Source organism: Falco cherrug, chromosome 5, assembly GCF_023634085.1.
Source record: "Falco cherrug isolate bFalChe1 chromosome 5, bFalChe1.pri, whole genome shotgun sequence".
NCBI classification, from domain to species: Eukaryota; Metazoa; Chordata; class Aves; order Falconiformes; family Falconidae; genus Falco; species Falco cherrug.
The window spans coordinates 53,991,059-54,225,242 of NC_073701.1; the positions used below are offsets into that span (position 1 = coordinate 53,991,059).

Below are 234,184 nucleotides of genomic sequence, written 5' to 3' on the forward strand. Positions count from 1 at the left end.
ATGAAGGAGGGAGAAAGCTCTTGAAACAATGTGATGTTACCAGCTCCCAAGCCTAAAGCCCAGACTAAAAGGGAGAATGTCAGAAGAAATCAGGCCAGATTAGGCAGCCCAAGGGAGGCTGCTGCAGCTCCACATCCTTGGTCCAGCCAGTAGCAAGCCTGAGCAGGACCTCCTAGTAAGCAGATACAGAGCATCTGTATGCACCACATATATACAAGTATATGCAGCTGGCCATGCAGATAATACGCACAGCACTCACATAAACACAGGCAGCACCAGTGGCCTCATCCTTCTCCCCTCTCTGGATGAGCAGAATGGAAAAACACTGCTGAGAATATCTATGTCTATGTGTACATATGTAAACATATACAGAGAGAGACAGATGCATGCATGTGCAGTGTGGACCCTTCCAACATGTGGGCTCAGACACCAATTCTGACCAGTAACTCACCCCTGGATACCCTGGTCTACACAGACACACACAGACTGACACAGACACACACATCCCCCAATCTGGCCAGGACTCCCATGGTCCCCAACAGCCAACCCTGCTATGGTCTCACCCTCTGTGCTCCTTTTTGGGTGTGCAGACTGGCTTTTATCACACAACCTAGCAACAAGGCAGTCAGTGGCTGGGAATCATGTTCAGAGGTGGGAAGGAGGTAGTCAATTAGGCATGACAGAAGTCCTTTCATAATTATGAAAGCAGGGGAATCTGCAGAAAATTGAGGCAAATTCTGAACTGATGGAAGAAAGTTCTTCAATAAAAGCAGAAAAAAAAAAAAAACCAGATGAAGATTTATGGACTTGGTTTGGTTTTGAAAAAATAGAAAACATGTATCCCACTGAGAACAGTTATGAATTTAGTACATGCTTGTTCACTACTACTGTATCACAAAGTTGTCAAAACTGCAAATGCAACAATGTGCAATAACATGGACATGTTAATTTTTTAATAAAGTCTGCCAAAACACACAGTAGGCAGAAGCTCAAACCAGTGTTTGGGAATGTTTTTCATCCCAGTTACCCAAATATTTAATCGGGATTGGCAAAACAACATAAAGAAAAATAAAATTCTCAACCATGACTTGAAAAGGAACCGTGGGACTGTGTGATATTTATGCAACACGGGAGATGCCCTACAGTTCACAACAAAGAAAGCCTGCCAGATGTTTGGCAATTTATGCATGCCTCATGCCATGGCCCTTTGCAACATTTTGTATGTAATGGAGGAGAAGCCTGCACAAGAGGAAGGCAAACAAAAGGAAAGAGTAATAGGTATGGACGTATTGAGCAATAGAATAGGGAAAAGATGTCAAGTCCATTTTGTCAGAAACTTTCTCTATACTAATCTTCCCTGCATAAAGATACAATAACAACACTTTTCTCTAATTAGACTCCTTCCGAAAATACCAGTGAAAGGTGTATTTTAAAAGTTGTGCAGTCTGCAGCCTTGGAGATTTTTAAGACTAGTTTAGATGAAGCCCTGAGTAACCTGGTCTGATCTCAGAGATGATCCTGCTTTGTGTTAGAGATTACGCTAGAGACTTCCTGAGGTTTCTTCCAGCCTGAATTATCCTGTAAATCTGTGATTCTAAAAAACTTTGCAGATCAAAAAGTTCATCACATAATCTGAAAGCAGCCAAGGCGGTGGGCAGGTTCTGAAAATTCGTAAACATATCATATCTACGGATATCTCCTTCTGCGGGCTATCAGTTACAACTGTGGATAGATGCCTGGCATAGAAGTTTGGGGTGTTTTTACCTGAAGAAATTGTGAGTTCAAACCAGAGTCTATTGAGCCTGATGCCAAATTATCTTTGAATGTCATTTTGTGACATCTGTCAGTATAAATGTCATCAAACTATGACACAAGAAGAGGGTAAGTTTAGGGAGGAGCATCCACTCAGAAGAGCTGTCAGCCTCCTTAGCCTGCAGGGATGAGGCAACAGATCTTGGACCTGTACCAACAGCTCCTCTCTTGACAATTTTCTATGAGAAGACTCCTGAAGTACTTGCTTTTCTAGGTTGCTCTAAGAGTGTTGCTGCAAAGTTCATGTTTGCATTATTTTTTTCAATTCATTGTGACCTTCTGGGATGGACTTTTCTGTCAACTAAACCTACTTTCCCCTATTCAAGCAGCATGAAGAATATCACTGATAACTGGTGAGAATTATGCCTGTCAAGGAGCTTTCCATTGGCAGAAAGATGGTAAAGGTGGAATTGCCACCTCCCATGGCATCCTATTTAGTGTAATGGGTAGGAAAGAAAGTTGACAGTAATGGTGCTGAAACAGTGCATAGAGTCAGCTAATAAATATAAACTGGAGATGCTGCTTGGGAACTGTTTAACTAGCACTAGGAAACAAACATGAAAAGCTGTACACTTTGCTCACATGCGTAAAGCTCAAATATAGCTACAACCCTTCTCCTGCTGTCTCTGTTTTATTTGGTTAATCATACCATACTTCTTGTGAATGGTTCATAGTTTTCATCCAAGTTCCTTCACCCCTACCTTGAAATTTTCTGTCAATGTGCAAAAGAATGTAAAAGATACACAATAATGCAAGAATTGGAAGCAATCAGAACAATTGCTGACAAAACGATGTCCCTTCCATAAATATTGCATTATGAGTATTGACAAGAACAACAAGAAAATTTACTGTGTACAAGATTCTGATTTCTACTCAGGCGAGAAATTGATGCCCTTTAAAAGCAGTCATTCATAACACTGGCAAAAATTCTCACAATGCTGAACATGCAGCAGCTGGTGGGATGCTCAAATGTCATGCTTTCTCTGTGAGGACATGAAACTATTGAAGAGTAAATATGTTAAAAGTGAAATAGAGTTAAGGAGGGTTTTGGGGCATGGGAGATCTACACTTTCTAAAGCTGTCCTGAGAACAAGGTTGTTCTTTCCACTTAAATTATGTCCATGGCCCTTAAGAGGTACACAGCTGTTGACACAGCATTTGTTACTGGTGGACATACATGAACCAGGAAAGGATAAACTTACTACTTTACTTAGAAAGTCATGTAAAAGTTGTGTATGGACTCTTCCTTGTCTTCTTAGCTGCCATCTTGGTAAGATGGTTATAATGGTACAGAACTTTCTTACAATAGTATGGAATGTCTTTATGTTTGTCTGTCAATGAGTGATTCTTATTTACTTTCTTTCAAGAAAGTATATTATATATTACTACATATTATATATTAGTACAATTTAATTTGTAAAGAAAAATACAAAACAGGAGTTAAAAATATTAGAAGATGCACATACAGAACACTAAATACAGCTGGATGTTGATATAAATCTATTTTCTGCACTGGTTTCCAGACTTTGTATATTAACTTCTAATCAGAATCTGCTGCTTGTGTTTCAAATCCTGCCAAATTAAACAATTTCACACTTTTCTGGAGGCTAATCTTAGCTCATCTTAAATTTATGTTTAATACAAGTGGATCAAATAATGGCACATACTTTGTTTGTTGCTGAGATGTGATAATTGTTAATATCTTTAGCTAGTATTTTCCATTAACATACATTAGATTACATCAGTTCACTTCATCTTGTGGAATGAGAAGATTAAACATCGTGGGGGCAAATGAATCCCCTTTAAGCCTCGTTCTTATGCTTTCATGAAGGGTAAATTGTAGTGGTGATGTAACCATAAAAAAATCCCCATTTGTTTGCTGAGGGTTTTAAGCAAAACTTGCTTTAATGCTTTTGGTTATACAGCTAATTATTAACAGTCCTGGAATCTAAAAAGCCTGCCAATCCACTAAAGGGATAAGTGAAATTTAGGGCTGTAAAAATACTGTCCACAGATCGCACCGCGTGCTTCCACCCTGCAATAAAGGGTCATCTTGAAAGTGAAGACTGAAGACTTCATGATCATTCTACTCTTACTCTTTGTGATAAAGCTGCCAGGAAAAGATATTAATGATGATGACTTTGAAATACAAACACTCATCCAATAGAAATGAAGTGAGTGAACAGATTCGTCAAGATCCACTGGGGAAAAAAAAATCCCCATTAAATGGAAACCACTTTCTGATTCAGAGCCAGACTGCAAGGAATTAGTCTAATTTGTAATCCTTATTAGCTCTATAGTAGGCTTTTCTCTGGCCCAGGAAAGGCTTACTGGAACTACACCCAGCACACAGACAATGAGCAAAATAGTTCTAGCCCATCCTCATAAATTTGGCTAAAAAGCACATAGCAATGAGTACCTGCATTCAAATATCCCTACTGATTCTCACCTCTCACACAAGAATACTTTGAGGCCATCCCAGGTTTACTAGTGATGTATTCAACTGTGCAAAGAATAGCTACATAATACACAGCGGAGAAGGACTTGTCCTAGTGTGATAGGGATTTTTGTTGGCTGAGCACACTCATCAGTTCTGTGTCTCTGCTGTGAAGTCAAAGGCAGGATCCATTGGAAGAGCTTTCTGTAAGTACACTCCAATCATTAATCATATCAGCTGGTCAGGGAGCCAACCAGGGGAGATGCCCCACTGGTCCTGCTGTTTACAAACAGGGAAGGACTGGTGGGTGATGTGGTGATGGGAGAACATCTTGATAGCAATCATGAGATGATAGAGTTCTTGAGTCTCAGAGAAGTAAGGAGGGGGTCAGCAGAACTGCTGCCTTGGACTTCTGGAGGGCCGACTTTGGCCTGTTTAAGAGGCTGGTTGATAGTCCCTTGGGAGATAGTTCTGAAAAGCCAAGGGGTCCAGGAAGACTGGACATTCTTCAAGAAGATAGATTTAAAGGTGCAGAAGCAGGCCATCCTCGTGTGCTGAAAGATGAGCTAGCTGGGAAGAAGACCAGCCTGGCTAAGCAGAGAGCTTTGGCTGGAACTCAGGGAAAAAAAATGAGAATCTACAACCCTTAGAAGAAGGGGTAGGCAATTCTGTAGGACTATAATGTTGTTGTGCAGTTATGAAAGGGTGAAGATTAGAGAGGTGAAAGCCCAGCTGGATCTCAGGCTGGCCACTGCCATAAAAGATAACAAAAAAGTGTTTCTATAAACAAAAGAAAGGCCAAGGATAATTCTTCATCCTTTATTGGATGCAGCGGCAAACATTGCCACAATGGATGAGGAAAAGGCTGAGGTACTTCATGCTTTCTTTGCCTCAGTCTTTAATAGCATGACCAGCTTCCTTCTGGGTACTCAGCCCCCTGAGCTGGAGGAAAGGGATGAGGAGGAGCAGAATGAAGTCCTCACAGTCCAGGAGGAAGCGGTCAGTGACCTGCTGCTCCACTTAGACACACACGTCTATGGGACTGGATGGCATCTACTCGAGGGCACTGAGGGAGCTGATGGAGGAGTTTATCAAGCCCCTCTCCATCATTTATCAACAGTTCTGGCAAACTGTAGAGGTTCCAGAAGACCTGAGGTTAGCCAATGTGATTCCCATCTGTAAGAAGGGCAGGAAGGAGAATCCAGGCAACTACAGGGCAACGAGACGATCAGGTCCAGCCAGGATTTATGAAAGGCGAGTCCTGCTTAACTAACCTGATGTCCTTCTGTGAAAAGATGACCTGCCTAGTGGATGAGGGAAAGGCTGTGGGTGTTGTCTACCTGGACCTTACTAAAGCCTTTGACACCATCTCCCACAGCTTTCTGGAGAAATTGGCTGCTCATAGCTTGGACAGGTGCACTCTATGCTGGGTTAAAAGCTGGCTGGCTGGCCGAGCCCAAAGAGTGGTAGTAAATGGAGTTACAACCAGCTGGTGATCGGTCAAAAGTGGTGTTCCCCCGGGATCAGTGCTGGGGGTAATGCTGTTTAGTATCTTTATTGATGATCTGGATGAGGGGATTGAGTCCACCCTCAGTACGTTTGCAGATGACAGCAAGCTGGGCAGGGGTTTTTATGTGTTTGAGGGCAGGAAGACTCTGCAGAGGGATCTGGAAAGGCTGGATTGATGGGCCGAAGCCAACTGTATGAGGTTCAACAAAGCTCAATGCCGGGTCCCAAACCTGGGTCACAGCAACCCCACGCAGCGCTACAGGCTTGGGGCAGAGTGGCTGGGAAGCTGCCTGGTGGAAAAGGCCCTAAAGGCCCTGGTTGGCAGCCAGCTGAACACAAGGCAGCGGTGTGCCCAGGTGGCCAAGAATGCCAACAGCATCCTGGCTTGTGTCAGAAACAGTGTGGCCAGCAGGACTGGGCAGTGACTGTCCCCCTGTACTCAGCACTGGTGAGGCCGCACCTCGAATCCTGCGTTCAGTTTTGGGCCCTTCACTGCAAGAGGGACGTTGAGGTTGCCAGAGACGGGCAACAAGTGTGCTGGAGCACAAGTCTGATGAGGAGCAGTGGAGGGAACTGCAGGTTTTTATCTTGAAGAAAAGGAGGCTCAGGGGGGATATTATCACTCTCTACAGCTGCCTGACAGGAGGCTGTAGGCAGGTGGGTGTCAGTCTCTTCTCCCAAGTAACAAGCAACAGGACAAGAGGAAATGGCCTCAAGTTGTGCCAGGGGAGGTTTAGATTGGATATTAGGAAAAAATCTTCAGTGAAAGGGTGGCCAAGCATTGGAACAAGCTGCCCAGGGAGGTGGTGGAATCACCATGCCTGGAGATGTTTTAAAAACCTGTAGATGTGGTGCTTAGGGACATGTTTTAGTGCTGGACTTGGTGGTCCAGGGTTAACAGCTGGACTTGATCTATCTTAAAGGTCTTTTCTAACCTAAATGATTCTATGCTTCTGTGGTTCTGTGGTTCTATACCAAGCCACCTTTCAGAGGGGCTGCATCAACTCTCAGGCACCAAAGAAGCATCTGCATCACCAAGGATAGCAATTTTTCTTGTGGAATATGCCTCACATACTGCAGTGTAATCCACAGCACTATCACAGCACCTAGAAAGCATCCTAGAAGCAGCACAGTCCCAGGGTGAATGCAGGCAAGAAAACTCTGGTACCTCTGTGAATGCTTACATCTGTGGGGCACATGGTGATTTAGATCAGTCGTCAATTGCAAATGCATATATTTTAATGGAAAAAAATTAAAACCTGCTGTATTGATATGTTATCAGGTTTTTAAAGGACTGTGTGCTTAATTTATTTTCATTTCTGTGGTGATGAGACTGCTAATCTGCACTTAGTATATTGCATCTGAAAAATTTTATGGGTTTGACTATATAAGGGTTGATTTCTTTGTCAAAGAGAGTATCAATTTAAGTGCAAGCCTCTATGCTTTCTACTTCAGGGACACAGAATGCTATTTAATTGGCTTGTGTAGATTGCTTGCTGATTTTTGATACTTTAAAAAAAACGTTTGGCATTGCTGTGGTTTTCCATTTTCTTACAATTAAGCAGAAAACAAGTCCTTAATACAAATGCAGAAATTTATTAAACTTACAAATATATGCAATAAAAAAATTCTAGAGCAGTGCCATCCAACCTGCTGATTGCTAACAAGTACGAATATACTTTCTAAAATTAAAAAACAACGCTTAATCTAAAAAGAAAAATAAAAAGGAAAAAAAGTTAATTAAAACTAAAGTACAGCTTGTAAATAGCATTTTAAAACTTCCTACAGGCAAACTGAATGGCAGTGATCTCTGTTTTCTTCCCTACATCTACTTTTCTCTTATGCACACTGTGGAGCCGTATCAGAGCTGAACAAGTGGGGAGTACTTGTCCTGTTCCTCCTACAGTTACTCAAGATGTGCATTCCCTAAAATGAATGCAGCCAGTAAATCCCATGTTTAGGAACTTGCTGGTTCCCAGTGTGATGGATTACCAATATCATACAGCACGTTGCCCGATTCTCTCTGTTTATATTTTGAAACTTTGTGAGGAACCCAGAGCTGGGGGAAATCCAATCCATCTTCAATCACTGATATTTCATGATGTTGTAGAGATAGAAAGACCACAATAAAAACCCAGCCTGAGGTGGAAATTAACTGCATTTTGTGGCACCTTTCAGCTGCAGCAAGCTATACAGGTGCACTTAGGACACTTGGATTAGGCCATTTTTTGGGTCCAGACGGATTAAGCTGAGAGGCCTGGATTTTCACTGCCATGGTGAAGGACTGCCACTTCACTGCCAAGTCAGATGGGACAGTCGCATGCCTCTTCCATAGCTTCTGAAGATCCAACAGACCTCAGATGTTGTAGCACCTGGCAACTGGGACACCAGGAGACTGGCAAATTTCAATCCTGATCAGCCAGAGAGGAGGAAGGGCTCGGGCAGTCCGTGTTGCATGTGACTACATGCATGCTCTGTATGTGTTCATGGAGGTGGCGACACAGGCACCAGTCTCTTGCCTGTGCTGATCTGTATTGTATTGTGTGTATACTTGTATATTCAAAGTACATGCCCTGCCTTGCTACAGTTTGGGCCTGGAATTTGGACCATCAGTGGCCATGTCTGGTAGACTGGGAGGAGAAATCCTTTGTGTCTTAAAGACCTCAGGATCTAGCTTCCCCTGGTATTCTCAGAAGCTCAGCTTCAAAGTACAAGTTCTTCTGGAGGCCAGTTTTTCATGCATACAACTACATGACATTGTGACAAAGAGAAACTTTGCACTGCTGGGAATACTTTAGCATGAACGTGAGTCACCATAAGAGACGTTCCCAGTCCAAAGGCAACCTATCTTGTACTAGTTAGTCTGTGTGGGGTCAGAAACGTTCCTCACTGATGGCAAGACTGGTCATCTGTCCTTGTGGTGGTTGGCTCATTGTAAGGAACATGGATGTGAACAGAAGTATTTCAAGTTCTGCTGGTAATATCAGGACTCCTTCGCTTCCCACAGAAGAAAAAGCAGCGCAGTCTAGTTTTGTTAAAACTGCAGAGCATATTTAGCCAATGAAAAGTTTATTGCAAAGAAAATATAACTCCTCTACTAAAAAACAAACCAAAGCAAACAAAACAAACATAGAGGAGAACACAGCACAGAGACAGATCCCAGAGTAGATTTCAGAAAAGCAGGGTTGCATATTACCGTATTATTGATGGGAGTACAGCATCGCATGGCACTGCAACTCCCCCATCACATGGTCCAGACCACAGACCCCATTACACCTACTCCTGCTCAGATCTTTGAAAAGTAAATCAGCTCATGCTGCTGGGCAGGTTACTGCTCCTGCTCAAAGTGGCTCATTGTGAGTTGGCTCAAGCATGCCTGCAGTCTGCTGTGTGGATGCCCCAAAGTGCACACAGATCAGCACACTCTGCAATATTAAACTCCTCAGCTCACACTCTTAGCCATTCACACGGCATTTTTTGTTGTAACTGTGAATGAAGCATGTTGAAATTCTAAGCCTACAAGCACCAATATTTCAACCGAACTCATTTGTGCACTTAGTGGTTGATCCACAGCCCACTAGAGACAATGGGATGACTGCCATTAACTTCACATCAGGCTCATAAAAAATGAGGCAGATAACTCCCATTAATGTTAATGAGAGTCATGTATATAAATCACCTAACTGCTGATGGAAAAAGAAACCTTTCTCTGTTCTGCTTTTTACCACAGCTTCCACAGCCTGTGTTGTTCATCCTCCTCCAATAGCATTGTGAAGATGAAAGGGTTTTCAACAGTCACATCTTTCTAACGATCTTGCTTTCTGTCAACGTAAGTCAAGCTTCATGTAGACAGAATACTTTAACCATACAGTCATGAAACAATTACATTTTAAGATAGTAATGAACAGAGTTAAAATTAAAAAAAAACAACCAACAAAAACCACCTTTCCTAGAAGGCAAATGATTATTATTTCTCAATTATTGTTGAGGAAGTATACTAACTTTTTTTTCTTTTCAATTCACTTAAAAAAAGAAAAATTAAGTTCCTCAATTTGCATTTTCGCTAACAAAGATAACTGTTTCCCATTTTTTACCCCTTAACTCCCCAGAAGATGGGGTTTTCACGTCCTTTTTTGAGTTGCTTTGCTGCATTGATCGCTTTATGTTGCCCTTACACCATACAAAATCCTTTGTCCTATAGTGAAAACACATACAGACATACGTACCAGAAATTATAGTGATGTACAACACGTCCTATTAGCTTACCTTTCCTTTCTACACAATGGGTATGTCCCAGGTAGATAAGAATTAGTGTATCACTATTTCTGGCCTATTATATTAGTCCCGAGAGGGCTTTTGTACAGCTTAAAACTTTTTTAGCACTCATTACTTCTATACACACAAAAAAGAGCTTTCAGGTGTTCAGTATTTTCTAACTCTATTGCTTAAATAGATACACAGAAATTTTAAAACAAATCAAAAATAATTTTCTCTTTCTTAAATAGAAGGTAAAAATATAATACAGCATTAACCTCACTAATGTTTATATTTCAGACAAATTTTAATAGCATTCCAGAGGCTGCATTTTCCTGTACATTTCAATAATGATGGATGGTCAAGACACAGTGCAGGAAAAATGAGCTACTGTTAATGACTTGACACTAGCAGGAGATATTAGGATTCTAGAAAGCATTGCAAATGGATTTTTAGTTTTCAAGACTAGACTGCAGCTGCTCTGCTCCACCAGGTTTAGTCTTTCTTTGGCTGCTTATCCTTAAATCCTTAATTTGACACATTAATTATAGCCTCTCATATGTTCCATTCTTTCAGGTTCCTGTGTCTAGAAATGTTGCCACTCAAATACCAAAGTGCAAGCTTTCCATCATTCTAATAGTTAAATAATGGCAAGGCTATGCAATTGAAACAGCAGGAAAGGTCACCTTGACAATACTCTGGCTGGTAAAAAGTAGCTTAAGGCATCACAGTTCTTTATTGTGAATGAGTCGGCTGCTTTTATGACTATTCAGGATATTTTAATAATTACCGAGTTTGAGACAAAGTAAGAAATGCCAGTTTGGAATGCTGCAGATGATGAAATATGTGACATTTAAAGACAATATTTAGAAAGTATGTTTTTTACTATACTGACCAACAACAAAGAGAGGACGGGCAGGAGTCTGAACTAATGATAAAGTTTTTAGAACAGCTGGCACAGGTAGTCAGTGTGAAATTTAAACCCGAGGAGCAGTCCGTAAGAACCTTCAGTCACCAGCAAAGTTCTCAGAAAGCTCTGTTTCCAGGACTTAAGGAGCACAGGCATGGAGTAGAGATCTTGCACCAGAGCTTTGAGAGGAAAATGTGTTTTGCCACGTCTTTCATAAATTGCCTTTCATATCAGTTTTATGGCAGGACTAAAAGCAAGACTGAATTTCACAAATTTCTCAGTTGGAGATGAGTCCACGATATAATTAGCACAATTGTACAGCTATATGGTATCTGGTGAAACTGTAAAGATCCAAATTTATTGTCTTCTGTATTTTGTTCTTACCTAAGCCCTTGAAGTTTCATATGCCCTTCTATCTAGTTGTTCAAATTAACAGCAGCTTAATTTTCTAAATTATTTAGCTGAAATCCTTAAGACCAGATTTACCCAGAGAATAATTTTACTAAAGACAATGGAGCTAACCAGAGCACAATCTGCCTTGTACTTCCTTTTGTGTTTCCTTTCAGAACTGCTAATTGCAGAAATTGATTGTTTTAAGGTCGTTATGTTACATGCTTTAACAGAAATGAAAGGTAAGATCCAAGCTATATGGACTTGGGCAATAAACACATCATTAACTGAAGTCCAGTCAGCACTTCAGCTTGCAGTCTTCTGATGTATCTATGTTGCCTTCCAAAGACATAAAAATAGAGAAAATACTTGCAACTTTCCTTATCTATTAGGAACATCAGGCAAAGCCCTGAATTTAGATTATCCTGGATACCTCATTGCACACATCAATACTTAAGGATCCATCTTTCAAGTAGCTATCAATCTTTTATATTAATATTACTACTGCACAAATTTCTGTATAATCAAATTTGAATCAGAGCAGAAGGCTGGATATTCTGAATGACAGAATACAATCTTACACATAGGAGTTGTAACTTCCTTCACTGAGCAAGATCTAGCTGTTTGTCTGAGAGTAATTAAATCAGTACATCTTCAAGGCTCTTTTACTACTTCATCATCTAGTTTTTAATGTTGGTACTGACAGAATGAAAAAAGTACAACATGTTAATGAAAGACTTACAACCCAAAGAGCATTTTCCTGCAGAGTCTAAAAAGTCACTAACCGATGATACTATTCTAAATGGTGCCACCAGTAGCTGACAGAGAGGCTAATACATATATAGCACAAATGAATAAATAGTAATATGATTAATAAATTGTAATAGGATGAACAAATGAGAAGCTGCAAAATACATCTTTTAAGTGCATTGTTCAGACTGGTGCAAAATAATAAATTTAAACCTTCACCTAATAATAAAAATTTATCCTGTACCTGTCAGAAAAAATACATAGAACAGTCAGGGTTGTCAGTATAAGACAAAAGCATGTATGGTAATGCATGTTTTGCTTCCTGCTAAGTCTTGTCAGAGAACTATTCTGCTCTGAAAGGTGCAGGGCAGCATACAGTGCAACTCTGCCTTAGAGGAATGGTGTGGTAATACAGTCCAGTTCCAGTAGTAATGGAGAAAGGTCAGGTCTGAATTTTTGGAGTTCTTCTCTCAAGAAATGACACCAGATCTTGGCTTTAAGCAGGGATATTTGCCAGCAAGTACAAACACAACTCTACCGCAAATGCTCCCTGAACAGCTATTTTGTGTCTCTTGTTCGAAAGAAAATGACCTAGATGGAAACATCCTGTGGACATATCAAACATTTTTAAGGCCTGTGGAGCCACACTGTAAGAGATGTCCAAACTGTTTGTGTGTCCTTCCAATATTTGTTTAGGTATTTGATTTAGCACTATGCAATAAGAGATATCTTGTCAGAATTGTTTCTTCAGGAGCTGGGCAACAATGTCAGCAGAAGCGTTTCTCTAGGTGACAGGCCATATTTCACCAGACATTGCAGTAAAGTTGTGCTGTTCCCAGGCATCAGCCTACCCGCCTCCCACCCATCTACTGGGTAACTTCTGCTAGTGCCCACCTCTATCTCCGGGACTCCCTATAGTACCGCAAGTGCTCCCTGTCAAAACCAGCTACATGGCCAGTATTGAGTAAAATTAAGAAGAGAAAAATATTACCATAAACTAGGAAAGAGTCATAAAAGTAATTAAAAAAGCATCACAAATATCAGCATATAATAATTTGAATTCATGTTGTATTATTTTTTGCTTGAACTCTAAGGATAAAGAATTCATTAATAATATTCAGCAATCATTAAAAGAGCTATGCACTGGGTATGATCCCCATCCATCAGTCAGCTGAGCTGGGTGAAAGAAACTTTATCACTATTTTTTGTGAAACACAACCAAGATATTCGTAAAAGTAATCGACACTGAAACCACAAACCCAACAGCCAAAAGCCTGTTCCTGCCAACAGATTTGTCTGGGTGGAATTTTGACTTCTGGTCATTCCTATTATTGAAAAAATCTTTCACAGCTATAGTTCAACTAAATATTTGGAAAAAATAATGTAGAAAATACAGACTTGACCTCAAATTAGCAGCAAAATCCCCACTACAATCCCTAAAGCCATGCTTTAACCCATCATCTATAAGTGTCTTTGAATGCACTGAGATAACAGCTCCATAAATGTTGATTTCTTATAAAGTGAGAAGAAAGAGTTTGAACTTTCTCCACTGTTTGCCTGTGTGCAGAGGTCTTTTATAATATAAATTTTAATACACAATCTGTTTTACAATGTTTTCCATCATCTCTCCTCTCCATATGTTCTCCCACTAGGAACCTAATGAGTTCTACATATGAGGAATGACAAGGGAATATGCCTGAGAAATAATTCCAGCAATTCCAGCATATGGAGGCATTGTTTTTGAGTCGCTTTTGCCATGAACATTAGGCAGAGCATCTGGGACCAAATTCTGTCTACCTGCCCATGGACATTAGCAAAATCATCATCTTCCATTTGTAAATTCTGCTGAGGTAATCTGCCACACAGAGAGGACTGTTTCATCAGCTTTATGATCAGAGAGCATATTGAAACACAGACCATTTATAGTTAGGAAAAAAAATGCCTCTATTCAGACAGAATAGTTTAAGATGGAAACCATTTTAAAATAAAATCATAGACACATCATCTCTGTCTTCTCTCCAAGAACTACAAAGCTTGTGTTCAGTTCCAGGACACTATTTATTAAAAAACTTTTCTTATCACTACTGAAGATTCACAAGAACTGACCGGATGCCAGGAAAAGAGAAAATGACCAAAAAGTAAAAAGAACAAAGAAGCCCAAACTCTAAACAGGTAATAAGGATTATATTCTTTACACCCAAATATTGTCAAGGCATCCAGAATTAATGACAAAAAGACAAACAGATTCAAAAATCTCCTTTATATGGAGACTTAGCAACTAAAACAACTAGCATACATTTTGCAAGTTCTGGTTATCAGATCTAAATACTAAGACATAAGGCTGCAGAAATCAAGTTACATTTTTGTCACGTTTGTTATGACAATAAGGAGAAAAGAGATCAAGTGATTCAACCAATATGATGATATTGGGATAAACTTGCAACACCACCTATTCATCAGATTCAAGAACAACGTCTCAGCGTAAGTATTTTGTTGTTTTCCCAGCTGTGCAGTTGAAGCAGTGAAAGCAAAGCCATAAATCCCAAACTACAGGGTCTTTGGGTTACCTCAGTGTTATAGGGGAAAAAAAAGAATGGCCCTGTGGTGGTAGATGATATAAACATAATTTTACAATTATTAATATAAACATAATTTAAAGAGATAATATAAATCTTCTACATTTAGGCTTACATATCAGCAATAATTATTATACAAATTATTTCTTTAACTTAGTTGGGCAATAAGCTGTTTTTCAGAACTGAAAACCAGATAGATTTCAAGTCTTTCAGTCATGGCTAATATTGATGTGATTGGTGATATTTAATCAAGAAAATCTATCATCAAGGAAGACCTGGATTTCACTCCCTATTGCCACACTAAATTACCTGTGTCGTAGCAAGGAAGGATTGAAAATAGAGGGAAGGTTCTTTAACTGTTAACCTGAATAGGGCCAGGCATGTGAACTCTAATGAAGCTGCTCATTCAGAATTTTCTGAGCAAAAAAGCCTTATCCAAACCCCACTGAATCACCAAGGCACCTTGCCATTTCTGCACTTTGGCTTTGGAGCAAATATTAGACACATGAGACAGACCTCTCCACCACGTCAGAGAACAGGTTTGAGTACCTGCTGTCACCACCACAGCCACAGCTTTGGGATCCTGACTGTACCCCAGTGGTCCCATGCAGGACCCACATCCCCAGAACCTACATGTCTGGTGATGAAATCATACTACAGTGTTTTTGCCTAGGCTGGCATCCTGCTAACAACAGGATGAGAAAGAACAGTAATTCCCTTATACAACAGTTTCCAGCTGCCACCGTCAGTGGTCCACCCTACCAGATGGTCTTAAGTTAGTTTTGGATTAAGAGATGTTGGAAACACTTGTCATCACCTGTCAAAACAAAATTGTGGGAAATCCAGCCTTTTAATATACAACCTCCTGTAATCACCACATAAGCAGGGCAGATGAATACAGAAGATACAAAGCAACAGCCATGGAAGAAATTTTTGCTAAAATATTTGCAATGACTGACTGTAAAGTGGTATCAGAAAGCTGCAAAACCTCTTACAGAAACAAGAACAAAGATGTAATTTGGAAATCTTTTCTCATTTTATAAAGGAATAAACAGAAAAGTTTCTCAGGGTACAAAATGCATTATAAAGACTAACTGACTAGGTAATTCTTATTATTCAGTTTAATACCACTGAAACCGTGAGAAATCATTTAATGCCATCAGGTTGTTCATGTGTGACATTTTATACAGAGCTATCTATAGACAAAAAGAAACTAGAGATTAAGGCAACACTTCTCTTACAAACCAAAACTGTGCTCCTGTTCCTTGCCAATATTTTTGTTAACAACAGATGTGTAAAATTCAAGGCATGGAGGAGGAGGCAGTAAATCAATAGAAAAGGATGCCAATCACATCTTTTGTTTTGTTATTATAGACAGCCTTGCATTACCTGGAAACTATAAATGCCAGCTGTACAATTATAATGAGCAAAAACCCCCTGAATATATTTTTATTAAACCTAAGAAAATAACATGCTTTATAGTAGATTTTTAGTTTCAAAACTAATCTACTGTCTGCAAAACTAAACCGCAGTTTTGTCTCCAGTTTCAAAGCATATTGATTCGACATGAAACAGAGCTGCATTCACTTGGCGAAGTACTGAAACACTACACCAGTAACATTCTGGAGCAGGGCTGGAGAAGCCAAGAACTAAAAGATACAGGATAGCAGGCATATTTAAAGGTAGTAACAGTGGTATCTGCAGCAATGCTGTTTCGAAGGCTTAGCACTCACTTATGACCAATAAGCCAGATACAATCAAGATAGAGTATTGAAAGTTTCTAAGCTCTATTTTAGATTTATTAGATCTGATTTGGAATATTTTTTTTTTCAGTAAGACTCATATCTGGATTTCCTTTATGTTTTGTTGAACTGAAGCAATACATTTCAGTTTGAAAGGCTTGAACAAAGCAGTGAGTTTTCTTTCCCCATCCTTGTGCTGCCACATGGAACTGCAGAATAGGAACTCATATTCTCCTGCAGTTCAGAATTCTTCATGACTAGTGAACTGAAAGGGTAACATGGATTTCCCTCTGATCATAATGCCTGATCATCTTTGTGATCAGATGAAGCTGGATATTTCGATAATCTGGGAAGCAGTATATAAGGACTGAAGGAGTAATTGAAGCAGGATTCATCTTCACAGGCCTACAACATGAATGCCCATAGCTGATCTCATCTGCTGTACTCCATTTTCAAAGGCAGCACTGAAACCGGCAGTATGGACAGCTAACTGTGGTTCCTAGCTTGTTTTAAGATACACAAGTGAGTTCATAGTTGAACTGGCTTTTCTTTTTGCTTTTTTTTTTTTTCCCTTTTAAACAGTTTAATACAGTATAAACAATTTAACCTGAAACATTACCTTTTCAGTAATGTCTACGATGTTCTGTTGCTCCTGAAAAGGTCTAAACAAGAATTTTTCAGGGTTTCCATTTTGTGAAGAAAAGACCCCATTTTTATTCTGTTTGGCCTGAAAACAGTATGCCCACCAGAATTTCACATGACAATGCTAGAACATTTGTGCCAAGTAATAGTTTCCTTGGAAAAACAGCTTTCAAAGCAGAAGGAGATATTCCCAGGTCTACTGAAGAAATAAAAAAAGAATATAACCTTTAAGATTCTTATTCACTGGGAAAAAAAATATTTTTTTGTTCCATGGGTAAACAGGTCTCTAAAGCGCACATCCATACAGGGAACTCTATTTTGTATTACAATTTTATTCACTTGCCATGAATATTAACAACATTAATCTACTGCAGATAATCTATTCAGTATATTTGAAAATCCATTTATTTTCACTTATTGATATGCATGTGTTACACTTGTATATAATACAGTATTTTCAGTGTTGGTTTAAGAACAAAGAAACAAAGAAAACAAATATTGAGAAGCATGATGTAGATTTTTGACCAAAGAGGGGCCATGTTCAGATTTTACAAAACAGCACATTTACACTTTGCACTGTCCCAGACAACCTCTTTAAGATGCTAACCTTCTGTCCTGCACCTGTTAGCATAAATCCATACAATATTAACCTATCCTAAAATACTGAGATACCTAGTTGCTGCTAATACAGTTTATCCTAATTAAATTTTAATCAGAAAAGAATATCTTTCCCTGCCAACATTTTTTATTATTTCTCAGCAGAATGATAGAATATACTTCTCAATTTTATTCCCAACAGTCATTTATTTTATTTAAGCTCTCCTGTGCAATAATACAGCAGAGGTAATGAAATGGGTTTGGAACAGCAGGGGCTACTGTGACAGGCAGAGCACTCCAAGGTGTTCATCCATCATGGAACTTAATATATAACTACCAAGCCTGTCAATGGCTTGTGATGATAAAATAATTTCCTTCTTTTTCTAGGACTCTGTTAGCCACACAGGACTTTTAAATAAGCTTGCCCCTATATATTTTTGACTACCATTAAGTGTGTGTGGTTTTCATTTCAATGCACCAAAGCATACACAACTCCATCACCCTCTCCAGTCAGCATGCTTATGCAGTGTCACTACAAGGAATTGCCAGTTGTATCAATATTACAGATGGTACAATATACATTAAATGGAGTATAAAATTATACATTCTGTAATAACTTAGAAAAAAGCTCATAGATGCTTAAGGCCTTTAAATATTGAGGATTTTTTTCATGTACAGCACATCACAAAGTTCAAAAATTGCTACTGAAACAAAAAATTAAAAAAATAAATATGATCTTGGCAAGGACCATATCTGAATTGGATGACCGTAAGCAAGCAAAATACCCACAAACTGTAAATCAGGGAGGGCACTAGGACTTTTTTCCTTTATAGCAAACAGACTGAGCAGACATCTACATAAGCATCCAACAGTACTTAGGTTCAAGCAAGAGATTTTATTTTTTAATAAAAAGACAAAAATTCCAAATGATTACCATCCAATTTCATAATTGCAAAACTCATTTACATCCCTGCCTACCTTTATAAAAAGGGATGAAATACTGTCATTGACTGCTTACCATGAATTTCAATGAATTAAAGGTTGGGAAAGTAAAATACATATCAGGAACACCCATCTCTTTCAAACTAAATGCAAATGTGTATCTTAAAGGTATAAAATGTCTTATAATGGAAGTGGTAATTGAGTTTTGACCACTACTTTTGTAACTGCCAAAGAGCTGCAGTAGTTGGCTAGCCTTAGGGAAACATGTCAACCTGACTATGCATTCTAATATGACTGATGTATTCAGATAACTATTACTTGTCAACAATAATTATTAACAATGGATATATATTTTCATTCCTATAACAAAAGCAACTTCAAGATGTTGAAATATGTACCTTTGAGAGCTCCAAGATTAGAATACAAATAAAAATGTCTAAAACTGCGCCATGCCAGAGGACAATTTCTGCAACAGAAATCTAATTAAAGCAGCGTGCAGTCCCACCAGCAATCTGAATGGTGGACCAGGGATCATTTTAGAGAGAAGGAACCAATACGTTTTGGAGGTTGACTTCATCAAGATGAAAAGCCACTGGTCTGGAATTGAGAATCTGAAAGATTGCTGCTTTTCTGCACCTTTTGAATATCAGCTCTTGTGATTACAGCTGCAAATTCCTCAGCAAGTGCAATTTTACAAGTGTACACAGTTCAATCAGTTGAAATCTTTGTGACACAGAAGTTCAAAATAACTTTCCAGTAGTTTTGTTCTCAAGGCTGTTGCTGATTACAAGCCAGGTTCTCATTGAAACAATTGATTCTGAAGGATACACCCCAGCAGTATAAAATTTCACTTCAGGTACTGCCTGGAGGAATGAAATTCCTATGTGTTGTATTTAATGTTATCAGCCTTGAGACTGACTTGATTTGTCTTTAGCTATCGGGTTACCTGTAAAGAAAAAGAAAATCAGAAAATCAAAACTGTACATAGAGAATCTGCTTCTGAAGTGCTGGAAACTGAGACTAAAATATAAGATCTCTGTGCAGCAAAGCTTTTTCAATTGTTCTTAAATAAGTGAATAATTCCCAGTGGTATTAGATGGGATTGCTCCCCAAATTAAATTGTGTGTTTAAGTGCCTTGTTGGAATTGGACTTGAGAAGGAGAAATTGAAATGTGACCATGCTTTAGAATATAATAAAACAATCTGAAGGTCACAAACTACCAACCCACAAATGTCAAAAGCATTGGTTTCAAGGAAAACTTCTGTATTCTGTTCATCCTTCTCAAAGTCAGAACCTCTGTATGGCAACAATTATGCTTTTAAAATGTTAGCCATTGAGTATAACAGTGACTGATATTGGAGATGTACTCCTCTGTTCTTTGCGTGCTACTTAAAACACAATCACGGAACCATAGAATCATTTAGGTTGGAAAAGGCAATGTTCACTTAAGGGCTAAATGCATCTTAGAAAGCAATAATCATTTAGCTGAGAAACAGGACAAAAATCATGCATACATAAACAAGAGAGAAATACATCCTGTTATTCACAAGATATAAAATAACTACAAAGGAATCCACTTAGAGCAGTTTCACCCAGCCTAACAAAACAAGAGCGGAACAGAAGGACCACCGAGAAAGAGCAGGAGACAAAGCATTTCACAGTAATTGGACCTTCCCCATTTCTGATTTGGATGTTAAACATTAGAAGAAAGAAATAATAATCCATCATATCAAAGAAACATAACTTTGAGGAATATTTCTGCTGTGTCAGTGCATACAATTAATGATAATGTAACATTTAAATATCAAGTTGTGTCAGGGGATGACAAGCCAACACTTGAAGAACAACCCACTGGAATGGTCACAGTAACACTTCACGACATCAAGGGGCATATGCTTTTCATTTTGATCACAGAGAGAAGGGTCGTGCTCCTTAATGATGAAACATTTTCTTGCCCTCAGCAAAGCTGTTTGCATACAGCTCTCGTCAGCTCTGCAGAAGCACTGCCATAAAGCAGAATATTAAAAGCTCTGTTCATGGAGTTCATTACTTCAGTTTGCCTTCTCCACCAAGCTGTTTCCAGGAACTGCATTTAAGAAGGCAATAATAAAATTGTGCTTTGCTATTTTTATGATACATGGGTTTATTTATTACACTGCTCTTATTTTGTTTTGTTCTTGCTGTTGGAAACAGCCTCATGTGGCCTCTTCTATAGTGGAAGATTGCCTGAAAAAATAATGAAGAATTAATTTCAAAGTCAGGCAACATATTTCTATGCCCTGCTCCAAAGCTCAAAAGGCTGACACAGCATCTTACTGTTATTTATTTTTTGCTTTATTGTAAGAAGCTGGAATCCTGCTCATGGACCCAGGTGTCAATGAGCTACGTAATGTGAAACGCACATCTCATCCTATCCACAGGATTTTAATAGCCTTATTTAAGATAAAAAAAACCCCAAACCAACCTGATACAAAGCACACTGAAGACAGATAAAAGGATGTGAGACTCCCAAAGAGGCCATGTAGAGGCAGGGTCAAAGCTTCTTACTTTTCCAAACAACAGGGTAGACCAAAACCAAAGCAGAATCAAGAGGAGAGTTTTCTCAGAGGTACAACTGGACAGGTACAGGCACTGGAACTTGGCTGAATTCCCTATTCTGCCTACATACCCATAGACTAGACCTTTGCTATTAAAAAGAGAGTGCCAGCTGACTTTTGAGAGACCAAGTTGATCGTGATCCAGCAACATGTCCTTGCTGCAAAGGCGGCTAGTGGCCTGGGCTGCACTAAACAAAGCATTGTCGACAAGCTGTGGGAGGTGATCCGTCACCTTTGCTCAGTACTGGTGAGGCCACACCTGCAGTTAGTGTGTCCAGTTTTGGGCTCCCCAGCACAACAGAAACATAGAGCTACTGGAGACAGTCCAGTAAAGGGCCACAGAGGCAAATAGGGGACTGGAGCATCTTCGTAAGAGGAAAGGCTGAGACAGCTGGGACTGCTCAGCCTGCAGAAGGGGAGGCTCAGAGATGATCTCATCAATGTGTGCAAATACCTGAAGGGAAGGCGCAAAGAAGATGAAGCCACGCTTTTTTTCAAGCGGTGCCCAGTGACAGGACAAGAGGCAATGAGTACAAATTGAAACACAGGAGGCTCCCTCTCAGAAAACACTTTCTTACTGTGAGGGTGACTGAGCAGTGGCACAGGTTGCCCAGGGAGGCTGTGGAGTCTACATCCTTGAAGATGTTCTACAGCCATATGGTCCTGGGCAACCACCTCTAGGTGGCTCTGCTTGAGCACAGGGTTTGGCCTTCCAGAGGTCCCTTCCAGCATCAACCATTCTGTGATCTGTTATTTCTATTACATCCAGCTCTGCCAATACAGGGGCTAAGGTGATAAACTGCATCTAGCAAAAAGAGTATTTTCACATGTATATGACTGCTCAGTTACATGTCTGTTTGGAAGTGTAAATGTGTTCTCTTCAGTCACAAAGAAGCTCAGCAAAACCATAAACTGCAGGACTACCTACTACACCCCCAGCCCCGCCACCCTCACCTAGCTCTAAAACCGTATTGTGAAAATAACTGTATAAAAGCAACATATACTGTTACATAGAATAAACAGATGATATAAAGAAGAAAAAAATCAGATAGTCATTCAAATCTCTGCTCTATAACAGAAGGCTAATAATATACAAAGGTCATTTTGTTTATACAGACTGCATAGGAAGTCAAGCTGCATACTCCTGATTTATGATTACATGAGTGGAGTTTTTAACTGCTTTCCATTACCAAAAGTTTGATTATTCCACCTGCCCACATTCTTATTGTATTTTTCTTCTTTTCCTTTTTTTCTGTTAACTTCCAGGTCACATAATGCTACTCTGAGTAACACACACAGGGGACTACATTTGCCTCTATGTAGGAAGGTAATACTGGTTATGTGTGAGCACAGACCAGACATTAACATTAATGGAAGTTATATATCCATAGACATCAGGGAGAGAATAGACCTCTCAGATGCTAAAGGCAGTTTCATAACGAAGCAATGAAATTTTAGGTAATATCTAGTGATGGTATTCCCAGAAATGCTTAATTTTGGATGTATTAAAAGCTATTTGGTTTGACTGGCTGGGAAGCAAGGTATGGTGCCAAACGTCTTTATAGGAAAAGGGGGACTGATAGCACAATTTGTCAGATCCTTAAAATCCTAAGAGAACAGTAACACATTGAAAGGGTGCACATCAAGTCTAATAATTTTTTCAATTAATAATTTATATTAGACAAATTAACTTTGCTGCTGTTTAACAATACATATTTAAAAAAAATGACATAAAACCTATAGCATCCTACATGTAGATTTGAATTAATTTGTTCATTCTTGGAATACAGTGACTCCCTTTATGCTAGTATATTTTTTCACATGGTTGTTGCATCATAAATACAATGCATTAGACTCTCTTCACTTTCTTGTACAAAACATGCAATTAAAGTATAATTACTCCACAGTTGCAGGCTTTTCAATTTGAATTAGTGAGTGGCTGCTGTAAATTGGCTCTAATTGTATGTGAACTCACTTGTTTTATTTTAAAACAACAATATATAATTAAATACAAGTGAAGTTTTCCATGTTTCTTCTGCTTAGTAAATGTTCAAAACAGATTCAGTTTTTGGGTAGAACATTTTTGCCAGGGTAACTCAGAATGGACCAGAAATTCAAAGACCTCAAAGGCAGTGCATTAGAAAAGCCACCAGCTCAAAAAAATTCCCACAGCTGATGAATACAGCAGCTAATACCAACCATTCCATAAGAACAGATTCCCAATAAAAACACAGCCTGATACTTCTACTCAAGATTTCCTTCTGCCTTAGAAGAGCAGAGGAGGAAAATCAAGACTATAGGATGTAAAGAATGGCTGAGTTAATATTCCCTGGATAGTAAAGTGCTTTTCCCTACTTTTGTGCACCTAAGCATCAAAGTCACAGGATCACAAATAGGTATAGTACAAATCTTCTGTTTCTTCAGAGAAACAAATGTATCACTAATTATTTGCTAACTACAGAATAGTTTAAATATGCCAGTAAGGCATGTAATTAATTATTACTTAATAGTATTAGAAGAAAATCGGTAACAATATGCAGTATACTGAAATAAGTGTGTGCTAGAACATTTCATAACACAACTTTGTACATTACTATTTTTTGACTGGCAGCTGTTTCAATTTTTTTCTATGTTTATTGCAAACCATATACAAAATCCATATTAGAAACAGACTCTTGAGTTTGCAAAGTCAAGCACTCGAAAGTTAGCACCTTGCCTTTCTACAGGTGCCCTTGCAACTCCAATTCTATTTCTTTTCCATCGTGTACAGTAAACAGAATTTACTAGGGAAGGAGTGCTGGAGGGAAGTCTGTTATAATGTCATTGGGACTATGTATCAATGCAAATGTAGAAAGGGGCAAATTTTTAAGCCAGTGTTTCTTCCCTCCACAGATGATTCAGCAAGATGATGGACCCTTGCTCCAGGTTTTCACCAAAGCATGATGGACCCTTGCTCCAGGTTTTCACCAAAGCATATAAATAAACACAAGAAATAGAAAGAACTTAATACTGGGTTGTTTAGGTTTTCTTTAATTAGAACTGTTTCATCAACTGTATAGGATTGTGTGTGTGGTAATAGCCTGTGTCATCAGAGCATACTCAAGAATCATCGAGTTATCTTTTGGGGGGGTTGTTTTTGGTGGATTTCCCCCCCCCCCCCCCCCCCCCCCGAGATATATAAGATAGAGAAAGGAAATTTTTATTTCTTTTTAAAGCAACTAATAGCTGACCCTGAGCCAAGTGGAATTTCATGAGACAAAGAAGAGCCATCTTGGCACCCCTGTCATTCTTCTGTAAGATATTAAAGGCATATGGGAAACAAAAATGGTGTGGGGATTTCTAGCAAATATAAAAAGGGTCTCACAAGTATATTAAATGACCAACATGAGATAAGGTAAATACAGGGAATGCTACAAGAATCCCATAAATAAATGCTTGAAGAAAGAGGCCCAAGAAATGGCTAGCTATGGACTGTCCTCCAGGGCACGGAGACATCTCGTACCAAGACAGCCCTTATTTGAATGCAGTACATTTCCATCCATTTTGTGTCCTTATTTTTATATTCTTTCTTATACTGTATGTAAACAGATCACAAAAACAAGTAATAAAACATGGTCAACAAAGTGATTCTTTAGCAAACATTTCCTAATAAGGAATGGTCTTGAAGGGGGCTGTATCAGTCATATTTTTCCATGACATAAATACTTCTATTTTGGTAGCGAAAACCTAATATGAATATTAGAATGCAGAAACAGAAGGGCCCATACAACCAGAAACAAACATCTGCCAATGCATTTTTTCCACTTATGCCCTCTAAAAATGAGGCCGAGGTTGGAAATGAATCTTTTGAACAGATGGAAGCATGCTATTTCCTGGACCTTCAAAATCCATACAGTGTGTTTGCCATGCAAACTGATACATGGCTTATGAAAGCAAATGACAGTTTGCATTGCCACTTGTGCATGCTTATTCACTGAAACAGTTCAACTTGTACTTGGAAGGTGCTTCTGATCTAATACCTTGTACCAGTGATATTCACAAGTACTTTGCAAACATTAACAAAGGACAGGCTCAATATTTCCTCACAGCTTGAGGATCCAGTAATTTATTTTCTAAAGTGGGGAAGCTGGACGAAAAGAGCTGTTAAGGCCCTTTTTGCAATAGGGCTCCTATATGCATACGCACTTCACAGTAGAGAGGCATGGATTTGGGTGTTTATGCTAAATAACTTTCTGGGAGCACAAGGAACCATTTCAGAAGTCTAAGAAATGTCAAGGTGATTCAACCATATGTCAAGGGTACACTTGCTAAAGTAACTGCAGCAGATACCTGTGAGTTAGGAAACAGGCCCTTGTTTCAGTGTCACAGACTATTTGACTTGGGCTAATGACAGAAGGAAAAAGTTGAGTGATTTGTGAGCAGTCTGGAAAACAGATGATAACTATATGGATTCATTTACCTTCAGAGGTTACATATTGATAGACTTTTTTTCAAATTTTCAAGTTTCATTCCTACTCATAAAACTTCGGCTCTACCTAAGTTTTGATATCAAGACTCAAGAACTTCAAATTTTTCCTTTTATTTTAGGCACTGCAGTATGAAAAGTGTTAGTCTAAACATGTTCCCAAGCCTGTGATGGAGCAATTTAGAATTCTAGATCCTCAGGGCTGTCCTTCAGCAAACATCTCTAGCTCATTTTATTAATTAAACAGAACATTTCCCAGTACACTTAAATGGCTCACAAGTTTCCCATGTCTTTGATAACCACCAGACTCTAACGCTTTTAATTCTTTCATACTTTCATCACACTGTAACTAATCAGAATTTCATTTGTGATAATTCTTGTGTTTGGACTTTCCACTAGAAAGAAACAAATGTGTTGAAAACTCATTTCAAACAATTCCTTTTGAAGTATAATTCTGTATTTCTTGTTTTCCCACTGCTCTTAATGATTCCAGCAGGACATTTTTGGTGTTAAAGTGAAGACCTAGACAATCGGTGTTAAAAATTGTAATTAAAATTAAAAGGTTTTGGAAACATTTCACAAGTATATTGAGCTTTCCACTTGCTCAAATAATCTTGAAGTTAGGACTAAAAAAATAGGTAAATGAAAAATACTTTAGAGCACAGCATACATTCCTGAAAATGTCAGAGTTCTTCATCTTAAACATGATTTTAAGATTAAACAGACAACATTTAGCATATTTTAGGAATATAGTGGAAATAGCCCTTTCCCAACTTTTTCTGAATGTTAAGCAATCCCGTATGGGATGCTGGGGTTTCAACTACAAAGCAACACCTAACAATGTATCAAGCCATACTTCCTTTCTAAGTGCTCTGCTCTTCTCCAGCGCATCTGCTGCTTTCCCATGATAGTGAGTAACTTCAGTTCATCAACTGGCTCTACCTTTGAAAGGAGAGTGAGTGAAGAAAGATGTTTTAAGGCTCCCAGAAGCACCTGACTGACACACTGAGGCTGCTTAGGAGTGCAATGCAGAGTCTCTCCAATCACCCTCCTGAAGCTCTGCCCAAATAAGCCATGATTCCTGGACATCTGCAGCAAACTAAGCAACTACAATGAGGAGTACGGTAAAACAATTCCTGTTAATACTGTGTAAACCTGTATTTGTACACACCTGCTGCTCTGTGAGTAATAAACCAGGGCTGGAACACATTTTCTGGAGTGGTTTGACTCTTTATTCCTCAACGAACGTTCTGGCCCTTCCTTAGAATCCGACCAAGACTAGGATTCATCACAACTAGTGCTCCAACATGGAGCCAGAATATTTTGTGTGTGTGGAAAAAACAAAAATTGTCATCAGGCACAGCAGAAACCTCCTTTCTCTACTTCTCCATTCGGACTTGAGGAGTTTTACACGTTTGCCTAAGAAACAAACACATGTCAAGTACTACACTGTTACGGAATTATTTACAGAAAACAAAACTGGGATAGATGTAATTTTCTTTAACTTACAAGGAACAGTACAAAATGACAGGAAAAAACATATTTCAGAATCAGAGCAACTTCTCTCAGCAAAAAAGCATGGTCTCAAAAACAACCCACAAGCAATAACAGTAACCCCAAAGGAAAAGGTTTAAACATACTCAAATACAAACTCATTGAGTTTTCACCAAAAAGCAACAGAAACCAATAGATAAATCCCATTTTGGCAAGTGTATCAGCAATCCTTAACTATGATAACACAGCAATTGAAAAGTTCTTTGAAAATAAGCCCCAGGATAAACCTGTGGTACAGAAAAGAACGATGAAGTAAGAATATGACTCCTTCTAAATGAAAGATCTGAGTGTGTTCTTCCCATATATGTTTAAAGGAAAAAAAAACACAACCAAACCAACCAACCAAACAAACCCAAACAAACAAACAAAAAAAAAAAACCACAACAAAAAAACCCTAAAACCAAACAAATGTTTAAAGTTTGAAAAGTGTGAGCATTCTGCAGAGAACTCTACCTACAATCATTTCTATGATTAGTAGGTTACAGGAAATACCATAAAATAACAGATGACATATTTCAGAAAACAAAATTAAATTCAGACAGCTACTTCCTTATCTAGATATTTGAGATGGTTTTTGGATCTGCTAATAATGATTGTTTCCAGATAGGGTTGCACAGTACCTCAAAAGATCACCTAAATCTCTTTAAATGATTCTTAGATTATTATTCTCCTTTTTTTTTTTTTTTTTTTAGGCTTTAAAATTAAATTATATGCTGCAGTTCATTAGAAATATACATTACAAGATTAAACTCATAACTTCAATAACTTGTTGTTTTAATAAAATATCTACACTTTTAAATACTATTAAAAAAATGTGTATGACTCTGTATTCATGTTTCCTTGATCTTGATAGTTTACAAAATAAACTTAATTGATACAACTCACTGGGGCAATTATCATAGTGTATTTCTGATGAAGACATATGAGTTATGTCAAGGGTAAATCTAATTTGTTCGTTTTTCAAATGTACTTGATTATTATTCTCTTCCAAAAGGTAATGCCACTACAATGCACATACCTAAACTTTCTCCGTGTTTCTGTAACTCGGCAGAGAGATTTAATTTATGGTAGAATTGTTTTAACAATTTTTCATTTATAGGCAACAGTTTTATATTAAAAGAAGACTTATACATAAAACTTATTTTACTTTCTGTAACAGATAATAACTGTAGAAATACAGACAAGGATATATCCTCTTGAGGTTTTTGTGGTGATCACAACTCCATAGTGGGACTGCAGGATGGCGGCATAAAAGACTGCAAGACAATTAGTTAAATAAATGTAATTTTCTTCTTACACCACTGATTCAATCTAGTCATCCCATCAAGTGGGAGCTAAAAACAACCTCCTTCCTTTTAACAGACAAGGAAACTGAAGCATAATAAAAGGAGTCATGCTACCCTTCAAACTGTGAGACAGTAAATGGAGAAGGAGGGATAGGAACATTGTCCTCCTGTCTTTGACTCTACCTGACCTCACTTACCTAAAGAAAAGCCTACTGTTCTCCTTGACTGAAAAGGAAAACCTGGAACAAGCAGTTTCCTGTGTTTAATATTCTAAAAATAAAAAAACCAACCAAACAAACCCCCCAGCCTTGTTTTAAAACTAGGTTGAGGATTTAAATTGCCTAATAGCTATAAAAGGTTTTCATCTTTTAATATATTTTTCCAGAAATAGGGAAAGAATGAACTTCAAATTATCCCACTAAAAAATCAGGTAGTCTAAATTAATTACATTTGATGTATTTTTTTTTTGTTCCAGATGTTTATGGTGTGTTATTTGTTCTGGGATTTTGAATGGAGAGTAACAATCCATTTGGACAAGGTCAAAAGAGAAATGTAAATTATTTCCTTACCTGTAATTTTATCTTCTCTATGAGGGTACCTGCTGCTTTGCTAGTGCAGTACTGATGTGTTTTCTGCCTTTGTCCCAAGCTTCAGAGATCCCTCTGGTGATTTTTCCCCACTTGCTTACCAACTTCCACTGCTGGCATTTTGAGGTAGTGCACTCACATTTGGCTCCAGGAATACTGTCAGCTGAGGGAATATAAGACAACTAAAAAACAAGTTAGAAAACAGCAGAGCAATATCCAGGCAGGAAAAAAAAAAGTTCAAAAACAGTGAATCAGTCATCAACTTGAAACCCTTCGATCATTTTCCTCTCTCTTTTTATCCACTTAGAATCTCCACATGAAGAAAAGACTTTCCCGTGCTTGGGGAAATTTTAGCCAAAGTCCAGGGTGCTGACAGAGTAGTGGGTACCCATTCAGAGAACAAAAAATTATTTTAAGGGCATATAATTTTAATTTTCTCCAGTATGAGTACCCATCACGCCATCAGTCTAATACAAATAAGAAACAGAAGAAAGGTGGCAGATTTGGGGGATTTCAGAAAAATCCCTGTCACTCTGTCTCAAGCCTTAACAGATCCAAGGAATAGGAAGACTCAAGGGCTTTTCAATTAAAAGCTGTCATTGATGAACAATTAAAAGGATTTTTCATTGTCCAGGGAAAAATACACAAAAGTCTGGTTCACTAAAAAGTAGTCAAGATTATGGTTGCTGATTCCCAACTAATAGTTGTAGTTGTCTTGGTCATCAGAAAAAAGAAGGGAAAAGAGCAACTAGTACTGTCAATTAAGCAAATATATTGAACACAAAACAGAGAGCATATCCACCACCCATGCTTGAAGTTGCATGTAGATGACAAAATTTCACCATCATCCTCTTGCACTTTTTACATGTAATGGTCAGAAGTTCCTGTGGCGTTCTTGGAAGAAGATAGCATAACACACTGGTATTAATTCCAAAAAAATGACGGCTTTGATGCTTTTTCCCAGCACGTGCCCTGAAATCACAATAAACTGATGCACGTAACTAGCACCATTCCTGAACTGATTATAAATGGCTTCATGCTTGAGTGTTATGGAGATTTCCAGGTGAAAGTGACAAATTCCTATAACTCCTCTGTACTGGGGATCACCTTGATACATGAGCTCCAGAAATTTAACTAAGAACCTGCTTTGGTATTGGATTGAATTTGTCTTTCCCAAAGAACCTGGCCAGTTGTCTTCATACCTGCATCTTCTCATTATCTTCTGACTAGTATGTGACCAAAGACAAGGTGTATGAATGAATCAGAGTAGCTAATCACAATTAGACACTGGTATTATAAAATCTCAAGTAATGAAGGAAACACCAAAAGGCTCTGAAGAGGTTATTGCCTTCAAATTTCAGGAATGTGAGTACCTATGATGTGCTTTAAGGTCAAGAGAGAGGAAAAGGACTCTGGTAATTTCTTGAATGACCCTCCAAAAAGAAATTGGCTTTGCAAGTAATCAGCTTCAAACTTGTCAAGTTCCATTGTAGGAAAAAAGTCTCGTGTTCCTTTTTCATACTTTGAAAATGTTGAACAGTAATTATTAACTGGAATTAGAATGATGCCTTGAAGATGATAAATTCCCTATGCTCTCATTTTCCAAGGTCACTCTGAAAAGATGACAAGGAGGCAGGACAGAGGGATCTTGGAATACTAGTAAGAACAGCTGCTCTGATTTTTCAGTGAATTTGCCTGAATTGGTAATAGCACAAGAAGAGGTAAAGTCCTTTGGTCTTCTTTTGGTAGGGACATGTTCCTGAGCCACAAAGCTTGAATTCAAGATGCAGGGACAAGCTGTTGTTCTTGTGGCTGGCATCAGTAAGATCTTTTCTGGCATTCTTGAACAGGAATAGGCAAATCTGTTTTGGACTTCTTAAAATATGCTGCTCTGTTAAGATTCTTTTATTACTACTGAGTTTGTAGGTACACGTTAGTTAGACACAATCCATTGTTTCCTTGAGATCATATCTATCTTCATAAACTGGAGACACACTTCACTGTGTTCACTTCTGGTTTTAGAGGTCTTGCCAATATAATTCTACAGGCCACATCACACAAATAAGTCGTGGTGAACTGGCCATCTTGCAGCTTCACTCAGAATCTCTACTTCAGAGCTCTATGACATTTGTCACTGTAGATATGGAAGGGGATGATTGATAGCCAGGACTGTGAGGTCTGAGAAGGAATCACCTGTGTATGCTAATAAATCAGTAGAAAAAAAACCTCAAAATCCATTTTATAGAACATATAAAGTCCTTTGGAGTCTTTTCTCCATACACAGCAGTAGTGTCTTCCCTAAGATTAACCTGGTGCTCACCAAGGTGGAAGAAGGAGTAAAATACAAGCTATGAAAAAAAAAATAATGAATGATTAGGATATTCTTACGGAAATTAATTTTGTGTTGGTCCTTTTTTAATTTAGTCCTCAATCTTCTACTTAGTCTTGCCTGAAATATATTTTTATTCTTCATTTTGAACAGTTCTTAGATAGGACAGGACTATCTTCTTTATTCTTATGGAGAAATAAGTAAGGTTTACAACCATGCTCACTTGGCTCTGCAAGGGAATAACATCTGAGTAATAGGATTTCAACTGGTTTGAGAGTCGTTCACTCTTCCAGTGGTGACTGTGCATAATGCTTTGTAAGACTGACTTTCTCTGCTTGATATTGATTATTATCCATTTCCTTCCTTCCCTATTAGAAGGCAGAAAAGCAGAGCTGCAACAGGGCGGTACTGAAGTTTTCTATAACCATTCCTAATGAGTAAGGAAATACCTCAAGAAAACTATGGAATTTTGGAAAATTGAAAGTAATACTTTTTGGACAGTTGGGGGCTGCTTTTCCACTTCCTCAATATGAGCTCTGCAACTAAGCAGTGATGCACAGTTTGTGAAGCCTGTGCCAAATACCCGTGGAAAGAGGCATGAGTTCTGCCTGCAGCTATCTAGGTAGTAGGTAATGCGAGGTTTCAGAACACTCCAGTCTCTCTGAGCTGAAATGTATCATTTCTGGCTGCAGAAATGATCCAAAGAATCCCTTACAGACTTGAAAGGAGGGTGAGACAAGAAAGAAACACTAGTTTTAGAGCATGCCAGCATGACTCATATGATGCTGGCATCTGAATATCATCTTCCTATATGGGAACTTGTGAGGTAGTAGAAGCTGACAAAAGATTTTCCAGGAAAATTAAAAAGGACTGCCAGATATTCAAAGAGCCTTTCTTGCACAGCTGCGAAAGGGCAAAGAGACTGGCAGAATGGAGCTGCAAATGAATGGAAATGTCTTTGATTCAGTGTCAGGAATTTTCCACTTTGTGGAGAAGTGGAGAAAACCAGTAATTTACATACAGCCTTCAGAACTCATTCTTATTTTCCATCACAGAGGCAGAAAATTATTCTTCAGACATGAGGTCAATATCTCAAACATGCCAGCAAAGGAAAAATTGGGGGGGGGAGGGGGGAGGGGGGGGAGAAAAGAAAGGAAAATACATCACAAGTTGAATCTTTTGGGACAAAGGCAGAAAACCTCTTGGCTGTACTGATGGAGTGGAGGAATCCCATGTGGAAGAAAATAATACTTGCAAAAATCACTGATTAGTTAATTAACCACATTAACTGAAAACCAATTGCATTTTTTAAAAATATTGCAGAAATATTTTCCTTTTATTTTCAAGTAATTCTGTCAATTTTCAGGTTCTGCAGAAGCTAAAATGATGCTTTACAGTGGATGCTAGCTGCAGTCTTACCTTAGAAAAAACTATTCCCTCATAAAAATGTATAAACCACAACATACATTACTAACAGTCTGCAAGTGTGATGAAGGGATTGCAAAAGATTTCATTTCTCATGACTTGTACAGTGTGTCTACTCACCAAAAAAAAAAAAAAAAAATAGAGTAACCCTTCCAGATAGCTAAAGACAAGACTCAGTGTATTCACAAGGAGTTGCAGCAAGGGACTGAAAAAATACAAGGAAAAATTGCAAACCTTCTAGGCAAAAAATGCTATTCTGTTTTAGAAATTATTTTCTTTCAAATAAGGCATTAACAGGCTCACTCCTTCCAAAAGAGCTGTGCCTATGAATATTGCCGTTAACCCATTCTCTCTTTTGATATTCCTCAGTTTTAGTTCTTAATATCAGTATCCATAGGACTCAAAGTCAGAACAGAACAAAATAAAATTTGAGACCAAAGATGTCTTGGGGTTGAATGTTTGGATTATCTTCACCTGCCCAACAAGTTTTCTGACCATTCAGCCTATGGCTCTGCTTATAACATTTCACTCCACAACACTTCTTCCTTTAGTCATTTCCACCATAACTTGTGTTTTGTGGGTATTTTTCAAGTACATTAGCCTCTGCGGAAAGGACTATGACTTGTCTAGATTTCTGTGACCTACAAATGGACATCATCAAGCTGTAGGCCTAAACTTATGTCAAATGTAGACTTGTAACAGGAACTTTTTAACAGGGTAGTACTAGGCATGCCAACTTCACATTAAAGAAGTAAATAAAGTATATAGCAGCTATTTTTCAGAAAATCAGTGAATTGCACAGCCCTGAATACTGATGATTCCTTGTAACATATGTTGGCTGCAGTGCTAAATATTTTCATCTAAATGTCCATGTGTCCCAAAAGATTAGTGTTTAGGTGACCTACAAAAAACCCAGAGCTTCAGTATGACACAATTGTGATGCCAGATCAAAAAAATAATTACTGACTTATACAAAAACCTAACGTGACCCCAGAAAATATCAACCTATTTCCATTACCAGCTCATTTGCCCCCTGAAACTTGTATGTATTTTTAGGAAAATGTGTACGTACCACTTATTGCTATTTTAATAACAGATTAGATACAGTTGGGTCTCTAAGTTAGCAATGAGAAACATGCTGAGACAGCTGCAGATTTCTCCTGGTGACAGATTAGCCAAAGGCATGGAAAGAGATACCATAGCAACAAGGAGGCTGTCACAAGTACAATCACTCTTTTCCATGGGTAATATTTTGCCACAGTTTGTGCACTTACTTATATTGTAATCACATCCTTTTTATGAACCACGAGGTATTCCTAGTCACTGTATTATTTCTGTAAATCTTCATCTGAAATTAAGGTAGAAGGTGAGGAGTCTGTAGACAGAGGCTCTGAAGTGAGGCAGGGGAATAGAACAGTTTCACAGTGATGTTGTTTTTTACTTTACTCATACAGCCCCTTAAATAATACTAGGAAAAGCAATTCCTGTCATTATTTTACTACTAAAACATGACAGATCATTGATTTACCCTGTAAGTATTTAATATTTCACAGTGTTCAAAGTAAAAAGGAAATTGTTTCATGTGATGGAAGTTAGTAGCAGTTTTACACTGAAAAAATGTCATGTGAGAAATACGTTGCCTTATTAGCACTGACTGACCACAACTACCACATGTCTGGCCTATCGGAAACATCCTAGAAAAACCTATACACAATATTTATATGATGAATTTCTGCTTTTTCTAATTATGTGTCATTACTACTGCTGTTTTTTAAAAGCCTGGAGGAGGAAAAGGAGGAAAGACATGAGGGAAGAGGCTACCGCAATGGCAATTTTTCTTTTCAACTCTGGCAGAAAAAAAACAGCAGTACTTATTCCATTTCCCACCCTCTGCTGCTGCTGAAGAGCCTGTGCATCTGCTGCTCACCCGGAGAAGCACAGATGAACTAACATAGCTGCATTGCTAACACTGATGTCAGGCTCAGCTACAAGAAAAATGCCATTTTCTTCTCATATCCAGGGACACATTTTAGCTCTCTTGTATTATGTTGTCTTACTCAAGCAGTGGTTATGACAGCACTGGTAGTAGTAGAGTCACCACTAACGCTGCCTCCAGATACTGGGAATCTCAGTAGCCTGCTGCAAAGTATTAGTATGCACAGGTACCTAACAAAGGTCCTTTCACTCTGTGCTGAAAGGCTTATGAACAGCATATTTTATAAATTCAAATATAAATAAAATTACTGCCTCTCCTTTCAGCAGCTGTAATTAATTTAGAAACAGTCCAGCATCTGCGAGTGAGAAAGATGAGATAGAAAATGTAAGCAGTATTTATAGATAGCAACAGAACTACATTGATTCATGGTTGAATGCATGTAGTGAACAACATTTGGCTTCACATGCAGCCAGTTGGTGTGTTTGGATGGTACACTTTCTCCTCTTCCAAGGATGTTATTCAATTTCCAGTTTCTTTTAAGCTCTGGATGCCATAATGTAAAATTAGATTAAATGGAATATTACAAATATCTGACTTCAGGCTCTCTCCAATATTGTTTTGGAATGTAGATAAACACTCTCAGTATGGATTTCTCTCCATCCTGGCAATATTTCTGTTCTTTTCACACTAGTCGTCTATCTCTGGTATTGATTTGGAAAGCAGATTTGGATTTGGAATGTAGATAAATATACTCAATATGGATTTCTTTTTGGCCCTGTAATATTTCTCTTTTATTTCTCTCTGTCCTTGTAATATTTTTTTTGCAGTACTCTATTTCTAATATTAGTTTGGCATACAGTTACATAGTAATATATTAGATATTGATTTCTTTCTGTTCTGCAGCGTGCTTTTATCAACATATTAAAAATAATAGCCAGTTTTCAGAGCAACAATTGCAGTTCCTTCTGCCCCTTATAAAAGTGTGGGTGCTTAGCTATTCTAGAAACTGGATGCTCATTTCCAAAATATGGCCATTCATGACCTGTCTGAAAATACTACTTTCACTTGTTTATAGGAAAACGTTCACCTTCAGCTTCTAGAGATTTTCAGAGGTTAATAATCAATACTTGCTATGCATTACATCTAAACTTTTTCATTAATTTATATTATTAGTATTAGTATTATTAGTAGTATTATACCAACAAGTCAACTGTATACAGACATGCACTGGTTGCAATTTTTGCTGAATAATAGGTACTGGACATGTTGCTTATCATAGTATAATTCACTGATTTTGATCATCACTGTGTATCTTCAGAACATTAACATTTTGAAGCTTCTCTTACACTATATTGCATTTGATAGTGGTCAAAGTCCAAAGCTTCCCTAACTGACAAAGAATGGAGGGCTTTTTTGATCATCTTCCTACTGAAAACCACATCAAAAAGACTAAAGTCTCCAAGCCAGCTTCTTCCTTTTCAACATTAAGTGAATGTTAGGCACTAAGCTAGTCATCATAGCTCTCCTTTAGAGTTATTAGGGAGACTTAAGCACCTCCAGAAGATAATTAATCTGACTTACTTTGGGATAAAATTAATTGCCCTCTGGAATTGAGTAATTCTCTCCAATACTAAAAAGACAGCCTAGAACTTAAGCTAGCCACCTCATCTAGACAGTCCTAACCCAAGAAAAGTCAAGTAAATTCCACTACATATATTTTAACCAGAACTTAGTACTTAGCGTTAAACTATGCCTCATTCCACAAGCAGTTCTACCAAATAAAACTAAAAGCTTAAGGACAAGGTACGATTTCATTACTGCCAATGGTTCAAAGCTGTGCCACGGCAGGTTAGACTGGATATTAGGAAGCATTTCTTCACCAAGAGGGTGATCAAACACTTGAAGAGGCTTCCTAGAGAGGCAGTCGATGCCCCAAGCCCTCAGTGTTTAAGAGTCATTTGGTCAATGCCCTTATTAACATACTTTAATTTGGTCAGCCCTGAATTGGTGTAGTGGGTTTGCGTGGCAAGGTTTTGATACAGGGTGGATTCCTTGAGAAGCTACTAGAAGCTTCCCCCACATCTGATAGAGCCAATGCCAGCTGTCTCCAAGATCCGAGTCCATCAGTGGTAACACCTCTGGGATAACATATTTAAGAAAAGGAAAAAAACCCTGCACAACTGCAGCAGGCGAGAGGCGTGAGGCTGTGTGAGCGGAGCACCCCTGCAGCCCCCCAGGCCGGTGCAGGCGGAGGGGCAGGGGGGGCTCCAGGCCCGGAGCAGAGGTTCCCCGGCAGCCCCTGGGGAAGCCCCTGGTGAGGCAGGCTGTGCCCCTCAGCCCATGGAGGGTAACGGTGGGGCAGATCCCCACCTGCAGCCCCTGGGGACCCCACGCCGCAGCAGGGGGTGCCCGAAGGGGGCTGTGGATGCCCAAAGGAGGCTGTGACCCTGTGGGAAGCCCATATTGAAGCAGGTCTGCTGGCAGGGCTTGTGACCCCACGGGGGACCCAGGCTGGAGCAGCCTGCGCCTGAAGGGCTGTGCCCTGTGGGAGGGACACATGCTGGAGCAGGGGAAGAGTGTGAGGGGGAGGGAGCAGCAGAGATGTGAGATGAACTGACCGTAACCCCCATTCCCCATCACCTTGCACTGTTCAGGGGGAGGAGGTCGAGAAATCAGGAGTGAAGTTGAGCCTGGGAAGAAGGGAGGCGGGGGGAAGGTGGTTTTTTTTAAGTTTTGGGTTTATTTCTCATTAACTTCCTCTGATTTGAATGGTAATAAATTAAACTAATTTCCCCAAGTCTGTTTCACCCATGATGGTAGTTAGTGAGTGATGTCCCTGTCCTTATCTCAACTCGTGAGCTTTTTGTTATATTTTCTCTCCTCTGTCCATTTGAGGCGGGGAGTGATAGAGCAGCTTTGGTGGGCAGCTGGTGTCCAGCCAGGGTTAAATGACCACAACTGGTCAGGCAGTTGGACTAGGTGATTGCTGTAGGTTCCTTCTAAAGGGTATAGTCTATTCTATTCCATTTCACATGAAAAATATCAATGCATATTTCCCTACATCTTCATAAAATATCAGCCCAGGGACATTCCCCTCTCCCTGGCACAAGTGTGCACTTCTTCAGTCATGTCACAGCTCCAGGATCTCAAGATGAGACCCAGAATGCATGACTTTACCCGTGTTCCTCTGCTCTAGTATCTGCTGGAAATACACATGGGTTTATGGGCTGCCCAGGAGCTCCAAGCTAGTCTCAGGGTGGATGCCTGGGGAACTGGGACCACAGGAGGCATTGCAGCGTGCACTTTCATATAGGTTACATGCAGCTTCTGGTGCTTTTGTTTAAAGTCAGTCTCTATTATAAAGACAGAGGGCAATGTACTGTTCTTAAAAATACAAGGAAAGCCCGGCATCTAGATCTGCCCCTAAAAAAAACTCTATCCAGAGACCTCTGGTACGGAATACACCCCATAACTGAAAGAAATGTGAAATTATTTCTCATCAGCAATTATCTGACTGCAAAATGTTGTTTTCTAGTATTTTTAATGGGCTTCTTTGTTTAATATAAACTCACAGCATTTTTAAAATGTCATTGTAAATTTTATACATAATACTGCTATATTTTTTAGTTTTCAACTGGTGGGAAAATTCCTGTGTTTTAAACAGACATTTTCCTTATTTTGCAAAAAGAAAAGGAAACACAACCAAAAGAGCAGTTTGAATGAAAACAGTTATATCAGAAAAAGGCTGTAAGAAGAAAAAATATTTCAAAGGTAAAAAAAAAATCTTTGGATTTTCTCCTTTTGTAACACTTTTGTCATCATTTAAAGAGGGCAATGTGGCAATTTTTTTTGTGTGTTTATTTATTTATCAGAACATTGAAGCTGGTCAGATAGAAAAAAAAAAATCAATTCCTTCCTCTCACAAGTTTCTCAGTCTGGAGGAGAATGCCACAACGTGCCTGCTAGATCTCAGCTATGTGCTAATCTCAGCTAATTTTATAATGCTCCTATGTGTTTCTGAACATCCTTTTGTTGTGGTGTAATGCTCAGGAAGGCAAAACACGCACTTCTTATATGAAGTCAAAGAAATTACTGTTTTAGCTAAATTGTCATTGCCTTTTCTCCCCTTCCCCTCCTGCAGGCTACACAAACCCATAACAATCAATTCTAAACCAGCACAAGTTAACTCAGGACTTAGTTTATTTATACACACTTCCCCCGCCATACTCATTCCTCTTCCATGGTGAACTCCTAATGTCAGCCCTCTCCCACTAATATGCAGACAAACTAGGAAAAAGAGTCTAACATTTCCATAATACCTGGTTTTGCATTATGAAGATAAATAATTTCCACCTGTTTTCTTCACATTTTAATTCTGAGTACCACAATATTCATGCTATTTCTAATTCATTATTCATGTGTTACTTTACTAGATTGCCATATCTGAAAAAAAAAATGCAAAACCTCAAGTAGACCACATTTTTAAAAATCAATTCCTTTTCTGCCATTATTCACTTCGCCTTTTGCTTAGTGACTGATACCATAACTATTAAGAAGTTGCTATGATCATTTCTTTCAATAGTGTAATTAAATATGCTAACAGAGGTGGACAAGCAAAATACCTCCCTCCTTCACTGGTTTTATCTCTAACATAACGCTTAACTAATCACAGCTCAAGATGTGTAAACACAGATGCTGCTTTTGAACTGGGTATCCTGTAGAAGAGAAGAGCGCACTTCAGTAGTCAGTTGGTTAGGCTTTTTGTATATGAAGGAGGCAAACTTACACAAAATGTTTAGAGTTGAATATAGAGTTCCTTAGGCCTTTCAGGAAAGCCTTCACAAGGCTTTTCTGCAACGGACTTAAATCACCCAAGCTGTTCAGTTCCCTTTGTTTCTTTATGCTTTTACATTATACATGATAATCACATAAGGGTTATTTCATTTGACAATCAGAAACTTATTATTCATGACTTCTTAATACTGACTCTTTGTACAGTTCTTTTTATGTTTCTCACAAAAATGGCATTTTGAAGACACAGAGCACTAGAATTTTTCCTTTTATTTATATACACTTCAGGGAGCAGAAAGAGGAGCTACAAAAATATTGCAGTCACTACATATTAGGGAAAAGTACTTGCTTTTTGATAATAAGCTGCTCTCTTAGCACATAGAATCCTTCACATTTCCAAAAGCAATGTATATTTTTCTGGGCATCAGAATGATGTCTGTTAAAATCTCAGCCCCCTGCATCTGGAAAGATAAAGACCTTCATTCACCTGCCACCTGGTTTCAAAGAAATCTCCTCAAGGCAATTCCAATTGATATCTCCCTGTTTTGTGACCTCTTTTTTCCTACAGAAAGGTAATCCAGACCCACGTTTTTACTTGCAAATAAACACTCACAGTTAATACAAAACAGCACGCATTCTTTAAGACTAACAGTGCCATGCAGAAGTAGCCAGGACAAACTTAAAAACACACAGACACACATAATTATTTTTCTATTTCTATTACTATTACTAATTTCTATCTAATTCCTTCCATTTACATTGCAAACGCACACACATTTTACATGTATATCATCAGACTTGCATTGGCATGTACAAAGTGTGGGCAGCATTGAAGCAAGGTCAGCTTCAGAAAAAAACACATTTGAAAGAGGATTTAGGAGTGGAATTGTGTATCAAACATTTAGGAAGTGTCCTTCCTTCAAAGAATGTAAAAATGTTTTAAAGACATGTACATACAGAAACTGAGACATGTAGAGCTTTTTGTGGAACAGAAGGAATATAATTCAGTTAGCACACACTATATTTCACTACAACCAAGGTGTCCCAGCAATTTAGTGCCTATTCAAGGCAGATTTCTGTCAAATGACATGGACACTCAAATACCTGTGTAAAGTAAACATCACCCTAGCAAATTATGGTCTGACACTACAATCACTAAATACTTAAAAGCAAAACTGGTCATCAGTATGTGTGGTGGAGTGTAGGGGTGAAGGTGTTTATGTTTACATGCATGCACGTGTATCTGCAGAGTGCATTTTAATCTGTTTTATGTTGATGAAGAACTGTGTTGACCCTACAGAGATACAACGCTATAGTTTTAGGAAGTTTGAGTGAGTGCTTAACATTTATCTGAATGATTTGTTATTCTTCTATTTCTCTTAGCCACTAAAAAGCAGAGATGACAGCACTTTTGTTTTCAAGCATTGTATATGATGAATGTTAGAGGTATTTCTGTTAATGTAATTTTGAATCAATAATATAAAAAGTGTCAAATGGAGGAAAGGAACTCACTGAAATTCTGTCAAAATTCTTTAGTAAATACCAGTCATACAAGATGGAAAGAACCAGAAGATCATACTGTAATGACACATCAAATGCTTACCATACTCAGCAGTTTCTACAGGGAAACACTGTAATTCCATGTTATTGATAAAAATGCACTTTGCTACCCTGTGAATGAAGAGCCTAGCTGAGTGTATAGACTGTGCGACTGGTTTCAGGGAGAAATACATATCAGATTATAATACATTTGATCATTACTGGTAGTTGAAGAAGGGTTCAACTCTACTATCTCCACTGCTTACCTGAGAAGGTGTGGCACACTGCTTACCGTGTTCAAGCAATTGCAAAGTATGCTGAGAAAAGTGTGCAGGACCAGGAAGTCCAATCCCAGTATGAATCTCTTCCCACACATCTTTAGTCTTCTCAACTTGTGTCTTCCATGTGCACGCAATTTCCTGTGCACTTTTTTTTTTTTTTTTTTACTTGTTGGTAACATGTCAGGTTGGTATCATACCTACCCTAGTTGTTTTCACTTTATTCCCAGAGGAACAGCTCCATCCCTTACGATCTGGAAGAACTTTACATTCCTCCCCTTCAAGACATGGTTGCATGTGGCACCACCATTTCTGCTCCACTATTGAAGCTACAAGAGAGGAAAACAAACACTTGTGCATGTACACTTTAATATGTCATTGTGTTGCAACATTTCTTCTGTTTTCCAAGAGAATGTTAGAAATATATTGACTGACAGCTGGGCTGTTATTTTCAGCCAGCTCAGAACCTTCATAAGAAATTAGATCTAAATTTGTGCAAGATGCTATGTGCTTCAAAGTCAACCTCTTTACTGTGGTTTTATTCTAATTTACTGCAGTTCAGGAACTAATTTCATAGCATTTCTTTCCAACCCTCATATCTTATTCTTCAGCCAGATTTCAAAGTTTTAAGTAGAACCTCTTCTTTCGACTCAGTATATTTTGCCTGATCTACTATGTAGTCTAGCATAGCCTGATTAAATTTATTCCCCAGTGATGACATATTTACAGCTTTTCTGACAGTCAACAACATATCAACAGTAAAGAGATCATGTAAAGGGTGAATCCATCCTGCACCTCCTTCAGAGAAAGAGATGTGAAAAATGAGCTAGTATTTCCCAAATAAAACATATGAGCCTATGCTAGATTTGTTAAGTAAAACATTAATATTGCACTGTGAACAGGAAAAATAGTGTTGTTCTAAAAAGACTAAAAAGACTAAACAACAGCAAAAACTGTGATGTTTGCTTGTTTGTTAGTGTATGATAAAAAAAAAATATAATAAAATGTAAGACTGCAGCACATGAAAATTATATGCTCATGTAGATTTTGCATAAACACTTTAATTAACTGAATTTCATACAGCTCTGAGGACACTCTGCCAGTCAGATGAAATCTAACTTCTCAAGAGGTCTCTTTCACTGCCATCTAATAATTTTGCTTGGCATTTCCACAGAGTAAAGCAAAAAAATCATTATTCCCACCTTCCTCCTATTCACCTTGGACATGCCCTTCAAAATTCAGAAGCTTTCCTACTCTTATTTTAAATAGTTAACTTTAATGGAGTGGTTCTCATTGCTGACTTTAAGCAAGCAAACCCCTCTAGGAACATGCAACAAAAGGAAGCAATAGAGGTAGTCGCACCATCAACACAAGAAGGAGCTGCCCGGGTGGTACCTGCTACCTGCCCAGGGAAGCAGGAGCACTTCACTGTCTGTGATCTTTCTTCTATCTTGTTCTTATTGCAACATCTGTGGAGTGCCACCACTTCACACGTCCCAGTTTTAACATGGTGAGCTGTGAAAATAAGATGAGCAATTTGATAACATTCTGAGGTAGCATCATACTGTTTGGGTGTTTTTTTTCTTTAAATTAGAAATGCATTGAACTTGGCTCTATAAGGCAATCTGCTATGTATGAAACTAGAATTATAATGGTACTAACACTAGAATGTAAAGTTGATTTATTTTCCAAATGTAGTATAACCATGTCAGAGAGAAAACAGTGGCTAAAGAAGAAAAATTGGAGAAGGCTACATACACAACTGTTCCAGTGAAGCAGGAAGCAGAAACATTACAAAACTAAGCTAGAAACTATATTAATTTCTGGACTCTCATAAACAGCTGTGTATCTTTACCAAGATTTTTTTTTCCCCCCAAGGGAGAAACTTTGAAATGGAAGTGTATCAGTGTTAAAATACCCATACATGCATATGTTTTCAGAATCTGTCTCCAGACTTTATGTCCAGGGTGGATGCAGTTTTTGGAATGATATCCCAAAACCTTCCTACAGATGGACAGAGAAGAACCAGCAGGATACAGGGACAGCCCTCAAACAAAACCCCAAAATAAAATCTACTAAGAAATCACATTTTAAATCTCTCTGCCTGGCAGAGCAAAGCAAGCCTGGGAACATGGGGAATCAAATTTTTCAAATGTGGGAGGCAACAGGATAATCTTCATTATCCCATATCCAGTACCCATCACCCCTACCCATGCTGCTCTAACTGATCACTAGAATGATGCTACTGGAGTCCTATGAGAGGGCCAATTTGGTAAGGGGGGAGCAACCAAACTACCCTTTCTGGTTCAGCAGCCAGTTAACAAAGGATCTGGAGTTCAGAAAAAGTCGTTTTAACAGAACCTTCAGTGGTTACTGATACAAGATCAGATATTTCTGGGGATAGTTCGTTTCCATCAGAAGGAAGAGAGAACGAAATCTGAACTTTTAGCTGGTATTAACCTACAACCTTGTACAGGGATAAATATTAATTATGCAAAGCAGTATGTGTTTTAACAGTATCCTTAAGTCCTCTATTTCTGCTGCTTTTTAACTTTTTGTATGCTTAATGCAAAGCCTATGTACCGAATGCTTCAGCTACCTTTCATGTCCCTAATGGCAACAATAAATGAGAGCTTCCATGAGACAAAGGCCGTACTGACAGGCTTTCAGGAGCCCAACATTGATCTCTGGATCCACTCAGTTGTTATTGCACAGAATCAGCTCCCAAAAGGCTTCAAGAAGGAGCACAGACTTGATGTAGGCTATGGACTCCAAGAACGTGCCTAGAGGCAAAAGCCACAGGCAGCAATTAGACCCTGGGTCTTCATCAACAAAACATAAACTACTAAACATTTCATTCAGCCAATTATGCAATTTTCAGGAGAACAAAGTCCACTGAACAGTCTGTCATCTTTGTCATCACTCACTGCATCATATTAGTTAGTCAGGTTAGATTATACTCCACCACATCATGCTGTACTACAGCTGAAATGATATAACACAATGCAAACAATTAACCCATGATCCATCATATTGTCATACAGTGAAATGTTACATATAAATGAGAAATCTAGGGGGAAATCTCTTTTTTTTTGCATAAAAATGCTTTTTTTTTAAATTATGTATCATTTTTAACTCAACAGAGGATGAGGAAAGGAATTCATACTATCTGCCCAAATTTTGCAGTCTCTGATATTTTCATACCTTCAATGCTGAGCAAATATTTTTACAGCTACCAGCACAGTCTGCTGTAAAAATTACTTTTGATTATTTTCCAAACAATTTCACTAGTATATATGCCAATAAAACAATTTAAATAAATACGTTCATTTTTCCCAATAAAATGGTTATAAGGTTTTTTATTTGTGAATATGTTAAAAAAATATTATTTTATTATGATTATTAGGTTATATTTCAAATGTATAATATATAGTAGAACAAACATGCTGATTTTGTAAGTTCACATTAATTTTTATTTTGATAGGCAATTACACATCTTATACACATACATACTAACACAAATTCACTTATTTGTATTTTACGAAAGGTACATAAAAATCCGATACTGAATCTACAAAAGAAAGCAAATCTAGTGCTAGGATGTGAACTTAGTCCCACTTTCTTCACTATATTTTTCTCTATATTGTATTTTTCACTATATTAGTTTTCAGTCCTTATTTGTATTCTGATGTGTATAACTGATCCTGAAATCTTGTCTCCTTGCTCTCTTATTAAATAGATTTACACTGCCCTATCAGGCCTACAGAAATGCCATAATATACCTGCTAAGAGAAAAAAAAAGTACAATGTGCACCAACAGCCATCTGAAATGGAAGCCAGTTAAGAGAGCTGCTGTAAAATTCTGTGAGATAAATGTTCATACTGAAACAAAACTTTTGAAAGACTTGTTTTGTAGTAATTAGGGAAAGAAAATCAGGCATTTTAGGGCTCTTATGGAAAATGAGTGTAATTAAATGAAATGGTCACTTACATTCATATACAATACAGAAAAGCATTTCAAAGGGGGAAAAGATACATGAAAAATAGGAGAGAACAAAGAATAATCACATACATACTACTAATAGTATTTGGGGAATCTTTATTAATAAAGCTGCTTTGACATTTTCTAGGTATAAAACCAAAACAACCTAGAAAAGTATACAAAGATATTTCAAACATTGAAAATCTAGGCCAACCATCTTCTTGATTCTATTTACCATCTAGAGTAAGCAATGAATATTCCTTGAGAGGAAACGTAGGGATTTCAGCTCCTTATGCTATCAAATAATTAAGTTCCAGTGCAGTAAGTACAGTATCTGTCACATTCATGTGAAATGAAAGCCTCTATACAGGAGATAAAGGATTTCCCACAACCTAATACAAATTAACCTCATTAAGCCACTGAACCATTCCACGAAAGGAGGATAGTACTTTAGGAGATTCACGTTTTGGTTTTGTTTCCTTTTCTCCTAGCACAGACTTTAAAGTATGCTGCTTGCTTTGCAGAAAATGTTTGAGGAACTGAGTGTCGTTTCTGGAATCCTACAGAAATTCATTATTCAAAACCACTGCAAACACCCAGTCCTGCATTCTCTGCTAATGCAAGTAATCCTTCCTGAAATCAATGTGAAGGACTGAAGAAAGAGACTCAGAGATATATATGTGTACAGGCTGTGAAGTTTGATGATTATGCACAACATAATATATGTTTATATTATGTTCCAGAAGATATAGCACCATTATAAGAGCATAACTTGGAAAACAGACATAACCATATCTCACCCATTAATGGTATATCCTGTAATTAACCTGGCACTTTTACAGCATTTTTCATGTAGTGAAATCATCAATAACTATCTCATAAATCAATATGATATTGGTACACCAAAAGCTAAAGTGTTCATAACCATTTTCCTGGGGAAAACAAAGCTAAGTAATTATTATTCTTCATTTTACATAAAACTGAATGCACTTAAAGAGTGTGTTTAAACATACACAGCAAAGACCTTTAAATGTATGTAAATTCTACCTGTTCTTGTTCCTTCATGGCAACTTCAAATTTCTTTCCTTCAGGTGAATGAAATTTCAGTCATATTTGAACAGTGCACCTGGCACTAAGTTATGGCTCCTACTCCTCTACTTCTGTTGGAAGTTTCTTCCAGGTCAGAAGGCAAGTTACTGTTCAAGGTTATTATTTTTCAGCTCACAAATATGAAAATAAGGTATTTAGCACAGATGCCGTGTTATACACAAACCTAGCATCAAATCAAGGAACATCTTCTGAATTCCACTGTTTGTTATGATCACCATTTCCTAGCCGCACCACTTAAACATTCATGTTCGGTTCTGACACCCATATATGCTCAGCTATCTGAATCTTTTATTTCCTGAAAGTCACACAGGTCATGCATTCACACAGACACTGGCCATTATCAAAGAGGAAGAAAACATGTTGCCGTGGGCTAGATGAAATAAACTCCGTCTGCAGGTTCCCCATCATTGCAGTAGCCACGTACAAACTGAAAAAAAAGCCATCACGAAGGCTTTCTGCAAAGACACTGGCACAACTGGGTGATACAGCTAAACCCAGCTAACCACTAACAGCCACTGGAAGGAAAAGAAGATCCTTCATCCCTTTTTCCTCACTCTTTCATCCCTTGCTTGCGTGAACACTGTCATTTGACAGTGATGACTGAACAATAGGGATTTAGACCAGCAGAAAAAGATCCCCTTTTTTTGTAGGGATAGTTCGCTACCAGTTTAGCTCCTAGAACTGGGTACAGAGACTACTGAGAAGCAGTTTCAGCCATAGGGAAGCATCAGGAGCAGGCAGCCATGGAAACACGATTACCGCCTCCTGTGGAAACCAGTTCCTATATTGGCTTACAGACACTGCAGCTCTGCACTCTTACACAAAATAAATGTATCTTATTTTATTCTATTTCAGGTAATTCCTCTGAGGTCAGACAGACTATGTAAAATGTGCAAAGCTTTGTTTGTTTGTGTCCGTGGTTTTTAAAGTTCCCCCTCAAAAAAAAAAAAAAGAAAAAGACAAGAAGCAACAGATCAGCAATAAGGAGAGGAATGGAAATGTCTCTTAGCCATGAGTTTCAATCACTCTTAGCCACGAGTTTCAATCCATATTGCATCTAATATGATACAAAATTTGGCCTTTTTGCCATCTTGGGTATAATCAGGAAGACATCCCATATGAAATACTACAGTGACCCAGTCTTTCAAAGTAGGCACATAAGCAGTCTTCATTCATGTAAACCATATCCACATGAGTAATTGCATTAAGGACTATAATGGAACTACTTCTTTTAATAATCATCTGCAAGGAAAAACAAACAATATTTCAGCAGATACCAGCCTGCTTCATCTGTTTCCTTGAGTGATTAGTCACTATTCTAAGCCACAATACTCAAACAAGTGTGTGAGGAGGGGTTATTGTTATCAGGAAAAGAAATAAAATTAGTGGTTATAATGTACCATTTTCCAGATTGGGCTCTAAATCACAGTCCTGCTCTTAAGTGACTAGGAAAAAAGTGGGTTTTCTTGTTCATGTAGTCTATTTGCTTTGTTCATACTGATTGACATGGAAAACAAATGTAGGTTATCTTTCTGCTACACTTCAGTAATTTCAATATGTCATATCAGTCTCAGTGTGTCACTGCAGATAGGAAGGATACAAATAAACCAGAAAAATCTCTCACACACAAAACCGCACACACACAGAGTATTTTTGCATATTTTCAATAGTTTAATAAGTGTTAGAAGCTGCCACATCTAAGCAACAAAACCTTATGCAACCACAGCTAAGCCACAATTTTCATCTAAGCTTTCTCTGTTTAAACATCAAAGATACATGAAAAAGAAATATATTGTCCAGTTCCTTCATTCAATTAATTTCAATATTTTCCAATATATTCTTTTATATGCACCTAACAGCTGGTAGGGAAAAATCTGAATTTAGTTTATTCACAGTCTATCAGCAATGGTGGTGACATTGCTGCAGATGTGTGATCTAAGAACATAAGCAATGTGAAGCTTTCCATTAAAGCTAAAATCTTTGATTTGACCACTCATTAGTGTAATTGGAAAAAAAGCAGACAAGATTTTGGGAACACAAGCTTCAGTTTGCTTATGTGAACACAAAAGAAAGCACACCTTCATTTCAGCTCCAAGCACCAGAGGGACAACTGGCAGCACAGACATCCGGAAAAGCTGATGTGTCTGCCATACCAGTCATCATCTCATTACCTCTGGCATGCAGCAAGCCACTGACTCCCAGCGAAGCACTGGTAGATACACATTGGCAGGAACCTTACTGAACATGACCTTTAAAGATTGGATTCAAAATTCTTGAAATGAATGGGTTTGGTCTGATCAGTGGTTTTGGATCAGAATTTCTATGATAGAGCTAATTTTTAATTTTTTTTCAATAAAGGGGACATCTGGATTTGCAACTAAGATATTTATTCTGATGATTGTGTACATTGCATCTATTACAATGATTGAAAAAATGATGACATATAGTCTAGATATGTGATTGAAACTTATGATCAATTAAGATTATTAAATCATGTTTTAAACCATCATTACAGTTGTCATGTGTTTTTCATTGAACAGTTCAATTACTAAAAGTACAGTCTCCAAGCAGTGCAACTACCTTTGAAATCCAGTCAAATTTGGTTACACACTGCACCTAAAAGTAGGTGTCCTTAGAGAGGAGCAAAAAAAATTGTTTTGACATTTTTTTGATTTTGTTTTGTTACAATATTTTTTATTACTGTAACAAACCCAAGGGTTTTTTTAAATCATAAAAATTGTCAAAACAAAGCAAAATATTTTGGGAAAAAACTATTTGGTATTTTTCTTTTTTTTTCTTCTTTTTTTTTCCTGTTTGGCCAGTGAACTGAAAAATCAATTACAGACACATCAGTAATCCCTGTGTCCTCAGTGGTGACAAGGCATGCCACATTTGTGGTGCATCTCAGGAAAGGCACTCATGCTGCTGCTTTATTTTCCAGATGACACATAGGGTTGTGCCATAGAATCAGCAGGAAAAAAAAAAATTATTCTGCACTATCATTACATTTCACATGGCTACTTAAAAGCTTATTTAGCTATCTATTTCATTGATGCCACACACATTTAAAGCATTCATGTAGTTTGAAAGTAGTGTGCAACTAAAAGCAAATACCAAATCTTACTTTTAAAGAGACAATTTTCTGTAGCAAGGAATACCTAGAACCGAGGATGTACAAAATAACTCTTACCTTAGCACAGCCCTTGGCTAAATACAAAGACCCTGGGGGCCCAGAGGAGCTGCAGAATGCTAATGAGCACCAACAGAGCACCCTGACCTGGTGCTCCCAGCGCCATCCAGGGCAGCAATCAGCCCCTGGCCTCATGGGAAATCCACTGAGATGAGTCAACACAAGAAACTACCTCCCCAGAAAGCCTTGCAGACTCAAGGGACTTATTGCATACAGGGGTCTAGGATCTGTCATCAGGGGAGCAGGATTTTTAGATTGTGTAAAATTTGACATCAGACATTTTGTGGAAACGTATATGACTCATCATGGGATGCTTAGGCCCAGGGACAGGGAATAGGACGGGGTCAGGATGGACTAGGGAGGCACAAGCATGATCAATAAAGGGGGCAGGATAAGAGGGGACAGGATAAGCGGGGCCAGTGAAGCATAAACAGCTACACATCAGTACACTTGCCTGGCTGAGCCTCGTGCTCAAACCCTGCAATCTATCCTACATTCTCATTAAATCCCCTTTCTACCATTTTTGTTGGTGAACTCTCTTCTGTGAGCAGGTATGCGTGAATGCTAGGGAAATTTATGTCAGACTAGTTGGTCATAGATTAAGAGATCTGATTACCTGCAGCTGGCGTGGGATCACAGACCTCATGGGCTCATGAATCTGAGCAAAAGCAACTGGCACTATGAGGGCACCTTGGACCAGTTATCAGTCAGACTGTCTAAAACCAGCTGTTGGAATGATCCATTTTGCCTATTTGTATATATATGTATCTCCCTCCACTAGCAGACTTCAATCCTAATCAGCCAGGGAAGAGGAAAAGGACTGGGCCATCCATTGCATGATTGCTGTATGCATTAATGTGGGTGCCAGAAAAAACATTTTGTTTCATTTGCATTGATCTGCGTGGTTGGCTCTGTATGTACTCTGTCTGTGAGTCTGTGTGTCTGTATGTTCATCCATATGTGTTTAAGGAGGATACATGTTCAGCCTCACCATTGGCAAAACCTGGGGATAGGGAGCTGCAGCAGCTTCACAACTACTCAGCTACTGTATTCACCAACCTGTAACACATGCAAGCGCGAGAAATGTTTTGCAAAGGAAAAAAAAAAATGAGGGAAGGCAGACACAGCATTTGGCAAAATCACGTTTAACCCTCAACATTTGCTTCTAAGAAATGTACACAGATTGTCAACGTGACTCTCTCATAGTAGGTAGGTTACCTGCTAGATCAGCAGATCAATAGCTGTAGAGAGGCACATGCCAAAACACTGCAGTGAGTCAAGCAGAAAAGGTGCCCTGTTTAATGAAAGCAGTCTATCCTATGCCAGAGGCCATGCAGACCTTTTTTTCTGCTTGATTTGGGTAATGCCATGATGTGGACAACTCCTTCCCATGCAAACACTTCTAACCCCCTACAAACACACCTTATTGATAGGAATTTGAGGTCTTACTGCTTTCACATTTCCATGCTTTGCACCTTAGCTATAGCTACTAAAAGTCACTCAGTCACCATAGGCACTGAAAAACTCAGACAGACAGATCACCCACCATGCTCTGCTTACAGCAGTGGAGAATCAATTTAGCTTACAAGTACGGCATTGCTTTTCATTTCTCTTTTACTCTGATGTCTCTGGCATCTCGGGACAGGTTCTCAGGTGAATTGTTAAACAGCAGAGCTGATTGCTTGGACTGACGATTTTTACAGTGCCACCTGTGGGTAACACATACCCAAAAGATCCTGCTAACTGCAGCCCCCTCCCGCCCAGGCTTCTTGGATTCAATGTGGTGTTTTCTCTCCTGAGAGAAACACTTTAAAATAACAAGAGTAATTCCTGGTAAGTGTTTATTCTGCAGATGTTAGCCCGGCTCCTCTCCTTGGGCTGCCTCTACCATGCAATTAACCGGTGAGTCCACTTGGGTGAAGGATAGTAAGCAGAGTTCATATGACAACACTATGCATACAGCATCTCTGGTAGCCTTTAAAAACAAAGCTAATGAATGGTTTGCCACAGTCACGTTGCCAAGCATACTTTTCTGCACAGTGCCAAAGAAAAATCTCATCCATCAGCTTGTCTGCCAGCCACCAGTTACAGCCATCTGTGTGGGAAGACTTTTTCCTTTTTGGAAAAAAATCAAGGAAAACTACAATGTAAGCACTCCCCCGAGAAGAGCTCACTAATGACCCTGTGAGATCAAGCCTCACATATTCCCCTAGTGAAACCAATGCACTGAAATGGACTGAAGGACTGAGTTATCTCCACTAAGAAAGAAAAAGACTTAGTGAAATAACATAGCAAGCTGGCACGGTCCCAGCTGGCCACACAATCTTTACAAACATAAAACCACAGATGGAGCACTTCATGTAGGATCTCTTGGACCTGCAGAGCTCACAGCCATCTGATTTTATCCTCCTGGCCGTTACTGAGGCTAATTTTATTCAATCAGTCCTTTGGCAGGAGTGAGCCAGCCTTAGTCAAATAAGCTTATCTCCTCTCTCACAAATGTCAGAGACTTTTTACGGCAATGGCTACAAATGATGCCTTCACACCAAACTTTTAGCCAAAGACAGAGGAACTCAAAACACAACTAATTTTCAGGTAGCCTGAAGGATAATTTCCTTTTCTTCATATGACCACCTCTCAGCGTAGAGTGTTATCCTGCCTAGGTCCCGCTTCCAATTTTGAATTCAGATGATCTCTAGGTTCACGAAACCACAGAGGGTTCAGAGACAAGATCACAAGCAGTGATCATTCAGGATCTTACAGCTCTTTATATGTTCACCTGCTGGAAGAGGAGGAGAAGAGCTTTCTGCCGCTTGCCTGGTGCTCACGACAAGCCCAGCTCCCCCACAGCAGCCAACCCCCCTGTCTCTCCAGCCTCCCGGTCTCTCCAGCCCCGCTGTCTCTCCAGCCCCCCCGTCTCTCCAGCCCCCCCGTCTCTCCAGCCCCCCAGTCTCTCACCGCCTCCCGCCACAGGTGCCCAGGGTGGAGCAGCTCCACCATTCTGCCCGTATGCTGAGCAGAGGCACTGACGAGAGGATGCTGACGGCGGCAAAGGCTGTGTGTTTCCCTAGGGGCCAGAAATGGAGCCGCTTTGCTTTTTGCAGGCAAAACGCTTCCCGCGTTTCCTCTCTATCAGCTGTGGGCCAACACCATCCACAAAACGAGCCTGTGTGGAGCTGGCGGAGAAACACCCAGGGCAAGGCACAGTTTATAAATACTACGGGAAGTCAAAAGCCCCAGTATCTCTGAGGTTGTTACCAAACATGTTGAGCAAATGATATATTAAAGCATGCAGACATTTCGTAAATTAACAGGCTGAGGTTTGAGATTACTAATTATATGATTTCACAGAGAAAAAAGACCAATCCCGCTCTCAGGCACTCAAAAGAACATTCGGCACAAAGACTTTTTATTCTCTCCTACTCTCTCTGTGGGCCTCCTGCCAAATATCTCGACTCAGCAAGAAGCGGTAGCACATGTCTCAGAGCAGCCTTCAGCATCTGACAGAACACAAAAAAGCCCACATTTTTTCCTCAGTCTCAGGGCTTCAGAAGACTGTAGCTTACACAGTTTATGGGGAATACGTTTCCCCTGTTTCCTTAGATGACTCTCATTATTCATTTTCTTTTCTTTCCAGTTGACCCAAACCGTCTCAGGGCACACTGCACTAGATGACAAATTAACGCGTTCTCAGGGACGCATCAGAAACAAAAAAAAAAGACACAAAAGGTTTTTTTCTACCACCACATATTTGAATGATCCTCTGGCACACAACCCTCACCTGAAGCAGCGTCTTAAGAAAAGTGCTATGTATGGGAGTCTCTATGAAATAGGATTAGTGTAACAAGGTGGAGAGGTAAATTCAATAGTCCTTTTGAACAGCCTGCCTTCAGGCTTCTCGTGGTTATTAGAAAATAGCTCAAGCACCTCAGTGGACTTTACAGGCCACTGCAGAGACAGCAGCTGAAACCTAGGGAATGACAACCATGGTTTCCCCAAAGAAGGATGCAGCTGGGTCCCTGTGCTCAATTTCCATCTCAACACACATCTAGCTGCTTATCTGTGATCTCGCTTCCACAATTAATGGGGTTTTTTTTATTTATTAAGGTGCAGAAACTTATTTAGGTAATAGATCTCAGTAATAAGAAGGTTGATTCATATTCAAGCACCTGAATGTTGCCATGAATTCCATTATCAAAGTATTAATGGTTTATTCCACTTTCATTTTTAAAGAATTATTCTTAGTGTCCCTTATTCACCCTGCACTAAGATTTTTCAAGGTTAGAAAAGCATGCAAAACCCCTCCAAACTGATTTGGAAGATTTTTAGGAAATTCCACCATAAAACGAAGACTAAAGAGAAAGCAATTACTTTCCAAATAACCAGCACAAAGATTTTTTTCTCAGGTTGAATATGAACATTTCTTGTTTAATATCTGTATTGAAGAACTATTAAGCTAATCAGTCCTAGAATACACACTATAACAGAAACACTCTGGAACTTATGAAAATTCTGCCAACTTCAAGATTCCCATTGTGCAGAATTTTTCCAAGCATAATATTCAGAATACTGAGTCATTCTATATCCCTCTTCTATACAGAAAGGCAGTTATGTACACCTGTGCACTCTTTCATCTAGAAAAGCTATTTAAATAAATGTATACCATAAGATTGTAAGAATACTTTTTTACATTCATACGTGTGTGCAGATTCATCGCATCAATATGTGAAGAAATGTAATATCTTAGCTATAAAAGGCATTTAATTTTTTTAAATTCCACATTTTAAAACCTCTCCAAGATTTTTGCTTTCTTACTTGCTTGGCTGGTTGGCTTGTTTTTTACAGATAAAGTTTTAGTTGGTGTGTCAGTTTCTTTCTTTGGCGGTTTGTCTTGGCTTTGTTTTGCTTTGCTGTATATATCTTCATGACTGGACAGAATGGTATCTCTGTACTAATTTAAAGCTTCTTTAAATCTGTAATGTGTTTTTATAATACATCACATTCCATTCTGCAGCTCTGTAATGCATTTTTACTTAATCTGTTAATTAAACCAAGTTATCAAATATACCTTAAAATATTCCTTCCACAAACTGCAGGCACACATGCACACCCTTTCTGAAAACTACGTAACTTTTTTTTTTTTCTTTTTCCTTTTCCACCCCTGCCTTCCAGGACTTCCCCACAGTGCTTCAGACTCCCCCGCATGTATTAAGAGAAATTGTCAGGTGTCCCAGCACACAGCTCACCATCTGAAAGAAAGATCTTAATTTTAAGTTTCAGCTTGCTTCTGTAGAGCCCCAGGCAAGCTCTTTGAAGTACAGAGTCAAGGGAGGAACTTAACTCAGGCCTTTAGAAAAAAACTGCTAACAAGGCACATGTCTAGTCCTGTGAAATCCCCTTTTAGAGTGATCTCCCCTGCTACAACCTTCCCTCTACATTATTGATTCCATATAAATAGCAAGTCTCTAAGCCATGGGCATGATGAATCAATAAGTATCTAGACAGAGTCTATGAATTGAAACTCGATGGCCTGGGAAGAGGCTGTCTATTCTTCAAGAGAGGAAAAGAAAGCACATTTCAACAGGCAAAGCAAAAGAGGAGAAACTGCCAGGAGAGCCATTCAGAGCTGTGCAATCAAGAATATTTTTGCTCAAGGATTCCCAGTAGATAATACTTTCAGATATCTCTTCTTGCTGAAAAGGTATCTTTTAAGATGCTCCTAGCAGACTCCCTGGCACTTCTTTCTGAAAGAACTCTGGTTAATAGAAGCTGTTGATAGGAAACATATATACCACTCTCATTGCTATCCAAGTCAGAAGCTGCAAAAACATCACAGTTCCCAGAACCCTAGAAGCATGCTTTGTAAAAACTGTCAGGTAATGAAAGCATCTGATGTAATTCACACCTTCCAGAGAAACCTATTAAAAACCAAGATATGGTGGGGAAAAGAATTCATAATTATTCAGGGACTTTTTCAGAAAATAAGGACATGGCTTCATGCTTGGAATTTTGCCCTGTATTTCTATGGAAGCTCACACATTGCACCCAGGGATGCAAGGGGCCATGCCAGGCCAGCTCAGGATTCCTTTTCATTACTGCCTGTCCATGAAATAAGCTGGGCACCTTGTGTATCTAGACCCCTGCTGAGACACAGCTTGCTGGGCAACTCTTGGTCATGAGCTTTCCGGAACCATAAAAAGCACACCTGGAGCAGAATGTAAGTAAATTATTAGTAAACTAATTTTACATTTCCCCAGAGAAGTCAAGCCTCCTGCATTGAACGTGAGACTCACAGAGTGACCTAGCAACTGTGCCTCCTGCCATGAAGCAGGAGGAAGGCTACGGTGCTCTGCTGCTGCTGCTGCTGCTGCTGCTGCAAGGGTTGGTGAAGGGGCTGCTGTTCAAGGCAAGCTTCCCATTCTTCACCAGCTGCAGCTCCCACAGCTCCTCCTTGCTGTGCTACTCAACACCCAGATCCATCCTTTCCCAAAAGAGCTGCAGCAATGCTCCCACGGTCACCAGGAATGAGGCACCCTCCAAAGTGTCATACTGGTGCCAGAGACTGCTCATGCCAAAGGGACAGTCTGAAGAGACATCCACAGGTCTCACATCTTTCTCACCGTTGTGAAAGGGTGAGTGGAGAAAAAGAGAGGGGTAGGCCCTCAGGGAGCAATGCAAATTAAAAAGTAATGGTCAAATTTTAATTCAAATGTTGCTAATAGGAGTTTGCAAGGAATCACTTAAGTAAATGACCATGTGCACAGAAAATTATAGCATCCATACACTGGCTGTGTACATCCTTTCATCTTTTTGCTACTTTAACATAGGGTTTTCCTCTCAAAGGTCAACATTAGAGCCTCATAACTTCAACCCTCATATTGCTCTGAAGAGTGAATTTTAGTTAAATAATGAAAGATCAGCAGATTGAGAAGCCGTTGTTATCTGTGAGCTACTTTATACTCTTTCAAAGTCCCAAGTGCAAAGCTGAATGCCATGTACAATGCATAGTAGTGCAGCGTATTTGTCTCCCAGTGCCTAACAACATGTCAAAAGTGACAACAGACCAGTGGCCATTTATAAATATCCATAGTGCTGTGCCTCTTTTCAAGGTTAGATGAAATTGTTATGGGGAAATAATCAACTTCCCACAATTCCTTAGGAGTATCTACACTGACTCGTGACAAATACTTTTACTGCTTTAGTTCTAAAATGCACATCAAAAAAAAAAAAAAAAGATGAGCATTAAATAATTGCCCAGGTCCACGGTACTGATATGTTGTGAAGGGAGCCAAGCATAAGGTTCTTTAGCGTGCGGAAGACTGCCACAAAACAAGAATCACCTTCCCCTTCAATTCACCACCTTAAAAGCCAAACAGCAAGGGGATACGCTGTAGGATTTGACAAAACGCCATTCATGAGATACCTTGTCTGATCGCACACACAAATCTAGCGGGAGTTTCATCTTCACAGAGCTCAGAGGCCAGGGAAATCTTGAGAATAACACTAGCACATATCCTCCAGGTGCAGCTGTAGTTAGCAGAGCATTGTAACACAAAGCAAGAAAATGGGGAAATCAGAAACTGAAGATGCAGCACAGCGCCAGCCTTTCCTGACTTCAGCGGTACAGCCTTGCTCTAACACCTCATTCTTTACACGAAAGTGCTGCATTGCCTAGGTGTTATATTACGACTGGGCACCTATAATTTCTGAGGAACAAGACCCACAATAAAAAAGTAAACATGGACACTGAATTTCCTTTTATTTCACACACAGCTACTCTGATATTTGTGGTTTGTTTCTGCTCTTCACTTGGATTTTTACTTTGGCAAGTATACTACATAATACAGATTATATCTGATTATTTCTGGTCCTCTATCTCACCTCTTCAAGCAAGTGGCACATTCATTCACATTTCCTTTCCCGTACAGTCATATCTACAGTCTAGCAACACAGGTATTACATAAATATGTTGTTGGCTGAATGAACAGAAACCGAATTTCAGCAGTTCAGAGCCCCAAAATCAAGGCACAGCGGTGTCTGAACCTGCAAACTGGACAGACTTGCTGGGGTTTTGTAGTTTTATCCCTGCTTATTTTTTTCAAGTATTATACAGATGCATAAATACCTACATACATATACAGTCAAGGACATACAAGAAAGTATCTCTAAGTAGAAGGATCCAAAACTTTAACGTAACAATGCATCTTGACATTTTTATTCACTTTCTGAATCTTTATACCATCATTTATTATATGATTATTGTAACAATAAAGAAAGTGGAGGTTCCACTGCTCCTTATAAAAGCAAAGACACATGTCACCATACATTGATGTCTACAGCTTTGGCATCTACTCTAAGCTGGACATCCCTGTATAATCAATCCAGAGCTAGAGACAGAAGCATCCCCAGGAGGTAATACCTGAATTTTAAGCGTGCAAGAGTAGATTGCTCCCTAAAGGAAAGAGCTACATTAGCGGAGACATGACTTGGTCCCTGGTTTGCCATTCCTTTTGGGAGACTGCCCTCTGGAGAATCTGACATGACCACAACACTGGAACAGGCCTAACAGGAGGTCAGTGCTCTACAACCATGGCTGCTCTAGGACTGATAATATATGTGTATAACTAAACCAAGCTAAAATATATCCACTGACTTATTCTCCGCTGAAAGGTTGACCTCTAAGATCTCAGACATTTGCCAGGACTCAGCAGAGGAGTGACTTTCAGGTTCAGATATAACACTAAAGTCAGAGGAAGAAGCAAAAGGACATTTGAGAAACACTCCCCCTAGCTATTATTTCAGGAGCTTTTAAAAATGTTACCATTTATGGCAGCGGCATATCTAGACTGATTTTTAAAGCTTTCTTTAAACAATGAACTTTATCCTGCAAAGAAAAAACAAATTAAAACCTAGAGGACTCGGGCAGACTTCCTGAATTTAAACCGCATCACTGATTTATTTTCTTGTTGTAGACAATTCGCTTTAATAAAGGGACAGAGAAATAGTCTGAAGCTTATAGATCACACTCCATAGCTGTAAAATAACTTTTCCACATTTTTCTCCAGGTTGTCTGCAAGAAAGAAATCTCATGCGTCCCATCTATCTCCTCCTTAATTATTCATTTTTACTAGGCATGAACCTAGGAGATTCGTCCATAAAATAAATAAAGTACAAAATAAATGCCAAACATAAAAACTTCATTAAAAACTATTGAAATTGTTACCCCCTAGCGATCATTGTTATGAAAAATAGAGTGATATTTTATAGTCTAGCACTCCTCTCCTACAATGACTCTATTAGGATAAGCCATAATTTGGCATTTTCTCATAATTTTAGTGTGGGTCATAATGCTGCTTACATGCAGACTGTTGTATTCCTAGTGCCCAGCAGAAGAGCAAATTAGTTTATAATCACTTCTACAGATCTGTTTGGACAAAAGAACAGAAGAACAGATTTTTAGGAGAGCTTTTCTGGCAGCTAAGATCAGTCTGATAAGGGATTATTTTACTTTTTTTTTTTTTTCATACACCACTGCTTAGTGTGATAGTTTTAAATGTGAGTTCTTAACAGGATTTACTGTATATCCAAGTTAAAAAATGCTCATTAGACTAAATCATATTTGAAAACAGAAGCAAGAACTACTCTTGAGAAAGGTAATTGCTTCAGCAAATTCATTACTTTAAAGTACTTTCAGTATTTAATGTCAATAGTACTGAACAGACTAGCATTGTTTTTTTCAGAAACATGAAAAAATAATGACTGTAAAATGTCATCTGTGATGAAAAAAACCACATGAACTGCAAAAAATAAGAGTATGATTTCCACATGCCATTCAGATTATTTTAATTTTTATTTGCTCTGACTTTCAGAAAAAACGTAAACTTCCTAATACCAATAAAATTAACAGAAAATGTTGTTAATCTATTAATGGAGGTCTTAGTCCAAAACAATTAAAATAAAATAATTTTGTGTTTTGCTATTTTCAAAAATAGCTCATTGATTCTGAAAATTTTTGGGGTACTTCTATAACTAAGGAACAGTCATTCTAGAATATGGCATTTTTACAGGCAATAATATGCAATGGTCCTTTCTGGTATTTATTTTTTAAAAGAAAATTAAAAATTAAACCTGTTTCAGATTTGTGAGGTACAGTATTCCTGACCCCTCTCTAGTAGCTAAGCTCTTCAGTCATTTTCATCTATACAAGCTGTTTTTCACTGTAAACACAGGACAATGTAATGACAGTAATGCTGTGACAGGAGGGTGGGTAATACGCACTGTCCTTAAACCACCAAGCAGAAAACACATCAAATGATGCAGGGCATAAACTCAAAAGCCAAGAAAGGCATGAGATAAGACTGGTGAGCACTGTCCTTGCACTGTTGTAATGAAGAATCTCCTAAATCCCCACTTTTTAGCTGTTTACATCCCATCCCATCCCATCTCCTTCCCTAATATTAGGCAGAGGGCCTGACTGCACTTAATTCCCGCAATCCCCAAAGAGCAGTTTCCAAGACTGTTGTGCCAGCGAAGAGTAAAGAAGCCTTTGTGCTCATCTAAATTATACTATGAACAGGAGTGGCTAAGTAGGATGAAAAGTTAATGCTTTTCTCAGGTGTTTCCAGGGCGCCCTTTGTGTTCCGCAACCCAGCTTCCTAGTATACCATGTATTGTTATGACAACGGACAAAATATGCAAAATATTAATTATTTACTTGTCATAAATGAGATTTTCTGGGTTTCCCCATATTCTGAGAATGTAACCATAGGCATAGAAACTTTTTTTTTTTATTCTCTTAAGGTGTTTTTGAACCAAAACTAGAAGAAGAGAGATTTACACAGCCTTCATATGCACAGCATGCAGCGGTGTAACAAGATGGCACAATATTACTCTTCCTCCTTCCTTATTTAAACTTATATCTTCTCTCAGATACAGTTATATTTGCTCTTAACATCTCTGGCAGATGTTCTGGGATGAATGATGCAATTAAGAATCCAAAATTCCCATTTCTTCCAGATGCTTATTTTCTCGGTATTCACTCACTGGAAATATACTTACTTTCCACTCTGCGGTGTCTAGCAGTTAGCACACCTTTTTGGGTTGCATTTCACAAAATTTCCACAGTTAATCTGACACATGCCAATGCATCTTAGATGAAAGTTCAGCACCAGTAAACTTTTTTCTTATCAGTAGTAAATTTACATAACATAACTGAGCAAAGTTTTAAATAAGTATTTTACTTTTAAAATCTTTTCATTTTCTTGTTCATATGTACAATACTTTCTGCTGTCACCTTTTGAAAACTTAACTTTGGTTTTCCTTAGTGTTCCAGTTCCTTGGAGGAATCTAATGATGATTTCAGTCTTTTCCACGATTCATTGTCTTCACTGAGACTGGATTACAGGCTTAACCACTTCATCCTTTCTCCCCTCTCATCAGACACATACGTAGTCTTGGGTTCAGATCCTGGATCCAGAACATTTCTGACCTTCCCAGCAAGTCAGCCAGTCTCCTTATGAGCCCTAGCTCTCCTCTCAGACATGGTCCTGGAGGACAGGCCCAGCTGAAGCAATTCTAAGAACTTCCACCTAAAAATACAATGGCACAACGCATCCAAGATTTGTGTTGGTCTTAACAGAACAGTTTTCTCAAGCATATCCTTTCTGCAGCTCTGCACTCACCCAGAATAACCCACGTATTCAGCTTTATATCTCAGTCATTCAAGGACACTTGATACTGAAGCTAGAATAATTTTGCAGAAAGAATTCTAAGTCTACTGCATTTACTTGAGAACAATTTGAGTACAAGAGTTATACAAATCTATGGGGAAAAAAAGAACAAGACAGACTTGGCAGCTCCTGCCTCAGCCTCCTCATCACTGCAGACAGAATTCTTGCTCAACCTGGTAAAAGAGCGCTGCACAAAGCAGACTGCTCTTTTATGATTTTCCTGCTTTCTGCCTTCTAAACCCTCAAGCCAGCCTCCATTCTCCAGTATGCCATGGCTTTGCTCCCGTCTGTGTGGAGAAGCGGGGTTTTCTTGGTCACAGTTAAATGGTACTTTCACACTTTAATGGAAAGGTCAATATTTCTGCATTATCCCTCTGCAAAACTCCATATTTTAGTTCAACTATGAGAAACACAGCAGACATCAAATCCACGTTTTACAACCAAATCTTTTTTAACACAACAGAATGATATTTGCAGAACAATATACAGATATAAATGACTCTGTCACGGACCAAATTTCACTGGCTTCTGAATTGCAACATGAGACTTCATTTGAACAGTAGAAATAAAATAAGGCCTTTACAATTTTATTTGGACATTATGACCACGATACAGGAGAAGAATTATTAGGCAGATAAAACAATATCCAAACAGTCCTCCTGCTAAGAGACTTTCCAAAAATTCCAGAAGGTTTCCAATAGGCTGCAAACTCCTTGGTATATGAATTCAGGGAAGTATTCACACCTACACAGAAAGGCTGAGTTCCCACTTTGTGATAGGAATGAGCTCTGAAGGGTGTTTTGGAGTACTTAAGAGAGATACCTGAAACTGGATGTTGTGGACAATTTCCTGAGTTTTCAGTTAGGTTTGAAAAGCACGTAGTATTTTGTGAAGCTCCCATAAATAAATTATAATCATCTAAAAAAACCCTGAAATGGTCCACGTAAGCTATTTCATCAGTGATGACCTTGCCTTTTTCTCTTTCATCCAAGCCTCTCCTCATATCTCTGTGTGCACGTGCATGCACACATGCATGTGTACAGATGCAAGCTTCACTTCTTTGGAGCTGTTAGAATCATAGAATAGGATCATAGGGTCATTTAGGCTGGAATAGGCCTTTAAGATCATTTAAGTACAACTGTTAATCCATGTTCTGGTTTCAGCTGGGATAGAGTTAATTTTCTTCTTAGTAGCAGGTGCAGTGCTGTATTTTGGATTTCGTGTGGGAACAATGTTGATAGCACACGAGTTTGGTTGCTGCTGGGTAATGTGTATACTAAGTCAAGGGCTTTTCAGTTCCTTAGGCCCTGACAGCAAAATGGCTGGAGGAGCACAGGGAAACGGGGAGGGGACACAGCCAGGACAGCTGATCCGAACTGGCCAAAGTGATATTCTATACCATATGACGCCATGCTGAGTATATAAGCTGGAGGAAGAAGAAGGGGGGGGGGGACGGGGGACGGGATGGGGGACGGCACGGGGGGACGGACATGTGGCATTATGGTGTTTGTCTTCCCAAGTGAACGTTACACATGATGGAGCCCTGCTCTCCTGGGGATGGCCAAACACCTGCCTGCCCATGGGAAGTGGTGAATGAATTCCTTGTTTTGCCTTGCCTGCATGCACAGCTTTTGCTTTACCCATTGAACTGTCTTTATCTCGACCCACAAGTTCTCCCACTTTTACTCTTCCAGTCCTCTCCCTCATCCCACTGTGGGGGGAGTGAGCGAGTGCATGGTGCTTAGTCACTGGCCCGAGGTTAAACAATGACAATCTGGGACTGCCAAGTCCAGCACTAAACCATGTCCCTAAGCACCACATCTACACATTTTTTAAACATCTCCAGGCATGCTGATTTCACCACCTCCCTGGGCAGCCTGTGACAATGCTTGGCCACCCCTTTCACTGAAGATTTTTTTCCTAATATCCAATCTAAACCTCCCGTGGCACAACTTGAGGCCATTTCCTCTTGTCCTGTCACTTGTTACTTGGGAGAAGGGACCGACCCCCACCTGCCTACAGCCTCCTGTCAGGCAGCTGTAGAGAGCGGTAAGGTCCTCCCTGAGTCTCCTCCTCTCAAGACCAAACAACCCCAGTTCCCTCAGCCACCCCTCATCAGACTTGTGCTCCAGAGCCTTCACCAGCCTCATTGCCCGTCTCTGGACATGCTCCAACACCTCGATGTCCCTCCTGGAGTGAGGGGCCCAAAACTGAACCCATCACCAGTACAGGGGGATGACCACTGCCCTTGTCCTGCTGGCCACACTGTTTCAGATACAAGCCAGGATGCTACTGGCCTTCTTGGCCATCTGGGCACACTGCTGGCTTGTGTTCAGCCAGCTGTCAGCCAGCACCCTCTGGTTTTTGCAGCTTAGGCTCAGATCAGTTCCCTCACCTTCTAAAAAGATGAGACCTGTTTACAAATTTACATCGAGTCCTTTATGGTTGGCCTCCATGATCTTAAGGGTTTTTTCCAACCTAAATGATTCTATGAGTCTATGATTCAAAACCTACTACAGTGAAAGACTGCCCCAATAAGCCTTAAAATGGCAAATCCCCCTCAGCCTCCCAAAGTAGAGAAATAAAACTTTTTCTTCAGAAAGGAACTTTACAGATTGCAACCCAAAACACAGGAAGGATTTTTCTGCTGCTATTCCCCAGAATAGCTGACTGTTTCTGAATGTTTCCTTGCCACTTGTATGACTAAAGAACAGCTGTTCTAAAATATGACATTGTACAAGCAATTACTTAACACCGCTATAGAGTAAATTCAGTGAAGAGTATCAAGAGAGAAGGGCATAGTCTTTAGACATTACCAGCAGAAAATTAATGCAGATGAAAGTCAGATTAACATATCCCCTGAATGCTGCTGTAATAATCTCCACACGGGATGTCATTTTCCAGGCACAAACCTCCCAATGTGAATATGTGAACTCCCCTGAGCAGGATAATGGAGGTGTGCAGTAGATACCATACAGGGCAGTCATCACTGCATGTATGGAATGTATGTAGTATGTATGGAATGTATATTGGAAAGCCTGAGGGGCAGTGCAGAAAACCTTTAAGACTAGCACTGGGGTACATGGCCTCCATACCTGAAACCAGATCTAGACTTTGAAGACAGAATTGGCCCTAATCATGCCATTACAGTCATTTTACATATCTGGATACTGTTAAGGATCATACTGTTAATTATAATGTGATGTTGACCCTATAAAAATGGCACAATCTCAACATGTTGAATTTGGGAAAACATAATGAAAGGGAAACTGTAAAGTATTCAGATTATCTTTTCAATTATATTTTTGTTTGATAGTCCCAGATATTAATAAAATTTTATGAGTGTTTCTCTGAGGAAAAAGGAAAAAACAAACTTGTCATACCAGTAAAGAAAAATCTGTTGGGTTTCTCCAGGATTCCAGGTCACTAAACAGTCTTTCTCCTCCTCCCTGATCACAGCTGCATCTAACATCCATTGCTTTCCTTTTCTACTCTAAGGAAAAGTTTATTTCAGATGTTATCTATCACATAATATACATTAAGGCAAATGAAAAGTTCAGAATATAACTGTAAGCCTAGAAAATAATATTTTAAATCTGGAAATGCTAACAAAAATATACTACTATATGCTACATTAATTGAGCACTTAAGAAGTTAATGAAACAACAAGGAAAATTCTGAACACCAGATCCAAGAGAGTGGTACTATTAAACCAAGGGTATTTGAATAAAGACAACCATCTAGGGGGGCTAACTGTTTCTTTCACACTATTTTTATGGGTTTAGTCAAAACTGTGGCATGCAAATGTAAGCACTGTTTTCCTAGGTATAAGGACAAAGGAATCTAGCAAACTGCATTACTTAGTTTACATAACAAATCAGCAGGACTAATTTGAAACCAAAAATATAAAACTGGAAAAGTAGATCTGATTCCAGTATTAGGAAAATGTCAACATTTACTCATGATAGGAAAAAGTAACAGCAGGGCAAGCATATTATCAGTGTTTTTTCAGCCCTAACATCTTACAATATTTTCCTAACAAAAAAGCAAAGGAAAGCTTAATCTTCCAAAACAGAAATTAGCTAAAAAAACAGCTGATCAGTGAGCCAGCTATCTAAAGGAAGATAACACTAATAAATAAAAGGGTTGAAAATGTTAAGAAGTTTGGCATTTCAAGCTGTAAAATCAACTATGTAACTTCTACAAGAAAATAATCTTTTGTGCAGTCATCTCCTTACCACTGCAACACAAGTGCTGAATGTATCTAAGGAAAAGATCCTGGGTACTCATTCATGGAAAGTTAATAAAAATTTGACATTAGGATGACAAGATCAGGCCCAAAATAAAGAACTACTAACCACTTCCCTTTTTACGTGTCTTAAAAAAACATCAAGAAACCATACTTGCCAAATACAAACAGAAATATTTTGAAGTGATCAATGTAAAGGAAAACGCATAGTATCTCATTACGACTTCCCAACTTCTCACTCCATGGCTGCCTCAAGGACAGACAAGTTCCATCACCAAGGCGGCAGCGGGAATGGGGGCAAAAATGAAGGCAGCCATTTGCTGTGATGGAGCTGGCAGCACAGGGAAGAAACAGGCATAACTCTGCTATTGCCATGATTTTGGCACCCATGTCCCAGTGAAGCATCAGAACTATTGGCATATTGGCAATCAGAGAAAATTATTTTCCATTATACCCTGGCAGAAGACCAAGGAATGTTATCTACTGAATTCTAACAGATATTGTATTAGCATTTTAGATTGCAGTGACAGATACCAATATGAAAGTGTTCAACTGAGTGTTCTATTTTATCTTCAAGCAAATAGCAATTTTGGGATCAAGTTCTGATCCTGATATAACTGAAACTTCCAACTAATGCCCAAGCTAGATAAGAATATCTCATATCTTTCTTTCCCGTGCCTGCTAAAATAACTATCATCTTCCTTTGTTTCTATATTTAAACATTGATTACACTCAGAATTAAATTAGTGAAAGCTGCACACAAAGCATTCTCATTTAAGAGAATCTATCTCTGGGACAAACTTCCATAGTAGATAAGATTATCCATGTTTGAGACATTGAGCATATATGACAAAAGTTTGCTGAAGCAGGATTGACAGATTGACAATAGACAAGTGGATGCCTCCATCTCATATTTTGACCGATCCCACTAACATCTTCCAGCCTCACCTGGTAGCTCCTAAGACCTCCCTCTTATGTATATATGGTATCCACATACCTCCCTCTGTGTGCTTGAAAATTCCCTCATCTAAATATTACACAGTTTTCTCCTACCTAATTCCAGTAGTAAAGAACCTGGGAACATGCAGAGCAACTCTTAATAGACTTTGACAGGCCCACACAACCAGAAGGTGCATGCTGAACACATACAATTTGCCCAAAGGGCCAGATCTCTCACCAAATGTTACGGTACAGGCATTTCAAAAAAGCACAAACTGAGGAAAAAATGGCACTGCTCCTGCTTACCCTTTATATTAAAGCCCGCATCATAGAACTGGGATATCTGCATTTGGTACCCTCTTCAGCTCAAAGAGGTTCAAACCACTTACCTCATGTCCCCAAAGAATGCCATTACCTCCCATAGGACTTCTTTAGGAAGGAAAGAGAACAAGAGGGAGCGTGTGGCTGTCTAGTGGTTACTTAGCTGGAAGGAGGGTTGTCTTTTTACTGGTTTCTGTCCCCTGCACTAAATGTACTTACTGCTTTTAAAATTGAATACAAACACCCTCTCTTTCTGCATTATGAGCGCTGTCTTCTACACAGTGTAAAATCCTCAACAGAAAGGACAAAAAGTATATTGGAACTAAAAACACTGTAACTTCATGACGAAGGCAATTCTACAGGAAGACAAAGGTTTGAATACTTCAGAGGTCTTACATGTATCAGTTATCTAGACACTGAGACTCCAAACACTAGGAATGTAGATCTCAAAGACCAAAATGACAGGCAACCCCCTTATTTTCCTGAATAAAGTAAACTAGACAGCATTATTTAGCTGCAATATGTTGTAGGTATTTACCCAAGCTTCTGAACATTGTTGTTGGTAACTTGCACAGTCTAAATGCAGTCACAAGACACCACAGTAAAGGACTTGCACAGTTCTTCACCAGCTCTTCTGAATGATTGCAGCCTCTAGTGTGATTCTCAGCAGTGCAGTTACATATATTCTGCGGTGTTCCAGCTGATATAATGTTCAAGAATTTTTAATACGATTTTTCATACCAAATGCAATGAGACTGAAGTCAGCCAGAGGTCTGTAGTAGACCATTTCTTACAAAGTACCTTAAAACTTCAGCAAGACTAGTAATTCAAAGTCATTTATTATAAACTAGACACAGACATATTTTAAAACAGAGAAAACTCAGCGGTGCTAAGTAAAGCCGAACAGAAATAAAAGAGCCTATAAACAAATCTGCCCTTGGCAGGACGGATTCTTCTTTCCGAGTCTGCCCTCAGACCAGAACCCCTCAACACAGTCACATCTGGCTCCTTAAGTCCCTTCCTTTCCATCACCTCAAAAGGCTATCTGTTTGTCTCTTCAGCAGTCTTGTCAGTTGTCCCCCAGACTTTGCTCCTGCTGTAAGCTTCCTGCAAGCCAGCCTCTCTCCTTTTCTACCTGACCACCCACGTGCTCTGGAGGCTTTCTCCCAGCCTAATCAAGACAGTTCCATTTGGTCTACAGCAAGCAGTCAGCACAAGAAAAACAATGTCTTAACCCTCAGTGCTCAGAAGCATCTCCACTTAGGCTTGCCTTTAGTAAACTTCAAGGTACATTTACCCACATCCATAATATATGATATTTCTGATAATAAAGCTTTGTCCTAGGAGTCCAGGGATTACAAACCAGTACAGACATCTGAACATGGAGTCATACATATAGCAATAGAGTTACACACAGGCAACTGGGTGAATTTCAGTTAGTGGACAGCTGTAAGAAGAAAGTTTGGCTAGGAGAAAATCTATCCAAGGATCAGAGGATCAACAGTATCTGTAAGGCACAATACACAGCGCTGTTTGGAAAGCATTGCACCATCATGTCTCAAGTCCCTCGAACTTCCCTAATGATACAAAAGAACCACAAATATGACATAAATCACTTATTAAGCCATCTAAACAGCTGTCCTAACTCACCAGTGAATTTCACCCTTTGTGCATGAAACAGGCATGAGGGCATCGAGGCAATGCACATAGGCCATTACCATGGCTTTTAACAAAGTGCTATATTATCTCTCCTCAGAACAAATCAATTCCACAGCCCAAGGGTCAGGCAGAGCCAGAAGCCTCTCACATGCTGATTCAGTGCAGCGTTAGCATTACTGCACTTGCTAAGAGAGCCCTGCTGAGTGCTAGAAAACCAAAGAACAAACTTGTACCACCCTGTCTGTCTGCAAGGGCCACATACTCACTCTCCCGAACCGGGCACGCTACTGCCCATACTGGCCTACAGTATCACACTTGATTAAATTTGTTCATTACAATGAGATTTCTTCCCCTAAAAATAGTTCACATTCTCAAAGATACATGGGACGCGTGTTAAACTATACTGAGCCCTGTTCAGGGCTTGCCATCTTTTGGTTCATTTTCCTGATAGAAAACATGACAAATCTTGACCTAAGACTTAAAGATCTTCCAGAGCAAACAGGAACAATGAGATATACAAAGAAAATAAGATACCTGTGGACAATGATTACAATTAAGCTGCATTTCTAACTGTTTCACAAAGAGTTAAAATCTCCAGACTGTTCCTTAGGCTTTCCAGGACTGTTCCGCACATTTTATTTGTACTCTTTTCACAAAACAAAAGGAAAGAGACCTGGTGAATTGGGAAGAGGATGACCACTATCAAAAGTCCAGCCATGGATATAAACACATCAGCTCCACCTGAAAGCATGCCACTGCTGCCACTGGGTTTCTTGCTTCTCATAGTCGTACCCATTCCCAAACTCCAGGCACATGCATAGCACAGGCTACATCCACATCACAGCGTGGGTGCCAGCAGTGCTGCTGCCCCAGCAAGGCAGTTGAGAAAGGCAGACTCTTCTGGGAAGGGTGATCTAACTAGCAGCTTTAGAGGCTCAGCGGCTCCTCCACTCATCTGGGCTTCAGAGCTGCTACTCCGCTGCCAGGAGAAACCAAGATTTATTTTCTCCTTGTGAATAGCAAGATGTGCCCTCAGTAGTGCAAATTGACAGACAAGTAGGCGCAGCAGTTCCTCATTACAAACAATAAAGGGTTTAGTTTGTTTTAACTATATGATAGGCATCAATGAAAAAGTTCAGCTTCTGCGTGAAATTTTTAAAATTAAAATAAACTATCATGCCTTTTCATCTAGTATGTCCCAAAATACTCAACTACTTTGTTTATCTACATGGAGTGGTTTATGGTTCCATAACAAATTCCTTCTGGCAAGCAAGCATTCATGATTACCCATATTTTTAAACAACTTTTTATTTTCTCCAGGGATTTAAAATTAATATAAAGTTTATTGTTTTGTATTTTGAGGAATGTTAAACTATGCTCAGATTCAAAAGCACCCTTAATTTATTTAGATTATCTTATTGCATTGTCAATGTAAAAAAGAACTTAATAATTGCAAAAAGCTCACAGAAACCCAAATTTGGAAAGAGGTTTTTTTTAATGGTAAAATGTGTCTCACAGTAGCCTGCTATCTACAGAGGAGTGCTTGTAAGGGGCTGTCAGTGTATTTCTTTCCCAAAAGGACTAGTTCAACACTTAAAACCTTAAACATGGGCCGTGATACAGTGGTCACACAATCAATTCATGTTGCTTGTGACAGAAATAGCAAACAGGCAGTGATGCTGAACTGATGCCTGCCTGCCGTATCTGTCAGTGAACACTGTATGTTTGCATAGGTTTATTTGTTTTCCAAGTGCGAGCAATAAGTAGGAGGATCAGGATCGGTCATATAATAAAATACCCTTACGGATTTCTATCAGCCACCCTAAAGGTGTATCAGTTTTTAGACTTATAACCTTGACAACATCCTTTTGCAGACTGATAATGCCACTCTCGTCTTCTCACACATAGCTAACTGCAGCATAAAGGGATCTGGTTCTGCGGGCCGATTCACACGTGCCTGTGCTCAGGTACAGCACACATCACCATAGTATCAGGGTCCCAAGTAAAATGAAAAAGCAGAGTTGCTGTTTCTTTCCAGAAGACAGGCTAAAAGGAATGTAAGTATGTGCATACCCAGGAACTACACAGGAGAACTCAATCCTGTGTGCGGCAAAAAAGTGAGCTTTGTGTGTTGTTTTAAACAGTGTGAGTGCCTACCTCTTTTAGCTCTTGGACTTTTTGTCTGGACTGATGAAACCTTAACAATCATTGAAGATAAATGGAGCAAAAGTGTCTTCTAAACCAGTCTTCTCAAGAGAAAGGACAGACCTGGTGCCCATACACCTGACGCTGAAAAGCTGTAATGTGAAATTTCAGTTTGTATCCCTGGTGGCTGCTCAACCGGACCTCAGAGCCTGCTTCCCCATGCCCTGCCTCCGCCTCTGGTTTTCTTGCTGCTGACTTGGGATTTCTCATTTGTGCCGTATCCCCAAAACAAGCACAATGAGCCTAGAGACGGCTTGTCAGAGTCAGCTGTTTATAACCCCATGGAAGCCTGTCTGGAAAGCAGAATGCTCATTAAACAATTTTTCACAAATTGATGATCTTTCCTTCTTTTTCTTTTCTTTTACAATAGCCCTCTGAAAAAGAGGTGGGTTTAAGAGTTGGTGCAACTGACGCATAATATGACTAAGTCAATACAAAAGTAAAGATTTTTTTTAAATGTAGGTTATCGATTTTTGAAATTGTAGGGGCTCCTTCAAAGTCATTAGGGATTTTCATGTCAATATATTAGTAAGGACTTCTATAAATTAAGATTAATGATGCTAGGGATAATTATCACTGAAGAAACTCGCACATTTCTCAGTGTTTGGAAACTCCATGCAAAGGTGAAGTGTCAAATTCTCCTTGCATGTATCTTAGCTCAGTTTCTGCTATTAGAGCAGGGGGAAGATTTTCTGTGATACAATGAGAAATTAAACTCCCAGTATCTTGGAAATCAATGGTAGTTGAGCTGCATAACTCTGATTTGTACTTTGTAAAATAATCCCCCATATACAGTGAGTGCACCTGATCTGCAGACCTACTAAATCCACAAGCCAAAATCCTTCTGAATATTATTTCTTTCCAAAAGAATCTAAAGGTAAAATAGCTGTTTTTCGAAATTAAATGCTCAATTCAGCTTATTATTATTGTTGTTCCCTGCAAGACTTCTTCATATATTTTGCTAAAGGCATGAAAAGTGACAAATTAAAGAAAAGAAAAATTAAAGCTTTTTGTTAACTTGCAGGAATGTAAAAAATAATCCCTACAGTTGATAATCTGATTTTGCAGGGGGACTCGTGTGCATATTTCTTTTATCTAAAACCATCAAATTCATTATTTCTCAAGTTATTTCTGCTCTAAGGCTGGGGCTCAAATGCCAGGTACTGTCCAGATAATTAATGGTATAGCTCTGCTGGGGTTTCCTTTTCATGAATATACCTGGAAAGTTAAAATTGGTGGAGGATTGTTTCATTTTCAGTTATGAACCACTGATTCCCCAAATAGTGCTTAGAACTATAATTTGTTTCTGTGGAATACTTAGTGACAGGTTTTTACCCATGAGTTTTTCAAAAAGAGTACAAGCATACTTTTACAAAGTTGGAATTCGATTGAGGCAAACACAGCTTGACCAGCCCTTGTGGATGGAATCAAAATGGTCTGGAGATGAGCTTTCTGATTTTTAAAGAAAGATAATCAAAGACAAAAGAATTATGAATCTAGGCTAGAATATCTTGGCTCTTCTCCAATAGACAACTAAACTGGCAAGCCACAGCACAAGTCCATATTCTGGTTCAGAGGGGGAACAAAGGCAGAGCAAAGAGTGTCAGCATGATTCCTGCCTGGCACGATATCCGTCTTTGGTGGCCTGCAGGACCACATCAGAATCTGTTTTTTCTGCAGCCAAATCGCAACTCACAAAAGACTTTGCAGAAAGTGTTTCTGCATCCTGAAGTCCTAATCAGTGAGGTATTTTGAAGCAAGATATCTTCACACAGCAGAAAAATATCTAGCAGCTAGATATATAAAATACCTGCTCATGAAATCCTATCAGAGGAGAAGTTATAAAATGTACACGAACATCGATGAACTGAGGGGTGTTCTTGGAATCCTTCCCCAGTATTTAACTCCTTAGCTCTCAGTAGTGTTCATCTCTCACCATTACTTTACCCAAGTTGTTAAGAGTTTATTCTGATCTTAAATAAGTGGATAAAGAGCCAACACAGACCATATGCAGATGAGACATGGACTTCAAAATCATATTATACTGCAGATCACATTTTAAGTTACATTAGCCTATAAGAAGGTATTAATACATGAATCTAGAGAGCTTGTTCCTTGCGTTAGGGGTTTACAGAAACACACGCACAATAAAAAACCTTTCTACAAGCTTTAATAAACCATCACAGCTTCTGCTGGTGTGTATACATTTTAAGGGCTGGAATGACCAAGAGGAAACAGATTTAACATTGTCACAAGCTATAACTGGTCCAGGGTTAGGAATGAAGCACAGAAGACAAACAACACTGTGAAGAAACAGTCTTTTTTTTGGTGATGAAACAATCACATTCAGCACACATTACCCATGAAGTTAGCCTTGACAGGCAACTGCACACACTAGCAGCATATGTGTTACTAAAAATTGTTTCTTTCTAAGGTTCCTTACAGGAATTCATTTGTAGCACACCTGCTATATGATAACTAAGCAGTATTTATTATTTGATTTTTTTTTACTTTAACATCTTTTTTATAGTACCATAATTGCAAATATTATAATACCGTAATTACAAAATTACCTAAAATCAGAGAATGCTGAAAACGTGACTGAAAAATTCTCACAAAATTAATGAAAGTCTATCCATTTAAAACTCTCCATCTTTGGTACTGATTAGTGGACCAATACCAGGAGACACAAATATGCATAAGGAAAAAGGTTGCATAGACTGGACACTCCTGAATTTGTTGACAGAGGCCACAGATATGACAGTGTAGTAGAACAGAGCAGAATTTCTCACCTTTATGATGATTTGCTCCAGATGCTAATTTCCCCCACAGCGTTACAACAAATATTATTATTAGCAGTTTTCCTTTTGTTGCCTTCTGTAAGTATCTCTTATTCATCCTGAAAACAAAAATACACAAAATTAAGTGTTTTATATATTAAGACTTCTTTAAAAAACATTTTTCAACTTAATTTAAGGAGAATTCAGGATGTTTTTATAAGTGTCTGACTGACAACTCTTAAGCCTTAAATTCTGCTTAGCTGTGAATGAGGTACATCATATAGAATATCAGTATAACCTCCCTCCCTGGTTCAGCAGCATTTCTCCACCCTGGTCAGTACCAGGAGAACTGAACACCTCCACTTACCACATTTCTCTCAAGGCACACAAACAGCGCTCATAACCACAGCAGCTTCCAAAGCTGGCAAGAAGGATGAATCCACGCAGCTGTTCAGCAGGTTTTGATGAACAGAGCAGTTCCACTAGTGTGTCTGGGGTCAGTCATGGTCAGTGTGGTTCTATCTGACTGTATAGTGGAGTTTTTAACTTTTGGGATTGCAACTCTTTTTGGATTGCGCCCATGAGTCATAAGGTGGTAATTGATTTGAATAGACCTCCAGCACATGTACCAACCTTCCCACAGGGAAATGCTCTTAGGAGGGCATGAATGGTTTGGAAACATGGACTCAAACAGGGCAGATTCACTAGTCTCTTTCCTGTCTATCTTCGGGTAATGAAAAGATTTGATTTACTGCACCAAAGGAAATTGCACACACCTACCCTCATCTTGCTCAGTGATGTTTTCACTGTGACAGCAAGGCACCGTGGTGGTTCAAGCACAAGGTAACACATTTCTCAGCAACCACCTCCAAAGACAAAATACCCCTCCACCTGCCAAAAAGACAAGTTGAGGAATGTAGGCTCTACTGCTTAAGGATTACAGTTGTGCAGAGAGTAGCAAGAGGTATAATAATGAAACCTTCTCTCACTTTTCATTCTCTGTAGAAGAGGCCTAGATAGCTGGCTAAGAAACAGCTCTGCACGATGGTCGTGTTTCTGCTGATAGGTCAATAGGACAATGATGCCTATTTCAAATCACTTATACTAGAAAAGCTGCAAATTTGATCACTTGAACAAAATTACTGCTATTTTGTAGTGCCTGGAAGTACAGTGCCTTTCTGAGTAGAAAAAACTGCATCACTTCAGTACGGTTGCACATTTGTCTCCTTTTATGTTCGTAGGAAGCCCAAAGGAATTTAGGAGCGTGTCTTTTGCTCTGTTCATGTACAACACTATCTTGGGCAACCACAACTCTATGAAAGGCAGACAGCTCTATACAGAATTAACCAATAGCCTGTTCAAAGTCCCAAACCTCTTTCCATTTCTTCAAAGCAACTCCTTTCCTCTGAGCAAATTGCTTTCGAGCAGAACACCACAAGCTGATAAGGCAACCCCCCAACGCGCCCCCCCCCCCCCCCCCCCCAATCCCACAACTCCACTCATGATTTTCAGACCTGTAACCAGACTACTTCCCGCAAAACTGCCAATCTTGCTCTCCAGGAGATTGATGAGATCTTGTTAGCGCTTGTAGGTTTCCACACCAGGCTCTGTGTAACAAATCACTATGACCCAAATTAAGAACCCACTGAGAAGCGTACCAGACCCTTTTAAACCTGAATTCAAAGCACAGAACTCGGCGTCCTTTGATGGAAGTCACATATCTACAGTGTGTTTCCCAGAGGTTCAGATATCATATTTATCAGGGGGAAAGAGAGAGAAGTAGGCAAGTGCTACATCTAGGATGGTGGATGTGCCCCTGAAAGCCTGACTGATTAATAATCACAGTGGAGGTCACAGTGTGCTGTGAACCTCACCAAGTTCTGCCTTCTTGCACTGATTCCAGTGCCTTTGGAGTGTAAACTGCAAATTCATCATCAGCTCCAGGTTTACGAAGCACTCAAAGCTAAAGGGAAGTACATTATTTGTCACTGTAAATAAGAACAAAAAAATGAAACTGGAATGCACATTCAGCGTATGCTCTTTCACAGCTATCTCTGAACAGAATATGAATTGACTCTTTCACTCCTGGATTCTCACACTGCACCTGTTATGATGCTCGTGCCAAGTCATCCCTCATTAAAATCAGATCTTTCTTCCTCACCTACCCATCACTGCTCGAAACCCAGTGATACTTGCACCATTAAGCAAAGTTGAATCTATTGCAGTTCCTTCCTGTATTCTGCTGATGTCAGATTCACTCGCTGTGCCACAAGGCTGGCAGCAAATGCACAGCAGAAAATGCAAATACGTAAGGAAAAACAGTAGCAGTGGGGAGAAAGAGAGAAAACCAACCTATCTGCCTGTGAACAGCAGCCCCTCAGGGTAGGTGGCAGACTGAAGATACAAACCTCTGCCCACAGCCCAGCACACCAAAGAGGAATAAGCCAGCACTGACTAAAGAAGAGACTGTTGTGCAAAGTAAAGGAAGGGTTTCAGCTTTGACACAGAAAATCTGGGCTCAATGCCATTGCCAGGTTTTCCAATCATGAGAAAACAATACACCACTTCTGTACCACAAGCCTATTACACTATTCTGCATTACTTATTTGTGGTATTCACCTTTAGAAGGACAAAAATCATAACTTTGCTTATAGCAGTCCCATAATAAGCACAACCAGCAGAAAAGCCAGTGCAAGTAGAAGTTAGTTCTAGCTTGGGACTAATTGTTCAGAGGCCAGCAGCAGCAGTAAAAAAAAAAATATCTCCACAGGTAAAGCATTCATAACATATGGCAGCTCAAATAAGAAAAAGTTGGAAGATGATGTTAAGTTTCAAACTAATTATGCAGTATAACACTAGACATGCAGCTGTGTGCGCTGGCCGCTCACGACAGTCAGTCCAAGGACACGTGAGTGGCTGCGTAAGAACAAACAAGGTACGACGCACCCTGCTCCCAGCAGTCCTGCTTACACACATAAATGCCAGACTGTAGCAATGCACCGCTAGAAATAAAAATGAAGGGTCTGTAGTCCAAGAAATTCTGGGAGCTGGGATGGATGCACCTCATCAGCAAAGTATGCAAACAGCTAGATAACAGGGAGAAGCCATGAGATATGCTCAGTATCTGAGTGCATGCGTTATCACCTGGACTCAGAAACTGTGATGCTGGTTATTTTTTGTGCATTTACACTGAGAAGACACTGGAACTAGACAGTGTTTGACCTCAGCTCTGAAACGTAACTATTAGCCTCTTGCAACCCTGATCCATGACAAGTGCATCCAGGAAATAAAATTACTGTACTGTTACTACACTAACGTAACAGGTTGTGTTAAACAGAACAAATGAGCTCTGAAATGAGGTCTACTTTTACTAGAGGTGATGCAGAGCTCCACAGACAAACTATAGCTGTTAACCTGAATGCTTTTCTCTGTGAGACATTTTCCTTTTCTATTTACCTTCCTTTCTGCAGAACTTCTCCCTCACTGTGATCCTTACAGCCTTCAGTAATGCCACATAAGCCAAAGGTGATCAAAACCGAGAACAGCCATGCTACAAGAGATGCCTACATTTGAAAATCAATTTTACACAAAAATACGAAGTTTATGCCTAACAAAAAATTACTTCAGTTTCTGTGTCAAACATATTGGAAATAACCTCGGGGAGCTCTCAGCACTTTCACACACAAGAAGACACGAAAGGCTGCCATGTTTGAGTTCATTTTCCAACGTGCTTCAAGGCAAGAAAAGGGAAAGATAGCTTCTTTTGTCGTTCCAGGGACACATTCAAGATAAAACATAAAAGATGTCACACATATAAATCAAGCACGCAGTGGCTGAGCATGAGAGGACTCTGATGTGACTGTACCTAACACCATAACATAATTAATAAATTCACACAATTTGTAACTTTTGCTTTGTAAGATTCTTTTTCCCTGAAGCACACTCCGTAAGACCATCACCAGTCTGGCATCAAGGACTCTAGAACAGACTGTTCTAGTGATTAGTGACAAAAATAGGTTAAAGATTACAGGATTTTTTTATCAGGGTGGAACCTCTGAATCTTGCAGAGAATCTTCACAAACTGCTGTCAGCCAAAATCCTTCTCCCTGGCCACCGTGGCTCATCAGAAGCACACTGTGAATACACTAATAAGTTGCACCTGTCTGTCAGCCCGCTTCCAACAGATGTGGCCCAAGTATTCAGCTGTACTGAAACTACCATGCACAGAGGTGTATCTTCAATTTCACTGCAGCAATGTAGCATTCATAAGCTTCTGAGTTTCTACTTTCTTCCTTCTTTGCTTCTGGGCTTGAGATCAGCCACCTTGCCAACAGTTCAGAAATAGAGGAGAACCACATGGGAATTACCTTACATTGTACGGCCAGTGCTAAATTGCCTTGCTTTCCTATTTTAAGTGAAGTGTAACCTCATGTAATCTTTATTGTTGAGGAGAAAAAAATGTAAGGAAATACAGCTCTCATTCTTCCCTTAACAGCTTATACACAAAAATCTCATCTGTTTCCTAGAAGTAACAGCATTTTTTCTCTGTTGCTCCTTTTCTTTCTTTTCTTTACAAACATAAGCTTCTGTGAAGCTGTTCAAAATTCATTCATTCCTGCTTTACATATGTAGAAACTTTCAGTGCCAGTAAGATCCATTTGTCTTCCGCAAACACATATACCCTGTGAATGCAAGTGTTCATAAAAATAGGCATAAGCCTATTTCTCTACTGAATCCTCACGAAATGTTTAAGAGACAAAAACCTGATAGAAAATTAGTCCCACATTCTCTTGCTTTTCCTTTTATGACAAATATTATATTTGCTGCTTTAGAGAAATGTTAAACGAGCAGGAGAGATCACTTCCGACCCCAACTCTCTTGTACAGAAATAATGCAGCCATTTACATTATTTTCCATACTGTGTTGAATCTTACATTATTTATCAGTTTTGTTAGTTTCTACATCCCAGGCAGTGCAGGTATTTGCAGTTTTATTTAGCCTTTCTTGTGTAACCCAATGCAGATTTAAAAATGCCCCTCTGGTGGATAAGGTCACATTGTAAAAGTAACACCAATGTGACCCCCATGTGTTTGCATATATATAAATTCCCTCTATGACATTCCTGTCATGTTTGCTCAGTGAACAAGTAATTTGCCACTCTCATTACTTCAGGTACAAAGTAGCTTGTGAAAATCAATCTTCTTTCTGCTTCATACATCACAGCCTGTAACAGACACAAAGTGCATTCTGATTCTGAAATGAAGCTGGGCGAAAAATTCAGACCTGTTCTCATAAGCTACTTTCTTTGATCTAGGTGGGCAAGGAAAGCAAGAGAATAGGCATTTAGCCTAGCAAAGCATGCAGGTCTTACGTGGGAGTCACATGGGACATCTCTGTGTGCAAAGCAAAAGGGGTGGCATTTGTTGGGTTTTTTTCCAAAAGTTGTTGTTTACCAGTGTGGAGCTTTTAATAGCAGAACAAGTAGCCCTAAACAGCTTAGCCTCGTTAATGAGAAATATTTGCAAATAGTTAAAGCATTGTTGGCAGATCAATACAGAAGGCTGTCAGTGTTACTTTCAGCTGAAGTGTACCAGTGGAAGGTTGAAGAATTTTAGGCTTAATGCCTTAAGGGCTTTTGAAAGGCTACTGTGCTAAGACTTAAGACACTGAGGCAAATAAATTCTTCTTCCCAAAAATACTTAAGCATATGATTGACATGCATGCCCATACTTGTCTTATTTAAATCAATGTGACTTAAGCACATAGTTAAATTTAAGCACATACTTTCCCAGACAGAGATGTACATACACAGCATGAGTTCTTGAAAAATGATTATCCAGTAAACTTTTAAAGGAAGAGACAATTTCAAGCAAAGAAAATATCTCAACTATCTGAAAAATAAAAAGTTATGGAATATATGAAAATATGCAATAAAACAAAAAAACATTTTTCTTTAAATGCTGCAATTAGTTTCCCAGTAGTGGGAAGCTCGAGACAGATGCACATACAGGTAATTACATTTGCCGACGGTATCTCAAAGCACTTGGATGTGAAATTTACATATATATTATTGTTTCCAAAATCTGATAAGCATGGACGCTTAAATTGCCAGAGGTATAAAATGCTTTAGCCACCTAGCTGTGTGCCACCTCACAGCTAGAAACCCTGCGAGATTATAGGGAAAACTTTTTTTCTTCTGAAATGGTATGTATGGTTGTGATGATATTGCCTTGAAAACTCAAATGATACTGATGAATGGCCCTCTCTCTATACTATCAGCGTTAATCTCCCCTGCTTGCAGATTAACACCAGCTCCTTGTAGACACAATTGATTGCAATTTTCACCTTCATTAATTTTCAGATGCAACACCTAACTGAAAGCAATAAAGAAAGCAATGAAAAAGTAAACAAGAAATGCACTGTCCTCCTAGCCAGCTTCAAATCAAACAATACGGATGTATTTAACTCTATATATTAAATTTTTTTCTGAGTCATTTCATCAGGATGAGCAAAAGATTGTTCACCTGGTCAATATTGATGCTGACACATTACTAAGTACACAGAAAGAAGATGTTATTAATTTTTGTGGGGTTACGTTCTATACTCCTGTGTATTATGAAAATATAAAACTAACAGTAATAATCTAACATTAGACGCGCACATGCCATTCATTGTGTTTTTAAGTGCCAACATGAAACTTTACAGAACATTTAAGCATCCAAGATATTTTAATATCTTTAATTTGCCCAATGATGTCCTACACCCTTGCAAAATAAGGTCTCACAGTAAAGTGTTCAGTATGAGAAGGTACTTAGGCTCCAATTCACATCATTTTCTCTGATATTATTATGTGACTTTAAACTCTTTTTCTCCCAGTTTCTGTGCTTAAGGAAGCTTTAATTTGTAGGGGGTACTATCTCTTCATCTAATCATCATGGCAGTAGTATTTGCTTATATCTTACCTGTGATCCTCTTGCAGATGGTTATTTAAATTTTCTTTATTCATATCTCACTAACCAATCAAAAGTTTAAGTGAAAAAAAAAAAAGGGTAACAGTTCAATGGGCTTTGAACAAAATGTCTCACTGAGACCTGAATCACCAGGTATACTGTGATTTCATAAAGGCCATTGCAGTGGCAGAGATAAGCCTCCAAATCTATCAAGGCAGAGAAAGTATCAAATATTAATGGCAAATGGCAACTGAAGTGCCTATATTTAAAATCAAGGACGAAAATGATCTGGGCAAGTGTAAACCTATTAGTCTGACCTCTTCAGTTTGCAAGAGCTTAGAACAGGCTTTGAAGAAAAAGATAAATTAAAGACAGAGAAGTAAATAGAACATGGGATAAAATGTAGCAGTGTTACCAAGGGTAGATGGTGCCAGACTAACCTGACAGCTTTTTTGATACAATAAGTGATTTTCCAGACAAAGAAATGAAGTAGATATAATTTGTCTGGATTTAGATAAAGCATTTCCTACAGTGTCACTCCGGAACTTGCACACTAAGCCAACAACTTTGTGGATTACTACAAGAATTGAAAGGTGGATCCAGGCATGTAACAGCAAGTAGTACTGAAATGGAGTATCGGGGACTAATAGCATTTCTGCTACAAGTTGGGAATTCATCATTTGAAACTACACATGTAAAAAACAACCGGTTTATTTTAGTTAATCACCAAGAGCACATCAATATCAATGTGACATGAGATGGCTGTGAAAAAAAGAAAATCCTATAAATTACTAAATTATATATTTCAAATAAAAACACCAAAGGACAAGTATGAATGTTCTTAAACTATCATTCAGAATAATTGATATAATTCTGGCCAACAATCTTCACAAAAGAAAAACTGAACCCACAAAACATATGGGTACAGTCTTCTATGATGGTCACAGGAATTAAGGCTCTGCCACAGGAGGAGTTTCCATGAGCTTAGCTTGTAGAGCAAAGCAAAGGCTGAAAGGAAACAGAGAAATCAAGGGAAGAGAAAAAACACAGTGAGGGCAAGAAACATATCCGTAAGAAATGGATGAGATGCTACCTGGCCAGCAGGCAGGATCAGGATGCTCAGCTCAGTGACTCAGGAGGTCTGTTTTGATTCCTTTTTGTACATTAGTACAGGAAGTCAAGTGCTAGTTTTTTTCACAAAGGAAACTATAAGCAAGTGCTTTCCAAGTGCATTAGCATAGTACTTTTTTCCAAGCCATTTCATTCTCCTCAAAAAAACCCAAAACTCACAGCATTTCTCTCTGTGATAACCTATGTGAAAAAAAACTCTGAGGCTCCTCACTAACGACCTGAACCCATGCTGGGCTCCATGCAAAAGTTGGCCATGCTGATGCACATCTAATTAAGATGACTATTCCTCCTTATTTTTCAACATCTTCAAGGCATAACTGCCATCTCTCTGTCACAAAATTTAGAGATGACCCAAAAAGTCACAGTACTGTATTGGTGGACTATTCAGCACTAAAATCGCTTTTTGACTAACTTCATTGAATTAAAGTCATATTGTTGAACATATGCTATGATTAAGACTCCCTCACTTTTTTTAGAACTCACCCTCTTTTCTATCACACTTGCTTTGAATTGAAAATGTTCTTATTGTCATCCCAGTTTTAACATTGACATCATGGAAACATAAAAGTGGCAAGCATCACAATTGTCAAGATATGAAGGAGTCTTCCATAAGTCGAAATGTAGAAAACAAAAACTATGTACTTTCAAAATTATTATGCCTTTTAAGATAAAAAAGAAGAAAAAATACCATTAGAAGTATTCCAATAGTGTGAATACATGAATTTATTTTTTTCTGTTATTATTAAATCCATTTCAAGTGACTACCATCTTAAACATAATGTCTTTCAAGCAATACTGGAGGACTAATTCTGGGATTATTACATGGATGTAAGAATATGGATGAAGTGCTATGGTTATAGTGCATGATCCTGCTGGACCTGAAATTTAGTATGTTCACAGGAACCCATCAGATTCTACTGCATGACTCCCTAATGAAAGTTAAATTTTGTTCTTCCAAAGAATTCTTCTGGAAAATAACATTGTGACAGACCTCTGCAGATAAACAGGGAAGCAAGACTCAGACTTAAGTTCCCTCCTGCTATTTTCATGACAATTATATCTGTCAGTAGGCATAGTAGCACTTCTGACAAATAATAGGTAGATCTGAGCCCAATCTATGTTTTATACCTGACTCACACATTTTAGACCACACTTGAAGGCAAGGGTTCAAGTGTAAATAAAAAATGACAGCTTGTTCAAATCACAGAAAACTATGAAGCTTGCTTGTGTAATGACCAAAACAGCTCTAAGAGCTGACATAACACACTAGGAAGACAGGAGAGTTGTCGAGTGGGAGTAAACCTAGTTGAAATACAGTCAGAACACATTTCTCCACTCTTCTAATGTCAAATCCTAGCACATGCTCATTCATCACAGCCACCATAGGCACCACTTCCACAGAAAAAAAGGAGTGAGACCAAAGTTAGACCAGGCTTTTCCAAAATATGGATCTGGTACATAATGAACATTTCTATTCCTGAGCTAGTGCATAGGAAAAGACTTGAGAGATGTTAAAGAAAGGAAGCTAGGCTTCACAAACAACCTTCAGCTACCAGCTGGAAGTAGAACAAGAAGACTAGCAGATAATCCAGGCACAGAGCATTGTACACAGCAGAGGTATGCCCACATAGACACAGAAGAAAAATCTGAATTTTTCACTTACTTGTAGAAAGGTACAGCACCTTTTCTGTCTATGCACAAGATTTCATCAAATATTGGTGTTTTTTTGGTCCTGACATGCTACCTAATCTGTCACATAGACTATAACAACTAATGGTGTCTTGAGATTCATGCTATATGCCACACAATTTTGAAGTCTCCTCTCAGTCTCTGTTTCCTCACCAGGGGTCTGAAACAGTAAGAAATTATTAATAACCGGCTCATACTGGAAAATATTCAGAGTATCCCTGTGACGGTTTGCTAGGAATGTGTAGACCAGGGGTCCTCAAACTACAGCCTGCAGACTGGATACATCCCCCCAGGGTCCTTAATCTGACCCCTGATATTTACAGAACCACACCGCACACCGCACCACACCGCAGCACCCTGCACCACACCACCCCACCCCGGCAGTTGGGGGGGGAACCAAGCAGCCGCAGATGGTGTGGTGTGGTGTGGTGTGGTGTGGTCTTTGGAGGAAGGAGAAACAGCACAGCCAGTAGAATCTGACCAAAGGTAAAAACCTTGTTGCAACCTATTAGTCTGTATGTGCTGTGATAATTGGCACCCTTTGTGCGGCTGAGTTGGACTCTGACTACAACAACTGGTGCCCAATATAGCTGAGACAAGTGGGAGAACCTGCAACCCATAATAGACACTGTGAAAGGTGAGCTATTGATGACTAATTGATATGCAATATTTGTTGTCCATCTTAACTTAAATTGTAACTGGAATGGATTCAAGTCAGGTCAGGATTTGTTTAATGATGGCTGAAGGATCTAAATAGCACCTAGTCTTCCATGAAAACTCAAATCAATTTCCCAGCCCCTTTTCAAATATCCTCTTTTGAAGGGTTCTAGCAGCTATATAACAGCCATACTGACCACGCAATGCTGAGTTTCATCTTATTGTACGTCTGGAAACAATGCACTCATTTTGGCATGTACTATACCAGCCTTGTAATGGCATTTTAATACGGTCAGGAGCTCATTAAATAGCCAGTCACAACCTGCACTTCCTAAAAGTCTATACCCAGCTTCCTGTTGCATGATATGTAACTTGGGATTAGCCAGTAGCGCACAACAGGAGGGTGAATGACAAAACAAATCAATAAATAGTGTTCTGCTCCTCTAGTTCCCTGAATCAGAGATTCTTACAAGATGCATTTCTGTTAGCATTTCAGTTTGGAGCTGGACTTTTCAAACAAATTTTTGAGTTGTCACCATTTACTATGATCTGGATCACAGTATGGAATGATACTGGAGGGCACGATATGAATCCCTTTTAGATCGAAACAAAGCAGATGAGCCTGAGAGTGTACCTAATGCACTCAAACAGTTTGGGGGATAAAAACAGCCTCCTCCGCTAAATGAATATAATGTGGACATCATGCCCTCAGCAACAACAGTTGGGGTCTAAAAAATCTGTAGGGATAAACTATTTGCTAATGTAGATGCAGCCCTACAATCTAATGAGGAAGGACATCATTATTATCATTATTTTATACTTGGATAAAATGCCCTTTTGGTTGTGACTGATCTGAAAAGCATTTTCAGATCTTCAGCAAACCACATTGGCATGTTGAAAGGGACCTGTCACCCAGGATGATCTCAGACAAGTTCTGATCCACGTTTTAGGGCCATTATTCCTACTGAACCACCACAGCAAAGGGAAGGACAGCTTGTGCACCAAAATCAGGGAACAGCTACCTGCAGTACATCCCCCTAATTCAGAGCATAGATTGCAGAATAAATTACTTCAAATTGCTCAGTGAACTGATCCATTTTGCGAAACAGCAAAGCCCTTGTCTTTCAATGCAGAAAATTAAAGACAAGAGCTCTGCTGTCTTTTCTGACACTGAGTACTACCTAATCTACAAGCAACACTACTGTCAAAGGAAAGTACAACTCATTGTAAAACTGTCAAACTGGATACTTTACTGGCTCCATACCTGCCATTTGCAGGCAATGGATTATTGACAGTTTTACCCTGAGTGTGGTAGCCAAGCTACCAATAACCACAATTTTAAGATGTGTAAGTTGACCTCTTTAGGTGAACAACAGAAAATGATGGGCCAAAAGGGAAAGCCTAAGAAATTACTGACTGGAAGTGAGCCATGCCCTGGCCAGCAAGGACCTGCCCTGCTCACCCCACTATATCCCCCAGCCCAGGGGGAAGGCACTGCCTTCATGTTGCATCAGCAGACAGGGCTTGAGGTAAAGACCAAGCCCAAGTACATTTCAGCTGACTTACTAAAAAAAAAGGTCATATTAATACTTAAATTAAAATTCTTTTATTCCAGCCTAGCAATTTAAAGTATCCTTAAATTAGAAGTTTATTAGAGTAAATTAAATCTGACTCAAGAGGGTTTTTTGTCCCCTAATACAGATTGGGCCAAGAAAATCCTCAGATGTTACCATATTTACAACAGGATTAACGGCCTCTTAACAAATTCTGCATTTGCATTCTTAAGCATACTCAGTGAAACAAAAAATTTGTTTGCTTTCATTTGTATTTCATTATTAAAGAGGGTTGTGTCATTATAATTTCATAAGAATTGCATTAACAGCACCAGTATTAGACACAAGGATGTTCAGGGTTCCATGCATCTTGTTTCAAAAGGGGTTACAGCCTGTGCTTGTAGTATTTATGATTAAAGACAGCTTTTTTCTTCTTTTTTATAGTCCATTTTTATAGTAAGTAATTGGAACTGTCTAGGAACTAAGCTGCCAGTAACAATCTAAATTTGGTAACATACAAGAGCAGTACAGTCCACTACGATTCTTTTAGTGCTGTCTTAGGCTTTCCATGTATCTCCTATGCTAAGAAAGCATCACACTCTAAATGTGCAAGACTTGAGAAGGGTCTTCAGGTAAGAGTGAGAATTAACTAGTACAACGCAGGAAGAGCCATAAATGAAAGCCAGCAGAAAATTACCCAAATTTCTAAACATAAACGGTGAGACAGGAAGGTTTAGAATGTTGTTTCTATGAAATCATGATTTAATTTTAATAAGGGAGCATTATAAATTACTAGAGCACAGGTACAATACTGTACATACATACAAAGAAAAAAATGATATAGTAATATTTCCATACCATTTCAGTCACTATTATAGATATAGCACTGCTATCACCATCAAAGGAAATGATTATGTGTTTGCCAGACTTGAGAAAACTCTATGTATGATACTGAGATCAGCAGTTCATTATATGTTGTTTCAATTTTGGAAATCACTGCAGCTTTCATAAGTTGAAGAGAAACAAAGCACAGCCTGAGCCGATGTGTATTTCCCTCTGTATCAGTTAATTCTATTTCATTTGAACAGCTATCTGCCTTACATTTGCCATAATCCTTGCCAGTAAAAGGTGAAAACTCTTCTTATGACACAGATGCAAGAAAGGATGTTTGCTGGTTTTATATTCCTCCTTGCATAATTCACAGTTGTGATCACTAACAATGGGCCTCCATTTCAGTACCCTGAGTGAAGCAAGCACAGCTCCCCCAGAGTTTTCTTGAGTTCTTTGATATTTAGTTTCTCTGAAAGCTACCAGAGTCCAATAATTAGATAAGAACTGCAATTTTAATCATCCTTTGTAGCTGCAGAGAAAATCTGATTTCTAAAGGCAACAAAACAAAGGCTCCATTTTCATGTACTAAAGCCTTAAGAACTTGAGAAAGATGAACCTCAGTTTCTGGACAATCACATTTGGCGAGTATTGCCAAATTTTTGGTTTGGAAATAACAAGTGGTGGTTACGTATTTATTTTATGCTTCTTTTTCAAATTATCTACAGATGCTGTATGGAAATTTATTCTGAATGGCTACCTTAACTGTGAGAAATTCACTGATACCATTGTTGTTCCTGTCTAATTAATATAAATACCCAAATGGGAATATAAAGAATTTGCATTTAAAAGTCAAAAATTCTGGAAAGGTGAATTTCCCCTCATTTTCCTATGTGAATTTTGAAATTTCACAGAAAAAATGAAATTGAAATTTCAAATTCAAAATGGGCTAGCACACAAGTGAATTTAAAAAATGCTGCCTAAACAATGACAACTTCTTACCATACAAACAGATATCTTTAACAAAAAGCCATTAAGATAAGTGGAAATAAAAGGGTATTAAATAAGTCTGCTTCTGTGGTTTTCTTCTGGTTTTTAATAGGTAATAGTAGGTGCTCCCTCCTGTTTAGCTGGTATCACAGCAAGGCATATTTTGTTTTCACTGTCAAACAAAAATGCCGCTAAGACTCTGTCTCCTGTGAATAGCAGGAATGAGGATGAATTCTCATGGGCATACACCTGGAAAAAAAGAAGAGCTGTCAATTTAAGTTATTGCTTTTAGGCATTTTCAGTGGTAGCTGGGTTGCTCTTGAATCTCCAGTCTAATATATTGTGTTTGATGGTGGCAATTCAAGCTTCTTCAGTAGAACAAGGAGGACCAAAATCTAATTGAAAGAAAGTGTCTAAAAGATACTTCTTTGCACACTGAGACCAGTGTAATTTTCTAATGCTGTATTTTCATTATACTTCACCTAAGATAAAACAGAGCTGATGAACCTAAGCTGTACACCATGACCTGAAAGTTTGGCAGTCATCTTAAACTGCATCATCTCACTAACTGCAAGATGTGCATAGCATTTACATGAACAAACAATGGAATGTAGTGGGAAAGCAACTCGCCCAAAATGTACTGCTCCCATAAATATAAACCACTGTACATCTGCAGTGTACTGTCAGCCAGATTAAGCTCATTAAATATCAATTCTTTGTTCAGCTATAATGAAAATCTGTTACATGAGGCAAAAGATAAATGGGACACTTCTGATCACTGTATTTCAGAAATACTCATCTATAGGCAGTATGAGAAGGAGTTCCCACACCAAAAATGTTCTTTGAGCCTCAGTATAACATTGTTTTCTATTTTGGCCTGTTCCCCTTAATATGATCATTGCCAAATACTATTTAAAAATGAAAATGGTATGTTTTATTATTGTTGTCTTTTAGCTTGAGTGATGCTGATAGGTAAATATGCATTAATGATCTGAAAAGTAGGGAATAAAAATAAAGATGAGCCCACATTAAAACAGTGCTTTAGGAAAGTTCAAATCCGGAAAAGAATTTTAGTTCAAATTAACTTAAACATCCTCTTTTCAGCTTATAAAGTGCATTAAAAGAGAGATGGAACTTATTTCTTTATAGCAGTAAGAAAGTTCTATAGCTTACTTGCTGAGAAAATACAGTTTCATTGATTAAAAATTATGCAGAAATTTGCATTGTCACATAGACCACTGTAAGAAGGAAAAGAATAAATCAAACTGAATACACAAAATGAAGGACAGGGCAACGGAACTTTTAATAATACTGTATAAGACATTCATCCAGAATATGGAAAATGCATGTGCAGGTCCTTGAAGGTAGCTGAATGAATATAAACCTTCATCTTCCAGAAAAATATTGTGATGAGTATGCAGTAGTGTATGGTGCTCTCAGATTCTTTAGCTAATGCTGCCTCTCCAAAACTTTATTATTCATTGCAACAGCAAAAATATATTTCACCTCCTAAGTGAATGTCCCACCCACCAGATGGCAGTCACTCTTTCTTTGAGCAATTATCTTTGATTAAAAAAAAACAGGAAAAAAAAAAAGCATCAAAGGATAAGCATTGGAGCAAGCTTCACTATATGATAGCCCTGATAGAACTAAATTTGTCCATGGATGTCAAAGGCAACAAGAAAAGCTTCTATAGGCACATCAGTGATAAAAGAAAGACTAGGGAAAACATGGGCCCTCTCTGGAAGGAAATAGGAGACCATGTTATCAGAGATATGGAAAAGGCATACTCAAAAAAAAAAAAAAAAAGTACTCAACTTTTTTTCCTCAGTCTTCACCCGCAAGTGCTCCAGCGACACCACCCAAGTCACAGAAAGGAAAGGCAGGGACCAGAAGAATGAAGAACCACCACTGCAGGAGAAGATCAGGTTCAAGACCATCTAAGGGACCTGAAGGTGTGCAAGTCGATGGGGCCTGATGAAACGCATCTGCGGGTCCTGAGGGAACTGGTGGATGTAGTGGCTAGGCCACTATCCACCATATTTGAGAAGCTGTGGCAGTCTAGTTTTATCAAATGAAAATTTGATGAATATCAAATGACATCCTGAGAAGATACTGTGCTTCCACAGAACCTCACCTTTTCTGCCCTTTCCCCTGTACATATCTACATGTATATTGCCCTGGGCGTGTAGTGGTCACTGCCTCCACCAGCACATTATCCTTTGGACTCTGGCAATTGGAGATAGAATATTCCCACAAGGCATAATATTTGTTCAGTCCCATGAAAACAATGTAATGCATATGGGGAGAACAAGTGCAAATCAGAGGGCAGAATGGAAGCAAAGGGAACAGTTTCAATGGGGCAATGTAACTGGTGAGGCAATTTGGTGGACAGCCAGCAACCTTGAAACTGTTTCAGTATTTCCACGTTTTATTTTAATCTTACTGCATCTAAATCCTTGATTCTGAAAATTATCTAAATACAAAACATTGAGCTCTTATAACCCCAAAAGCAGTATTTTTCAATGCAAGTGAAACGAATCTTTAAGGCCATTTGTGAAAACCACATTATTCAAAATCTACACAAAGTGATAAAAAAATATTGTCTTAGAAGCTGTGCCTTAGTTTGTTAGCTTGGAGTCATATGTGAATGTCCCGACATACTGCAGAATATGGTTTCTACATATTGGAAGATGGGAGTTTTAGAAATGAAACACACTTCACGTTCAGCTTTTGGTCACAATCTGTTCTTGAATTATAGAAGTTTGTAAGTTCTTTGGTTGAAGGTGTTCCAATTTGAGGAGTTGATAAATATTCATAAAAACAGACAGGAAAGACCTATATTCCACTGAAAGCTGAATGATCTGCATGAGGCAGCCATCACACTAAAAAGTCATTCCCTGATTGAAAGACTATTTAATATATATGTAGTGTACTAGTACTGTGAGGACATACTGCAGGAGACTTATCTCAGAAGACCTTCTGCTCTGGTAGTTATGACACTGACCTCAGGTAAAGGGTCAGCTCTGCCTTGTGCAAGACAGAAGTGAAAACTATATGCTGCAGTCATTAAGATAATGGCATAATTATGCAAAAGTGAACTCAAATGCCTCCAAGTAGAAGAGGAAAGTTGCCCTGCACAGTTAGAGAAAAATTTTAGTCTCTTGGTGTAACCAGGGAGCTTTATGATGAATCTGCCTTGCAGGTTTCTTTAGCTGTCCTACTTCTATCCGTCCTACTTCCTTTTCTCAGTGCTTCTGGGGACCAATTTACTATCTACAGATAACCACAGCTATGGCCATCGTATCTGAGTATGCGTGAACGAAGAAGGTAGGAAACACGCATGCCATGAAAGCACTAGATAGTACTGAACGAAGCCGCTGCAATCTCTCAGAACGACACCTAAAGACTAAGTTCCAGCTGCTGATTTTTGACTAATGTACCCTAAACAGTAGATGATACTATATACATGCTAACTTAGTTCCTGTAAAAGCCCATATGCAGTTTCCCCTATTTTTTACGGAATTCTAGAATACCTGTGGAATTATGAATTAGTTGGCTACAGCTAAAGCAAATTTTGGAGATATAGTTTAAAAGTCAGTGCACAGCATACTTCAAGCACTAATAAAAGCTGTTAGAGCTACACAATAAAAAAAAAAAGTGTGAAAAATATCCCTTAACTACATGTTCAATAATGCATGCCAAGAAATCAAAGTATCTGAATGATTAGAAATTATTCAAATTGACATTCCCAGAAGTACTATTTTTCTATCAATAGAAGAATCAGTAGAAAGCAACTGCCTACCTCACAGTTCATCAGAAAAAAAATCACCTAGCTACACTTCATCAAAAAAAGACATCACACCAAAATGTCATTATAATCCAAGAATCAAGGAAATAATTCATCTCTCTATTTATGAGCCTATGATGTATCTAGTGTGCCGCGCAATGCTGATTTAAAATCTACTCAGTGTCTCTTCAGACTCTGATTCTTGAAAAATATTCAGTGCGATTACAAAAATTATTTAAGTTTATAATGGCCATTATATTAAAAAAAGTGAAAGAAACCGTATTTCTCATCATTCTAGCACTTTTTTCAGTAGCATAAAAGGTAAGATCTATGCTTTTCTTTTTTTCTTTTTTTTTTTTTTTTAATAAAGGCTTTCCAGAAGCTGTCAAAGTAAGGTGAGCCAAGTGTTTAGACTTACTAAAAAAGAAATCAGTCATGCATGTCTACCTACCCTCTTAAATGTACCCACTAATTCAGTACAGTGCAGAATGGCTCACAGTGTATGAACATCAGTAACCAGGAAAGAGTAGAGCACTGATCCTGCTTCCACCATAATAACCACCAGGGTGTACAGGGCATGGAGCAAATGAGACTTCTTCACAGACTTAAGAGACTCCTCATTAGCAAGGTACTATGTTCATATCAGTCGACCTCTTGTAATGTAAACCTCTAATGCTCATACCATGCAGAATTTTGGTATCTCTCATGTTAAAATTTTAACTGCATACATATCCCTTGTCTGGGAGGCAAGATTTAATTTTGAGACAAAATACTGGATTTTCACAATTTGAAGAAGAGAACATTGAATTCTAAGATCCTTTTTCTCTCCATGAAAATACATAAGCGGTGTTAACATGCCTTAAATAAATCTGAACTTTTCAACTTTTCTGCAAATACCTTGACTTGATTTTGCTCATAATTTTTTTTCTGTACATCCATTTAGCAAGGAGAGGGTATTTAGGACAAATCTTTAAATGTGCCTTACTGGTTGATGCGTATGTTTATCATTTATCTGAAAACCTATCTAGATAATTTGTAGATAGAAGGAAAGTAGTTTGGGTTAGGGAAATGGAATTACTTGTTTTGATTGTGCCATTGAGTGTAAGACTAGCATTAACATAAATTGACAACAGACCCAGTGACTACAAACCTGTCACCTTTATATAAAAATTGCAGAAATTTTCAGTATTTCATGAGAGAAAAATTACTGTCCATCAGGCTGCATAGAACCTACATGGCAGACACACACTGCAGGTTTGAGATAAGCACCCAGACATTACTTGCAAGTTTATTCCCCCTAAAAGCCTCTCTTTTTGTTAAAGATTAATTATTAAAGATATAGTTGAGCTTCATAGCTGTGACCTTCTATGCACAGTATATCAAACAATATGAAAGCAGTCACTTTTAAAATATCTAAATTTTCAGTGTGTCTTCACTAAAGTAAGCTGATGCCATGTTTGTAAATATGCAATTAGATGTATTTATAAGACATCTGGCTCAGCTAAACTGAAGAGATAACCACAGAGTAATCCCCAAAACACTGAAGAAATAATCTCTAAGTAAAGAAATGAGATCTGTTGCTGATTGTGGGCAACAAAATCATTTCTGAATCCCATGAGAAAATGCAGATAATCTCTAAAACACAAGAGATATTATCAGGGCACTTGTTCAGTTCAGTAGCTGACACACTTGACTACGATGTGCACCAACATTTTGACTGCAAAGATTGCCACTCCCTCCCAGCCAAGGCAAGGGCAGGTCGTTTGATCTCAGTGTCATATCAGAATTTGTAAGTCAGAGGGAAGGCAGGGCTGTAAGTGCAGACACATCTGACACCTCAGAGACTGTAGAAACTTATTTCAAGGGCTGAACATCCAGAAGAAAAGCTGAGTTTAACAACAGATTACTCCACTTCCTTCCCTAAGGGACATAAGACTATGAGTCTCACACCACCAGAAAGGATCAGTAGCTTAGGACTGGCAAGAACACCTTCAGGTAAACTGGTTCAGAACACTTAAGGACACGTCACCAAATTGAGCTACGTACAAGTAACCTCTGTCCTATTAATCACAGCAATTAAATATTACCCAGGAAAGAACAGTTTGGAAACAGTCTGCAAGCACAGTGCTGAAAAGGTAGCGGAATCCTCAGCCACTCCCTAGTCTGCTCTTAGTAGACAGCCAACGTATTTTTAGCCACATAAACTGAGATTCACCTGTTTTAGCTAAAATAATTTAGAGATTAGGTCTCTAAATGTCTACATTTCTCTTACAGTTGATGGAGGGGAAAGGCAGGTTGAGGGGCTGGTTCACAGCAGCTTCACAGTATCTTAAAGGCTGCTGAATCATCCCTGCAATTGCAAGTTTCCCTCCATTCATTATAAAAGGAATTAGAGAAGCTAGTGTAGAGAGAGAGATCTGCATTTTTCTAGTCTAAGGCTAGATAGGATGAAGTCCACCCATGGAGACCTTTACTTACCCAGCAAGAGTATATTCAACAGCTGACATCTCCTCCTTTCACACAGTTATGACAACTACATCCTCTCGGCAGGAGCAGGAGCAATGTACTGCACACCTATGCCAGCTACTGAGGGGGGGGGTGTTTGTGACCATTATGTTCACTGTATTCTTCTTCTGCCATACACAGAGTCCTCCACTGAAATTATTCCTGATGGAATGCCCCAAGGCACTAACTCTGGAAATTGAACACCCCACTGAGATTTAGCGGCAAGCCTATTCCTCAGTGCCATTTTCCAGAATACCGGAAGTCCTGACATATCCTTAAAAGGTATTCTATGTTTGCTAGCTTTCCTTTATTACTGTAAGAAGCAGAAATGACATTCCACTCAAGGACAGCTGTGATTTCATTCCAAGAGCTGGAACACTAAGTCTACTGTGTCTCTGTGCAGACCTCAATCTGTGTAAGATCAGAGAACTGCTGAAATTTCTGCAGTTTCTGCTGTTCTCGTAAGAGCCAAAAAAACACAGTCTGAATAAAAGAGCACATAATATACAGACTTGAATATTTTCCAGCTTTTAAAAGACCTGAAATAAGAAATTTGCTTTTCTAATCAGAATTTAACTCCTGTTGCTTTAAAATTCCTCAGTAAAAATCTATTCCAATGGGAGTGTTTTACAAGTACCAAGAGTTTTGCTTTTACCTGATAACCAGATGGCAGCTCTTCATCTGAGATTTTGGTGTTATTTAGCTGGATTTTCATTTTTGTTCTTAATAGGTACAGCAAACATTTTATCCTTCTAATACTATATTTTAGCATATTTAATTGCCAAGTTCACAAGAAACCGACCCACTGCTTTTCCCAAGCAGATGGTGGAAGTTGTTTTTAAAACTGTAGTGAGACTTCTTTTCCAAAATGCTTGCATAGCTTTATGAAGTCTAATTGTTGTTCAGTATACACACAGAAGATCAGCTCATGATCATGTAGGCAGTTAGGGACCAGATATGCCAAGTGTTGAGCACTCTAGCCTAGAACTCTGCAATGGGACAACATTTTGTATCTAAAACTCAGCACATGTTCCAGTATCTGTGGAACTGGGACTACGCCTTCAGGTCCTGGGAGACACAAGGTCTTAATAAACACTGGTGTCCATTTTCGACTTTATTATTTACCCTTTCATTATACGTATCTTCCCTTATTAATTTTAAATATGGGTAATTTACAGCAATACAATTCAGAAAGATGTACAATAAAAACTCATTTTAAAATTAATCTCACTGTAAATGTCACGCTAAATCTATGGGTGCTGCAAAATGAAGAGTGACCTAAAACAACAATGTAAAAAATAAAGAATTTACATAAACTCATTTTTTGTAGTTTGGCAAATAAGAAATACGAAAAAGAACACTAGGTGAAATAAATCAGAAATGTAGGTCCAGGTATCTCCCAGCACTCTTTGAAGTTCAAATCTCGATCTGAACCCAAACACCATGCCTTGCCAATAATCAATAACTGTAAATAAATATTTTAGAATAACTTGGGTGCAAATAAAAAAAAAAATCTAAAAAGTAGTAGAACCACCTCTTGCCAACCCATTCACAGCACAGGAATACAGCTAGGGATGTAAGTGGGAGCAGCCTGTCTGCCCTGACCTGATCTCAGAGCTCTGTCCCCCAGCAAGGAGAGCTCCTGCCGCCCCATCAAGGCATGGGCAGCCCTCAGCCAAAGCTACACCAGCAGCTATGGCCCACGAGGTACATTCTGCAGGGAAAGAATTGCTAGAAGCAAAGTGTCGTGGCAACAGCCTCCTAAACCTTCCCCTACCTTCAAGGACCTGTCCCATATATTTTATAACAGAAAGTATTAAATACAATTGTTTCACATAAATATAACCCTAGTCACACAGAAGGCTTATATAAATAGCCATTGGCTGTTAACAAATCACTCTTCAGTGAGTTTGCAATATTTTTGAGACTGTCAATCCACGGCTTTTGCACCGTACTTAGCACAGTACTAACTCTAACAGCTGATGTCCAGAGAAATAAACAAGTTATAACAAATAGTGTCCAAGTAACATGAACTACTACCAACAACTGAACCATCAAATTAACAGGTCACTGATATTAATTGGGATCTTTGAATATTGCAAAATGTTATTCATTCGTATAGTAAAAGTCTGATTCATTACATAGTTACACAAAGACTAGGAGAGAATAAATACAATGGACTAATGAATAATATGAGAAAATGAACAGTATGCATTATCCTATGGGAAGATAATGATGTGCCATTAAAGAGATCGGTTATTATGCTTCCTAAATTTCAGTAATGTAGTTAAGAAAGAAGAAATAGGGCAAAAAGGAGTGAAAGAAATATAAAGTTGTTACTTAAAATGTGTGCCTAAGGACCTTGTTTGTATGCCCCTTCAAAATTTAATCTGATTAACAAAAAGTAATAATTTTCTGCTCAGTGCTGCTTGTGAAAAAATCAAGTTTTCGTCTTATGAAAGAATTTGTATGAAATGCTTTTCAGCCTCAAGATAGCTAACAAGTTAGTTATTAGAGTGCCTGCATAATTTTATGACACAAAGTAGGGCTTATCACACATTTCACATCTAGACTGTATTGTAAAAAAAATGTATCCAGTCATTGCTGGTTTTGACTGACTGGAACTAAACATGGTGGGAATAAAATGCACATTCTTTTCCAAATGCAAGAAGAAAGGATGTTCTCATTAAAATGATTTGCTGATATGACTTAAAACAATTTATTTAATCTTCACCTTTTTTATGTAAATATCCTTCAACCGAGAATATAAAAAATATCATTTAAAATAGATTTTGTAAAGTATAATGAGATGCTCTGTCAGAAGGGAAGACAAATTAAAAGTGCAATTCACACTGTTACAGCAGCATTGCCACCACGGAGCTACTAATCTTGTGCACAATGCTCACAGTAGAATGTACTCCAGTCTCTGTAGGGCACGTGATTATAGGCTTTCAGGGAGACTGAGATTTAAATTATTCATCAATGTGGATTTCCTTTTGCAGAAAAATTAGTGTGCCACATAAATAGCAAAGCTGTTAATTCTTGGTCTTTTGCAAATGAACTGCCTGGTAATAGAATCAGTTATTACCAGTTAGTTTCCCTAGCAGTTAGAATAGCAATATTCTGTCAAACAAAAAGCTGTATAGAAAAATAATGATAAAGACAGAACAGCCACACAGCCAATTAAATGTTCAGAATGCATTAGGTCCTGTAAATGTAAACAGCCATGCATAAAGCTGTCAGGAGATCTGACGAGTGCCAGATTACGGCCACAACCTGTATGTCCAGAGAACAATGCCATCTCAGCTACAGCACGTCTTTACATACACACACCCAGAGGGAACAGCATATCAAAATAATTTGCCTGAAAAAGACTTGCAGTCTTCAAAACTGCCAGGTATGGATTTCAGATGAAGTGAGATGTGCTTTCATCTGCCTGCTAACCACAGAACACCACAAGCCCATTATTTACAAAGTCAAACTTTATTGTCATCTTAAATGGTATTATTAAACTTTTGCACAAGTGGTACCTGCCCCAGCTGGGCAGTAGAGGATGGCAGTGTTTGTGACATGCCAGCTCTGTTAGCCCTTCAGCACAGCAATACCAGAGGCTGGTTTCTTCTATATTTGGGGGAACTGCCACAGAATTTCCAACCTATTGAGCAGATTTTAAAAAACAGTTCCCAACAGCTTCATGGAAGTTATTCATTGGGCACGAAGTTAAGCAGATGCCTAAAATTTTGGCCATTACTACAAAACAGGCAGTGCAAATCAGGGAAAGGGATGCACTGGTTCCTTCCTAGGTGCCTAGAATGGTTCTTTGGACTTGTGGCTGGCTCAAAAAATTGTAACCTACAAAAAAAATTATAAAATCTCTCTTTTTAAGAGAAAAATATTTCAACAGTTAAGTCAAAAAAGCAAATATCCTTGATTTAAATTCACTGCTTGATTTTATCCTTGACTTTTTTTTTAATTTGCTGCTTCTGCTTTAGGAATGAAACATTCAAAAGAACAAGTATCAAAGAGGAAAATATCAACTTCAGCAAAATATACGTGAAATGCCACCATTAAAATTAGACAGAAAATAATCAAAGGCACTACCTAAATAATTAAGTGCAAAGAAATGCATGCAGGTTGATACTGGAATAAAATACACCATCTCCAGTTCAAAATGTGAAATCTTTACCTCAACAGCCTGAACAGAAAACAAAAATATACCTTCTGCCTAGACTCAGGTCTCACATAGTTACACAGAAACCAAAGCTGTCCATGGTGTGGCACAATGTGGAAATCAGTCTGTCAGATTTCAGTTCAAGCCTCAGTTCAGAGTTTTGAGAATTCGCATGACAAAACTTTGGTCTCACAGGGCAAAGTGCATTCTCATTTTCAGTACTGTTCTTTCTGTACAACCATAACACTGCAATGGAGCGATAATGGATGTGGACCAGTCCTATGTCTGAGCAATAAATCCAAACACTTCAGTTAGTTTTGATCATTCTGTCCTGGAAGGCCAAAACCACTACATGCAAAACTTCAGGAACACAATCCATTCTCTCCAGAAACACAGTTAGATCTAGTCAGCCTCCCCTCCTACCCTCTGAAGGACACAGAAAATATGCAGACCAGCCAGGAACCTTCTCCATTTTTCACGGCTATCAATGGAGGCAGTCTGGCAGGTAACACTTTCTTTTTATTTCCCACAATAATGATCACAATACGGATGCTTGTAGCTCAAGGACATCTGCCTACAGGAGCTGAAAATATCATCTGGGACACAAAGCAGACACTCCTAGAAAAAGGACTCAGTCATTTATCTATTGCTTCTCTTAAATGTTGATTTTTTTATTTTATTTTGCAAAGATATTCAGCATCCTAAAGAAGGATGTATTTTACTCCATAAGAATAAGGTTGATCTTATTCACTAAAATAGTAAGTATCGCTGATTCTGCCTTGACAAAATCCACGAGGAGTGAGTTGCCACTACCAGCAAGTTCTACAGACTAGACACTCCTTCCAGGAATATAGACCTAATCCAAGAAGAAAAACGCACTGCAATAGTCTTCCCAGTTTTTATGCCATATAATATTACGGTTTAAAAATACAGCTGCTTTCATTATCTAGAAGGGGTTCATTTGTTACCATAAACAGGTCTGTTTTTTTCAAGCACAGTATTCACTTAATTTATGTTCTCTCATACTCAGGGACAGAAGCAATGCAAAATAGCACCCACATGGAAATCAGTCCTGGTTCCTAAACATTTTATCACAATTTGTGACGCTGACAGATGCAGATGTGGTTTTTCTTTCACTTAGGTTTCAGGTGTGAAGTTAAGCATCTTCTTTCACCAGTGTGTATGAATTGGAAATTTTGATTCTGAAATTATTATTAGGAAAAACAAACTGTAAGTAAGATCAATGGAAATTTCTTTTACATAATCTACCTTACAAAACTCTTATTCAAATCAGTCTAACTATCTGCACATGGATACAGCAGGCCTATTTGTCTTCTAATGGACAAAACCACACATAGTAGTGGTGAACACTCATTATTTCTCATGCCTCTTATCCCTTCTTTGCTTGGAATGTGTAATTTAGATATCCTTCCAGGAGAGCTCCAGAATGCCAGAGCTTTGGACAGGTGTAAAGACAGAAGAATGAAATACTTTTACGTAAAGACAATTGGTTTCTAAACATAGTATTTCCCCTGTAAATGGCATGTATTTACAAATATGGTTCTTGGTGATGATGTCTATAATTTAAAAGCAACACAGTGAAAACCTTGCTCTGCTGAAGCAGCACTCAAAAAAAAAAAAAAAAGATAATTACCTTGCCTGTAGTCTCACCTGTCTCTCTGGAACTAGCAGTCCCAGGGCTTGGGATAGACCTGTACATTGTATGTAATGGAGCAGCCAGCCTGAATATAGCTCCATGCCACTGCAGCTGGACAGCTTCTGTTACTCCAGTTACTTCATTTAGCAGGAGATTAAGTATCTCTACATTCCACAGAGGAGACTGAAGGCCAAGTCCCTCGGTAACTTTAAAAAGAGTCCAAGCACAGAAGAAATTTCTTGCAGATAAAATACAGCTGTCAGGCTATAAACTTTCCAGTTTTTCTATTCCCTTCCTTTTCTCAAAGGGAGGAGAGAGCTGAGCCTGGATAATTACATTGTCCTTTCAGCATAATTACCCAGCTTTGTCACTGCTTCACACATAATTAAGTATTAATATTACCCTATAAGTAAACAATACATACATGATATCTCTCAATGTGCAAGAAAGCACTGCCTTCTATACACTCTGTTAGCTGGAGTAAAATTATGAAATGCATGCTGAATCTGAACCTATACCATGCTGTCAGATATTTTTGTTTAAAATTAATTTGTTTGCTCTTCAGTACATTGAACCATTAAAAAATAATTTGCACAATGCTAAAAGGATTCATTATTGAAGGGATTCCTATGCAATGAACGCTGTGTCTAAATACCTAAATCATTACAGAAAACAAGATACTGGACTCAAGACTCCTGTTTGGAAACATCATTACATGTGTGTCAGTACTGTAAAACTGCCTGTGGTGGTTTAACCCGAGCCAGCAGCTCAGCTCCCCTCAGCCACTCGCTCACTCACCCCAGTAGGATGGGAAAGGGGGAAAGGGAGAAAACTCCTGGGCTGAGATAAAGACAGTTTCATAGGTAAAGCAAAAGCTGCGTGCACAAGCAAGGCAAAATAAGGAATTCATTCCTTCCCATGGGCAGGCAGGTGTCCAGCCACCCCCAGGAAAGCCGGGCTCCATCACGCGTAACGGTTACTTGGGAAGATAAATACCATAACTCTGAACATCCCCTGCTTTCTCCTTCTCCTAGCTTTATATGCTGAGCATGATGTCATATGACATGGAACATTGCTTTGGTCGCCTGGGGTCTGCTGTCCTGGCTGTGTCCCCTACCAAATTATTGTGCAACCCAGCCTGCTCACTGGCGGGGCAGTATGAGAAGCCCAAAAGCCTTGACTCTGTGTAAGCACTGTTCAGCAACAACTAAAACATCCCTGTGTTACCAACACTATTACGGTCACAAATCCAAAACACAGCAACTTACAAGCTACTGTGAAGAAAAACAACAATACAGCAGCCAAAAAACTACACTTCTAAAGAAGAATGGCAGTACATTAGATGCTCTTTACGTAAGTGCTAGTGACTGCATGGGGAGGGGTGCACAAAGCTGTTGAGAGTGAGGTCCTTCATGTTCATTTGTGAACTTTGAGACAAGTCAGCTTTAGAACTGCTCAGTCTGCGCAGCATCCTCTACTGAAAAATCACCAACAGAGGACAGCATTCACACAGAATGTTTCCCTCAGCAGACACCAGTGTAGGGACTCACTAGGATTTATGTAGTAGCAAGACCATTCAAAATAATAACTATAAATGCCCTATTTTCCATAATTTAGTTTCATCGCTTTCAGAAGCCATCTTTGTGTTTGCCTTTTAAAATATCCTATAGCAGTGACTTTTAGAATTTACTTATCAGTTGTAGGAAAAAGCACTTCCATTTCTTTGTCTTAAACTGCTAAATTAAGTTGGTGCTCCTTAGTTGTAGTGTAACAAGAGTGGTAATTTATTATTTTGTACATATTTTCACATTTCTTCACAGCTGTTTGTTTTCCAAAGGAAAGAGTCCTAATTTATGTTGTTTTTTCTAATAGCACAGCTGCTCATGCCTCTGGTTCATATTTGGTTAAATTCCCTGTACCCTTTCCAGTTCTGCTACACCTTTATGTGATAGAATTAGTGAATCTTGCATGTAGTAATCAAACAAGACTGTGCAACATGTAACTGCAGTAGTTTAATGAAGTTCCAGTGTTTGTTCTCAAAACCTTACCTCTAAATTTTCAACACCTACTTCTCTTGTTCAGTGTTCAGCATTGAGGTGACATTCTGTATAAAGTATCTGCTGTGATTCTAATATTGCTAAATGATAATAGTAATGTTAATTTTGAGGTCATTACTCTGTATGTGTAGTTAAGGCCATTTCCTCTGCATGCATCACTTGGTATTTATTGACATTGAATTTCATTTGCCACTTTATTACCCGGTAACTCAGTATTCTACCATCAAAATCTCATCAGATACTGTTTTAAATACTAGACATTATTTTGTCTGCAAACTTTGTCACTACAATACTCATCTCGGGTTTTGAATAATTTATGAGTTTGTGAAAGTCAAATTTATGAATATGCTGAAAAGCACAGGCTAAGCACAGACTTCTGCAGGAAGTTATTTGTAACCTCACTACACTAGAAGAACAAAGCATTGCTTTCTAACTAGCGATCTTTTAATAAGGTGGCAATATGGGTCTTTGTTGAAGGAATTTGTCATGACCTCTTTCACAGTTTTAACTATATTATATAATCTGCATCATCTATATCCCTTACTGATGTTTACTGATACATTCAAAGAACTCTAGACTTTTGACTCATGACATCCCTCTAGTTTCCAAGCCATTTTGGTGCTTATTGCATATCTTTATCTATATGTCCACTATTTCTGTTCTTTATAATAACTTACATCAAATTGCTTAATGCAACGATCAGATTTCTTGGTATGTAATTCACAGGATCATCCTGAGACCCCGTTTAAATATTGGCATCGCATTTTCCACCTTCTACTCATTTAAAATTGTAGGTTTCATATTACTATTAGTAGCTCTGCAACTTTATATTTAAATTCCTTAGAGCATCTGGATGAAAGCCATTAGATCATGGTGATTTGTTAGTATTCATTTTATTGACTTGCTCCGAAACATCTTTTATTGACACTTTAATTTGAGACAGTTCCTCAGATTTATCATCCATAAACAGCAACTCTGGAGTAAGTATTTTCCTGACCTTCTCTGCAGTGAACATAAATGCATAAAATTAATACAGATTTTCTGCACAATGGCCTTATTATGTTCAATGACTTTGATTATCTACCTAGCTATCACTGACATTCTCTGGCAGAGTTCCCAATTCCAGTTGGGGGGGGGGGGGGGGGGGGGCAGGGGAGTTATTTGTAGGTTTCTCTCAAAGTGTTTTGTGCTTGATTCATTGCAATTTTATATTTAAACTGCCAAGTTTTTATTTATTTCCATTTTCCTCATTTGGATACGACATGCATTTCTGTGAGTTCTAACAGCTTCTCTTTGGTTGCCATTTAAAATGTTTTCAGTATTTTTAAAGTATTCTCCAATTAGTACTTAAGTTTATGGTTTATTTAAATGTATTAAGGTTACCTGCAAGTATTTTTGTCCTTGTTGCTGCTCCCTTCAGTTAGTTTCTTTACACTTTATCTTTCTCACAATCCATCTTTTTCATGTTAAAAGTACAGTGGAACTTTTAATTTTTTTTGTACAACATATTTGGAAGCAACTGAAATCTATAACCATTATTGTGTTTTCTGCTTTTAGAAATTCTCTAGTCCCTGATTATTCATGTAGGGAATGCTCATTTACTTGCTCTTTTAGTACAAGAACTACACAGGCATCCATGTGAAATTGTCAAGTAGAAATTTGACAACAGGCAATGGGAAGGATCCATTTCATCCCGCATTCCTACAGACTATGGAATTCAGTCAGCATTTAGGCTAGGTGTTCAGTAATGTAGTATAATAAAACTTTCCCTACTTAGGCACGTCATGTCAGCCTCTAGCAAATCTGTGATTTATTTTAACGAAGAGGATACCTTATATGACTTAATGCTCCCACCCATCTACACCATGACTTAGTGTGTCATTTCTATTTACTTTTTATTCCAGAAAGAAATGTGTGTCTGATTATCTTCTCTCCCTTTTACTTCAGAGATGCCTTTTATACCAGTATGCTTATTTAAAACTAGCCCTTTTCATCCCTCCATTTGGGGTTCAGACTTCAAATGTGGAGATGGAGCTGAACCTGCAAGACACACACAGAAAGGTATACAGAATATCACTGTATTGCTAATTACTCAAGATACGGGCAAGATTATTGAACAGTTATTTCAAAAGCTAGGAACAAACATTAACTGGAAAAGGTATTTATTATCAAGATATTAACTATACAAGATTAATTCCATGTGTGGTCCTTCTTATTCTAAACAAGAACTTATTACAAAATAGTTTACATCCAAAACAGTATATTGCATCAGAAAGACTGCAACTGCAAACAACTTCTCATAAATACTCTCATCAGCAAAATTCTTAATTTTCCTAGGTCATAAATATTCAGTGACAGCTGGTTTTACTTTCCTCTAAGAATATATACAAATTAAACAGTGTTACTCATTTCATGTAACTAAACACTACTGACACTAAAATAGGCTTTGTACAGACTACTGTGTACTTGCAGAAAATTAAGATTGTGAGTATCTCCTTTGTCCTCTTCCTAATTCAACTTGTGCAATATTAATTCATGTTGAATCTTCTAACTGAATGGAAATCTCAAATGCAAATCTCAAATACAACAGTGAGCTAGTCAAATTGCAACTAATAATATACAATAGTAAAGTCATAGGCAAATAAAACAGAAATGTAGATTTATACTATGAACGCCACATTTCAAAGTGTCTTCTAGAGGTTGAGTAAAAGATAGTATTACACATGCACTTCATTGGCTTTCAGTCCCCAGTATGTGTTATTATCATGTCACGCTTGGAGGAGAAAAGTCTCCCTTTCAAGAATGCAACAGACGATACCGATTCTACAGATTGTACTGTCAAGGTTAAGATAACTATCGTGCAGATATATAGGCAGATAAACAGAAAGGCATAAACTTTTTTCAGTCCAGAAATTCTGGTCCACTCTTAGTTGACAAGGGAACGTGGAATCACAAGAAAATGTTTCATCTTGTTTCTTTTCATAGGAACAAGACATAAAGAAGAGGCATATATAGGTCAGAGCAAACATTCACGTAACTCAATATCCTATCTCTGGCAATCATGAAAAATTATACCTAAGGAACAGTATAAAATAAAGCATGTAATGGTAATTCTGTGATAAGTTCTTCCTACCTATAGAAAACTTCAGCACAGGGCTCGTCAAATGTTTCATTCAGGTTGAAGTACACGGGCATAGAAAGTTACTGTTCATGTATTTAAAGAAGCCATTACACACCTTTTATGAGTTGCATCTTCTTTTTCTTTACCTTTTCTAATTCTTCTATATGGTTTTCAGGACTAGAACCCTAGAAGTGTACAAATTGTTAAGGATGAAGACAGACCAGAGATTTGTACAGTGCCATAATGATGTTGCCTGCTTTGTTCTCTATTCCTTTCCTAGCAATTCATTTCATTCTATGTGCCGCCTTTGTGCACTGTTGGATCATTGGCTATTTCTAAGCATGGAGCTTACTTTTCCACAGAACTATTATAATTCCAATATTTCTGCCTTGAGTGGAAATAGCTCGTTCAGAGCCCATCATTATGTATGTAAAGTTAGCTTTTTCTCCCAGTGTGCATCACTGTCAACACTGAATCTCATCTGGCACTTTATCACACAGTCCCTCTGTATTGTGAAATCTTTTGCAATTCTCCTCAGTTAATTTCCATTTTCACTTCACTGAATAGATTACTATCAGCACACTTTGTCACCTTGCTAGTCACCTCTTTTTCCAGATCATTTATGAACATCTTGAACAGACAGACTTAGCACAGATGCTTCTGGACTCCACCACTGATATTTCCCTACTGAAAAAAAATTATTATTCCTATTTTTTCCCCATTTAACCATTTATTAGTCTAAGAGAAGACCTTCCCCTCTTATCTCATTGCAGATTAATCTTTCACTAGCTTCGATGAACAATCTTCCTAGAAACCTCTCTTCAGAATGCAAGTGAGAAATAATTTTCTGTGATTTTTGTGAAAGCAAATTTATTTGTGAATTTGAATTTCATTTTTTGACCAAAGGAATTTTTCACAAAATTACATAGTTAGATGTATTGGGTCTGGCTGAGCCCCACAGCAGCCCCCACAGCGCTGTGCTTGCATTGGTGGCTAGAAGGTGTTGACAACACCCCAGCGCTTTGGCTGCTGCTGAGCAGCGCTCGCACAGCATCAGGGATGTCTCTGCAACATCCCCCCTCACCAGCAGGCTGGGGGTGGGCAAGGTCTTGGGAGGGGACACAGTCAGGGCAGCTGAGCCAAAGTGACCAGTGGGGTGTTCCATACCATGTGATGTCTGCTCAGATACAAAAGCTAAGAGAAAGAAGGAAAAAGGCGGTGGGGGTTGGGGGGTGGGGGTTGGGGCATTCCTTGTTTGTGACATTTATGTTCTGGAGCAACTGCTATGCGTACTGAAGCCCTGCTTCCCAGGAAGTGGCCGAGCATCACCTGCTAATGGGAAGTAGTGAATAACATCTTTTGGTTTCCTTCGCTTCTACACACATGCCTTTTGCTATTGCTTCATTTAACTGCCTTTATCTTGACCCACAATCATTTTTCCACCTTCTTTTCTGCCACCCTGTTTTGCTGAGGGAAATGATAGGGCAGCTTGGTGGGCACCTGGCATCCAGCCAAGGTCAACCCACCACAGCTGATTAAATATTTTTTAATGATCATTTTCATGTCTGTTTTCTTCTTGCTTACTTTGCCGCCTCAGAATGATCTTCTGGCACAGTTTTATGCATTTTGGCATTAAGACATTTAAACAATTAAAAATACAGGATCAAATAACCCTGTCTAATTTCATTATGTGCTAATAAGATAAATAATTTTTAGTTTATCTTTTCCAATTCCTAGCTAGAAATCTTATGTCTGTTAGACATTTTCTGGGTTTTTTTCTTATGATGGCCAAATAATAGAACTACTTGGAAGTAAAGGGCTGAATCACACTGGCCAATAGCTGAGCTGACTGGATATGACAAAAAATTACTTATAGGTCTTTTTGTACCCTAGCAATTCAGTTCAATAGTATTACACCCCCTTCCATTTTTTCTTTTTTTGTGTGAATATTTGGAAGTAAAGCTGTCTTGGAATATTCAAGGGAAGTAGAAGCTACATTATGAATCCAAGAGTAAAGAAATATTCACAATAGTATTTGCTCTGGAAGTGCTCCAGAGGCCTCCTTGAAAGCCCTCTGGTCTTCACTTGGCAAGAAGCTTAACTTAAGTACATAAGGTGTCCTGTTCAATTAAGAACTTCAAAAAAATACTTAACAAAAATTATTTCTTTTTGAACCGGGCCAAGCAGTGATTTAATAAAAGCCAAAACATGGGGTTTGCTTACATGACAGTGGGTGCAAATTCTCAATGCTTTCAGTTTCTACATATTGAAATGACCACAGTCCATACACAATATCATTATTTATAAGTCATTTATTAGTAAGATGATATATCATAGTTGAGAAGACTTTTTAAACTTTACCAAAGACAAAGGCATGGCAAGATCAAATCCCAGGACATCTAGAAGTACCAGATCAACACCAAAGAATGCAGAACGGCTTACATGCTTTAGCTTTAGCTATCTTCTAAAACCAGCAATGCTCATGGCACTGGCCTCTGTGTAAGAGGACACATATAAGAATTTTTTCCCAGGCTATTGCTGCGAGCTACAGTTTACTGGAGAAAATGTCAAGTCAGCAGAAGGTGACAGTACTCCAATACCAACAGGAATCTAAACAGTCAAAAGGTATCACTACGAAATCAAGCCACCTTCATCACATGAGAATCCAAGAGGATGCTAGAAATGTAAAAGAATGGCATATGCGTACAGCATAGGAGTTCAAGGAAAGAGTCACTGCCAGCAATTATTCCTCTCTGGACTCATACCATTATAACCCTGGCTCTTCATGCATGGTGGATGCTGCTACATTAGGAGTTAGTAGTCTGTCCAAGTTCTAACATTCCTGCTATCAGCTAAAAATGGCAATCATGCTATAGAGGAAATCTGTTATGAACTATTGGTTCAGTCGTTACTTGGCTATTTGCTAATCCTGGAAAACATATCCGTGATAGGTCTCTCTCTTCCCTGTCCCCCACTGTCATGCCCACTTCTTGCATTACATGCTCATAATGTTGCCTTACCAAGGTGCTAACTTGCCAGTTTCCAAACTAACTCTCCATAATGAGAATCACTCCTTCACCACCCACCCAAAAGAACACTTACTACCTTACTATCTTAACATTTCAGTTTCTCAAAGCAGTGACACACTTTTTCTTTCTTCTTGTTCGAACTGAGGTGGCGTAAACCTGAGGAACAAATTGTGTCTGAAATGCAAGAAAATGTACCACTAATAATCTGCTAAAAAAAATCACAGGTCAATGTTAGCTCCTATGACTTAAATGTTCACTAGTCCTTCAGGCTGTTCTCTGCTAACCTTATTTTAATTCAATACAATTCAAATATTTATAAGACTATGATGGCACATTATGAACATGAACCCCACAGCATTAAAGGATTCATATCAAGAAATTTAGTTGAACTTTCTATGACCATTATTTGTCCAGAGTTTTAAAAAACTGGCTAGTTTTTCATTTTGTACTAGCCAGATGATTTATACATATTGTGCTTTCATATTTACCCTTTCAAGATGGCCAAACAGATACCAAACATGGATGGTCTGTGAACGTAATACTTTGTGCTTTCACTTTTTAAATAAGCAGCTGAAGAAGGCTGGAAACTGTAGTGCTACATTTTATAAACAAGATATAAATATGATTTGTAAAACTGAATGCAGAGAATTCTCTGTTTCAGTCACTGAGGCATCACAAAGGAAAGATGAATTGGTAGTACAACTTTATGTCTGTTTGGTCACAGACTGTAGTCCTAATCAATAAACAAATTGAGCTGAGTCAGCTTGCTCTCTTGTGCTCTTTGTAACGAGGCAAATATCTAACTTCAGCAGCTGCTGCAAGACAGTTCCTTCACAGTAAATTCAGGATTTTTAGTCATAGAAATTATTCTATAAGTGCTTAAATCACTACAGTGTAAATTAACCTTGTCGCGCAGTCCAGAACGGATACTTTTTCCAACTACGCAGGGAAGCTGGAAGAACTGTTCTGGTTAATGACATCAGCATCCAAGCTTCCCTTTGCTTTCCTAGAGATGTGCCTTCTTTGCTTTGAGACCACAGGGATTAGCTACACATTGTCCAAAATATAAAACACTGGCAGACTTTCAAGTGCAATTATTCACCTGCTCCCCTCAAACCACCTGTGACCTTAACTGCTCATTTTTCTTAATAAGAAAACAAACCATGCACCTCAGGGTACTTTAGTTCAGGGGAAAAAAGTAAAAAAGCAGTAACTCACACCAACAAGGTTCAAAAGGGTGTAGAGAGTGAAAACTGAGACTATACACTAAAAAAAAAAAAAAAGGGGGGGGGGGATAATTTTAGTGACATGGAACAAAACAGAAAGCAGACTTGCTTCCTTGCTAGTTCTCTTGCTTTCCACAGGAACTGCAGCAAAGCTAAGCCAGAACTCCAGAGATACAGAATCCTAGAGTGTTTCAAGTTGGAAGGGACCCATAGGGATCATCGAGTCCAGCTCCCAATCCAAGCACATTCGGTCAATTCAAGTTGATACCACAACTAAACAGGAACAAAAGTACAGCTGTCTCTCAGACTCATGAGTAACTTTCCCTGTAGCATCACTGGTTGCTTCTTCAGAAAAGAAATATCTTCAGGGGAGGAGAATTGATTCTTTGGGACATTTTCCCTTAATGTTATCAGATATTTCTGGGGAAGATGGATAGAAAAAATTACTGACATTCTGAAAAAGCCTTGAAATCACTGGACAGTGCGCAGTGTTCCCTTATGCACTTCTATCACAGGGAAAGCAGGAGGGACACCTGAAAGCTGAGGACATTCTCTCAATGCCTAAACTCCCAGTATCTGGCCTGTTTTAGGAGAAGAAAGAGAAAAACTGAAAAGGAGTGAAAAAAGGTGAACTCCTCAGATTCCCAAAGAAACAAGGCTAGACAACACTGAAGCACAGAGAGGTGAGGATGGGGAGAAAGGAGTCTCAGTGATGAGGAAATAAAAGAGGTAAAGCAACAATGAAAATTCAGAAAGTGTGGTCATTAATCAAAGGAAACTGTATGACTACAGTTCAATCTTCTGCTTTGTGTCAGCACTGCTTTCAGGTCCTGTACTGCTGAATGCAGGGAACTTTCCAAAATATAATCAGTAACCTGTGCAGACCCCTTGTAGCAACACCCCACCAGCGTCAGCAACCATTCAACCTAAAAACATTTTTGGACCTTCTGTTTCTCCAGAGCAGCCTGCAGAGTCCATTTTATATACGATCTAGTCTTGTCTGTATTAACATTGGGAATACAAGCAATAGTCAAGAAAGTAAAGAATATTAAGATTCAGCTTTGCAGCACACTGCAGTCATATTTGGGTGACATCAGTGAATGGCATCTAGTGACTATGTATGACAACCTCATCTATGCACGTGTTACAAATTTATGATATAGTCCATGAAGGACTCATTAACTAATCCCTGAAATTTTCAATAATCTGAACTATAAATGTAAGGAATTTTACTGATTTTTTTAAGTCATCTCTTTTTCTCAAAACATGAATACAAAATATCTCTGATGAGATATCCCTAGGGATTGTAATTTTGCATCAGTATCTCACTGGCCACTTGTAAATCTTGGAAAGTCTCCAAATATTATTTCTCAAATTGCAGTAAAGGCTTTCTCTGCACTGCCAGATATTTTGTAGCATACATCAGACAGCCATAATTCCAGGAACTATTGTTCAGCAAACCCTGTCTTTGTCAAGAAATAGCACCATTTGCCTTACAGTCTCCCAAATGCACCATTGCTCAGGATGCAGGTAACAGTTAAACAACTCTCTTCCTCAACCCAATTGTGTAACAAGAGAGCCTCTCAGTTAGGATAGTGAAAGGTCAACTGAGCCTCCCAGGACAGCAGCAATAATCACACCACTTTAATGTCCACCAAACAAAGAACTGAATTCCTTAAAAAAAAAAAAAAATAAAATCAGACCACTCAGTCTTTTACTGTGATCAGTGGACGTTGCAGCTCAATGGAAAATTATTTCTTTCTGTTAACAAACTCAAGTGTCTGGGACAGAAGTAAAAAGAAAAATCGATTTTATCAGCAGCTACCATAAATCTGCAATCCCACATTCTCAAATCTACAAATGCCTGAGCCAGTGCCTGAGTACTGGGTTGTCTATCAATATATATATATATATATATATTCATCCCAGGAGCTTATACAGTCTATCTACCTATACTTTAACTACTACCTATACAGTACTATGAATGGTAGCAATTCTGGACAGTATTACTACATATTACTAAATAGTTTAAGAGCTCTCACAGTGGTATATAGCTTCATGCTGAGCTCCAAAAATCTTGAAGAAGTACTTTGTTACTCTCAAATTTGGAAGCCACTAATAATAATACCAGATCTAGACCATTATTGTCACCCACCAGTCCATGCTTGCCTCCAGCCATGTATTTTGTCTTGAATAAAACTGATCTAAGACACAGGCTTGCAGATACAGTTGTTCTCTGTGTTCCTCTTCCACAAGCTGTCTTTACTCTCCATCACTCTACTGCTGCTTCAGCCACTACAAGCAGCTGCCAAAACTACTGGCAAAGCTGTTCAATACCAGCAGTAAACATTGTACTTAAGCCATCTATGGATAAACAGAAAATATATCACACAGATAGCTCCATATTTGCAATAACCATTTGTCCATGCTGACCAGATACAAGTTGAAAGTAATGTCTGCTAGCAAATGTACATACTTGTAATAGCAAGTAGTAAATGAAAACTGTGTCATTTGGCCCCAAATTGTAGAATTTCTATTGATTCTTACAGCTTTCCAGTTTTGCTAAATCTTTACCATAGCAGGGCATTCGGTAGCAGGGTAAAGAGACTGAGATAACTTGATCTGTTATCTTGTTTTCAATATACAAATTTATGTAAATATGGAAATTGTATAACCAATTATGAATAATCTATAGAATGAAAATTATTCACCTAAAAGCCCCGTACAACATACAATGAATTTATTTAGGGAAATAAATTATTCTAAGTCATAAGTTATTTGTCAAATAAATTATTCACTGTGAATTGTTCACCCCCTAGTAATCAAGGGCAAATCTGCCCTTCCTCCAAAGACTAAGTCAGCAGAAGAATGCAAATTAATCTGGAAATTGCAATAGCCATTGATCCATCTCTCTGGCATATTAAACACTGCAACTTGGTACTATTTCCTATTTCTTTATAAAGGCAATATTATTTAATTTGATGAAGATCAAATCTAAAAAGCAGAAATACTCAAAATAAAATAAAAAGCAGAAAGTAGAGAAAGTTCTTCTCTTGCAACAAACAGATAATCTGCCTAAGCAGAATTCACCCCAGACTCTTCATGCAGTTACACTTCTGTTGTGGTATGATAATCCTCTTTGCTCTCTCAGTTATTCACTCAGATCACAGCTTAAATTCTCTAGGTATTATATTGAGCAAGTATTCTTTCTCAAGATTTTTAGTTAATTAATTTGATATCTGTTTGTTTCAATTTCACTTTCACTTGGAGAGATAATTTTGGAGGCTGTTGCAAGACAAGCAAAAACCAATGTCTGAAGGTAGTTACTCTGTGCCTCTCCAAAGAGAAAGACCCTTGAGGCAATACAGTACTTGTTAAAATGATGCTGAATGCTTCTCATGAAATCATACCAGAAATACAGTAGCATAAATTATTTAAGTATGCATGGTTAGGTGAAGCAGGGGTTTGGATTAGCAGACTTCTTTTGATTCTTATTTTCTATTATTCTGTACTTAACTGAGTAGGTCTAGGGAGTTCTGCCATGGCTGTAATACTTGTATTTCTCATCCCTTCCCTGCTACAGTGTCCCCACCTTCTTTATGTCCTTTACTTTCTCTATACTACAATAAATTTGTCTCCTGGCATATCTTCTAGCTTACCCGACTGGGAGATACCTGACTTTCTACATTTCTATTTGTCCCTTCCTATCTCCCAAACAACACTGATTTATCCCAAGTTCCTACTTTGTTTTCCCCTTCACAGGCAGAGTAATTCCCTAGGAGGGCCAGTCTCTGCTCAGACCTGTTCCCATGGTGATGGCGTGCCAGGACATCATCTGGCAAATCCTCCAAAGGCAGTGGGCACAGACATGCTGTTTGTGGAGCAGTTCATAGATTCCTGATTCATGTGCCTTCACTGGCAAAAGGAAGACCCTAGCACACGTGTACCCCAAGAGCTCCAGGTCACTCTCCCTTTTGCAGCTTCTCCAGATCCTCTTGCTGACACTCTGGATGCATAGGTCTCCACTTATGTTCCCTCTGAGGCCCCACAAACTCATTACACTACCTCATCCTCCTGGATCTGGTATGCTGGCCATCAGCACCACCAGGAGGATGAAAATAATGGCAAGGATCCTTCATCAGCTAACCTTGCTGAGCAAACCACCACCAGATGTCTTCCAAAAATGGCAGGCTCTCTCAGACATGCTCTGCTCTATGCCTTATTCCTGAGCCTGCTCAATCCATTTTGGAGCCCCTGACACTCAAAACTTTTTTTTCCCCTTGGTTGTTTCCCATCATCATTTGCCTATTCTCATGTTTGCTCAAGAGATACCTAGGCATATTAAAACAGGAAAGGTTAAGCAGTTTGGGAAGGCCATCTCCTCTCTTGGCCACACATGCCTCAAGCTCCACTCGTATTTGTGTATTCACTGGATTCCTTAGGGTAGCTGCATGCTCTCTCTTTTCATGTACTGTAACAGAACTCAGTGCGGAACTAATTTCCTGCCACACAAAAATATTTATGATTTCCACAGCTTTCCTGTCTCATAGACAGGAAAATAAAGGTCAAAATTTCAAATATTTTGCAACTTGAAAATGCCAACAGAAAGCATACTTTGGCAAGTCAAAATATTTATTTTTTTTAATTCTCATTCCATTGCTGATATTACTATAAAACAAATACATGTTTCAAAACAATTTTTTCAATTAAGACTAAAATCTTCATTTGTAAAATGGCAAATTTTGCAACTTTTCCTAAAGCATTTTAAACCAGGAAACTAATCAAAAAGCTATCTCCCACAAGCAGTTTGAAGTTCAGTCCCACCAATGTTTTCCAAGTAAAAATGGTTTCATCGAAAATTACTCTGATCTACTCTATCTTGTACATTACTGATAATGTTTTGATATGTAAGTCTTATGTGATCTTTTCAGTTTGCTTGTTCAAAAATCTTTGTTTTAATTCAAGTGACATCTTTATTTTTCTGATTAAACTGCAAACACTATTTTTTCTATCACATGTACAATCTATAGGCCAGAGTACAGTCATAACTGAGTTTCATATTGCAATATCATTGTCTATCTGATACTTAATTCTTATTTTGATGTGTATAGCACTTAAGCAACTCTTGGTATTTCTTGCTGTGTATTAGAACACAATATGAATCTTATATTAGGCTTCTAATTGCATAATTTCTCCAAGATAAGGTGATGTTCAAAGAGTTCAACATTTTCAAACCTTACCTCTAAAACTAAAGGCAGTGAGCTCTATACTTAAATACTAAGAAACAGTAAAAGATTCATTCTTTATTAACACTTCACACCCCATGTTTGGTGAAAGCTTAACAGGTAACACTAGTGCGTTGGAAAACTGCACCATGTGTGTTTGTGAATGTGTGTATACAAAAGCACAGTAACAGCAGAACATCTTTCTAAGCAAGTGGCAATTCCAACAAACCTTTTCACTGCTGAAATTTAATTTTTATAAAAATAGAATTTTTGCTGAGATACAGGTATCTTATTGCTGTTTATATAATGAATCACAGGTTTTCTCAAAGTAAAGGAACAAACTAGTTTGTCTTTAATTGATGGGAGAGATTAAAAATTCAACTACATAGATAACTATGAAATAAGGCAACCTTTCATACAAATAAAATTAATCTAAATTAAAGGGAAAATGTTGTGTGCAGTGCCACTCACATTTAACATCATGTGTATTGATAAAACTTTTCAAATGAAGTTGATTTCAAAACCAGTACGAAAGCAATTTGAAGGTAACACTAGTACAGTTCATAACTAGATACTTCTGCTTGTTTATGAGCTAATGTGGTCAACTATCACTGAAAAATTGCATCAGTGTCTACACAAGGTCCAACGGAGACTGAGATGCAAGCTTACAATTTTAACTTTGTCTTTTTCCTCTGCTCTGTATATAGATTATTAAAATTAAAGAAAGTTATCTACAGGCTAGACATTTGGAACGTGAGCAAATAAACTCTGTATCCTCTAGTGCAAATCCAAGTGATAGCATAACCTGTTTCCTAGGATGGTTGAAAAACATTACTAAATTAAAAGCCCCCAAAATAAATCTAACCTATTACTTTGTTTTCTGAATTTCAGGACAGTGATCTACATGTGATGAGCTCTTCTTTCATCAAAATCAAAAGGCTTCTGAGCAGAGAGATTTTATATAATAAAAAATAAAGCCACCTCCTTTCCTAGCCTCTTGTGTTTTCATCCCAGCCTTTAGCGGTAGCAGCTGAAGCTTCACAAGGATACAGGTGCCAAAGCCATGTACTCACATATCCCTGCAAAAAGAGCTGCAGTTCATCACATAGTCCGTAACACCTGTGACACAGCGGCAAGGACCTCTTGAAGTGCCTTGCTGATTTCATTGAGCAGCAAAAGCCAGTGCCCACCGTGCTATATTGTTTTGCTTCTTTTATGACAGTGATAAGCGAGGCCTTGCAGCAGGGGGACCATTCATTCTGCACTATTAGAGACAACCCTTATTTGGTGCCTAATGTCCCATGACCTATAAGCATTAAAGGAACTGCTAAGTATTGGATCAGGTAAAAGATATGTTTTTGAGCCACAGGCATGCGAAAGAACGTATTGGAGAACAAAAATGTTTCACATAATGAATAGAATACAGCACAGTCAGGTAATTAAATAACAGAACAAAAGGATAGTCTGACTTGGAGGCAAATTCTTGCACAGAAAAACCACCACCCTCTTTGTGGCAAACCCACAGAAACAGTCAGTCCCAGCCATGACAACAGCTGTCCTCTCTTGGAAACGCTGCTTGACCTGAGGGTTGCAACACTGGTGCAGGATACAAGTAAAAAAATCATGTCATGTTGTATTAGTCCATTAGTGCCTGGCTTCCTCTAGATTGTCAATAATCCTCTGAGAAACAGACTTCCACAAAACCAGCCACAGGGTTAATCCCTCAGAAATGCATCAGTCTGGCAGACTAGTAGAATAGTGCAAGCCACAGGCAATGGCAATACTGTGTCAAAGCCGTATCTTGTGGCCTAGGCAAAAAAAATGGGATATGCAAGCACAGCTTCTCTCTTCATCCTCCTTCACCCACTTCCCTTTCCATCAGCAAAAGAAAGGTTATTTTAGTCAAGCAAGGCTGGAAGGGACATCAGGAAGCACGAGGTCTCTGCTGCAGCCCCCTGCTCAAAGCTCAAAGCTCTGAGCTCAGACCAGGTTGCTCAGGGCTTTACCCACCCCCAAGGACAGACAGCACACCTGCTCTGGGCAGCCTTATAGTGGAAGAAATATTTTCATAGAATCATAGAATCATGGAAAAGACCTTTGAGATCACCAAGTCCAACTGTTTGCCTTACGTTCAGCTTATGCCTGTTACATCTCAGTTTCCCAAAGAGCCTGGTGCCATCTTCTCAACCTCCACAGGGCTACCTGTAAGCTGTCGTTAGGTCCCCCAACAGCTACCTTTTCACTAGGCAGTGCATAAGCACTGGTCCCTCAGACACTCCTCACAGGGCAAATGCTCAAGCCTTGACCATCGTGGGGACCCTCTGCTGAACACACTCCAGTTTGGGTCATTCTTTGGGGGGCCCAAAACTGGACACAGTGAGACAAAGTCTAATAAGTGCTGAATAAGGGAGGATGATCCCTTCCCTCAACCTACTGGCTGTGCAGCCCAGGAGGCTGCTGGCCATGCTTGCTGCCAGGGCACAGGGCTGCCCCATGCTCAGCTGCCCACCAGGGCCCCAGAGAGCAGCTCCCAGCACGGGCTGCTGCAGGGGTGTCTCCTTCCCAGGGGCAGCACCGCGCATTTCTCCTCATTGCATTAATACGGATCTAAACACCTTGCTAAAAGGGATAACGGAGACCACCAAGAGGAGTAACTGAACCTCCCACAGTAGCTGTCTGCCCAACAAAATCACTCATTTTCAGCAGGGTCAGAGCAGCAGGAGCAGCCACTGTGCCTGTCGGGCTGGCATTGGCCCTGCTGTAGCTGCAGCAGCAGCACCCACAGAACCAGCCCCAACCGACGTCCCTGCGCCTGCTGGCCCAGGCAAACCAAAGATGGGTACAGGCTGCGACTCAAAGGCTTGCTTAAAGCTATCAAATGAAGTGGCAATGGCAGTCTCAATAAGCAGAGTCCAATGAGTAGCTCAGGGAGAAAGCAATCATCTTGTTACCCCTTAATCTGACAAGAGCAGCACAGAGCCCATCCCGAGAGCAGAACATGATTAACAGTTATTCTAAGGTACCTCTGTGTAATCAGGAAATGCTCTGACAACAACTCCAGGAGGAGATTAAGGTCTTTTATCAGTAAGCTCAGTAAGAGAAGCACCTATTTGGCAAACAGGCAAGGGCTGGCCCTGCTCATGCTCTATGCAGGCCATGTAGCCAGAAGCTTGGCTGGAGTTTTCCTAGTGACAGTTCTTCTTAACCAGCCCCTCACACACACACTCAGAGCAGCTTGCCTCTGCTCAGCAAGCAGCAGCTAAGCAGTGCATCCCTCCTGCTTTAATCGAGCCATAGGATCACAGCCCTGCCCCTTCCCTTACCCCCCTGCTCCCTCCCAGCATGTCCCAGTGAAGCCCAGGCCGTGGGCTGACAGTGTCAGCCTGGACACAGCCCCATAAGGAGGCAAATGTATTTGAGTGGCAGCAGCGGCAGCAGCAGCAGCACTGAGCCCAAGGAGCTGCCCCTCGCCTGTGCAAACCAGTGCCCTGGGAAACTCACCCAACCCTACTGCCTCTGAAATACAATTTACAGGAGCCCCAGCTGCCTGGCCAAGTTTATTTTGTTGCTGCAGCAATCATTTTCGCTAGCCCCACTTGGCCCTGCCAGCTCCTGCATTGCCTCTAAAAAGAGGTTTTTCAGCAGGGAGGGAGGGAGAGGGGGAAACTCCTATGGAAGAGGAAATCTGCAGGGGAAAATCCATTTAGATCTATAAAAGCTGTACAGTTAAAAAGATCCTCAAGGCATTTTTAAATAAACAACCACTTCAGCATTCAACATTGAATCTGGAGGAAACCAGAAAGGAAAAGAGAACCAAGGGCACCACAAGCCATAGTGTATTTCCCTTCGAGCTTTGTTTTCTCCAAAAGACAATGCCACATACTTTATCACTGCACTACTCCAAGGCAATTAGTTTCTTTTTTTCTAGTATACTGCTGTGCCAGCTGATGAAGCTAGTAACAGATTTCAGTAGCAAAATTTTGCAAATGTAGTAAATTTTACTCACTAAAGGTTGAAACTACACCGTATAACTCCATACAACTGCAACAGTCATTTAATGATACCAACAAACCAGCCTATGTTAAAAGCTGGCTTTCATAAAAATAAGGCGATTTATTGGCTTGGCAAATAAGAAAGATGAAGAAAAAAATACCCAAATGAGGTAATAAACAACTTAATTGCAAAGAACCAATCATCAACTTAGTAGCCTACACAATAAAAAGAGATGGTGATGTAAATATCGTGTAGTTGCATCTACACGATGTGATTTAATTGGTAAAATGAATCAACTAGAGAAAAGACTGTAAAAAATCCAGTATCTTTCAAGTGTAGGGAGAAGGTCTCCTTTCTGGTTTGTAATGTGAAACATTATTGCTACTCTGTTCCCATTCTACTAACAAAATGTCACTGATGTCCACTGGAAGTCTGTCATGTCCCAAATTCATGACCAATTCCCTTTGCAGAGCATTAAGCTTTTCACCCCAGACCTGTGCTCAGTAAATGCCATTATTGTTCATAGTGTGATAATCCCTTCCCACATACGAGAGGCACATATAAAATTTAAAGTCAGACCTCTAAAAATTTCGATTTTCCTACCCTTTCCTCTATTTTGCCTTCTTGCCCAAGGAAATTGATGTGCCCTGAACTGAAACATTATATTGAATGCAAATATGAAGTGGAATGCAAATATACATGAGAAAGCATCAGAGGAAACAGCAGAACAGGGGTGAAAGCAAGGCCTGTACTAACAACCAAGGACACAGGTAACAGCAATGAAACACTCAGGGATGTGATGCTTCCATCAAGACGGGGGCTTGTGCTCTGTTAAGACCACAGCACAGATGACTCAGTATTCAAAACTCTACACTTTGAGAAGGAGGACAGCAAGACCGCAGCACATCAGATTAGATGCTCCTCTTCTTGCAGGCCCAGCTGGGCAATAGGTTGCAACTCTGAGATACCTAAAATCAGGAAACATAAACAATATCCAGCAAACTTGCCTAAAATTAATGACAGATTGAAGTAAGCAAAATTCTGATGCAAAAGGTCATGCCATAGTAACTGCTGGATCCTGAAGGATATAAAAGGCCTGGTCAAAACACTGGGTTTGGCCCAGATGCTGTGATGAGGATTCTGCAGCCAGCATCTCATGTCCTTTCTGTCACACCAGGTCACGTTGGCCAAACCACTTCAACAGACCTATGTCAATGCTATTGAGTATGTGGGGGTGAGAGTAGGAATGAGTGAAATCTGTGACAGAATGAATATGAATTAAAACAGTGTTTAAAATAAATCCACCTTCCTCTTCCACAAGATCTCACACTGGTACTCTTACTAATTTCCTGCAAACAGTGAAGGGGACTGTGCAGCTACATGGCCACAAGTACATAGGTTGGCATGTACTTTAACAGGAAGGATTAGGAAGGGGCTAGAGCTGCCATGACACCTTAAAAAAAAATGATTAGCCTTTAATTATCTATTGTCTCCTGGTTTTATTAGATGATGCTTTAGGAACCTCCTCCCTTACTTGATGTATTTCAGAGAATCTTCCTGATTAACGCTTGTCCCTGGAAGATACTTCTGTCATTCCATAGCCCTCAGATACAAGTTCTAACCCATGTAGCCCCCACGGAGACATAGCCTATTCCCTTTTGGATTTCCTCAAGCTGTATATTCGGGGAATCTGGGTGCTTCCTACTCTTGCAGCACCTGGGCTTTAGGGATCACTAGATGACTATCCTTTGGTTTGGAAACATCTGAAGTTTGAAACCACCCATTGCTTACATACCTATGTCACACTGTTTGACCATCCTTCTGGAGAAAAAAAAAAAATCTTATCTAAGCTCAGTTTCCCATGTTGTAAGTTGCATTCATTGCCTCTCATGGAACAGCCTTTTCTACAGCTACTCAGTAATTACTCTTTCTCACAGAGTGCTCCAGTCAGATTCAATTTCTCACTCCCCAAGGGGATTCATAGTCAGCAAATCCAGAACAAAGTTTTAATATTCTTTCCAGTAAGTTATGAACTAGCTGGTACAAGATGCAAACCCTTCTTCAGTGGGCCAGGTAATATTCTTGTATTTAATATCCTGCTTGGCCAATCTGGAGTAGAACTTTCCCCATATTACAGCATGAATTACTTCTATCCAGTGAACCTTCTATTTTGTATCAGTCTGCAGTGCAGCGAATACAAAAATATAAATGTGATTCATGCATGCAACTTTTTACTGTTTCTTCACTGAAATCAGACACATGATAATCAACCATTTGAGGTGACTGTGAGTTTGATTGCTGGCCCCACAAGTCTTTGAGGAATAAAAGTTTTCTATACAGGAGAAATTCTCATCCTGAACCTTTTCTATGGCTTTTTAGAGTTAGTGTTGTGGGGTTTTTGAGTCTTTAAGGTTTTTTCATTACTGATTAAACAGGTATTTGGCAGTATCTGACTGTCAAGGATATATCCTGACAAAGTGCCTTAACAGAGAAGATCACTCACCAGGGATATGAGGGAAGTGTTAATGTCTACTTAATCTTTGTCTCTTTATTGAAACTTGAAAGACCACAATTAAAGCAAAACGAGTTGGTATTTTTGTGATTTGGACAGCTGTCCATTACAAATTTAAGACTTTCATTTCACATAGACCAAACAAAAGCTCTCAGGTGATAATTCCATTCAGACAGTGCCAGCCTAGCCTGGGACATAAATCAATGCCCTAGAGGTGAAAGTCTCCAAATCCTGTTGCTGTTTCACTAAACAATCCATTTTCCCATCCTAAGGATACTTGGGAGTTGTAAATACCAAGGCGATAACACAACCTAGATTGAAGAACACATTTTCACACATCCTTTAGTATCCTGTACTGGTCAGCTTATTACAATTGTCTGCACGTATCAATACAGAAAGAAATATTTGGCCATCCAACTGCAAAAAGAGTTCACAAAAATTAATGGCAGCTATAAAAATCTCATCACTTTATTTAGACTGAGTCTATTCTTACCATGAGCTTTGGAATGTGACAGCTATATGTGCTGTACACAGGATGAAAAATGTGCTGTAGCGTAACTACAGCTCCATGAAACTTCCCAGAAAAACTTCTTAGCAGTGCATTCCCTAAGCAGAAAACCAACCCATTTGTGAATTCACGTTGAATAAATCAAAATGTTTTAAACAAACTTCTGCTTCAATTTGTAACTTTTTAAAGACTATTTCACTTCAAAATGCATCTACAAAAATATCTTTTTATAAGTTTAAACCATTTAAAAATCAAAGTATTTCATTTTGAATCAAAACACAAGAGCTTTTCATTTTTAATTCAAACCCACAATTATTTTGGGTTGTGATTCTTCCAATACATGTCATATTTTCAGTAGTCCTGGTCAATCAAGAACACGCCTCTTGCCAAGCATTCCCCATTCCTCTGCATAGTGCAAATTTTCCACCACCCCACTCCTTCTTTGTTAAAGACTGTCTGCTTTGATAAGCTCAAAGAACTACCGTCATTCAATCAAATAAAATAAAGGTAAGGAACCTCCACTAATTTGTGTGCCTTGTAAAAAAAAATAAAGTTCCTGGTTTTGTTTCTATTCTGTGTGTAATATTTTAAAATATTATTAGTAGTTAAGAAAAAAAAAAAAAAAAGAAAAAACAGCTGAAATTAAAATATCGCAAAATAATTCCAGAATTAAAATGTCAAATCAAATTGACTGTGACAGAAATTGGCCTTATTCTAGTACACAGTAAGGCATTTTTATTTATCAATATAATTAATGATTACAGTTCACATTTAAAAGAATTTGCATTTTCAGACCTTCAGCTGTAACAGCAGTCACTTGTGTGCTGCTGGCAGGGGTGGTCATGCAAGGAGCTCAGAATTAGATAACCGGCTTTCCAGCTTCCAGCTTGTTCCTTTCCAGTTCTTTGGGTCATGTCAAAAGCAAAACGCTCTGCAGGACCATGGAAAGAGCAGCTAGGGCACCTCGTGCACTACCTTGCAGCAGGGTAGCCTTTCTCCCTCTCACACCAGGACTCTCCAGCAAGCACAGCTGTTTTGCACATGTGTTGCTACAACTGTTTGCAGAAGCTGCATGTTTCAATTTTGTTGCACAACTTTTAATATTGCTTGGAGACATACCAGCATTCCCAAATGGGTTAATCAAGATTTATGTTATATTCTATATATATATACATATATATATGTATGTATACATATAAAATAACTGCCTTGAATATTTAGGAGATATTTATTAGGATTTCCTACAAGACATTAAGATAGATAGGATAGGATAAGTATTAGGATGAATTGCTAAAAGGATAATACTGGAGAGGGATTTTTCATAAGGCCATGCAGTGACAGGACAAGGGTTAGTGACTTTAAACTGAAAGAGGGTAGACTTAGATTAGCTATAAGGCAGAAATACTTCATTATGAGAGTGGTGAGGCACTAGAACAGGTTGCCCAGGAAGCTGTGGATGCCCCATCCCTGGAAGTGTTCAGGGCCAGGCTGGATGGAGGCTGGATGGGGCTTTGCACAATGTGGTCTCATTTGCTACTATGGTTTGGTATATGGCCGTCAGTTGACTCATCCCAGCTAGGGAGCTGACTTTATGTTGTCACTATTTGAGCCAAACAAAAATATTCAAGGACAAAAACAACAGGAAACTTTTGGATGGTATCTTTTAAATGAATTCCTTGCACTACATTCCTCTTCATCAGAGCATCTGCATGTTCCATTAGCGTGAATCACAACACACGCAGATGGATCAAGCAGCAATCACCACTCTGATCACATTCTTATGCACAGCATGATGAAGCTGACTAATAGAAGCTGGCTTTTATTTGCTAAATGTGGAAATGCTCAGTCAGCATTAATATTTCTTCTTTTGCATGGAGGAAAAGAGAGAAAACAGGTAAAGGGTAGCTAAACTGACCCCTCCTTATTTTGGGAGCACATTTGGGGGCCAATCTCCTCTGGCACTGAGTAGCTGAACTCTGACGGATTAATAAATTTAAAAGTATTTTTTGTTAGATATATATGAAAAACATTTTAGGCCACACAAAATATCTTCATAGAAAAAAGTATGGTTTATATGCCTACATATTAGGAACTAAGATGCCATTACTCCATATTTACAAACTCAAACATCTTCTTCAAAACTGAGCCTGTTATCTTAACTAAAGGTATTTATATTTATATATACATATATATATATGCGTATATATATATATATGCATCTATATGTCTATATGTCTATATTCTTCCTATTCCATGCATACAGGCGCTTAAAAATCACTTAAAATTAAGACGATTCACATGTTGTTTCTAGCTTAGCGATATGGAGAAAAGCTACATGCAAAGCAATTTCCTTTAATTTATGCTTTACCCTTTGAACTGCTTTCCTGTGTAGATTCATTGGGATCCTCTCAAACCAATGATTACAGCTTTCACTGTACCAAAACCAATGACAGCCTTGCCTGTATTTTTCCTTTCCAAAACACTACTGAAATAATCTTGTCTAAATACTGAAGTAGCTAAAACCTCAGATCAGTACAAACACAAATCTTGACCCAGATCCCACTGGGAAATGTTCCGTTTTTCACTGAAAAGGCAAGACTAGAAAGTCACTAGATGTTCTCCCAGCCCAAAGAGGGAACCAGCTGTATTTATGTCATTTGTCAGTGACTCTACATCAGTCCCTTCTTCTTCAGCCTCCCTTAGAGAAAATGCTTTACTGAAGACTATGGGAGGTCCCCCATCTAGTGAAAAATAAACAAGGACCCTGAGTTCTGCTTTAGAAAGATATTTTTAAAATTCCTCTTCATCACATCCTTGAGAGTCTGAAAAACATCCTTCAAATCTGTACTCTGAAGAGAGGACTGCACCTTTCCTGCAGAACAGATCTGCGAGTATAGTGCTGCAGACAGACACTGCAGTAAAATTTTCCCAGTTAACAAAAGAGCTGCATACCCTTGACACACACACTGCTTTTTTATTACAATGTTGCAAATTAATTCTTTGCCCAGGAGGCTTTCATGGCTCTACTGTTAAAGTTATGCATGTTCTGAAAGGAAATGTTTAGATTATCTAAAGAAGCTGTCAAGAAAATCAAGCCTTTTGTTGAATGTTTGCATTTCACTGTCAGACACCTACCAGCTTCACTGGGACTATCTGCTACAAATAGCAATGAAAATACAGGACAGTAAATTAACAAAGATTACAATTTATAAAAGAAAATACTGAATTAATTCAAACTTTTGAAATCTTGAGAAAGACACATTGATCTCTGAATGCACTAAGGAAATCAAGATTCATACTCCCACATATCTTTTACTACATCCTCACAGTTAGACTTCATAATGGAACAAGAATTTTTCACGGCAAAACATTTTTTAAGATATAAATTAGTTCAATAAAAGTAAAGAATAATAATAATTTAAAAAGTGCTCTCATTGTTAAGAACATACCACTTTACTGGCATGTACATGAATAGTAAAGTTAATGGAGAAAAAGTCAGGTCTCTTAATTTCCCAGGCAAGGAACTACAGTTTGACATTTATATGGCAGAGGTCTCATCCCAAGAAGATCACAGGCTGTTACACCTTATAGTTCTAAACAAAGTTACGAGCTCTGGTTTTACCTCAGCCCTGGTAAGACTGCTTTCACACCATCAATTTTTAAATAGAACAGTGCAAAGAAATCAGTGGGGAGCTCTACTTAAGAATTAATATGGCCAAAATTCAAGCACTACACATTGTACAGCTGCCCTAAGACGTGCAATAAATGGCTGCTATTATCAATCACAGTAATTAGACTTCCACAGTATAGCTGTATATTGAGTTCTACAAAAGACCCAATTTGGTGTATTTATTGTTATTTGGATAATTTTCATGACATATCAGTTCCAAGCACAACGGGAGACATAGCATCTACTATTTGTTTTCATCAGTATTACAATATAACATGTGATTTATTTCTTTCCTTAGCGCAAAATAACTATATGCGTTATTAGAAGTGTGAAGATGATAGATATTTGATATTTCTTGAACAGCTAAAAGTTGAGAGCTCTGCTAGTTCAACATGGAATAGATTTCAAAGAATGAAATTGAGTTTTATTCATATGTTCATCATGGAAAAGTTGTTCATGAGAAGGCAGGTGGCACAGAGGGTTAAGTGCAAAAGCTCTTTGTTACTGAGTTTAAGTCGGGACTGAAAATGAGCTTTACTGTTCTCATGCAGCTAATCCAAGGGAAGACTGTGAGCTTCAGAAGAAAACATCAGTTTGTCACATCTTATAGCCTGTTCTGTAGATATATGTTACTGAAATAAAAGAGCGTTATTCTAGGGCAAAACTGTCAGTTACGTAGGGAAACTCCCACATGAAAGAAACACCTCACAATAGCCAACAGGCTTGTTCTAATGAGTTACAAAAAGAAGCAAAAAATGTTGTAAGGCATCTAAGATCGAGTGAATAGCTCTAACACTTTTTATAACTATTTTTTTAAAATTTGACAAATATTAAAATCTGTCTACCCCTTCTATATTTAGATTCTGTAATTATAAAAAAGTAAAGCTTATTAACATGGATATTGAAAATTTTGAATTCAAGGTGTAAGTCTCCTATTCTACAAAAGAAAATTATTTGATAAAGAAGAGCAAGAATTTCAAAAAGCATTTTTTTACATTTGGCTACATTTTGGAACACAACGGGTTCCTAGTCAAATTAAAAGAATAATTTGATCAAGCAATAGAAAAAAAAAAAAAAGTAGTTTAACAATGCCAATGCATGCTGCAGGTAGAGAGGGAGTAACAAATACACCTTTCTGCAACTTACTATCATACTATACAACTGTGATATTAAACATAAAACTATTAACAAGTTTTAAACATTTTGAACATTTATGGAAGCTAGTTTACCTTCAGGTATGTATTTGGGCCTTTTGGAATCTGCAATCAGCTTCACCAAGTAGCATACAATGCTTGTTCTCTGCCAGGACATTACCCACAAACCTGACCATCCCTGTACATTTCTCCCTCTTCTAAATGGTTCTTGAGATCTCATTTTTCATTTCTTTTGTCTCATTTACATTTCATTTTACAAGCTAAAACCACATATTTTAATATTTTACAGAAACTACAGGCTGATCTGCTGCACAAGTGTCTGTCTTCTCACTAACTTCATTGAGCTGGTTGACATTTTATACATACCTCTGCACATAAACACAGCCATTGGGCTGAAATAAAATCCCAAGACAGTAAACATTTATCAAAGCTATAAGAAACTGAAAATGGGGTCCTATGACAGGACTTATTAGGGAATCTGACAATAGGCAGGGCTAGCAATCCCATTAATAATATATACACGTATAGTGTATGACACGTTCATTGTTTATGATGACTAAAACTAGTTCACGGCAGCAGAGAATCAGCTTTGTAACTTTAAAAGTCCTTTTCTGTATTCTTTCCTTAGTTTTCAATAGAAACATTTAACTCTGCATGAGATGTGACGCGAAATTTCACAGGGAATGGCTTGTTCTGGGGACAAGTGGTTGATGGGAGTTGTAGATCAGGCTTGTAATGGAAGCTAGCTTCAACTTTAACTGTGCAATAGCTGTAACTGCTTCATAATAAGAAAAAAAGATTAAGTTTCGGTATATTGTTTTGTCACTCTGGCACCCTGGAGTCGGAAAGAACCATTTGCACAATCCAGTCAAGATAAGGCGTGCTAGGAAAATTGAATGAATATAGGTTTCTAACCTTTCTAGGGCAAGGATTTGTCAGATGTTTCTTTCTTCTAGTGTTATTTTGGGAGAGGTATTTTAAACAATTGGGGTACAAAAGCAATACACAGTGCTGTAAAGGTGGCTAGTACAAAGTAATCTCCATAGACACAGGAGAGCCATTTACAGGTTTTCACAGAGGTCACAGTGCAGAGTTAAATAGAAGAAATACTGCAGATTGAATTACACTGCATATTCAGCAAATGGATTGTGACATATTTGTCTCTTAGTTGTACTTCAGCAATGATTAAAGTCTATTTTGTTACATATTTGACATTTTGAAATAATTTCGACTTGAGTTTGCTTCTGTGTAAATGAAAATAAAACATCAACAGAAACAATTCAAGAAAGACCAGAGACATGCACTGTATATTCCTCTGTGTGATCATGGCTTCTGAGCAATTATCTTTCAGCAGACCAAAGCATTAATTCCATTCTACTACCACATATATTTTTTTTAAATTTTGCTTTAGTGGGATGACACGATACTGAGCTGCCAACTATCGCTACTACACCTCCAAGAGAATGAGACACAGAGGCTCTGAGAACTGCTCTTAGATGTTCAGGAATAAATTATGAACACGCAAGAATTACCATTTTAGTGATAAAAATTATTATTACTAATGGTCTCTTAAGTATTTAGGTCACACAAATTTTACATTTGCACAGCAAAAGTTATCATGCTTTAAATTTCCTGTTAAGTCACATGTGATGTCCTGTCCAAAGCAACTTCAAGACGGTCAGACAAGTGGTATGTGGTCTTACACAGTAAAAATATTTTTAGGAACATTTTCTTCCATGATAATTTTTAAGTGGTATGGAATGAAGAAATAAATCAGGCATGTGGGAGACTATTTATATTTATTAGTAAAAACTAAGCTGTTATCATTTTACATAATTTATGAAACATTTGGATTTTGTACCATTTCAAAGTTGGAGAAATGTGGCCATTTTGTTTTGGTTGCCCAGAGAAATGTGAATACAAATTACTGGCTTTCTTATTCTCCAATTGGTAAACTACACTCTTCTTTTTCTAAGCATTTTTCCTGTGCCATAAAAGTAACAAACAAGATAGTTTATTATTTCCTGTAACATATTTTTCATGTCAAAACCACACTTAAAAACTGCAGTAAGAAGTAAAGCTGCTCTTTGATTAAGGAAAACTGGTTCTGACTATAAATAAATTGGTCTACATAAAAGCTATGATTTTCTTCATTCTTATAAAATAATAATGTTCACAGGAATTTTTTCAAAACTTTTTTCCCAGGGATTGTGATTTAAAAAATCAATGTTATTTACAGTCCTTTATAAAGAATCACCCCAGAAAAGTTCATGAGGATCTTGTTTGTGTAATTAAAATGGAGTCAATAAAAATTAACAATTTAAAGATGGAGTAGCAGAATTAGATTGCACTTGAAGATAAATTCGTTTTTCTTTGCTGTTAGGAGTTACTATACTGACCTCAACAGATGTACAGGTGCGCTTGGTACTTGGAAGGACAACTGGACCCCTTTTGTAAGCACCATATACATTATGTCTAGCAATACAGACTGGCTGACCTTGAGATGTCATGTCTGGATGCACAATCCTTTTGTTGTAAGAGCAAGTCAATGATTAGAGAGTGGAATTATAACTTTTATTGCATCAGTCAGAAGGTATTTGCATGAAAATAGGTATTTGTTGCTAAATGTTCTTCTAGAAAATGTCTTTTGAATATACACCCACAACTGGATCAGGAAAAGCTGTATCATGTACTAATTTCCTTATGAGTTGTAATGGAGGCACATAAGACTTTAAGAAGATTAATTACCTAAAAATGCAGGCAGCCTGCAGGGAAATGCCTACCTGAATCACCCAAAAAGTCTGGTGGCCGAATCAACAATAGGCCTTAAGCACCATTTAATAAAAAAGTCAAAAGGGGCCATCTACAAAATCCCTGCATCCAAATTCCTGACAGTCCTTAGTGAGCAAATAATCAGCAAGCACCAATTCTGGATTCCAGTCTCAGGTCCCAGTGCATAATACTCAGCAATAGTTTTATGTGTAAACCTTAGAAGCAGGGACTGGATCCTCAGTACCTCCTCTCTACTCGAGTGGGTTTCACTGTTGGGCTACTGACTTGGTCCTCGTCCTGTGATACATCCCTTTCCACAGAGCAGCACAGATGCACTGCAGAATTAGATTTAGATCACATAAAATACCCAAAAGACTAGAGAGAGAAAAGGGTCAGTAATGGATAGCAGATGTAATCAAGATAGAACAAATGAATACAGCCAGTACAGAAAAATAGTCAAATCAGGGGGAAATACACTTCCAAAATGGCCAGATGATGAATCATTCTCTGTAGTTGTCTTTTTCACCATTGACTAAAGGTAGGCTGGGTTTGCTGACTCAGGCTACTTCAAAGCCATGAGCTGGATCTCCCAAGCCCACAGACCAGTGCAGAGCTCGCTCAGTAAGGCAGCCACCACCCCCACTACGGAGGAGGACAAGGCAGAATTATTGCATGTTCCTTAGTGGACGATTCACTTTATCTTTTGGAGGTTTCTAAGACAGTATGATGTTACATTTCCTTTTTCTTTCTAACCAATAAAATACTGGTTGTAAGCCTGTTTAATTTGGTAAGTGGAAGTGTCTCACCAAATACTCGTGTAGTGTTACTCAGTTTCCCAGGTCTCAGCGTTATATAGCTTTGTAAAGCACAAGGCTGTGCAGTGTTTTAACAACCCCTTGAACCTGGTCTTTGCTATGGCAAATCAGTACCTGGCAGAAGACACGTATAATCATAATAATGGTGTTAAGTTTATCAGTTATGTTGTAAACTTCACTTCGTAAACTTTCTTACAACTTACATGATTATCAAAAAACAGCAAACCATCCCAGAATGGCAGCATAAATTCATGAAACACTATTTAGCCCATAGTCTTTTTCAGTGAGGTTGGACAGTGCAATACTTCCAGCTATGTCATACCTACTATATCAGTAGGGAGATGTGTTTCAAAGGGACCAACATTTTCTGCTGTAAACAGTGAAAAGCTGAGCTCTTGCACGCTAATCTCCCAGTAATCTCTAATATTATAGAAAGTTAAAATCTATAAAGGATTTGGCATTAATGAAAACTACTCTGTTTAATCAAACTCCCTGTAGACAAGGGAACTTAAATGATATATCAATAAGCACCACAATGATTTGAAGTTTCATAAACATCATAAAGATCAATAAAATAACAAAGACTATTTTAAAACTTTTGTAGCTTTGGTGGCAAAAACATTTATGTCACAAAATCTTTAAAGAGCAGCAAAGCAGAATGCACTAGAGCCATCTACCTATTGCTTCTTTCAAAAACTGGGCAGAAATAAAATTATATTCTTAAATTCTTTACATAACAGAACATAGAACAGAATATGATAAAAACTTGAAGTATTTCAGTGACAGAACCACAGAACCTTAAGAACACTGTAAATACTGTCAGAAAAATTAATTTCCATTGCTAACGATGTGTTGATTTGAGTTTAGTCTTAAAAGAACAAGTTACGTGCTTTATAACACATTTTACTTTATTTTACATATAATTACCTATGCATTGCTGATCTCATTAAAATACTTCATTCTTTGCTATGATTTTCACATTTCATTATTTTATCTCTGATATACTTTTAAAAACCTTATTTCCAGGGACATCCAGCATATAAAGTTATCCTTATATAACCCCTTCAACTGCATCATCTACTGTTTGTACTCCACTAAAACTACTCGGTGAAATCCCTAATGACATCCTCAAAGCCTATACTTAAACCCCATTGAATTTCCATCCTCCTTGATTTATCAAATTACTTTAAAGTATATATAACCTTTCTTCTTCTTAAAACACTTAATTACAAAAATTTGACTGAGGAAAAGGTTGGCACTTGTATCAGAGAAGATCAGAACCAAAAGTTATCCCTTTTGTTTTTAATGTTTTTGTCTATGCCTTGGCAGAAGCTTCACACCACATAGCTCAAGTAGGATGCACTTATTTCTTCTGCAGAAACAGAAACCAAGGAATGATTTAAAAAGTGTAAGTTTTGAGCTACTAAGACTAGACACTAAAAATAGATTTGACAGAAAAAGACACACAGTATTTCCCTGACACCCCTTTGAAAAACACAGGAGGAAAAGGAAAAATCTAATGGCCTATGGAGAAGTCCTCTCCCAAAGGACTCAGTGCTCAAGGGGGACATTAGCAAAGCAAGACTACTGAAGTGACAGCATCTCAACACTTCTTGCGAAGGCTCTCAAAAACAAGAGCCCTGCCATGCCCTTCGCTGGAGGCCTCTCCTCGCCATAGCCCTCAAGTCTGAACCAAACGTGACAGAAACTGTTCAGCTGGTTGAAAGGAGAAGGACAAGCCAACATCTAGGCTTCTCACACACCCTCTTGACTGTTAGTTCACTCCATCTGGGGAGTCAGGGCCTTTTCTTTCTATGCTTAAAGAAATTAATAAGAACTATGACTTTTAAATTTAGTTCCTCTGCACTAGTGGGCATTAAGGGCACATTGAGCCTGTGCTGAAAGCACAGACTGTTATTTTTTGTTTGTGGATAGAGATAGAGCAAGGTGAAAACAGGACTTTAGAAATTGAACTAGGAGATATTGTACCACCAAGGGGAAAAGGGCAAAGAATGTACCTCTATATTTCATATATTCATATCTATTTTTCTTTTGTCAGTCTTCCACTATTGCTAAAGACTATGAAAAAAAATGAAAGATTATTTAAAATCTGAAGTGATAGGCTAGAAACTGGAGAGAAACTGCTCATGTTATTCTCTTCCTCATTTAAAATATATATATATAATCATAAATACCCGCATTAGTCAGGAAGGCTGTGTGGCTTACAGAAAGAGACACCTATCGTCACTGGTGACCAATACTCCTATAGAGCAAGGGAACTGCAGTCACAGGTACTGTGCTTGTAACAGGCAAGACAGGAGCAACTCTGTCCATCCATGCCATCTACTACTGGGCTCCTGTGCTCTGTAACAGAGCTGCATAACCAAAAGAGAAGGTTGACTCTTTGTAGTCCCTGGCACCAAGGGTGGAAGCCGGATGGCTAACCAGCATCAGTGCTTTCTACTCCCTTCATAAGCTGCTTAACACCACCTGCCAGCTATACAGGGAACCTGACCTGCCAAAAGCCCAGCAACGTAAAAGCATTGCTGGAATTTTTAACCTCATTCAACCCAATCCCCTGCTTAAAGTCAGGTACATAGAGCAGAGGTTTGTGGAGACCAGCTTCTCTATTTATAAAGCTGCTGCTGCAGCTGTTACCAAAGTGTGAATAGCCAGTTTCAGTCACCTCATAGATAGACATTCCTTGGTATTTCCTTATGAGCCAATGACAGGAATTGATAAATGACAGTGCTATCTATTAATACTAATGAGATCACGTCAATCACCTTCTGCTAAAGAATGTTATTTGCATGTGTCTGTTCTCTAAACATCAGGCTGATGTAGATTCACACTGTGGGACCTCCATACATTACTCTGCAAGGCACAATAATGTTTAACATAAAACCACTTCTGCTTTGAGCCATCAGAACCCTACAACCCCGTGTCGGGTCTTCTTTTGAAGTGCAACCAAAACGACCAACCAGCCACAGCTTCAACCAGTACAGGAAGAAAATTTTCCATTGCAACACTTAGAGGGAGTAGGAGGCAGCAGGATCTAACGCTGTCCATGTTTAGCTCCAGACAGTTCTGTGTCTCTTAAGCAGTAAAGGAAGCTGTCTTTATTAACAAAGGTATGTCTGCACAGCTCCCACACGGAGGTGCTCAGGTTAGCGTGGACAAAGCCAGCCTATGTACTAAAGGCAGGTAACTCCCTTAGCACGGCACTCCGTGAATCATGGTACCCAGTTCTTCAGTGTGAAAAATTGATATTTTAAAATATTCCTTTTTTTTTTTCATCAAAGATCAATTAGGACACTGATACTACCAATAGACCAAACCCACAAAAATAGTATTACCTCAAAACTGGGGGAAAAAACCCAAACCACTATTTATAAATTTAAAGAAACAAAAGAATGATAAGCTAGCAATGTAAATCTCAGTGTGCTTCTGGATGAAATAGCCCATCTCATGGGGAGAGAGGAACCAGAAAAGTTTTTGCTTCCTAAGTATTGGATCCAATAGACACAAAAAAAAATCATTAACAACGTACCACTTATTTCCTTTAATTTATGAAGAAAGACCCTCAACTCCTACAGCAGGGCTCCACAAAAACATTGTCATGAAGAAGGTTTATTTGAAATAGACCACTACCACACTAGATGCAGAATTATTTGTCTGGGGCTTTTATAATTATTATATATCTTTTTTTTATTAAAATTGCATAGAAAATTGGTTATAGTCAGCAAATAACCTTGAAAGCTCTGAGTTATTTTGGGTTTTTTAATAAACTAGGATTTAAATATATAGAAACATACAACTTTGAGGAAAAAAACATTCAGACCTAAAAAAAATTGAATTTAAATGCTCATCATAGTGGCTTCACTTATGAAACAATCTATAGCAGCAGGAGATAAATCAGAGCACAGCGATAAATTATAGTCTTAATTCATCTGATTATATAAGTTTAGTCTTCTCTTTCTTTTTAAATCAGCGCTTGAAGGAATGAACTTATTGCTGAGGCTTCTCTTCCTGTCCTGAATGATGGATCTCACATTATTCTTGGAATTTCATATATACAGAATTTAGTACTTCAAAAACAATTTTCTTTGTTTTGATAACTTAGCTAAAAACATCTGCCGCATACTTATTATTGAAATATTAGAAAATCAATAAGCTGAAAGAATAATATAAAATATGTAAATGTTCCAAAAAATATGTGTTCATTGAGTTTTACTTTTTTTGCTTATCAGATCTTGTTTATTGAATGAAACTTTTCTAAAAAACTGTGATGTGAAAATCAGAAAGTAAGGAGTAGCTCAGTTACTTGATTATCCCTGGAAGTGTTCAGGGCCAGGTCGGTTGGTGCTTTGAGCAACCTGGTGCAGTGGGAAGTGTCCCTGCCCATGGCAGGGAGGCTGGAACTAGATGCTCTTTAAGGTCCCTTCCAACCTAAACCATTCTGTGATTCTACAACTATGATGGGAGATTGTACTGTTCAGCTAAGACTGGAAGGTTTAGAATAAACAGGTAACAAAATGAGTCAAGAGCTTAAGTCTACTTTAGCACTGGCATGAGATTAAATCGCTACAGACACAACTCAATTTTGGCATTAGTGGGAAGCAGGTAAATGCAAAAGGAGTGACAAGCAGACACAGCTCAGGGAAAGAAGTAGGTGGCTGAAACCTAGCTGGGAGTATTCTTCCTATTCCTCTTTTTGGGAAAGAGTAGCAAGACTTTCTTTTGTGCCCTGCCTTTCCCAGGTGGATGCGCAAAGAAAATGCTGTTGAAGGACTGGGACAGAAACAAGTCCTCCCAAGAAGCAGGCACTCAACGCAAGCAGGACCTGATGAGTTTAGCAGGTTTCCTTTCCCACTGGTCCTTCCTTCTCTTCTTGCCAGGCTGGCTTTTCAATCCTCTCTTGGGATTAACAAACCCTGGTGTTAAAATCTCCAACCACTTGCTTTTGCTCTACTCATGTCCTTTAGCTTTGCCTTGCTTTTTAGATAGAACCTTGTCTCTCTCTTCCATGAACTCCCAGTAAAACATCAATCAATCCAAAAAAATGTATTTTAATTAGGTTTGAAGGACTTCTTGTAAAAGAGAATAGCGAGGAAGCAGCCAATTCCTGCAAAATATTTGCCATTTTTTCTCACAGTTCATATACTAGGAGAGGGTGAAATAATTTGTGTAATAACCAGCTGGATCTCAGTATTTCTCTCTCAAGCTGTTGGTACATTCAGTTTTTTCCATCTCTTCAATACAGTAGTTTTCCCACTGAACTTGCTGTTCCTTAAATTCCATCTGCTCTTTCAAACTATTACCCATCTGTGCAGCACGAACTGCAAATAAACCTTCGACCAAGTGCTGAGCGAGCATACTCTGGTCTTGTTATACTCCGTAGCCTCTTTCACGAGCTGGTGAATAATCATTAAGGAAGACCAACATCAGCTCAAATCATACAATATGACTCTATTTCTCTGTCGTAAGAAAAGAGGAAATTAAATATTTTTTTCTCGTTAATAAACACTGGTAATTCTGAATGTTAAAATAAGATTTCTTCCTAAATACACTAAAGCATTTAAACTGGTAACTGTGTCCTCTGCGTAACTAGGGTGTCATTTTCAGAAGTAGATAGTTACCGCCCTTCACTGTACTGTACCAGTGCCCAGGAGTACCAGCCGAAGGGACCCTCGGAGCCCGCTTCACTGTGCACCAAGACAGGGGTCAGCACCCTGCAGCACCACCAGCCCCACCAGTCCCGCACAGCTGTACATCATGAAGCCACGGTGAATGTTTGTCCACAAGATATACGACCTGGTGTGTAACAACCTCTAGCTTCTCACTACTATGCAAAATCAACATCTGCATTTCTCAGCAATGCAGCGCAAGGTGTTTTAAGAAAGCTTTTAAACAGTAAGCAATGCAGCGATTCCTCCACTCTACAGCTGTTTTCTTTCTGATAATACACTGTTTTGCTTTTTTGGTAGAAATGACATAACAGCAGAGAAAATTTATTTGGCCTACATGTAGCAAGAACTTTTGCATTTAGAATGTTCTCTAGCTAAAGTCCTGACAAATGATAGCACCACCTTTAAAGATACAGTCTAGTAGTCAGCCCAGGTTTCACAGAACAACAGACAAGAAAAGTACAACAAAAAACATTCCCTTGGATCACAAAACATGACAAACACGTTTCGCAAGATTACACAGGATTTCATGTCTATTGGTTCCTTAACAGACCTACTCTTGAATTGCTGTGGTGATGATTCCTCAGCAAAATGGGATATGATACTTGCAAATGCAAACCTATTAACAAAGTAAATGGGTTATAATACAAATTAATAAATGACTAAGCAACCATGCATGACCTATTCCTGATTTGTGCCATGAGAATCTGCAAACTGAAAGCAAATGAGAAAATTCAGCAGAGAGGATGACCATGCTAAGTCAAACAACTCCATAATTCTTTATTAAATTAGCATTTATATTCTAAGGAGTTGCTAATAACGTTTGGTTCAGTTAATACTGGATCTGAATTAAAGTTAATTATGTCAGTAAAGTAGATCTCTGCAAATCCAGAGTATGAATTCTGTGAAATTCTACATTAAAAAACTTAAGTTTATATTACTTTAATCTCTGCTATTACAGTATTCAGAACTGTATTTAAAAACTATGTATCATTGTTTGAATGAAAAATCCATCTTGATACAAATACAGACCCATTCTTTGATTTTTTAATGATTAAAACCACCACACACTTATGTTTTAAAATAGCATACTCTGTAATTATTTCTTTCTTATATTTATCCCTTTTTTTGATTTATAAAGCAAAGAAGATATTGTAGTATTTGTAATATTTCAAAATAGGACAAAAAAGTCCTAAGGCTTAATAGTGAATCCTGTGGGAGCAGACTGGAGACTTTTGCTCAGTTATAAGACATGGAATTTTTATTTAATACTAAGAAAAACTATTTTACTATACTCTGAATGCACAAGTTTCACATCCACTGTGTGCACCAGATCTTGACATAACAGTTTGAGTTCTGAAGTTAAACTGACTGCTGTCACACCTATTTCCTTCATTGGTACTCTTATCTCTAGATGCCTTACAAAAAAACAAATTTAATCTAACATTCCCTGGTAAAATTGTAGTCATATAAAGAAAACACTACCCAATCAGTTGGTGTATGTTTTTTTCTTTCTTTTTCCTTTTTAGTATGATTGCTAAAAGTCCAATTGAAAGTGAAAATTCAGCATAGTACCATCAATATACCATGATAGTCTAGCCCTGGGCAGCAGGAGGGTCTGTGAAACAATCCTTCTTTCACTACCAGTATATTACAAGCCTGCCTTATATCAAGACAAAGCGTGATGCTTTGCACCCATGCATACCACAAGACTAACTGATTTAGGTTAGAAGGTGAATTATTTTGTAACATCTGCCTGCTTGGCATTGTTGCATAAAAATAGTAAAACTAAGATAACAGCAGTCAGTCTACAGCTACTTGATGGTATCAGATAACCTGCACAGTCTACAAGCATGCACACCCATCTGAAAGACCAGGACAGACATGTGTTAGGGGATAACACCTGCCTGGACAACCTGGAACCTGCAGAAAGATGAGGTAATCCTTCAGACCAGACTTGTCCTGATCCATGGAAGATGTTTATCCAGATGGCATTGATGCAAGTGGAGCTTGGGGAAAAAAGGAGACACCCATTTCAGCTTCAGTTTCTCTCACCAAAGAGCTCTTGAGTCATGTCTTGACCTCAGACAGCTGAGAACCACCAAACACTCTGGTCATCAAGGCCAAACACAACATTAAACTTACAATACTGTGTACCCAAGGCTTGGCTAATTTGTTTGACTAATGCTTGATTTCCAGTTGTTGAGCCTAAGTAAAGGCTTGTATGAAGTTTTGAGATTTGCCTGGTGCCTCAGTGTCTCAGGGTAGTCCCATCACAGCACCACCCAGTCTCCTAAGAGTAACAGCTGCAACACCTGGAAATAGAAGCTGATACCTGGAAGAGCCATATGGTGTATTCAGTGAGGAATATTTTTCATTTACCCTTCATGTATATATATCAGAAAATTATAGCATGCAGAGTATTTCCTTTACAGACTTTTTAGAGATGAAGTATACTTGCTTTGAACTAATTTTCTTGCATGGGGTATACGTATATGGGGAAGTATATTAAAAAGTTTCAAGACAGGTTTTTCATTAAAAATCCCAGAATTTTAGAACTAAGACTGAAATTCAATCTTTAATTTCTATGACTTGCATATATTAGTCCCTAATTATATTAAAGCTTCTGAGACGAACCTTCATTCAAAGAACAGGCAGTTTTATACAGACATGTAACATAACCCTATTGGGGACATACAGTCTAGATTAAACCCCTCTAGGAAACATTTTTCCATCCAATATTCTTGCAAGTTATGTTTAGCCAGTGGCTATTTGAATTCATGTATAGTTCATATATTTCAGTTCATACATATACATTGGGATTAAATCTACTTGTTTTTCTCCCAGAATTTTTCTTAAGTCAATAATAGTTATGGAAACTGTGAAACTGACAGGTGAGAGTCTGGCAAGCTCCCAATTAAATGGGAGTAGTTAAGGATAAGGGCAGCAGAAGTATACATACGGCCTACTATAAAATCGCCTTCATTACCAGGCACCAAAAATAGCTGCCTATACTGTAAAATGTCTACTATCAACCAGTGCAAAGCAAGTTTGACATAACAAATCCCTTTCAAGAACTCAAGGAATCATGCAGAGGCATTGTTTTAGGAGAGGTCTTTTGTAATACGTGAAAAAATATCTCTTTACATGAATACTTTGTTTTATTTTATTTAATATATATATTTCAATATTAATACTGGAAAATATTCCATTTAAATGAAAAATTTCGTTAAAAAAGCAAATATTTGAAAAATAATATTACACCTTCTATTGAAAGCAAAAAGGCTCTTTGGGATCTCTCATGATGTCAAAGCCTGGCTGTGAGGAAGGTTTGTTAACAACGAAACAGCTTCAGCGTCACTCGAACTCTAGGAGATGGCTCTACTGAGAATTGTAATAGCTCTTTTGGAATCTATAAATAAATAGAGAAAAAAAGTATTGACATTGTAACAGCGCTTGCATTAACTTACACTCTGCCATGTCAATGCAAATGTATGTAACCTTTCAACTAAAAAGAAACAAATACTTTGCAGGTGATTATCTTCAGCATACACATTCTTTGAAGTTGATTCAGTGACCTGGCACAACCAGGAATTTTACAGTGGGCCAATGGAAATCAAATTTGCTGTACATTATACTCTTTTGAAGTTAGGAAGAAAAACACTCTGGCAGTGATAATTTTCCCTCATACTGAAGCTGAAAGAAATTTGTGGGCAGTCTGGATTTCTATGCATTACCTACCCACAACCTCCTCTGTAAAAATCTAGACACATGGGGTCAAAGCCAAGTAATAAATACACACTGAGCTTTCACCCTACCGCTACTTAACTCAGTGTAAAAGCTGTTCTTGAGTTTGATGCTTCATGATCAAGCTTCTAGGGATATGGTGACATTTTCTGTTATTTTTAGGTTTGAACCCGTCCGCAAGAACAGCTACTCCTAACTGTCAAGCAAAAAAAAGCTGCTCAGACCAATAGAGAGACAGAAAGAATTTAAATATAGCTAAAACAGGTCCAAATTCTTATTTATGAGGTCTGGGCACAGGAGGCAGCGTCATGACCAAGTGCACCAAGGATCAGCCCATGGGCAGGAAGCTCATCTCTTCCAAAGCAAAGGGTCAGCGTTCGGAGACCTGCAGTGTGCCCAAAACTTGAGAGGCCAGATAAGGTTAAAAACTCTCATGTTCAGTCTTTGTTTCTGAGCATAGAACTACGCAAAGAGGTTACTTCAGAGAAAGCCAAGGTAAATAATAAAAATGGACTTGAAAAACAATCAACTTGTGGTTGAATAGTGTGCTGGAACTCCAACAGAGCTGTCTGGGAAAAACATACAACCAGCAAGTTTTCTTCCTGGCCAGAAACAACCCCCCTTATTTGTCAACTTTTATGACTGTCTTTTGCCTCTGATCTAAGACCTACACACTTTGAATCACTGTAGATGCACACTGGATACACTTCTTACCCTGGAAACTTTTCCTTCTAGCTGTGCCAGCTATCAATCAAGTCAGAAGCTTTCATAACATTTTTAATACATCTTTACAGCTGTATTTTTCAAATACTTTTAACTACTGACATCAGATCAATAGCTTTTACGTTTAGTTTTGGGTTCTCAACTATTGCATTTAAGCTGTCTACTGTCAATGCTAACTATGCTAGATATTTTAACAGTTATAGTCAAAGTACACAGCTTTGACCACAAAGTAAACCTGTCACAGTAAATTTAAATAAAGTGGAATTAATATGAATGACAGAGACTAACAGGGAGCTGTTACCTAGAATTGACATGGTCCATCAAGGATTTGCTACTAATCCTGATAAAAATAATATTAGTATTCTAAAAAATAAAATAATAAATTATTTTAGAAAATAATAGGGAAAAAAATGTGATCCTTTTCTCTGGAGCAATGCTATTGCAATCGTTTTGTTAATCTGTGATTCTAGCAGCATAAAATCTAGTGAGTTATATGCAAGAAGTTATGCAAATTATATGCTGATCACAATGATTGATAGCAGGTCAAAGCAGCATGCTATTAATATTCTACTAGTGGTACTAGAATTACTGTAAAGTACTGTCTGCACACCACCAAGACAATTAACGACATCGTCCACACATACACTAACCCACATTACATTTTTTCTTGAACTTCTTTATTTCAGACACAGTGAAAAGAAACCCCATCACTACTTCAGCATTTAGCTTTCATCAGGACATACAGAACATTTCCAGCTGATAAGCACTAACTCTTACAGCATACAAGAGTTTCCAAGTGCCACTCTCACACATTACCCAGGGGATATACATTTTAATCTCACTCTTAACATGCCTGTGTCCCAGTGAGCCAGAATTTTACAGCAGGCTGATTAAGTGGAAGTGTAACTTTTTGTTTAATTTTCCCTTTCAAAACACATTACCTGTACTGAAATCAGGGTATCATTACACATAGCAATGCACAGTCAGTGGTGAAGAGTAATACAAGAGACAGGTACTTAGCAAGGGAGTGTGGCAAAGTCCACGTTCTCCCTGCAGAGCCACCGCACTGCTCTTTAATAACCACCTCACACCGCCTTGGGACCACATTTATACAGAACAAAACTGACATTTTGAATGGAAAACTCACCTGAACCCAGCAAATGGGCATCACATGACATGGTGCAAAGAAAAATAAAAATTATGGGTAATAATAGAAGGCTACACACAAGTTTGAGGGAATCTCAGATATTTTTTCTAGATTACATGAAGTGACTGTGGACTGACACTGAGGTAGCACTGCTGTTCACTGAGCAGAGATCTCCACATCCCGATGCTATAAACCAGATCCCTTTCAACATGCCACTTTTCCCTTCTTATTTCATTCCAGTTCTTGCAAGGATCATTCATTTCTGCCTCTCAGATAGGGGGGTAAAAGGAGAAATCATCCCTTGCTTCTTCCGGTCACAACTTAGATCATCCTATGTATCAGCAGGCACAATCCCTTCCTTCAGATGATTCCTTTTCATGTTGTTTTTAGGAGTCTAAACGGTTAAATATCATGGCATTTGGTGTCGGATTAATGTACTTTGACTGGACTCTGTTTTGGGAGGATTTAACATTCTGGAAAGTATTCAAGGGTTCATCTTTTCTGAGAAGAAAATTCTTTGTACAGAATTAAAGCCATCTTTGAAATCCCAATATACTGTGGCACAGACAACTCTTTACACAATGACTAATTTTTTTGCTCAAGAGAAATCCATGTTCTAGTTCAAAGTGCTGTATGTTGTTTCCTGGTAATTCAATAATGCAGAAAACCTATAATTTTCCCTTGAGTTTAATTGGGTTGTCTTTTTAATCTTGCAGTTACTATGGCAAGTTATCTCCTCAAGCATATGCCAAGAGAATTGTATCATACCTATTGTATCTATATATATATATATATAGTATCATATATATATGATGTCACTACTCAAAGATCACACCACCTATAGACAAGTTAATCAATTCCTCAAGTGCAGGTTATCTCTATTTTATGATGATTTCTATAGTGTGTAGCTAAGCAGTTCTCTGAGTGTGGGTTATCTCTGCTCCACCACAACTTTAGTAGTGTTGTAGCCGGATTCACAACTTAACAAAGTTGTACAGCCACTGCTGGGTCTTCTGCACATACACATACTAAACAATATATTCTGTGGACATTGTTTAACATCAATACTGTCTTCAGGAAGCCAACAACATTGAGTAGAAGGATGAATTATCATTTGCACAACCCTTAACCTTATATGTTTAATGTCTGCACAACAGTTAAGCATCTATGTAAGTGCTAAGTGCTGTTACCCACATGTGGTTTCTCCAGCCGGACTGAAGCAGCCAGGCAATAGAATTTGCTGGTCTGTTGGCAAAAGGAACTGCCCATCGCTACACCTTCACTGCTTCTGTCCTCTCTCTGTCCAAATGTGCATATTAACTTCATCATAGTTTTGTTTTCTGATTAAAGTTTCATAAAGAATGAAGATGGAAATGACTGCATATGTACGCTGGGAGAGCAGGGGTTGTCATTTACCTGAACTTTAGGAAGGCTGTCAACACTGTCTCCCACTCCTTTATAAATGTTAGGACATTACACTCTGGAGGGGCGGACAACCAGATGGATAAAAAACTACTGAGATGGCATGGCTCTGAGAGTCCTGGTTAATGGGTCATACCCTGCCTGCAGGCCAGTAAGTGGAGCTGCAGGTGTCTGTCCTTGGACCTGTCCTGCTTAATGTCTTCATTAGTGACTCAGAGGAGGTAATGGAGCACACTCTCTTCAAGTCTGCAGATGACACCAAGCTGCAGAGCCAGGTGACATGCTGGAGGGTAGCCCTGCCATTCAGAGACCCAGGTGGGGGCTGGAGAGATGGGCGTCAGGAGTCTGAAGCGCTTTTATGAAATTCAACATGGAGAAATGGAAAGCACTGCCACTGGGAAGGAAGAACCCCTGCAGTAGCCAAGGCTGCAGAGAAACTGGCTGGCCTTCTAAAGTCCCTTCCAACCTGAATTACCTATGACTCTATGATCCTAAAAGCCATAAGCCTCATTTAAATAGGTATTATAAAATACAGTTATATCTGAAGGTGAAATAATAATGGAACAGCTGCAATGTTTTAATTATGTGTACCGATGCACCTAACAATCTTTCTCTCATACTTGTGCACACACTTTTCCCAGCCTCTCCATCTTTCTAGGGAAAGTATGATATCAAGGACATTAGTCTCTTACAATCAATAAATGCTCAGAAATCCAGACTTCCAAAGAATTCCCATTTCCTCTATACCAAGATTTCTCAGTACTTCTTCAGCAACAGATTTTGCCAGTTCCAGCCACTTGGGTTCTCAGCTTGTGAAACGTCCTTTTCCTTCAAATAATTAATTGTTCACTATTCACACATTTTCAAAGGTACTGGATGCCTGATGGTTGTTTGTATGCTTCAAAGGAAAATAGTTCTGTGTTTGTATTTCCGTGGTGTTTTATCAAAAGCAAGAATATTTGCATCCTTGTGAACAAGAGATACAAACATAGAAATAATTTGAGTCACATGTTATGAATCCTTCCCTGTAAGTTAATTTCAGTACAGTGGTCTGTAACAGCAATGTCATTTCAGTTTCCTTTGTCTCAAGCAACAAACACTTCAGAAACAGAAACAGAAAGAAAAGAGTCCAGTGGTTGGGCCAACAGCTGCAAATTTAGAAGAATCTGCCTCAGTTCTCTAAACTATAAGTTTCCTACAGGTCCTTTGGGAACTCAGTCAGTCTTCTTACATGGAGACTGCATCCATAAAACTGGAAGGCATAGTAAAATAAATAATCCTTTTACAGTATAAAGTAAAATTTTGGAATACTCAGATAACGTGTTAACAAAGGTGGATCATGTACCATTAATATATAATCTTCCAATTAAGTTATGAATATGATGCATGGTGAAGTAGACATGTAAATATTGAGAAATCACAAAAAGAACATAAAACTACTTTACAGTGGTGAACTGAGTCTGCTGCAAAGCAAATCGCCAAGAGGTAAAAATGCTTTATGTGCTTGTTTTTAACATCAGAAATATTATGAGCTGAGTTCCCTGTAGTATTTGTGTCTGTCTGAGATGATTGCTGAAGGGCTAGCATTGTTTAAAGAACTCAGATGAACAAGGACATCATGTTGAGCAAGATATCTAGTTTAGAGCTTGTCTACTCATGACACTACAAAAATTTCTCACCATTTTCATCAGCTAAATCCTAATAATGTTGAGCAACATTTAGGGGTCGAAAACCAGGCAGGTGCTAACAAAACAATGAATACGTAATGGAAATGGCATCTTCACACATTAAATGCTGGAGGTTTGCAGTGAATTTTGCAGGATGTAGCACTGCTACTATTTCGAAGAGACTATCACTCAAATAACACACTCATGCTTGCAATACCGTTCCTACACACTTCTGACAGGCTGTCAGTTTTTAAGGGCAATAAAACCAGTGCTATTCCCCTGAAAACACTTTCTTAACACTCATGAATATTTCCAAGGCAATGATTTCCTGTTTGGAGTTGGAAGTGCTGGGGAATGGTTTTGTTGGCTACACTGTGAGGTCTCGTGTGTGACCGTATTTCAAGGAGGCCCCAACATCTCACCTTTATTTTTCCAGAGGTGTCCCCAGAAGATCAGAAAGTCATTCAGCTTAGTTCTCCATCTAGGGAACTCAGCCATAAATATAAGCTCAAGTCAAAGACTGCAACCACCTCCCAGCTATTTTAATAACAAGTATTTATTTTTCATGCAAGTACTTTCAAGTATCTGGCTTATTTATTTTAGTAAAGAAGAGCTCATTATTTGAGCTCTCTCTCTATGAAAGGAAGCACAAGCATCCATCAGCTGTTAAGTGCTAGAAGCAATCGGGTTGGAATGGGGGTTTACTTAAATTCCCTCTTTACCATGACCCCCAGCCAACTGATGGGAGGACTTGAGATTCTTTACAGAAAACAGTTTCTCATTACGATAAAGCACATGGCTGATGGCTTTCTGAGTAGCTGGGAATGCAGGAAGCAACGTAACTGTCCCTCCCAAGCCCACTAGGAAGGTTTCTCACAGGCCATGGTCTCTGCAGTGCTGGAAAACCTCATCTAGGACCGCAGCAAGCCACAAACAGACCCTTTCCTTTGTCACAAATTGCACAAGACTTAGCCCCAACTTTTCCAAGGCAGACTGCTTTCTCATGTTCCTACAGCACACAGTACAACACAGCCTACGCAGAACTGTGTCTGTAACATGGAATCAAACTGAACACTTTCATTCCTTGTTTGTGCCTCAGGTGTGCAAAACAAATAAGTCCATTGCTTCCACTGGGGAGCTCACTCTACAGATAGCAATTCATTATTTAGTGGGGCATAGGAAAGGTCTGTAATACTCTATTTCTTCTCAGATAAATATTACACAACCATGTAAATATCAGTTTTGTCAATTCTGTTTCCTGAATCCTACTCCTTTCTTCTAAAAATCTCCCATTCTATTAATCTATTTTAATTTTTTATGAAGAGTGAATAAAGAATCAGAAAAAAACAGTGCAGATTACCAGCATTAAGATGGCCTCTGTTATGGTCCTTTGCACCACAGGATGTTTATCAAAAATCATCCATCGCTCTTTCAGCTGGGGAGCAATGCTAAAACCAAAAGGATGATTTTTTTCCTCCTGAGGGCTTATAACTGGAGGTTTTAACAGCCACCTTTGCATTCCTGAAAAATCATTTTATTTTATAAAGCAATCCACATCAGGGATTTCATGCACTGTCAACACATTCTCATTATTGTTTGCCTACACTCTTTGAACTGTCTCCTTTCAGCTACTGAAATATTAAAACTGCATTTTCCTCTGTTGTGTCAAAAAAGCTGTGCAGCTTAACAGGACAGGATTCAATAGTACCTGATCACTCTGTTCTCTCCAGTGAAACTGGAAGTGGGAATTAAATACATGATTTTATGAAAAATAACAGTTAAAATATAAAAACAATGAGTTTGCAGAGGCATGGAAAAGTGAATAGGCAATTTGTTGTTTTTTCATAATTAGTAATAAATGCTAATTAAGAAGTATCAGATGAAATAAGACAAAGTTAAATACAAATAGCAATGTTCGGACAGAGCAAACAGTACGGAAATCACTGTCACAGGACATGTAGATATCTAAAGTTTATACGGCTTCAGTTAGAGGAACCCATGCAAGAAAACTATGACAGTCTATTAAACACAAAGATGCAACCTCTGATTCAAAAAGTCCCTAAATGCAGTCTGCTGCAAAGGTACAATCAGCAGTCAGGGAAACTCTGAAAACCTGTCCGGTTTTCTGCTGTTCCACAGGGTCTCCATCCAGCGAGGAATCCCAGGCTGGACTGACACAGTACAGCTGTTCTCATATTCTCAATGTATAGCAAGACCCACAGATTAATTTAAAACTACCACCCAAATCCAGTAATTCAGTAAAAGGCATAGAGAGTAGAACTGTGACAGTCAGACATGACGTTATATGTGTTTGATTCATTTGAACTTACCTTTTATTAACAGGTCTTACTAATTTGTTTATTGGTCTGACTTTCATCATTCCATTGAGCATAATGCTGTATTTAATAACGATACCCTCCCACGTTCCTTTCTCCTATAAGGATGGAAAATGTTAATCCTGTTTTACAACCGAGGAGTCAAAGAACAGGGAAATTAGGCATTCCCCTTGAGATGAATCAGTTTACAGGAAGGATGCTGTACTATGGAGTTTACCTGATGATCCAGTTGTCCCCCTTGTGTCCTGATTTCCTACATTAAGGACTGTACAATAAATGTGTTGATCTGGAGGATCTGGGCTTGATTCCTGAGTCCCAGTCAAGTGCATTAGCCAAAGAATACTTTATGCTCTCAACTACAGAAGAAACTACCTCATCACAAAAATCAACCTACTGTCATTTCATTCAACATTTCTTCCCGTCATCCTTATGACACTCTGCAGCTGCCTCATGGCACAATTTTAGCTTATTTTGCCAAAGCAATGACTTTGTTATGTAAAATGTCTATCTTCATACTTTTGACCACTGTGAAGTAAGTAACAACAAATTAAAAATCACAACAAGAACTTATTGCAATCTCTTGAACATTCACTGATATGTGCTGTGGCAGATGATTACCTGGGCTACAGAAATGGATTATTTCTGTCTCTCAGACAGAGTCAGATGCATTGTCTTACTACAAGATACATTTGGTCAAGGATTTGAATGTGCTGATAGTGTTAAGGAACTGTAAATAACCAAAGATCAGTCAGAACTGTATTTGGAACATGATTATTATCCAGCACATGGAAGCTAAGTATAAGCTAACCACTGGGTAGAAGAAATTGCACTTTAAAAGAATGTAACCGTTCTTATATCCCCTGCTCAGATGTCAACCCTACTAACAAGTCAGAAGTTCCTCCGTGTGAGCCCCATACAGAGATAAGGCAAATGAAGGATTTCATTGGATACAAGCAAAGTGAGACTCCAGCCATAAGGTTTGGTTTTGAAAGTGAGTGGTACATGAGTCCCTTAGAAAATATAGTCACAAATAAGTAAAGCAGTCCTGAAATTTTCTCATGCTATGCATGTTCCTTATTTGTTTGTATTTCAGCATATACGCTGAAATCGTATTTTATCCATTGCATTATAGATATTTGCTTCAATAGAGTCAAACTGTAGTATTTAGAAGATAACAACTTTAATGGATTCCTCCCACAAAACATTTTGGACTGCTCTTATTTTTGATAGCAGAGCTTTTCTAATCTTTAGATCTATAGACTTTCATAAGGTATAAGATATTTAATGATGTAAGATTTAAGAATTATGCACCAGTTATACTGGCAATCCAAAAAATATGTCAAAATACAATAAAGTCTATGGATGCTGCTGATTCCAGGAAAGTCAGTTAAAAGTTTCAGAGTGATTTCTATGGGAACAACTTCAGAGCCCCAATGGGTTTGATCCAAAGTCATATTAAGTCCATGGTAAGATTTGCTGATCTTCTTTGTCTCGGATTTGTTCTCCATTCAAAAAGCAGTATGTTATATTAATCTGTTTAAAACCTGTTTCACTTGATTGTCTTCATTCATTGTTAAGGTATTTATAGAAACATCATCATGAATTAATGTACACTTGCTAATAATGAGCCAACTAACTCAGAAGCTTGACATCTCTTTGACCTCCCAATGTTTTCCATGTCAGTGGTTTGAAAGCTGTCATATGACTAATCAATGGATTACTGAACAGTCGGAAGTCCTGATAATTAAGTCACTTTTTATTAGTATTAATTTTACAAAAGAGAGTGCTAGTGAATCCAAGACAACTGACAAAAGAATTAAGCCCCATCATTTCCAGAACTGCTTTATTCAAGATAAAAAAAATCGAGACACACATATTCAAGAATGTCTTTTCCAGAAAGAAAACTGAACAGGATGTTCTGATACTATGTCTGATCCACACCCCAAAATATTAGCTTATTTTTTCTCCAAGAACACTCCCAGAGATACTCATGCCGACAACTTCTAAAATAAACTTTAAAAGTGGGTAAATAAAGACAGGTCTGACAGTACCATGATCACCTTAGAAAAGGAATGTGAGAAATTACTGAAGTGCTAGTTCTAGGAAAGAGTCATGCTACCCAGAACTTACCTTGTTCCAGTAGGAACATTTTATATTCATTTTCATTTAATAGCTCATAATCACCGCCCTATTATATATGTCAATGCTTTTTTTTTTACTCTGAAAAAATTAAAACTCCATTAAAAATTGCAAGCTTCCTAACCCCGTTGCTCCATCTATAGTGCCTGATGACATTCATAGCCCTCAGGCTGCCATGGTTCAACTATAAATCCTGGTATAACAAATGGCAAAAATGATGGCAGGAAAAAAGTATTACTTCAAGGACACCAAGATCCAAATGATTGTCTGGCATATTAGAAAACACTAAAAATTGTTTAAACACTTCAGTAGCTTTTATTTCACACTTTTATAAGAATAAAGTGACAATTTTGTTATTTATAAGCAACTTTGAAGATACTTCAAAGCTGTATTTACTTGATACAGGAATATTTGGACAGCATTAGAGAAACATGGTAACTATATTTACTATAAAATAAGATGCCTTTGTATCAATTAAAATATAATATTGCAAAAAACAGAATAGTACGAGAACAGCCCTGTCAGCCCTAATGCAAGACTAAATAAATAATGAAACTACCCAGCCACAGAAAGAGGGACTGCTCCTGTGTTGTTGGATCCTTAATGTATCTGCAAAAGCAGCTAGACTGCCCTACATACAATGAAGTTCAACAACTTCGAGTGAACTGCAAAACACGAGATCCCTTTGCTGAAGAATGCCGTTCCAACTCTACTGCACTGGAACCAAGGGGGACCCAGTTTGTCTGCTTTTGCCAGTCCCTAAGAGGTGATTTACATTTTCATGAGGGTTAAAAAGTATAATTTTAGAATAAAATGTGGTCTTGCATTTTAGAACTAGTTAGAACTAATTGCTGAATACTGTCAAACAGTCTCATATAACATACGCTGAAAGAGATGCTGTTTAAGAACCCCATGGCTGCACGCTATACCTTTCTAAATGTCTGAATATATTCTAAATAAATCTCAACATTGAGTGAAACACAGCAGACTCCTATCAAGTCTACAAAGGCACCAATGGCTACAAAAATCATTCTGCATTCGGGGGGTAGAAGAACAACCTCTTAGTGAGGCAGAGAACTGTGGAAAAGTAAAATACAGGCCACACTTGCTCCTCCAGCTCAAGCAGCCGGCCTTCACAAACTGGGATCTCCATTAAAAAGGGGCGGCTGCACATTATCTACTGCACCACCTCTTTTCCTCATTGGGAAACATCACCTCTATCAGTACAAAACTGATTTATCAGCACCACTGATGCTTGTAAGCTGAAGAGGAATTTTATTTCAGTTACGCAGCTGCAAGCATACCTCTTTTGTCATTATAATTCCCTACCTATTTTTTCCAGTATTCAAAGTGGTAAGATTCAGCATGTCAGAGCAAAGGCCTGTCTCCTTAATTCAATGCTATAAACTGCAATACAGGAGTTCTACCAAGACTTAACAGTAAAAAGTTGGACACGCTAAAGAAGAGCTAATGGCCACAATCCTCTGCCCTTGCGGCAATGGCATGCACTGGTACACTGCTACTGTCGGGGAGTCAAGCCTATGGCTTTTGTCACTGGAAACACACACTGCTGCCTAATGGACTGCAGCAGAAATTAAGAAGCTTAGCAAGTTAGCCAGCAGCAAGAAATACGGCCTGAAAGAAGAGTTTATTTGAACAGACCTTCAAATTGCCTGTTTAAGGAGGCAAGTTTCCACTAGTTCTACAATGATTATCCTGCATATATCTATCTATGCAGCAATTTATTATAACTTGGAATGGATCATACTCTCTTTAGTATCTAAACTTTTTATGTGGGGAAAAAGACCCAAAACTTTCTCATATATCATTACATTACCACAGTACCTGAGCTAAAAAGTTACCTTTTTCTTAGATTACATTTATAAAATAAAGGAAGAACATCAAGAAACATTTTATAATAAATAGAACTATGTCAGATATTTGGTATAAAATAAACTTCTTCCAGAATTTTGATAGAACATTAACAGATTTCAGCAACATAAATGTTTTGAAATCTGATATGTTTACTGAAGCCTTGAGGATGTTGGTTTATATTAACCTTATATAGTTTATAAGGTAAGGCAAAATAACTTTATAATGCAGAAACTCCTTAAATTTTCAATCCTTCCCTTCTAAACAGTTGTTAAAACGAAAAAAAGATAGTTTTTTCAATGTGTTGGGCCATGGAAACTTGCTTATTTCAACACTGATGGTTTCAGGAATGCTGTTAAATTAGAAAACAACAAAACAAACACATCAAAAGGCACTAACTTCCCAAAATAGGCAATGACCAAGGTGCATCTGTGATCAATATTTTGTATTATATATCTATGATAACACATCTTGACATTCACAAAAACATGATGTCCTCAGGTCAAATCCCACAGCTCATATATAGGCTGAGCTCCACATTAACTTGGCTGAAAGCTGTAGTTTCCCTAGTGAAGAGATGACTTCTTGCAAATATCATAATTAAACTCCAGGAAGAGCACACAGCATTCAGCTAAAGGTAAACGAATATGATGTACGCCCTAAAGAATTTAAAACCCAGAAATATAAATGCAGACAAACACCAAAGCACCAACCACCCAGTCAAAGGACCCCCCAAGAAGCCTTTTTACTTTCTGCAGTAAGTTTTAAATATGTCTGATAAAAGACAAGAAAATACTTCAGTTGTGTTTGGAGGCCTATCTGGTTTGAAGTTATTTTGCCTTACTCACCATGGTGGTTCAGGATTTGTGTGTCAGCTTCTCACAGGATGAGGCAGCTCCTTCAAGCTCACAAGATGCGTATATACATCTGCGCAGATGAAAATGCCTATATATTCTGCTTAACTCATATTAATTACCACATCTATCAGCCTACCTGAGACCCACAGTGCTTTATACATAAAGCATGTTTATTTTAATAAGACATTTCAACTTCTTAATTACAAGGCTGCAAACAAGGTTACAAAAAGAAAATATTCTAGAGTCCTTGGCTACTTTAGCATCTCATGGAGAAAATCCTTTAACTTGTCTCAGAGCTTTAAGCTGGAGGAGAATCCTGCAAAGCAACACCTCATCTTCTGTGTGTGGCTCTGAGTCTGTGCCCTTTCTCCAAGTCTCAAAGACAAACCCAGCTCCTACATTTCTCTTCCTTCTCCATTTCAGTACAAATAATGTCTTCCTCTTCAGGCAACAGACTTGATAAACGGCCATCGTTTTCAGCTGGTGAGGAACCAGGTAAAAAAAAAAAAGGCTAGGTGATAGTTATGCAGCATAAACCAGGTCTCAGCTCCCAACTTTTGGAGCCTGTCTGCCTGTATATTCTCTTTGCTCAAGAATATGACAGAATATGTTTCAAATAGGAAGAGAATGCATTGGAAGATGCTTTCTTTAGGCAGCCACAGTAGACTGAAGTGAAATGTTACAAAGCCCAGGCTAAAATCTAAATTGCCAGAAATAAGTTTGATCCACCGGAACCACTGAAGTGGATTTTTCAGCTTATCCACACCCTGTGTGTTGCTGTAGACCTTTATTTTTTTAAGTGACCAAAAAATAGGTACACAAGAATCTGTTAGAATGCAAAGCTTTCATTTAGCCATTGTAATATAAAGCATAAGCTGCTCTTCCTTTGAAACTGACCTCTTAAAATGACTTTTTACAGGTTCAGGCTTCCTCTTAGAGGGAAAAAGACTTCACTAACATAAGGTTGCTAATTAGACAGTGCTGACTGGCATACATAAACAGGTTAGCGCTATTACACATGTTGCTAAAACCACTCTGATTATTCTGCTTAGGACAGCTAAAAAACAGGATTTTCTCACCTATGTAACACTGAAAAAGAGATTTGCTCGGAAGAAAAAAAAAGAAAGATAATTATTTCTCCCTTTTCTGTCAAAAATTTTAATAGCCAGAGAAAAATAACACTTTTTATGTCTTCTATGAAATTTTAATATTGAAAATTATCATTAAATCTGGACTGTAATTTGGTGAATTTTAATCTGTGATTGATTAGCTTTCAGAAAGACTCACCCAAGTCCATTATTATACATTGCAAATTGAAAACAGGAATAGGAAAACCTGCAATTCAGATGTTCAAGTAAATACAAAGCATTTCCACATTGATTGAAAAAGAACACAAATTCAGCTTAAAGAATATCAGTAGATAATTTACTCTCTTGATAATGTAAAAATCTTAACAGACTTCATCAGGACAGCTCAGTAAATTGGATGATCTATAGGGAAGATCAGAACAGCAAAATGATTACTCACATGATAGGCTCACACTAGTAATGCTCTACAATCCCCCAAATACATGTAATAATTAATATGAATATTTTCTACTAACAAAGTCAGGTATTTTTTTAACATTAATAATCAGTGTAATACATCCAAATAATCTCATTTTTAAGAGAATCCTCATGGTAGCATAATGTGTCAGTTGCAATTTCCTAACAGCATGGGATGAAAGTCCCTAAAAGAGTGAATTACAGTAATCAGTCCTTGAGATGACAAAAGCATTAATCAGCATCTCTGTGTTTTTACTGCTGATCAAGGTCTCAGCTTGGCAATGATACAGAGACTGTAAAAAGGACCCCTTGTAACAGATGCAAATACTTACCAAATGGTAAATCTAAAAGCAATATGACACTTTGTGACCAGATGTATCAAATGATGCTAAAAGCCTTGCAGAATGTAATACAAAAGGGAGAGACTAAAAAATAAAGAATTATTTAAAATATTCTGCCACATAATTTGTGCTTTGTGAAGCATACCATTAGGTCTGGTATTTTTCCAAATAGATTAAACTTCAATAAATGAGAACATAATTAAGAATAAATGGAATAATTTCTAAATGACTTAAACACTTGGTCACCAAAAATGGATTACTGTTTTTGGCAGACTTCTTTGTTCTTCTAATTAAAGTCAACCATTTAAAACACTTTCTTCCTATTAATCTGACACATTTAAGGAAGGAACTATAAAATCTAACACCTTCTAATGAAACTGTTTCCACCTTGTATTTCTTCTCACTAAATGCTGACATTCTGCTCCCAAAGCAAAACAAACAGCTCCATGGATTTCTTGGGGACTGAAGCCATGAGCAGTGTTTGACAACCAAAAATGCAGACAAACCACTAAGAGTGGAGACTACCTTCACTGAAGACATTAAGAATGTTGCATGTTTTCTAGGAGAGGGTCCTTCCTGATGAAAATCGACAATACTTAGGAAAATGTAGCCCGACCATTAATGACTACTGATCACTGTAAATAATTCAGGATATAAAATTCATAATTGGAATGAATGCAAGTTGCAAGACAGAAGCAGGGCTTCCATAGACAGCTTTCACACTCCTGTCAGAGGTGTGATCTGGGAAGTGTCTATAGCAAGTTTAATACACAGTAATGGAAGAAAACTTGCCAAGGCAAATGAGCCATAACCATTTTTATCCAAAAACTGCAGTTTCAGTGGGAAAACTCATATTGCTTCATAGTTGGAGGTATCAGCAAGAAGTGGATGGGTTCAGAGGCTTCTGCAGCCTGAGAAAATACAAACTTATCCCCATCCTTCAAGGACAAGACTCTTGCCTTACCCTTCCCTTACTCTGCTGGCTGTGCCCCTGTTTACACAGCTCAGGAGGCTCCTGAATGTCCCTGCTGCCAGGGCACAGGGCTGGTCCGTGCTCAGCGGCCCACCATGGCCCCAGGTTGTATCAGGTTGTGTGACCTGTCGCGAAGACAGGAAACCAGAAGCATTTCTCTCTCACGTTGATAGATACAATGGTGGCACCTGGGGCCGTTTCCTGCAAAAGCACTGACAAAGTGACATATAGGTTAGTTGTAGAATCATGCTTTAAAAGGGAAAGACAGGGAAAATCCCATGTCCTTCTTAAAAATCTGGGCCAAAAAATTATCCTAAGGAATGTTTTTACTATTCTAGTTAGGCAACGTGGTGACTTTGGGGACCATAAAATCACTGAAGTGTGTGACTTACCCACCTGGAACTGGACAATGGTAAAGCCCTTCTGAATTTGGTGTCTTTTCGTTTAAAGCTTCTGCGCACTGCCTCATACACCTTAGATCAGACTTTTACAACCACCAAAATACTTCTTTATGGACACTTTTAATCTATTATCAACTGAGATGAGAGTAAAAAACACACATACCACACTAAGATGCACTACTGGGAAATCCCACAAACAGCACTAGATAAAATCCTCTGTGAAAATTTATTAAGCACCCAAGCCCCTGCTTTTCCTACTGTAAATTATACACTAATTTATGTTTCCTTCCTACTACAGAGTGGCATTAATATGACAAGAAACAAGATCACAAACACTATGAAAAACATGCAAAAACACCTGATTATCCCCCATTACTGAAAAAGGAAGCCAACATATAATTAATTAGTTTTACTCATTTTAGCTATGCCTAAATCTTGTAAGAAGCCTTACATCAGTGTAACTCCTATTCCTATATCAGAATATCATCTGAGGACCTGAACAAACCCTTGTCTTATATTTTAATCATCACTGTTGTCATTTCTAAATCCAGTACAGGAAGAAGCTGCCACCTCACTACCACATGATCTCATTTGCTGTGGCATCAACATGGGAACTTTCTTTTGCTGACTTGACAAACAGAAATAAATCCTAGTTTTTTAAAACAACATTTAGGATTTATTAATTCTTGCTAACAGAACAGAATTTAACAGAGGCCTGCATCTGGCCATATAACTGCCTATTTTAATTTTAAATATCTTCCCCAGTGTATACTTTCAAAGAAATCTTCCTCGATGTATTTAAACTTCCAGAAACTTAATGAACAAAATAGGACAGACTTCTTTTAATATACTATTTTGTTTCCATGCAAAAGAAAAATCGGATACTGAACGAAGTATTATGTAAAATGACATGCAGTATATGGAATTATATGTATGCAGTAGTGTCCCAGCTCATTGGCCAAAGAAATGGCGTTAGATGGGACTCTTTCCTTCAAAACAGTCTTCTAGATCTTTCTCTGAAAATACATTTCTATGAGCAGAATTTAGTGCATATAGCTTCACAAATTTCAGGAAAAAATACAAACAAGCAATAAGCAAACTAAAGTGCTGACATTACCAACAAGTTTTTCTCATTTCATTACCAAGGATCTAGACTTGGAACAACAGTATAAAAGAGCTGGTATTAGTAATTTCTCAAATGGAATTGTGCTGCTAGGTAATTCTGACAGCTTTCAACCACAGATAGCTCACACTAATGAAGATGGATGCTATATTAGTAGAAAGATGGTGGGAAGTTAAAACACTGCACATCAAGGGATCTGGGTCCGACTTTTGTATGACTTTTGAATCATTTTGAGGGACAGCTTAATTCCCCACCCCCCCCACCCCCCCCACCCCCCCCAAAGCACTGGAGTTTACCTCCAGGTAAAAGCAAAACAGAGATGATCAAGGAGCATGGAGGCTACTGCCTCACTGCAAGTTCAAGTGACTCCCAGATTTCACATCAGAAGGAATCTGAACTTTTCCTCCAGAAGAATCAGCTGGGACCACTGGAGTCTTGACAATGTGATTGCCTCTTGAGATCACCCAGGAACTGTAGCTGGCTAAATCCTTGTCATCTCAGAGACACAGGACATGAGCAACTTCCTCAACCTCTCTTATTTTCTTAACCGTGTCATCATAATTGCCACTTTTGGGCCTTTCACTGCTTTGCAAGTCTTGACTTAGCATTTGTTACGGAGCAGTAGGAACCACTTTGTTTGGTCAATGATTTTTGACTATCTGTGCAGCAGATGTTCTGCAAACATCAGATCCTATGAGGCAGCTGTTCCGGGAACCTCTGAGCAAGACATCTGTTGAAATAATTGCAATAAGCCTCAGTAATTGCAAGGGATTAGACAAAATGACAGAGCTGGTCTATACCTGCCCTATCTCACCTCTGTGTAACAAATTCCTTCTTTGTAATAGATAAAATATTTTCTTACCACTCTCAAGAATAATTTCTAGCCAGTCCATTAGCTGTAAAGTATTCTGAAGTCCTCAGGTCCCAGAAAGCAACAATCAGAGCAGTAAGTTTATCTAAATTCTAGAAAGTGAGTACAAAGCCTTTGAAAAACAAGACGTCGCACTACAAGCTCCCCCTTGCTCCCCCATATGCAGAACACAGCCCTCACCAGCTGGTGATGGAGGACCAGATTACTTCTTTAAAGCAAAAAGCAACATCCAGAGACTTTTAAGTCTCCTTCTATTTCTCTCATCTGTTCAGAACAGTGGATCTGCAGCTTGCCTCACCACACACAGCAACAGCAGATACCAGAAAGACCTTAGAAGAGGCAAACAGGAATTTCAGAGACTCAAAATTGCTTCCCCTAGCTATAGCTAAGCACATAAGAAGTACATTAGTGTTTTCTGTCAAGAGGGAGTTTTGTTGAGTTGGTGGCTTCAGATGCTTTTTGTGAGTTTTCTTTTTCCTTTACAAGACACTCTTGCCTATGACAGAGGAGCTGGATGAGCAACACTTAGGAAACAACTATCACATTCAAAGCAAACAAGATTTTGGGGGGTTTCATCCCAATTCTGCATGCTGGCACGAAGATGGAAAAGCACCTGCTTTCCACAAAAGAAAATGAAGAAGCAGCAAGTTCAGAGCAAATGTCAGAGCAGCAGAATCCAAACTTCTCTTGACTGCTCCTCTTGTGCCAATGGCCAAAATTCCAGACAGAATCTAAGAGGGAGGGATAAGACAACTGTTCAATGTAGAGTTAGAAAAATGTTCTTACCATTACCAAAAGAAGTATCTAATTAAGAACGTCCACTTATTATATCAGCTATGAAAGGGCTCCTGTTAGCAGTGGCATTTTTGTCATCTGAAAGGTTTGGACCTCTTTCAAACAGCAGCATCAATTGCCACAACACTAACCCTAATCTCTTTGCCATAATATTTTGTTCAAACCTCTTTGCCATGGTCTCAGTACCAGGAAACAGGCCTCAAGCAAACTAAACAATCCATCTTTCCCAGGTTTGGAAGGGAAGGATGAAGAGGCTAAGTCACCTTTCCCCTTTAGGGAAAAAAAGAAACCATGTTACTTTAATTATCAGAAAAATAACAGTAGCTACAAAATTCTGCAATGATCTAATTCTAGCTGTTACTCGAGAATGACTTCAACTCTGAGAACTCAGTTAGTGTTACCAATCAGAAAAGACATCAAAGAGAAAGATGAAATCTCAGAATATTGACATTGACATTTTAGTACTTAAGAGGCAAAGTGATTGATGTATGGCTCAAGACTGTCAAAATTCAAATTCTGCAAAGACAAGAAGACAAAAGCGGATTAGTTCTGTTAAAAAATGAATTAGTCTGGGAACACCAGCCACAGTAAGAAACAAATGAGGATGCATTCTTGCCCTGCCCACTACTAAGCTAGCTATCGTCACCTGTTTGTTTTCAAAACTAATTTTAGATTGGACTGTCAGAGTACCTTCTTCTCTACTTCCAATATGTGTCCAGGACAGGGACAGGACACCCCATGATGATGGAATGGCTGCATGAAGTGGAACTCTACTCACCAGCAATACTTCAGAGAGACACAATATTTCTACAAGGGGATAGCTGCTTTCATCACTGCACAAGAAATTTTTCTTCAAGAATTACTTTGCTGTATTCTGGAGTCTGAAAAATATATGCTGATTTCAGAAAACCTTTCAATTCTCTGGGACTGATCCTGACAAAACCTTTTGAAACTGGTCAGTTCTCTAAAAAGAACATAACCTCATTGGACTACTATACTTACTTACCTGACCACGAATCAATGCCATTACTGCTGGTTAGACATTTACAGGCAACATATTCTCTTCGTCTGCTCTTAGTACTTTTATTTAACATTATTCCTTAAGAAGCATACTGACGCTTCAGGTCCCATATATTTAGCACATGATTCCACCATGGAAGAAATGCACGCACTTAACATAGTGCAGTATGATGATCTCCCTTTCAGCAGCCTGCAGATGCACATACAGCTTCTTCACAGATACTACTGACCAGTTACATTTTGCAAGTCATATCAAAAAGCCAGATCATGACACTGCGCTGCTATTCCCAGTAGTTCTGTTTTGTAGTAGAACAGCTTTCTCAAAGAAATTTAGCACCATTACTGCTGTCCTTTTCATCACCCAACAGAGTACTGTCTCATGCAGCAAAGAAGGAGCTTTGGAGGTCAGACCATGCAGAAATCAGTAAGACCAGGTCTTATTCTTCAAGATAATACACAAACTTGCAGAAAATGACAGATACTATCCCATGTAAGAAATAAGCCATACAATCATGAGATGCACAGATAAACATAGAAAACCATTTTCTTTCTCTTACTAGATTAATTAATCTGCAATTTCAGAACTTGGTTCAACAAGGAGCAGTGCTGGGTCCTGCACTTGGGTCACAACAACGCCACGCAGCGCTACAGGCCGGGGCAGAGTGGCTGGGAAGTGCCCGGTGGGAAAGGACCTGGGGGGGTGGCTGGCGGCCGGCTGGGCATGAGCCAGCAGTGTGCCCAGGGGGCCAAGAAGGCCAACGGCATCCTGGCTTGTGTCAGAAACAGTGTGGCCAGCAGGACTGGGCAGTGACTGTCCCCCTGTACTGGGCACTGGTGAGGCCGCACCTCGAATCCTGTGCTCAGTTTTGGGCCCCTCCCTGCAAGAGGGACGTTGAGGCGCTGGAGCGTGTCCAGAGACGGGCAACGGGGCTGGTGAGGGGTCTGGAGCACAAGTCTCATGAGGGGCGGCTGAGGGAACGGGGGTTGTTTAGCCAAGAGAAAAGGAGATTCCGGAGAGACATTACAGGAGGCTGTAGGCAGGTGGGGTCAGTGCCTTCTTCCAGATAACAAGCGACAGGACAAGAGGAAATGGCCTCAACTTGCACCAGGGGAGGTTTAGATTGGATATTAGGAAAAATTTATTCAGTGAAAGGGTGGTCAAGCATTGGAACACGCTTGCCCAGGGAGGTGGTGGAATCACCATCCCTGGAGGTATCTAAAAATCATGTAGATGTGGTGCTTAGGGAGGTAGTACGTTGGGGGCTTGGCAGTCCTGGGCTAATGGTTGGACATGATGATCTCAAAGGTCTTTTCCAACTTAAATGATTCTATGTTTCTGAGAAATTTCACAAACAATAGAGTGATTCAGGTTTATTTAATACACAGAGGTTATGGGGCCATGAATTCTTTGGACACGGATCATTTTTATATGAATGTAGTCAGCAAAATTCTCTAACCAGTATTCAAAAGGTTAAAAAGAAGCAAGCCAATAAATACTAGAAAGCCACAGTCCTTAGGTAAACATGATATTGTCATCAACACATTGATAAACAGCAGCTGACCACAAATTCAGTTTGCCTTACTTTGATATGCAATTGCTATTAATCTTTTTTGTTACTATGTGTTCCCTAGGGCAAAAAAGCTTAAAGTTCCTTATCTTAGGACCACAAGGTGTGTCACAGACTATTGTTAAACAGGTTACCACTTTGTGCTGGAGATGGGATAATCGTGATCCATAAGGCTCAGTTCCTTTACTGGGCGGCATGCAGAAGTCCATGCTTCCCATGAAGCTCATCAAAATTAATAAGCATGTTGCCTTCACAGAATGATTTGCAAAAGGAATGCTTAATGTCTACCATAATTCCCTTTTGGCTATCTTTATATTTTCCTAAGGTATCATCCTTCTCCTGTGTACTGACAAGCAATGAGAAAAAGTACGCTTTGAAAAAACAAGCTGAGTGGAATTAGGAGGAGTAAATAGTGTGCTCACTGGGAAGTAATTAAAAGCCATGAAGCAGGAAGAAGGCTGGAGGTGCCTAAAATGCATAATAATTAAAACCTAATGCATGTTAACTGTGAGTGAAGCATTGAAGTCATTGACATGAATGACAAAACTCCTACTGAATTCAATAGGGACAGGATTTTTACTCTGTATGTGCTCAACAAGAAGGCCAGTTCAGCTTCAGAGAGATTGATTGGTTTGAGGATAAAAAGAAACCCTGCTGAAAATGGAAACTGGTGGTTTATACAGACAACGATATGCATAGTTGTGAAATACCCACAAGAGAAATTAAAAGAGAGAATATAAACGAAATGAGTTAATCCTTGAGAAAGGGGAAGAAGAAATTATTTTTAAAATATGATTAGGGAAAAAAAACAAAGACCATTACAAAGGAGACAGAATCAAGAAAAATTCTGAATATGGAACAACTTTATCCTAACTAACACCTAGAAAGAAAGTGATGAAGCAGTTAAAAAGCAGAGATAACTTCGTAGAGCATAGCTATTGATAAAAAGCATATTGGGAATACTTGGGAAATTTGAATTGGTTCAGATAGCACATAGTCTATTTAACCATGAAACAGAAATGAATTAAGAAAGAAAAAGAAAAATAATTTGCTGTTCAGTATATCTAATCCCCAAAGCCCAGTTAAGTAATAGAACCATTCTTCAGAAACAGTCAACCCAGTTCCAGTGGTTTTAACAGCATTTTGTTAAAAAATGACACCACAGTGTAAGTTTGCCTAGATGTAGTTAATGGATTTACATAAAACCCCAGAAATTTAAAATCCTATTGGATATCACCACTATCCTATAACAAATTTACCACCAAAAGTACTACTTGTACAGAGAGTCTACCAGGCTAATAGATTTTGAGTGGGAAACTTGGTCATTTCATTCGTCAAATGAATGAAATTTCATACACGATACACTGCATGTGAATAGCATAAAAACATGCAGAAGAATAGGTGCAGAAGATTACATAAGTACTTGGAGTTCAACTGTTGCAAGTACAGAATTCTGCTAGTTTAGTTTAGCTGGTATAGCCAAAAAAACTGACATCAACAGCCAGCAAGCAACGGATAGAAAGGAAATATTAGCAGCATATCAGCCCATTCAGTAATGATACTCTCCATGTCTGCAGAACACTTACAAAGTCACTCCTTACTAGACCAACAAATGTTCTCAGCAGAATAATCTTAATATTGAGTAGTAATTAATGAAAAATTATAAGCTGGAATTGTAAGCATGTAACTTGTAGAAGGGATATGAAAAGCCCTGAAAAAAATGTGGAAATCAAGTACTTTTAACAATACCAGCAAGCACATGATCTAAAATAATATAGCTTTCATTATCTGATCCGGTAATTCAGCAGTATGGAGCAAAAACATGCAATTAATTACTTACTTAATTTGTCTGTGTGAGGTAAAAAAAAAAGGACACAAAGCCAGCTGAGGGAGCTTGAGAGCCCTGTGTTTTTAAGCAGTGGCTCCAGAGAGTCCTAGTTGGAGTTTTCAGCTCTGATGAGACTTCAATGTCATCAGAGAAAGGGCAGAGGACAGAGCTTCTGAAGCATCACGAGCTCTGTCTCCACATCTTTTAACTCAGTCAGGCTGCCTGAGAAGAAGTAGGTCTTACAGAAACTATCCCAGACATTGTTATACTTCATATACAGCTGTACCTTCTCTTAAGAGACTGGCTATCCTAGTGCTGTGAGCAAAGACACTTCCAGCTGCTCTCATCTGTAGAGTATCCTCATGAGACACTCCTGGTATTTCTGCACTGCAATGCAAAGGCTTTAATAAGAAAATATTCCACTCAGACATGAATCCTAGTCCTTCTCCAGACTACGCAGTTTGTTCCTACAGCCATACAAACACTCCCTGGAGACCTGATGCACATTCTCATGCACATTCTGCAGGGAGCTTTATTTTTCTTTCTTCTCAACATCCAAACACAGTATACAAAGTGCAGCGTTAAACTTCCAAAAAGTACACATTACTTATTTGTTCTTGACTGTAGTTCCACAAAGATGTAAGAAAAAGACAACCCGACCAGCAACTGTCCTATTTACTTTGTCCTACATCTTGTACCCATTGATTCATATTTAAATTTCCAGTCATTTTTAGCACGGTACAGTTATTTTTACATACTAGGTCAGGTCGTTCTAGACATACAATTCATACTGTTACCTGCAAATTCTAGAAGGAAAAAGTCTCTTCAAACACTATGAAGAGCTGAAAAAATATTGAAAAGACTTAAATTATTAACAAAGAAATCACCTTAGTAATTTTGCGCTTTCACTACTCGTGATGAAATATTGAGCTTATTTTTAAGTAAGTTGCTTGTTTCTGTTCCTCTACAGAAGTGATATTCAGAGTTAAGACTAGAATCCCACTTATTTCTCTTTTGTTTTGCTCCTGAGTTGCATCACATACAGTGTGTAACATTGTGAACTATTTTAAGAGCTGTGAAAATCAGACATAAATCATTCCTGTTTCACAAGTCACCGTTAAGGGAGTATTTAAGGGGCTTTTTACTTTACTGTGACTACATAATTGAAAAGTAAGTACTAAAAATGTTTGAACATGAGATTCACTGGCTTAAAAAGAATACTGCCACAGTAAAAATGGATTCCTTGAGAGAATTAACTAATCATTAATAACTTGAATTGACAAAGGCAGCACTAATCAAGTTCTGGCTTCATAATAACTCTTATAAAAATGGGTGGAAAGGGAGAGCAAGCTAATGAAGTGAGAAGAATTTCTGCAAAAATAGTAATGAATCTACAGCACATTAACTCATTACAGAACTATGCTTTTATTTCAGTATTTCCTTTCCAGGTCAAGAAAAATGCAGGCCACTTAGGACAGGCTGAGCAGGGAAAAGAGAATGCTTTTTATTACTAGCAGCGCCTATGTCAATTGAGAAAATACCAGAAAAAGAGATGAGTTTTATGTTAGAAAGGGGATCAAGCATATGAAAGATACTGACCAGAAAGAATGATCCAGGTATAGAAACAAATGTACAAACTTGAAAAACACTATTGTTGAGTGCCCAGCTAGCAGGACTGCCATGCCACACTAAATTAAAGACTAACCTGAAAAAAACCCACATTTCTATCCAGGAAAACACAATACTTGAATCTGACCCTCAAAGCTGACAACAATGCTTGAGGACTCCAGTGGGGACAGAATCAGTCTCTACATACAGAACTGCCCAGGCTGAAATGCGTGTGTACTGTAAAGCACAAGCACATTAAGCCTTAGGCTTCAGAGAGGGATCAGAACCATTATACATGCATAAGCCACATGTCCAGGCTCCGAAGACCTTCCAGAAGTGTCAAACATATAATGTGTGGCTCTACAACACAGCACACATGTTCAGAGGCTCCAAATAAGACTGTTCCTATGTCCACTGCCCCAGATGAGGCTACTATGAAATGTTGATGTGCAACAGCTGGAGTAGGGGCATCTGGGCTAGGGTTATCAGGTGTATTTAGATCCCAGACACACTTATAAAGTATTCAAAATGTGCCAAGATTTCTAGAGAATACAAAAGCGAAAATCCAGACATATGTATGCCCCTAACCCTCCATGAGAGCTTGTCTAAATAAACTTCGCAAACATCCACAACTCCCAGGTGTTTTTTTTCTGAGGTGATAATGGGTAAAATACTGTTACCTAAGTACTACACATGCACACACTGAGAGTTCAAATTACTTCACAAACCTCCTGGCCAGCTTCAATGTAAAGTGTTCACCTAATAAACTTCATTTAGTCTTTGCAGCTGCTTGAATCAGTGGGAGTCTTTAGCTGGCTCTGAGCTCTGGTCAGGTGAGAAAGCAAGCAAATGGAGTTTGTAAAAGCTTCTTTTCTTCTTTTTCCTTTTTTTTTTTTTTTTTTAAAGTCTTTACTTTTGTGTGAGTAAAGGCAGCTGCATTTATATTCCTTGAAATAAATCTTATTTGACACAGTTATTCTGTCTGACTCTCTGCAAGGCAGGCTTTTTTTGCCAGGAATAAAAGCTACGATCGTTATAAAACTGTGAGAAACGTCAATGTCGTATAAAGGGAATGGTTATTTTATATATGCATGCAAACACAGAACACATACATTGTATGAGACCTGATCCTCTGATCATGCAAATGAGTAAACAAATTAGTTACATTTGCAGAGGACACCCTCTAACACTACTGATAAATAATTTCTGGGGGTGAAGCTGAGAGAAATCACCAACACGGGGTAGTCAGAACTTGCTATTTTTCCCTCTCAACATCATGTCTGATCATTCAACTTGCCAAAGCCTACAGCTAATTTAAAAGATCACTGTAATGCCAGTTTTGCTAATGGTTTTCCTTTTAGACTTCAACAGATTAGGATGTCTCCTCTCAGTTTTCTACTTGTAATGCTGCCTTGCACAATGCTGATCTTAATTTGAAGTTCTTTCCTCTTTTGTATTTAAATATATTTTTTTTTTTCCTCTTTTAAGCAAATCATACCTTCCTCCAATGGTATCGTATTTAGATTTTCTTACTAAAATACCAAGCCCTTCTATTTTCAATATTTTTTATTTTTCTCACTAAATTCCTCTTTGACTATGTATTACCATCTGTTAAAGCATTTCACTGCAGAAAATCTGAAATAAACATTAAAAAAATGCCATAATTTCCAAGTGTCTTGAGAAACACAGTATGTCTACACTATGCAGTCCCACTATGCAGTCCTACTTTAGACTATTTCAGAATCTCAGATTTCTACTTAGTATGTTACAACACATATCAAAATCTCTGGTTGCATTTGACATTGCAGATTTGACTTAATTATGTACGAACATCTCTCCTTGTTTGAAGATTCTTCAGTCAGTCAGTTGACTGCTTTATGCATTTCCTCTGTACTACTCTCACAAGGAAAGCTCTCTGCTGCAGTATGGCTTAATTCTTAAGCATCTTCCTTTTACCCAGCCTGTGTTTGTACACCAGCAGAAGGACTGTGCTCATAAGAAATCATTTCTGCAATTGCCAGCTTGCAGGAACTCCCTGCACAGCCTCATGTGATCAGTGAGAAGGAACCTTAACCACTGCTTGGTGGCCATAGGATGCCACATTAGACATTTTGCTCTGCCTCCCTCCCCAGCGGTCCCTGATGCTGCCTCTGGGGCAGACTGTTGGGTAGTGGGGGGGTATGATGCAGCGTGTGCCCGAGCAACATGCCAAGCACCCTAATGGCTGGGTGGGCTTTTCTCCAGCTGCTTTCAGGAACAAACATCAATCAGCTAGCAAAGACTGTAGCTAAAAAAAATAAAAAAATAAAAAAATTCACAAGGGACTGGTAGCTGTAATATTTTTGTTTCTTAACTGACACATCGTTCTGTACATTGCCAAACAAAGGAAGTTCTAACTAAATATTTATCTCCCACTCTCTCCCCCTATGAAAAATTAACATGCACAGGTTCACTCAGATGAACAGCATAAAAGAGGCTAACAATGAAAGAGTAGTATGAAAAGACAAAACATTCATTAAGGATTAAAAAAAGAAGGGTGGCTTCACACTGCCAAACAGCTTTTATTTAAACAGGCTATTGCATCCTGCCCCCACTATATACAGCCACACGAGGTTGACACTGGAATAAATCTCAACTCCATAAAAATATACTGACAACACAGGCTGCGAGAGAAGAGCTTGTTTACCCTCATCCTCCAGCTCTTCCCTTCCTACAAAATTCAGCACTTCAGTGCTGCATAATTCTGTGTACCATTTTTCAGGACTTCTCCAGCCCAGCTAACTTCTTTGGAGACTCAGAGACCATGGCACTTCAAGGAAAACTGGGCAATGCCCTCCTTCTGGGTGTAGAAGACACACACACACCACACGCTTCAAGACACCTAGAAAAGCACAGGAGATAGACGGGCAGGAGGAAAGTGATATGACACAGCTATACCATTTTGATTTTTGCAAAATGGGGGCTGGTGGGAAAGAGGGAGCAGCTCCATTGAGAAAGGGCATGCTCCTCACCGCTGCCTGCAGGGCCTGGCACGCAGCAGTGCTGTGCTGCCTAGCAGGGACTGCAATGGGGGAAGAGCATGTCAGCCCTGCTCAACCCCCAGTGCACCCCCAGGGCCGTGGCACACAGGCATCACAGCAATCCCATCATTTTTTCCAGCGCCCACAACCCAGAAGTTCTCATGCGGGTTCAACTACAGCCACAACCAGTGCTCCTCCAGACTTCTGTTCATGCTAAGGGGATAATTTTTCAGTCAAGCAAGTAACTCAGTACTCACCTCATGCCTGAAAGTTTCAGATTCCAGTCTAAACAACCCAAAGCCACCCTGCTGTTTGCCTCCCTCTTTTTGTTGGCATGAAGAACGTTTCCTGTGATAAAAGCTAATGAAGCCCTAGGAAAGATGGCCAACGCAAACACTGCAAGTTTTTATGAATGAACAGGCTACACAAACGTGGCTGGGGATACTTTGTGTTCAGCTAATCCTGTCTTGGGCCAGGACAGATTACACGACTCAGAGTCCTTGATAAAACCTTCCTCTCTGATTCTGTTGTTTGTTAAAAAGCTATCAGCCACCTTCTCGCCCTTCTGCTCTCCACTGTGTAACACAGTATCTTCAAATCTAGTTTAAAAATAAAGGTTAAGCCCTGCGAGTTCAAGAAGGAGATGGAGCAGGTACCTTTTTATGACAAAGTCACAAATGAGACATGTTAGGTCAACCAAACTGAACAGATCCAGCAGAAAACACACCACACACTGAACTAATGATGACACGAGCCAAAGCAACGAATTCATCACAGACTTGGTGCCATGCCCACCTCCACAACCCCTGGAGTCCTGTCCATGTGGTCCTGTGACAACAGAGAGTGACAGACAGGAAATTAAACAGGGCAGTAGAACAACAAGCAGGACGGACAATGTTTATCCAATGCCCAGCACAAACCGGGCAACATCGAAAAAAACTAACTGGCCCTGGGCACTGTCCACACTCTGCACAACCCTCCCACCAAGAACTGATGAAAGCAGCTCTCCCCAAGAGGTGATCTGGCAGATGACACAAGGTGAACAACGAGGTGCATGGTGAGAGAAGATAAATATGGGGAAGAGGCCCAAACTGTGACAGGCCTTCTATGTGATGGTCATGCTAGAGACATGACAGCCCACTCGCAGACAGCCCCCCTCAATGTCCCTTGCCATCTCTCCAGGAAGGGATGGGAAGAAATCTCTACCCCTAGATGTCTCTTCCACATGTCTCCCTAGAAAAGGATGTTCTAGGCCATGCTAAAAATACCAGCATGGTGTGTTTCCATGCCACTGGCTTGATGGTTTGATCACTGCTCTGACTGTTCTGACAAGGTGAAAAAGAAGCTGTGAAAAAAAATGTCAGTTACATTTTATCTGGAGAATCGTTTGACAAAAGTATGATGGAACAGTGTGAAGCTTCCTCTGGTGGGAGACTAGGACATCCATCCAAAATGGAAGGAGGCCAAAGGGCAGAAATCAGAAGGGCTGTAAAAGATTCAAGTGGAAATACCTGTTAGCAAGAGATGTTTATACCCCTTCTTGTCCTCAGGTGTTTAAAGTACCTTCCTAGAAACTAAGGATAATTATTGTCTTGCTCTTGATACTGGACATGTCATTCAGCAAACTTTTCTAACACCTTGTGTTACGAAAGATAACATTTCCAAACAGTGAGAAATGAACCTGGGGGGTTTTGTACTTCTGTTTAGGATGGCTCTGGCAGTAAGAGCTGCATCCACAAAATAAGCATTAGAGAACCCAAGCAAGCATTGATACCTCCCCAGAAAATCAGAGGTGTTGAGCTCCCTACCCGATTAGCTTCTGCCTCCCACCCTGCTATATTACCCCCAAAATCCCATCATTTGGCAGAAGAGACTTTGCATGATGAGGAATGGTGCCAAGGCTGATGAAGCTGAAAACCTCTTACCCAGCATCGGCCAGGTGTCCCCGCAAGCAGGAGGGCTGCAGGGCACCGCACAGGGACGCCAGCGCTGTTCTTGCGAGTATTTTGCAAGGACCGGAGAGTCCAGTGCCCCACGCCTGCAGCAGCCACAGCATGTCTCTGCCAGGAAACTAAACAGGCTTCAAATGAGGCACCGGAATACCTCCAGGCAATTGTTCAGCTTTTTAACCAGTCCATTCACTCCACAGAACTGTTAAATGCTTTCCAGCATTTTAGTCAGTGAGGAAGGGACTTACATGTTATGTTGAGCTATGACCAAAAAAATACACCTGACTGAGATGTGCCTTTTACAACAAAAGACATGGATAATCTAGTGGACAAAGTGCATGTTTTTTTCCAGAAGGTTGTATCAATTTTAGAATTTTGGTCAAATTTTGAACATAAACAAGCTAACAAGAATACAGAAAAAAGATGATACAAAAGCCAGAGATGTGTCATTGAATGCCTTATTTTCACCTCTCTTTTACCGTTTTGTCTTTTTCTCCTGTTAAAAGACCTGAACAACAGTGTTGAAGGGAAAGATTTCAAAGTCTGTAAGTGTTATTAGATGAGGAGCCACAACACATCATACAGAAACAAGAATTGAAGAGGAAAAGATTTCTATCATTTAAGACCCTGGTCTTGCCAAAAGCAAATGCAGATGAATGTAGACTGACAAGCCCTGGAACAAAGAACCAAACTGACAGACTATCAACCAAAAGAAAGATTCTACAGCATAAAAAGAGATTGGAAGTTATTAAAGAAAAACCCTTTAAAGCCTTTGGCCAAGTATCCAGTTGTAGTAAAGAAAGCAAACAAGAAGTTAGGTAGTATTGCTAAAGGAATATAAATCAAAGCTGTTGATATTATCACTATAATAACACAGTAGCTAAACTTGCAGAGGGAATACATGGTACACTTTAAGTGCACACACACCAGAGGAAAATACAACTTCCTTTTTGGCAGGTTGAGCAAAAGAGCTATGAAATACTAACAGCAAACGGAAGGTTTGAATCAAACTAGAAGTCAGAGGCAATACCTGAGGTCCTTCCACCAGTCAATCTGATGATTGAAGATTTTTAGACTATTGCTATAGTACGATTACTAACAGGTTTAATTTATATTTTGGATATGCACAGCTTAGCATTATCATCAGAGCATGGTAAAACAGAAATCCAATATTGAGCATCCCTAAGAAATCTGTGCAAGAGGGTCACAACTGTTTCTGTAAGACAGACTGGTTGCAAGTGAGTTTTCTCTTCAACAAATAATACCCTTTGTAACAATTGCTGTCCTTCTTGATAATTTTCTCCAGCATTTGCCACCAAATCTTGGAAAATAAGGAAATTACGCTTTCCTTTTCTTCAGTTAAAGTGTGCTCTCCAGCCTTAATTAATAAGGGTAGCCAGCAAGTCACTGAGATTGCTGGATTTTGTCTTAATGCCTATGTTAAAGGTCACTGAAGACCTGATTCATAATTACCAGGACTGCATATGCCTGGGATATATCCCTTTAAAATAATACTGATGACATATTACTTCAACTATTGTCTAGTTTAGTATTGTTTAAAAGCTATGCATTTTCCTGCAGATTAAGAAATCCTGTGTTGAATGTTCTTAGGTCGCAGTTTCGTAAGTTTCATGTTTACCATGTACAACTATGTTTATCTAACCTAGTTTAGAAGGGGAAAAGGATTAAAGAAAATCTTTCTGGGTGGGTTTTGTTTTGTTCGGGGGTTTTTGCAATATACTTTCAATATTTTTTCCTGAAAGTCTTTCTGTAGAACTGAATTGCACCATTATATTAAACACAAGTGCAATCACTCATTATATTAGTTGTTATTTTGGTTAAAATTTACCTATTCCTGTTTCTTATCAGAGACACAAAGTTAAAAGAAATGTCAATCCAAAAATCACTCATTTAAAGAACAGATACATAGCCATAAATAGCTAAAGACTTTGATCAGGTATTCCTCCCCAGCTACAATCTACCTCTGATATTAACAGTAGAAGAAAATCTCAAATACTGGATTCCCCCACTGAAAACAAAACTGCTTCACCAGTTTCCAAGGGTTCACACCAGAAAACTGTTAAAGAAAACACACACTAGCTATCTCAAAAGTTGGTAAAACACCGAAAGAAAGGTAGATTTTATTTTTGCTCTCAAATGTTTATATACAGTATCATGAAATTAACTGAAACATGAAGCAGAATGAAATCCAGGGAAAAAGAAGCAGCACTATCCAGTCGATGGAAAATTATACAAGGAAGAAAATGCAAGAAGGAACTGATGCAGGAAATGAGTATGATGATATTTTACAACGCTGGTAGCTTTCCTGTGCTTTTAAAATATTCTTGATGACTTTTTATATGAAATATATTTCTGTTACAGGTTGTGTGGCAACGTTGCATGATGCAGCATTTCTGTTTCAGACTTTGCTATCTGCAGGTCAGCTTAGCCTAGCAATTATGCTGACCTTGATACCAAATTTCCTCTGCCAGGTCTTCCACTGGGATAAGAACTACAGTGGTTTATACCCGCTGGGAACCCAGTCCTTTAAATCATCTTTTACCTCACTTGTAACACATGAGGTGATTGCGTCTCTTGGAGCATCCTGGCTGGATGGCGCGACATGGACAAGCACCAGGGGTGTGCCCGCCTGACCCGCTGGCAGATGCTTACTGCAGACAGGATGGCACCTTCAAGGCAGCACCACATGCCAGAAGAAGAAGGAGATCAACGTACGCAGCTAACAGCTGCTCCCAAGCCCACAGCCATCCACCCAGGGAGGCACGCTGAAAAGCCAGGCTTTAGTTTTGCATAGATTGTAAACATGCCACACCTGCAAGTCTAATAAAAAAACAAGAGCATTACTGAGAAACAAGGATCAAAAGCTCCCTTCCCCTTATGACACTGAGTTCTGTACACGTGTCTCCCCTAAAATCAGCATGAACTGCTGGTGGCTGGGGAGGACTCTGGGAGGGCTCAGCAATGAAAATGAAAAATATTAGTTGACCGCCACCTTTCTGTACTGAGAGCTGTTTCTAAATACATGAACTAATATGAACTCTGGAGCAGGTACCTTATTTTGTTGTGGATTCGTATAGCTCCCAGGAAAACAGAGGCTGGTCTATGACTGCAGCAGGGTACCACTGCCCCAGCAGCAACATGGGAGCAGCGCAAACGTCAGTCACAGCGCTGAGATCCTGCCATACATCTGCCTGTGACTCAAGCAGGAAATCAGCAGATTTTCAAACAAAGCCTGATGTGAAAAAGCAATTTAAACTCCAAACCAGCTGAAATATAAAATGCTTTCTCTCAATATTTTTAAGAAAACAAAGCTGTAAGGCAGTGTCAAAGTCATTATAAAAAAACTACAGAATGTTTCTCCATTTTTTGTGTAGAGTTTTTCAAATGAAGGCAGCAGTCTGTTTTGCTGTGTTCAGAAGTGCTTCCCTATCGCAAGCTAAGTGAATAATGCCTTTCACACAACAGTGAGATAAAACAGTTCATGCAGACTTTCTTGGTACTTTGCAGAACAAAGCATCCTAAGAACCCAAACAATTCACAGCTGGTAATTCTTGTTATCTTTTTCTTTAAGAAATGGGATGCATAATAATGGCATTACCAAATGGTGGGATGTCACGCATTCCTCCCCCCTGGATTTATAATTCAGTGGCAGATGAGTAGCACATGAGTATCACTGCCTTGTACAGGTTAAAAGTGGTATCTTCTCATGTTCCTGCTTATACACGTATCTTCCCTTCTCATACCTTTCCTGAAAAAATATTCTTTGCCAAGCAGATGTGTGTTTAATGAAAATCAAATCCTTAGTGGGTGACAACACGTAAAATATCGTGGAAAACAGTGATAGTAATTGAAGACATTCCCCACTTTCCAGTGTTTTGTCAGCATACACACTGAGGTTACTCACTTGCAAAGACTTGCATTATTCAAACAAGCCTACAAGTTACAGGAAAAAAAATCCTAATTTATGGTTTAATTACCTGCTTAGTCTTATTCCTGGGGCCATCTGCACTTTGCTCAGAAGCAGCCATTGGCACCTTCCCACGTGACTAACAGCATTAAAGATCCTCTTCCCTTCAGCACGCCCTCGCACAAAGCAAATACCTAATATCATATAACAACACCATCTAGTGGTGAAATATATTCATTACACGTAGAATCTCCATCACGTATTTTCCCACCGTACCATCGGACACGCACAGAGAGCGCGGGGCTAGCATAAAACGTCTCCTCAAGCTGCCTGAACACATCAGCCCATCACCTGAACAAAGTCATAATTCTTCATTTCCTTTAAACAAGTTCTTAGCTTTAAGCATATGAATTGCTCCACATAGATCTGATGAGTCTGTACCCCCTCCAAAAGATATTAAAATGATGCCATAAACAATCACCTAAGGAAGCAAAGACACAGAACCAGACTGGAAGTCATTGCAAAGCACAGTACTGCCTGTTACGAGTGTGTTGGCCATACACCTGGGGCAACAGCGTGCCCACAGCTCCTGTATGCCATGTAAAAATACATGAAACAATTTTCTTCTCCCTTGAACAGAGTAAATATGAAAAAAGTGCTTACTCCTCTCTGCATAAAGACAGAAGTTGTATTCAGGTGGCATCCTGAAGCCACCTCTTTTGCATGATTCCACTTACCCAAGATACCTAAAAAGACCGGAAACTGAACATAAAGGTAAATTGTTACATTTGGCTGCAATCCCTTTAGGAGAGTGTGAATGGTTTGACACCGCAGAATAAAGGCTACAGTGAGTCAGCAAGGCAGAAAGATGACAAATGGGAAACAGCAACAACTTGTTCTACAAAACAATAAATACTGGTTACATTGATGATGCAGAGCTGAAAAGCTATTTGACATGAAATAAAATTATTCAAAGTTAGAATCCTGTTCTAATGAAATGGGCCAATTTGCTCTACTTCAGTGGGCTTTTGGGAAACATTAGTACATTGTAAACAACGTATTAACAGAGAGTGCATATTTGTGAAGGGTAAATTAAGTCAATACTGAAGCTGTACGAACAATTTAGCACATAAAGTAGTGTCATGTACAAGTGTGGTTTGTCATCAGCTTGGCCTCTTGAATTTTTCTCTCTCAGAAAGAACTAGCTTGGCCCAAGAGCTGAAACACCCTTATACTGAGGAAAAAGAAAACATTAAACATGCACCCTACCAACTCAGAGAGCCACTAGTGGCAAGCTACGAAGTTCTGCTTATAGTGGAACAAGAGATTCTACAACAACACTACTGTATGAAATAGGTTCTTATAAAATCAAGTAAATTGCTTTCATAAGACATGATGGTCTAGAAGCCTTCTTCAGACTTTCACTGGGGCTGTTGCTTTTCTGCAAGATACATATTCATCCAAGAACCCTGAAAACTACTTAAATGCTTGCCTTCTTCACACTCAAAACCCTTAATTATCTAACTTAACAAGATTAATAATGTAACTATCACCCTGTGAAAAACTGATGTTCTTCAGAACCTCCTTTAAGTAGCCACTTCACTTAATGAAAAGATCAGCAAAAGAAGCAAATTTCCAAACATGAAACATTTATTAGCCAGCAGTAACAACTTCCTATTAAAAAATGGCAAATTAGCAACTGCAATGAATCTAACAATTGTTTAGAATGACAAGGGAATATGGTGACAACCTGACAACCTCTTATGAATAAAAAATTATGGATAATATTATGTTTTAAGAGATTCTGAACAGAAATGCCATTGGCATCATGTAGTTTCTCTCCAATGTATATTTTGCTGCCCTCAAATATACAATTACATTATCATGAGCTTCAATTTATTATTTTCGATGTTAGCTGCTCTAATACATTTCGGTTTTTAAATCTTTTCATAAAGCTCTTTACAGGGACAACTAAAATTAATTTGAAACTCAGACTTAAAAGAATCAATATTTGGCTGGTATCTGTAATTTATTCAAGTCTGTTTACATAAGGAAAACATTAGTTTCACTGCTGAATTTGAGGCAGGAATTGACATATTCTGTTCCCCAAGGTTTCAAGAATTGAGAGCATCAGGATCTGAAGACAGAATACTTGCTGGCACAGGATTCCTGAAGCAGCATACCTGCTCTGCTCAGCCCACCTGCACTCTGCTCCTCACACCAACAACCCATACCCAGGCCTCTAGTTTCAACTTGTAAGTAATGATTATTGGCTAACATAATTTCATTCAACAAAATCAAAATCTAAGGCCAGGCCTCAAAGCTAATCTACACCACTGAATAGAATTCCTTTCTATTTTTCATTTTCAGAGAAAAGTTACATTTACAGACAAATGATTTGTCATTGATTCTTTGCTATTACTTGCACTTAAATGAACATCTTATGACATAAACTTCAGTGCACACAACATCAGACTATCATAACTGTTATAATCATATCCTAAAAAACTTCTTGCATATTGTAGAAGCACTAGAAGTAGCATTCAGTCATGAAAAGTAGCTTTCCGTCATTCCCACCTTCATAAATCTTAAGACAAAAATCACAAGGAGCCAATCACTGCCTAGCACACAAAAGCAAATATTGAACAGAACATTCATATCACCATATCTGTGGACATTTATTACAGATTTATAAAGAAAATTTCCTTGAATGGGCATGCCTTAATATTTTCTTGTCTAAAATCTGACAAATGAAATTCTGAAACTGTTTTAGTAGATTAAAAGAAGTGGTGGAAGATTTTCATTATACAGCTTTCAAGATTCCCTAGCATCTGCTGAGAGGACATCACGGCAAGACACAAGCAGCCATGATTTCTGAAGGTGCCAGGGAGAACTTGGTACAGGTACTGGATGGGCCAAGTAGGGTGATGCTCTCCAGCATCCGCTGTTCACCGACAAGGCAGAGCTGCCTGGGGACGTGATAGCAGGTGGCAGCGGTGGCTGAGGTGACCATGCAATCGTGGACTCCAGGATCCTGGCCAGTAAGAAATGGATTACTACAGGGGTGTAGCCTGGGACCTATCCTGCTTAATATTTTTATTAGTGCCCTGGAGGAAACAGCGAGTGCACGCTCATCTAGTTTGCACGTGACACCTAACGGTGAGGGGCCAGGCCAGCCGATATGCTCGAGGGCAAAGCTGCCTTTCAGAGAGACCAGAGGGAGTGGAGAAATGGGCCATGAAGAGCTTTGGGAAACGCAGCAAGGAGAAAAGCCAAGTGCTACCTCAGGGAAGGAGGCTCCCCTGCTGCAGCCCAGGACGGGGAGGGACAGGCTGGGAGCAGCTCTGCAGGAGCAGAGCTGGTGGGTAACTGAGCATGAACCAGCCCTGTGCCCGGGCAGGAGGGAGAGCCAGCAGCCTCCTGGGCTGTATTAGCAGGGGCACAGCCCGCAGATCAAGGGAAAAGATCATTCTCCCTTAATCCTCCACTCAGCACTCACTAGACCTCATCTATCTGTTTCCAATACACGAATAACCTGGACAAACTGGAGGGAGCTCAGCAGAGGGACCCCACAGTGGTCAGAACTGGAGTACTTGTCCTACAAGAAGAAGCTGAGGGACCAGGGCTTGCTTAGCCTAGAAAAGCTTTGGGGGTACCAAACAGCAGCCTGCCAGTCCCTACAGGGTGATTAACAAGAAGATGGAGCCAAGCTCTTCATGGCACAAGGACAAGAGACAACAGGCATAACCTGAAATGAGAGGTTCAGAGTGGATTTAAGGAAAAAACAAAATCACCCTGAGCGCAGTCAGGCAGTGGACCAGATTGTCCAGAGAGGTTATATCTCCTGGATGTTTTCAAGACAAGACTAGATAAAGCTCTGCACAACTCTGACTTCAGACCTAACCCTGCTTTTCACAGGAGTGGACTTCTGAGGCCCCCTTCCCTGAATTACCCTGTGATCTTATTGTCCTAAGACTAAGTGATAACCTATCTCTAATCTCTTTCAACATAGAAGATGGTTAATCAACTAGAAGCAAGTAACTTCCATTAGTTTGAAAGTAGAGTGATGTCTATCCATGTTAAAATTAGCATTAATAAAGGCAAATAAGGATACACTGTCAGTGTTCAAATACTTCCATTTTGGCATTTTATGCATTGCCAAATATTCCTAATGAAGTTTTGTTGCTATTTTGAAAACACTCATGCAGATAATTCAGCTGCACAGTAATGATAACCCTCAAAAATATCTGGATATTCCACAGGTCAAGGATTCACCAACCTCAAAGAAACTGATGTCCTTTTCAAATGACTCTTTTAGTTATTTTCTCAACTACAAGGGGAAGAACACACATGAACATTTGCACTACCAAGGTGCACATCTGTTCTGTTCCAAGATTAGATCAAAACTACTCTTTCATTTTTTTGTTGTATTCATAAAGATTAGTCACTACAAATTTGACTTCATTAATCATCTTGGGTTTCCTTATTATGACATTTATTAGCAACCAAAATTTTTAAAGAATTATTGGTACACATGTTAGAATTGTATGTCCCACTATATATCTTACATATGAGCAATTAAGAAACTCTTTCTACATAAACTAAAGTAAGCTTTATGGCAATCTTCACTAATTCAAAAACTTTTTTTTTTACTCATTCTGGAAACTGCAAATCCTCTTCTTACTATCTGGAGCATTCTGACTTTTTAAAAGACATTAGGCCACAGTCACCATCATAATCACAATCTAGAAATAAATTAAACCAGGTAAACATTTTAATATTCAACTCAACGTTACAGCATATTTGCTCTGTTACCTTTGCATCCTTGTGTCTAAGCCAATAGACCTCAGACATTTTTCTCTGTGTAATATTTATCCCCATGACAAATACATGGAATAAAACGATGTTTGGACACAAAATACTTAAGTACATACATAATCCAATTTACAGTACTTTTATGTGGGCCATATGATTTCTAGAAATACAGTTCAAAACTCATCTTTTTGCATTTCCCTCATGACTGTACACTGTTTAAATGTGAGATCCTCTCCCATTCCTGGACAGGTGGTAAGCAGATGTGAGCTGTCGATGCTTGAGATCAAGTACACAGGATTGCTCTCATGCTCCCATTGAGAGGTCCCCTATGATGGAGTGATTATTCATAATATTTTGCTAAGTCCTTCTGAATTTGCTGGTGAGGTTCATTAACCTCATCTTAGGATCTGAAGGATCTTCTGCCTTGGTTCTCCCTTCTCTGAAACTCTCACTTAATCCTTGTCCTTAGTGAAAAAGGATCAGATTTCTCTTCCCAGTTCTACAACATGCCCTTGAAGCATCCCTGTAACGGTCATTTCAGCAATTCAGAGCACAAGAAACACACTGCTGTGAAGATGAACAGGGGATGAGGTCAGCTTCTTTGTATGGGCTGCAGAAATCAAATGGAAATACCAGTAGCTCTGGCCACTCAAGGCCACTAAATATGAATTTCCATGTCCCATCAGAGTAAGATGGCCTGCTACTCTATTCCATCCTGCATAAAACATTCATTGGATACTCAAAATAAAACTTAAAGATTTCTATATGTGGCAAACTTCAGCTTTCGACATAATTTAGAAAAAAAAAATCCAGGATTTTTATCCTTACATTTCCTTATCTATGTAGCAAGTGGAAAAAAAAGGGGGCCTCTTTAGAATAACAAGTTCTAACAAGAAAGATCTGAAATATGAACCTGCCACCATAACTTCCATTTTCTGCATGCAATTTACCACAAAGCTCAAAAAAATACAAGGTTTCTTTAGACTGATTCTTAAACAGAATTATAGAAAAAGACTCAATTCACAGTTACGTTGTTTGGTGTTGCTCTGCAGAAGTTTGGCGGGTTCAGGTTTCCTCTTACACACGCAAAAGACGAATGAAATGAGGGGCATTCTCTCATAGAGATGTGGTCACTATTTTAGAGTGGCACAAAGGTGACACAGAAAATCCTCTTCAAAATTTAAGGCATTCTCAGCAGTCCCCTTTAACAAAAAGATTTAGCTCTGAAGACTGGTGAGGATAAAGTATAGATCATCTGCAGGATGGCTGGAGGCACCTAATGTGGATGCTCTGAACTACCCTCTGGATGTGCACTATGGTCGTTGACTAGGAAAAGCTGTGGGAGGAATAAGATAGCTGTCTGGAGCAACGGAATAGTAATAAATCTTTAAAATATAGTAACAATTTTTGGATTTCCGAAGTACTCATTGACAACTTGTCCTCTGCTGCACTGACACACTCTCTTACAGTAGTTCTGTGTAACTTTTGTAGAGGTATACTCTGCTGAATTTTTGTTCTTCTCAAAGAGGCATGTATAAAGGTGTCCCAGTATGCAGGAGCTTAGATCTACCACATCCTCCTCTGTGGAAAGCTTTATTGTATGACAGCTCGCTCAGACCTAGCTTTACCATTACTTAGCACCTAAGAAAAATCAGCACGTTTGCTGCGAAACAGGCATGGAAACAAATTGCAAAGTAACAAAAGTAAGTAACTTATTAATCTTATATTTAAGAATAAAGGTTTGGTTTCTCCATCTTCTTAGCTAGCTTCTATCTCTCCTTCTGCTCGTTTAGCTGAAAATTAGCTAACTTAAAATGGAGAGGGTTTTTGTCCAAGATGAGGGCTATTTGTGGAGGTGGAAAGGAGCCACGGAAGAACCAAAACCCTCTCCTACACCTTCGCAGCCTTGCAGGCATCAGTGCTGCTTAATTCTTTTGCATATTTGGATATAATACTTTGTGTGAGGATTTAACATTGTTAAACAGTGAGAATTATGTAGTGAGAATTTAGCATTATGAGAAATACTAAATGCACAAACTGCTTATTTCATTTATGGATATTCTTTTTCTATGAGTATCATACAAAGACTAATCATGGTATTAGCAGAAGCTGTACAATTTGGAATGGAACAGTTCAATGCAGCTGTGCATCCTCCTCTGCCTGGTTTTGGTGCTGCAGGGTACCTGGAGGGACACCGTCACCCAGGTTCCCGTTCCTCTGACCATACAATAAGCAGTCAAACATCAGCAGAACCGTATCCACCACGGCAGCTTGGGCTTCCTGAGTCTGCACACAGCCTGAAACCATGCCTTGGTGACAGGGGCCATCTCATTGCTTACTGCTCCCTCTGAAGTGTTGTCACACAGGCACAGCCTGTAATATTGTCACAGGAGCTAATCCAGCAGAAGGGGACAGAAACAACACCAGAGGATTTTAAAGTAAGAGTCTCAGCACAGAAGAAAGTAGAAAAAGATGGAGAAAAGAAATCAAAAGGCAGGAAGAAGACTGGCCTAGTGAGAAGCAGAAAGTCCAAGTAACAATACACACAAATAAGTTTAGGGACCAATGTTTTATTCTCCCCATGATCTCCACACAAGTCCCCCTGACATTACAGGGAACTGCAGAGGTTGGCTTCAGTCTATACTCCATCTGACAGACTATAAAATAAATGCAGAATCTCGCCTTTTCCTCTTCATGAATTTGCCATGCCAGATCAAAGAAGTGGGAATTTGGGACCAGTGCAGTACTGATGCAGCTGGCAGAGTTGTTTATTTGAGAGGCTAAATTCAACCTCCGCTTGGTCGAATAACTTAATTGTGCTTACCGGGAGCCTGCTTTTTAAAAGGTTCAGTTCTTTCTGCTGCCAAGAATCAGAGTTTGCTTTCAGCATGTTGAAATTATCTCAGGGGAAGGCTTTTGTGAGCCAAACCATTCCAAAAGTATTCTTAATTGCTTTCCACACTCTTGTGAAACAGGAGATTATGCAGCAAATCCACATTCTAAACCAGAAAAATTAAGGAGAGAGAAAAGTGAAAAAACAACTGGACAGATAAAAATAATAATCTTAACCACGTACCTTATATAATAAGATACAACTTAAGATGTTAAGAATTTTTAACAATCATTGTGCCCCACCATGGAAACTATAACCAGGTTACGTTAGTGACAGAAAGTACTCTATGTAGATGTATTTAAACAAATTGTACAGGCTACTACTTGAAAACTATTTGACTGGTCTATACAGATGCATATTATCTTTATTTGTAAACTGTCCCATAAATTAAACAGAACTTACAAGATATAGAGCCTTCTGAAGAGTAAATCATTTTCCCTTTCCCTTGGTTTGCTTTTATTAATATGTCAGAAGTTTCAGGAAGGATGAGATTATCTTTCATGCTAGAATAGCAATGCTGACACAACAATATCGAAGCAATCATTGAAAAACATTAGTCTGCAGATAGTTTTCATCTATTGTACTGAACTACAAACATATTTCTTCGGGTTTTGGTGGCAATGCCTCGGTAGGAAGGTAGACAAAAGGAGCAATTGAATACAGCCTCTGTAATCAACAGCTTTATACTCTTCAAAATGTCTAGGATTATGTAAGGAAAATTCAGAGAATTTCTCAAGTTTAGAGAACAAGGAACCAGAAAGCTTTGAAGACAGATTAGTTAAAAACAGAATGTCTATAAGTATTATGAATCATTTAATACAGATACGGGTGCAGATGGGTCACATAGATATCAGTCTAAATTCATATAAGATGTGACAGGTTTTGTCTCTTCAGTGATTCTTCTGTCAGCTTGAATAATTTGCAGAGGAATATATCTGCTTTTCCGCCCTCTACAGAGGCATCTCATTCTGTCATTCAGTAAATACAAGTACCCAAGTGGAAGCCTTTTCTAAATCTGTTCACAAACACACTCATGCGCATGTTTGAAAATAATTGTACAGGAAGCTCTAAGTGTTTAGGTAACTTGTATGCTTATTTTATAAGCATAATTTATAAATTGTCCCCGATTGTTTTCTCTGTAAACAGAATACAAGAAGAGCAATCCATAATTAGTGGTAGCTCAGGTTATGCCAGGAAACATCGATATACGAGGAAATGTAGGAGTCTGCCATAAATCTTCCGGGCTCAAAACAATCTTAGGTAAGAGGCTTGCTAAAACAGGCAGATGACAGGAACATGCAATACAGGTTAGCCAATGCACACCATATGAAATACTCCCGCCTACAGCCATGTTTAAAATTAGCATGCCACTCACCAAAAATAATAACAGGTTTTCAGTACATGATGCTATTTCATGTTAAGGTGGAGTAAGTTAGGCTGAAGCAATGCATGAAGAAAAGTAAAAGGTCTCTCTATTATTTCTGCGTAGAACAGAGACAGCTACAGGACTCAAACTGCCATGGTAAGGTGTGTCTGCTTGGAAGTGATTTAGAGATATTTGATCACGTCCTCAATCAGAAAGTAGATTTTATTAAATTCAGTCTCATTAAAAACCTCCTAATTACATTTCTTATAGATTAGAAATACATCCTCAGAAGCTGAGTATTTTCAAATTCAGTTGATACAGCATAGTTAGACATCTATGAGGCCTTTGACACAGCAGTGTCTGACATACTGATGAAAATGCATTACACAAAATCAATTTTGCACATCTTAAATTATTTTTTGAGAATCTCTCATTTAATCAGTTTTTAACCCATTTTTCTCCAGTGGTGCTGTTTCTAATGGAATCCCATAGGATCTATTCTTGATCACAGACAAAAACATTACTATGTAAAATTATTGATCATAAGATTTGTGGAACTTGCCTTAAATCCAAAATAATGTTAAGAAAAATCTGGATTCTACAAAGTGACATCATTTGGTAATTTGGGCTTATTTGAATTACTAGTACTTTTAACAGAAAACTGTATAGCAGGGTTGAATTATTCACATCTTACTTATTGTATGAGAAACTTTGAAGAATTTAGGCGGTAAGACAAGTAATCATAGGTGTGCAACACGGTACAGCACCATGACTTATATATTTATTTTTAATAACTGTTGAATGGGACATTGATGGAAATACTTCACTGTGCACTGCAAGGTATTACATATTACAAGCCCATCTGCAGAGTGAATGAAGAGAAACAGGAAGAGAACTTTCCCCAAACCTCTCTTTTTCAGCATGCAGCACAGTTCTTTGGGAAGGAAGAGACTCTTCTGACCCCTCCTCCTCCAGGAATAAAGTAGCAGATGTCAAAAGACTGCTGGTAATCAGAACCTGAGAACTCATTTAGAAAGTAACACCAGGGTATATAAGCTAGTTCCCAAGCAACTGCATCACTACGAACAAGTACCAAAAGAGAATGACATGTGATTGTCACACATATGGAAAAAGAATCCCACTGTATTTACAAAAAATAAGATCAAATGGCCAAGCCCCACATAATATATCAAATAGCATCCTTCAGTAGGTCTCTACAAACATTGGAGTTTGCAGCTGAGGCAATAAAAGAAAGAGGCCAAAATAATTTAAATAAAACAAAAGTTTTCTGTTCAGCAAACAAAAAAGAACTACAAAAATTCTGTTTAAACTTGTAAATTTCTTCTGACTCCAAAGTGCATTTTTTATAGTTTTGGTGTCATGTTATTCAATCATTTTAGAATTCAGGTCACTTCAAAAGAAAAATCTCATTTCAAAGTAAAAATCAAGTAATTTTGTTTCTGTAACACTAGAACATTCTGTGTATTCCTGAAAAAATATACATGGATGTTTGTCTTAAAAAATAAGAACATTTTAATGTTTTCAAAAATCCCTTTTTATCCCCAACCAAATCTGTTTCTCAGCTTGCATCCCATTTCACGTTGCAGCCTCTCCTTACAACTTCACTGAACCTGTAAATCAGGTGAAAATGTATTTCAGGGTATGTAAAATAAAAAGGTTATACTGTGTAAATTACAATCTCCAAATGCCGGTGCTACATTATTTCATACAGTAGTTCACTGATCTTTTCTATCATTCCCTTTTTTAAGGGCGGCACGTAAAGGCTGTAGAAGAGGTGAGGCAAACATTACACTCGATGGTATTTTTCTCTTCTGCAATGATTATACAGAGAGAAAGTCAAAACAAGTGTAATGACTCATAAAAGATTAGCAAAATGTCACATGTAAATAGCACTCTTGTGATGACATCTATAGACAAACCTCACTGGTAATCTTATGTTTGACAAACCAAAACCATGACTGAAAACAGTGAAAGCCTGGAGAAAAATCTGAGCCTAAAGTAGCTCTGAAGGGAACTCATAGCTGGAAGACTGAAATAGGAAAAGTCATTCCACTCCAGTAATATTGTCATGGTATGCATAAATAAGAAATGCACACAGGTACACCAGCATGCTCTGGTCACTACTGTGGCGCTGATTTCCCAAGTCCATTGGAAAATTTCGATGAGAGCTGCATGGCTAAATCCCAAAGACAGCAATAAAAGTCTCAAGCATACATTTAAAATATTTAAAGACTGCTTACTTTTGAATCTTATTAGATATAATGAAATCTTAGATGTGTATTTAGACTAGCTATATGCAAATCACAAAAAGTAAGAGCTTCTCAATAATAATAATAATAATAAAAAAGATTAGAACTTAACCCAAAATTTAAACCCCACTCACTAAAAGCAAGTATTTAGAAAAGTTTGTGCCATCCACTTTTGATTGAACACAACAGAAACTTAAGTGTAAGGTTGTGAGACCTTTTTTGAGACTGATAACCTTCTATTAACCTAAACATTCTGTTAAAAAATTGGTTCCTGCCTTGTATTTCTCAAGTGGGACCTCTGTCTAGAGTGGGACGTTTCTACCACTATTGCTGCTGAAACTTTCTGATGCGAGTTTGTTTTGATCTCAGTTATGGAATCTCAAAAAATAGATCAATGTGAAGTCTTGAAGAAATTATAAATATTGTGGATCACATTTACAGTGAAGAAACAGCAAGGGTTTGTCAGTTTAAATGGGCATCTTACATTGTGATTAAAATCCATCATTAAATAGAAATGCTTGGCATGATTCTTTCAAAATAATTCAAAATTAGCTTCTATTACTAGAGAAAATCAACTGAAACATCAATAAAGAGACACAACACTTTTTATCCTAGTTAGTGGTGAAGTCATGTGTGGCTTCCATACCATTCCTCACATTCACACTTTATCAGAGAATCAAAATACTTTTTCAAAACAAATTCTCCCAAATCACAAGCTCACAGGTCCTCCAATGAGACAGTTCCTACAGAGTCAAATCTTGAGCTAAAATGTTACAGGAAGTGAATTTGGTCCAAGTCACCTGTAATTATACCAGGAGCCATCCTTACTAGGTAAAAAGTTAAAGGCATTTTGCCACCCTCTCTTGTCAAGAAAATACATCATTCACAATTCAAATATTTTCTGAGGATTTTTACTTTACTTAATAATCCATAGAGACCTGACACGAGAGCGTCCTTCCCCTTACCAGAGGGCAATCTACTCTTCACAGGTTTCTCACTCTTGAAACCTAGTCTGCCTGCTCATGAGAGCCATTGTACGGGGTCAGACTGAAAGCACATCACCAGTAAATAGTTTCTAACAGTTGGAAACAGCAGGAGCCCTGTAAGAAGTTTATACAGAGCTTTTCACAGAGTAAATATGCAGTGATAATTTCCCCAGAACACATTCCCAACCTCTAGTAATTTGCATCTCAGTTAATTCCTCAGGCAGAGAGGGCATTATTGTTTTAAATAAGAATTTGGTGGTGTTTTCTTCATGGAATTGATCATTTCTGAAGCAATGTAAACTTTTAGAGTCCACAATGTCCCGCAGCAAGCAGTTCTGCAGCTCAGGCACAAACCATGCAAAGAATGCCTCCTGCCCCCCTGCCAGACCCAGCCTGACTCCCTTCTCCTTTCCCTTCCTACCCACATGAACTTCGGCGTCTCTTTCATTCTCTGTCAACACCCTGTCCGACCTAGGGCACTTCAAAATTTCCTGAACCCTAGCTGATCAGTCCTGCATGGAAGACGGCTGATCTGCTGCAAAGCTTGATCCCCCCAAACATTATGAGTTACAAAGTGCCACTTGCCTGTCACACTCATCTGGAGAGCAAGAACATTTCAGGGCTCTTCCCAACAGACACCGAGGCTCCCATCTTTGTAATTAATGTTCTTGTTCTCTAGTTTTGTTACGTGAAGAAACAGTAGGTCACAGTGTTGCCTTGTTTGGGTTAATGTTTGCAGTTTGTTGCACCTGTGTGTCTTACTGGTCTAATCAGTCTTGGAAGCATGTTGTAATATGTTCCTTACAACCCACATTGCTAAGCATATGAGACAAATATCTAGGAGTCGTGACATCATTTCCAATTCCTGGAGTTTGAGTGAGATCCCCAGCTAAGAGAACATGCTCTACCAGGTGCCTGAAGAAAATCAGAACCTTCACAGGGCACCACCTTGGAAGGATTTTTTGTGAACCTGAAAGAATAAATAACTAGAGATGCTCACAACACTGCAAGCAGATGGCAGGGAACTAACCAGGGAATGAAGAAGTCCTTCCACAATGCCTTTTTGACAATTTTATGCAAAGAGTCTCCTGTTCCAGAATGATCACGTAAAGTGAACCTGAACCTAAGCACCTTCCACAATCAAAAGGCCACCTTAGTCACCACATCTGTTCTCTCAAGAAAGCTCATGGTGAAGTCCAAACCAGGTTTCTGACTTTGGAGGAAAACATAAAGGAAAAAGTTTTTATCCAGTTCTCTACCAGAATACTGACAAATTCCAAAAGCATGGAAATTAAGTAGAGTTGATACTTTCTGGTAGTAGTTAATCCTTTTTTTATTTATTTATTTTATTTTATTTAACTTTTAACTTTCATTGGGAATCTCAGTCAATTTATACAAAAGGAATCTAGCTTCTACCTAGGTTGGGCAATTTTCACCCATTGTCTATTTTTCTATTTTAAAAATACTCTTAAGAAGGTATCCCTACACAGGGCAAACAAGATCTCATAAAAAGCCCTAATATAGATCATTTCTCCACCCAGATACCTTCTAGTGAACACCAGATAAGACTCTCTAAATGCCCATCAAAATCATACGCTCATCAAAAAAAATCAGAGCCACTACTACAGCATGCTGATGGGTTTATTGTCCATTTACAAAGCTATTTTTCTCTCAGAAGAGTGCAAGTACTCAGAGAAAGACTGCCACATGAAGCTTTGTCAAGATTCTTGCCAACTTTAAGAAATCTTAAACAAAAGTTTTATTTGAAATGAAACACAGGTCTAAATAAGATGGGCCCAGCTTTGTATTTGTACAAAGAATTCCAAGTCTCGTCACTTCTGCAAGTAGAACAGTCAGAAAGGCCTTGATGGAGGTTTTGAGCCCTGAAGATTCAAACCTAAGTCTGAGGTCTTTTAGAATGGCACAAGTTGACAGAATCTGAGCTGTAGAAGGCAGAAAGCTTTGCTGAGACCACTGTTGTCCCCGTGACATTACAGGGTAAGCTGCCCAGCCTTTCTTAGAGGCTGAACAGCCATGCAAAATTCTGCTTGCTCACTGGCACGGGCAAGGTGTTCTAAGAGGTCTCAGCACCTGGTTTGGCATAAATTGAGCCTGCCTTTTGCTAAAGAAGCAAAAATTCTCTTGCAATAAGGAATTGTAGCAAGTACATACTGACAAATGTTTTTACCTAAGCTGGCAGAGATAGAGATGTCATTCACTGTACGCCCTTGACAATGCTATTATTTGACTTCTCATCACATCTTGCAGGTGATACCATCTCCTAAGCCTGACTTCACTCTTCCTTACACATTGAGCAAAGAGTGCCCTTCTCACAGTTATAATCTTGTTATAAATGGTGTGAAAACGTCTGCGAAGTTATGCTGCTGGAAAGCAACCTAACTTACCTGCAGTTTCCAGGAAAAAAACTTCTTGTATAATTGCAATATGCACCAGGACAGATCCTGTTCAAAAATAAAAAGCTACAATGCCTTACATAAATCTGGAGGTTGAGTGAATAAAGGGCAGTGATCTGGAGGTCATAAATATTCTGGCTATGCACACTCCATATGCTCTGCAGTCCAACTATAAATAGCCTTCAAATTGCTACACATTTCAAGAAAGTTGAGTAACCCAGCTTTCAGTTTGTAATGTGAGGGTAAAAGTCTTATGATGCCACAGAAGGGCAGAGGAAAAGAGCTGCTGAAGCCATGTAGACATCTGCTGAAAGGGTCCTAGTTGTGAATTTCCACAGAGAGAACCAGCTGGCTTTGACACAAGCAAAGAAATGAGAAAGTACAAGGCCAGCCAGAACAAGGTCAGCTCTGCATGAGGAGCGAGCAATGCAGCTGAACACTGACATGAGTGGTCTATGGGAGGAAGAAGGGAACAGCCACGCATACCTCTGCTTCCACACGTCCAATTCCTAGCAAATTCTACAGCCAGCTAGGACTTTAGACTAATTTTCATTTACATGTCAAAACAAGTCTTACATATTTATATGTTCAGGAGTAAAAGCACTGCAAACAGAAACTGTGTCATCTGCCACCCCTTTCCAGTCTATTTACTAATAAATTTCATTGACTTTGAAACACTCTTCCAAGCAAAAACTACTGATGTACTAGACACTGTAGCTTTCTTGCTCCCTCCACTCCCCTACGACTGTTTTTACCCTTCTTTTGTGCCCTCCAGCTGCTGGCGCTGCCTATTCAAACCATTACCCTAGTCCTGGGCATCACACATCCAAAGTAGCAGCTAGCTGAATTTGGACACCATCACCAGCACTTACAGTGCCAGAGTTACTTCTGTCATATTGCCCTTGCAACAACTCTCAGTCGATTCTCAATGTGACAATGAAAAGCACTCTGTCATCTGTTTGGCTTCACACACAAATGTCATCCATCACTTCAGAAATCACTTCTCCCACACCCCAAATTACAATTTTGAATAGACGCTGGATTGTAAATAAATATCCCAAGCACACTCAAGAGGGAAGCAGACTCTTTCCCCCTTCTGTAACAATCAAAGCAGGTGAGCCATAGCATTTCAACAGGCAAGAAAAAAATCTAATCAACTTTAGCTATTATTGGTCATTCATATTAGCATGCTACTTTTCTTTTGACAGTTACATCTAGAAGTCCTCAAAATATCCAAAACAAAGAAAAAAAGCTATGTATTACTTCTTCTAGGACATTACCAAAAAATCTCAATTTAAATAATCACCCTAGAATCACAGCCAATTTATTTTGAAAACAGAAATGAAAGATTTTTTTATGAACATTCTTCTATTCCAGGCAATCAAAGAAAGCAGATTATGAAATCTAGTATTTGATCCATTTTTCACAGGCACAGTTCAGAAAACATCTATGCTTAGGCCACAGACCCATACATACAACATGTTCTTTGAGAAGTCTCTAGATGAGCTAAGCTCATTGATCTAAGATTTTGTGGATCTGAAGCTTTTGAAGGGCAGCCAAAAGTTTCACTTCATTTTTCAGCTCCTTCCAGAACTTGAGATCTTGCTTCTTGTTCCTAAAATACTTAGTTATTTACATTGTAAACAACATTATGCTGAGATGTATGAAGCAGGAAAGGTCAGAAAAACAAAGGCATCCTTAATGTTTTGTTTACTATTTCAAGTTAACCATTAAGGACCTATTTTATTCTAGAAATCGGTCTTGAGCTCTGAGCTAAAAAACATTGGTTATATTTTTTCAACGTTGTCATGCTCCTCTCTCTAGTGCTCCTTTCAAGATGCACAGGTTCAATTGCTTGCCCCCCATGTTTACTATAAAACACTTTTTGACAACACGAGGATGACCTTTCTCTACAGAACTCCCATCTCATGAATGCTGCCTCTCCATAAGCCCTTTGAAAGACACACCGTAACTGAAGTAGGTAACTTTAATTGACTACATAAAGATTCTGAAAGCACTTACTCAGCTTCAGAGCACAAGAGTTGCATACTGTGCCGGAGTACTCATCCGCGTTCGGTGTTTATTCAGAATACCAATCCTTTTTCCAAGAGTCTGCTACCCTCAAGCAGCAGCCAAATGGAGGGTGCTGTCTCCCATGTTTTCCTCCAGACTTAACTGGTCCCATGTCAAAGAGTAAGTTTCACACCCAACTTCTCTGTACTGTTTCTGGAGACATTTCAGTCCTTCAAACTGAAGGATGAAAAACAGTACCTTCAGCCCAGACCTAAAAAAACAAATGAAGCCTGATTTACCAATATTCCTACAAGATGAGGTGCTCCAATTTGAGTAAGTGATCACTAGGGCTCCACAATGCTCTACTGCACCTGATCTGAGACACACAGTGTATATCCCTGACAGACTACGGTAATTTTCCTATATACAGAAGCATCAACAATAAAGCAATATCATGAAATCAAACAGAATGTCTAAGTGAGGTAAGATTTGTAAAAGGAGATACTTTTTCCTTTAAAATTAAAAGATGCCAATACAAATTGTCCAGGTCATCACAATAACTGCATAGCTATTCAAGCTTTTATTTTCCATAGTTTTGAAAACTGCTCTCCAAACTATGATGTGGAAATAAAGCATTTTCAGTAATTATAGGCAAGGTCATTCCTCTGTCGAATTTTTAAAAAATCAACACGTATCAAGAGCCAAAATCTGTTTACAGGAAAATAGGCAAGTTTGATCAGCCGAAATTTTTCTGCCTGCAGCTCAAGCTTAGGCATATTTACAGACCAATCAAAAGCACCTGCAGATAACTCAGATTTGGTCCTCAGAATACCATGCAGCTGTCCTGATAGCTTTGTCTAGACGGGAACAAGTGATTCAAATTCTGTTTTGATTAGCTAATCTGATTATTGCTTCAAGATTGTTTCACTAGGGTTTGAAACAGTGAATGCCACAACTAAAAATGCACTGAGTATCAATTCTTGCACTACAGAGCCACATCTTTTTATCTTAAAGCTATAACAGCTCTCCCAAGCATCCAAATTCCACAGTGATTCTAAGCTTGTAGCCGACACGACAGCATCTCCTGGCTAACTAAGCTTTCTAACTAAAGCACAAAGGTGAAGGTCCATCGACAATCACTGAACTAAATAATCTAAACTAGAAATGCCAACTCATCCCTTGTGCAATGAGGATGCAGTTCTTACAACAGCTTGCTCAGTGATGAAGACCTAAACATGTTCTAAATCACATTTGGCTTGAAGCCAAAGATTTCAATTAAATGTTAAGAGAAAGAAAGGGGAAAAAAGAAATTCAACACATGACAGACGTTACTTGCAATCAGCAAATTTTCTCTCAGGAATGTTTTGCAGAAGTCTTTGTAAATAAAACCCATGCAGATATCATTATAGTAAAGGTATGCAAAAACATTGTTTAGATGAAGATTGTTTGGAGATGAGGATTAGTTTCTTTGAGTAGACTACTTGAATACAAACCTTACTAAGGTTCATCTCCTTCTTCCAGGAGTTCCTGACTGCCTTTGTAGCAAGCTGTATCTCCAGAAATTTTTCAAAATTTTGACCTGGCAATGCCTACTTCTTTGGTGTAGAGAAGGGTTTCATACAGATCTGAGTCAGGACTCCTCAGGGCAGATACATTAACAAGTAGTTTAAATTTGATTTAACTAGGGAACTTGATTAAAATACAGTGGTGTTTGTTCAGCATATGGGCTGAACTGTATGCACATAATCTTTTTACATGAACAAATGACAGTAAGTTATGCAGGCTGTCTCAAAATCTACACATGTGATCTTAATTTGTGCTTATAGAAAGTTTCCACCTGGAGCTGCAGGACTGCATATTATAACTGAGGTCAAGGGAAGCTATAAGGACTTTGTATCCCTAACCTAAAGTACCATGGGCATGCATCAGCTGAAAATGTCCCCCTGCTCAAAACATGCTTTGGCTGGAGGGGGTAGGAAGATTGGGTTTATTGGCTCTGAAAAAGACCCATCACCCAAGGTAAAATCTGCTGTCTCTTCATGTTGAAGTTTCATTCCCATTAGCACTAAGCGGTACTGCTGATGCAGCCCAGCAGGTCAGCTGGACACTACAAAACATCAGGTGAGCTCCCCAGAAAGCAAACTGCCTCGTCTACGTTGAGAGTGGAAGTAGCATGAAAGTCAAGATTCTAGTGAGAGTTCTTCTGACGCTCTCTTCTATTCTGCTATGGAAAAAGAATGAAACCATATGAAGAACTAAGTAAAAGTAGCAAAAATTCTTCTAGAAGTGATGCTGATACACTCATTTGGGAAGGCTTGTGAGGAAACAAAATGTGAAACAATTCAGAAGGGCTTTCCAAAGTTCTGTTGTCTCCCTCCTTTTTCATTACAAAAATGGGGGCTGATTACAAATACATCTGTATAGCAACTGAAATAAAACCTGTCAAAAGCTACAAAGGTAGTGCTTCAAATGTGATGCAAATAGTGAACCTAAGATAATAATGCAATCTGCTTAATATGGAGAAATAACTGAATGATTCTTGACATATTCACTACAAACACGGTATATATGTATCCTGATTAATATGGGTCCTATAAAAGCCACCATGTAAATAATCAAAAAGTAGATAAATCAGTTTTATTTTCTGTTCTTTTTTGAAGTCTGTGTTTGTTTACAGCAAGTACATATATGCATGTGTACAGCATGTGTGCTCCTTCTAGAGCACACTGTGTTAGAACTTTCAAGTACTTCTACCCTCTCTAAGGGTCATAGAGAGTGGAATGAAACGGGTTCAGCAGAAATGTTCCACTTTGCACAAGTAGTGCTGGTCAGCTGTTTGTACTTGGGTTTTGTGATATGCATTTGTATGAACTCAGAACAAACAAACAACAAAAAAGGCCCAAAACAGATGTAGTATTGCCTTGTTACTAACCATTAGATGTCTGGCTTTAGAGACATTACCACACAGCTCATGGGCATTCCCGCCATATGCAGGCCTATGGCTTGGTCAAAACCCGGTCCACTACATGTAATGGTCACTTTGAACCAGGGCTGAACAAAGTTCCTCCTTCGCTCATTTTTACCTAAACAGCGTTCACCACCAGTTCAGCTGTACAGATTGCTGATGCTAATTCTTTCTGTTATAGAGAGGCCCTAGGGTTTTAAACTGTACCCATCAATCTAAGTGTATCTATCCACTCTAATATCTGAAGACAGATTAGGTCACTAGTTTTGAAACCGGCAATAACAGTTATCCAAGTTATCACAAATAATGTACTAGGAATTGCAAAATGTTTGGGTTTTTTTTCATGGTGTAAGCATTTAAAAAGCAAATTTTAAAACTTTTTTACTTTGGGGGAGGTTATAAAAGAAGGCAGGTAAGTACATAAGAAGAATAACATTTATTCACTGAGAGAAGTATAATCCTCAAATTCTTGCAGGAGCTTACAATTCTACCTGCCATGAAATATTTTATGTCTGTATTACAAGTAACATGAGAAATCTTTTTTCCAAATGTTACGTCTTTGGTTATTTGCATCATTTCTTGCAATTAAAATTATAAGAACTCTTCATAAAATGGCACTTAGGATCTTTCCAACCATAATTAACATTCATGTGTTTTGCAATTAATTAGAAAGTTAGAAAACTGCATTACTCATTCTCTAATTAGTCAGATATTGATGTTCTGCTAATACAAGTGTCCTGCAACAAGACCTTCTCAAATACAGATACTGGAGGAATCAAGGCAGGTTCTTCATAGTCTAGGAATAGTGAAGAGCTTTGAAGACCCTTGGCAAATTAAAATACAATCAACAATTATTTTGCTGATAGTGAGAAGTGAAGCCAGGAATTCTGGGGAAGAAAAAAAGAGGGGCATATGGGATGAGGAGAGAAGGTACACTGCCTAATGATGTCAGGGTTGAGGCCCAAGCATTTTGTTTACCTAGTGACTTCAGCTGTTGCTGCCTACCCTAAGAATCACTTCACAACAAAAATTACAAGCAAAACAACTATGTTTAAAATTCTCTGTAATTGTGGAGTAAAGAGTTTCATAACCAAAGCAGTAGAAAAGCAGGTATTCTTAATTACTTACTCCCATTAGACAAAGAACAGAGCATTGCTTTGTTTAGTTTTCTGTCGTCATTTTTCTTCCAGTTCCGTAGATTAATTCTATCCAGCTCCAATGAGCACGATGGGAGTTTGGGGACTGATCCCAGTAGACCTATATTCTACAAAGAGCCCAAACTAAAGCAACTTACGAATCACAGTCAAATTGTTCATGTTCATCAAAACCACAAAGGAAATCTTTATAGCATTCTCACTGTTTATTTTGATAAAACACTAGCAGATGTAAGAAATTATATACTTCTCACTTATCACAGGTCAAGGCACATGGACCCCTCCCACAGCTAGGGCAATATTCTGAGTTACAGTTGCAGACCTAATGGCAGGCAGCTGCAATAAGGACTGAAAGATTCTCTTGCAGGGGTCAGTCTTGCAAGTGAATGAAAGTAAAGGACAGAAAAAAACTTTTGCTTTATACTTGTTCAGCACCTCACTCCTGACTAGCTATGCTAAGTGCCACTGTCACAAAATAATTAATACAGAATATGCCTCTTTCATGAATGCTCATTTGTTTTATTGCTCTGAAACACTGTAAATAGATTTCTACACGCATTCAGTATATGCTTATTCATTCATGTGGAAACTTTCGTTGCCCCTTATTACAACATAGTCCAATAAATGCATGTTCTGAAGTTAACTACCCTTCTCGATGCTGCTCTCAGCAACAAAAGTTGACCTGAGAAATAAAATCTAATTAATGTCATGCTCTTTATGATTTAGAAGGAAAGCTAGAATCTCCCTTTCCAGTCCTACTTTTTAGTTATTCTCTGATATTTATTTCTCTCAGAATTATCAGAAACATTAAATCTAGCTTACCCAGTTTGACTAAGAGGCTCATGACTTGTGAGATTTTTTCAGTTCTGAGCTGAAGATCCAGCCTTTCAATGGGGAACTGAGGTATTTTTTCACGTTAGGATTTTGCACTAGACTACATCACTAAATGACAAAGAAAAAGATGAAAACAAAAGGTTTAGCAGAAAAGGCCTCCAAGGTTAATTCATTTCATAAGTGTTGTATATGATGCTATTATTCTTCCTGTTAATCAGTAACATAGGTACCAATATGTTCTAGAATAAGACACTTAAATGTAGGCATTGAAATCTAAGTACTCTGTTCAGTTGACTAAACATGATGTCTGACATGTCAGAGATCTGATACAGTGCTATAACGCCCATCAAAGTATCTTTGAAATTTTGACACATTAAAATACTCACTACAGATAGCTAAAACACACCTTTAAGGCAAGTTATTCAACTTGACCAACTTTCTGTGACTTGAAGTACAATTCAGCTGACCCAAAGCAGGTATCTGTTTTAGAGCAAGCAGAATCACTCTGCACATCTATTGATAAGAAAGAGGATTCAGGTGCCTGAACATAACAATCCAGAACCATCTAAGATCCCCAAGGGACTGGCAGATACGATGCAAGGCATCTTACATCTGATTCAGGTCAGATTCTTCACCCATCTGAAGTAGCACTTGGAAGCCAGACAAGATACTCTAGAGTGTTTAAACTATGTTATGCACCCGAACCCTACCCTGGATCTCCCTTGACTACGAAGCTAAAGCAACTGCCTCACATGGAGATAGTTACAACTGAACACCTATTTTAGGTGTCAATCTCATGCTGAATCCTGCCTCCACTGTCCTTTTTGGTAGGCTATGACTAAATTTCCAACAACAAAACAGTGAAAACCAAGCAGCAATGGATTCTTCTTTAGACTTCACAAAGCAGCAACAAGGTGACACACAAGTGTTTTACCTTTTGCACATCTCTGAACTCTCTGAAGAAGGAGTTTCTATTATCATTAAAATAGGACATTGTAACTTTGAATGCAGCTTTGCAAAGGTTCATTATCTAACAACAAAATGAATCAAAAAAAGGTGTATTTGCCTTTGATCTTGCATAGCTTGTGCTTTCTGGGAGGGTTGGGTTTGTTGGTTTTGGGGGGGGGGGGGGGTAGAAAAAAAGGGAGATGTCTAAAAAGGTGTTCTTTTCAGATTCTGTATGCTGGTTCAGGAATTTTATTTGATGATGCACCATTATTACTCTTCTCCAAATACCAGGGGATTTAATACATTTTTGAGCAGAGGTTTCAAGATTAAAAAGAATAACTTCAAAAAGTAAAATTACTACCATACTTTTGAACAGGCAAAGAAACATAATATTATGAGACATACAAGACTACAGTTACATCTAGCCGTATCATTCCAAATCATAAAATTTAATTGCTGGGAAAAAGATATTCAGGCTAATCGGGTAACACAAGATGGTGGTAAAACAGAATTGTATCTGTCCTCCAGCTTCCGTACTTGCTAATATCAGTAAAAAGGTAAATTCCAACTACAAGTTTTACTAGCATTGAAAATGCTGAAAGGTGGTTCCATCTTCACCTTTTCAATCAAAATCAGCCACCCAAAGAGCTTTTATTACATGAGATTCATAGAGTGAATTTCAGAGTATCTGCAATAGGTATGTGAAGGGCTTGACTCTCTTTTCTCTGACAGATCTAGGCCATCTGAGCAGGTTTTAAACTTGCTTCATCACCTACAAGACTGAAATTAAAAAGGAGGGATGCGGTGCTCAGCCTGAAAGCTTTACAGTATTGACGGCTAGCAGAGAAACTGAACACATGGAGTTAACCGTTAAGGGATATGATGCTATTTTAAAAATCAAAATCAATGACAGGGCTGTTAGCAGTTGCAAAATTAGCTGCATCTCTGTCCTGTTTCTGGTGTCTGTTGCTCAAGCCCTTTAACTTTTCCTGAAAACACTACTGTATTACACAGATCTTTCAGTAACTGCTGAAGCCAAACAACCTCAGCTACCAAATGGAAGAGATGAACTGAAAAGTAAGATAGAAAGGACAGCCCTTGTTTTAAAATCCATTTTTTATTTTGCTATATTTGAGCCTTAGTATCAAAAATAACTTTGGATTTAATTTTTTTCTGTCTGTTTTATACAATCCTGGTTGCAGATCAGTTAATCTGCCAAAGAAGCCTGGTGTTGAAGGTCAGTGTGTACTACAGAATGGCAAAATGATGGCTATGCTCAAAGAGAGATAAAGGGATATGGTCATGAAAGCATTCAGAGATAGGTGGAAGTACCCTCAGATGGCAAAGAAAGGGAAAAAAGTAGATTTAGTTCAGGAATCATGACAAGTTCATTGGAAATTTAACTGGTAAATTAAAACACTTGAGGAAATTGCTACCATAAATTATTATGCTGGTAAAAAGAAAAGCAAGGAGTTGTGCTTTCCTATTACACCAGTATTACAATAATTGGCATTACTATTTACTAGGGTGAGTCACATTTAACTTAACCAATTTTTGTAGAAGAATGTATTTCTAAGTACAGAGAAGTTCTTAATTGTTACTATATAGTTACTTGTCAAAGACATTATTTCATCAATCACAATTTTAAAAAAGGGGGGGGGAAATCCCCAAAAGCCCTAATGAAACAATAGATTCAGTTTCATTTTTCAAATAAAGTGTTTATTGGACAGAAGCCTAAGTTAAAGATTGATTACATTAAAAAAAAGAAAGACATGCACAATCTCTTCATCATTCTCCTCTTCCCCAATTATGTTTTTGTCTTCTTCAGTGCTAAAAAGTATTTACAATGGTTAAGAATGAAAAGGCCTCATGCCTTTCTCCAGTGTATGTATGGTTATATATTTCTGGGAAACACTAATGAAATGTTTTCCACAAATGTGAAAAGAGCACAAAATAAAAACAGAACAGAAGACAGAGGCCATGTACAGTTTCTTTCCTCCAAAACAGGAACAACTGCTCAACAACTGCATGAATTAGCATTATATAAGTTCTCCTGTAACAGTGTTACATGAAAGGTTGGCTACCACCAACCAACAGAAAGAACATGACAGAGCATTCATCAAAGTACGAAACAGTATTTTTTCCTCATTTCCTTCTTCTGTTAGCATCTAGTCCCATTTGTTCTCTGACTCCGGCCATTAGTGAAGTTCCTTAACAGAAAAATGTCTGTTGTCCTTCACACAAAAGAGCTACTGGGTAAAAACTACATGTCTTTATCAAGACCATAGTCACACCAGAAGAACCTCGGCAACAGCTAATAAAAACAAAGCAGAGAAATCGTTTGTCTGTTATGCTATTTCCTTTTCCAGTGGGCTACAACCGCAGACTTCTTCCAATTCATGGACTATGAATTAATTTCAAGAATTCTCCTGACACGAGGGTGTCTCCTGACACAGGTGACTGTAAAGAACAAGGATTTTCAAACAATAACTTCTACTAGAAACAATCACATTGTGGGAGCTAACATATCGCTATGCACAGAGCTCCAAAACCCCCTCCACCTCCGAAACTACCCCTACTCTAATACCTGCAACCATTATGGTAGGCCTGACTCATGCTTTGGCAAAGGCCAACTGAGAAAATGTTAATTAGCCAACAAACAACCACCCCAAAAGTGGTAAAACAGAGAAAGATGTACCTTTAAATCTAATGTGTCATTATTGTGATCTGAACTCCACAGCCCACTGCTGAACCAGGAATGTATTACACATACATTGTATATACATTGTATATACAGCAAAATTATGCACATTTATCTCACAGTTTCTGTTGATAGAGTGATATACACTAATTTTCTGACCGTCACACAGTTATTCATATACAATAAGTTCATAACCTTTTTAGGATTGTTGAACTTTTGGGGTTGTAAATGTATTGTATACACAAGTGGGAGTACTGGCTGTAAATAAAAAGAAGAAGAAATATATCTGTGGAGAGGCAGTAACTGCAAGTCACTACAGCTTGGCCAGTAATTGGAAAGATGTTTTTTCCAGGTGCTAGATAAAAGTCATACAGATCTTCTGGTCAAGACCAGAATACATATGGAAATCAAAAAAACCAGACAGCTACAAACTGTCTCCCAGGAAGGAAGCCGTGAATTACCAACGATTGCTCGAGGAAAGACACAGAGAGACTGAAGTATGCAACTCAGAATAGCTGTGGGCACAGAATTAAATCATAGCTTCTTAATTTTTCCAATAAAATAGTAAAGTTTAGGTAGGATTGGGTATACACAGACTTTTCTTTTACCTTTGTTTAACAGGTAGGAATTCTGTGGGAATCAAAAAAGTTTTGCTTTAAAAATCTGGCTTTGAATCACCTTAATCATTCACTAGTGAGAAATATTTTATTTCAGCTGACAGAATTAGGCCTGTCATGTGTACTATGCCAATAAACCAGAAAGGATTGCAGCTGAACTGAAGCAGTGCTGAAAAAAAGTTCCAGCTTCGAGAGAAATGAGGGGAGAAGGAAAGCTATCTGCTTAACTACTTATCTGTATACTCAGCTATTTACTCCAAAGGGGGTGCAGAGGTGCATAAGGCACAGGTAAGTTGTTAACTTACAGTATCCAGCAGAGCACAGGATAAACATCACAACCCTCAGCTACAAAGGTGAAAGGAAATTTTCCCCCAGGAACATTTGCAATATTATTCCCACAAAGTAACTGTGAGAACCAGGCACAAGTTCTGATATGCAACAAATGAAGGAAGTCTGTTAGAGACTTACTTTTACCACAGCTTGAACATTAGGTTCAAACCTGAACAATGAAGGTTTTCTAAAATGTACATTTCTACCTACTGCCATGGCAGGGTCATGAATAAAGTTTCCTGCTGTCAATCATTTCCATATTTTTCTAGAGCAGAACTCTAAGTAGCAGAGGAAAAATTAAAATATTAGAGTTCATGGAAAGGTTATTGAGATATACTACAAGCTAAGCTATTGGCAGAATGCACAGACATTTTGTTTGTATCCATTAACTAGATATAATTAACCACAATGACAAAACCAGCATTATATAGCCTGAACTAGTAGTTATTATTGGGTTTAATAAATACATGGATGTAATGGAACCTGTGAGCAACAAAGGTTGAACTCACTCATCGTGAGTCATCTGCAATTTTTGACAACTTTTTATTAGACAACCACTTAATGTGAAGAATTATTCTAACAAATTTAATATTAACATTATCAAAAGAATACATGAGAATAACAGCAATTCCAAAATGTCCACATCCATGCAACACATATGGAATAACATTTGAGTTTGTGCTTAAGTTTACTCAAAGCATTCTCCTGGGGTGGAGAAAGAGCACAAACTGATTGGGGTTTTATTTAGTCAAAGCAAAAATTAACTATTCATCCATCCATGTATCTATTTTTATTTTGTGTTTTATTAAAATAGCATATGCAGTAGTCTTTGTCTATATTATTGATTACAACATGGCTACTATTGGACTGATATAATGGTCTCAAGGAGTTTCCAAACATAATTATAATGACATAATCCTTAGAGCATGGATGTGGAGGAATGCTATCTAAATAATGTCACTACTGTTGCAGAATTGGTTTCAAATTAATTGTTTCTTTCTAAAGCTATAATTATCAGGAGGAATGCAGTTAGTCAGAAAAGATGAAGTTTAAAAGTGCATAAAGTTTAATAGCTCATTAAATAGAAAATACATTGTAAATTTGGGAATCAGAATGACTTGCAGCTAACTGTGAGATGATGGGTCATGGCACATGAAAAGAGACTTTTTTGGCAGGAAAGCAATTTGGTAGTGCTGACTGCAGTCTGCATTTACTTGACATTCGGAAAGATCATATGACACCAATGCAGATGAGGTGAACAGTGAAGAGAAAAGGAAGGGCAAGGAGAGCTAGAGGAGAAAAAGTTAGGTTATGAGCAGCTGGGAGGATGATGAAGAAGAGGAGAATATGAGTGTCATTACTGGCAGTTCAGTTTTTAAAGTGGGAATAGGAACAAGGTGTTACATTAAAGAGACTGGGTGATTTCACAAAGCTATAGCGACAGCTGTGTCAGCACTCTTCTCACAAGAGTGGGTTTATGTAGAATTAATATAGGTGAATAATTATGATTTTTTTAATTTCTCTTCCAATAAGAAAACATAGTAACTGTTATGCACCCATTGTTCTGAGTATGATTTTAAAAGCATGCTTCATTTTCTAAAAGCATGAACTGTGTATTTACTAGATGTCAAATACACATTTATAATAATGCAATAAATCAAAGCAACTCCAAATAAATTCTGAAACATTTAAGAATAATTATACCATTAAAAAAACCCCAAAACTAAACCGTTACAACACAGCCTCAAAGGGAAAGAAGCTCAAAACAGCTGAACTAAGCTGAAACTTTCTCCTAGTACACTTTCACATAAACAGCGACCCAAACAATTATATAAGAGGATCCAAATATGACCAGAATGGTAGAAGGAAACTGTGCATTTCTATGCCCACAACTAGACTCATGCCACACCAGCCTGCACAAATGTGAGGGCTAAAGCCCCTTAAAACCTCGTAGTAATCTAAAAGCACAAAGTGAAAAGCATGAAGTGATGTAGCACGTGGGCTCAGATTCACAGATAAAGCACAAGGAGCTTAAAACGGGAAGTTACCCAGGGTTACATTCTCTTATTTTGTTAGGGTTTTACCACAAGCTGATCTGTGTGGTGAAACAAAATCTGGGATACAATAACCAAAACCACTTCTACCAACATGCTAGTTTTCACTGCGATACAATTAGTTTTCTTCATAGTAGCTCGTAAGGTGCTGTGTTTTGGATTGATGACCTTGAAGTGGCCACGGATAAGGCCACAACGCAGCAGGTACACCCCTGAAGGAATTGTAGCCCATGGATAAGGCCACACTGGAGCAGGGACACCTCAAAGTGACCGCAGCTGTGGCCAAGTCCACGCTACAGCAGGTACCGCCCCTGAGGAGACTGGTCTGTGGGTAAGTCCATGCTGGAGCAGGGGCAAGGGGAATGGTTCATTGCAATGTTATAAACCCTATGGCCTGGCCTATGGCAGACGGCAATGGATATACATGTAAATTGTTGTGACCCGTGATTTGAGTTGCGTGTTAATAGGAAGTACCATAGCAGGAACCACCCGAACCAGTGGAGGATGAGCCTCACAAGAAGCAGTGCAAGCGCAGCAGTGACCCAAACTGAGCTGGCTTTGGTGCCAAATAACTCCACACAACACACCACTTCTCCTGCCCAGAGTGACCAGCGTAACAGATAGAACCCAAGTCATGGACTGAATTAACTCAATGCACATTGTATGGATGTTACACAGGGGCGACCCATAGACTAAGGGAATGACATCTGTGCACATATCAAAGGGCAGGAAGGGAAGGAGGGCGATTAATAAGGATGCATTGGGTAGTGTGGGACCTGAACATTACATAAACCATAAAAAATAAGGAATGGAAACTGTACTACTTTTGGCTGGGATAGAGTTAGTTTTCTTCATAGTAGCTTGTGAGTTGTGTTTTGGATTTGTGAGCAAAACAGTGTTGATAGCACAGGGATGTTTTAGTTACTGCTGGACAGTGCTCACACAGAGTCAAGGCCTTTGCTGTTTCGCACATTGCCCCACCAGTGAGAAGCCTGGGGGTGCAGGACAGCTGAGCCGGCTGACCAAAGGGATATTCCATATCATACAACATCATGTTCAACAGTAAAAGCTGCACGGAAGAAGAAGGAAGGGAGATGTTTGAGGCTATGGCATTTATCTTCCCAAGTAGGCGCTACACATGATGGAGCCCTGGTTTCCTGGAAATGGCTAAACACTTGCCTGCTGATACGAAGTAGTGAATATATTCCTTATTCTGCTTTGCTTGTGAGTATAGCTTTTGCTTTACCTATTAAACTATTTATCTCAACCCACGAGTTTTCTCACTTTTGCCTTTCTGATCCTCTCCCCCATCCCACTGAGGAGGAGTGAGCAAGCAGCTGGGTGGGGCTAAGCTGCCTACCAGGGTTAAATCAGAACAACCAAATCATAATGTTTATAAAGAGAAAATAATAAAATCTTGTTACCACAAATGAAAATTAATCTGCGGGGGGGGGGGGGGGGGGGGGGCGGGGGGAGGAATAATTCCTAAATCAGAAGCTCCACCAGCACCTGGACTCATGGCCATATCTCTCTGAAAATCTGTTCGACAAATATCAGTGCAATGCCTTGATTATGAAGCTTTGGACACTTCGGCAGTGATGTGTTTTAAGTATTACCTTAATTCCAGTGCAAGGGATAGCCCTCATGATTCTAGATTGAAGAGAAAAAAGCAGGATCATATAATGAGAAGTGTCAGGCAACATTAAGCATATTGGCTGATAATATCGTATCTGAATTTATAGCATGTTATGTTAGCATACAAATACAGTATTTCTTCTGTCTTGATTCCAGTAAGCTTATAAACCAGAACTTATCTCACATTATTTGCTGCTGTTACCAGACCTCAAGATAAAACTTCCCATCTTATTTAAGTACAGCTTATTTGTTACAACACATAGATCAAAAAAAAATGTTTTTTAAGCTGAATAAACACACGTAACAGTCCAGAGGAGGTATTCTTCTCCTGTGATGGTACTAAAACAGATCTTTTTTCTGCAATTAAACTTTAAGCATGACCTCATTTCTTGCAGGAGTACCATAGCCTGATATACTTTGTCAGAAAGTAATATTTCACTTTAGCGACACACCAGTAACATCACATTTGAAAATTTACATGATTGTAATTATAGTTTCTAACACTATAATACAGGGAAGCTACTTGTAGCATCTTTCTGAAAATTACCTGCTGTTACATAGTCTCTGTCCTGAATTTAAGAGGATTGAACGTTTATAAAAGATGTAGGACTGACAAGCCATTGAAACAAAGCTCAGGTCTTAAATTCATACCCGGAATACAGACACAAACCCAGTCATCCCAACAGCACCCCACCTACAAGCCTTCAACAGGGATTGCTCTAAGCAGTTAGCAACATTTATTCAGGCTCGCTTCAGAAGTCTTCAAGCACATAATTCATTTGACTAGTCCCACTGAAGCCACACACTTACAGCAGAAACGCCTTGCGTGATCAGACCTCAGGTTTTGCCTCTCTGTGCATGCAGCAGGCACACATCCTAAATTTTTGCTAGTGGTGACTTTTCTAACTTGGACACTTCTACAGTAAGAACCAAACTAAGACTACTAACTCACTTTAGGTAAACCATGAGACAAGCTTCAGATGGTACTGACTCTCATCCCTTACTGAAAAAGATCCAAATTTCAGTTTGCTACACACAAATGCCACAGAAAGGCATTATCTCTCCTCAGAGCCATCGAGCTGTGTTACTTTGCAAGTGCCATTAAGTACAATGACATAACAGCCAACAACAAATTATGGTTGAGCCTAGAACTCAAAAGGCCAAACAGATATCTTAAATGGGAACAAACACCAAAAAAGTTGCAATCAAAAGGAGATGTACAGCTCACAGTTTTAATGCAGCACTCACAGATCTCCCATTTGCACAGTCCTGAGGCAGAAGGTGGCACCTAGCCTGAGACTGCACGTCAGAGGCTTTGGGACAGGTTCTCTCATACATGTAGTTTCACACGGTGCGGGAGAAGCCACAGGGAAAGCCCATAACTAGGAAGACTGTCCTGCATAAAGATGTTCAAATGAGCATGAAAAGCCTTTTGGTGACTGACGGGCAGCACCATACCCTCTTGCCCATCCCATGACATGACATGTCAGACAGAGATGAGCAGAAGGCTACATGCTGCACAGCTAACTGGTTTGTGGCAAGATGGACCAGAGGCCACAGCTCTGCCTTATCAATATGGGATGCAGAAACAGCAGTGAGGGAGTGGAAGAAACACAATACAAGAGTATCACTGCGAATGCGAGAGACTTGTCAGGTCTGTGCTCCTGTATCTAAAAGAGCTAGTGTGAGACTGCATGTTACTGAAAGACTTATTTTAGAAATGTATTATATGCTGCTTTTAAAAGGGAAAAATACAGCAAAACCAGTACACTAAGCAATTGCAGTTTGGTTCTAGTAAGTCAGTCAAAATATACAGTACTGCAATACTGCCTCCTTGCATTTCAAGAAGGAAATTGCTTTATTGGATCAAGCCAGTGGTCTTTCTAGTCCAGTAAGTCATCTTCAAATACTGGATCTTAATATTGCAACAGAGGCAAGAAATCTTCCATACAGAGAGAGGCTGGCATACAACCAAAACTAAAAACTTGGTTATCTATTTCAAATGTTTCACACTTACCCATTTCTTAGTAGTTTTCTGTTTATACAATCGAATACGTTTGTTGAACTGTACTTATGCATTTATTTACTTGTGAAGTTTGTCAATCCAAAGCACCTTACGCAGCCTTAGCTCCAATTCATAATTTAAGCATAGAAGGTTACCACACACGCAAGTCCAAAAAAAGCAGTGTGTGCTACCCTGCACTACGGCTCTCTTGGCATTGTTAGAGGGATGCTCACAGTAGAGGTGGCTGCATACAGTGCTGTCCTGGTGCCGAGAGACCTGTGTTCAAGTTTCATATTACAAGATCAGCAAGATGTGAAGTGAAGCTGCTGGCAAATGTAAGCTATTAACATAGTACAGATTACAAGGTCTGATAAGCTTTAAACAAGGGGGGGGGGGGGGGGGGCAGGGAACTATTTCCCACTTTTTACACATGAAATTATTTAAGTGATTCTTCCGTGCAGTGAAAGATACAGGAGCAGGAGCTACTCCTATAACTGCTTACTCCCGCAAGGACTAAGGATCAAATACATACAAAGCATCTTCTAGTTACTTTAAGCAATAGCTACAGCTACAATGCATTCTACAAAACAGTGTCCTGATGTATCTGAACAGAAGAAAGAGCTAAGAAAGCTTTTTTTAGTGACTTTGACCCATTTTATGTATGCAGTGTCCTGCCACAACTAGCACTGTAAAGCACGTCTATTTTCTCTCTTCTCTCTCCACAGCGTTTTTCAAAACACACTGCATGAAAGAAGCTCTCTAAATATGCCTTGATTTGTTTACCTTAAAAATGTGACTGTTTTGCACTAGCAGTGTAAAAAAGCACATTAGGTGGCCATTTTTATTTTGTCTTCTTTTTTTGATAAATAACTTGACTACATATGGTAAGCAAGAGTGGCTGGCAAGGGTGTATAAAGAATCAATGCACAAAAATCACTGTCTTCCGAAGTTCTACCAAGAGCAAAAGGAGATAGCTCTGTAGCTGTCACCAGGAAAAATGATCAAGATTACTGTTGCTGTTTCTACATTCAGTCCTACGTCTGATGAGTTTTATAAATCTTACCTGAATTAGGAAGAGGAATGTTTTGAAGTATGTATCAACGGCTCGCAAAACCAAATCACTGGGCCATATTTCCTGTTCAAATAGCTCCAAGAGTGGGCCTCTGTTTTTAAAAGGTATTTCAAATGTGAAGGTGCGCGCTTAGAGTGGATTCTGCCGAGTATACTATGTAAATGTTTTCTCATCCTAATAAAAAAAAAGCAAAATCCTTTTGTAGTGCACACTTACATTCAGTGATCTAAGGAAAATGGAACAACTCTAGCTGGTTTAAAATGTCAGAGCTTCAACTACTCCAACGGAACAATGAAAGTCCACACCAGTTGGGGATGCCCCTCTTAAAGTACAGAAATGCTCGTGAATGGGGACAGCTCAGCATTCAGCTCTGCCTGCGTAAGACCCTTCTGTTATATTAATCCAAACACAACTTTTGCCTCAATGCCTTTACAATTCAGCATTTCAAAAGGTACACGGAAAATGCGTTTTCAAACAAAAAGCTATTGCTACCTGAATTATCAGGAGCTGTAGTAGAAAATCGATGACAGAAGGGCATTTAAATAAGATGCTTAAACATAGACTGTAAATACAACAGTGAACACTAACTAATTAGATTTGCACGGTCTTCCCTTGCTTTAGCCTCTGTATCATCATGCAGTCTTTGTTTACTTTATTCTCTTTATTTGACGACGTTTGACTAATAAATACATTGATGAATTGCATCAGCAAATGCCATCCATATATCACAAAAATAGGATGTACTCAGTGCTTCTGGCACACTGATGCTAATGGATTTTTTTTTGTTTGTTTGAACTTTCAGTACTTAACAAAGGAAATAATACTGCTTTGCTGGATAAACTTCCTGATTTTTATTTTAATTTTCACTGAACAAACAGCTGCAGAATAATGTGACTTAATGAAGCATTTCTAATAAAATCCCGCAGAAGTTAAAACAGGGGCATAGAACTGCTTGCTCACTCACAGTTGTATCATTCAGAATAATTTTTCAAGATGGTGATCACATTTTTATGTAGATAAGTGTTAGATAATGTGATATTTTTGTCTTAAAAAGCAATTTCCTTTAGCGTGATAACTAGTTAGCATTGTTCCATTACTTATTTATAGTAAGTAAAACATACAACATAATTAACACAACGTATTTCTAATGCACTGTTTACACACGTTGGTAAGTAGCAACACAGACAGCAATAAATACAAGTGTGAAAATGATCAGCTTGAAAAATTCCATGGTATGTTTTCCTCACCAAAAACATTTGTAAAAATGTTCTTTATCAAGTCTGTCACCACATGTGATGAAACCATGAAACTTCTTGGCTGCTACATGTTTCTCTGCCGCCACAATTCAGCGTAAAGTATTATTTGCTTTAGGTAAATCTAGGTAGATTCAATGAATCATCACTTTGCAACCTGCCAGTAAAGCAATCCCCAATATCCGTCTGTACATCTATTTACTTCCGTTCAGAACAAGTTTTTCATGTATTCCCCACAAGAATTATCAAGTGCATTACAAGCATCTACACATAAAGCTGAGATCCCTCAGATCGTAAGAAGAGACAGGTAAAAAGGTTACCCCGTATGTCCAGTATGATAAAAGATGCTGCCAGATTAGTCATCATTCCCTGATTAAAACAGCATGACAGGAATCAAGATTTTATCTCAAAGTCACCCACTACCAGCAGCATATCTAAAATTAATACCACATTTATGAAAGCCCCCCCTTATGTTCAAACAACATGTGGAACCAGTGAATAGTAATCCTGATTTGCTATCAGCTAACTGAGCAAAGCTTGCCACTGAAATTACGGCACTTCGGCAGTTTACATTTATGAGAATAACAGTACTGTAGTTTTGGAAATGGGGACTTTATGAAAACAAAGAACAGACAGCTTTCACTAATGCCTCAGCAGTATCAGCTCTCTGAAATAAAATGCTAATAATGCCATTTATATGAATTACTTTACTACTGTTAATTATACACGCGCAAAACAGTTTAAGCATCAGTATGAAATGACTGCACAATCGTTGCAAAAAAAGTATAATGGAAGATGTAACCTTTGCCACCCCTGATAAAAATGCCTTGGTATGCTCTTTCCCAACTTCAGCTAAGCTACATTCCCAGTACCACTGAACTACTATTTTTCTAGTGTTTACCCTACACTACAGAGAAGAATCTTGATTTATCAGTTGATTTCACTTAGATCAGCCCATAAAGTAGCTTTAAAGTGTTAAACATATGGCAGGGTGAATGCTAATGTCTGAAACTGGTAAGACAGAGAAACCAGATAACAATTATCATTTAGTCAATAGCAATTTAAATGTATCCACTGCTGTGCGAAGACCCTAAGACCCTGAATGCTTTACAGGGCTTTCAGGGGTAGGGGTTGAGTATGTTTATTATTTAAATTGACAGTTCTGCAGGAGGCAAAGCACAGTTCTTTAAATACTGAGCCGGTGTCTGCTGGGGGGTGGTGGGTGGAAGCAAAGTACTTAGTGCTCTAAAAAAAATACTGATCATCTCCAAGCAAAACCTGGAAAGAGACAACTGTAACTACACATATAATTTAAAATGCTTTAAGCAATGATGTTAACTCCTGGTAAGAATGAAACATTCAGAAGAGCCATGCACAGCAACTCCTAACAGGGCAGTGCAAGCTATAGCTCTTTATTCTTCACATAGAAAACCTGGTGTCCGATCCTACAGCTCCACAGCAACAAAGGAGGTTATTTTAAAACTTTCTCTTCCAAAACTATAAATGGGGTGGAATAAGGGAAAAGCCCTCTCACCCTGGCACACGGAACCTGCCACATATTTAGCAGGTAAGTGATTTCACTGAAATGCGAAGAAAGCAACGTGGATGGACAAGATACGTTTCATATACACCACAACCTGGGGAGCGTCACACACAGACAGAAATTAAGCCATGACCCGCCTCTTTATAGCAATTTGTTTTAAGGATTCGTAGAGGGACTCCACGCACCTCCTTCCACCGCTCTCTGAAGGCGGCCGGTAACGGGGCCGGTAGCGCGGCCGGGCTCCGAGGCAGGATAAACCCCCCCGTACCCGGGCATTCTGCGAGTAAGCGGCCACCGTTCCAGTGCAAGTAGTTGGGCTGAAAAACGGGTGGGTTCCCCTGTCCCCCCACGGCTCTGCTGAAGTGTTGGTTTGAATGAAACCAAATACAATGGGGGGGGGGGGGGGGGGGGGGGGGGGGGCAGCCTTGCGGATCGCCCGGCGCAGGGCTGGAGCCGGCTGCCCCAGGCGCCCGGCGGGAGCCGCGGCCGGGCGGCCGAGCAGCTCCCCCTCACACCCGGCTTTCCGCAAGTTTTGGGCAGCGGGAGAGCAGCAGCCCGCAGCAGCCGCCCCGCAAAGCCTGCGCCTGGCCCCGCCGCGGCCGCTTTCCGCCCGCCGCCCCGCGGGGTCTCCGCCGGCCGCGGAGGGCACCCCCCAGCCGGGCACCCCTCCACCCTCACCAGCGCCGACACAGACAAACACGCAGACACACGCCCCCGGAGCGCTCCGCTCACCTACCTGCAGCCCCGCTCCCTGCTGGAAACACCTAGCGATCGGCCGCCTCCCGTCGGGGGGGAGCTCCAGCCCTACCGCCCGGGCATCGCCGGCACACGCCCCGCGCCCCGCCAGCGCCCGGGGCATGGAGCGCCGCTCCGCTCCGCTCGGCTCTGCCGCGCCGGGGCAGGCAGCCGTCCGCGGGGTCCGGGTCTGCCCCGCCTCTCGGGGGATACAGCAGGAATCCGGCTAAGGGATGCCAGAGGAAGGGTGAAGTACGTGGGGAGGGAGGGAAGACTTGAAGTGTTTCTCGTGCACGATGACAGAGTATTCAAATAATAAAAATAATAATAATATTATTAAGAGGACGAAGTATGGATTAGGTATCGGAAAAGCGGAGAGTGAGGAAGTCCTGCAGCCCGGTGCGGCTCCCGCCCCTCCGCCAGCTGCGCGCCGGTCCCGATTCAGCCCCGCCGGCAGAGGAAGGGAGGAAAAGCCGGCGCGTCCTGCAGCAATCCCTCCGTTAGAGCATCGCTGATTGGTTTGCGCCTCACACACCGCACGACTTCCCCCTCCTGCTCCCTCCTTCTCCCTCTTGGGAAAAGTAATTGGAGAGCGAGAGCTTCACCTTCAGCAGCAGCGGCAGCCGCCCCGCGCCCAGCATACACGCACCGCACCGCACCGCGGAGGGGCGCGGGCCGCCCCGGGCGGCGGGGACAGGCAGCGGCGGCTCCAGGCGCGCCCTGCGCGGGGGGCGGCAGGGATGCCCTCTCTCTCCTCTCTCCCGCCGTTTGCCCGGCCGCCCGCTGCTCTCCGCCCGGCCCCGTGCGCGGTGCCAGGCCTCCGCGCCCGCCGCTCTGTCTGACCGAGGAGCGGGGCTCCGCCGGCAACTCCCGCGCCTCCCCCGCGGCCCACGCACACCGGGGCTGGGCCGCCTCCCGCCTCCGCAGCACGGCGCGGCCCCCGCCTCCGCGCCGCTCCGCTCCGCTCCCCGCCCGAGCGGCGCCGCGTGGGGTGCGAAGTTTCCGCACAGGCGCACGTGGCCGGGGAGCGGAGGGGCATCTCCGCGGCCCCGGGGCGGCCCCGGCGGGGTGCAGGTGGCGCCGCCGCCGCTGTCCCGGGACGCCGCTTGCCCTGCGGCGGGAGGCCGGGTGCCGGGCGGGGAGGGAGCCCCCGGGCCGGGCCGGGCAGCGCCCCCGGGGGCGCGGGGCCGGGGCTGCTGGAGCAGGGGCAGGGGCAGGAGGGCGGTGGCGGCGCCGGCAGCCAAAAGCTGGCCTGTGTCTCCCTCCAGAGGGAGAAGGGAGCCACGCACGGCGGCGGCGGCGGCGGGGAAGCCGCGGCCTCGGCCCAGCCCCGGTTCCCCGGCTGGTGCCCGGGTGGCGGGGCCGACGGCTTGGCCCGTGCGACTGCCCGGGGGTGGCAGCGCCGCGCAGTGCGGGCCGGGCCCTGAGGGCCGCCGCCTCTGCATGCGGGCGGGTGGCGGGTCGCAGCCGGCTGCCACGGCCGTTGGTTAACGGGGCAGGGTGGGTGGGTGAGGGTATGTGGGAGCGTGGCCCGCACGTCTGTTTCAGTGCGGTTCGGTGCTGTCTGAAGGGGATGCACCCAAGTGGAGGGGTGGGAGCTTGAGAAGGTGAGCAAGGGCTGCATTCATTACAGCTGTATCAGAGTCAAGTTCTCAGTTTTCTGCTAGAATCCTTGTCCGCTCCTAGGTTAAATGGGGATGAGCACATGCAGCATTAAGTACCGATGTACTTAATCATCCGTTGCCTATTTTTTATTTGTACCAGCTAGTATAATAGCAAGCTTTCTGAAGAGAAGCTTTGTTGAGTCCTTACTGTCGTCACATTTTACGCGATGTTGATAGTCAACTCTGAGAAACAGAAAGGGGAAGTGAAATACTTCCCCCGTTGGCACTGTTCATACTAGAGTTTTCCCATGTAAGTAAGGATCTGTAGAATATTTGAATTGGGTTTTTTTTCAAAGCAAATAGAGACCTAAAGGTCCATGCAGTCAAAAAAAGGCGAAAGGAGGGCTTAGCGTTGACTCCCCTGCACACAGTGATGCAGCTGTAGGATGAAATATGAAGAGGTTGCGATGGAAAGGGCAAGTTAAAAAGTCAGCTGGTATGTGGTTGTCACAACTGCTGTTGCAGCAAGCATTGCAGTACACCTACAGGCCTGGATACGGACTGCAGCCAAATTAAAAGGCTGCTGCTTGTAAAGACAAATGCAGTCTTATCTCATTCATTGGAAGCTGACACAATACCATCACAATTTCCCTGGTCAGTAACAGTGTTTCCGCATTTGCAGACAGCTGAAAATAATGCAGATGGAACTGAAACAACCAAGACCTTGCTGCTACCAGCAATGTAATTTCAGTACACTGAGGCAGACCCAAACTAACGTGAATCCACAGGGGTTGAATGTTCCTGCCCCACCAGTGCAAAATGGCATGGCATCCTGAATACACACTGGAACGGGTAACCATTCATTCCAGTTGCATGGGTCAGTGTAGGACCACAAGTATTGTCACTGGACTAAAAGCAAAGCACACTGAAAACACAGCTACAGCAGCTAAAATGCAACTAGAGCAGCTGTTGCACTTTAGATGTAGCAAACACCTTGCAGTTATAGGAGCCCATACACATGTATTCGCTGCATGTGTCATTATATTCATGTTGACTATTCATTGTGAGACCAGAGGATACTGGGTAGTTTCATATTGGTGTCCTGCTGTTAGAAAAATCAGGCAAACACATCTGAAGACGGAAATATTATCATCCATTTAAAGCAATACAAACCCGTCACATGCAAACAATGGAAGAAAAAGAGGTAGACAAAGCAGGAGCTAATCTGAGCTCTTTTGAAACCAGGAATTTTGTCTCTGCAAATCTTGGAAAATACCATTATTTACAGCTGCTGCACACAATCACTTTGCACATCTGAAATCTGAACAAATCTGCAGTACTCACACACAGGTTGTGTGACACCATACTGAAAGACATGCTTTCAGGAAGCTTCTTCACATGCTTTCACAGTTGGCCAACACTCCTGGGAAGAACTGAAATGATCCATTGCACCTATACAGTGCAGCTGGTTTTACAGTGTTTACTTAGTAAGCCTGACTCATCACCAAAGGTGCATTTGTACATGCTGCACATGCACAATATGATAAATTTACTGTTTTCTGGAAATACCAGATTGGCAGTCTTTGTCCTACACAGCCTGTATTTATATCTTTCTGACTGGAAAATCCCCAGCTGAATACTGTGGTCTTAGAACACAATACAGTTACAGAACAGAATTATTATATGAATGTTCTCTCTTTCTTCCTTCATCTTGTTTCATTTTTAAGTTAGTGTCGCTATTCCTTACTTTTCATCAATCTGTAGAACTCTTCCATGTGCTGAAAGAAAAGCATAAAATATGAGAATGGGTATTGGCACGTGCAACAGATATAGTGTTTGGAAAAACTTCGGCATTTCCATTTCAAGGTGAACAGCACAGCATAAAAATCAGGAAAATAAGAAGTTGTTTCTAAATAGTTGCATGTCTGTGAATCTGGTATGTATCTTTTTTAAAACACTGATTTTACTCAGAGGCATGCATGTTCTAAGCTGCTAAAGAGAAAGAAAAAAATTATATTTTGGTAGCCACATGTAGGTTTTGTCTCTAAGAACCGATGAGTTTGCTAATGTCTACCAATAATTCTGCTCTTTTGTATTTCTCAAGAGACTCCTCCCTTCCCATCACCCACCATGATACTAACCTAAACTAACTAGAAGTGCCAGTTGCAGCACTATTCTTCAGTTTAGCAGTTAGGTTCTTGGTTTCTCATTTTATTCATAAAGATTAGCTTCTTACTCGGGTCTTCCATCTCTCTTGATATTGAACTTCAGGTACTAAAATAAGGGACAAAGACCACAGCGCTCATCAGGAATATCTCAATGTAAGGAGATATGCAGTGGCTTAGAGCCTGATGTGCAGCAGCATCCTACAACATTCCTCTATCATCATCCCCTAAAGCTGGAGAAGAGGAAGCATAGATTCCAAAAGCCAGCTCGTATAAATTATTTGGGGTTACCATCCTGACATTCTGTGAGCTGGGACAGTCCAACAGTGCGTAAAAGTCTCCTTTACAATGTGTATACAGATACACAGTTATATATATAAACACTCATGTTTTTATCACAGGTGAGAATCTGGTCCACCAAATTTAAAGTTCTTTAAAAACTCTGGTACATTCCAGATATTGACATACAAAAATAAACATAATTGACTCTTGGAAAACTGATTGAAAATGAAAAGGCAATGGAGCAAAGTTATTCTGGGTTTTTTTAATAAGTCTCCCACAGTCATTTATTGAAATCATGCTGGTTATTGGATTTTGAAGGAAATAGGGTTTTTAGCTAGCATACTGGAATCATCACTGATCTTTCAGAGCTTCCACCTAAAATGGAAAAACTGACTGTAAAAAATAACAGAAGCAACCATTCTTTCTTTTCTACAACGCATAAGTGATTATGATGGGGGGTTTTACCATTTGACACCATTCTCCTAAGGTATGAAATGACATGGATTTCTTAGGTGTGCTAACATAAATGCTGCTCATAGAGTAATGACGTCTTCCAGGATGAAAAAAAAACCCAGATACATGTCCATATTCAATGTAATTTTGGGAACAAGAATTTTTTTTTTTTTTTTTTCATTTAAGAGGAGAGAATGCCAAGAATCAGAGAAAAAAAGTGTTGAAGGTGATCTCTGGAGGTCTGGTTGCGCTGAGGATCCAAATCCTAGTCATGGGTGGGCTGACTTCGAAGTTAGATCAGGTTGCTCAGATATCTCCAAGGGCAAAGATTCTGACTACCAGCTTCTCTAGCCCTTTTCTAGCATTTGACCATTCTCATCATGAAGGCTTTTCTTCCTTACATCCAAATTTCTCAGAACTCCTCTTTCTACCTCTTGTGTCTATTGCCTCTCATCCCTTTGCTGTGCACTTCCAAGAAGCCTCTGGTTCCATCTTCCCTGTAACCATCCATAAGCAGATGAACATAGCAGTTAGATCTCTCTTTTCCCTTCTTTAAAGGGGCTAAACAAACACAGCTTTCAGTCTTCTTGTATGCCTTGCCTTCACCACTGCTAGGATGCACTGCTGACTCATGTTCAATTTCCACCAGCATCTACAGGCATTTTTCTGCAAAGATATTTTCTAGATAGCCAGTGCCAAATTTGTACTGCTCCATGGGGTTATTCTGTCCCAGGTGCCAGACTTGCATTTGTCTTTGTTGAACTTTATGAAATTTCTGTGAGCTGACTTCTCCAGCCTATTTTGATCCCTCTGAGTGGCACCCTTGCCCTCCAGTGTATTGACTGCTCCCCAAATTTTGGTGTCACCTGCTAAAGGTGTTTGCTGCTGTCATCCAGATTGTTGGTGATGACTGTAAGCAGCATGGGTTCCGGTACTGAACACTGAGGAATGTCACTAGTGACCAGCCACTGCTCTTTTAGCCTTGCAATTCAACCAGTTTGCACCCATTTTATAAACTACCCATCCAGCCCATATCTGCCCAGTTTGGTTACAAGGATATTATGGCAGACCATATCAAGAGCCTAATTAGAGTCAAGATAAAAAACATCCACTGCTCTCCCCTTCCCCACACAGCCGATCATGTCATTGTAGAAGGCAATGAGGTTGGTCAGCCAGAATTTGCCTTTAGTAAACCCATATCGACTATTCCACATCACCTTCTTGTCCTTTATGTGTGTGGAAATTACTACCAGGAGAATTTTCTCCATAATCTTCTTGCAGACTGACTTGTAGTTCCTCACATCCTCCTTCTTTCCATCTTGAAAATGGGCATATTTACCATTTTCCAATTATTTGGCACCTTCTCCTGTCACCATGAACATCTGCAGATGACAGACAGTGGTCTCTCACAGTGACAGCAGCCCACTCCCTCAGGGCATTTGGATGCACCTGGTCCACAGACTACTGTATGTCCACTTTGCCTAAGTGGTCGCTATTGATCTTCCCCTATAACAGGTGATACCTTAATCCCCCAAACTCACCAACAAAACAGTTAAACAAAGATGAAGAAACCCTGGGATGAATGCTGTTTACACATTATATCATGAATATATATATATATATATCTCATGAATTTATACCACAGAATATCATACACAGACCTTTCTTCTTATTCTGTTTCATTCACCAGAAAAATTCAGATCAAATGTAGAACAATACTTGGCCTCTCCACCTCTTGGAAATAGTCTTCAATTTTCTTTTTAACAAGTAGTTTGCTTGGTTACATTAAATATTTAATAAGCAACAGCTCTGTGCTTTATTACATCAAGAGGAAGAGTCCATGGGCCAAACATTTGGGGGTGACTACAGGGCTCTATTTCACAACAAAGGTGTAAATTACAAGAATATTAAGTGTAGTGCTGGTTTCTTATTGGAGGTACAGTAAGTAGTATTCATGAGCTTGGGAAAAGCCCCAGACCATATCCAGGAAAAACATGAGCCATTTGAAAAAAACAAACAAACAAACAAAAAAACAAAACAAAAAACCCAAAAAAAACCCTATCCCTCCAACTACATCTTCGGGACTCAGAGCAGGAAACAGAAACAATCACTAAATCAGGCATCCAGAGAAAGAAATCAGGAGAGAAACGAACAGGAGAAAAAGTGTTTGCACACATCTGGCCTATATTTTGGTTACTGTATTATAGAACTCATTTGTGCGTTTGTCTTAATCTGATACAACATGGTAGTTCCTATATTCCCGTGTATCAAACAGCATAAGCTCTTGCGGTCGTGCTACAAAGAACTCCAAAATGAATAAATATTTTATCCCTGGTTAAATGCATGTTAATATTGTTTCAATTTTACATTAAAGGTTACATTAAAGATAAAATGGGGAAAAAAGCTGACCTTCTTATCTAAGAGATTTCCATCTAATTTAAAAATAAATATAACTATTTCCAAAATTATGCTTTGAATTATTTTAATGAATTAATTATGTTTACATAATTAAATTACATTTTTTAAAAAAGAGACCTTGTGAAAACAGAGGTTAGGCAGACCAAGAGTAGTAAAGGTAAGCAGGGATCAAGCTGATTTCACAAAGCAAATCATACTTACTTTTTTCTGAAACCTCTTTACCCAGGGCAACATGTGTTGGCAGACTTGAGAACTCATCTACAAGAAAGATTAGACTTCACTGTAGAGACTCATGCTGCCATTTATTATCTCATGATATAGCTTTTTCTAATCTGTGTACTGTCATTTTAAAAACAGGCATCACAAATTCTGGTAAAAAAGGTGTCAAAGCTTATTAGCCCAATAACTCAGTTCCCTCATGGTGGGAGATAAATTAGGGTGTTGTCATATGTGGTGTTTGCTGTGGGGAAAAAAAAAAAAGAAAAAAAAAAGGACACTGAATTTACCTGGGTTATTTTTTCTACAGAAATAATACTACACCTGTTTTATAGTTACAACTCACTCTTTGAAATAGTATAATTCAAATTTCAGCAATTTTAGTGAAGGGTACCGTGCATTAAATAGGAATAAGTTGTTCTGTCCCTCAGTATACTTTATGATTTAAAATCCTTCTTCCTCTGAATCTTAAACACCTATGTTTTAATAAGAGGATGAAAAATGAAAGAGAATTGCACTCAAGAATGTACTAGGTTTGTGTATGTGCATTAAAAAACATTAAAAGATGCTCTAAAGGTTGCTACAGTCTTTGCATTTAATAGTGTTTTAATAGTAAGGCAAAAAGATGTATTTTGAGATCATTTCTCTGCACATTGACTACAGGCAAGAGTAGAGCTTTCCAAGAGTCAAGACCAAAAGGAGTACTATTATTTAGAATATTATCTACTGTATTTATCCCAAAATGGCCTGAAACTGGGGAGGAGAGAGGGAAACCACAACAAAAATAGAATATGATAATTTTAAAATGTTCTGAATTGCAGATATCAAGATATTTTCAAAAACAAGACCAAAAGGAAACACTTTTTTTTTTTTTTTTCTTTAGAAAAGAGAACCAAAGAGCATTTCGGCTTGGCTGAGGACAAACTGCATGTGATTAATGCAGAATCAAAAAAAACCCACTCCAAATATGTGAAAACTTACATTTTCTAGAGTAGCTATACCTTTCAATGAGATTACAGATGTGGAGTTAATTAATTACGTAGTTAATCATCTGAATAGAAGTAATTGCTTTTTGTATAAATATGAAAGGAAAGTATATGTATCTAGAGAGGATTACCGCCACTTAGATCTCCAGATGTGCAGGGCTAGGAAGTCAGACAGACTGAACCCTTCCTTCCTTCTCAAGCCTTTCCTCCTTCATCAACCACATGGGAGGAAATGCTAAAGGATGTGTGCTTTTGAGTTTTTCTGCTTTTTGTGGCTCTTGTTGTCTGATTCCTTTGAAGGGGATAGTCCAGCAGTCCTTCAGATTAACCTTGTCTTATTCAAAGCTTGGACTGCATGGTGGCAGAGCACCGAGCAGCCCTGGCCCTGCTTCAGAAGAGTTCACTGTGCCCCTCCCTGGTGTTACAACTAAGTCCACTGTCACCTGACTGAGGTGAAATTAGTATCTGGTTACCCATGCTTCACAGCCACATGTGGATGGACAGAAATGTCACCACCTGACCCCCTGCACGACATATGCCCTGCCTGGCATCCCTCATCATGCCAAAACATTTGCCCCGAGGGACCAACTGCCTAACTCTGGCCAGCCTGAAGAACTTCACTGCCTGCCAGATTGCCTCACATAGCAAGTCAGTGAAAATTTCCATTTATTTCTCACCCATGGGACATGGTAAATATAACATAAGCATCTTGGCTTGATCTTGGATGCGGGTGATGCTTATGTTCTGAAACCCACACCAAATACAATGTAAGGACGGTAAGCAATAACTGAGGAAGCCCTAGATCCTTGAGGATGTATCTTGTATGGTCATAAGAATAATTTTGACATTTTCATTCTGACCAATGCTTAATCGCATATACTTCTCTTCTAAAAATGTATCCCTATATTTTAGAACCAATCGTTTCTGTATGCGCTTGTGGCCCCAAAACTCAGTATTCTCAATGAACAAAATGAGCATTTTTACTAGTGGTTGGGGCGCACACATCCATAGCAGCTGCAGTTCAGGCAGATTTGGCAATTGGAAGCAGGTTGTGCTCAGACCTCAGAGTGAAAAAATTCGCTTTTCCAAGCGGTTCAAAGTTATATCAGGCGTCTCCACTCTGCACAGGAGACATAGCCTAGGAGAGCTGCTGCTGCTAGAGCGATAAACCTGCTACATAAATCTATGTTTTTCTCCCACTTTAAGCCTCATGACGCGTCTGCTGCTCCCTGACAGACACCAGAATCACCTCCTTATCCACAAGTGCCCTGGCTTTCACCGGCGTTAAGCACCCACAAGTGTCGGGGGGATTTCTGAAGAACTGAGAGCGAGCACTGTAATGGAGAGATTTTGCCACCAGATGTCAGAAGGCAGAGCACAGAGTGGATAACACATGGCCTCACCAAACCTCAAAAAAGGACCTTTCAGTTCTTTTATGCTTCCCCTTTCTTCTCCACTCTTCCCCTCCTGTCACATACAAGCATACACACACAGAAAGAAAATCACCTATGGAACGCTGGGTAGGGTGGGGTTTTTTTTGTTTTCATTGTATCCTTATACAGATAAAAAGCAGGAGATCTAATACCCTGTTAAGCTTCAAGTGAAATATCAAAGAATAAGAATTGCCTAAAATTCAAAGCTGCTAAACAAGCTGACTAATAACAAGTTCTGTGATCTCTGGAACTAATGAAGTCTCGTTTCCTATGGATTTTACCTCATGGTTGATTGAAGCTTTTCCTATGCTTGGAAACTTCAAATTTTCCCTTTTTTTTATAAGGGGCAAAGGGGGCCAAGGGACAGCTTTTCAGAGAGAGGGTCTTCTTTGCTGGCATGTTTTCTGATTGTAATCAAATAGCTTCAAGACTACTATCCATCTCTGAAATTTTGTTGAAATCAGATGGGGCTCCAAAATCCACAAGGCTTTCTTCTATAGGAAACCTAGCAAAAGAAAATACAAGGAACAGTTTAATCTATTACAGACCCAGATTAATGAAGCCATTTATTTTATAGTATAACTGTGCTAGAATTACTTAAACACCTAAACTTGCACTGGCAATTTAAATGTTCCATTAAATATTCTGAGGATTCCTTGTTTTTCTACCAGATCATGAATTCATGGAATATGCAGAAATATGCCTGACTGACCATCAGTCTTTGCTAATGAAACCCTGGTTCCTATGACTGCATGTTAGTGGGGTACCCGTGCTCCCTTTTTTCTCCCTTCTTTTCAAAACAGACAGTACATAGCTTAAAATGCCTTCCTTTACATCAAGTTTCCACATGCCTCCAGCACAGCCAAACAGGCGTCATTGAGACAAGATTGGCATTCTACCAGTGTGCTGTGACTCCAGCTGAAGTTACTCTGAATTTCTGCAATGATTTCAGTGGGAATAAGATTAAATGCTCAGCACTTTTCTCTTAATGTAAGCTTCTGCTTATTCCAGCTCTTTTTGATTGTATGTATTTTTACTATGCCAAACTAATGAGCTTTACTTTATTACCCTATCACATTTTAAGCTTTGATTAGTCTAGCTTTTAAAATGTACATAAAATTAGTTTGATTTTATTAGCTATTATTTAAATGATCACCCTTAAATTAATCCCTTTGTATTGTGAAGCTGATTTTGTTGCTTTACAATGGTTACTTATCCTTCCTGACCCAAGATTATATCGCATCATAAAAATTTAGCAACAGATTTTAAAAATTAAATGGAATTTTTATGAAGCATGAATGATATCCATGTGGACCCATCTATATTAATCTATAATAATGATCCCTTTTGAGCTATTTTACAGAAATGGATCAATTCTATGAAAACTTAGAATGTATCTGAGCAGACTTTGACATGGTTGACATGGTAAACGAACTTTAGCAGCTTCACGTTTAAAATATCATCCTCAGCAGATAGGTTCAGGGCCATTTCAGTGTCTGGTAACACAATTATACAATTACTAAATCAGCTGTGGGAGTCATAGCCAGCAAAACTTCTTAATGGTATACCCGGAAATTGCACACACGGATAAGCATAAGCCAATTTACTCCTTAAGTAAACAAGTTTGAGAAATGGTGATGACACTTGTTCAAAAACAAAGTTCATACACCTTATCAATTTCCTGGAGTTAGATTGGGTATGTTGGTCTTGGGTTTTTAGTTTGTTTTGTTGTTTTTTTAATAATGTAATATCCATATAATACAATCCAATACCATCTTTCCCTTCACCCTTTCCACATTGGCACAGCATATGATTACGCAGCTGACCTCCACTCTGACATCCCTCTCCCAGTGCAAGTTCTCTCTGTCGTGGTAAGCTTGTTCTTCATTTTTACTCCTCTCCTGTATTGTCAACACTGCAGGTAACTATGGGGCCAGGACAGCTTTTGTCCTAGTGCCCAGTAATATCTGCTTTTCTTCCAGGGTAACACATACTCTTGTTACATGGTACATATTTTTTGAGGTCAATGGGTCCATTTGCTAAATGGAGACATCTGAATTGAATCATAAACACTGACAGAATATATGAAATGTTATTGTCATAGTTCAACATTAGACTATTTTTAAAGTACCTACACTAGTCCTCAAGTGCACATCCTACTTATGCTAAAGAAAAGTCAAACAGGTCATTTGAGTTGTCTCAGAACGTTAAAAGCAGCTTCCCCGCTTGCCATTACTACCCCTCAACCAGGCAAACATGTGGAAAAGAAATGGTGGAAACAGTTTTCCAACACAAACTGAAACTAGCCTTGAGCTGTCACAGATCAGGAGAGAAGAACAGTCAAGCAAAATGATTTTGCTCCTGTGAGTGTAATTTTCTGTGATGCCTGCAAAGTTAATACACCAAAAATGTCATCTCAAGAGGGGAAAAAAAAATCCAGTGTAACTTCATCCTAGTTGTCTTTTCCTTGTATCACACTCAGGGGTCCTGCGCCCTGCAGGAACAGCCCACCTTTCTTTTGTATGGAGCATGCACAGCCACTCCCTTCAGCCAAAGGACTAGTTTCTGCTGCACAGTGATTAAACCAAGGGAAGTTCTCTAAAATGTAGGAAATGGTGTCCATTTATATACAAATATTACCTGTAAAATAATAAAAAATATTAAGTATGAACACAAAAGCTGCAGGACAGTGATAGCAGTGGGCTGTGCCTATGGATTTTGCCCACTTCAGAAACTCCAGTGCCACAGCTGGTGCAGCAGCCAGACCTCTCCAGCAACTGTCCTGCAGTCCAGTGTGCATGTATTTAGATGCAGGAAAATGGGGCAATGAAGATGGGGAGGTGCAGACAGGTGGGAGCAGCAGCAGCTCTGGGGGCTGCGGTGGCCATGCAGGAGGCTCCAGGCAGCCCCAACAGCCCCTCGCTGCCAGGGGCTTGTTCTCAGCCAGCTCTGACCCAGGGCTCTATGAAACCACCTCTCCTGTTGCACCATCACCTCAGAAAAAAAAAAAAAAAACCAAACAAAAAACCCCAGGATATTTTATGTATTTGTTTGAAGATCCTTGTAAATTCAAAAGGAAATAATTTAATTTTACAGGGTTGGCTGTCAATCAGTGATCTTTTTTATTACATTATAGGTTGCAGGTTGTTCCAAATGTCAACAGTAAAATAATTTCATCAGTATTTGAAAAAGGCATATGAGTTTGACCTACACTGAGTGACCACCTCTTGAAGTACTTCAGGCTTCTTTCAAGAGAAGTCTTGAATCATCTACAGTATCTACATTAAACTCCCAAATAAAAACCAGCATATCTATATTTCCATTGCTAATATGTATCATTTTAAAACAATTTGTGTTTATTCTAGTGTCAGCTAGCAGAAACAAAAAAAATGGAACACAGATTTTTGCAGTCTGAGCCAGAGAGCAGCACCAGAATACACTTTGTCTCAAGCACAAGGTTAAGATGTAGATGGGTTAAAGCAATGAAGAATGCTTTATGAGGTATCTAAAGAGATAAAACAGCTGCATAAACACTCCTGTTGATATATACCAAGGAGTCTAGCTACACAGGTAAGCACATTCTCAAAGCCAAACTCCCATTCCTACCCCCTCTCCCCCGCCATAAATCCTCAGTACTGTGCCTTGGACCTGCTTTCATTCTAGAACAGCTATGTGCATTGCAGGAGATACCTGAGATTTAGTTCTTCCTAAGCACATAGTGGCAATTTGAGTCCAAGCCTCTCTTGGCCTGCAACAAGAAATAAGTTGGGGGCTTTCCTGAGCACATGTAGCTCTGCTTCTCAGTGTAGAACATGAGGACTACTATGTTCATTCTCATTTTCAGATGGATTTCCTCTACTAAATCTATCATTTAGGCACAGCTAACACTCCTGGGTGTCCAAACTCATAGATATTTATCATTTTGACACTCAGCAACTGAGAATTGACAGGCTAATGATAGGGCTGGGAGGGACCTTGAAGATCATCTAGTTCTGACCCCTCTGCTACGGGCAGGGATACCTTCCACTAGATCAGGTTGCTCAAAGCCCCATCCAGCCTGGCCTTGAACACTTACAGGGATGGGGCATCCACAGCTTCTCTGGGCAACCTGTTCCAGTGCCTCACCAGCCTCACAGTAAATAATTTTTCCCCCAATATCTTATCTAAATCTTCCCTCTTTCAGTTTAAAGCCATTACTTCTTGTCCCCCCACTACATGCCCTTGTAAAAAGTCCCTCTCCAGCTTTCTTGTAGGCCCCCTTTAGGTACTGGAAGGCTGCTGTAAGGTCTCCCTGGAGCCTTCTCTTCTGCAGAAGAGAAGACTGATGTACCTATAAAAGTTTTTCTTGTTGCTCTTGACATCCCTGGCCAGATTTAATTATATCAGGGCTGTAGTTTTCCTAATCTGATCCCTGGCTGCTTGGACAATTTCTCTATATTCCTCCCAGGCTACCTGTCCTTGCTTCCACCCTCTGCAGGCTTCCTTTTTGTGTTTTATTTTGTCCAGGAGCAGCTTGTTCATCTATACAGCTGCCTGGAGGTTTTGCCTGACTTCTTTTTTGTAGGGATGCATCGCTCCTGAGCTTAGAGGAGGTGATCCTTGAATATTAACCAGCTTTCTTGGATGCCTCTTCCCTGCAGGGCTTTATCCCATGGTACTCTACCAAGCAGATCCCTGAAGAGGCCAAAGTCTGCTCTCCTGAAGCCCAGGATAGTGAGCTTGCTGTGCACCCTCCTCACTGCCCTAAGGATCTTGAACTCCACCATTTCATGGTCACTGCAGCCCTTGAGCTTCACATTCTCTGCCATCCCCTCCTTGTTGGTGAGAACAAGGTCCAACATAGTACCTCTCCTCTTTGGCTTCTCTACCATTTGGAGAAGGAAGTTATCATTAGCATGTTCCAGGAATCTCCTGGATTGCTTATGCCCTGCTGTGTTGTCCCTCCAACAGATACTGGGGTGGTTGAAGTCTCCCATGAGGATCAGGGCTTGTGAACATGAAGCTGCTCCTATCTGTCTATAGAGCGCTTCATCTGTTCAGTCTTCTTGATTGGGTGGCCTGAAGCAGACCGCCACTACCATGTCCCTGCCCTCACTTTAATTCTTACCATAATCTCTTGGTCGGTTCCTCATTCATTCCTAGTTGGAGCTCCATGCAGTCCAGCTTGTCACTGACATAGAGAGCGACACCCCTGTCCCCCCTGCCTGTCCTTCCTAAAGACCCTGTATCCTTCCATTCCAACACTCCAGTCACAGGAGACATCCCACCACATCTCCATGATGCCAATAAGATCATGTGCAGGCATGCTCGTGTCTCTAACTCCTCTTGCTAATTTCCCATGCTAGGTGCATTTGCATAGAGACATTTAAGTTTGGCCCCCAGTGAAGCTGAATTTTGGCTGGAGAGGCTGGAATTCCTTTGTGCTGCTCTTCAGGTGTCTCCTGCTGACCTGTGATCCTCCAGGCTCTGGGCTTCTCTCGCTGGCACTGGCATCAAACTGGTAGGAGCTGGATGGATTGAAGATACCCTCCCACAGCAACTTTAGTTCAAAGCTCTCTTCATCAGCCTGGGAAGCCCATGGCCCAAGATGTTCTTATCCTTCTCTGACAGATGGAACCCATCAGCCCCCAACAGACAAGGTTTCTCAAAGCGAGTCCCATGGTCTAAGCAGCCGAACCCCTGGCTGTGGCACCAGTCCTGTAACTGTTTCTTTATTTGCCAGATTTGACTGGCCCTTTCAAATCCCTTTCCTTTGACTGGGAAAACTGATGAAAAATGAGCTAACAAGCTGTTGAGAGGTTTAATTTAAGCCAAAACCAGGACACCCAAAACTGAAAGAGCCTGCCAAGTTGCCACTGCTGAGCCTAACTCAGTGCTTTGACTCCCCCACTTACTCTCCTTTCATGTTCCCATGCAAGCCCCTTCCCCCCTCCAATTCTTTACATGCAAATCCCAAACCTGGTAGAGCCCCCGGGTGCAGGAGGCACACTGCTCAACAGTGAGCTAGTGCCCCGAGACCTCCCTTACTGCCTGCTCATGAAAACCTCTCAGATAAACCCAGTGTGCCCGAACAGGATTCCCTGCATAGGCCTGGCCCATCACAAATGGGAGCTCTAATCCTATCATATAGCAAATGCCAGGAATACCAGGATTTCAATAGACAGCAAGGTCTGTACACCTCCGTACATATCTCCTTCACACGTAAAGCACTGAATACTCATCACCTGCAGTACCCCGTGTCTGGAAGGCTGGAATTAAACCACTGATAGACATACAGGGAGCGCTGTGCACACCATCAACGCACCTCCCTGCGACCAAGGAGATGTAAGTTCAAGTCCCTGCCTTATTTGGAAAGGATGGGGACTTAAAAAGAACTCTAATATTCAGGATGTGTCCTGTCTGTTGTGTAGTTTGGCTTCTTATTCTCCCGGGGGGTTTGGGGGTGGGGGGCATTTCATGAAGGTTTTTCTTCCACCAAAAAAATCTGACTAACATGATCTGATTTAAGCACATTAGAAGAATGTTCCTGCTCAGGATTCTCAGGAAAGGAAATCTGAAATGGTTGTGCAGCAAAGCATCTCATATTTTCCATATTACATTCCTACACAGATAATGTTTTGATGTTTAATTCCAAGCTATTTTGGGTTCCTCCAATGCCATAGGGTTCTGAGGCCTATTTTCTTGGGTGCCAGTTCTCCACAGATATTTTTATGAGACTCAGAATCTAACCTTGATCCTAAGCCCATGCAGTATACCTTGGGATTCCCATACTTGCCAAAAATCTAACTTATAATACCTTTACATTTTAAATCTTTTAATAACTACACATTTCTAAGCGCACGTTATGAACAAGACCTAGGAAATACAAGGGCACCTTGAGCGATTTTAGTTTATTGGTTAAAACAATCAGTACTTTACATAGTTGGCAAGCTGCAAGGCTGGAAAAAAAATCCCTAAGAAATAGAGTGGAATTCTCTTTCAAAATATTTCATTAATTCACCATTTAACTGAATTTTTCTGCATGGGCAGTGGATACGTGTCTGTTTCCAGACACAGATGACCCTGCAGAAAAGGCTACACCCTCTCTGTTGAAGGTAGTCCCTGTCTTTCATTTGCCACTGGATATGTTATTGTGAACTCTCTGCAGCGCTCCTTCTCTTTTGAAGGTTGAAGATATTATTATGAAAGTTATTAATAATTCTTTTTCCCAGTGGATAACTATACAAACAAAAGTTGTCTATTTCATATTTGAAGTTCAGCTGGTAGCTACTAAAAGTAACTAAATTATGAAAGTGTGCAAGTTCATTTGTTTTCCACACTGCACAGGCTACCCACTAACTTAAGCTTAACTTTTCAGGTTTACCAAGTGTTTATGTGAGGTAGCTTTGGCTGTTCTTCTTTATAATTTTTATTTCTAGCCAAGGAGATTCTAATGCTTTTTTAGTTAGGATTTTTGACCTGAATTTATCAGGCAGCTGTTTAATGTCACCATTTCCTTTACCCTTCAGAAATAACTTATTTGTAAATTTAAATGACCTTCACCCAGAAACAGCTTCAAAGCTGATGATGATCGGCTTCTAATTTCTCCAAAGATGATTACAAGTGGATGCTAATATAGCTTTCACCCCTTACAAAAGAAAAAGGACTGCAATCCTCAATAATCCTAGTGCAAAATGCAAACACATAAACCAGTTTCATTAAAAAACAAGTAAAGCCGCCACTGCAGTCTTCACGGCAATAGAATTTTTCCCAGGAGATAGCATTTCATCCAGGCAGGATGCTTAGGTGTTCAAAGATAAAAAAGAGATGTTCCACGCTTCTGAGAGGACACTTAATGATTAATAGGAAAATAATGTATTAGTCTTGCTTTTTAAAATAATCAATGACTTTATGTCAGAAAGAATACGAACCAGAATATCATCATGGAGCTATCCACTACTTAGTAACTTCTGAATTATCTTGACAGTGCTCGATACTTTTCAGTCCTAAATTTAGATCTCAAAATTCAGAAAGCACTTAAGCCAGGATTCACCTCATCAAGCATTAGCTGCCTAATAACTCATTCTCTAGGTTCTCTATAAAAAACAGAAAAACACCTCCAGACAGCAGTTTATCTCACTTCAACACAGAAGGAATGAATCTTCCACTAGAAGAGGCTGGCTCTCTCTATCGACTAACGAAGCACCATATCCATTAACTGGGAGGGGACAGACCCAAAATGGCCAAAGAGTTATTTCATACCAGAGAATGTCATGCTCAGTATATAAATTGGGGGGAGCTGGCCAGGGCCTGACTGATGCTCAGGGACTGGCTGGGTGTTGTGCAATCATATTGTGCATCACTTGTTTTTTCCCTTATGGATTTTATTCCTCTCTCCTTCTCATTACAATTGCTATTATTATTATTATATTTCAATTATTAAAATGTTCTTATCTCAGCCCACATGTTTTACCTTTTTCCTGAATCTCCTCTTCATTCCTTGGGGCAGGAGGAGTGTGTGAGAGGCTATGTGGCGCTTAGTTGCTGGCTGAGGTCTGAGTAGCCACTCTTTCATTGCCCTTTAAGTCAATTAAAAATTTGTAGAAAAAGGAACTGAGAAATCAGTTACAACTTACAGCTACAAGCCAGCTTCCAGAGGTACCAAACACCTAGAACTCCCATTGACTCAAAATCTTATTGTGGATTCTTCTAACTTGTGAGTTATATTGTCTAATTGTAGAATGCAATAGAAGATTCAGTCACCATTTCAGCCTACCACACCTCTGCATGGTACAGAAAAGGCATGGCTTAGCAAGTTTCTACTCTGTGAACACAATATAAGTGGAGGGGTTTTTATCCATCATACCATAGCCCACTTCCTTACCACTTCATGCAGTAGCTTGTCTTGGATCTTATGTTCTAGAAACTGCTGCTGTAACTGCAAGTCTTATACTGGAGGCTGTGCTTTTATACTGTATTTTTGTATCACTTTTTGAGAAGTATTGGTAAGAGTTTGCTTTTAAAAAAAAATAATATATATATACACACACACACACACTTCAAGGGTATTTTTACCTTAAACCCATCTATGTACAAGAAATTCAAACAGCTATCTACACTTGTATCTATCTAACTGTATCTCTTTATTACTACATTATCACGTAGTTAAGCTTCACTGAGTTCCTGCCAAGTACTGAACTCATCATCAGAAAAGTTATCCAAGCTTGTTCAAGGTCACACAGAATTGGCATCATAATTTAAACTAAAGCTCAGTGAGTGCTCCAGGAGTGCTCAAGTCATATATGAATTAGCATCACGCATAGGTTACAAAAATATGTCAGAACAAACCTCTAGCATAGACGTACTTAAATAGGTAAAAACTTCGTAATCGCTAGTAACTTACACTAAAGAATTTAAGGAAATATTACAGCCTCTGAAGTTCATTAGTTGTTTGTAACAGTTTACATCCTTTTTGTGTCAGTCTGGTACTTTCTTTTCTTAGCACAACAAAACTTTTGGGAATACTAGAGACAGAAGTTTTTTTAAAAGTGTAATCCAGTTTCTTTCATCTATCCAAGCCTCTCTTTATTTTATTTGTAAGGTAAAACAGTTAATTAAAGTATACCTGCTGCTCAAGAAAAGACTTAACAAGGAGTTGACAACACAGTTTTAAAAGTCTCAAGAATATTTTGTATCTAGAACAGCTAAATAAATATTTTCATTGTGCTTTTTGCCTCAGCTCAAGTACTAAAAAGATAATGTGCTTGTTCCCAGGCACAAACATGAAGAATAAGACCTGCTCCAATACAAATGTGTTCCCTTAGGTGTTGTTTGTCTCCCCCATTGAAAATGCCTCTCATAACTCATGATTTCTTCTCCAGGTCAGGTGACAGAAACATCCCTTTCCCTCTTCACTGTGCACGATGACTCTTCTCCTGTCTCTTGGTACAGGAAGGCCCTTGGCTGAAGATACAAACCAGCTGGTGAGGAAACCCACCGGGCCTGCTAGAAGGAGTTCTATACCCATGCCCAGGCATAGAGATCTCACACAAGCCATCATGAAAAGGCTTTATTTATTCCTCATTTTCCTTATTTTTTAAATATTGCCTATTACTTAAATCTATTTAAAATGTAGCATAATATTTACTGAGACTTAAACTATTACATGCTTTCAATTTTTCATACTTTGAAATCATGTTGAAGTATATAATATGCCCCTACAAGAGCCAGATACTATGATTTTTAAGGGAAATGGTTTTTATATGTTGAATTACTGATACCGAGTAAAGTAACCCTATTGCTTTAGGGGAGAATGGACTTGTAAAAAGGTATCTTGCTCTCACAGGAAGGAGGAGAGATTTTAAACAACTTCTTTATCATTTTCCCTAAATCACTGGTGAGGCAAAACTCCAATCCACACATTAGCCAACCAAACCCCAACACTGACTGTTCTACTTCACACCAGGCTGGAAGTGGAAATCACTTTCCCTTGTACCATTACTAGAGGCAATTTGATCCCATTGTAGAAGGGAAAAGGATTTTTGTGCAACAGGTTCCAGGATGGCTGGATCTTGTGTACCACAACTTGATGTGAATTGTTTCTTCTCATGAATTCCTGTGTGCACCCAACAAGGGACAACAGTAACATTTGTGAGAATGAGTGTACTTTTTTCTCCCCCACTTATTCTTCTAAAAAAATTCTAAACACTCCAGAAGCTTATTCTGGAATAAGCAGCAACCCACAAATTTCCCAATTTATAACACTTTTCTACGTCTAGATATTTCAGTCAAAATATTTTATTTTTCCTTTTATAGATCCACTGACAGTCTACTTTGAAAGGTTTTTTGCTTGGTCATGACCATGTTCATGTATTTTTCAGGTTAGAATAAGTCTTAACAGGTTCCATAGCAAGGAGATTTAGAAAAGGAAAGCAGAAACCACATATTTAAAATGTACAGTATTAAAATACACCTTGATGTAATTTATATGCTGTGAATACCTTAAATTAGATATTTCCTTAATGGCTGTCATCCATACACATACATGTTTGTGCATGTAAAATCTGAAGCAATTCTAACACATCCTTTATTGCTATACTGCTGCATGTTCTGTTGGATTTCAGTAGTACCTAGTTAATGAAATTAATGCCAATGTATTCATACTTTAGATAGCCAAACAGTAAGAATACGTTGAATCAACTATACTTATGCCAACAACACTGATTTTTGCAACTTGTCTGTTGTCAGTATTAGGTCCTGCTACAAATCTCACTAGTATCTCCTTCCTCTTAAGTACCAATTATTTTTATCAAACAGCAGCCTATTTTTAGCACACAATGTGCAAACCTTACAAAACCTAACTTCTACATTGTGTTTAGATTTCATACATCTTCAGCAGCCAGTGCTTAAAGTCTACATTATGAATCATCCTTTTAAAAACTCAAGTCTCTTGAATTATATTAGCTGACATGTTTTGTGCATAGTTAATATATTTAATTTTACCTCTTGCCTTGAAAACCAAACAGTTCATTTAGCAACGATACAGGAGAAAATTTGGATCCATTCTGATATGCAAATCAAATACAGAAACCGATAACAGCTTTGACATATATGCCAACTATGCTTGAAACTTGTTGCCATCATACCTTTTCAATTAGTTTCCATATTTCAAATTCTTAAAGAAAAACATTTTTGAAAGAGATATACAAAGGTTAGCTGATTTGTAATAATTTGAAAATAAATCTTTTTTGTGTAGATAAAAGCACTGAGTTAAGGATATGGAAAGTAATTTTGTTTTGTTTAAAATGGGTAATTATTTCTTAAATCGGTCTCTGATTAAAATCAGATCATAGAAAAAACCTACTCTTCAAACTTTCTTTTTCAAGTCCTGGGCTATTAGAATTGAATATTTCAGTGTACGTTAAACAAATGCTTACTCAATAAACGTACAATTTATTAATGACATGTTAATTTTAAACATTATTTTAATATTTCTACATAGCAGATTTAGCTTATTATTTCTTTTAAATGTTGGTATAGTTTATTAAGAAGTCATTCTTTGGAAAACTAAAAAAAAAAAGAATGCTTCCCAATATTTAAAAATTCTAGATTGGAGTGATGGGAAAATGCTTTTCTTCCATTGTCATTAAATTAGGAAGACTTCTGGGACACCCTTTGTTGATCTGTTGATCCTGCTGAACTTTTCTCTACCATCATTCCCCTATATTCAGATCTATGGACTTTCTGACTTAAGTCGTCCAAGGATGCCTGGTCCTAGATATAGTACATGAAAGTAAGAAGGTAAAATAAGACTGAGCATGTCACGTTACACACATTTTAAAAATAACAGTCCTTTCTCCAAAAGTCTATACTCTTGCTTTCTCATTTGAAAGATCCTTTTGGCAATAGTAATTTTTTAAAATGTAGAAAAAATATGTCTGATTAAATCAACTAAATAAAAAACTATCAAATTTTTAAATGTTTTTTTTTTTCTTATCTCAACAAAAGTGTGCTATTGGAATTGCAATTCCATCTAGCTGAAACAAGAATTTAACATCTTTACATTCAGCCTATGCTGAATGAGGCAAACCATGCAGACTAGACTAGGAGAAATACAATTCAAAAACTACACTGCAGTTGTGGTTTTATGGCCAGGAATAGGAATTTTATGAGAAATAGGAATTTTAATCATGTGTTATTTCCCCACCTTTCTGTCTTTCAATTTTATCCCGTATTTCTTTCTCTCTTTTAAAAAAAATGTGCATTCTTATCCACTTCTTTCCATCATTCATCCCATGCCTCCTTGGGTTCCCCCAACCTCGTTTAATACTGAACTTTTGTTCCTATGTCTTCCCCTCCTATGCTTACCTTACAGAAGCCCTGCTTTATCTTGCCATTGTGTAACTTTAGTCCACTGTTATTTCTGCTTTCTTGCTTTTGTTATTGAACTGTTTTTCAAAGAGGCTTACAATTCTGTCACTATTTTAAACCAACCAACTCCCATACATACAAAGAAGTAGTATATGGAACAGAATCAGCAGTGGTGGCACTGGTAATTGATCTTTTGCTCCACTTTAAATTTCTAAAAACATATTAGGTTAGTAAAATTGGCTCTAAAAGGCTTTCCACCAGATTTCTCAAGCAACAGTGAAATTACCAGTTTTTCTAACTGTATGTGTAAACACTACATGTAAACTGTGTCTCTGTGTCTGACAACAGCCCCCAACCAAAAAGGAAATTCATGCAGCCACCAGCAGCTACAAGCCCACCATATACATGAGTGCTTGCCAGACACTGGCAAGGGGAAGCTCAAGCCCTGCTTCCCCCCCTCCATAAATTCACAAATGTGGTGTTAGAGGTTTAGGAAGAAAATAAAGAGTAGTGAAGTGAATTTTTCTGTCGTACCTGTGAGTGAGACTTAACAGTTGTCTGTCATTTCTTAACAATTTATTCTGTACTCAAGTTTTCACCACTGAAAAGCAGAGCTTCTCATATCCCCCAAAATCAAGTTGTATTCTAAGTTTCTTTAGCCAAGTCCACTAATCGACTTGAAAACAAGAACCGAGAGCTTAAACTTTATGTTGTATTGGGAATCAATAGAATCATCAGTGTACACAGTTTGTTATCTGCAGCCTATTTACTCAATGTCTGTGCTGCTTTACACTGTATTAATTGTATCTTTTTTCAGTATCAATGTTTAGAACCATAAAAACATGTTTATAAAAATTCATTTAATAGCAGTGAAGTCAGGCAAGGATGGAGGCCCAGTGATTACTGGAAAACATGCTACCTCAGCTAGTTTTTCAATAGCGTGCATTCAGTTATATCGAAAGCAGTAAGATATAAAACTGTATTACAAATGCTTGTTTTTCATCACAGAGGGTAGGTCATTAATCAGTATGTCCAGCACTGTTTGTGTGTACCAGATGGTTTAAAACTGGAAGATCCTCAGGCACTGTCTAGGATAGATGTACTTAGACAGAATTCCTTGCTAGCTCAGAAAGCTTTTTTAAAAATACAGATTTAATGCTAACTGGCATATTCCAGGAATTTTGTGTAGGGGAAAGGTTTTCTTAAGCTTAGGATGCTCTTCTATTATGAAAAGCACAATTCCTTCTTGTGAAACACTAACGCTCCCAGAAAGAGACTTAGTCTTGTCTCTCCTTTGCAATCCTTAAACAAAGCTCTGCTTCAGATGGCACATTATATGCTTTTCTGTCTCATATTTGTAGCACCTAGTGTCTGTGTAGTATCCATTTCCATACCACAAATAGACCGAATTCAGGAATAGGACATTTTTCACCTAGTAACTACTGTTATGCAACCCAAAAAGTAGAGGCATGGGTGGCTCCAGGTGAATCTTGGCAAAGTAAACTGTTGACGGTCCTACTACAGACTGCTGAACAATGAAGTTGGTTACCAGCATAGTGGATTGAGAAGTATTTTCTCTCAAACTTCCATGAAAATATCATTTTTGTAAAAATTTAAGTTTGACACACAGATAACTTTCAGGGTTTATAACACTGTCGTTATTTGTCAAGACCTGGTGTGCAGGGTATGAGAAGGTGTCACAGTTGTTCTTTCTAGACTCAAATTCTAATCCAGAAATTTATTTTTCAGGTGGCTGGAAACCTTCTTCTTGTTGTCCAGTTTAGTTTTCTCTCCTCTCATTAGAGCCATTAGATCCACAGCTCTCAATATAAATCTCCATGTATTTTGAACTTGCTTGCCCCTCCTCCTGAAATTTCAGATTCCGGCTCCTAGAGAAGCCATGAATGCCACCACCAGTCCCTTTGAGCTCTTGGAAGTTTTACTTACACATTTGGTATGACCTTCATACTCCCTTTCCAGCCACAAATCCTGATTTTGCCTTTATTTCAACATCATAATGTTTACTGATAATCCTGGCGAAATATTTACTTAGCTTTGGACTACCACGGCTGCATAAGAGCCTTACTTCCATTCTCCTTTTTGCTGCATCTAAATCTAAAGAGTAATCTTTAGTGCTATTTATAACAGCTGCATGCTACTACCTTGTAAGTGCTAATTAGCTTATAATACCTAATAGCTTCTAAGACTGGCATCTTAAGATAAATTTCTAGTGTTAGTCATACAACTCAGCATACTGTTAATGACTTTGGTGGAGGAAGGGAGATAGACATTCATTGCATGCATTATAGATACACCAGCTAGATCTACAAGAAGTAACTTTGTTTTGACATTTGTAAACAGCACCCCAGCCCAAAATTTCTATGCAATTTTGATTTTATGAAAACTGTATACAAGTGCGAGGCCAGAGAGAACCCTGTTAATTTAATGTAACACACGGACAACTTTCTTTGGTGAAATGCCCAACGACAGGTTGCACTGTTTGTACAAGGTTCAGATAAGAGCTACTGAAACAAATTATCCGTTGGTTTCTGCAAAGGTCTGGGAAAGTTAATGCGAGTCATGCAGCCTATTTAAATTCCCACCAGTGTTTGCACAATAATACAGACTACGTCCTTATATGAGTTATGGGAATCCAAACCACTCATTTGCTAGCAGGGCAAACAGCATCTAATTATGCACACACTTAAATTAAACCACTGAAGAGTATGTCGGAAAGGAGACGGTTCCTTATTCTATAAATAGGATCTTCTCCTTGTGGCACCAAGCCGCGGTCTCGCAGGAACGGGAAGGCTGGTCATTCCATGGGCGGCGGGCCGCAGCAGCCCACCGCCAGGCCTCGGGGCCGCCCCAGCAGGCCCGCCCCGGCCCGCCGCCCCAGCAGGCCCGCCCCGCGGGTTCGAGGCCGGCACCCCCTGCACCGCCGCGCGGGCCGCACCAGGCCCCTGAGGGAACCCGGCAGCGCCCGCCCCGGCAGGAGCCCGCCGCCCTGCCGGCACTGCAGCACAGGGCGCCGGCGCCGCTGCCGGTACGCGGACCCCCCGCCGAGGCGCCCCCTGCCCGATGACCCGTGCC

At 39.1% G+C, this 234,184-nt stretch overlaps 1 protein-coding gene across 2 annotated transcripts; it reads right to left on the reverse strand.

Annotated features, from left to right (window-relative positions):
• Window positions 1-17,404: 17,404 nt before the first annotated feature.
• TAFA2 (TAFA chemokine like family member 2) lies at window positions 17,405-209,488 on the reverse strand. 2 transcript variants are annotated; one of them, XR_008732573.1, is made up of 6 exons: window positions 208,687-209,488; window positions 73,526-73,632; window positions 42,712-42,864; window positions 41,554-41,678; window positions 26,796-27,043; window positions 17,405-19,507 (listed from the first exon to the last, which is right to left on the reverse strand). XR_008732573.1 is itself a non-coding variant. In XM_055712540.1 (5 exons), the coding sequence occupies exons 2-5, from the start codon at window positions 73,629-73,631 to the stop codon at window positions 19,496-19,498; spliced, it is 396 nt and encodes a 131-aa protein (XP_055568515.1). In that variant the 5' UTR covers window position 73,632; window positions 208,687-209,488; the 3' UTR covers window positions 17,405-19,495. The 2 variants fall into 2 exon arrangements, 1 of the variants encoding a protein (XP_055568515.1); XM_055712540.1 differs by lacking the exon at window positions 26,796-27,043.
• Between the last annotated feature and the right edge of the window lie 24,696 nt (window positions 209,489-234,184).

Bases quoted from the DNA above. Each gene is read 5' to 3' on its own strand.
- TAFA2 (XM_055712540.1), bottom strand. From the start codon at position 73,631: ATGAATAAGAGATACTTACAGAAGGCAACAAAAGGAAAACTGCTAATA. The intron at 42,865-73,525 runs GTGAGAAATTCT...TTATTTTCACAG, and splicing joins TGGAGCAAATCATCATAAAG to CTCACCATGTTAAAACTGGG. The intron at 41,679-42,711 runs GTGCGACTACCT...CCTCTCTTGTAG, and splicing joins AGCTCCTTCTTGTGTTGATG to CTTCAATAGTGGAGCAGAAA.